This window comes from Sarcophilus harrisii, chromosome 1 (genome assembly GCF_902635505.1).
Source record: "Sarcophilus harrisii chromosome 1, mSarHar1.11, whole genome shotgun sequence".
Taxonomy (NCBI): domain Eukaryota; kingdom Metazoa; phylum Chordata; class Mammalia; order Dasyuromorphia; family Dasyuridae; genus Sarcophilus; species Sarcophilus harrisii.
Genome location: NC_045426.1, coordinates 556,433,382 through 556,710,408, shown reverse-complemented (window position 1 = coordinate 556,710,408; position 277,027 = coordinate 556,433,382). Strand labels below are relative to the sequence as shown.

General features: G+C 36.7%; 2 protein-coding genes across 9 annotated transcripts; one reads left to right on the top strand and one right to left on the bottom strand.

The window, feature by feature from the left end:
* Positions 1-119,414: 119,414 nt before the first annotated feature.
* RREB1 (ras responsive element binding protein 1) lies at positions 119,415-261,081 on the top strand. 8 transcript variants are annotated; one of them, XM_031946899.1, is made up of 14 exons: positions 119,917-120,654; positions 182,422-182,559; positions 183,229-183,338; positions 184,705-184,821; positions 185,644-185,846; positions 190,695-190,784; positions 191,829-191,992; positions 215,293-215,437; positions 215,935-216,071; positions 232,235-232,424; positions 233,658-236,520; positions 244,764-244,928; positions 251,159-251,980; positions 253,726-261,081. In XM_031946899.1, exons 5-14 carry the CDS (start codon positions 185,676-185,678, stop codon positions 254,202-254,204), a joined length of 5,226 nt encoding a protein of 1,741 aa, XP_031802759.1. In that variant the 5' UTR covers positions 119,917-120,654; positions 182,422-182,559; positions 183,229-183,338; positions 184,705-184,821; positions 185,644-185,675; the 3' UTR covers positions 254,205-261,081. The 8 variants fall into 8 exon arrangements, with proteins under 8 accessions (XP_031802758.1, XP_031802756.1, XP_031802759.1 ...); XM_031946898.1 differs by lacking the exons at positions 119,917-120,654; positions 183,229-183,338 and adding an exon at positions 119,415-119,538; XM_031946896.1 differs by lacking the exons at positions 119,917-120,654; positions 183,229-183,338 and adding an exon at positions 119,553-119,893.
* Positions 121,723-131,107, bottom strand: LOC116420646 (collagen alpha-1(III) chain-like). Its single transcript, XM_031946902.1, has 2 exons — positions 131,014-131,107; positions 121,723-122,489 (listed from the first exon to the last, which is right to left on the bottom strand). Exon 2 carries the CDS (start codon positions 122,164-122,166, stop codon positions 121,855-121,857), a length of 312 nt encoding a protein of 103 aa, XP_031802762.1. The 5' UTR covers positions 122,167-122,489; positions 131,014-131,107; the 3' UTR covers positions 121,723-121,854.
* Positions 261,082-277,027: the final 15,946 nt, after the last annotated feature.

Here is a 277,027-nt window from a genome sequence, read left to right as displayed (position 1 = left end):
ATAGGCTGCTTAATTTTTTTTAATTTTAATTTTAAAAACTGGAAGGGGATTTGCTATTACTAGATTTCAATTATATTTTAAAATAATTATTATCAAAACTGCCTAGGATTGGATTAAAAATGGAAAAATAGATGAGTGAAATTAGATAAACAAAATCAAAAGCAAGAAATCCAAGAATATAAATGTCTGGAAAAGGGAATCTTCATTTCAACTATTGGGAATCAAATTAGCAGAAATTGTTTCTATCAATATCTTACACTAAATATCACAAAAAAATTCTAAATGGATGAAATATTTGAATGTAAACAGCTTCTTTATTTAAAAAAATGAAGGAAAATGGAAGTTTATGCCTTTTACTATCATAGACTTCATAAGAATTCATAACTAGATAATTGGAAAGAAAAAATGATTAAAGATGAAATAGAAAAATGTAATTATATAAAATTAGAAGCCTTTCACTCAGAATTAATGCTCATAGAAGAAAAGATTCAAAATGGGAAAAAATCTTTGCAATAAATAGAAAGACTACAAGTAAACAATAGACAAAAATAAAAGCAAACAATAGTCAAAAGATATAAACAAAGACTTCAAAAAAGAAATCTTAACTATCAATTAGCAAATAAATTCTTTTCAAAATCCCTAATAATCACAGAAATTCAAATTAAAATAACTCTAATGTATTATCTCATACTTATCAAATTGGAAAAAATTGGAAAATTCAATGGCTTTGGATAGACGGACATAATTATTATCACTGTTAGAGCTGTGGATTGGCCCTAATATAGAAGGAATAATGGAATGATGAAAGAAAAGTTACTAAATAACTCATAATCTTTGACCAGAGATCCTACTGATAGGTAATCTAAGAAATCAGACATTAAAAAAAAAAAAAAAGACCTAGCTATAGAAAAACATTCATAAAATTATTTTTTAATGTCAGGCATCTAGTAACAGAATAGGGACACAAAGACTAAAAAATGGGTTTTAGAAAATATGGCTTATGAATATGATGAAATACTATTATGTTTTAATTTCAAAAAATAAGGGAATACTTTTTCTCTTTATATAGCTTTTATACATTACTTTAATGTATAAAGTAAAAGTCTTTATAAAGAAATGATGCAGACCCAACAGAAAAATGTTTAAAAGATATGAAGTTTTCTTTTTAAATTTATAGAGTGAAAAAAGCAGAGCCAAAAAAAAATATCCAAAATTAGTACAAAATCTAAACACATTACAAATATAAATAAATAAAACAATACAAATTTATAAAACTTGGGTCAAAGATGATGAAAAATGTTGACAATAAATCATTAAAGTTAAAGCATACTTCCTGCCTTTCCATTTATGATCAATAAATAACATAATGGAGAAAAAAAGCCCTATACTTGGGTCAGGAGAACTGTGTGTAAATCCCAGATCTTGTTATTTACTAGCTGTATGACCTTAGACAAGTCACATAGCTTCACTGGCATTCATTTCCTTATTTATGAAAAGAGAAAGTTGTACTTGATGACTTTTGAGGTCTCTTCCAACTCTAAATCTATGGTGCTATTTACTATAGAAATAACAAGTAACATGCAACTATTAGTAATAACCACCCTGTTTGACAGTTATATTTTAGTGGAATGTACTTTTCTTAAATGCTTGTTGAATAGTTTCTGCTGTGCCAATCAAAATGTTTTCACAAAATGTATTTTAAAAATATGTAGGGACAAGTAAAGTCTTTTAAGAGCTCTCATACCATGTAAACACCTGTCCGTTTTACTCAAGACACGACCTGGCAAGTAGGCAAGCATATTGCTATGAAAAAATGTTATTTTCAATTAATGAATCTCAAATAATGTTATTAATTTTTTTAAAATTAATTCAAAAAATCTCAGGATGATTGATTTACCAGAAACCATTTATATATTTCAGTATTTGTCTTTATTTCTGAGCCTGGGTTTCATAGGACTTTGTATTCAGTGTTGTTCTTCAGCCACTTTTCAATCATGTCTGACTCTTTGTGACTCCATTTGGCTTTTCTTGGCAAAGATATTGAAGTGACTTGCCATTTCTTCTCTATGAGAAGAGTTGATGTAAAATTGATGAGAAAGTTGAAGTTAACAGGGTTAAGTGATTTGCTCATGATCACAGAGAAAGTAGAAATAGTGAGTGTCTGAAAGTAGATTTGAATTCAGGAAGATGAATCTTCCTGACTTCAAAAGCAGCATTCTCTCCACTGTGCCACTACTGATACATTTATAATATTCTGTAATCTCTGATATTAAGGAAATATGCAAAAAGAGTAACCATAGTTGTCCTCTCTTTGATGATGGGAATAGTTAGGTTTGAAAACATACTTAAACTATGATAGACTTGGCTCTTCTTAGCAATTCAATGATCCAAGACAATTCCAATAAACTTTGGATAGAAAATGTCATCTGCTTCCAGAGAGAAAACTGGAGACTGAGTGCAGATTGCAGCATGTTATTTTCGCCTTTTTTTTCTTCTGGGGTTTTTTCCCATGGTTTTTCCTTTTTGTTCTGACTTTTCTCTCCCAACATGACTCATATAGAAATATGTTTAAAAAAAAAATGAATTTACATGTATAACCTAAAGATAAATAAGAAAAAAAATTTAAAGGACCTGAGAAAAAATAAAATGAAGACATATTTGATAGTAATATTCCTTCAACAATGATATCCTTATAAAAAAATCCATAGCACAATATTTCCAACTTTTCAAGGGTTTCGTCATGACTAGTGAAACACTGAGCTTAAGAGGCAAGAAAAAAATAAATCCAATCCTACTTCTGAAAATTACTACTGATATAACATAATTTAAGCCACTTAACCTGAGAATAAATTTTCTCATTTATGATATGGGGATAATAACTGTCATTATCTTATAGACTATTGCATGTCACAGACTCTATCACATACTCTATTTGATCTGGTGGCAATTTTGCATTCATAAAGATTAGGCCATCTCAGCACAATCTCTGACAGATGCTACCATCCTAGAAACCATCAAATATAGTCTTGGCAACTGAATATTTGTGTGTCGTGGTTTATCCTGGGAGAGCAGCCTTAGTATCAATTGCAATCAATAATTATTCCAAAATCGCAGCCAGCTGGTAAAATGCAAACGTTTATTTCTCCTTACAAATTAGCCCAGTTAGTTGAGGCCTATCTCTCTGCCTGGCCCAAGAGATCTTGAAGTTTTGTCCTTGGCTTCTGCTTCTGCTTTCTTCAGTCTCCAGCCAGCTCTGACTCGTGGCTTCTCAATCTCCAGTCTGTGGCGAGTAGTCTTTTCTTCCAGAGTGTTCTGTCTCAGAGCCCTATTGATGTTCTGGAGAAATTCCTCCTAGCTCTGAGAGCTTCCTTCATTTATGTGATCTCCCAAAGGTTAACTCCACCTTCTGGAGGGAGAGGGATTCTGGGTTATCTCCCAGAGTGCTCTCTGATCCTAAGGGAGGTGTGAATTCAGCTCTCATACTAGCCCTGAACTCTCGTGTGAACTCCATTGAGTACTTAGATAATTGAGCTCTCTAAAGGTGCTAACACAAGCATTGTTCAATCAGTTCCACTTAGTATCTTGTTTCAAGTTCTGGCCCAAAATAACTCTTAAGAATAAATTAACTCCAATGTCTTTAACATTTTGTAAAGAAATGTCTTAACACTTTAGTAAAGATTCCAACATTTGTGTATCCAAGCTAAGTTTGGAAAGGCTTCCTACCAGAGAGCTAGAGACAAATTGATAAATATTTAGCCACATTCAACTTACTTCTGAGAGTTATAGGTTGTTTGCATAGATGCAAAGAGTACTCATCTACAAATGATATTGCAGATTCTTAAAATCTTGAATTATTACGTTGCCTTAAAATTGCTCTCTAAAATCTGTGAATTAATCAACAAATAATAATGAAGCCCTGATATTCAATCAACAAATAATAATGAAGCCCTGATATTCTGTGTCAGATACTCTGCTTGATGCTATTGATATAAAGACAAAAATGATGCAGTACCTGCCCTTGAAGAGCTTACATTCTAACAAGTGGATACCCATAGACAAAAATACGTACATATACAAGTTTATGCAAAACAGATACAAGATAATTTTGAAGGAAAATTTTCTTATAAAAAATAAAAGGTGCTGCCTTGCAGAATCTTGAAGGAAGGCAAAAACATAGTGAGATATACAAGTAGGTGATGTAGTGGCATTTGTGAGGGAAAGGAAGTACGATATTGCACGATATTTTTTTCACGATAACTGGAAAAATAGAGTGGAGCTGCATTGTGAAGGGCTTCAAATGGCAAAGTTTTTATTTGACACTAGAATCAACAGAGAGTCACTGGAATTATGGTCAGTATTCTTTGACTGAGCCCAAGGAGACCAAAGACAGAAACAAAAAAAGTTAAATGGTTAGATGTGTGCTTTATGAAAAAGATTATGACAGTTATTGAAGAATGGATTGGATTGGGAAAAGACCTGAGACAATGAGATCAAATTTAATCCTGTAAAATTAAAAAAATAAAATAAAGGAAAGATTAGAGAAGAACAATGAAAATATGTATCCCAGAAACCAAGAAGGGAAAGAACGTCAAGAAAGTGGTGGTAGTCAACAATGTCCAATTTAGCAGAGAGGTCAAGGAGAATAAGAAATGTAAAAAAAGGAGGGTTACTGGATTTTGCAATAAGGAGGTGACACTGACTTTGGAAAGAATAAAAGTGGAACTATGTCCATTATTAGGGATTTAAATGTAAATGGGAATAGTCAGGATATGAAGAAAATGATTATAGGCTTTTCTTTCTTGACATTTGGAAATAAGGAAGAAGAGCAGTATAGGATAATAGTTGCAGGGGTCCTCAAATTACGGCCCATGGGCTAGATGCAGCAGCTGAGGACATTTATACCCCTCACCCAGGGCTGTGAAGTTTCTTTATTTAAAGGCTCACAAAACAAAGTTTTTGTTTTTACTATAGTCTGTCCCTCCAACAGTCTGAGGGACAGTGAACTGGCTCCCTATTTAAAAAGTTTGAGGACTCCTGATAGAGGAATGACAAGCTCAGGAGATTTTTTTTAATTAGGATAGACAAGAACTGAGAATGTTTGTAAGAAGAGGAGAAAGAACAATGAAATGTGAAATAAAAAGTAGATGACCAAGTGAATAAAGTTCCAAAGTAGATAAAAGAGGATGGAATCAAGATCACAGGTTGAAGGGCTAGCTTTGGCAAGAAAGAAAATCTTTTCTGAGACAGGAGAGATGAGGGATAATATGCACAAAAACAAAGAAATTTTGAGATATGGAGGAGGGGAATTTATGGAAAACATTACAGATGACTTCAATCCAAGTTATTTGAAGAGAATGGAAAAGGTATGTAATACTATTATAGTAAAAGTTGACCCAGCCCTGTGATTTCTAGGTAGGGCACTGCTAATGTGGATACTCCCTCAATCAATAGACTGGCAACTCCCTTGTCGTATGTATAATCTACAGTTGCCCATCTCAAGGAGAGATTTAATAACTTGTCCATGGTCAAAAAGCTATATGTGTCAGAGACAAGGTATGAAGGTCTTTTTGATTCTAAGAATAACATTTTACTCACTATGTCTTACTACCTGTCAGCAAAGAATATAGGGTTTCAAGAGCTGAATAAAAAGATCGCAAAGAAATCCAGTTGAAAATAGATTAAGAGTGAACCCTTGGTCTTGGTACTTTCTTCTTTAGAACTCAAGAGGAACAAAAAAGGTAAGTAATTAAGATTCCTCAGGACTGCCTGCAAATACCAGAAAGTAAGATATCTAGAAGTAACTGGAAGAATCACAATGGATTGTCCTAGCACTGAGTAGGGACAATCAGACTAAAACAATGTAGGTAAAGAAAGAATCAGATGATTCCTAGTCACATTGAAGGCAAAGAGTAGATTTAGAAGAGTAAAAAACCAGAAGAGGGGAAAGATATAAATGGTACCAATATAGGATTTTTTTTTTTTTGAGGCAATTGGAGTTAAGTGATTTGCCTAAGGTCACACAGGTAGGAAGTCTTAAGTGTCTGAGACCAAATTTGAACTCAGGTCTTCCTGACTTTCAGGGCTAGTGCTCTATCCACTGCCCCACCTAGCTACCTCCAATATAGGAATTTTAATATAAGTTATTGGAGCTGTAATAGAGATATGTTTGCATGTTGTCCACTGATTAGGTAAGACATCATAATCCAATGGAAGATACAACATTAAAGTAATGTATAAAAGCTATATACAGTATAAAAAGGAAACAATCAACAGAGGGAAGGAAAGGCACTAGAATTAATTGGAAAAGGTTTCCTGTAGAAGGTGGGATTTTAGCTGAGAACTAAAGGAAGCTAAAGAAGCCAGGAACCAAAAATAAGGAGGCAGAGCATACCAGGTATGGGGAAGAGTAAGTGTACATACCTGTAGTCCAGAGAAAATGTCTTGTTTAAAGAAGAGCAGATTTGAAGAATATTTGGGGATGAGGGGGAGAGGGAAGTTATAACAATAGTATAAGATGAAAGGAAATTAGAAAAACTTGGGGGGAGAGGAAGGAAAAAAAGATTATGAAGGACTTAGAGAGCCAAAGAGAATTTAGTATTTGATAGTGGAGGTAATAAGGAGATACTGAAGTTTATTGAGATGGGAAAGAGAGAGTGGGAATATGATCAAACCTCTGTTTTAGAAAAATTCTTTTGATAGCTGAATAGAGGATGAGACTTGAAGTAGGAGATACTTGAAGCAGGCAGACCTAGAAGAAGGATATTGCAGTAATCAAGATGTTACAAAAGTGAAATCAACAGGCCCTGGCAACATATTAAATATAGGCAGTGAGAGATAGTGAAGACTCAACAATGACATCCAGGAGACTAGGAGGATGGTCTCTCAAAAATAATAGGGTTGTTTGGAAGGAGGGAGGGTTTGGGAGGAAAGATGAGTTCAGTTTTGGACATATTGAGTTTAAGGTGTATCCTGGACAATTCTTGGCCCAGAGGCACTTAATAAATGTTTACTAATTTACTCAAAATCTCAATTTCCTCATAAAGTTCTTTCTTGCTCTAAATCTCTGATACATTTTCCCATATTCTCCATGTGTCATACTGGAGAAAAAGCAATGTGGTCAGAGAACATGATCTCAAATTCCACCTCTGATTAACTATGACTTAGGGCAAACCATTTAATTTCTCTAGGCTTCATTTTTTCATTTGTACCATAAAAAGGTTGGACTAAATTAGATGGCCTGTGATGTCCTTTTCAACTTTAGATCCATGTTAATATATATCTTCATCTTTCCTTATGGAACAATAATGTACCATTGCCTTCATATAATAGAATTTATTCAGCCATTTCCCAATTAATGGGCATCAACTTTGTTTCTAGTTTTCTGACACACACAAAAAAAAGTAGCAAGAATACACATAGGGCTTTGTTTTTGTCTTTGGTCTCCTTGGGCTCAGTCAAAGAGTAATGACCATTTTGTCCCTTTTCTCAAATAATTTCAGAACAGTTAACCAGTCTACACACAGACACCAACAAGTTATTAGCATGTTCATTTTCCCATAGTCTCAATTTATGTTTTTTACATCTTTCAGATAATCTTTTTAGAAGTCCACAGTGAATGGATAGCTTGTAATTTCTCTGACTGATTTCAGTTATTCCCCACACAATACAAAACTGTTTTCTGTGGCAAAATTGCTAGTGTTTGTGGCATTCTCGCTTTGAGTAGCTCCCACAGAAGGTGCTTCTACCATGGCTTTTCCCAAATGGTTGCTTGGCAATTTAATAGTGAAGCCCTGTAACTGCCTATTTTGTCCATTTGCCTAAAATTAGACACAACAAACCCAAGGTTAATTGCTGCCTGAGCTATCTTTCTTTACCCAGCAAAGGTTTCCATGGGAGCTCTACACATCTAAAAATGGGGAAAGCACTAAAACTTTAGATATCTTCTCCTTTTCCTAGTTTTTGCCATTTTCAATTAACAAGTAACATAAAAGATCCTTTCTCTCTTTTTCCATAGGGAGAATCTGAAAATTTTTAGTACACTTCACTAAATAGTTTTCACCACAGTTGATAAAAGACATAATACAAAAGTAACAATACCATACAACATGATACCCATATTTGAAGATGATCATAAACTTTTATTCCCAGAGATTTTTCCTGAAGTTTTTAATGTCCTAACGAATGACTGCTAAATAGGCTGAAGCAGCTCTAATTTGACTATTCCCAGTATGTAAAATATATATATTTTTTAAATTAGGCATCATGATGGAAAACTGGTCTTGAAGCCAGGGAAATCCACATTCCAGTCCTGCCTCTGATCTATAGTAGGCAAGTCACTTAACTTCTCAGTGCTCTAGGCAATTCTCTAAAACTATAAGATGAAAAGAAAGAGACAAGCTACATTGGAAGAGGAGATGTTGTTCATCTGGCAGTTTTTCTAAGGTGGAGGGGAATGAATATCATCTGCCAATTTTCTAAGGCAATGAGATCACAACTTTTATCCCTGTTCCTACCATTAAGAAAAAAGATGGAGTTGGGGCATCTAGGTGATAGACCATTGGCCCTGGAGTGAGGAGGACTTGAGTTCAAATTAGACTTCAGATACTTGACATGTGGTAGCTGTGTGACCTTAGGCAAGTCATTTAACCCTAATTGCATTTTTTTAAAGAAAAGAATGGAGAGAGATTAATATTACATTATAATAATATTTATTTATTAAATACCTATATGATGCCTGGTATTTGGCAATATATATTTTATACTACAGAACATACAAAAGTCCATGATCTCCAAAAAGTCGTAACATCCAAGACTAGACATACAAAAAATAAGAGCATAGAACAGTTCAATTCAATTCAATAACCATTTATTAAGCATCTACCCTGTGCCAGCTATTGTGTAAGCAAGGGGATACAAAAAGGGGCAAAAGATAATCCTAGTCCACAAGGATCTTGCCATCTAATGAATGGGTAAATAAAAATATACAAACCAAGGATATGCAAAATAAACAGGAAATAATTAACAGAGGAAAGGCATCAGAATTAGGATAGGTTGAAGAAGGCTTAGTGTAGGAGATGGAATTTTAGTTGGGACTTAACAGAAGACAGGGAAATCAGAAATCAGAGTGGAAGATTGAAAGAATTCCAGGCATTAGGGATCATCAGAGACAATACCCAGAGTCAAGAGATGGAATGTCTTGTTCCTAGTGTATCTAGAAGCCAATGTCACCGAATCAAAAAGTACATGTTGGGGAATAAGGTGTAAGAATACTGGAAAAATAGTCCAAGGTTATATGTACACATACACACACATACACACACACAAACACACATGTGGTATCACTGTAGTACTAAATATTTTTAGTCTATACTCATGAACCAGTGAGAAAAATGGAATAGGAGATGTATCCAAAGTCAAAGTCTTGTGTGATAGGTTCCATAGCTTAGTGTATAGACCACTAGACCTGAAGTCAAGAACACCTAATTTCAAATCTGGCCTCAGATATGTACTGGTCATATGAGCCTGAACAAGTCACTTAACCTCTGTCTCAGATTTCTCAACTGTAATGGGAATCTGGGAATAATAATAGCATGTACTTCACAGAGTTATAAGAATCAAATGAGATATTTATAAAGTACCTAGCATGATTCATGGCACATATTAGGTGCTTAATAAATGTTTCCTTCTTCCCAGCTCTAAATTTATAATCCCAAGATGCTGTTATCCTATAATCATAGAAAGATTGTATCTTTTCATTGGTGTTGGGAACTCCCAATATTGAAAATCCTTCTATCAGTGCAGATCAGCTGCAAAATCCTCTGTAACTTCTGTTCTTAGTGGGTTGCCTGGGGCTGTAGCACTCAGTAAAGTGACTCCATGGTCATGAAACTGATTTATTCACAGACTGAATTTAAACTCAGGTCTTCCTCATTACAAAGCTATAGAGAGGAGAGGAAGAAAATGAAGATAAATGGAGATAAGCCTTAAACGATAAACCAATGGAAATTTAGAGCTCAAAGGGGGTCTTAGGATATAGTCCAACTCTCTAATTTTACAGATGAGGAAATTGAGACTCAGCAAGATTACATGATTGGTCCCAAAGTTAATATAGCAAATGCTTTCAAGTCTATTTCTGGTCTAGCCATTCTGAAGAACAATTTGGAACTATGCACAGAGGGCTATCAAATTCTCCACACCCTTTGGTATGGAGCAATACTACTACTATTAGGTCTCTATCTTAAAGAGATTTTTTTAAAGGAGGAAGAGGAGGAAGAGATGGACCTACTTATACAAAAATATTTGCAGCAACTCTTTTTATGGTGGTAATGTATTAAAGTATTAAAATTGAGGAAATGCCCATCAATTGGGAAATAGCTAAAAAAATTGTGGTATATAATTACTGTACTATAAGAAATGATGTCAGCTGATTTCAGAAAAACCTAGAAAAACTTACATAAAATGATGCAAAAGTGAAGTGGCTAGAATCAGGAAAACATTGTACACAGTAACAGAAACATTGTGTGATGATCAACTATGATATCAATTAACCAGCAATGCAATGATCTAAGACAATTCCAAAATACTCATGATGAAAAATGCTATCCACTTCCAGAGAAAACACTAATGAGAGTCTGAATACAGATCAAAGCATATTATTTTTTCACTTTCTGTATTTTTTATTCATAGATTTTTTTCCCCTTTGGATCTTTGTCTTCTTTCACAACATCTCTATTAGGTTAATATATTTTACATGGTTGAACATATGGAATCTATAACCAAATTGCTCACGGTCTCAGGGAGGGAGATGAGAAAAAATATGGAATTTGAAATTTTCTTAAAATGAATGTTTAAAATTGCATTTACATGTGACAGGAAAAATATTGGGTTCGTTTTTTTTTTTTTAAGAATAATTTTTGCTTAAAGACTTTAGGATTTAGAGGTTATAAACATCATGTAAGAATCATTCACACTATTTTGAGTTATGAATGCTATTTATACACATGATTCCCTGGAAATAGAAATGGTTAGAAATCATTACACAAACTAGGTTGACAAATTGCAGAAAATAGCTTCCCTCGAAAGAAAAGGATTATTTCCACTGAATGAACAGAAAGTACTCACACATCTTAATCATATACATTTCTTTACCTGGAGTGGGATATATGATAATGGCTAAACTCTACACGACTGACCCCTCAAAAGTATTACATATTTTATCCTTTTAGTGGGTATTTAATGAAGAAATAGAAAATCATTTTTCCCAAAGGCAGCATGACACCAAATGTCTAACAAGTTAAAAGTATCTATCTTTAAATACCAAAGAGGAAATTTGGGGGCAAAAAGTGGCTGATTCTTTAATATTTAATGAATCTATCACACATCTGTGATGCAAATATTTAGTATCACTGAACAACAACAGAGAATACTTCAAAGGAATGCTGATCTTAAAGATAAAAGACTAGGATTCTAGTCTCACTTTTCTGAGCCTCATAGACTGTGTGACCCTAGACAAGTCATTTATACCCTAATTGACTGAATCAGCTCTCTAAAACTATTGATTGGACAGTAATACACACACACACACACACACACACACACACAGATAGATGGCATGGATGGTATGAGGGGCAAGTCCTGGAGTCAGGAAGACCTGAGTTCAAATCTAACCTTATAAACTTACTAATTGTGTGACCTTGGACAAGCCATTTAACCCTATTTGTCTCAGTTTTCCTACCTGTAAAATGAGCTGGAGAAGGAAACAGTAATTGTTAAAAAACAAAACAAAAAAATAACAAATGGGATCACAAAAAGTTGGATATGATTGAAATGATTGAATAAATGCCATATATAATATTCAAATAGCAGATACTAATTGGTGGAAAGAGTTCCTTCGGGTGATAAAACTCCCAGAGTCATCCCAGAAAATAGTGAACAGGAGATTCAGAAAACTGAAAATCAACCTGAGTCTTAGGGTTCATTTCCTGACCTTCACACATTGTGTAAAGATTGTGTGATCTTGGGACATCTACGTGTACATCTAAGCAGGTAACTTTTTAAAATATTAATTATTTCCCCCAGGTAACTCTTTAAATCTGTAACTTTAAAATGATTTACTAATGTGTATCAACAGAGGGACCTCCATATACTGATGAAATAATGAATTACAATCTCCATATGTATTAGTCACTTAAAAAAATTAATAAACTTCAAGTCTCAATTGAAGTACTATAAGAGTCTTACTTATAGATGATTTCCCAATCTGAATAGATGGAGAGAGTCTAATTAAATCTCAGGTACAAATCAAGATTATTGAGAGGAAAATGAGTTGTAAACTATAATTGGGAGCTATAATTGTAGATTCACAATCTAGGAGTTAAATGTTTCTAGAGAAATTTAACTTCTTTCTTAAAAAGAGAAATTATTACTATAGTATTTCTGAAAAGTGATCATTCATTGCTTGAATATTTGTAATGACAGGAAACCCATTACTTTATAAAACCCTCATTCCATTGTTAGATATCTCTTATAACAGATGATTTTCCTTTTTTGTTGAGTTGCATGTTTGAGTAACTTCTGCCCAGTGGTTTTGAATAAATTCATTTCTTGTCCTATATAACAAACTTTCATTATAGCTCTGCCCTCTCATCCTCTCCTTTCTCCAAATCAGTTTTTGCAAGTCTTGTCAATTTTACCTCAATGTCTCATATCTTCCCCCTTCACTCTGGTCATACCATAACCATCTTCACCTGAATCCATGCACATGTGATACTGTTCCTGACAAATAAAATTATAGACTTGGTTTTTCAACTTCTCATTTTCAAAAATCTTACCATAGAGCAGTGGTTTTCAACATCTGGCCCAGAGCATCCTGAGAATCTCTGAAATCCTTTCAGAGAGTCTACAAATTCACAATTAGTTTTTATTTTTAATGTGATCAATATCTATAACTATAAACCACATAAACAAAAACTCTTTGGACAGATCCTCAATCATTTTTAGTAGGATAAAGATATTGAGAACAAAAGTTTGAGGACCACTGCCATAGAGTAAGGAGTGGCTTACAACTTGAATCTGTTGTCAATTTTTACCTAGAAAATTGGCAAGCAGCCTACAAAGTCTACCTACTTTAATAGTTTAAAACTGCACTAAGTCTTTGGGGATATCCTGTATGTTATATTATATCTAGTCTCCATCGTTGTTCTGGCTATCAGCATATTGAATGACTAATCCTAACAACCTAATTTCATGAGTACCTTGCCCTTCCTGGTCCAATACTCCTACATTACTCCTACAGAGAAACATTAATCCTCTCTACGGAGTAAAACAATTTGAAGGAATATAAATAATTATAAATTTCTGAAACAATATAGAAAAATCATTCAAGCATCTGGATATTTAATGTGCATAATAATAAACATTTGCATATTTAGAACTATTCAAGAGCCTTGAAAATAGTGATTCTGCTTCTACAAAAGTCCTTAGTCAAAGAGCTCAATGACAGAAACAAGTTTTACCAATGGGAATGACATTTGAAAAAAGATATCAGCATCAGTTTGTCTGATACCCTAAAGACTATGGGACTTTTCCATGTGACTTGCAATTAAAACCTTCTATATATGTTGTCTTCCCCATTAGAATCTAGGGCACGTTGAGAGAAAGACTATCTTTCTTTACTATTTATATTCTCCTAGCCCTTAGCACAATGTTTTGCCCATAGAAAGTGATTAGTAATTTTTTCGTTTTGCTCCTTGAATTAATTTTTTTTATTTAAAATAGTAAAAATAATTTTAAAGTAATTTTTTAATTCATTCATTCAACTCAGTGATCAAAAATGTTGAACTCATAGAGACATAGTCACAGAGAGAGATACATCTGGGTATTTATAAGTTTCTTCATCTGTAAAATGGGGGCACTGGACTAGATAACCCCTAAGTTCTTTTACAATTTGAAAATTTTAGTAACATACTAATCAGTGGTCAAAAGCTAATCCCCATTCAGATCCTTACTGGAAGTTCATGGCTGTGCTAACTAAACTGTTTTGTTTCGTTTTTGTTTTTTAATATGAAGTTTATTCCTCTTCATAAATTATCTTAGCTGTGGTACACACTTTAGAGAGGAATGAAAGCCAATTGTTTCACCTTTGAGTTTTTACACTGGGTCACATTTACTCTAGTTAAACTAGCGATTAGTATTTGAACAAATATACCAGACACTTCCAGTTCAATGATCTGTAGAACACAAATTACCAAACAGAAGGTGGCATTCATACCCATGCAATAGTTAATCAACCACAGACAGAAAAGCTGCTGTTATAAAAGCAGTTAAGAGCTGTGATAATGTGGTCTTATTTCTTTTCCCAAATTGAAGCTAATATAGTAAAAACAAACAAACAAAGATGTTTGACTAAAACTGGATGAATTTATTTGTCTCAGTCAGTCTTAGTCAGTAAGAATTTATTATGTGCCAAGCATTGTGCTAAATGCCGGGGATACAGAGAAAGGCAAAAGATAGTTCCTGCTTTTAGGGACCAATTCCCAGGACAATTAATTAATTCTTTTTCACCCTCTGTTTTTTTGGACGAGAATCAATGACATCATACAGTGATGGTTTGATTTGAGTTAATTGGATTGAAGTGAGGCAGAGCTACACAAAGTCATCAGTCTCCCTCTCTTGTTGAGTCATCAAAGTCCAGCGACAAGACAAAAGTCAAGATAGTTGGCCATGACCCAGGATGTAGTGGATGACCTTGTGGTCTTAGATGTCTGATCAATGTTCCACTTCACCCATTTCAGCTGCCTTCCGGGATGCTAGAGCAAATTGTTCTCATTTGCTATTCTACCAAGAAAAGTCTTCACATATTTGGGGTAGACACTTCCCTAACTCACCAACAGGTTTGAGGCTGGTTGATTACCAGATTTAGCAGTTGTTTTTGACCTGGGTATGGCTGCTACTCATGCTATATTTTCTTGGAGCCACAGGTAAGAGAGAGGAAAGTACACCAAAAGTAGATGATCTAAAAAGCCCTCACACCAGTGGTGCTAGACCCCCCTGAACACTCCTTATGCCCCAATATTAATTAATAAATACTGATTGGCTGTCTATCTTGTGTAAACCATTGAAAGTCACAAGTAGTTCCTTAGACACGCACAACAAAATAGACTACATTGCTTTTATGTTGTCTCTCACCATGCCAAGGAATATTATATCACAGAATCCTAGAAGGTTAGTCCCAGAAAATATAACAGAGAGCATATGGGATCATAGATATAGAGAAGAAAAGGACTTTAAAAGTTATCTGTTCCAATTATTTTGTCAAAGGCAGCTGGTGGTGCAGTATACAAAGTACTGGACCTAGAGTTAGGAAGATCTGAGTTTACTTAACTTGTGTGCCTCAATTTTCTCAATTATAAAATGGGGATAATAATTGCATCTACCTGGAAGCATTCTTGTAAGGATCAAATAAGATATTTGTAAAAAATTGCTTAGCACTATGTACCTGATGTCATATTAATACAGTTCCTTGCAAGTCCTTCATTTTACAGCTGAAGAAACTGAGGCATGAGGCACGAGAAGACCTGTCCAAATTCATACAGGTAATATAACCTTCATATTTTAGAGATAGAGAAAAAAAGTCTCAGAAACATGAAGCACATTGCTCAAAGTTATTTGTAGCATATAATCAAGGAGAGAATCTTGTTGATAAGAGTTCTCCATCCCTACCCAAAAGCATCTGCTGATTAACCTTCTGGAGTTAAATTAAAGCCTTTATATAAGAATTTATTAAAAACAAAACAACAAAAGACTTCCTGATCTCAAGAAGTTTATACATTTTATGTGAAGAGTCATCTAAAATTCCAACTTCTAGAAAATTCATTCTCATATCCAATACTTCATTTACAATCCCACCTTAGTTCTGGGCCTTCCCTCCCCTTACCTAGGTTTTAATGATAATATCCTAACTGGTGTTTGTATCTCTACTCTATCCCATCTCCAATCTATCCTCCATACTCATGCACAAATAATCTTAATGTACTGATTTGATCACTCATCTACTTAAAAATTGTCAGTGGCTCCCCATTTTCACTGAATAAAATACAAATTTTAAGCTATAAGATTCAAAGAGAAAGTCCAAAATTGGTCCAGGAACATCTCCTATGTATCCAAAGAGCTTGCTCTAGAAATTTTCAGTTTGCCTTTCTCACACTGCTTCATGTCACTTCCGTCTTTAGCACCCATAGTTCCTTCTTCTCCTAGGGCCATAGGATTCCTTCTCTCCAATGTTCTCCAGTTGGGCTTTGCCAGTGCTGGGAGGAAACTGGAGTCTCTGCTAGTTCAGATGGCTTACTTTCTCAGTCTATCTCAGCTCTGGATTCTCTCAGTTGTCTCCAGGTCTGGGTCTTTTAAAGATCAGGCTTAAAGCAACAGGACTCTTAATGTGAAGACATCCTTTAAGGATACATTATCTGGCCAGAACAAAGGCTTCCTCTTTTAACTTTGTTAACTTTACCCCCTCCTCCTTGGTCACACCCTCCATATTACTATTATCTATAAGATGGGGAGTGGGGAATTGAAAGTGACTGTCTAATAGTTAGATTATTTTCCCACAGAATAGTTAGTTAGTACAGGACTGAGAAAATGTAGCACAGAAAAATCACATTGAAGACAGAAGATGACTTCAGAATTTGGGCCACTGCACAAGGAGGCAAATCAAATCAAGTCTTCTAACTAGATACTTTAGATAATCAGGTGACTACATGAGAGTATTAGGTATTGAGAGAATTAGTACCAGACACAATGAGAAGGACTGAAAAGGGAAGTGGAAAATGAAATTAATGAATTTTGTTTGTTGCAAAATTCTCCCCCCCCCCCCCCCCCCCCCCGGGAAATAGCCTCCCTATGGTATAAGGTATTTTGTATTTAAGAGTGACACTCCAGAAATCTTCTGAAATAACAAGGCTAGACTTAACCAGTAAACCATTTCTTAGTAGCCTCAAAATCACTTTTTAAATATAATTTAAATAGCAAACTTTTCAAGATATTGTGTCATGCCAGGGAATGTCTATGCTTGTCCCCAAATAATGATTAATTTACATTCAGAATCACACACCTAAACAAAAGCTTTAATTTTTCAAATAGAATAAGAGAAACAAAATCGTAGCGTCACAGATTTAAAACTGTAAGAGATCTTAGAGATCATTTGGTTCACCCTTTTCTTCTAAACAGATGAAGAAACTGAGGCTAAAAGAAGTTAAGATTCGTTCAGGGTTACCTAGGTAGAGAGGTAATACAGAGATTAGTCAAAGGAAATACCTTATACAAACATCACCTGCTCTTTCTATTGCATTTTATGATATACCATTTGCCAATAAGGAAGTTCCAAAGATTTTTTTGAGGCGAGATTTCCCATATCAAATGAGATCATTTTGATAAAGTACTTTGTAACTCTTAAAATGCTACATAAATGTGAGAAAATAGCTGTTTGGCGATTATATAGCAGCAGCAGGAATACAGTAATGCATGGGGTTTTCAGGGAGAAATAACATCTCTTGTTTGAGAAGTTGCTGAACCCATTTCAGAGCTGCTCATTTACCTTTGATGTCCTTATGCCACCTAACTCTCATTGCTGGCTCCAAGAAGCTGTAGTATTTGCAGCAACCAATGGGCTCAACCAGGTTGAGAATAATCAACAGCCTCAGAACCATAGTGAGTTAGAAAAATGTGTACTCCAAGAAGATTTCCCCCAGAGGAATGAGCAGCTGAGAACAATTTATTCCAATGTCTTTGAAGCTGGCTGAAATAGGTGCTGTGAAGCATTTAGAGTATGGTCAGACATTGAAGATGTCAAGCTTATCCACTGCAACCTAGACCATCCCCAGTCATCTTGTCTTTTGTCTTGCCACTGGACTTCAGTAACTTAGAAAGACAGAGGCAGACAGCTTTATACAACTCTGCTTCACTTAAATCCAATTCACTCAAAAGTAACATCATCCTGTTGTTTCATGGTCTTCTTTGAAAACAAAAGATGAAAAACAACATTAGCAGCATAATCAACACTTAAGTGCAATTCATACATCAGTCAAGACATCACTCTGTGATATTATTGATTCTCTTCAAAAACAAAAGAAGAGCAAGAGCAATACTTGTAAGGTGTGTGCTGCTTGTAAGAGAGCAGTGTCTTATCAAGAACTTTACAAACCCACTGATAAAGCCAGGAAAAGATCTTTATTCATGATCTTGCAAGACTGGATGTTCAAAAACTAGTATACTCTAAAATCACCTGAGCATGCCTTTTTATACCCCGTCCCTGAAATGCAAGTTCCTCCCCCATTCTCCATTGCCTGGGTACTATAGAGATTACAGTCTAACTGGAGCACCTAATTCTTCTATGGGAGTATGAATCCCCACTCCTGATTACATCTCCCTTTTAATTTATTTGCACACAATTCAGTCCCTCTTCTCATTCTCCATGTGCTGAGTACTATAGGGGTTACAGCTTATCTGGAGAGCTTAATTCTTTCACATGACTCTCCACCCTTACCTATTCCCTCAGCATTCATATTATTTGGGTGTGTGTACACCCCTTCTGCATCTAATAGCATGCTTCTTATTCTAATTTATGGCTTCTCTCTATAGCCTAACCACGTAACTCTGGAAAGTAAATCATCATCCAATTCTCATACTGCTCATTTATGATATGTTTATCCATATGGGATGTATGTATTTAAAAAAGAGTCTAGAACAATATTCTTTTTCTCTCAAAACTGAATTGAAGAATGTGCCTTCTTTTCAAAGTTCTCTCACCAATTCTACCTATCATATGGCCACACGGAGTTGTGTCATCATGCTCTTCACTAGTTTGGAGAGTCTTGTGCAAATTGCTCCAGTCTTGAAATCTGGGTTACATAAATGATGTAGACAGCAGTCATCCAATCTCCTCCAGCTGCAATTTCTCTCCTTTAGCAAGAAAATAAATGATAAAGGCAGCTAGTTGGTGCAGTAGATAGAGCCAGTCCTGAATTCAGGAGAACCTGAGTTCAAATCTGGTCTCAGACACTTAACATTTCCTAGCTGTGTGACCCTGGGCAAATCACTTAACCCCAATTGCCCCAGAGGGGAAAAAAGAAAAAAGAAAGAAAATAAATGATAGATTTGGGGTTTGGAGTTTTGCATGTCATACTTTGGCCTCTCACTTGGGCCATGTTTGGACTGAATCCATCTTTAAGATTATCTAGAAAAATAACAAAATAACAAAGCATATATTATTCAACATGGACTGCAAAATCTGAGTTGTTCACCAGATGACATTCTATTAGAAACTCCAACTCAGAGGCCTTGTCAGTTTCTTTGGGTCATGAATTAAATAGCATTCCTAAAAATTTATATCACTGTAGCTAAACAAGAATATTCAGTCTGAAAATGCCTCGACTGCCCCTCCCATCACACGTTCATGCTTTGACAGCAGCAGGAAATCATTCTATCAGATAAAATAGAATACTACTCAAAATATTAAAATATGAAATCTATTTTTGTAAATTGCTTATGAGCCTTTATCCCCTTTGGACTTCTCTCTCTCAGTTCTCAACAGAGCTCAAAGAATTTGCATTTAGTGATAATCTAGTTTATTATATATACTGTAGATAGCACAAAATGGACAGGAAATTATCAAGAAGTCCTACAAGGAGACATTCACTTTCAGCTATCTCCTAAACCTCCCTCTAGTTGCCCTCTCAAATCTTTGGGTGTGGTTAGAGGAATTTCTAACCACATGCACCTATGGTTCAGAGAAAAGGAATAAAGGGAAGAGATGTCCACACCTCATCTCAAGATTATGTTGCTTATCCTTCATTCTCAAAGAGGACCATGACATTAAGGAAATGATGCCATAACATGCAAGGGAGGATTGAAGTAAAAGAGGGCTGTGTTATGGACTAGGGAGAAGGAAGAGCAGGAAAGACATCAAAATCATTAGTTTCACTTTCTTGATCTACTGAGTGGCAAGCTATAGATCAGGATAATTGGAAATAGTCCTGGATGCAGTGGGAGACCTTGGCATTTTTGAACTAAAGTTTTTAACATGTCTCACATTGAGTAGAATAATGCCCAATCAGTGAATAAAGTTGGTTAAGAAATGAGGCAGAGAATGAGGCCTTGCACCTAGTTTTTTTTTTTTTTTTTTTTTTTTTTAAATCTGGGAGGGGAAGACTTAGAGTTCTGGCCAAAAAAGGAACAGTTGTTATTTAGATTATCTCTGAGCCAATATCAGGGCTCAAACAATGACCAAGTGAAGCTTGTCTTGGAGCCTATCAGTTGGCCAATCAGTGAGAGTCAGAATAATTTGGGTTTAAATCATGGTCCTTAAGGAAGAAATCAAGAGAGATAGAGATAGAGACATAGATAGAGAGATATGGAGAGGGCGGGGAGGGAGAGGGAGAGAGAGAAGGAGAGAGAGAGAGAGAAAGAGGTATGGGAAGGAAGAAGGTAGAAAGGAAGGAAGAAAGAAGGAAGGAATAAAAAAAAGGAAGGAAGGAAAAGAGAAAAGAAGGAAGGAAGGAATAAAAAAGGAAGAAAGGAAGGAAGGAAGGAAGGAAGGAAGGAAGGAAGGAAGGAAAAAACCTAGATAATAAACCCCAAAATGTCTTATGAGTTTTCCAGTAATCAAAATTTACACTTCTGTGAGCAGATCACCCACAGGTCAGGTATGATATCCTTTATGGCCAGAGGAAAGGGAAAGAAAGGAGAAGGAGAAGGAGAAGAGAACAGATGTGTTGTCAAACTGGTCAGCTGCAGGTGGGTCCCTACTCACAAAGGGAGGTGATGCCATGACATGTAAGTGAATTGGATTTAATTAAGGAAAGTCTGTGTTTGGACTAGAGACAAGGGAGAGGAGGAAAGATGAAGAAGAAAACAATTTTCTCCAGCTCAACAACACAAAGGAATGGAATTCACAGTAAGATTGAATTCCTTGAAGAAAGAGGCTGTCTTTTGTCTTTCTTTATACCTCCCCACCACCAGCATTTTGCAGGGTGAGTGGCACATGGTGGATACTCAATTAATGATTATTGAATGAATGATTGACAATAGCTGGCAATCTTAGCAATACAGGATTGTCTTTCATTGCTGTCTCTGGTTTTCCCATTCTCAGAGGGTGCCATGACTTTAGGGCAGAGTTTATTGTGTTCTCTGTACTTCCTCCTGTGATCTCAATCACTAGTTGCTCTCATTTCTGGCAACAGCAATCACTGCTGCCAAAGTAAGTGATTATTTTCCTTCTCATAGAAGGTTGGAAGGCTGATTCCAATGTCATCATAAAGAAAATAAAAAGTAAATCCTGGATATTGCAGCATAGAGATCACATGCCTCTGATTTCTACTGTGGGATCTCCTGTTCCAGGGTTTACTTAGGATATGACATTTTGACAATCCACTCTCTGGACTAGAAAGGGATGAAATAGTTTCATTTGCAATGGTGAGTTACAATTTCTGTTCTATCCATCTCCTTCTAGAGAAATTTTCTGGACCTTAGGTTTTCTACAGAGATAAAAAGAACATGCAAAAGCACTAGCAACATACTGTCTCCCAGATAAAAACTTTGTATTCCCTGGAAAAATAATTTGATGTACACATGAACATTTGCAATTAAGTAGCATAAACATCTTCACTTAATACACTTAAGGTTATTATTCCAGTATAACAGATAATCATCCTATAGTTTAACTTATGTCTCAGCCAGATGAATGTTGCATGCAATAAGTATAACATAATGCAAAGCATTACTTCACAAGTCAATTCAAGATTAGTTTTCTAAACTGGACATGCATATACATAATGATAGTGATAAATGAAAAGGGGATGGAAGAGAACCATCAAAACACACCTAATAGACAAATGTAGCTATAGTCTATGTATTTTATTACTTCATAAATAAATCAGGTATTTAGTAAGTGCCTATCATATGCCAAATTCTATACTAAATGTTGAAGGTACAAAAAGAGGCAAAAGATACTTTCAAAAAGTTCATAATCAATGGAAGAGGCAACAAGCAAACAAATATGTAGGAACAAGTTTGTTGTCCAGTCATTTTTGGTCATTTTTGGTCCAAGTCTGTTGGGACTTGGGGTTTTTTTTGGGGGGGATGGTTTTTGGGGGTTTTGTCAAAGACACTGGAGTGGTTTGCCATTTCCTTCTTCAGCTCATTTCATAGATAAGGAAACTATGGCAGACAGGATTAGGTGATTTGACTAGGATCACCCAACTAGTAAGTGTCTGGAGCCATATTTGAACACAGGAAGATGTCTTCCTGATTCCAGACTTGACACTCTATCCAATGCATCACCTGGCTGCTCCTGAAACAAGCCAAATACAGGATAAATAATTAAGAGAAAAAGGGTACTAGAATTTGGAAACGTTAGGAAAGGCTTCCCATAGAAGATGAGGTATTAGTTGGGACTTGCCAAGAGAAGCCAGGAGGCAGAGATAAAAAAAAGGAGAGCATTCCAGAAATGGGGAACAGCCAGGGAAAATGCTTGGAGCCAAGAGAATATCTTGTTCAAGGAACATCCAGGAGGCCAGTGACACTGGATCAAAGAATACATGGCTAGGAATCATGTCTAATAAGACTGGAAATGTGGGAGCTGGAGAGTAAAGTAATAAAGGGGTTTTGAATGCCAAACAGAAGATTTTGTATTTAATCCTGGAAAGAACAGGGAACCTCCAGAGTTTATTGAGGAGGAAGGTGACATAGGTAAACCTATGCTTAAGGAAAATCACTTTGGTAGCTAAGTGAAAGATGGACTGGAGAGGAAAGAGAATTAAGATAGCCCATTAGCAAGCTACTGCAGTAATCCAAGCATGAAAAGATAAAGGCCTATACCACAACTGTATCAGAGGAGAGAAAGGAGTATATTTCAGAGATTTACAAATGTGAAATCAACAGGCAACAGTGAGATATGGAGGATGGAAGATAGTGATGAGTCAAGGATGATCCTTAGATTGCCAGCCTGGGAAACTGGGGAAATGATATCCTCAATAGTAATAGGAAAGTTTGTAAGTAGAGACAGTTGAGAAGGAAAGAATGATCAATTTTAAGCAATGCTATCTTTAGAATGTCAAAGTTAATTGGAGATACAAGACTGGAAATCACAAAGAATTTAATGCAGGATAGGCAGATCTAAGAATCATCAGCAGAAAGAAGATAATTAGATCCATGAACTGAAGAGATCACCAAGTATAGTATAGACAGAGAAAAAGAAGAATTTAGGTCATAGTCCTAATAGGACATGTACAGTTAGAGGAATAAATAACATATCCAGCAAAAATGGGAGGAAAAAAAAAAAACAATTACAGTAGGATGAATAAAGTATACAAAGTATGGTATATTGTGTAACTGAATATTATCCCAATGGAAGAAATGATGGAAGGAATTGTTTAAAAAAAAAAAAAAAAAGTCCTGGGAAGCTTTGTATAAGAACTAGGAGAACAATTTATACAGGAGCAACATTACAAAACACACACACACACACACACACACACACACACACATACACTCACATACACACACAACTTGAAAAGACTTAAGGACTCTAATCAATGTAATTTACAATTAAGACTTCAGAAGATCCACTGGTGATTAAACATGCTAACCTTCTTCCTCACAGAAGGGTGATAGATACTAATACAAAAGAGATTAATTTTGGACCATGACAAATAGTTTTGTTGCACTTGATTATACTTATTACAAGGATTGTGTTTTTAATCATTGTTTTTATTTGGAGAAGATTAAATGAGGAGAAAGTGTTGCCAAAAAAAAAAAAAAAACAGAAAGAAGAGAAGGCCACTGAAGCTTTTTTTTTAATGTATAGAGGAGAAGAAAGTTCAGAAGAAAACACAGATAAGCCAGATAGTTTTGAAAGTAACATGTCAAATTTATTATATGCTTTAATAACTAAGCAGTGTGTAATAGGTTAATGATTTCAAATATGGTCCTATTTTTCTGTTTTACTTTGTATATAGAAATGTTCCTTTTTTGATATGTTAAATTCAAAATTTAAAAGAATAAAGAGAAAATGCTTGCGATATCAAAATAAGAAAACTTAAAATCTGTTAGAAAAAAAAGTTATACCTAAGAATTAAATGATCACAGTATAATTATAATGACCTATTTTGGCCCCAATAAGGAAAATGCATTCTCTTCTCTTCTTTGAAAAGGTTGGAGAGGACTATGAAAGAAGGGTAACTAAGTGGTTCAATGAATAGAACACATAGAATGGAATCAAGAATTGAGTTCAAATCCATCCTCAAATATCTATGACCATAACTTACCCCTGCTGGCTTCAGTTTCCTCATCTATAAAATGATCTGGAGGAGGAAATGGCAAACCACTTCAATCCAAGCAGACATGATTGAAAAACAATTCAATAACAAATGAATGAAGAATATTACATATACTATCAGACCTGGTTGCTAGGTTGGTTAGTTTTACTGAAATGTTTTACTCCAATTTTTTTTTTGGTTGTTCTTAACTACAAGAAAAAGCTTTCTGGATAAGAGAAGGGAAATATATGTTTGAGGATATATCCCTGGTTTTCTTCAAGACTGAATTCAAATTCCATCTCCTGCAGGAAGCCATCCTCCATCCTCCATATGTTAGTTGTCTTTCTGACTGAGATTACTTCTATGTGTACAACTTTTGTATGTACCTAGTTATTTTCACATTTGTCTACCCCATCAGAATGTGAGCTCCCTGAGGGAAAGAACTGTTTTTGTTTTTGTTTTTGGTTTTTTTTTGTATTCCAGGCACTTATTATAGAGGCTGGTATCTAACAAATACTAGTTGAATTAATGAAGTCTATATATAAAAAATAAATATGTGTATATGTATACATATATGTATAAACATACCTCCACAACACAGATACATATGAATTTTTTTTAAATATACATCACTGAAGCTATTCATGACCAGAAAGAAAGTACTGATTTAGTGAAAATATGAGATAACAGATGGACAGCCCAAAGTATATCAAAAGGACCAAGGAAAGGCCTCTAGCATATTTAGTAGATCCTCAAGGATTTAATGGAAACACATGGATAAGAATCACAGAGGATGAGAAGGCTCAGAAAGCCTATGATTTTCATTTTCTGTGAAAATCTGTTTCTAAAGCACTCATACTGATAACACTTTGGATTCACAAGTTAGAACCATCAAAAAATGGAAAGCAGCTACTTAACAAAAATTATAGTTATCATTTATTTAGTGTTTTAAGATTTTCCAAACACTTTACAAATTATACTTTATTTGATTCTCAGAACAACCCTAGGAGGTAAATACTATTATTATCCCTATTTTATAGATGAGAAAACTGAGGCTGACAGAAGTTAAGTGGCTTGTCTGGGATTACATGGCTAATAAGGCTAGATGTGAATTGAGGTCTTCCTGACTCCAGATGTAGTGCTCTACCCCCAAGTAGCATCAAACTGCTTTCAATTAGCAAATAAATCTGTATTTTCATATGCTGGGTTTGTTAAAAGTGAGGCAAACCTAAATTAAAAAGCGGCTTATGTCAAGCAAATTCTCAGAATCCTGAGCCCCATTCCCTCTCTGATTCCTATCTATTGCTCACATTGTTTTTTTCTTCACTATCATTCATTCCTAGCAGTTCCCACTGAGTATAAAATAGGGCAATAGGCATAGGGCAGGCAGAAGTTTTCAGCATTCACAAGTCTGGGATCACAGCCAAGTCCATCTTTCTCCCAATATCTGGGGTGGGGTGTAGCCATAGTTGTAATCCAGACAGATGAAAACAGGGGCCATCGAAAAAGTATGAAAGGAAAAAGTAACTTTTAAGAAAGCCATGGGGAATACAAGTTTCAGGCCTTCTGAGGGTGATATCTAGAGATCAGAGGGATTCTAATCTACTTGAGTCTTCCTGGTAAGCAAGCTAGTAAACCATAGGAAAGAGGAGGGAAGGAAGAAAGGTAACTTTGTCCTTCTGAAAGGGAAAACTGTGTCCTTCTGAACAAGAGAAACGTGGTTCAGTTTAAGTTTAGAACTATGAAAGGCAGGTACTCCTACTTTTCTCCAGAAACTTTGAAAAGAGAAAGATGGTGCTCTCATGAGAGACATCATAAATGGAGAAACAAAAAAATAAAGCTTAGAGGTATTAGATGCTGTACAAAAACATGTGGCAATACCATGGCTTCTGTTTGGCACAGAAACAAATGTGATTATTGATGGATTAAGGAAGGATCTTGTGAATGGCAAGAGCCAGGCTCCACCCTGAGAGAAACCTCCACATCTGTCCTTGCAGGAGGTCCTAATTTGCGTGGGCAGCTCCTCTGACTTAGTGTTGCTGATCTAATGCCAAAGGGCAGATCCCTGAGAAAAAAGACATCCATCCTAGCCACAGCCTGTAAGTGTAGGTCTTAAAAGTTGAGAAATCAACCAGAAGATGGGAGGAGGTGGGGGGGGGGGGGGTAGAGGGTTCATTTAGGCTCCACCGATTAGAAAGGCCTAAGAAACTTTTGCCTCAGTCCAATCTGATTAAAAAACACTAAATGATGCTCCTGTGCAGGGAGGGCATAGGAAGATGATCTGCCCAAACTGCATTACTATGAAAAGTAACAACAAAAAACAAGACTTTTAAGCTATCAACAATTTTTTTAAAAGTGTTTTAGCAATATTAAATTTTAATTTTTTTTTTAATTAGAGGAACAGAGTGGGGAACAGATAGAGTATTTAGTGTATAATACATGGTACAGAAGAAAGATCCTTAGATTTTTAAGTCAAACTTGAGTTTGACATTGAGTTCAAATTTTGACAGCCATTTATCACGTTGATTAAAAATCTCTCTGAGCCTCAGTTTTCTTACCTATAAAAATGAGGATGTTAGACAAAAAAGGCTTCCAGCCCTAAATCTCTTTTCCTTTAAAAAACATTCGATGTAAGTTTCCATCATGATCTGAAATGTTCTGTTTCTCAAGTCACTTCTACAAGCTTCACAGAACCCAGATCTTTGCAATTTTGGCTTATTTTGTTAATGGTGCAGCATGGCGTAAATTCAAGATGTTACATAAATAATCTTTTTCACTTGCTTTCTCCCTCAAAATCCAGTGCTGCTAAAAACTTTTTCTTGGTGTTTGTAATTTCAAAATCCACAAATTATACTTCACCATCCTATACTATACACCCAACTTGTGGAAAGAGGAAGTAGACTAACTGGTGGTTGTTGTTTAAGGAGATTGAGAAAATCATCAGTGAGAATAAGGAAAGGCTATATTCAGTTAACTCCAGTTTTTCCCTGTTGCCTATTTTTGCGGGTTTACTGTGCTCTATTAACCTGTAAGAGTAAGTAGAAAAGATGGTGCCTCATTAACTTTATCAATCTCTCAATCTAACAATACCATAATAAAAGAGTAAGTGGTAGTAATATCTAAGGGAAAAAATATGACCCCAAAAATTCTAAAAAGCAAAATCAAGAAAGCTGAAACATGGAGATATTAAAGGATACATATGTGCTCTTTTTTTGGTGAAACATTTTATTTTATTTTCAAATTACACGTAAAAGCAAATTTTAATTTTAATTTTTTTTAATTTTGAGTTTCAAATTCTTTCCTTCTTTTGTACCTTTCCCCCCCTTCCCTGAGACAGCAAGCAATTAGAGATAGATTAGACATGTGCAGTCATGCAAAACATATTTCTATATTAGCCGTGTTGCAAAAGAAAACACACACAAAAAAAGAAAGGTTTTTTTAAAAATGTGCTTCAATCTGTACTGAGATTTCATCAGTTCTTTCCCCAAAAATTGAATAGCGTTTTGCATTTCATGTTATAGTATTTTATTTTTTCCAATTATATATAAAGACATTTTAATATTCTTTTTTAAAATAAAATTTTGATTTCCAAATTTTCTTTCTTTCCCTCCCCTTTCTCCTTCTTAGACAGTAAACAATTTTCATAGGTTATAAATGTGTGATGGTGAAAAAATATTTCCACATTGTTTGAAAGAAAAAACATAACAAAAAGGAAAAAGAAACCAAAAAAGTGAAAATAATGCTACATATATATCCTCAAATAATGCTTAAAGGTTAAACTATGTTGATCATCCTTTAAAAACAAAATTATACTTACCATACTGAAACAGGTAAATTATTGCCATGTTTAAGGGAAGGGTTTTGTGCAAAAGTTGCTAATCCATCTCACTTTTATTAAATCCATAAAAGTTTATTTAAGAGGTAGATTTTTAACACTCAAGGAAGTTTGTCCTTACTAGTCAATCAGTTAATAAGTATCATCAAGCAACTACTCTGTATCAGGCTCTGTGCTTAGCAAAAGGAATTTTAAAAGGGGGAGGAGGCAAAAGAAAGCACCTACTCATCAGGAGCTCACAATCCAAAGAGGAAGACAATATGAAAACAACAATGTATAAATAAGTTCTATATGGGATAGGAAAAAAAAAAAAACAATCAACAGAATTGGAAGGCATTAGAATTAAGGGGGAATCAGAAAAGGCTTCCTGCATAGAAGGTGATATTTTAACCGAGACAGGAGGGAAGCCTGGGAAGTTGTTGAGTTTAAGATGTCTTCAGGACCTTCAGTTTGAAATATCCACAGGCAAGTTGGAGAAATTAGATGGAAGGTCAGCAGAGAGGTTAGGGCTGGATAAGTAGACTTGAGAATCATTAGCATATAGATGATCACTGAATCCACAGGAACTGAAGAAATCATCAAGCAAAATGGTAAAGAGGGAGAAGAGAAGAAGGCTTCTGACTACCTGTTAATGTCAAAAACTAATACATTGTTAGGTTTCATTAATGGTAGCTGGGACCAGAGAGGTAATAGGCATGTTCTATTCTGCTCTAGTCAAACAATATCTGGAGTATTATTTTCATTTCTAAAAACTATATATTAAGGATGACATTAATAAGCTCAAGACTATCCAAAGGAAGGCTACCAAAATGGTGAAGGGCTTCAAGTTCATGGCATATGTAGGAACTGAGCATATTTATCCTGGAGAAGGGAATATTGGGACCAAGGAGTAGAAGTGAAGGACTGGGAAACATAATTACTGCATTCAGTTGTCTGAAAGACTTTTACAAGTAACAAAGTTAAGATTAGTTCTGATTGAGAAATGCAAATTAAGACAACTCTAAGATACCACTACACACCTGTCAGATTGGCTAAGATGACAGGAAAAAATAATGATGATTGTTGGAGGGGATGCGGGAAAACTGGGACACTGATGCATTGTTGGTGGAGTTGTGAACGAATCCAACCATTCTGGAGAGTAGTTTGGAACTATGCTCAAAAAGTTATCAAACTGTGCATACCCTTTGATCCAGCAGTGTTACTACTGGGCTTATATCCCAAAGAGATTATAAAGAAGGGAAAGGGACCTGTATGTGCACGAATGTTTGTGGCAGCCCTTTTTGTAGTGGCTAGAAACTGGAAACTGAATGGATGTCCATCAGTTAGAGAATGGCTGAATAAATTGTGGTATATGAATATTATGGAATATTATTGTTCTGTAAGAAGTGACCAGTAGGATGATTTCAGAAAGGCCTGGAGAGACTTACATGAACTGATGCTGAGTGAAATGAGCAGGACCAGGAGATCATTATATACTTCAACAACAATACTATATGATGACCAGTTCTGATGGACCTGGCCATCCTCAGCAATGAGATCAACCAAATCATTTCCAATGGAGCAGTAATGAACTGAACCAGCTACGCCTAGAGAAAGAACTCTGGGAGATGACTAAAAACCATTACATTGAATTCCCAATCCCTATATTTATGCCCACCTGCATTTTTTATTTCCTTCACAAGCTAATTGTACAATATTTCAGAGTCTGATTCTTTTTATACAGCAAAATAATATTTTGGTCATGTATACTTATTGTGTATCTAATTTATATTTTAATGTATTTAACATCTACTGGTCATCCTGCCATCTAGGGGAGGGGGTGGGGGGTAAGAAGTGAAAAATTGGAACAAGAGGTTTGGCAATTGTTAACGCTGTAAAGTTACCCATGCATATAACCTGTAAATAAAAGGCTATTAAATTAAAAAAAAAAAAAAAAAAAAAAAGAAAGAAAGAAAAAGAAAAAGAAAAAAGATTAGTTCTGATTGACCCCAGAGGGCAAAGCTAGGAAAGTTGGGTGGAAAATGTGGAAAGGCAACCATAGGCCTGAAATAAAGAAAAATGTAGGAGCTATCCCAAAGTGAAATGTGTTATCTTGTGTGTTCTCATTATTGGTCTCCAAGCAAAGGTTCGATGGATGTGTTATAGAATGGGATACCTATTCAGGCGGAGATAGGACTAGATGGTCTCTGAGATCCTTCCTAACTCTGAAATAATGGCATTTTGTAAATATTCTAAAAGAGAGCAACTCTGTGAAGGGATATGAACTTCAGGGATTTTTTTAAAAATAGCTTTTTATTTACAAGATATATGCATAGGTAATTTTTCAGCATTGACAGTTGTAAAACCTTTTGTTCCAATTTTTCCCCTCCTTTCTCCCTCCCCCTCCCCCAGATGGCAGGTTGACCAATACATGTTAAATATGTTAAAGTATAAGTTAAAAATAACATATGTATATATGTTCATACAGTTATTTTGCTGTACAAAAAGAATCAGACTTTGAAATAGTCTACAATTCCTGTGAAGGAAATCAAAAATGCAGGCAGACAAAAATAGAGGGATTGGGAATTCTATGACGTGGTTCATACTCATTTCCCAGAGTTTTTTCTCTGGGTATTAGCTGCTCTATTAGAACTGATTTGGTTCATCTCATTGTTGAAGAGGGCCACGTCTATCAGAATTGATCATCATATAGTATTGTTGCTGAAGTATAAATGATCTCCTGGTCCTGCTCATTTCACTCAGCATCAGTTCATGTAAGTCTCTCCAGGCCTTTCTGAAATCATCCTGCTGGTCATTTCTTACAGAACAATAATATTCCATAATATTCATATACCACAACTTATTCAGCCATTCTCCAATTGATGGGTATCCACTCTGTTTCCAGTTTCTGGCCACTACAAAGAGGGCTGACACAAACATTCATGCACATACAGGTTCCTTTCCCTTCTTTAAGATCTCTTTGGGATATAAGCCCAGTAGTAACACTGCTGGATCAAAGGGTATGCACAGTTTGATAACTTTTTGAACATAGTTCCAAATTGCTCTCCAGAATGGTTGGATTCGTTCACAATTCCACCAACAATGTATCAGTGTCCCAGTTTTCCCACATCCCCTCCAACATTCCACATTATCTTTCAGGGATTTCTTTATATATATATCAAAGTCTTTCCTTAGCCTGTCTAATTGTTCCAGGAAAGTCTTTGTCTTAACAAATATTTGGGAAGGTTGGAATAATTCATAACAATGCAGCTCACAACAAATTAGTAAAAGCAAGTTAGCTTTTAGGGGAGATACAAAGCAAAGGGATGGTCTTGCAGGATAGACACAGGATTGCCCATTTGGGGGCTGGATGAAGGGAATGGGATATTCTCTCCCAAAACAGTAAAGTTTTTATAGAGTTTTTATCTGGGCCTAGCAAGACATTGGGATAAGGTAATAAGGAGTCTAGACTTGGAGACTCACTCATGTTAGTGGGGGGTAGAAAAACTTCTAGGAAACTGTTGCCTTATTGATATCCAAACTCCCCTCTAATAGGAAAGGGGCTTTGGGCTGTTATTTCAGGTCTTATTTTTACAAGACACCTTGAGAATGTTGGGTATTTTTTAAGCTTTTCCAGGACTTCTTCATTCAGTAAGAATGGAAGAGTACTATATAATTTATATCCTTCTACATTGATGTTAAGGAGTCCTAGAGGTATTTCTGCTTTAGGAATGATGACACCACCGTTCTTCCATATTCTCTTGCAGGAAGTGGGAAGTTTATACTCTCTTCATAGTCACAAAGCCTTTTGAAAAGAAAGAAATGCATCCCCAAAAGACTATCCCTTCCTCCTTCCCCATTACTGGATAAATAGATTAGAGATATATTTAAACAGTTCAGAATATACTCTTAGTAATTTGCACTGAAGTGCATCTATCATTGTGAATTGTTATTAATTACTAGATATCTGGCAAAATGAGAAAAGACTCTGGACAGCTGGCAGTGCTAGATATCCCCATTTCTTAGGTGCAGCTATAATCTCATCAGGATGGGTACTGACTCTACCTTCTTATTCAATATAATTCTTATTCATCTTTTTCCATAAATCCTCCATAGATGATTCATTCAACACACTAACTAAATTCATCCTTTTTTTCTCCTCCTCCTCCTCCTTTTCCTCCTCTTTATCTTTCTCTTTTTCCTTCTCCTCCTCTACTTCTTCCTCCTCTTCCTCCTACTTTTTTTTTCAATTTTGCGAATAACAAACAATGAAAGGTAATATGATACTGCAGATAGAATCTTCTCTTGGAAGTCCAGTAGGTTCTAGTTTTGCTTCTGACATTGTGGTAAGAACAACATTCTAGTCAGGCTAAGCTAGTCTTATTTTTTAAAAGATAACAAAGTCAACTATAACAATGGAAATGGAAAGAACAATGATACATCAAAGACCAAAAGTAAATGTAACAAAATTAGAAAGATATAAAAAGTCTTAAATGGAGATGAGAAAATCTCCCTTAGCCCACCTAACTCTTCATAAAGATAGGAGAACCACAGATGTTATACTTTGCCCATGTTTTTAGAATTTTAAAACATATTAATCTGCATTTTTCTTTTCTAAAAAATACTATTTGTTATATGAGATGGCTTTCTGGAGGGGAGAGGGGAATATATTCTTGTGATAACTATAATGACATAAGAAATGGAAGATATCAGTGAAAACTTACTTTAAAAAATGATGAAACCATCTTGGTAAACCAGAGCCAAATCATGTAAAAGAAAATGACTGCAGAAAAAATGAGAAAATACTATATGTGAAAAGTTCTTCATAAATGTTATTTTTTTAAATGTAATGTACAGGTGACAAAGGTCCAAGCCAATGACACAATTCTTGGAAACCTAAGTACAAAAGTCAACTGGGAAATAAGCATTCTCTTACCTTGCCACATACTTCTAATGAGCACCACAGCAAATTTGGAGATGGGGAAGTTGTGTCCAACTGAATTAGTGCTACAACCTTACCAAATATTAATTGTCAGTTAATCTATAAGTTTTTTGTTTCCTTCCAGTCCTGAACTTCAACTCCCCACCAGCCTGAATCATTACTGACCTATAATGGACACACACTGACCATATAATTCCAGTAAGTTATTCATCTCACAGCGTTCCAAGTAATTCTCTAAAACTATAAGATGCAGAGCATTTGTGTTCTGGTTTGGTAGAGTGATTTTCATCACCAGTTCTCTATACCAATAAAATCACCATTCTGGATCCAACCCACCACCACCACTCACAAAGTAGTATTGGGCTGTCCATTTGCTGACTCTTATTTTTACAATATTATCATCTTATCTTTCCTAGTTGTGTATGTGTGTGTGTGTGTGTGTGTGTGTGTATTCCTGATGATAAACCAATCAATAAATATTTAGGTTTCTCCTATATGCAAAGCACTATGCTTGGCACTGAAAATGGGAAGACAAAAAAAGGAGTATCATATTCCATAGGGAAAAAGAGCAGATAGATACATATACAAGTAGATGAATATACATACACACACATATCCATATATATGTATATAGTGTGTGTGTTATATAGATATTTAGATAAATAGATATGTATATGAGTGTACAGAAGACTGATGAGCAAGCACAGTTGCTCAACTCATTCAGTACCCTATCTGGAGGAGGCTGGGGTTCCTGCTTCTAGAAAAGTATGTAATAATATGCAATAGAAATGCCTAGCTCCCTGATTTGGAACACGTGCAGACATTCTGTAACTGGTTTTGGTCTGCTAACTAGGTGGTAAAGAAGAGCATTTTTGATTTGTTATGGAGTTAGAACTGGGGTACATTTTAAAAACCAACATCACTACTTTTCATTGAGGGTAAGTCTCTTGACAAAGACTCTTTCCAAACTTTCTGGCACTGGAGAAGGATACATCTGTTGAGGTACACTGGGTGGGAGAGAAGACATGTCTTCTTTCATCCAGAGCCAAAAGTACACGGCCCTATTGTTGTTTCTGTTTCTGATGTGTTCATTCTTTCCTGCTTCTTATGAAGTAAAAGAGAGATGACTATGACTTTTGAGCTTCAAAAGTCCAGGAATATAAGCCACCAGAAGATCTGAGAGTGGAGACTATGCTGAGTTTTGCAACCAGTCAGACCATATAAAGGTTCAAAATAATGATGTTCAAGACCCAGCCCAGTGGTAACTGGGACTAGACATCCAACAGTGACATTTGGACATAAACTTGTTGGGGCCAAGGTTATATAGAATGTGAATGAATTCTGAACACATTCTCCCCAAGGATGGAGATAGTAGAAGTATGGCACTCCTATCCCCAAATACTCAAACTCAGGTATTGGTAAGAGGAAGAGAAATTCTTGCTTTATCTGCAATGTAAATATCTTTTTCTAAAACCTAATCAGAGTTAATTGGATAAGTGAAAATGGGCCCTTAAAAATGAGAAGAATATGTCAAAATGGAGGCTCAAGTCAATAGTATCTGAAAAAAGCCCCTCCAACTTCTCAGAGATATCCACAGAACACTAGAAGGAAGATTTAGCTGCTCTTTATACATCATTAATAAGTAAATGCAAAAAATATATTCAATAAACATAAGGTGATTCATTAAGATTAAATGTTGACTCTGAAGAATAGTAAGGCAGCTAGTACATCTTTTATAACATTTTTTTCCTTCCTACATTAAACTGCTGACAAGACATTTCTACATACTTTATTTTTTCTACTACTCTTCTGTTTACTTACAATTTTCACTCTCCTGAAATTGATTAGGAAAAAAAGAGAATTTGAAACAGACTAGGTGTAAAACATACAAAAGCAAACAAACACAGCTACATAATGTTTGACAAACCCAAAGATCCCATTTACCTGGGAAAGGTAAAAACTGAATAGCAGTTTAACAAAAATTAGGTTTAGACCAACATCTCACACCACACATCAAGATAAGCTCCAAATGAATATATGACATATATTTTAAAATCATATCATAAATAGTGGCAAGGAATAAATTTCCTTTTGAATCTATAGCTATAGGAAGAGTTCATGGCTCAACAAGTGATAAGATCATACAAGATAAAATGTACAATTTTCATTGTACAAAATTAATTTTTTTTTTTTTTGCACAAATACAATGTAGTAAAAATTAGAAGGGAAACATTGATTAAAAAAAAAATCTTTGCTGCAAATATCTCTGATGCTGGTCTCATTTCCAAGATACATAAGGCCACATTTATAAGACTAAGAACCATTCCCCAAGAGATAAGTACAGTTTTCAAAGGAAGAAATCTGAGCTTTCAACAATCTATGAAAAAAATTTTCTAAATTATTAATAATTAGAGAAATTCAAATTAAAGTAACTTTAAGATTCTACCTCACACTCATCAGACTGGCAAAGACAACAAAAGAATAAGTTGGAAAGGCTGTGGGAAAACAGGTACTTTAATGCTGTTCTGGAAAGCAATTTGGAAGTAAGCCCAGAAAGTTACCAAATTGTGCATACCCTTTGACCAGCTTTACCACTACTAGGTCTATGCCCCAATGAAATCAAACAAAGAAGAAAAGGATCTATGCATACAAAAAATATTTATAGCAGTTCTTTCTGTGGTAACAAAAATGGAAACTAAGGGACTGTTCTCTTATTTGGACATGACTAAACAAATTAAGGTTATATTAATGTAATGGGATATTATTGTGTCTTAAGAAAAAATGAAATGGACAATTTCAGAGAGAGGGAACCAAGAAGACTTTTTTAAACTGATGAAGATGAGGTGAGAAGAATAGCAAAATATTTTAAATGATGATAACAGTATTAACAAGTAAAATAACACTGGAAGATTTTAGAATTTTGATCAACATAACAAAAATCATGACTCCAAAAGAGTGAAGATTTGCCCACTTATCTCTTTCTCTCTCTCTCTCTGTATATATCCCTATATAAGCACTATATGGATATATATTAAGGAACTAGGTTTTTAGATGTGCTTAATTGTTTTTAATTTGCTGGGGGATAGGGGAGGCAGCGAAAGAAAAATGATTAATTTTTTGAATGCTTGTTATTTATCCAAAAAAAGAGCATGAGAGAGAATAGAAACACAGAGAGATGTATACGAGCATGGACAAACTCAATGAACTACTAGGTCAATCACATAGCATGGTTTGGACAATATGTGTGTGTGTGTGTGTGTGTGTGTGTGTGTGTATCCACTTAGTTTTTCAAATGTTTGTAATTAAATTAATAATTTTCACATGACAATAGATTTTACTAAAGAGGCTTCATAGTATTCCAGGGTCCATTAGTACAATGACCACTCTGAGTTGTAGCCTTTGAAAAATATTATTGAAAAAGAATGCCTTTTAAGGGAGAGAAGAGTCTGTTTAGGACATCTTCCATGACATTGGGAAACACCTTAGATGAACATTGACTTATCTGATTAAAAAAAAAAAGTTATGTCTATGATAGATACTTGTCAAAGGAATTCTTTAACAATTCACAAAAAGAGATTTTTTTTTTTTAACTTGTCTTGTGCTAATTACATATAGTTGCACCAACTAATATGGTGGTAGACAAAGTAGAAAAAGTCAAAAACAATATCCTGCTCTGAGGGAGCTCACCGTCTGGATGAGAAGAGAAAAAAAGGTGGTTGTGAAACAATGAAGGAACAACCCAGAACAAAAACATAATTTTAAAGCTGTATATTAAAGACGATAGATTTATTATGATTCCAAAGAAAGGACAGAGAGATCAGCATTGGATAAACTTATCAAGGAATCCCAGCCTCAGCCTTTCATTTTTTCTTCTTTCCCTTCTTTCTTTTTTCTTTGGACCAAAAAAACAAACAAACAAACAAAAAAAAAAAAAAAAAAAAAAAAAACTTGATGTCATTATATTGACCACAAATCCCAGATTTTCCAGAGTAGACTCAATTTCAAGAAAGAAAGTATATGAAGTTTTACAAAGTGGCTATCTTTTGTCAGATGATGGGTCCTAATTTGAAGATTGGAAAATATGGTTATTGTAACTACAATGAGAATGTAGACAACTCAGTGCATTAAAAGAGTCCCTATCAAACAATGAAGAAGAGAAGAGAAGAAAATAAACAGTTCAACATAATAAAGCAGGAAAAAAAAATGACTCCACATTCTTTTCCCCTTCTGCAAAACTTCTTTTATAAAATAAAATTGGAAGATGGTCATTATTATCCCCCCTCTAATTAGCTGGTATATTAAGCAATTCTTTTTAAAAGACTTACTTTCCAGATTTGTTATGAGATCAAATGAGAGAATGTGTATAAATAATTTTGCAAACTTTTTATTGTTATTATTTAGTCATGTCTTACTCTCTGTGGCCCCATATATGCAATAATAATAATAATAGGGATATAAGATTGAACCTGTGATTTCATTAGTAAATAAACTCTTTCTACCAATTCAGATCAGCCCTTTCTCTCGTGTTAGTGTCAGAGTTTCTTAAAGCAGTGGTTCTTAAATTTTTCCAGTGGTAGAGCCTTTCAGTTCAAACAAAACTTTGATAATATTTTTGTAATAAAATCCTCTTGAATTATTCTTTTAAATGTCTATTAGCAAATAATAAATAGTTCATTAAAAATAATAATAATAAGCCATGGTTTCAGGTTTCCTTGAAGCACACTTTGAGAAACTCAGACTCAGAGAAGGAGTGAAGTGACATATCCAGAGTATATCAGAAGGAGTACCTGTCTCTGAGAGCAGGCTGCTAATGTTCCTATTAACTCTTTAAAATTTTAAAGCTCTTTACATATAAAAGTACAACTTATGATAACAAAAAAGAGAGAGAGAGAGAAAGCAAACTATGAAGTATAGATTTAATAGGATATATCTATGTCATTAGGAATGAATATGAAATCCTCAGAAAAAGATGGGAAAATGAAGTAGAGACAAAAGAATAAAATATATAGAGAAAGAATAAACATTTATATATTGCTGTTGTTGAGTCATTTTCAGCTGTGTCCAACTCTTCACGACCATGTTTGTGGTTTTCTGGCAGAGATACTGGAATGAAAATTCCATTTCTTTCTCCAGTTCATTTTACAGATGAGTGAGCTGAGGCAAACAGGGTTAAATGACTTGCCCAGATTCATCCAGCTAGTAAGTGTCTGAAGCCATTTTTGAACTGGGGAAGATGAGGCTTCTTTCCTCTAGGTCCAGCACTCTCTCTGTTTATCCACTATGCCAATCATTTACATAGTACCTACTATGTGACAGGCACTGTGCTAAACTTTTTACAGCTATTATTTGATTTTCACAACAACCCTGCAATATAGATGCTGTTATTATTCCTATTTTATATTTCAGGAAACTAAAGCAAACAGCAGTTAAGTAAATTATCTAGGGTCACAAAAGGATTAGTTTCTCAGTCACTGGATTTCCAACTCTGAGGCCCAGAGCTCTATCCACTGACCACCTAGTTGCCTTGGACTAGTCAGTCAACAAATATTTATTAATCAATTACTATGTGCTAGGAGCTGTGATTGTTGAAACAATCCTCTTTGTATGTCCAGAGCTAATTTCTAACTAGAAAGTAACAGAACACAGATCTTTTTCATTTTAAGAAAAAAACTTTTTAATTTAAGAAACTTTGTCAACTTTCAACCCTGACTCAATTTTAAATTATCTACATAAAAGGTATGCTGATACATGATTAGCAAATGACTAAACACATTTTTCTTTTTTTATTAAAGCTTTTTATTTTCAAAACATATGCATAGATAATTTTTCACCATTGAGCCTGCAAATCCTTGTGTTCCAAATTTCCCCTCCTTTCCTCCACCCCCTCCTCTAGATGAAAAGTAATCCAATATATGTTAAACATGGTAAAAAAAAATTATATGTATATGTGTGTGTGTGTTTGTGTGTGTTAAATCCAATATATATGCATACATATTTATACAATTATCTGGCTGCACAAGAAAGATCAGATTAAAAAGGAAAAAAATGAGAAAGAAAATAAAATGCAAGTAAGCAACAACAACCAAAAAATGCTGTGTTGTGGTCCACACACAGTTCCCACAGTCCTCTCTCTGGGTGTAAATGGCTCTCTTCATCACATGATCATTGAAACTGGCCTGAATCATCTCTTTGTTGAAAAGAGCCATGTCCATCAGAATTGATCATTATATAGTATTGTTGTTGAAGTATATAATGATCTCCTGGTTCTGCTCATTTCACTAAGCATCAGTTCATGTAAGTTTCTCCAGACCTTTCTGAAATCATCCTGCTGGTCATTTCTTATAGAATAATAATATTCCATAACATTCATATACCACAACTCATTTAGCCATTCTCCATTCTCCAAATGATGGGCATCCCCTTGGTTTCCAGTTTCTGGACACTACAAAAAAGGCTGCCACAAACATTTTTGGTCCCTTTCCCTTTTTTAAAATCTCTTTGGGATATAAGCCCAGTAGAAACACTGATGGATCACCTTTTGGTAACTCTTTGGATATAGCAGAACACACTTTTTCAAAAACTTTATTTCATTAAATATTTCCCATTTACACATAAAACATTTTTAACAATCATTCTTTAATATTTTAAGTCACAATACACTTTGAAGTTGAATCTGCATTATTAAGATTTCCTCCATCACTTTAAGTCTAGAATATGAATATGATAATATCCATACATTGAATAGTCATATATTCAAATATGAATAAAACATAGATCAAACCCCAATTTGTATTTTGCCAATTTTTGAGGTACAAATGCTCACACTGAAAATTTAAGAATCAGCTATTATGCACAAAAAGCTTTCCATGTCAGAAAATAAAAACACTAGCTAAGATTTGCAAAGTACTTTTAGAATATTATCTCATTTAACACTAACAACAACACAATGAAGCAGTTTATTCCATCTTTACTGATGGAGAAATTGAGGTTGAAAGAGGCTGTTCTGGGTCACACATGAGATAGTGTTTGAAGCAGGATTTGAACTCAGATATTTCTAACTCCAGGATCATTAGTCTCTCTACTATGTCACCTAGCTGGCTCTAAGAGAATACAGCCTGTGACTACAAGTACAGATAGACCAGATATGCCTGATAGATCAGATGATCTAATATTTTATGTAGTTTGAAAGACCGGAAAATGCATCCAAATGCAAAAAGTCATGATGATCCCCTTACAATTCTTCTGCCCATTAAACTTCAGCTCCCAGTGTCTCTTAACGTTTGTACCAATCATTCAACATTAATTAAGTACCTACTATCTCCCAAGCATTATACTAAGTGCTGGAGATACAATGAAAAGCAAAAGTTAGTCTCTGATTCACATGGAAGGGAAAAGGGAGATGGACAGGACAAAATGCAAACAACAACATACAAAAACACTACATACAAAATACATTTTAAATAATTAACTGAGAGGAATTATTAAAATTAAGGAGTATCGGAAAAGACTTTGTGTAGAATGTGGGATTTTAGTTTGGATTTAAAGGAAGCCAGAGAGGTCAGTGGTCAGAGTGGGGGAGGGATAGCATTCCAGGCATGGAGGAGAGTCAAAGAAAATGCTCAGAGAGGAGAGATAGGGTATCTTGTATGAGGAATAGCCTTGAGGCTAGTGACACTAGATTGAAGAGTACATGTAGAAGATTTAAAACATAAGAAGACTGGAATAGTGTTATTCCCCTGCCCCCAAGGCAGGAGACCAGGCTTTGAGGCTTGATCGAATGGCATTTCTCCTCTAAAAGTTTTGTACTTGATGGAATGTATTTCTTCTCTTCCAACAGAAAGCAGATCAGTGAGGAGTCCTAGCCTATGGAATGGTATCCACTCTTCCTTCCCCCAAAGACAGGAGACTGGTAGATGATGGAATGGCATTTCTCTTCTTCCTGAGGTAGGCTGAAGACCAGGCAGGAGACCTGAAATAATAGAAAGACTTCTTTTTTCCCATTGGGGAGGCTGGAGATTAGGTAAGAGATACTGGATAATGAAATAAAGCATTTCTCCCTCACTGCAAAAGCAAGAGAGTGGCTTGAGATGGAATGGTGTTCCTTGTTTTCCTGTGGAAGTTTGGAGAACAGACAATTAAGTCAGGATGCCTCTTTTTAAGGACACTTAGTTGCTTACATAAAAAGTCACTATCAAGCTACTTCTAAGATAAATTCTAAAAAAGTTCCTAGGAATTTATCATAAAAACTACAGTAAGTTTCCTATATTTGAACAGTATTTATCAGATGCCCATTTGTGAAAAGCACTGTGCCATGGGAAAACATAAAATAAACCTACTACCAGGGCCTTTTTTTTTTTTAAGTAGCTTATAACTTAGAGCAGAGAAACAGGACAAAACTCATGAAAAAGGGGCATTAAAATAGTTATTAAAATACACAAAGAAAATGGGATCTAATAGCATTATAACTGATATAGCTCACTTGTAAAAGTGTTTTCCTTTCTGCAACTCCATGAGTTAGGTAGTACAGGTATTATTATTCTCATTTTACATATGAGAAAACTGAGACTTGACTCACTCAAAGTCACACTGCTAGTAAATGCCACAGATGAACTCAAATCCAGATTTTACAACTATTCCAAGTTCACTGCATCATGTTGCTTAACGCTCCAGAAGAGAACAAAAGGAATAAAAATTACCATTAGATTTCTTGACCTAACTAAGAAGAGAGAAGGAGGAAAAATAGATAGGATAAGGGAATAAAGGAATGTATGTCTATCTTCAAGAGAGTATAAATGATGCTATACATGGCAAAATTATAGCCAGAGAGCCCAAATCACATAATGATTAAAAACAGCATGAGTATTCATTGAGTTGTCAATGCAATATAGCATTTTTCTCAAAATAATATTTTATAGTAATAGTTACTCTTTGATCCCAACTATTTCAAAGCACCACATAAACATTAATTAAATGTTACAACAGTGCAACAGGGAAAAAATTATGATACTCCATTTAGGAGACAGAGAAACTGAGGTATCAGAGTAAGGGAATTGTCTTAATGAGCTAGCAGGCTAAACAGGAAACAGGGGCTAAAACTAATTCATATATGAGTTCCTATTTATCCCATAAATATCTGGATATGTTTACTTCTTACAAAATTCTACTCTCCTAGCTTCACCTCATATGAAAGTGACTGTGTGGAGCCCATAGAGAGCCTGAATTCAAATCACAGTAGCCCCAGGATAATGAGAACCAAAACATGGTAACAACAGGACTTTTATTCAGAGTGATGGAGATCAAAGATTAAATAAGGAAAACTCATGAGCATAGCAGCAGGGAAGCTCCATTAACAACTCTACAAGATGTCCTTGTCTATTGTCACCAAATAAATCTAGAGGCTTCAGTGAACCTAAGCAGGACAATCCCTTTTATGTGGAGCCCATTTAGTCACATGGATACCTGGGCAGTTACATAGAAGGCAGTTGGCTACTTGGCTTATCCAGGTGTTGATAATTCCACTGCCCAGGGACAGATAGCAATCGCAATTATCACTAGAAACTAGGAGATATGCTGTATGACCACAGAAGAGCTTTTCCAAATTCTCTATATCTACACCAGGAAACATGTTGGTGGAGCACAAGCTTACAAACCTGAAAGGACCTATTAAGATTCATATACTAGCCAAGTAATGTAAGTCCGTTTTTAGAGGCCATCTCTAGGTAAGTAATTACCAAGTGATAATTTTTTAAAATCACCTCAACTCATAGAAACATCTACATAAAACCATAAATGAAATGATGTATCTATGACGAACTAAAGATAGTGCTTCTCCTCATCTCTCCAAAGTAGATCTTCACCTCTGCAAAGAGTGGGATATTTCTTTTAAAATGTGTTCTTTGGGACCAAACATATTCTTTGTAATTTTTTGTAAAATTACATTCAATTTTGATTATTCCCTAGTTGTTGTTTTTCATTTACTTTGTGGTAGTCACTGCATATATTGTTTTCTTGGTTCTTCTTGTTTAATTCTCACTAATTCATATGTCTTATCCTGCTTTGTAGTTATCACATTGCTTTTTATAACACATTAATATTCATGTACTACAGTTTATTTAGCAATTTCCCAATGATCATCTACTTTTTCCATTAAAAAGTGCTACTATAAATATTTTGGTGTACAGGGAAATCTTTTTTCTCAATAAATTCTTAGGATAAAGTTTAATATATATATTGGTACAGTAAAACATATATAACATTAGCCCCTCATATCTACTTCTCTTAGTTCTTGCTCCCAATTCATCCCAGCTTCACAAATTATTCCAAGTCTAAAAAGAGAATATCTCTTTTTTGCTCTCTTATCCCTCTTTATCTGTACATTAACTAAATCCCATTAAATACTTTGGGTTTTTATTGACCAATAAGTTTATCACACTTTAAAGGCGAAGAGGTAAAAGTGGGGAAAAAAAGAGGTAAAAGCAAAAATTTTAAAAACACTGAAGATTCCAGATCTCCAATTTTCTTTCATGTGACCCAGCAGTCACAGATAGAAGTTAGAAGTAAAAATGGGTACCCATAAGCACAGTTGAGTATCTCTTGGGTAAAGGAAGAAGAAAGAGAAGAAAGTGTCACTATCACATGACCTGGATCAGCAGTTCAGATTTCAGCCAATTCATAAATCATGGTCATATTAGCCCTAGATCAGGAATTATTGTTCCACTCATATAAATAAGCACAACTCCCACCACCTCCAATAGCTACTTTTCACCCACCATTCCCAATAACCCCTCTCTGGCATCTTCCTTGTTCTAACCACAAGTCTTTTCAACTTCAAGGTCAGAATTAAATGCTGAGAGTAAATCCACCCTAGGCAGCAGGACAGATACATAAATTTTTCAAGCTTCCAAAGTCAGTTCCCTGATATATATGACCAAAATGAGGGTTACATATACCTTTAAGAACTATTTCTAGGAATTAGGCAGTAATCTGTTACATCAGATTCTTTTTTTTTTTAATACCTTAAGCTTAAGAACTGAATTTATATTTTAAGTTTCTTATTTACCTCTTCCCTTTCCCTCTCATATTAAAAAACCTTATATGTAGTTAATGTCTTTAAGAATTTTAGTAAATTGGTTTCCAGCTATTCTCTTGGAAGCAGGAGACATAGAAAGAGTATATCTTCAACATGACTAATAAGTGAATATGTTTAAAATGATTGTATATCTATAACCTATATCAGATTGCTTGCTATCTTAGGGAGAAGGGGGGAAGGAAAGGAGGGAGGGAGAAAAGACAATTTGGAACTCAAAAGTCTTTCAAAAATGAATACTGAAAACTATCTATACATATAATTGGAAAAACAAAATGCAATTGAATTTTTTTTTAAAAAGAGTATATCTTTACAACATAACTAATCTTTCCATAGATTTAGATAAAAAAAAAAAAGATAACAAAAAGTTCTTAATTTAGCTCTAGAGCTGAATTCATCCCTAGAAAGAACAGAATATTAGCTGTGTTCTGCTGGAAATGGTGCTTCATATCACAGAATCACAGAATGTCAAAGCAGGAAGACAATCAAGGAACTACCTAAGCCCCAGCTTTTTAAACTGAATGAGATCCCATATGAGATCTTGAAATTGAATGTGGAGGTCACAAAATAATGATTTATTATCAGTAAATGTTTCATTTGTATACCTATTTTATAAACCTATATACCCAAAATCACATAAAAATTTCTCAGGTAAAAAAGAGTCATGAGTGGGAAAAATTTAAGCCTTGACCTGGACCAATCAACCCTCTTATTTGACAGATGCAAAAACCAAAATCTTGTCTGACAACCTTACTGTGAAAGGGGGATGTTCCTAGCTGCTTCCAAGTAATAATAAAGACTCTGAGGACTACCAGGAATACTTCAGGTCAGAAACATGAGAAGCTGTCTCTTACCTTGCTTAGAACAAGATTATTTCCTCATCTGGAAGAAACAGGAAAGGATGATGTGCTTCGGTTTATTTCACCAGAGCAAAGAGAGCTCTTCCTTCTACTGAGTACTAGGAAAGTATACTGTTAACAAATCAAGCCTCAGACTAGCCCCATCACAGAATCTCAATTTATAAAGTATTACGGAGGGCCTCTTTGTGGCTAGGAGAATTTGGTGTGTTGCTGTTTTTGTTATAAAGATTTATAGAGCCTGTTTATAATACTGTATTCTTAATTGTACGGCTAATATATTTAAAACACATGTGGTTACTGCAGCTCTGGTTCTATTTTAAATGGCTTAGTGAGTTTTCCCCATCTATTCACAGAAGTACCTACATCTGGAAACTATCATAATATCCAAAAGACAACACCAGTATGGCTAATTAAAAGGCATAGACACCAATTTGACCATAAGTAAGATCCCTATATTTCACCATGGTGGGCCAAATAAGTTACACTGGGGTTAATGACATCCTGTGTTCCTATCCTTCCTTCTAGGAAGGCAAGCTTAGGGATGGATTGACAGAATGAATATAAAAGCATTTATTAAGTACTTAGTAGGTGCCAAATACTATGCTAAGCTTGGGTGGGATTTCTTAATACACACAAAAGTTATTTTCAGAGTGAACAAATCTTTATATGCTCCAATGTGTGAAAGAAAGTGCTTTGCTTGCATCTGACTTAATTTTTAAAAATTAGAGAGTGCTCTTGAGCCTTCTCTCTCCTTTTTCACATCATGATTATACTTTTAGAATTTTTTCACCTTTTTAATAAAAAAAAATCCAACTTCCCTGTCACAGAACCCCAGAGAAGCATAGAACTATAGTCTTATTGTTTCCTCTTAGTCTGACTAGTTCACAAAATAACCATCTTTGGTAGATAAGTAGTATATGATATTAAGTGGTGACAGGGGTCATTTTATGCACTGATGACACTCATCTTATCTTTTAACTATCAGAACTGAAAGTTCCAGGCACAGATTCTTTGCCACCTACCTACTCACACTTACCTAATTTACCTCTTATTGCCCCAAGTCAAGTAGAATTTCACAATCTCTGGTCAGCACAGTAGCCTTCAGAAAAGTCTAAAACACCTGAGATCTCAAAGTATGGTGAGACCTTTTACAGCAAAACAAACTCAAAATCTGGATGGCCCTTGGCAGAAACCAATGTTGTTTAGATTTTTGTGTGTTTTTGTTGCTGTGAAAGTTTTTGTTGTAAATTGAATGTCTATTTTCTTAGTTCTTCCTGCTCTGGAGATATGATCCCTTTCACTTATACTTACGTTTGCAATTCAAAGGACATTTAAATAGGATATCTTTTTTTAAAGAATTTAAATTTTGGATCACTACAGATAGCAGCAAATAGCATCACTGCTGAACTTTGCCAAGAAATCTTCTGCAGCCTAGAGTATCAATTCTCCTTGCTGTAAAAAGCACATAAATACACTATAATCCAAACTACTTATAGTTACATGAAAAGAAAAAAGCTTCTAAATCACTAATAAAAATATATCACATCTACCAGATTGGTAAAGTTGACAAAAAAGAAAAATGGCAAATATTAGAGGAGCTGTGGGAAAAGAGACACATTGGTGTACTCTTGGTAGTGGTGTGAATTGTTTCAGCTATTCTAGAAGGCAATTTGAAATTATGTTACAAAATTTATTAAACTGTATATGCTCTTTGACCCAGAAATACCCTAAGCTTATATCCCAAAGAAATCAAAAAAAGAGAAAAAATCTTACATGTACAAAAATATTTATAACAGCTCTTTTTGTATTGGCAAAGACATGAAAAATAAAGGGGTGCCCATCAATTGGAAAATGGCTGAGCAAATTATGATGCTTGAACATAAATATTATTGCTATAAGAGATGGAGAAAAAGATGGTTTCAGAGAAATCAGGGAAGACGTGAATGAACTGATGCGAGTGAAATGAGTAGAATCAGGAGAAGTGAGGGACTAATATGAGATATAATGCTAAGGCTTCGTCAGATGTCTCATAGGTGTTTTGTAGATGTTTCATAAATGCTTGTTGAATGAAAAGAATAAATATATTATAGGATCACATTTTTAAACACTAATGCAAATTAAAACTAAAACAAAATATTTCCCATAACCACTTCTGCCCATCCTAACTAATCATGATCAGTCTCCCAAATGGACCATATGATGATAGCTTAACGTTGGTAAAGAAACCATTATCTATATTTTAAGCACTGATGTCACCGAGTCAGCCTTAGCCTAAAAACCAGGAGTGCTCTACTATTAGATTACCTTAACAGATACTTAATAAATGCTTGTTAATATCTGCCTACAAGTCATTTCTAGGATTTATAGTAACAATATGTTTGAAAAGACTAAGCCTCAGAAAATTAAAATGAACAAAGACCTTTTCATGGTCATTTGCCTGACAATGGAAGGGGAGAAAGAAAATTGAACTAGTCTATTTTCCTAGTCTACAATTCCTTTTGAAATGTGATAAATTTAAAAAAAAAAAAAAAGTGAATATTTTTTGAAAGGAGAGAATTTGGAACTGAGAGTTTATCAGAGAAAAAAAGTGAATATCATTTCTTACAGCTTAATGAAAATCTATTTTCTCTTTCTCTTACTTTGCCTTTCCATTGAAATGAAAAAAAGAAAAGCAAAAACAATCCTTGTAATAAATATGCATAATTAAGCAAAACAAATTCCTACAGTGTTCAAAAATGTATGATGTCTCATTCTGCATCTTAAGTACTTTATATCTCTATGAAGGGGTAGTGGTATGCACTATTGTTGGTTCCCTAGAGTGGTGGTCAATTATTACACTGGCCTTTCAAAGCTGTTTGTCTTTAAAATGTCATTCTATCATTTTTTTTCTGGTTCTTCTCACTTGTATCACTCATATAAGACTTTCCAAGTTTCTCTGAAACCATCTCTTCCCATTACATTCACAGACCATATTTGCTCAGCTATTCCCCAAATGATGGGCACCCGTTCATTTCTTGTTCTTGGCCACTATAAAAAGCTGCTATAAATAATTTTGTACATATGAGTCTGTTCTTTTTCCTTGGGGGTATGGGCCTAGTAATGGTATCTCTGAGTCAAAGATGTAGTTTTAAAAGTTACTCCTTTCTAAGAGTATAGTTTTAAGGCGATATAACGGCAAGCCAGGTAATCTGTGACCACACATCATCCCAGGGGACTGCTTTCTACCCCAACAACAATAGAAACCAACCCCACAAATAAGTCTGGGTAAACTTTAATGATTTTCCAAGGCAGATAAGATACACCCTCTCTCCTCCTTCCCTCCCCACCCATAAATCCTTACCCCTGGCAGATATGAGGAAACAACATTTGCTTGAGAGCCAAGGGCAGGCAGGGATTGTATCACAGCACAACCAGCAGCAGCAGCTGTGGTTTCTGAATTTGGGGAATCAGCAGCAGCCCCATAAGCATGGGTTTCTTTGGTATCAGGTAGCAAAGATCCAGGCACAGTCCCAGGAGCAAGCTTGTCAGGCATTAGTCTATAGGTAAACTTACTTCACTAAACACACTGAAAGGAGAAATAAAGGTGAAGGAGAGGAGGGCAGGTAGCAGAGGAGGGCACAAGTTCCTCCTAATCCTTTCCTGTCTCAGCAGCAGCAGTTTGTGGAAATATGAGGGCTTAGCTAAAAGCTACCAGCATGCCCCGAGAGCTGGCACCCTTCCAACAGCATAGACAGAAACCAAGATCTCCCAGAAAATGAAGAGAAGAACGCCTGTGCAGGCCTCAGACCTAAAATAACTGCCTGAGAACTCTATGCTGAGACCCCTCTGCCTTTAAAGCCCAACTTAGTCACACAGCAATCTCTACAAGACTGATACAGTGGAAATAACCCTGCTGACCCAGTGAAAACATTTCCATTGGAAGTTTTAGTTACCTGTGGAACTTGGATCTAGCCACATCTGCTCTGTAAACTTTATTTTCCTCATTTGGAAAATGCAGGATTACCGTAAATTGTGAGCTCTCCTAAGTATGAAAAGGGAGCATGGCAAAGGTGATGAGCTCCTGCTTTGAAAAGGATCTGCCTTAATGAGAGGATCCAATTTAGTTCCAATTGATCAATGATGCTACACCCAGTGAAAGAACACTGGGAAATGAGTGTGGACTGCTTCCATTTTTGTTTTTCTTCCCTTTCTAAATTTGATTTTTCTTGTGCAACATGAGAACTGCATAAATATGTACACATATATTGTATTTAAGATATACTTTAACATGCTTAATATGAAAAAAAAAAAAAAAAGGATCTGCCTTTTAGTGCTGGCTGCTAATTACTAATTGTGTAGCCTCTCTAGAACTCAGTTTCCTCATCTGTAAAATGAGGACATTGAAGTAAATGACCTACCAGTCCCCTTTCAGTTCTAAATTGATGATCTTTTATTGAGCAAATTCTAGTGGGGTTTTTTTCTTTCTATTCTCCAAAATTTCACACTGTTCCTCAGCAGGAAAAGGTGCTTAGAAAATGCTTGTTAAGTTGACTATATTAAGAAGAAAATATTTTTGAACCTCTAAAACCTATAGGAACGTGAGTTGTTCATCTAAGTAGGTAGAATGAGTATTTTTCCCTTGTTTTGTGTTAAACATTCAAAGTTTATAAAATAAAATTACTAAAAATGCTTTGGGTTGCTTTGTTTTGGAGGGTTTTTATGTCTGAAATGAAAAGTGTTTCAAATTCCAAATTAACAAAATTGTGATCCTTTTTATTGTAGAGATTTGGGTAGATGGTACACTCTCCTTGGTAAATTAGACTCTTGTCAGTAATACATTGATTTCTTATCACTACACATGTTCCAGGTAGTGGTCTCAGATCATCTCAAAATAGTACAGGCACACATTGCTGATAAGATCCGAGTGGTCAGAATGTAACGTCACACCATCTACCATATAACCTCCAGAATGATCACTGTTTGCTCTTTGCTCTAGAATCTATAACACATTTAATATTTTTTAAAAAGGAAAAGTACTTAGTGTTTACCCTGAAAGTTGGTAAAAATTTCCATTCCCATAAAGAAGCAAAATGGTAACCCTCAGGCATTCTTTTTCTTTTCTTTTAGCAAAACATCACCATGCAAACTTTCTGATAGTAATTTTAAAAGATGGGTTTTTTTTCCCCCTTGAAGAATATGCCAGTATTTTACTATGTATACAGCTTACAGGAGAAGTCTCTTTACAACTGAGGCTTAAAATGCACCTGTAGGCCCAAGGACACAAAATACAACTTTAGTTTGTATGCAACAGTGCACTTGTCTGCCAGGACTTGTAGGAATTGATGCAAAGCAAGGTGAGTGAAAACAGGAGAATAATTCATACTGTAGCAAAAAATATTATAAAGAAAACCTGCTTTGAAAAACTTAAAAACTCTAATCAACACAGTGATCAGCCACTACCAATAGTGGTGTGTACCAATAGTACCAATGATGAATCAAGCTACCCATTTCATGTGGTAGAGTAATATACCATTATATTCGTATAACATAATTTGTTCAGTCATTCCTCAACTGATTGACATTGACTTTATTTCTCATGTTTTACAATCATAAAAAGAGATGCTATAAATATTTTTGGACATATGGGTCCTTTTTTTTGAGATATAGACCTAGTAGGGGAAATAGATTCCTAGTGATGTCCTGGGCATGGTTCCAAGCTGCTTTCCAGAATGGTTGATCCAATTCATAGTTCCACTAATAATGCTGTTGTTTGAATATCTCCCTGAAAATCCTTCCAAGACTGACATCTTTCCTTTTTGGTAATTTTTATCAGGGGGTTTAAATAGAACCTAAGAGTTTTAATTTATTTTTCATTTCTCTGGTTATTATTGATTTGGAACATGTTTTCAGATAGTAACTGACAAACTGGATTTCTTTAAGAATTACCCATTCATATATTTTAACCATTTTTCTATTGAGGAATAACTTTTATTCTTAATTTAATTGAATCAGTTCTTTATATAGCTTGGATTCTCAGATTTAATAGAGAAAATCGCTGCAAAGACATTTCCTCATGGTTAGCATAAAAACTTCTCAGTTTAATTCTTAACAAAACTCTATTTTCTACAAGAGACTTTGTCCAAACTTTTCCAGTGCTTTCCCTCTTTTAATTATTTCCTATTTCTTCTGAATATAGTTTGCTTTCTATATATCCATTTACTATTGTGTCCCATATTCAATTATATGCTCCTAGAAGGCAGGGACTGTGTTTTGACTCATGTTTAGATAGTGCCTGGCCCATCATATATGTTTAACAAATGCTTATTTAGTTGAATATCTTTTAAACTTGACTATTTTGTCTTCTGTGATCTTGTCTATCAATTATTTGGTCATAAACTCTTCCCAAGTTCAGTCTTTGCTCCTCTAATTTTCTTATGATGGGACTTTTCACATCCAAGTCATGTATCCATTTAGAACTTATGTTACTCATCATCTAAATTTTCCTGATACTATATTACACTTTTCACTTGCTTCTTTTAGTGAGTGGTTTTTATTTCTTTAAGGAACTATATGTAACTGAATTCATGCAGGTATTGAGTGTGTTTTGGTAGATTGACTTCCAAATATTTTAATCATTTTATCATTATTTTGACTGATACTTCCTTTCTATTATTAGTTGTTATTATTAAGTAAATATAATATTTATTTTTGTGGGCTTATTTTGTTGACTGCAATTTTTCAGAAGCTATTAAGAGTTTCAATTATTTTCTTTTCTGATTCATTAGATTTCTGAGTCATCATGTTATCAGCAAATAGGGAAGAGAAAATGGACTACTCTTTGCTTCCCTTTATGTCTTTAATTTCTATCTCTGGTTTTATGGTTATACATCCAAAAAGCTTTTGTTATGATAATACACAGTGAAAATAATCTGAACCTGGAGTTAGGAGATTTAAGTTTTAAGTCTATTTTCTTTCTTTCTTTCTTTTTTGCCATTAATTGGCTATGATATAAAAGATATTTGATCATTCTAGATTACTCTTTTATCATCAGTAAAATGAAAGAGTTGAATTAGATTAAGTCTTGGTTTAATTTCACCTCTAAAATGGAAATGATTTGAAGTTATTTATTTTTGTATTTAGAAATTTGTTACCTTGGTGATGACACAGTCAACAAAGATAAAAGATATTAGTTCAAGCAGGATAACTTATCCACACACTGTCTCTAATCTTTGTTAATATTCACAGAATTTGAGAATTGGGAAAAACCTCAATTGCTATCGTCAAATCTGTGTGAAAAGAATCTCCATTGTAACATATCTGAAAAGTGATCATTCATTCTCTTTTTGAAGATCTCTATTAAGAAGAAACCCACCACCTCTTGAGGTATCTCATTCTCTTTCTACATTCAAATACATCGACTATCTCATTGATTTAGGAGTACACACACACACACACACACACACACACACACACACACACAATGAAGTAAAACACAACCCTGTATTCTTTGTGACTCTTGTCCATGATTTCTCATAAATTTGTTAACGGAGATACACCTAACATGCTAGGGGCCTTTCTCACTTTCTTCTGACATCCTGGGGATTCCATGGAGAATTCTGTTAATCACTCTTTCTATTCCCTTACTACATGACTAGACCATTTTCTCTTTCAATCACACATAACCTTAATGACATCTTTTATTCCTGTCTTTCTCTGAAATTCTTCATTGGTTAAATGGTATACCCTTTTCATGTCCACTATGAGCCTCTCCATTGCCTTGTATATTTATTTTTCATTCTTCAAAAAAAAATGTGTATACATATATATATATATATATAGTTACTTTTGTCAGCTTTAAAAAATGAGAGAATCAGAGAATTCTTCCATTTATGCCACCAACTTTTGAATTTTTTTTTATATTTTTCTTCTGTCCAATCAAAGGTCAAACAAAGGCATTATCTTCCACTTTCTCCCCTACTTGATCATGATTTATTATCCTTAAAAAATTATTTTTTGTAGCAGTCTTTTGGAGGTTTTATATATAGTATTTAAAATAATATAGTCTCTGGAAGGTCATTTTAGAACCACTGTAGCTTAATAAGTCATTATAGTAATTGTCTAGCTCTATATATTTATGTATAGAAGAATTGTGTGATTGCTTCTATATGATCAAGAGGTAATTCTCTAATTTGTATTAAATAACATACTAGAATCCACATTCCATAAATTAAATTTTTTTCTTCTTCAAACTCTGCAATGAGATTTTTAACACTCCTTTATTAAATATAGTATAACACCAATTCAGATCCTCATAACCTTTTTCTGTAATGTCTTCCTTACTGATCTACTTGTCTCCAGCCTCTTTATTCTTCATCTTTCATATTGCTTCTCTCCTAATTTTATGAATACATAGTAATAATAATACCTTACTTTTATATGTTTTTAGATCTGCAAATATCTTCTTCCTTTTACAAATATCATCTTCCTTTTAAAATATTTTTTATTAATATCATTTGGTTTTACTTTAACTCCATTTCCCAAAGTGTCTCTCCCCAGGTTATGACATTCTGTTGCATAGGCAGACTACAGAAGTAGTCCATTAATATGTCTAACTAGAGAGATAGTGGAATATAATGGAATAAACATTAGATTTGGAGTTGGAAGATCTGAATTTGAATCCTATCTCTGTTGCTTACTATCCGATGTTACACTGGGGAAGTCAGTTGACAATTCTAGACCTCCTTTTTCTCATCTATAAAATTAAAGGATTCAATTAAATTAAGAACTCATCCAGTTCTAAATCTACCATGATCTCGGATAAGCATTACAAATGTACAATGCCCTGGACCCAGAATAGGTCCAAGTATCTGAACTGGGAGAAGTGGGCTGCCTCACATTTGGGAAATTGTATACTTTCAGATTTCCTAAATTGCTCCTTGCTACTTCTATTGTTCAGTCATGTCCAACTCTACATGACCCCATTTGAGGTTTTCCTGGTAAAAATACTGAAATATTCCCATTTCCAGCCCATTTTACAGATGAGGAAACTGAGGCCAATAGGATTAAGTAATTTACACAGAATCACACAGCTAATAAGTACCATATTTGAATTTTATTCAAATCTTCCTGACTCCAAACCTGCTGCTCTCCACTTCACCACCTAGCTGTCCCTACTCTTTGCCACTAAGACCCAACTTTTTCATATTGACATTTTCCTAATAATACTATGCAACTTTAAATCAAAGAACACTCCAATCTCAGAAAATTCAAAAGGCAACTCTAAGACATTCAGAGGATGTAGGTAGGCTCTAATATGTTATCACTTGTACATGAGAAATAATAAAGAGACATGATCAAAGCCTGTATGATTAGAAAAGGAGATGGACAAGTCATATGGCTAAAGAGAAAGAAGGATGACAAGATTGCTCAAACATTGTATTGGTACCCACAAAATATAAAGACCAAGAGAAAGGACTCCAGTGCTTGGAAAGATCTTTTATGAAAAAACTTTTAAGAAGATAGACAAGTTACTTCAACAACAATACTATATGATGACCAGTTCTGATGGACCTGGCCATCCTCAGCAATGAGATCAACCAAATCATTTCCAATGGAGCAGTAATGAACTGAACCAGCTATGCTCAGAAAAAGAACTTTGGGAGATGACTAAAAACCATTACATTAATTCCCAATCCCTATATTTATGCCCACCTGCATTTTTGATTTCCTTCACAAGCTAATTGTACAATATTTCAGAGTCTGATTCTTTTTGTACAGCAAGATAACGTTTTGGTCATGTATACTTATTGTGTATCTAATTTATATTTTAATGTACTTAACATCTATTGGTCATCCTGCCATCTGGGGGAGTGTGTGGGGGGTAAGAGGTGAAAAATTGGAATAAGAGGTTTGGCAATTGTTAATGCTGTAAAGTTACCCATGCATATATCCTGTAAATAAAAGGCTATTAAATTAAAAAAAAAAAAAAAAAAAAAAAGGAAGATAGACAAGTATTGCATAGGATGGGAAGACATGATGAGTTGTGATCTATACTGAATTTACCCACATTGATGAAAAATTATGAAATATCACAGCATACGTATATATGTCTTATACTCCAACACATACTCTCCATTAAAATATAATGTCCTTGAGGAAAACGACTGTTATTTCATGTTCATATCCCTAAAGCTTAGCATTGTCCTACTGATGAGTAGTTCCTCAATGGGTCACTTTTCAAATTTAGTATCACTGCACCTTTTTTTAAAAATACTTTATTGCTTAAATTCTAGTTTACAAATTTGTGATTCCTAGTTAAACTCATTTGCTTTGTTAAATAATTTATTATTCAACTGAACAACTTTTAAATTCAATTCAGCAAATATTTAATAACTTTCTACTATAAACACAGTACTGTTCTATGTGTCAGGGATAACTAAGACAAAATTCAATTTATTGAGCACATACTATATGTCACATTGTTCAAAAATTAAATACTTCTGGCCTTCAAGGAGTTTACATTCAAATTGGAGAAACATATAAGTAAATACAAAGTATATATTGTGGATGTAATGTTGAGTTACTGGAATTGTTAGAAGGGCAATTTGAAACAAAGTGTACCATAGGGAATTAAATGAAATAAGATGGAAAAGATAGATGAAAACAAGATTGTGAAGAGCCTTAAATGACTGGGTCAAAGATTTTGTATTTTACCTTAAAGTTAAGCCACTGAAGATTTGGGGGAAGGAGAATAGAAATGGGAAGAAGAGAAAGGAAAAGATCAGTTAAGTGTTTTCATGATACCCATTTGACAGCCAGGTGGGGGATGGATTGGGGAGGAGAATAAATGGAAGCAGGGAGACCAATTAAAAAGAATGTTGAAATAGTTCATAAAGAAATTAGGAGAGCTTGAATTAGGATAGAGTGGGATGAGTGGAGACTGTGGAGGTAGTGTCAAGAAGATTGACCAGTTGAATAGAGTGGGGGGAAGGGGGATTGAGAGAGAGGAAGAATTGTGTGTGACTCCAAAAGTAGGAACTTAGGTAACTAGAAAGATGGGGGAGGCATCAACAGAAATGGGGAAGAGTAAAAGGGGATGGGATTTGAAGGAAATTTCTATTTTGGAGGTTTGACTTTCCCATACTGATGGGACCTCTAAATGTTAAAGCCTAACTGACAAGATTGGGACTGGATATGTAGATTTGGGAATCATCTGCCTAGACTGAACCCTTGGATAAGATTAGGTCTAGATGTAGATTTGGGAATCATCTGCATAGAGAGGATTTTTTAATTAGAAGGCTGTTTAGATCAGCAAGGGAATGTAAAAATAAAAGGGACCCAGGAGAAAGACTAGGAGAAGGATACTACATGTTGCTGGAAAGCCTTTTCTTCCTGTCCCTATCATAAGGCTGTGATTATGGAACTGGAAAGGAACTCAGAGGTCATTTAGCCCAACTCAAGGTCATACAAGTAGCAAGGAGTTTAATTTTTCTTTCACTTACATGAATGAGATGTATGAATGTAGGTATTCACTTTTATGGGTGATGCACACTGAAACAAACCCACATGACTCAATAAAATAAACTCCAAGTGCACACTAGAATGGAATTATCTAGTAACAATCTGTGACCTTATGTATCTAGTTAAAATAACTTGATGTTGAATCAAATTATTAAGAGAGTGACAAGCCACATTTAACCTATACCAGAATTCTTGCTGTCTTGGAAAGGAAAAGGAAGAATAATTTGGAATACAAGGTTTTGCAAAAGTGAATGTTGAAAACTATCTTTGCATATATTTGGAAAAATAAAATACTATTTTTTTTTTAAAGAGAGGGAGTGACAAGCTTAACCTCAACAAAAATAATGCTTTCACTAGAAGCAACTACATCACAGGGATAATCCTCACACCTTTCAGCAGGAAAATCAACACTTTAAAACATTTCACTCTGAAGATCCTTTCTGAAAGAAACTATCAAAAAAAATCTATGAAAGGTTTGGATTAAACTGCTGAGGTAGTGGGGTGGGGGTAGGGTTTGATTAATTTGCTTCGGGAAGAAAGGTGGAGTTGGTAGTTCTATCTCTTTATGTAAATGTAAGAAGGTAGGGCAAAAATGTATCCTTCGGGCCAGCCACTAAACCTCTCTCTAGATTGGAAGCATCCTGACTTAGTAACTCAACTGACCTATGTTCCAATGTTGCCTGTGCTACTAAGGGGCTGCTGCAAGAATGTCTCTGGGCTCCAGATTTCCTCATCTGTAAAATTAAGGAGTTGTACCAGGTGCTCCAAAAAGGCTTTTTCTTAACTCTAAAATTCTCAGTCATAAAGGTCAGAAATTAATCCCGGAAAAAGTTCTTTTTCTAGCCCATATGCAATCCTTGTGTGTAATTTCTGGGGAGTTCATTTCTTAAACTACACTCTTAATAAATATTAAATGCTAGGCGCTGGGGACACTAACATAAAGAACGAAACGATCCCCGCTCACAAGGAGTGTCTATTTCTGAAACGGCCAGATGCTTCTGAACAAAATCCTTAGGAGTGGCATCTTCCAGGAAGAGTGGCCAAAGGACTTTAAAGGGCTTTCCAGGTTGGGCTGCGCCTGCCCAGTGCCTCTTACAGAGTCAGGCACAGCTTGGCCTTTATCCCTCTAAAAGAAGGGGCTGTCGGGGGCACCTTTACACACACTTTTGCCCACACACTGGGCTGCTATCTCCAGCCTACACTCGGGGTAGCTCTTACACAACCAAGCCCTCTTCCCAGGGCCTGCCTGCCTGCCTCTCCGGTTAAAAAATGTTGTCCTCCCGCGGGAGCAGAGCTCGGGGGAGTATCCCATCCGAGGGGTGAAACCACAAGGTGAAGGAGGGGCGGGGGAACGGCGAGTGCAAGCCCATCATAACTCCAGGGAGGAAGGGAGGGGTGGGGAGGGAGGAGAAGGGGGGAAGCGGGCCGCCGAAGTTGCTGGGGTAGAAATACTTGTGAAAACTCGGCTGCTTTTTCCTGAGGGCGCTGCATCCGCCCCTGGTGATGCTGGCAGCCTGGGAACAGCAGCTCTCTTCGACTGTCTCCTTATTTATCCACAAGTGCAGTTTCCATGACTCCCCACCCCCCCCTTCTCTTGCTCACCCTAAACCCAAGCAGCCAGCTGCCCCCCACCCCTGCAACACGCCGCAGGCAACCCCGGGCCAGGAGACTAGGCGTGTGCACGAGACCACTAGCCCTAGGCATAATGGGGTGGGGGGGGAGGGGGGAGGGGGGGAGAGAAAGGTTGATAAAAGGGAGAGGTCGGAATGGGGGGGGGGGGTGTTTTCTAAACACCAACACGCGCGTGCGTCCGTGCTCGTGCAGCTGCTTCTGCCCTTTCCTCTCGCATCGCTCTCCCCCTCCCCCCTCTGGACTTTGAGCCCGGCTCCGGGTGGTACCCAGACTTGGGAGCGGGCTTCCCGGGGGTTTGCATGAGGGGTTAGGATAACTGGGGCGGGCGGGGCGCTGGCGATATTCAAAGGAATAAAAGTTGCTGAGTTGCTTCGCCAGTAAAGAAGTTACAACTGCAAAGGAGGTTTCCCTCCCCCTTCCTGGACTCTTAATCTCTGAACACACACACCCAGTATCACCGCCCCCCCCCTCTTGCTTACACTACCTGACCTCCCGCCTCGTCAACCGCCCCCACCCACCCCAGTGTGCTTTCTCTGTATCACCCCCCACCCCCGTCTCGCCCCTCCCCCCGACCCGGCTTCCCCTAGGAGCTACGGTCCCTTACAGCCCCGCACCCTGAGAGAGCAGTCAGGAGAAGGCGGTCAGAGACTCGGGTGACCAGCCGGGCCTCGGCACCGAGCGCCGCAGCATCCCCACCCAGGCGCCTGCCGGGCAAAACCGCACGGCCTGTGAGCCACGATGAGCAAAGGTTTCCACTGCTGCAGGGGGTGGGGGCGGCGGGGGAAGGCTGCTGCTGTTATCCTATCTTCCCCCTACTTCTTCTCCAGAGCTTTCCTCCTCCTCCTCCTCCTCCTCCTCCTCCTCCTCCTCCTCCTCCCCCACTCTCCGGGTATTCTGTGATCCACTCAACTTTTAACTCGCTACTTTGCTGAGGCGCTTTCAAACTTTGCAAAACCGAGCAGCCCGCCTCCTCCCTCCTTCCCGGTTACTAAGTAAAATGGGGTTTGCGAACTTGCCAGCATTTTCCATCCCCTCTGGGGATGGTACACGGAGAGAAGGGAGGTGGAGGGAACTGGAGTGGGGGGAGGAAGGTTGGGGGTTGATATTGCAAACAGGTGCTCGGCCGTCGGTCCATGTGACTGGGGAAAGGGGCAGCCACAAAAAGAAGCTATAGAGGCTGTCGTGGCTGGCTAGGGCAGATTTCTCGAGGCTGCTAGCACTTAAGAAACTTTGCTGCAGTTTTCTGTTGCTTATTGGCTGCCGGCTATCCGGGAGGGTGGATTTGCATGTTGCTAAACCGAAGCGGCTGATGCCCTTGCTGGCCACACTGTTCTTTCACCGAAGTGGGAGGAGGAGGAGGGAGCAGGAGGGAAGAGGAAGAGGAGGAGGGAGGGGATGCGAAAGTGGGTCAGGAATGTAACTAGACTCTGCCCCCCCACCCCACCCCACCCCCCTTTGCTGCAGACGGAGGCGGCGCTGCCTTAGCTATGGAAAGCAAGCAATTTGCTGTTGATGTTCCCCAGCATTATCGGTTGACGGTTACCAGGGGATCCTGAAGGATGTGTTTCCCTGTGACCCTTTGAGAAGAAAACTTAGTTGCCTCAGTAACCAAGTTTGGCTTGGATGCAATGATGCAGTAAATATTATAGGTGAACCTTGGTAATGGAGGAGGCCACAGTTGCATTAGGCTGTAGATTAACTTTCAGCATTCCTGAATTCACACATAAATAGAAATGGGGAACTGAAGGGTGAATAGTTGGAGGGGTGGTGTTTTTGTTTGGGTTTTTTGGTGTTCCAGAAAGCATACATTATATGTTTTGCATTTGAGTTTAAACTAAATGAATTCAGGCCTAAGCTAATATAAACTTAAGTATAAGTTGGGAGGTTTTTTTTTTTTTTAATAAGATGCTGATTTTGTTGCTAAGGAAATTTCAGTGGGAGTAGGGAGGAAGCAACAAAGATACCTTACTTCTATCACCAGGAGGAGGAGGAGAAAGGCCTAGTGAAGATTTCATCCTTTGAAAAGGTCTGAGAATGTGAAAAACAAACAAAAAACCATGAAAGTCACATTTTTAAAACTATCTGCTAATTTAATGTCACAATCACAATGACAAGTAGTATTGCTTCCCCTGATAGAATGGTCATGTGCAAATTTCTACTAAAGCAATAAGCTATAATCATCCCTGAAAAGGACCAGGCCTTGAGTTTGATGACTGCTAGTGAGTAAATGCCATGTAAGTTAAAACTGTAGGAGCCATGGGAAAAACTAAAAAGTAGATAGATTCTGTGTCCCCAAACTAACTTTTGCACTCTTCATTTCTTTTGTTCAATCAACCTTAGTCACAGGATGCAAGACAGTGCTTCCCAACTGAGACTGGATGGGCAGTGAAGCAGCAAACTGAAGAAATGTGTAACTGCTACAGTTTTATTCAAAAATCAAATCAGAGAGGGGCAAGGAGGAAGGAGAGAGGGAAAAGAAAAATGCTTCCCCAAATCTTAGATCAGCAATTTCTGAGTTGTTTATTTTCCACAATGTAAATAAGAATTTTATAAGCAAATTTTGATCTTAGGGAATATTTTCCCTACTTAAATAACAATATAAAATTCTTTATGTATAACATAAATATGAAATATAGCAGTTTTCCAATTCTAAAATAGGCATATTTTCCCCCTATTTTGCTACAAAATTTCCCCGGCACACCTTTATCTCAGGGGCATTTTGTATACCCATTGATGAGTTGAATTAATTTATTTCAAACTCATTTGTGTACTGTGACCAAATTAATTGAGAAACACTGATTCAGATTATAAAGTGAAATATTACAGCTACCTGAGAAAGTTTGAGATATTTTTGTTTCCCATAGAATATATGTAAATATTTGTTTCCAAAGACTGTATGCATCCTACAGACAGATATAAGTATAGAGGTATGCCAAATATTAAAAAGAAAAAAGATGATATTCTTGGAAGTTGACTGTATAAACAAAATCATATTTTAAATAAAAAAGAAGAGTTTACCATTGAAGTTATTCTGTGGTGAATCTTTTACTGAAGGGGATAATCATTTGTATTTTTTGAAAAACATTAGATATCTGACCTCACCTGACTTTGTTGCATGGTTTTTTAAAAATCCAGACAGGGGTACCTTAACTTCCTTAACTCAGTATTCTATATTGGATTTTTCTATTGGTTTCAACAAACTTTAGGGATTGGAGACACTAAGGTTGTTTGTTTGTTTGTTTGTTTTAAACAATTGGGGGAAAAATTCTTACCCTTTAAGGGTCTTACATTGCCCTAAATTTTCTTCCAGCTAGAATCCGTTCCTATTTGATAAATCTAGAATTTCATCAGTTTTGCTTAAGGTAGAGAGCACATAGCTGAAAACTGATATAAGTAAATTTCACTAATTAAATAGTGATGTTTATCACCTTCTCTTTAATAGAAATGTGGCACAGCCATGTTATATATAAGATCTTGTCTGAACAATTTAAAAGCTTAATTTTATGTTTTTGTGATCTTAGATTTTTCCAGACTACTAAGAAATTTGACTAATTTCTTAAGATTCTTCACCATTAATATCTGGGCTCTGACGAAATTGTACTAGTAAAATAAAATTGAAACAAGACCATAAGAAGTATAAAATGAAGGACTGACTTCTTTTAACCTTCAAAGTTTCCAATCTTGAGTTTTTAAATACCTACTTAAACATCTCACCTTAGATGATATAGTAAGCAAAAATTCAAATTCTCATTAAAATGTAGTTGAGAAGTGATAGTCTAACTTCTCTGTGAAGATCTCCAATAAGGGGGAAATTACAATTCCTAAGGAAGCCCATTCCGCTTTTAGACAGCTCTAAATGTTGGTTTTTCCTGATAGCAAGCCTAAATGAATATTCTTTGCAACTGCTTCAAATTGCTCATGTTTCTCCAGCCCCTGGGTCAAACAGACCAAATCTAATCTCTCTCCCAGTATGAAAGTCCCCCAATAACTTGGTATCTCTTAAATTTTCTGTTCTCCAAATTAAAAACTACCAAAAGTCCTTTAATATTCTGGTTGCCTTTTTCCAAATGTTCTTCAGCTTATCTATGTCTAAGCAGACTACAAAGCAGATTATTAAGAAATGATCATTTATACTATAAAAGATTCGTCACAGAATTCCTATATTCAACAACTTAGGGTCTGGGACAAACAGAACATTAGTTTATTTAAATTTGGAAAGACCAACTTGTTCTTTGGCTGTAGGAAGGGATTGAATTTTTCCTCCAGAACAGATAAAACCAAAACAAATTTTAAAAATAAGGTATAGAAGTTACAATCTGTTCAAGTAAAAGAAATTGTTAAGCATATAAATGCACCATTATTTCCTAATCACCCAGGTTCCAAATTTCAGAATTATATTTGACTCTTCTCTCTTCATCATCCTACATATATATCTTAACATCCTTAAGCCAGTCAATCAACAAGCATTTATAAGGCTCCTGTTATTTATGCCAAGCATTGTGCTAAATGATAGGGATACAAAGATAGCATTGACACAGTCTCAGTCTTAAGATGTTTACAATCTAACAGATGAAACAACATGTACACATATAGGAATTTATAAGATACATATATAAGTTAATATGAGATAACTTTAATGAGGAATAAACTAGCAGTTTAGGGGACCAAGAATTTTGCCTCCAGCAAAAGATGGTGCTTAAGACTGTATCTTGAAGGAAAGTAAAGATTCCAAGGGTAGAAGTTAAGGAGGGAAAGCATTCCAAGCACAGGGGACAGCTAGCCCAAGGGAGATGGGATTTTCCTGGATAAGCAAGCAAGCAAATTTGGTGGCTAAACCATGGGGAAGGTAATAAGGGAATAATATATTTTTGAAAAAAAACTAGTCAAAAAAAAGAAAAAAATTGTAATCATAAACGACTATAAAATGTGAAGATCTCAATGCCAAATGCAGTTTATTCTAGAGATAATAGAAAGCCAAGTATGGCTTACTGTATTTTTTTTTACAGTATTATAAAGTACAAGTTTGAGGACCTGAACAGGATGAAAGGAAAAGTATATTGGTTTTTCTTCTGTAATTCTTCCCTAGTACATTCCCATTTATTCCAGTCATTTGCCAAGTATTTTATACCATTTTCACCTGACACCTAAACTATTAAAATAGGTTTCTAAATGGTCTCCGAGTGCTTGGTTTCCAGAAGCAATTACTTACTCACTGGATAAAGAACTGGGGCTGAGTTCATATTCTGGCTAAGTCATTTAACCTCAGTTTGCCTGTTTCGTTGGCTATTAAATGGAAAAATAATAACACCTACTTCCCAGTATTATTGTAATACTCAAATGGGATAAGATTTGTCAAGTGTTTAGCATATGGAGAAAGTACTCAGTAAATACTTGTTTCCTTTTTTTAATTTATCAGATTAATCTACCTAAAATTTTGCTTTTTTCATATATAATCCTCTCTTCTTCAAAACTCTCAGTGATTCCTAAGTGGACTGTGTCTTGATATCGTTCCTGGAATGTAAGAACCTTTTTAGACCTATCTCTCACCATGTTCCTATTGTAAACTTCCACTTTAATCTATTTTGGACAGTTTCATTTTAAACATAACTGAGTTTGAAGTGATGCTAGGATATATAAATAAAACTACCCAGTAATGGTTGGGATACAAGAGCAGAACAATTCATAATTATTCCAGCTGTCATACTAATATGTGTCATACTTAATATGTGTGACCATGAGCAAAGAATTTAAAACTCTGGGGCTTCAGTTTCCTTATCTGTAAGATAAGGGTAATCATATTCGCACAATCTAATTGACAGGGCTGTTCCAAAATTAGAAGTCATGATTTGAAGAAGGTGATAGTAGAAGTGGGGAGGCAAGCTGATATAGAGGGAATAAAAGCAAATTTAGATTTAAGCATCAAGAATTTGAATTCAATTCTTAGCTTTGAACAATACCTTAATTTAAGGTGCCAAAAGCACCTACAGATAGAAATGACAGAGCTTAGCATCTAGTTAACAGAAATAATAGTTCAAATAAGAAACTACAGGGATGGTAGGGATGAGCTCTTCTCAGCCCCACCCTGCCTTCCCAGCCCAACCTTCAACTGAAGGCTCATTTAGTTCCACTAGCCCTGGGCATGCTTTGTGGTACTTGACCTAGGCCTTCAGAAATTCAGTTGCTCTGACTGTAATAATTAGTAGGTATGTAACAGTGATCAAATCACATAAACACTAAATCTCCATTTTCTTATCTGCAAGATGGGAAAAATAGTATTTCTACTATTTACCTCACATAACTGTGGTGAGTCAAATATTTTGTTAACTTTAATGTTGGTGAAATAGTACTATCACGAATGTTCCATGGCTTAAAAAAGTGTAACTATTAAGACATCATTTCAAAATATACTTTTCTATAATTCTTCCACTTCTACATGGAATAGACAAAAACCCCAAGCTTTTGCCAATTATTCCTGGTTCCTAGTAAGAAAAGAGGGTTAGCCTTTGACCCAGAAGTCCTGCATTCAGCTCTAACTCAGTTGCTCACTAGCAAGTCATTAAACTTCAGTTTCCTCAACTGTAAAATGATTTAATAGCAACTTCCTGGGTTGCTGTGAGCATCAGGTAAGTTCCTATACATGAAAGTGATTTATAACCATAAGATGCTATCTAAATGTCAGCTTTATTATTGACAAGATAGCTCAATAGAGATAGAACTAGTAGAAATCTATCTGGTATGTCCTCCTCATTCATCTGTTTTAGAAATACGAAAAAGGTGTGGGCTGAGAATTCTTATGGGTAGGGAGGCAGATAATCCTAGTCCTGGTTTCTTCATGGTTTTGTTCCTTATATTTATTTTGTTGTGCAAACATGGATGAACACTACCTGAAGTTCCTCTGTGTCCTGCCAGCCAATGCCTTCCAGATGTAACAGTATTTACCTGCAGTGGATATAACAAGAGCCTTCTGCCCTGCTGGGTAGGAGTTGGGAGCTTTATGTACCATAGTTAACCTCTCAAACAATATTGTACATTAAATATGCTAGAGATGATGCAATAACTCTGGCTCGATTAAATCACCTCCTATACTTTTGGATGCTCAGCCTCCTAGAGTAGTATTTGGTATTGTTTACAGGAGGTAGCATATTTAGTTCATCTACTTTTAGTTAGATAGTTTGAGGCAACTGACAATATTCCTCAAGGACACAATGGACCATGAAATGAAGATATGGGCCAAAACTTTAGGACTTATAACTTCAAGTCCTGTTTTGGAGGCAAGTAGATAATCCAAGATTTAAAATAAAGTTTCTAAAAGGCAATGACAATTAAACTTTTCCAAACAAGCCCGATTCAATTCAACAAACATTTATTAAACACCAGCAGTCTATCAGGCAATGGGCACTTCTATTTTAGCATAAGTGCTAAGTGCTAAGTGCTAGGCTGAGCACAAGAATTGCAAAGAAGAAAAGAAAAAAAAATTCTTATCCTTAAAAAACTTACATTTTACTGGAAGAGAAACCTCTTCATTGATAAATAAATAAATACAAAATACATACCAAGTAAATGCCAAATCATTTGAAGAGGAGTGCTATCAACTGGGAAGGATTAGGAATAGCCTAGTGTGGGAGATGATATTTAGACTGAGCCTGGCATGGAGGTAAGCAGGGCCAGAGATGATGGAGAGCATTTCTGAGTCAGAAAACAATGTCATGTCTTGACAAATAAGCCATTTTGTTTAGAATCACAAAATGTTCTGGGGGGAATAATATGAAATAAGTGTGAAAACAGATTTGAGTCAAGATGTAAATGGCTTTAAATTCCTAGAGGAGAGGTTCTTAACATATCTCTTTTTTTGAAGTATTGAGCATTATAATAAGGCACTGAAGAAATAATAAGACAGAATCCCTGCCTTCATGGAGATTACAGCCTAAAAGTGATGACAAGTAAATAAGTCTTAGAAGGAATAATGTGAAAATATATAAGATGTACAAAGTATGGAAGCTCAAAGATCTGGAAATTATTCCAGTTTGGAAGGCTTGGAGAAGGTTGCTTGTAGATTACTTTTGAATTAGACCTTGAAGGATGTATAGGAATGAGATATAAGAAAGTGGCTAGAAAGAACATTACAGGCAGAGAAAAACATGAGCAAAGCTAGAAGTGGGAAGGGACATCCAATGTTTGGGGAACAGCAATTAGTCCAGTTGAGAAGCATTGATGGTTCAAAGGGAGATAATAGGCAGTATCCAAATATCAACCATTTCCAAACAACCTTCCTTGATCCACCAGCCCAAACAAATTTTTATTTTTGCTCTTGGAATTCATACAACACTTTATTTTGTAAGTCTCTAATATCCTCACATATTGTTTTCTATTAGATTTGTCTGTATGTGCATTATGGCCCCTGTTATGATGATATCTATGATGATGAGGATTATATCTTCTCTAAACCTTGTATCCCCCCAAAGCCTAGCACAGTTAATGTTTTTTTAACTTAAATCAGTATGTAAACGGGCTGAAACCAAATTATGGAGATGTTTGAACACCAGGCATAAGAAGTCTTAATATTTATTCAGTAAATAATAATTAATAACATCTTTGAAGGTGTTTGAAGAAGGTATAAAATGATCAGAACTGAATTTTAGCAAAATTAATCAGACCTAGTATGGATTGGGAGAGGGATTGGGAGGTGAGGAGGGAAAAAGGGAGAGGCAGGATTGGATTCCAGTTACAGCAAAATAGAGAAGAGATAAGGAGTACCTGAACTATGGAAATATGTAAGTCAATTGGCAGAAACAATAGAAGAAAAGGTCATAAAGATCAGAGATTTAGAGCTGGATGGGTATCTTAGATATATCATCATTCCAACCCCTTCATTTTACAGATTAGAAAACTGAGGACCAGTGGAATTAAGTGTGTATGGAAAGTAAGGAATTGGAAGTAGGATTTAAACCTAGAACTTCACATTTTTAATCCAGAGACTTTCCTACTCCACCAAAAAAAAAAAATAAAAAGTATCCTCTAAATTCACAAGAATTTCTAAATCTATTGCAACATAAAAGAGTTCATAAAATTAAACTTTTTTTAAAATATTAAATCTTCAAACAGATTTAAGAAAAATAAAACTGCATGCTAAAACTCTGAAGCAAACTACGATTTTATTTCTTTTTAAACAGAGAATAACTCATTTTCAAACTCACTTGCAATTTGGACTCAGTCACTCGTAATACCCACAAAACAGGTTTAAAGGTAGACAGTCTAACAGGATGTAAGAATACTGTTCCAGAAAAACTGTTCACTCAGGTGTTACAGGAGAGATCTCTTCACTAGTTTCTAATAACTTGGGATGATTAAACAGCCACAAGTTTTAAAATTGTCATCTACTTTGACAAACTTCTAGGATAATTCTGAATTTATCCTATTCAAAACTGCTTCATACTCCTGCTTATCAGTCTTGAAAAGATGTGTTAAAACCAGTTTGACAACTTTTTTTTTTCATAATACTGTGTGCTAGAGGGCCTTGAGAAAACAGTTTTGAAACAATATCAGCGTTAGAACTGAAACTGAACACTGTTTTAAACAAGAAGAATGTTCATCACACATGTTTCTCCAAGTTTAGGAATATTCAGCGGACAAACTCAAGAATTTCATTATGGGAGTTCATACTCTTCACTCTCCAGCAAGAAAACTGACCTTAGGCACAGGTATTTTATCTTTGCAAGTAAGAACATGAGGAGAATTCAATCCTGGTACAGTAATTCTGTATTTGTATTACCTTCTGTCCTCCCCCCCCCTCCCCAAATCTCTTTCCAATGTAGCTTTGGTGAATGAATTTATTAGATTCTCTTTTGAAAAAGGCCTTATGCAAATTGTAGTTATCTATACAACTCTACTAATTTGCATACTCTGGAATAGAATGTGATTGCAGTATTCCTAATGAGACATTAGAAACAGGACAAATTTTAAAAGATATTTTTTTCTTAGTGAGAAACAAAAGCCTTGTCTCCAGAAATAGTTTCTTGATAGATGTTCAGAATAGGCCCAGCTTTATTCTTTAAAGAAAAAAAAGTGCTCCAAACAGGATTATTCTTGGAAAGAACAACTGTTAATTTTATAGATTCATAAAAATATAAGATTGAGAAGAAACTTGGAAATCAGTCTATATACTTTTCATCTTACCAGGAAGAAACTGAAGTACAATGAGATTAGATGATTTGAACAAGATCACTTAATTAATTAGCATTATCATCAGTACTACACAGCCAGAACTTGAAGAAATAGATTGGGTGTGTAGAGAGAGGGAAGGGAATTTGGGAAATTTTTTTTAAAAAGGCCATCCCAAGTCTAGCATGCCTTAATGTCCTTATAGTTTCCCTTCAAATCAATGTTTTGTTCCAGAAAAAAAAATTATATATAAATTTATATGTGTATGTATGTGGACATACATACACACACACAAACTTTTAGGATAATGATGATCTGAGAAAAGGTCCTCTTTTATCTCAGATTTGTTCTGTAAATTTATTGTACTAAAGCTATATCCCCTTTGTTTTGTCAGGACTGTCTTTAATTCAAATCCTTCTGCCTTTTCAAATGTCTGCCCATCCCTCAAGTTCACTTATGTTGTGCTCTGATTACTTTGGTCCTCAGCCAGCATCATAATATTTGACACATTTCTGATCAGGCAGTATATTTAATTCTTGATGTTTAGCAGTTAATCTTTTTATTATTTCCTGTCACTCTTCCTTATGATGGATGCTTGGGGAGGTGGGGAACATGGAGGAAAAGGTGATTAAAAATAAGATTTTGAAAACAAGTTTTTAAAAAGAATATTTAAAGATGAATTTTTTAAAATCCCAGGGCTTTGGCAATGCAAAAATAACCTAAAGTTGAGAAAATACTTATGGTTCCAGTGAAGTAGAGCTGAGTATCTATGATGTTAACATAACATCTAGAGAGGACCTGAGAATATGGCCCTTGGATGCATGAAAATATCTATATAAACTTAATTTAGATGTATGAAATAATTGAGAGGCAGCCTGGTGTAGAGAGAGACCTCAATCCAAATCCTACTTCCCTTCAACTATGATCTGAGTTTTCAAAAACTTGTAAAAATTTGTTTTTATGAAATTATAGAAAGGTTGAAAGTGGGAGACATATGGAATAGTTATGGAAAATAGAGAATATTTCCTTTATAAAGAGGAAAGCTTCATAATAGAGAATAAAAATTATTATTTTAGAATTCTTATGTTGTCTATATTAGAACTCATTCTGTTCTTACATCTACTTATGCAGCCCAAACCTCCCTACTGACCTCCAGTCTCATTTCTACAACAGTGTATTTAGATACCTTGAACTGGATATCCTATAAGCACCTTAAATTCAACATCTCCAAAATTACAGTCATTATCTTCCCCCCCAAGACTTCCCTGGTTCCAGTCCTCTAGGCTCAAAACCTAGGTATTATTTTCAATTCTCCCTCTTTCACTCTCCCATCCTCCCTCCCATAGCCCATCCTTTGCCAAAGCCTTTCAGTTTTGCCTTTGAAACATTCCTTGAACACTCCCGCTTCTCTGATAATGATACCACCCTGGTTCGTGCCCTCATCTCACACCTGGATCATTGTAATAGCTTGCTTGCCAGTTGGTTGGCTTGCCAGAAGTCCCTCTCCACTCAAGGTCATCCTTTTAACTACCAAAATGATCTTTCCAAAATGCAGTTCTGACCAAGTAATCCCCCTCCTCACTCCATTGCCTACATACTCAAGTTTACCAGTTTCTTATCTTTTCTAATATTAAATATAAAATGACCTATTTGACATTCAAAACCCTTCTTCTCTTCCCCCATCTGCTCTCCATACTTGTTATACCTTACATCCTTTGTCTTCCCAGGTCCTTTTTGATTCAGTAGCACAGATGTCCATCCTTTTCCTCAAACAAGATACTCTCATCTCCTGACTTGGGTCATTTTGTCAGGCTGTCCCTCATATCTGAAATGCTCTCTCCCTTCCTGTCTCCTGGCTTCCTTCAGCTCCCAGCTAAAATTCAATATTCTACAGAAAACTTTTCCAAATCCTCTTTAATTTTAGTGTCTTCCTTTTGTTGATTATTTCCTATTGATTCTGAATATAGTTTGCTTATACATAGTTTGTTGAATGTTTCTTCCCCATTAGATTGTAAGCTCCTTGTGGGCAAGGTCTATCTTTTGCATATTTTTGTATCCCCATTACTTAGAATAGTATCTGGCACATAGGAAATGCCTTTAAAAAATGCTTATTGACTGATCAGTTGATTTCCCCACCTTCATAATTCTCCACTCATAATTCACTAGTACTTCTTCCTCTTTCCCAACAGTCAACTCACAACTTATTGCATCAACCACCAGGTGCCAGTGACCTAGGAAGCCAGATGGACAGCTAGGGAGAGTCTACTCATTAGAATATTCTAATCTATTTCACTTTCTAGGGTAGAGATTCTTAATTTCTTTTGTATTGTACTCCTTTGACAATCTGGTGAAGTTTACAGACCCCTTCTCAGAATATGTTAAAAGACAGAAAAATCCAAAGGAATCCAAAAGAAATGAAAGATTAATAAAAAATAAAGATGTATCTTTTTTTTTCCCCACTGAAGTTTGCTGAGCCTTTGAAACCTATCCAGGATCCTTGAGTTAAAACACCCTGTTCAAGAGTCTGATACTTGCAGCTAATTAGTGATTTGGATTTTTTAAAAAAGTTTTTCTAGAAGCAATGTGTCCTGGAAAGAACTCCAAATTAGAATTTGGAGGTCCTGGGTTTGAATCATGACTCTAATTTGGACAAATCTCTTGATCTATCTAGATCTCAATTATTCTTATCTGCAAAATATGAAAGTTATATTAGATGACCATTAAAGTTCCTTCTACCTTGAAAATAGTCTCATTTGTCTAAAAAAGTGTGAAGTGGCCCTGCTTGTGCTTTTCTTTGCTTCTGCATTATTTTTTGTGTTCCAGCCCTGGAAGGTATACCAGTTCCAAAATGCATTTAGGATGTGTGTATATTTTGAAGAGATACTCTAAGAAGATGAATAGAGCTCATCAGTATACTTTGCAAAGTAAGTGCTATATTTTGTTTGGTCCTGGCTTGTTTTATCACTGTAGAGAAATCCCAGGGAGAAAACTCCCTGCACCTGAGTACATTAGGCAATTCAGTGTGTAACTTTGTCTTAGAGTTGCCTGGGGCATTGAGAGATTAAGTGACTTGTCCAGGTTACACAGGGACAATGTGTCAGGGTCTGGACTTCAGATCTTCCTGTCTCCAAAATCAGTCCTCTCACTCTCTCTCATATAGATACATTCTTTTCATTGAGACATTTCTCAGTGAGATCCTTTAGCACTGAAATGATAGAACTTCCCAATGGAGTTCCATGATAAATCCTCTTTAAACCAAATCCAACTATGAAAATTTGATGGCTTTTGAGGAATTCCCCCTAGCTTTAACATTCTACAAGTTCATGAATAATGTTACATGAAGTTTTAAATTTATTTTAATAAAAGAGGGAAAAGGTATCAACATTTTTCATTTGAAGATCTTAAAATACATTCAACTTAAGGAAAAGTTTATCCCTACAGGAAACTGTTTTTGTGTTGTTTATAAAGTAGCTGCTATCTCCAAAGAGATAAACTTACAGAAGAAGCAATTTGTATTGCTTTTAAATGATAAATTAGCTTTTGGGGTATGCAGTCATTCTGGTAAATGGCCCCATAAGCAGAATTGAATTTTGGGGAAAGTAGTTTGTTTTTCATATTTTCCTGATTTTAGAGCTTCTGCTAAATGTTCCCAAAGTGAACTTTGAAAAAAAGAATTCTTAGTATTATAAAAACATAACACTTACCTTATAGGTCCTATAATTGCCAGTTCTCTCAAACCTATGATATCATCATCCCAACATATCCTGGTGCGTTATTTGGATAATATCCACACTGGCAGAAGTTTTCCAAATAAAACATTTGTTTCAGTAAACAAGTGTTTTATCCAGAAGCCCAAGTAAAGAATTTTAAAACCAGGGTTTATTTTGTCAGCCAACATTTGGTTCAGTCTTTGCAGTTATACAAGTAACTAAGATCTAACACACTTCCTGGTACAAAGCAAATGAAAAAGGATTTTCTAAAACCAATGGCTGAGGGGAAAAAAATCCTTAGTCAGATCCCATTATTTTGGGCTTTGGAAAAATAGCCCACACTTTTTTCAGGATCCAGTTTGCCAGTTCAGATTTCTGTAGAAAGTCTCAGATTTTGATGGAAACTTAAAAAAATTAAAGCAGAATATTAAATACGGGAATAAATTGTTAATAAAGTAACATTGAGGGTTCATGTTGTTTTAAATTTACAAATAAATGAAAACCTTTTAAATATATGAATATACAACATCATCTGGCTGGCCTTCGTGTATTTTTTTTTATCATTTGCATCTACTCCTTCCCACTGAGCAGTGCAATTTGATACCAAAGCATCATTAGAAAATTTCATCCTCTACCTTTCAAAAAGGTAGAAGCCAAAACTCCACATTGATTAGCTGTTTCTGTTTTACCTTATCTGTGATTCCTCTGTCATCACTGACACTGTTTTTGGTTTTGGTTTTTTTTGGAGCCAAAGGTGAGAGTTAAGTGTCAGGTAGACACCAAAAGTAAATGAGCAGCCCTGCAAAAGGTTCAGCAAGTGATCATATCAAAGGTGCTAGTTTTCCTGGAATACTCCATCTATCCCTAGGTATAGCACTCACAACAGCCACATCCCGTTAACCATCATAACAGATGGGATAGAGCAAATTGAGGGTAATTTATGGGTTTTAAAAACTCATTGGTGATTTGGAAAGAGTGGCCACCACCAGCATGTGATGACTTCTGCTGGTGGAATGGGCAACTGAAGTAGAAGCTATTGAGTACTCAGAGTTGGTCAGACATCAAAGATGCCCAAGTAATCCTTTACATGCCAGGCCACTATAACTTTTGTGTTGTTACTAGATTTAAGTAACTTTGGAAGACAAAATGAGAGTGATGTCTTTGTGCAACTCTATCTCATTTAAATTATCCCATGATATCACTAGTCCTTTTGGACTAATAAAGAACAAATGACAGTAAATGTTGTCTTCATTATATTGGCTATCAAAATATAACTTGGGACTTTATAAAATTTAAATTTGTGAACTTGCATCTTGGCTTATTTTTTTTTTCTCATAAAACAAAAACACAAGTGAGTTTCCTATGTAGAAAGTCTATGTCATTTTCTTAGTTTTAGCTAATTGTTCTATATTGACTTGTTAGAATCAAATCTAGAAGGAAACTCTTATAGATTATCTAGTTCAAGACCTTTTAACCTTTTTTTTAATTTTATGGACCATTTTTGTGTCCCAACGAAACCTTTGGACCCTGTCTCAGAATGTGTTTAAATGCATAAAATAAAATACATAGAACTAAAAAGAAAACAAATGACATTGAAATAAAGATGTACATTTTTTTCTTCATCCAAGTTCACAGATCTCCTGAAAACTTTCTGGGAACCCCAGGTTAAAAATCCCTGATCTAGTTCAAATCCATCATTTTCCAGCCAAGGAAACTGAAGTCCAGTGGGAAGTAATTTGTCCTAGGTAATGAAGATACTAAGTGGAAATAGTAGAATTTGAACTCAAATCCACTAACTCCAAATTCAGCATTCTTTCTATTACTTTGCATTACTTCCCCCTTTCTAGCCATTCTTACTATTATACTCTGCTGTCTTCTTTGTGTTTTATATTGTCATACATGCAGAACACATGACCCTAGCTAGGTATACCATCCACCATATAACATAGGAACAGTTATGATGGATGGTATACCACTGACCCTGGCCAATAGTATAACCTCCATCATAACTGTTCCTATGTTTCAGTTGTGGTGATTATTTTATGCATTTATGTGATTTAAAACTAAACACTTATTTCCATCAACTTCTGTTGTTAAATCTCTTTAAAACAAAACAAAAGAAAAACAAACATTTTCAATGTTTCTCTCATTATTCACTTAGATCATTTTATCCTAAGGTTGTAATCAAATGAGATCATGTTTTCATTTAGTTTTAGCTTTCTAACGATGATTACAACAGGTTAATATTCATTATTTATTTATGCTCCATGGTGTTACGTAAACACTTTTCTTATTACTTCCCAATTTCCACTTTGGGATCCACTATCTTTGTCACTATATCAATATGTGTTTATAAAGATCACAATGTGTCATGAACTTCTTTACCCTCAAAGAACTTAAATGCATAGAGAATACAACATGAACCTAATAGGGTACATTTAAGATAGATATGGTACAGATGCAGAGACAACCTTAGATCAAGTCTAGCAACAGAGAGATGGGGAAAGAGACATAGAAGGGATAAAGCTAAACTTTAAAGCCAAGGATGTGCTATCTAAGGTGAATTGCATTCAACCCAAGTAGACTTTCTGTGATGTAAAGATGAAATATAGCTTTGGTTACATAGTTTTAAATAGTCCAAGGGTGACTCCAAGAAGTTATAAATACAGATGTTATATTACATTTTCCCTCTTAGCTTGGTCATTTAAAATTAATTTCTGTGTAAGTAGGCTTTATTTTCAGTACTTTAACTTTCAAACTGCTAAATGATATACTTTATTACTTGTGTCAGCAGGACAAGAGCTCTGAAACATTTACTAAATTTACTTTGAATTGTAAGAGGGAGAAACTCAAATCGAAACCATTCAAAACCAATGCGTTATTTATGGTTTTCACCCCAAACCATAAATCCTTCTCTTGAAGGAAAAGGGGAATCACCCAAAATTGAGTCCAGTTTTATAATGATATTCTAGGGCCTACAGTGTAGGCAAATGTGGGTCTAGATTTCCTGCTGATAACCAAATAAGGCCTAAAGGTAAATTAATATGTAGTAAAATGAATTCATTTCTGTGTATTGTTAGGCCACAATGCCATACACAGTGATATTGGAGATAAATTGGGGAATATGTATCAAGCTTTGTGGTGAAGGATAATCCATCTACTGGTTACATATTAAAAAACTAATTCACACCTAATGTACAGATTGTAAAAGAAATAAAGGCAAAATTATCGTCCCTCTTCAAGCTTCGTGATTCTTTTTTTTCTTTTTTTTTTTTTTATTATAGCTTTTTATTTACAAGATATATGCATGGGCAATTTTTCAGCATTGACAGTGCAAAACCTTTTGTTCCAATTTTTCCCCTCCTTCCCCCTACCCCCTCCCCCAGATGGCAGGTTGACCAATACATGTTAAATACATTAAAGTAGAAGTTAAATACAATATATGTATACATGTCCAGACAGTTAATTTGCTGTATAAAAAGAGTTGGATTTTGAAATAGTGTACAATTAGCCTGTGAAGGAAATAAAAAATGCAGGCGGACAAAAATAGAGGGATTGGGAATTCTATGTAGTGGTTCATGGTCATCTCCTAGAGTTGTTTCCCTGGGTGTAGCTGGTTCAGTTCATTACTGCTCTATTGGAACTGATTTGGTTCATCTTCATTGTTGAAGAGAGTCACATCCATTAGAATTGATCATCATATAGTATTGTTGTTGAAGTATATAATGATCTGCTGGTCCTGCTCATTTTACTCAGCATCAGTTCATGTAAATCTCTCCAGGCCTTTCTGAAATCATCCTGCTGATCGTTTCTTACAGAACAATAATATTCCATGATATTCATATACAACAATTTATTCAGTCATTCTCCAATTGATGGGCATCCACTCAGTATCCAGTTTCTGGCCACTACAAAGAGACCTGCCACAAATATTCTTGCACATACAGGTCCCTTTCCCTTCCTTAAAATCTCTTTGGGATATAATCCCAGTAGAAACACTGCTGGGTCAAAGGGGATGCACAGTTTGATAGCTTTTTTAGCATAGTTCCAAATTGCTCTCCAGAATAAGCCTCGTGATTCTTAGAGAAGAGAGCAAATAATATGTTTGTATGTATGTACCATACATGTCTTCCTCTCTTTCTTTGCCTGAATTTATATCCATCCTTTAAACCCCAATTTGTTAAGCCTTTCCTGATTTCTCACTCTATAAAAACTTTCCCCTCCTATCCTCATCTCATATAAATCTGGTTTATACCTCTCTAATGCACTTAAAATGTAATACTGTGAATTGTAAGTTATCTATAATTGCAACTTATCCTAGTACTAGATGTTCCATGGACATGGACTATGTCTTATCTAAACTATGTATCTCTCTAGGTATCTATCAGTACTTTGTACATAGTAGGTACTTAGTAAATATTTATTAAATAAAAGGAACAAAAGTTTTCCCTAAAACATGGCAAAAGAGCTTTGAAAACAATGTATAGTATTTATTTAAAAAGAGAGAATCTAAAACAAATTCATGGTTATAAATCGAGTCCTCTATGCTATGCTGTATACATGGAAATGTTTTGAGGATTTTTGTATTTAAGTTCAAGTAATTGAATAAATGAAAGAAAGAGAGGAAAAGGATACATAATTAGCTCCCATAAGAAATATATGAGTAATAATGTTCAAGTTAATAAGGAGATGAAAATGCTTTGGCATTTTTAAAGATGTTTTTCTTCTCTGCTATGTCAACTAATGTTAAGTAAGTCATGTATAAGAAATAGATAAAAATAGTATATCAATTAAAATATTCTTTCTTCTGTTCCTCCAAAGGTAAAAATTTTCAGAAAGCATTAGCTTACATTATTATTATTATTATTAACAGAAGAAACTGGCCTCCACCAGAGAAGGTATCCTCTTCTCTCTCTCCCCACTTTAATAAAGACAACTTATAAAATATACAAATTTCTGATATATGATGTTCTAGAATGTACTTATTTTTCATTCATTAACATATTGATTCATTCATTATCAAGTTATTCAATAAGCTTCTGTGTGTCCACTGTATTTGACACTTTGGAGATATCAAAAAAAAAAAAAATGGAAAACAAGCTCTCTGCTCTTGAAAACTTTATAATATAGCTGGGGGAAAATCACAGATGTGTAAAACATTGGAAAAAAAATTATTTGGAGGTTGATATACACATATGAAAAGACTTTGAAAACCCTTTTGTCTCCTCTTTTTCTCCCCCCCCCTTTTTTTTTCCTGAGGCAATTGGGGTTAAGTGACTTGCCCAAGGTCACACAGCTAGGAACTGTGAAGTGTCTGAGGCCAGATTTGAACTCAGGGTCTCCTGACTTCAGAGCTGGTGCTCTAACCACTGCACCACCTAGCTGCCTCCTTTTCTCCCCATTTTTTGAAATTTTATTTTTAATCTATGAATCAAAAAAAATTTCTTTTAGCATACTATAATAATTTCTTAAAAGACTGCAAATTTTAGTGTAAATTTTAACCCATTTCTTTTAAATGTATAACAAAGTTATTATATAAATTTCTTTTTTCTTTTTTTTAACCTTCCCCTTTCCTGCCCCCCAGAGATAGCCACCATTAAACATAAATAGGTGTGTGTGTGTGTGTGTGTGTGTATGTGTGTGTGTGTGTGTGAAATTATCCTATATCTGTTTTATTTATCATTTCTTTCTTTGGATACAGATATCATTTCCTCATTTAAAAGGTTTTGGCCTATATAACTACAAAAATCAAGAAGCTATTCTTGTTCCCTATTACTCTTTTTTCCCTCTGGGAAAGTACTGCCACCCTTTTAGTACATTCTTGGAAAGCACAATCATCAAGATCACTGTTTGGTGTTTGGAGAAAACTTTTTATGACAAGCAAAATGAAAGTGAGCATGCTCTGTGGTTTCCTAGCCACTTTATTTTTTAAAATCTATTCTAGTGCCAAAAACCAGGTTTAAACACTCAGCTTGCTTCCTATTTATCTTCCTATTTGAGCCTCTCTAGGAAACTGAACCCAAGGTCAGTCTTGACAAAGCTAAAGAATTCTACTGCCACTAGATCAATATATGTTGCTATTTAATGCTACAAACATTCACATATCTAACTTAATATCCTTTAAAAAAAACTTGCCCTTTTAACCCAGAGATCTCATTGATAGGTACATATCCCAAGGAACTGAACTCAGAAATACATGCTAGAATTAAGACAAATGATGATGAATATTAATGGGATGAACTTACTCATAAAATGGAAGAAGACATCAGAATGTCTTAGACAGCATACTCCAACAATGTTCTGTTTATATGAAATATATGTAAAACATAAAAGATCCACACAAAGTTAAAATAGGAATTTGCAAAATCTTTTGTTTTGTATGAGCTAAAAACAAGTAGGGGTAGCTATCTTGATTTCACCTAAAACAGCTATAAAAGCTATAAAACAACACAAAAATATATATAATCAGGGATACCAATTAAATTTTAAATTTAACATATTGATATCAATTCTATGCATTTGTGTATATATAAGTACACTAAATTATTTAAGGAAAATGTAATCAATTTTCAAGGAGAAATAAAAATTAAAATTATATTAGTGGGAGAGCCTAATCTATCTCATTAAAACCTAAACAAATTGAATAAAAATATAAACAAGAAAGAAGTTAAAGACCTGAATAGAATTTGAGAAAAGATAAATGTAATGATCTTCTAGTTGTCATTGAATAGTTTAAAAAAGGGAGGGAGGGGCAACTAGATGATACAGTGGATAGAGCACCGGCTCTGAAGTCAGGAGATCATGAAGTCAAATCCTGCCTCAGCCATTTAAAAGTCCTAGCTGTGTGACCCTGGGCAAGTCACTTAATCCCAATTCCCTCAGGTAAAAAAAAGGGTGGGGAGGGTACATTTTACATATTTCCCAGCTGGGCAAATTAGCTTTATTAAAAACTGATCATGTATTATAGCATAAAAACCTGACAAAAATGCAGAAAAGCAAAAATACTAACTATATCATTTACTGACTATGATGCAATTAAAATTTTATTAAATACAGGGCCTTTGAAGAAAAGGATTAAAAATAGAAATTAAAAGATAGCATGCTCCAGTGTATATTTAATCAATGTCAATTCTTTCTCTGAGGTGGATAATATGCATCATCATAAGTCCTTTGAGATTGTATTAGATCATATTGCTGAGAACCATTCTTCTGGTTTTCTTCTCTTCACTTTGCATTAATTCATTTCATTAATTCAATTAATTCCAGGTTTTTCTGAAATCATCTTGCTGGTCATTTCTTATTATCACAATGAAATTATTTAGCACAATATGATGGGTATTTCTTTGATTTCCAATTCTTAAGCACCACCAAAAAAAGGTGCTATGAACATTTTTGTACAAATAGGTCCTTTTCCCTTTTTTTGGATGTTTTTGGGATATAGACCTAACAGTAGTTCAATATTTTAAAATCAACCAAACATCAATATTAAAATTCCACAAATCAAATAACAGATTTGACAAAAATTGAAATTAAAAAATCCCATTTAATTGATAGAGAAACTAATGAAGTATGTAAATAGAGTTGTATTTTTAAAAAGAGATAGACAAAAATCAAATTGTTGGTGTAAAAAAGGGAGAAAACACAATTGAATATGAAAAATAGGAAATATCAAGAAAATTTTTGTCCATTTATATGGCAAACAACACTTTTTTTGTGAAATGGATGACTATTTACAAAAAATATATAAAATACTCAGATTAACAAAAGAAAATATAAACTAAATAATCCAGTATCTCAAAAAAAAAAAAAAATTGAATGAGCAATAAAAAAACTACCAAACAGGAATAAAAAACCAAAACCAAAACCTCCAGAACCAGAGGTATTTACAAATTTTATCAAACATAGAAAATAAATTTTTTCTAATACTTTATAATTTCTTTTTCAAACTCATGATACAAATATGACCTTGATACCTAAACTAAGGAGAGACACAGCAGAGAAAGAAAACTTTAGAACACCATCTTTAATCAACATAAAAACATTAAATAATGTCAGAAAAGAGGCTACCCACCATATTTTAAAACTATAATAAAGTTGGTTTCATATCAGAAATGCAAAACTGGTTCAATATAAAGAAATCATAAATATAATGGAATATAATAATAATTGCATATGATTACATATTACATCTATAAAATGAAAAATTTAATAAGAATTCTTATAGATAAGAAACATATAGTCTTGCTGAATTGCTACTTTTAATTTGTATAGAATATACTACATACAATATTCCCAGATGCTTTAGAATTTTTTATCTACAGTTTTCACAATTATATATAGAATAAAAATGACATTTTATAATTACATTATCTAATGTAAATTTTAATTTGAAGTTCTGGGGGTAAAATGTTAACATTGCAGTAGTTGGAAGAGCTTAATGCTTAAATCTGAAATAATGTTATGAGTAGTATGTTAAATCATATTGGGGATTCAACTCTTCAACTTTTTTTTTTATTGCTGTTGAAAGAGGTTCATAGAACATAATACATCTTAGACCAACATTTCATATCATATGACAGAATGAATTCAAAATGGATATATGGTTTGAATAACAGATCATGCCATTTTTAAAAATTAGAAAAGAAAATCATGTACCTTTAACAGATATGGATAGATAAGTGTTTTTGACCAAACAATGTAATAGAGGCAATCACAAATGATAACCTAAATAATTTTAATTGTATGGAATTGAAAAGCTTTTGGCACAAATAAAATTAATATAGCTAGAATGAGAAAAGATGTAGCTAATTGGAAGAAACGTCTTTTTTTTTTTTTTTTTATCAAATTGCTCTGAAAGGGCTAGAAGTAAAGATATACTGGAAACTAATAGAATTATAACAACAACAACAATAATAACAATTTGTTAAGCACATTAAGCTTTGCAAAGCCCTTTAGTTATGTTCTCTTTTGTTCTATAATATATAATACCTAATATTGGTGTAGAGAGCCAGAACTCTGGAGAAGTATACTTGAAAGAAGTATACTTGAAACAAAGTGTTAACTCAGAGGAATTGATGAGACAATGGTTATCTAGTTTATTTTGTTTATATACTTAGTACTTAGCATGGTGATGTAATGGTTCTCTAGTTCACACATATTTAGTATACTATAAAGATGTAATTATACTAGGGTATATAAGAACTGGGGACAGGAAGTCAGAAGTCAGACGACTGGCACAGGAGATTGGGTCAGACTATGACAGACACAGATAGTGAAGAGGGACAACCATTCTTGTAGCCTCAAACAGCTAGATAGCCATACATTCCAACTGAAACAAACACCATTTTGCTCCTCATTTTGCTGGATAAACTCCAAATATGTTGCCATGCACTCTCTCCAGGGAAAAGCCTTTGTGGTTTGAGACCCAGTGAAATTTGGCAAATGGATGTGACCCATTATAAATCTTTTGGTTGTCTGTCTTTTATCCACATTGTAGTAGACACCTTTTCAGGATTTACTTTTGAAATACCAGCAGCAAAAGAGACAGCCCGAGTGGTCACTGAATTCCTTATACAAGCTTTTGCAATTATGGGTGTGCCACAAGCAATAAAAACAGATAATGGACCTGCACATACTTCTAAACATTTTGCACACTTTTGTGCACAGTACTCTGCACACACCACTGGCATGTCTACTTACTCCCTTAAAAGAACATCCAGATTTACCTCCAGTACAATATAAACCTGTACTTTGTAATAGGCCAACTTGTAAAGTGGATCTCAATCCACTTTGTCAACTGTAATTTCTGTTTTCAAAGAAATCATTTCCCTCCAGCATATGCAGATGTATCTGAAGTGAATCAAACTGCAGAATCGATGCCCCAATTTTCCACAATTGAGCACATAGTACAGCAAGGGCCTCAGACACTCTTGATTTTTATCTATGTGGTTGATACTAGACCTTCAAGGTCTAAAAGAGTTTCTATAGACATCCTTGAGCCTTCTTCCTCTAGATGCTTTGTTGGGTCTAATCACTTTTGGTAGAATGGTGCAGATTCATGAGTTGAGCTGTGAAGGAATCTCAAAAAGCTACATCTTTCTAGGAACCGATGATTTGACTGCAAAGCAAATACAGGGTATGTTAGGCCTTACCAAACCAGCTATGTCTGCTCAGAAAACAGGACCTGTTCAGCCACAAGGACAACCTTTTATTTCAAGCAGGTTTCTGTAGCCTGTTCATAAGATTGACATGAACCTAACAGATCTTCTTGGGGAATTACAAAGGGACCCATGGCCAGTAACTCAATCTATGCAATCTATGGGTGTTGCTTTGTCATTGCTGTTGGCCTATTGGAGGGAACTTTTCCAAATACTGGAGTAAGAATTATGTTGTTTACTGGAGAACCATCCACTCAAGGACCAGGAATAGTAGCTGGAGATGAATTGAAGATTCCCATGCATTCCTGGCATGACAAAGAGAAAGAAAAGACAATGGCCTCTTAGTCAGAGAGGTCAGAGAACAGCAACTGCCTCTAAGTCTCCTTGTATCATTCTCTCACATGAAGAGATCCATTCTGCAGGTCTGGGTTGCATCTCCAGCAGCCACTGTCAGGTGGCTCCTGTATATTCCAACAGCTCCTGTGTATCCCACATAGTGGTATTTCTGGGTGAAATGGTACACAGAGCTTTACAGCTCTTTGGGCATAGTTCTAGACTACTCTCCAAAATGATTGGATCAGTTCATAACTCCACCAAGAATGCATTAACGTACCAATTTTTTCACATTCCTTCCAACATCTGTCATTTTTCTTTTCTGTCATGCTAGCTAATATAATAGATGTGAAGTGATACCTCAAATTTGTTTTAATATGCATTTCTTTAATCAATAGTGTTTTAGAACATTTTTTTTTCATCTAATGACTGTAGAGAGCTGCAACTCTGAAGAAGTATACTTGACACAAGGTGTTAACTCAGTGGAATTGATAAGATAATGGTTCTCTATTTGACATATGTATTTACTATGGAGACATAATGGTTCTCTAAGTTCACATACATACATAATCAGTATGCTATAATGATATAATTACAATAAGGTATATAAGAGCTAAGAAGGACAGAAGATAGACATTCTATCTTTGACCAACCTCATGGTGGCTCTCATGCCTCCTGCACTAAGATCAAGACTGGACCAGAATAAAGAATTTAGACTCTATTCTTGACCATTCTCATGGTGTCTATCTTGCTGATACCATAGCCTGTCCAAAGGACTTCCAGAAAGCTAGCCAAACATTACAAATGATAGCATTGGTTTCTTCTGAAAACTGCCTGTTTTTACCCTTTGAATATTTATCATTGGGAAATGACTTGTATTCTTTTTTTATATATAGATTTTACTTACAAAATATATACGTGGGTAATTTTTCAGCATTGACAATTGCAAAACCTTTTGTTCCAATTTTCCCCCTCCTTCTTCCCACCCCCTCCCCTAGATGGCAGGTAGACCAATATATGTTAATGGCTTGTACTCTTATAAATTTGTCTCAAATCAGACTTTTATGAGAGAAACTCAATGTAAATTTTCCCCAAATTCCCTGCTTTTCTTCTAATCTTGGTGGTATTGGTTTTGTACATGCAATTAAATGTAATCAAAATTATCCATTTTACATATAATTACTTCTGTCTCTTCTTTGATCATAAATTCTTCCCTTATTCATAGATATTACAGGTAAAGTATCCAATACTCCCCTAATTTTCATTATTTATAAATCATGTATCCATTTTCATCTTATCTTGGTATATGGTGTGACATGCTGATCTATACCTAGTTTCTGCCAAAATACTTTCTAATTTTCCTAGCAATTTTTGTTAAATATCAAGTTTTTGTCCCCAAAATTACTAATTGTGTATCCAATCTATGTCCTAATAAAGAAGTAGTCAAAGAATATGAACAAAAGTTCTTAGAAGAAAATTGTAAACTTTTAATAATCATACAAAAATGCTATAAATCACTAATGAGAGAAATGCAAACCCAAACAACTTTGAAGTTTCATGTCATTCCCAGTAAACTGGAAATGATGACAAAAGACAGAATTGGTAATGGAATGGTGAAGAGACAGGCATACTAATATTGTTTGTGGAATTGTGAATTGATATAATCATACAATATAATAATTTAGAATTATGTGGATAAAGTGACTAAAATATCTGGGGTTTGACCCAGAAATTCCACTGCTGGGCATGACCAAAAAAAAAAAAAAAAAAAAAAAAAGATTTCATATATGGTCAAGTATTTGTAAGTTCTTTATGGTAGAAAGAAATGGAGAGTAAATATCAATTTATTAGAGAATTATGAGGAAAATTATGGTGTATGACTATAAGGAAATATTACTTTTCTATAAGCATGGTACAGACAGAGAAGTATGTAAAGATTTATTTGAACTGATACAAAGTAAAGTAGAGTCAGGAAAACTATACACAATGAGCACATTATAAATGGAAAGAACAACCACAAACAAAAAATGATTGCTGTGAAATAATAAAAAATTAGTTTGGGCTCAAAGAAGAGATATAAGGAGATATTTTCCCTTATATCTTTGTAGAGAATAGAATCTATGGTTGACATTATTCTGTATACAATATTTTTATGCATTAATTTGTTTTATCTAATTGTTTTATTCTATTTCTTTTTTTAAAAATCATTGTAGTGAGTTATAATTCTCTAAGAATGGGATGGGGAGGGATACAAGAGGAAATCTAGGTGATATTAAAACAAAAGATATCATTAAAAAAAATTTAAATGTACACAAAAGTGTGATGACCTAGCTAGCACCCCAGACACCCCAGAATCAGCCGGAGTCAGGATAAGCAAAAGTCCTTAGTTTTTATTCTTGGTCTTTAGGGGTAGAAGTGAAGGGGATAGAAGCAGGATCTCCATAACCTCCTTCTTCCTCGTAACTGCCAAAGTGACTCTGGCTAGTCTTACTTCACCCCCTAGTCCTTCCTACAATTCTCTGTATACACTGATCATCAAGCCAACACAGGATAGTGGTAAGGGCCATTTTCCAAGCACATGCCCATAAAGTATTGTCCAGTCAGTAGTTAGCCTCAAGTCCTTGGCTGTCCTGACCTCAGTGCATCAACTCAAGAGTTTCAGCCCTCCACACAAAAGAAGGCCAGGAAGAATTAGAGATAAGCAGGTGAGCTTTGAAATTTTACTTCACATATTAATATAAAGTAAGTTATATATGGCAGAGCCACAGTTTCAAATACTCTTTTTCTGTTCTACCCATTCTACTTGGTGTTTAAATTTAGAGGGTTTTTTCTTTTTTTTTTTTTTTTTAAATGGAAACAAAAATACCAAAGACCTGGGTTTTATGTCCCAATGTCTTCAATCACTAGCAACATGGCTGTGGACAAATCATTTAATTCTCTTTGTCTTGGTCTTCTTTGCAAAATGGAAATAGTAAGATTTGTATTATTAACTAGTTCATAGAGTTGTTGAACAGAAAAAATAAGATAATGTATTTTAGATAATAGCTTCCATTCAAGAAACTGGAAACTGAGTGTATGCCCATCAGTTGGAGAATGGCTGAATAAGTTATGGTATGTGAATGTTATGGAATATTATTGTTCTATAAAAAGCTATCAACAGGATGATTTCAGAGAGGCCTGGAGAGACTTAATGAACTGATGCTAAGTGAAATGAGCAGAACCAGTCCCAACAAGACTATAATTTTGATGAATATAACTCTTTTCAACAATAAGATGATTCAGGCCAGTTCCAGTGATCTTGTGATGATGACAGCCATCTACACCCAGAGAGAGGACTGTGAGAACTGAGGATGGATCACAACATAGCATTTTCACTCTTTTTGTTGTGGTTTGCTTGAATTTTATTTTCTTTCTCATTTTTTTTTCCTTTTTGATCTGATTCTTCTTGTGCAGCAAGATAATTGTATAAATATGTATGCCTATATTGGATTTAACATGTATTTTTACCATGCTTAACATATATTGGATTACTTACCATCTAGGTGAGGGGGTGAGGGGAAGGGGGATGGAAAATGGAACTCAAAGTCTTTCAAACCTTGTTGAAAAATTATTCTAGCATATGTTTTGAAAATAAGAAACTTAAATAAAAAATATTTTTAAAAGAAAAAAATAGCTTCCACTTCGCCTAAGCTAGTATAATTTAAAATGACAATTCTATCTAAATTAATCTATTTGTTCAGTGTCATACGATTTAAACTACCAAGAAATTACTTTATAGAAGTAGAAAAATAATAACAAAATTCATCTGGAAGAACAAAAAATCAAGAATTTCAAGGGAATTAATGAAAAAAAAAATGCATTCAAATGAAGGTAGCCTAGCTGTACTAGACCTAAAACTATATTATAAAGCACTGGTCATCAAAACCATTTGATACTGGCTAAGAAATAGAATAGTTGATCAATGGAATGTGTTAGATTCATAAGACACAATAGTCAATGATGATCATAATCTAATGTTTGATAAGCCCAAAGACCCCAGCTTCTGGAATAAGAACTATTTGACCAAAGTTGCTGGAAAACTGGAAAACAGTATGACAGAAACTAAGTGCTGACCAACATTTAATACCCTATACCAAGATAAAATTGAAATGAGGTCATGATTTAGACATAAAGGATGATACTATAAGCAAATTAGGAGAACAAGGGATAGTGTACCTCTCAGATCATGGAGAAAGAAGGAATTTATGGCCAAACAAAAACTAGAGAATGTTATAAAATGTAAAATGGATAATTTTTATTATATTAAATTTTAAAAAGTTTTGTACAAACAAAATCAATGCAACCAAGATTAGAAGAGAAGCAGAAAACTGGGGGGGGGGGGGGGGGGAAATTTACTTCCAAGGGTTCTGATAAAAGGCCTCATTTCTAAAATATATAGAAAATTAACTCAAATTTATAAAGATATAAAATATTCTACAATTGATAAAATTGTCAAAGGATATGAACAATTTTCAGATGAAGAAATTAAAACCATTTCTAGTCATATATAAAAATGTTCTAAGTTACTGTTGATGAGAGAAGTGCAAATTAAGACAGCTTTGAGGTACTAATACACACCCTCCAAGATGCCAAGAAAAAATAATGATAAATGTTGAAGGGAGGGAATGGAGGAAAACTGGGACACTAATACATTGTTAGCAGAGATATGAACTGATCCAACCATTCTGGAGAGCAATTGGAACCTATTCCCAAAGGGCTATCAAACTATGCATACCCTTTGATCCAGCAGTGGATTTATAATTTATATTTATAATTAGAAAAAATGCTAAATTTCATTTAAAGGCTAGTGAAAACAGAGAGAGAGAGGAGAGAAAGAGATTCCCTGTAAAGTTTACTGAAATCTACATATCAGTCAGTGGTCCCCAGATTAAGAAACTCTGATATCTAGGAATGAACTCCTTACCTGAAGTTAAAAAACCAATGATTTTTTTATTCTAGAATAAATAGGAAACCTATCTCTAGTCCCTGCAAGGCAAACACTCAATTCCCAGTCTTTTTAAAGATAAATCACATCTTGGTGCCATTCATATTAACTATGTATCTAAAATCAGGAGTAATTTTTGGTGGGTTAAATAATATTCACTCACACATCACAAAACATCAATTTTATTTCATTTGCTATCTACAGCTTAAAGTTTATATAGCTCTGATACTTATCAATAAGGAAATGTAAACAAGAGTATTTTGCAGATATCTCTTGAATGAGAGTACACATGAAAAGACAAATCATAAGAAAACACAGGTTACTGTTGAAACTCAAAAGTCAGACATTGCTTTGCAAGCTAAAATCAACCTTAAAAACTGGAAATTAGTGTAGCCATTTTATGATCATCAAAGAACATTTACGTGATACCTTTTATTACATGATATGCAAAGTGGGCCTAATTCTTCTGTTCTCTATTACTTATAATCTCACCTAAAACACCGATTAGGAACAAACATATAAATACACTTTCACTATAGATTATGGTAGAGAAGAGATAACTATGTACAGACAAAAATAAACTGAGACTTAAAATTAAATATTTACAGAATGAACAGAGTCTGATCTATGTAATACATTTTTGAGAATCTGGAATTTATAGCTCTGGAGAAGTGTTGGTAGCTAGAGAATTGCACATGTGTAAGAATCTCTGGCTGCCTAACATTGTTTAAGTTATTTTAGTCATCTCAATATTAGTTTACTCACTTGTAAAATAGGGACAATAATTCTTATAGAAGCAATATTGAGTAGTGGCTGGAGAATAAGCTTTAGAGTTAAAAATCAAGTCTTGATTAAATGCCTACTAAGTACAAAGAATTAAATAATCCTACTCATAGGGACCTGATAGGAGAGACAAGTGCATATAAAAAGATATGCAGCATAAATACTAATGTTAAGAAATATACAAGATAGGTTGGAAGGAGAGGCAGACACTAGCAATTTAGCCAGGTCAGAAAAGGCTTCATGCTGAAGATGATGCCTGAGGAGGAAAGGAGGGAATACATTTCAGGAATAGGAGATGACCAGTGTGAAGGCTTATCTGCCTCTGAAAAATACTGTACTGAATGATCTGACCAAATCACATAACTTCCCAATATCTCAGGCAATTCTCTAGGAGGCTAAGTTAAAGAGGTGCTAATATACATTACTTAGAGTGAACTTATCCCCTAGAATTCTCTACAATGATGAAATCTCAGGTCCTATCCAATAATTTTTAAACTACCCAGTTCACAGGCTTACCATGAGGCAAGCCCTTTATAAACTTGAAATCTCTATGACAATGTAAGGAACTATTATTTCCATAGCATGGATATTTCTCAAAAGAGTAGTTGTTAAATTTTAAAGAACTGTTTGTGTAATTTGAGGGCCATTTTGTGCCTCTTTTCTCATTTTCCTCACTGAGAAAACCTGTGATAACACAGATAGTCCCCTAAGAAATATGTTATAAAGAATCCAGGGAGGTCCCTTCTGCCCCACCCCTCCTAAATTGGCTTTCTACAGGATGGGCTCAGATTTCCCATAGATATGTCACTTGAATTAGAACTTAGGATACCTGTGTTAAAAATCTTCACTATATCTTACATAATTTGATACTGAATGAAATGAGGAGAACTTGGTATACAGTAACAGCAACATTGTGTAATGATCAACTATGAAAGACTTAGTTCAGTAATACAATGACCCAAGAAAAAGACTCATGAAGGAAAATCCATATCCAGAGAATTATGGAGTCTAATTGCAGCAGGTTATTTTCACTTTTTTTGTATTTTCTTTCTTGTGGTTTTTCCTATGTGTTCTGATTCTTCTGTCACAATATGACTAATGTGGAAATATGATTAATATGATTGTGCATATATAACCTATATCAGATTGCTTCCTATCTTGAGAAAGGAGAAGGAGAGAAAATTTTGGAACTCAAAATCTTATAAAAGTGAATGGTGAAAACTATTTTTGCTTATAATTGGGGGAAAATGATATTGAGTGGGGGGGAATCTTCACAATACCCCAATGGTCTTGGACAAGTCACATTTTTACTCCTGTTTGTGATTTCTTCGTCAGTCAAATGAGAGAGTCGAACTTGCTTTTACTGCTAACATTTTTAAAGCTTAAGAAGTGAATTGCTTGGTGGAATCAGGGTGAAGAGGAAGACACATTGAGGATATTTTTACCCTCATCCCTTTCTGTAATTGGTAACATTTATGCCTGACCTGAAGTAGGAGAGAAGAATTAAAATAATTAAATGAGAACTATGTGAAGATCAATTTCCTCTCTGCCTTAAGAACTAAATAAAAGGTTAACTACTGATCCTTTAACTCTAATCTTTAGGCCTCCACTGATGATAAGCTGTTAAGAACTTTCTCTTTTTTAGGTATATCTAAAAGATTTTAGAGACCTTAGCAGAAGGCCAGGTAGGCTAAATGTTTACTGGGGCTGTGAATATATCTATATAGTAGGAATGGTAGGACCTCAATACTATTAAACATCTTTCTGAGATAATAACATGATTTTCCCTTTGCTAAATGGCATTCATCACTCCCCCTTTAAAAAATACTTACCAAATGCTTTTTGATGAGGAGAAATGAGTCATCACTCACATTTATTTAGAGATCTCAGCAAAATATTTTCCTCACAACAACCTCAAGATACAGTAATTATCAATAGATCCATTTTACAGATAAAGAAACTGCAGCTAAGAGATATTTATTGTTTTGTCTATTTTCACAGAGTTGAGACCAGAATCCAGTTTTTTTTTACTCCAAACTCAGCATTCTTTCCATCACACAAGAATATGAAAATAGTTTATATTTGAATGGTGACTTATGCTTTTACAAAGCACCCAACTGCTTCTTGAGTCAGTAGTATAACCATTATCATACCCATTTGACATACAGGAAAACCTGAGACTTAAGGACATAAAGTGAAATAATTAAGACCATACATCTAGTCAGTGAAAGGTCAGAATTAGAACCTTGCTCTTCTTACTCTAAACATCATGTTGTTTTTATTACATATAACACACTGCTTCTCTGAATCATATGTTACAATACTCCTCCTATAATGTAGGTACGTAGACGGAGCTTTAGCAGATAATGATAGTGATACAACTGCCATACCAGAAAAGGGATCTGCCACCACAAAAGCAGTTGGTTGAATCTAAGTGATTTTATCTACAAAGTGGTTGGCAAAACTCCAAGCACATAAAGGTGTGAGGTTGGGAAACGTGAAAAGCCCTGGTTACCCAAGCTGCCTGTTATCCAAGAGTCCACAAGGTGAATGGTGAGCCTTGGTTGATGAATTGATGGACACCAATTTTTAAAAAGACAAAATTGTCTTGGTCTGCCTTCGGGTTAATGCAAGATCTCCATCATTCTTACATTGTAAGGGCAAAAGTTTGTTCTGTCATTTCTCTCCCAGAGACATTCCTTCAAGGCTGCTAAATAACTTTAATTTGAAGTCTGCCTTTTAGAATAGATGCTTTCAGAGGCTACTGAGTCTTATGCAGAGATACCTAAATGAACTATGTCAAATTTGATTAAAGATATATAGTTGGAACTTTTATATGCAAGACAGCATGGTGAACTGGGCTTAGAGACAGGCAGATCAGAGTCCAATACAATCCCTGAAATCTCCAGCTCTGTAGTTATGTGATCCTGAACAAGTTACAATTTCTCTTTTTCCCTTTTTTTTTTACATTAATACATATTTATGGAATAAACAAATTTTCTATAACATAGGACAATAAAAAAGATGACTATACACGAAACTGCAAATCTCCTAAGCACAGTTTGCTATTTAATATACAATATATTTGAATACATACAATAAAATTGTTGTGTAAATTTCCTTCTTTTTCTATCCCTTTCCCTACTTGCCCTAGAGATGGCTACGATTAGACAAAAATAGGTATATATATATATATATATATGTGTGTGTGTGTTTGTGTGTAAAATTATTCCATACATTTACGTAGCTATATGTATATAAAATTATTCTATATCTCTATTTACTAGTTTTTTCTCTGAATACGGAAAACATCTTCATCTGGTTAACATTATAATAATAAAAATCTATAATTTATAATAGGCATTATAATTAGGTATTTATAATAGCTAAAATAATATTCATTCACTGTCACAATTTCTGTGTCTCTAGCAAACTCTCCTGGAAATAAGTTGTAGAATGTTGGATCTGTCTTAGTGTAGAGAACTATCCACAATGAGAAAGTCTTTTGATGAACTGTATTGTATGAAAACAAGAATGACAGTCTCCTCTTTCAAGAAGTTTACATTCTATCTTAGAGACTTTCTGAAATTAGTTTTGAATTGTTTGTCACACCGGTATCCTTACTTCCCTTTTACAGACATGCCTGGTTAGAAGTATCTCAATGTGCTTGCTGACTTAGGAGTAAAATCAACACATCCAAAACCAACCTTCTGAAGATTTCTAAAACCCAACCCCAGAAAGTGCAGAGACTAAAGAATCGGAGATAGATTTCCCTAACTTCTCCTTTTAAGATAACATGTCCTCATACAGATATCCTGATCTTAGAAAAAGGATCGGTAATTGAGAAGGTGACTTTATGTTATCTCAAGATTTGAAGCATTTATTCTAAGTGAAGCAGGCCAATAAAGAGTCAGCCTTTTACAGTAGAAAATCAGGAAAGAGTAATCATTCTGGATGGGTTGAGGTTCCCAAAGTTCATTTTACTCTGGGTCCAAGTCACAATTGTAGTTCAGTATTTCCCTGGTGAAAAACAATCCCATTAAACTGTCAACTGAATCCTCTCTCCCCTACAAGGTAGCTGCAGCTCCATCTTCCAGCATTCTCCTAAACTACCTACTGGCTTCTCTTTACAGCATGTATTTAAATATCCACATCGAAGCATCCGGCTGCAAATCTCTTGCCCAATTCACCACCCTAGATTTGACCTTTGTCCTGTGTGTGTGTGCTTGGTGCTTACATCCCTAACAAGGCAGACGGGAAAACAAAATACCTCCACGCTGATGAATAGCCATCTCTGCACTCCAGAGCTGTTGCCCGTTTGCGATCGACCACAGCTAAAAAGAGAACCTTTAATCCTGGAAAAGTTGGGGGGTTTTGTTTGGTTTTTGTTTTGCCCAAAAGTTTAGTGTCTTTTTTTTTTTTAAAGTTGTCTTGCCTTTGGGGGAGGGGATTGAAATGGTAAATATGCAGTGAGTGAAGAGTTGATGAGGGGAACGAAATGGGTCCTTTTTTTTTTCCAACATAAGAACCCTTGCAACTTCCCTCTTCCTTTGTCTCATCAAAAATTTCCTAAGCCCTCTTTCCTTCCGTTATCATTAAGGTACATACAGAGCGATGGAGCTGAGGGAACTGAGTAAGGCTGACTGATGCATTCAGTGCTGGCTGAACTAGGTTTCCGCCCATGTGACACAGCCCATTAGATTTATTTGCACATGTTAACCACCATAGTCCCTTCTAAGGGAGTTAAAAATCAGTACATGAATTCACTTTAAAAATAAGTTAGGTAGAGTTAGAGGGATTTCCCATGTTTGGTGTGAGTTCTGGATTTTAATAAGTGGTCACGCCACTTTCTCCCATTGCTCTGTTTTCCCAATCTATGATTTATAGCATTTACAATACAGTTAAAACTTCCTTGTTGCTCTAAATCTTGCCCTCGACCCTAAGCACACCACTCCTACCACCTACTTATAAAGCTAAGGAGGAACACGAACTACGGTAGAGTTGGAAAGGGAGGGAAGAAATAGGGAGGAAAGTAAAGAGAAGGGGATAGACTTTTGCTTGGGGTTTTTTGTTGGTTAAGGAGACCAGGGTCTTTTAAAGGTCCAGTTTCTCCATCCCTAAATTCACTAATAACTGGGACTAGGGGAATTTGAAAGGATGGGGAAGGGGGAGGGGAACAGGGGAGAGAATCACAATAATAATGCACTTCTTTAAAATGTAGGAGGCTGGTGTAGACATCATGTCTTTAGAATAACATCATGTGTAATTCTTCTCTTCACATTGAATGAGATTACAGCAAAGTGATTTCCTTTTAGAGAGGTACTGTCTGATCTAAACTAGTACACATAGAGGTGACATAACCAGTTAGAAATTAGTGTCCACACATCAGAACACCTTCAGAGTTTGAAACTTGTCAGCAACGAATCTTTCGTTTTCACTGTCTTCCTGAAAGAATAAGAACCTTTATCTTTAGCTATCTGATCTCAGGTACCACATCTAACAGAGCTCACATGAGGAAAAAAAAAATTTTCCTCTTAACATCTGTTTGGGGTTGTGGTTTTTTTCCCTAATTAATCACAAAAGCTTTGTATATAAATGAAGCACACAACATTATTATTTTTTTTAATTTATAGAAAGTGAAAACAGTTGGTCTTCTTTTCACATTACAAGACTCGAAAGTCATTTAAATAACTGGTCCTTCAGGAGGAAAAATATAGGCTTAAAAGGTATCTGGCCTCGGTAAATTTTGTTTGTTCTCTGCAAGGCCAGATTATGTAAAGATGCTACATTAGCTCTCTTTTATCAACCACTCTCCAGCTAAACTCTTTAGCTAGTACAAATAATCAGCTTCTTCCCGGAGAAGAGGGTAGTAACATTCTGAGTCTGAGCTATTCTCTTGTAAATCTCTCTGGGTAGCTGAATAATCAACTCTGTCTAGCTAGCTGTCGGCTACTCCTCTCCCCTAGACTGAGAACAAGGGTAGCAAATTGCTCTTTTTCTGCTAGTCTTTCTCCAGATAAAATCCAGTAGGTGGGTAAAGAGCCCGAAAAGTACCGACTGCTCTAGAGGGCCACTGGGCTAGACTCTTCCAAAAAGAATTGTGCTTGTACCTTTGTGTTGGAAACAATGATGGTGGAGTTGAATAGGGCCTTGAGGCATTGACTTAGAGATGTAGTTGACTACTTAGACTAGTTGCAAATTAGCAATTGGCTTTCAGAATGTTGGTTAAATTAAGCCCTTAAAATAGTCACTGAAAGTTGAGTTCTAGCTGTTGAAATCCACACATTTAGTTGAATTAGAGCTGAAGGTGGCAACAATAGTTGGTTCTCATTTTTAACTTAAATTCAGAGCAGAATAAGGGCGACATGGGATAACTACCTACAAGTTCTACCCAACAGATAAAAAGAACTTTCCATTCAATTTTAAAAAAAGAAACCACATCGATTAAGTAGCTATTATTATTCTCTAAAAAGGCTTTGAACTTACCTAGAACCTACAAAGAGGAAAGTAATCACTCCCTGCCCTCAAGGAGCACTACTCAGTAATTAATTTATCTGGAGTGCCTTAGGCTGAGTTTCCAGAACAGGATTTCCAAAAGACCAATTAAAAATGATAAATTAAATTAATAAATTAAATAAAAATTTAATCTGGGGAGGTTGCTATTAATTTCCCCCAAAGCCTACAACATTTTAAGATACTAAGAGCAATAATTTCCTACTTGCTGTCATGTTGGGGCTTTTTCTTATCATCTTCTTAGATTTGAATCACATAAAACAAATAAGCATCTATATAACCACAGAGAATGGAATATAGGTGTGGGTCTAGATACATCCCACTTTTGTACCAATCATTGAAGCTTACATTTGAAAACAAAACCATACTGGCTGCTTATGGGTAGGCCTTTCAGCATTAATGAAGCAATGGGATCCTTTTAAAGATGCCGAAGAATGAATTATATAACAAAGGATCATAACACTTCCCACAGGCACACCAGTGTGTTTGTGAGCGGACAAGAGAAGAACCAATTCGCTTACTAATTTACTTCCTGAATTCTAAGCAATGCAATTCAATTCAACAAAGGGTTTTTAATCTGAGGGTCCACAGTTTTCAAAGTATTTCAAAGAATAGTTTTCTAAATATCCATGAATTTGTTTGGAAAGAATTTCTTTAATTTCACTAATTTCTAACTGGAATTTAGCGTTTGTTTAATTATTTTAAAACACTTTGAGAAAAAGTGTGAATAGATTTCACCACATTTCCAAAGGGATCCAGGAGATTGAGAACCTTTGAGATACACTCTGTGCTAGGTATGTAAAGACAGCTTTAAAAAAAAATTAGTCTCTGCCCTTAAGAAACATATCCTACTGAACTTTAATGAATTTGTTCTTATCTTCTAAAGTTATGGTGTGACAAATCTGTTATTTCTCTAGAACTCTGAGGTAACATGGTGGAATCGAGATGTCCTTAATTCTGAGGAACATGGTTGGTACAGCAATATTTCTCAGCCTATGTATCCTAGAAACACACTCTCGCTTTATGTGTGTGTGTGTGTGTGTGTGTGTGTGTACATATATACACACATATAAGCTATATATGTATATAGGGGTGGGTGTGTATTTACTATACTACTGCCATTATTTTATTCAGGTCAGCATTCTAATTGGTAAATGATTTGGTTTTATTTTGATTTTGTTTGTTTGCCCTCCATAAATCCCTTCTATGCTATCCCATCATGGCATAAACATGAAAGTCCTTAAAAAACAACACTAGCACAATATAAATTCTAGAGATGCTCATGTGCTACAAAGGTGTCCCAGTAACAGAAGGTCAGAAGTCTGAGGGCCAATCTAAAGTTATCATGGAAGTTGAAAAGTCCAATGAAGAATTAGCAAATCAATTTCCAAACTAAGTCAACATATATATTTTTTCATAGTCTTATAGACTTGGACCATGGAGGAACTTCCAATTCCAATCCCTTTATTTTACTGGGGAGGAAATGGAAGTCTGAGAGGTTAAATGACTTAAAATCTTAGAGGCTGGTTCCCCACCTTCAAATCCCAAGCTTTTTTTCACTGTACTCTATAGTCTTTCATCTTTGGTGACTTGAATGTGAAGTTAGGCAGAACGAAAGATGGCAGTATGCTGGAAAATATGGTTTAAGAAAAAAAAAAGATGAGAAAGGGTATATACACAGAAGACTTATGTTTAGTTTATCATGGGAATTTACTTCAGGAAAAAATATGGAGGAGCTGAATGTGGCAAGTGCCAAATAATATCATACAAAATCTAATAACTAATGTGGGATTCACTTTCTAATTGTTATTTGGTTATTTTCAATCCAGTCTAACTTTTCATGACTCTTTTTGGGGTTTCTGGAAAATGGTACTGGAGTAGTCTGCCATTTCCTTCTCCAGCACATTTTATAGATGAAGAAACTGAGGCAAAAAGCATTCAGTGACTTGCCCAGGATCACAGCATTAGTGTCTGAGGCCAGATTTGAACAACTCAGGAAGTGGAATCTATCTGACACTCAGCCAGGCCATTCTATCCACTGTGTCACCTAGCTGCCCTATTTTCTTATTATCTGTCTGTATATAGCCAGATCATTGACTTTGTATTAAAAATATCAAAATTAACATTAGAAAGAAAAAGAAAAGTAAGAAAATGTGTTGATAATTAAAAGATCCCCAATTTAACCTTCTTGAGTCATGTAACTGAATGTGATGGTTACAAAATTATGATTTATTATTAGTAAATGTTTGATTTGTATACTTATTTTATATGCCTATATATTTGGGATTGATAAAAATTTCTCATGTGAAAAGGGGTTGGGAATGGGAAAAGTCTAAGAAGCCCTGGACTATATGATACCCAAAAGCAACACTGTGTTAAAATTTAAATCAAATTTTTACCAGATTTATTATTATTGTTCCAAAAACTTTTATGTCTAAAATTGGAAGGACAACAAAAATGCACATGTATATATGTATATATATACATATATAAAAGATATGTCAAGATTTTAGTCACAAACTATTTTTTCCATCAATAAAAAGAGCCATCAGATTTAGACTTACAGTCCCCAAATTGTCATATGAAGAAAGAGAAAAGTCATAAATAAGACAAATATGGAAAGAACAGCTGGATCAAATCAAGTATATACTAAGGGCATGAATACTAGAGACAAAAAAGTTTTGAGGGAGTTGGCAGAGTGGTTCTCATGATATCTGAGAGAAAAAATACCAAAAACTTGGGGTAAAAAAATCACAGACACTAGTACCACTGAGAAAAAGTGAAAAAAAAAAAAAAGAAATATCAGTAATTAATATATATGTCTACTTTCCTTAATAAAATTTTTGTGAGAATTATTCATATAGATTGATCTTTGATGAAGTCATGAGAAAGTTTTTTTCTATAGATGTCAACTTTGTTGTCACACAATTTACTGAAAGATATAAAGACTATAAGATGACACCATGTTTATTGTATAGTGATCATAAAAACATTTCATCCAAGTGAGCAAATGCTGTATTAAAGGATCTCCTCCAAAAAGGGATCTCTAATGTTAAAATCATAAAAGGTACTTTGAAAGGTGCAACAATAGAGATGGCTTTTGTTTGATGATCCTTTGAAATCATGAGACACAAAATAGGATTTCAAGTCTATAAGCATTTAGGTGCCTACTCTATGCCAGACATTATTCTAGGCATTGGTGGTACAAAGATAAAAAATAAAATAGTCCCTATTTTCAAGGGGAATGAGTATGGGGGAAGATACCCAGGGAAGTAGATCTTAATATACACAAAGAAACTACAATTAGGTAGTTCAGTGAATAGAGTCCTGGGCCTGAAGTCAGGGAGCTTCATCTTTTTTGTTCAAATCTGGCCTCAGATACTTACTAGTTGTGTGACCCTGGGCAAGTCACATAACCCTGTCTGACTCAGTTTCCTCATTTGTAAAATGAGGTGGAGAAGGGAATGGCAAACTACTCTAATGTCTTTGTCAAGAAAATCCCCAGTGGGGTCACAAAGGATCAGACACAACAGAAAATGACTGATCATCAAAAACTACAAAAAAATTTCAGGTGTGGAGTACAAGAAAGGAATAATAATTAGGGGGAGTGAGGAATCAAAAGACCTTATATAAGAGGAAACACATAAATTAAGTATCAGATGGAGCTAAGGATTCCCAAGAAGTGTAAGTACAAAGAGAGAGAACATTACAGGAAAGAGGAAACAAAAGGCATAAGGGAAGAAATGGAATGTCAGGTACAAGCAACAAACAAGTAGCTAAGTTTGGTTGAAATGCTTGAAGGGGTATAATAGAAACTCTGGAAGAATATGTTGGCGTCAGACTGTGAAGAACTTTAAATGCCAAATAGAATAGTTTTGGTTTTTTTTTTTTATTCTAGGAGCCACTAAAATTTCTTGAACTGGAAATAATGTGGTCAAGCCTATGTTTTAGATTTATCAATTTAACAGATTGGAGGATGGATTAGAAAGGGGAAAGACTAGATGCAGAGAACAAATAATAGGCTAATGCAATAGTTCTGACTAAAGATATTCACATAAGTGAGAGAAGGTTCCAATGGAGTGCTTAAATATGATTTGTAATAGATAACTTTGAAATATTGAGATTCAGCTATATCAGATTGCTTGCTGTCTTGGGCAGGGAGAGAAAAAAATTTGGAACACAAAGTCTTACAAAAATGAATGTTGAAAACTATATGTATTTGAAAAAAATAAAATACTACTGAGAAAAAAAAATATTGAGATTCAGGCCCACATGCCTTTTCCTTATGAAATTCATTTTTCAACATAGGGGCCAAAAAATATGGAATTATAAAATGGAAAAGGATATAATAAGTGGTATACTTGAAATTCCTGAATTGTAGTGTTAGTGCCCAGCACTGAACCAGTACTATAAATGTATAGTACTGTTGTACTCATTTACTATGACTAGAGAGGCCCAAGTCTCATGTATTCAGACCATGATTTCTCCTAAACAACTGGTTCCTATAATTAGACATTTGCTATGTATGTGACTATGATTGAGTCTCAGCATCCTCACTTGTAAAACAGGAATAACATTTTGCCCTGCCTACTTCATGGAATTATGTAAGGAAAATTCTTTGTAAACTTTAAAATACGATAGAAATGTGAATAGTTATCTTTATTGGCTTTTAATAATATTAGTGCAGTAGGAAAAACTTAGACTGTGGAGCAAGATCTTTCAGAGTAGCCTGTTCAATTGATTTTTCTTAGAATTTGTGTATATCCCAATATCATTTGGGGAAAATGTATATTGACTATCCTTTTATCATTCATTCTTATGTTAAGAGGACCAATGTTTTCATGCATAGGGTGATGTCTTGACTTGCTTATGAATTGGATTTAAGAGAGGCAGAATTGCAGAAAGACATCATTTTCACTCTCTCATCCAGAGTCATCGAAGTCCAGTTGCAAAACAAAAGTCAGGACAACTAGCAATGGTTCTGGATTCAGTGGATGACTTGATATCTTCATGTCTGACCAAGGACTAAGAGCTCCTTAGTGTCTTCTTTAGATGCTTTTATGGCATTTAGAACAAATTGTTCTCATCCAATTATTCTACTAGGGAAATCTTCACATGCTTGGGTAGACATTGCCCTAACTCAGTGAAGGGTTTGAAGTCTGTTGGTTATTCTCAACCTGGTTTGGTTTACCTGCCAAGATAGCTTTACGTGGATGGAGCTGCTTTCCTTGCTGTAGCTTCTTAAAAGTATAGATGAAATTTGAATGAGAGATGGACTCCAAAGGTGGATGAGTACTCTTGAAAAGCAAGCTCTTGTACCAGAGGTGCTCTTCCTACTTGAATACCCCACATACTCCATAGCAATGATATGATAATTGGCATAAAATACATGTAAGATACATTTATATTTATATATTCACTTCATAGGTTCTTCCTTTGCCATTTAAACTATAGGGATATTTTGGCCATAACTTTAAAGGAAAATTCATGCAAAGTTGATTTGTCTTATGAAGCTTAGGAAATTCCTAAGTGTGACTTCCTAGTGTGAAAATTTCTTCCATTTTTCAGGGAGATAGTTAAAATTTATTGTGTCCTGCCTAGCCTTAAATTCATTATGTTCTTTCCTAAATAGGGCATTCAAATTAAGGAGGGATTTGAACCAAATTTTGTTTGAGGATGACATAAATCTATATAACTCCACTGAAAAACATATTTAACACCTCCTTCATCAGATCAACTCTTTCTCTAATGAAATCAAAATATCATTTGGACTTGTGAAATATGAAGATCTTAATGTATCCCTGGGGGGAAAAGACTAAAATTTTTTAGCTTGAATCCAGTTCAAAATGAATCAATGGATGAAGGTTATTCTTAGAAATATGTTGGTCACTTTCAGGTAAAACACATTAAGCATAAAGCAACAAGGAGAAATTGGGAACTAAATATATTAAGAGACTTATTGGCATCCTGAAATCAAAGTTAAATGGGAAGAATGGGTTTTAAGCAATTAATATTTATGCAATACCTATTTTAAAGCGTGTTTTTGGAGCTGTAAAATAGATCATAACAGATTTGGGAAGCATACTAACAAAAAACCACTATAATAGTAGCAAACTTAATATCTTAATAATACCCTTTTCATTACAAAGTATCTATAGAAAGAGTAATACTTTCTGACTAAAAGTGAGGAAGGAGTTGCTTAGAACACAGGAAAAATAGTTTAAAAAACTAGAGAACTGTTTTTCTTGAAGTCATGCAAAACATATTTATAAATTAGCATTTTTTTGCTTAGTACATGTTTTTAATTTCTTATTTTTATTTTTTTAATTAAAGCTTTTTATTTTTCAAATATATACATGGATAATTTTTGACATTCACCCCTATAAACCCCTGTGTTCTAATTTTTTTCTCTCTCTTCCCCAATCTCCTTGACCTCTCCAGTTGGCAAGTGATCTAATATATGTTGAACATGTGGAATTCCTCTATTTCCACAAATATGCTGCACAAGAAAAATCAGATTCCAAAGAAAAAAAATGAGAATGAAGGCAAAATGCAAGCAAACAATAACAAAAAAATGAAAATACTATTTTGTGGTCCATGTTCAGGTCCCACTATCCTCTCTATGGGTGTAGATGGCTTTCTTCATCACAAGACCATTGGAACTGGTTTGAATCACCTCATTGTTGATGAGAGCCATGTCTATCAGGAACTGATCATTGTATAATTTACTGTTGCTATATATAATGATCTCCTGGTTCTTCTCATTTCACTTAACATCAATTCATGTAAATCTCTCCTGCTGATCATTTCTTATAGAAAATAATATTCTATAACATTTGTATATCATAAATTGTTCAACCATTCTCCAACTTATGGACATCACTCAGTTTTCAGTTTTTTTGCCACTACAAAAAGGGCTGCCACAAACATTTTTGCACATGTGGGTCCCTTTCCTCCTTTATGATCTCTTTAGGAGACAAGCTGAGTAGAAACACTGCTGGATCAAAGAGTATGCATAGATTGATAGCCCTTTGGGCATAGTTCCAAATTGCTCTCCAGAATGGTTGAATCAGTTCACAACTCCACCAACAATGTATTAGTGTCTCAGTTTTCCCACATCCCTTCCAAGATTTGTCATTATCTTTTCCTGTCATTTTAGCCAATCTGAGAGGTGTGGAGTGGTACCTCAGAGTTGTCTTATTTTGTGTTTCTCTGAGCAATAATGATTTAGAGCACCTTTTCACTATATTAGCTATTTTACAAAAGAAAACATACAAACCAAAGAAAACTAGGTTTTTAAAAAGTATATTTCAACCTGCTTTCAGAGTTCATCAATTCTCTTTCTTAAGTTGGATGGTATTTTTTTTCATGCATCCTTTGGAATTGTCTTGGATCATTGTGTTGATCAGAGAAGTTTCACAATTGTTCATCCTTACAATATTGCTGTTACTGTGTACAATGTTTAAAGAACTGTTTTTGAAACAAGCATATATCACTTAACAAAACAATAATAAAATTGATATGAATTGAACTTGTTGAGCATACTGAAAGTAATTCATCTCTGAATGGATACAATGAAATGATTAAAATTCAAAAATGGAGTCAAGAGGTTCTCTCCAGGTGCAACTCCTGTAGAAACTCAGTCAACAAAATAAAGAAGGGTTAAACAAATGTCTATATGCTGGAGATTTGTGAGTGGAAACGGAGGGATATACTATGGCAATTTAGGTCTAGGTCATCTCCGCCAAAAAGTATAGAAAAGTTGTACTTAAGGATCCTACAGCTAATGATCAATGTGTAATGATATGTTTAAGAAATTGTGCCTTATCCTGGTCACACAGCTTTTTAGTGTTCAAAGACTGGAAACTATTAGATCTGGATTTTGCCACTGAACTGTGAATAGGGTAAGTCATTCTTTCATACTGAGCTGCAGTTTCTTCATCTGTAAAATGAGGATAATAGTTATTCCACCTTGTTCCCAGAATTGTTGTGCTGATTAATTAAAATTGTTTTTACAAAAGTGCTTTGTAGATGACAAAACATAATGGAAATGTTATTAATGATAGTAACCTAAGATTCTGTATCATTTCATTTTAGAAATTGTTCTTGTTAATTTTTCCCCATTTACAGAGCCAGGTTTTAATTCATTCCTTTTGAGGAAAAAACAAAGATCTAGCCAATGAAACCAAGAAGAATGCCCATCCCTTGGATAGCGTAGGATGCAATTTAGTTTTAAATTATGTCCTAGAAGTTAACTCAAATTAAGTCAACAAGCATTTATTAGTCACTTACTATGTTATGGCTACTGTACTAAGCCCTAGGAAATACAAATAGAAAAACAGTCCCTGCATTTAAGAAGCTTATGTTTTAATAGGGGAAAACTGTACATAAAAGGAAATTGAAAAGGAAGAAAGTAAGGTAAAGAAGACAGGATAGAGAAGGAAGTTTTGAATCTGAAAGAGAGCTGAGAGAGGAGTATAGATGTATTTTCCAATAGTAATTTGAATTTTAGAATAAATTAATCAATATTTTTATTTTATTTTATTTTATTTTTTTATTTAATAGCCTTTTATTTACAGGATATATGCATGGGTAACTTTACAGCATTAACAATTGCCAAACCTCTTGTTCCAATTTTTCACCTCTTACCCCCCCACCCTCTCCCTCAGATGACAGGATGACCAGTAGATGTTAAATACATTAAAATATAAATTAGATACACAATAAGTATACATGACCAAAACGTTATTTTGCTGTAGAAAAAGAATCAGACTCTGAAATATTGTACAATTAGCTTGTGAAGAAAATCAAAAACGCATGTGTGCATAAATATAGGGATTGGGAATTCAATGTAATGGTTTTTAGTCATCTCCCAAAGTTCTTTTTCTGGGCATAGCTGGTTCAGTTCATTACTGCTCCATTGGAAATGATTTGGTTGATCTCGTTGCTGAGGATGGCTTGGTCCATCAGAACTGGTCATCATATAGTATTGTTGTTGAAGTATATAATGATCTTCTGGTCCTGCTCATTTCACTCAGCATCAGTTCGTGTAAGTCTCTCCAGGCCTTTCTGAAATCATCCTGTTGGTCATTTCTTACAGAGCAGTAATATTCCATAATATTCATATACCACAATTTATTCAGCCATTCTCCAACTGATGGACATCCACTCAGTTTCCGTTTTAGCCACTACAAAAGGGCTGCCACAAACATTCGTGCACATACAGGTCCCTTTCCTTCTTTATAATCTCTTTGGGATATAAGCCCAGTAGTAACACTGCTGGATCAAAGGGTATGCACATTTTGATAACTTTTTGAGCATAGTTCCAAACTACTCTCCAAAATGGTTGGATTCGTTCACAACTCCACCAACGATGCATCAATGTCCCAGTTTTCCCGCATCCCCTCCAACAATCATCATTATTTTTTCCTGTCATCTTAGCCAATCTGACGGTATGTAGTGGTATCTTAGAGTTGTCTTAATTTGCATTTCTCTGATTAATAATGACTTGGAGCATCTTTTCATATGACTAGAAATAGTTTCAATTTCTTCATCTGAGAATTGTCTGTTCATATCCTTTGACCATTTTTAATCAATATTTTTAAAGCACCTACTGTATGCCAGGCCTGGAATCAGGAAGACCCATCTTTTTAGGTTGAAATCTGGTCTCAAACATTTACTAACTGTGTAACCATGAGCAAGTCACTTCACCTTAATTGCCTCAGTTTCCTTATTTGTAAAAATGAGCTGGAGAAGGAAATGGCAAACCACTGCAGTATCTCTGCCAAGAAAATCCCAGAAGCAATCTCAAACACCCAGACAAGATACAACCACAAAATGTGCCAGGCACTATGCTAAGCATTTTCGGTCACAATGATCCTGTGAAGTAGTAGTGTAAGCAATATTATTTTAGTTTTACTAGAAGGAAATTGAGAGGTGAATTGACTAGGATTATACAGCAACCAAGTGTCAAAGTTGGTAAATGAATCTGGGTTTCCCATTTCTAAGTCTAACATGCTTACCTTTATACCCAATTGCTTTTAAATCCTTAGATTGTATTTTTTTTTTTCAAATCAAACTCAATACAGAAGGTGAACCACGGGAAGCATATAGAAAGATAAGCTTCTATTCTTATTCCTGTGGAGTTTTTTAAAGCATAAGATTTCAGTCTTCTATAACCATGGTATTCATGTTTATCTTATGTGGCTTGAGTCTATTAGATCATACATAAAAAATGATCTTGTCTTGAAACATCATAATTAGGATAAGAACTGCTAAAAATGAGAAAATTTCTAATTTTAAATAAACACTTGAAAGGGAAATGTGGGGAAAATGGGAGCATCAGTATTAGTTTTTCTAAAAACAATATGGTACTGTAGCATGTCCAAGGTGGGATCTTTAGAAATTTTGAGTAATCAGTATTACAATGGTCATGGAGAGGAAATGCCTATGTACTTACTTAGTGTGAAGTAAGCAGAAATAAGAAGAGTGGCTTCAATAATTACAATGATGTGCATGAAAACAACATGAATTGACAGCCAAACTTGCATTATATTGACTATTCTTAGTCTTAGAAAACAGATAATGGGAAACATTTATTTTGCTGTTCTGATGTGTCTGACTCCCTGTGACCTCATTTTCTTGGCAAAGATAGTAGAATGGTTTGCCATTCCATAATTCATTTTACAGATAAAGAAACGGAGGTAAAGAGGGTGAAGTGACATGCCCAGGGTCACAAATCTAGTAAGTACTTGAGCCTGGATTTGAATTCAGGTCTTCATGATTCCAGGACCATCATTCTATTTAACTTCCCCATATATTTATCTTCTAATCGTTAAGAAGTTTTTCTTTATATCAAATCTTAATTTGGTTATGAATAATTTCCATGCATTGTTCTTAATAATACTACCTAGGTCCAAATAAAAGCAGAAAAAGTCTAAAAAAATTCTATTTCAAAACTCTTCTGTTTGAAAATAGTTATCATGTCCTCCTCCTCCCAACCTCTAAATCCGCTCTAGACCAGATATTATAGTTACTATAACTTTTCTTTGAATGTCAAATTTTCAACTCTGATTTAGACACTATTTTTGGGATATCCTTATTTGAATCTGTCCCATCATCCCACTTTCTCTAACTAAACTGCTAGTGAAATCTAGGCATTCAATGTTTACTCTACTGATTGTCAGTGATACATTTTTCATTCAAGAACAAAAAAACACTGGTATGCTTAGAATTTATAAAGATTGGGATTTATTTATTTTCTTTTTAAATGTTTTGATGCTCACTTTTTCTTTCCATCAATGTTACTTCTCAATGAATATTCCATCCAAATTCTCTTTGTAAGAAATGAATACAATCAAGCAAAAATAAATCAATATATTGTTTGTGTTTGAAAATATATACCTCATTCTGTATAATAAGTCCAACAGTGCTATGTGAGAGGTAAAAGTCACACCTTACCCTCAGTACTCTGAAGTCACTTTAGGTCATTGCACTGATGAAAGTTCTGAAGTTATTAGTAATGTTTTCCTTTATATTAGTGTGATCATCACTTAAATTGCTTTCCTTATCCTGCTTACTTTGTTTTGCATCAGTTCATACAAATTTTCCCAAGTTTCTTTAAATTCTTCATTTTGGTCATTTTTTATTGTATAATGATATTCCATTACATTCACATATCATAGTTTATTCAGTCATTCTCCATCAACGGATACCCGCTTTACTTCCAATTGTTTTCTGTATAGTAGAACAAAAATATTGTAGTGCAAAAAGTGGTACTGCAAATATTTTTGTATTTATGAGAGCAAGGTCTTTTTCATGGACACTCATGACTCATAGCAGCTCTGTGAGTCATAGAAGCTTTTTCCTTGACCAAAGCATCAGACTACCCCATCTTCGGGTTAAAAGTAAAGTTTGTATCCCCTAGCTATTATTTGACCCAGAAACACAGAGCCTACACAGTTCCATGAACAAGATAATAGTGAGTCAAGAATATCTGGGAAAGGATAGATCCTTCTTTACCCTACTCTTAGCTGAAAGTACCATGCTAGGAAGAATATTTGTCCTTGGATCAATTTATCTCCATTGTATATTCAAAAGTAGGCACATAATTTCATACATTATTTCTATTATCTAGCTATATAATTTGGCTTATGGATAAGGAGACATTTTTTCACCCTGTGCCTCAATCAACCTAGTTAATACAGAAATTTCTAAAAAGGCTAGATTTTTAAGTAATGAAATTCACTTTTTCTTTTGTGATTGTCTCAATTTCTTTGATCTTAATCTGCTCTAGGAAAATCTCTTAGGCCAATTTACTTTTATTTTTATGCACAATTATAACTAATTTGGCTACTTCTTTTCTAAATCCTCAAGAGATTATAAACGAAGAAATTGGAAGTGGGAGGGGCTTATTGCTTACAGGGAGACTCATAGACAGTGATGTGAAGTGAGCTGATAATGATGGAAGTGACATAGAATCTATTAAAAGAATTCAAAAACTCAAAAAGCACAATAGCCTGTTCACATACCTCAGTATTCTGGAAAGACATCATTATATTCCAGCAAAGTACAATAATTTATATTTACAATGTGACCCTGAGAAACCAAGAAGAAATTAAATCATGTTCAATGTATTCTGCTGAAGAAGTAAAGGGAGTGTGGAACTTTTTTTCTTTTTAAAGAGTTGTATCTAAGATGGCAATTTTTCTTTTTTTTTAAATGGGAGTTTGGTGCTTGTAGGATTGCAGGAGAACGTTTCCCTCAAGGAACCTAGATAGAAAAGACTCTATAATGGGACATATATGGTTGTAAAAGGAACTAGGCTACTAACAAACTGTCACATGGGAAGAATGAATGCGAACACAAGTGGAATTAAAATTATTAAATAGAAAAATTATAAATTTAAAAATATTAAAAAATTAAAATTTCAAGAGAAATTTACCAATTTGATAGATTGAATATGGAGAATTTCTGGTAAAAACAAAAACAAAAACAAAAACTCAGAGATGAAATAATAGATCTTCATTAATAATGGTATCTCTCAAGGTAGTACCATTAAAAAAAATAGCAGTGTTATAAATGTACATCATTTTTGGATGTACTTGGTTACCTAGGAAGGATATAATCTAATTGGCTAAATTACCAGGGTAAGATTGTGAATATTTGACAAATCTATCTTTCTCTTGGTTCACAACATGCTTTCCTCATTTCTCTTATTCACATTTATTTTCCTTCTGGGCATACTCATCTTCCTTCCACTTCCATCATAGTCTCCTTTTTATCAAATTTAGCCTAGAGCCTAGGCTCTACTAATCCCTCCCTTTTTGCCTGGTAAAATCCTTGTTCTGTTATGAACAAATTCCTCTTTAACTTGACTTTTGCCATAAGACCTAAATATTTTAGCCAAAAGATATGGTTTACATCTAATGACACCATTTTCCTTCCAAGTCTTTCCAATGGAATTGGGTTTCTCTCCCTTCCCCTTTGGAAGACCAGAAAGGGAAAAAAAAAATAAAAATAAAAATAAATTTCTGCTTAATTTCATTTCTAGAACTCATCTTTCTGACCAAACCCTTCCCTCTTCTGAATTTCCCTATTATGATCAAAAGTTGGTATCAACATGCTCCCAGGCACCCGGGTTTCCAACTTTGTAGTCATTTTTATTCTCCTTTACCCTACATATCTTATCTGTTGCCCTATTTTTTTCAATGATACTTTCACAAGATTTCTTCTATAAATGCCCTTCTCTTTAGTCACACCATTTCAACCTGTTTTAGGACTTCATCAGCTGAGATTATTGCAATAGCTTCCTTTCTGATCTCTCTACCATAAATTTCTTCAACTCTATTAGATCCTCCATACAAATGCCAAAGTGATTTTCTTAGAACGTAGGTCTTTTCCATTTCATAATCCTTTACTCAGTAATCCCTAATGGATCTCTATTACCTCCATGCTTAAAAATAAAGTTTTTTCTATGGGCCTTTCTCATCTTCCCAGGCTTCATACGGTTTACTCCTTTGTATGTATTTTACAATCCTTCCCACTGCATCCAGGGCCACCTCTAGTCTATATCTAGTCTGGTCTATCTAGATCTATATATCTTACTACTGGACCCAGATGGTCCAGAGGAGAAAGTGAAGCAGATAAGCTTGCATACCCTTGCCCCACTTAAATCCAATTCATTTGCATGAAATGGCATCACCTCCCTATGTTATAGTTCTCTTTGAGAATGAAGGTCAAAACAACAACTCCACAACCCAAATACTAGCTATTCCCATGCTTGGTCTCTTAGTTCTGCTTCTTCAGATCCCTGACTTCTTTTAAAATACAGCTAAACTGGAATCTTCTGTAGGAAGACCCTGCCCCATCACTGCTAAAGCTTTCCCTTTTAAGGTTACCACCTCTTACAATCTTTGTTCTAAGTATCTCATATATACATATATTTATGCATATGTTATTTCTCCCTCTTAGAATGTAGTTCTCTGGGGACCCTACTCTTTTTGTCTTTCTTTGTATCTCCAATTAATTATTCCAGTTCAGTAAATCTACAACTGGCACTTAATAAATGCTTGTTGATTGAGCAACACACCAGTCAATTAGTCAACAAGTAGTTATCAAGCACCTACTAGGTGTTTTCTAACTTAAGTACAAGTATTGTACTAGCCCTGAGGCTCTTAAGTACTAAAAATAAAACAATTCCTGGTTCTTGAAAGGAGTCTAAATTCTATTTGGAGAGATGATAAGTACATTTACAGCCAGTTCTGCTATATAAGGCTTGTTTTGGGAGAGAGGGGAAAAAAAAAATGAATTTCTTGAATTTATTCCAATTCAGTTGATAAATTAGTGGATTTCATTACTGAGAAACAGTAAGAATGAAGGAAACTGCTCCAGTTCACAAAGACACACACACCGCTTCCTTCTTCTACAAGCAAACTTCAAGTCTTTTTCATGGGAAAGTGGCATATTTATTGTATATCTTCTGGCACTATAGGTAAGAGGAGGGATTTCTGCTTTCCTCTACCTCCATGACAGACACAGTGATTGTCCTAAATCCCAAAGAGGCTACCCTCTTGCCAATAGCCAGTTGGTTAAATAATCAGTCCAGAACCAGCAATAGCTCAAGGACTGACTGAAGCAGCTGCTATTTAGTGTAGTTTTAGGAATTTCTTAACTATTTAACATGTATAAAAGCTTTCTATATTTTTTATTAGGTTCTTTTTCTTTATAAGTCACTGCTTAAGTTTTTGAGTATTATAATCCAACTTCATTTGTCATAATCCTTCCATTTCATAATCCTTTACTATTGTATAGTGAGGTGATTTTTAAGAATGTTTATGTTGAATTATAGTAGAACTGATTTAAGGAAAGAACAAGCAAGCATTTATTAAAAGCCTACCACGTGCCAGGCACTGTGCTAAGACTTTACAAAAATTATCTCATTTGATCCTCACAACAATGCTGGGGGTTAGGTGCTAAGCAGAAGCAGATTTGACCAGGATCACTCAGCTTATAAATGTCTGAAGCCTGATTTGAATTCAGGTCTTCCTGACTCCAGGCTCAGTACTCTGTCCAAAGTGCCAGATATACACAGCATAAATAAAAAGTAAAAAAATACAAAGTAGTTGACTATAAGGAAGTTTAGGAAGGAAGACATTAGCCATTGGGAGAACCAGAAAAGTCTTCAGGCAGGTGTTGATTGTACTGATAATGTTGTTATGGTAGTCCTTCATTTTCTTTTTTTTTTTTTTTTTTTTTTTTAATTTAATAGCCTTTTATTTACAGGATATATACATGGGTAACTTTACAGCATTAACAATTGCCAAACCTCTTGTTCCAATTTTCACCTCTTACCCCCCAACCCCTCCCTAGATGGCAGGATGACCAGTAGATGTTAAATATATTAAAATATAAATTAGATACACAATAAGTATACCTGACCAAAACGTTATTTTGCTGTAGAAAAAGAATCAGACTCTGAAATATTGTACAATTAGCTTGTGAAGGAAATCAAAAATGCAGGTGTGCATAAATATAGGGATTAGAATTCAATGTAATGGTTTTAGTCATCTCCCAAAGTTCTTTTTCTGGGCATAGCTGGTTCAGTTCATTACTGCTCCATTAGAAATGATTTGGTTGATCTCATTGCTGAGGATGGCCTGATCGATCAGAACTGGTCATCATATAGTATTGTTGTTGAAGTATATAATGATCTCCTGGTCCTGCTCATTTCACTCAGCATCAGTTCATGTAAGTCTCTCCAGGCCTTTCTGAAATTATCCTGTTGGTCATTTCTTACAGAGCAGTAATATTCCATAATATTCATATACCACAATTTATTCAGCCATTCTCCAACTGATGGACATCCATTCAGTTTCAGTTTTAGCCACTACAAAAGGGCTGCCACAAACATTCGTGCACATACAGGTCCCTTTCCCTTCTTTATAATCTCTTTGGGATATAATCCCAGTAGTAACACTGCTGGATCAAAGGGTATGCACAGTTTGATAACTTTTTGAGCATAGTTCCAAACTACTCTACAAAATGGTTGGATTCGTTCACAACTCCACCAACAATGAATCAATGTCCCAGTTTTCCACATCCCCTCAACAATCATCATTATTTTTCTTGTCATCTTAGCCAATCTGACAGGTGTGTAGTGGTATCTTAGAGTTGTCTTAATTTGCATTTCTCTGATTAATAATGACTTGGAGCATCTTTTCATATGACTAGAAATAGTTTCAATTTCTTCATCTGAGAATTGTCTGTTCATATCCTTTGACCATTTTTCAATTGGAGAATGGCTGATTTTTTATAAATTAGAGTTAATTCTCTATATATTTTGGAAATGAGGCCTTTATCAGAACCTTTGACTGTAAAAATATTTTCCCAGTTTATTGCTTCCCTTCTAATCTTGTCTGCATTAGTTTTGTTTGTACAAAAACTTTTCAGTTTGGTATAATCGAAATTTTCTATTTTGTGATCAGTAATGATCTCTAGTTCTGCTTTGGTCATAAAGACCTTCCCCTTCCACAGGTCTGAGAGGTAAACTATCCTATGTTCCTCTAATTTATTAATAATTTCATTCTTTATGCCTAGGTCATGAACCCATTTTGACCTTATCTTGGTGTACGGCGTTAAGTATGGATCAATGCCTAGTTTCTGCCATATTAGTTTCCAATTTTCCCAGCAATTTTTATCAAACAGTAAGTTCTTATCCCAAAAGCTGGGATCTTTGGGTTTGTCAAAGGTAGTCCTTCATTTTCATAATAGTATTTTATTTTTTCCCAGATACATGTAAAGATAGTTTTCAACATTCATCTTTGCAAAATCTTGTGCTCCAACTTTTTCTCCCTCTCCCCCCTCCATTCCTCTCCCCAAGACAGCAAGCAATCTGATATAGGTTAAACACGTGCAATTCTTCTAAGCATATTTCTACATTTGTCATGCTGTCTAAGGGGGGAAAAATTAGATCAAAAGGGAAAAAAAAAACACAAGAAAAGTTTAAGCAAACAAACAATAAAATGAAAAAAATGCTTTGATCGCATTCAGTCTCCATAGTTCTTTCTCTGGATGCAGATGACATTTTCCATCACAAGTCTATTGGAATTGACTTGAATCACCTCATTGTTAAAAAGAGCCATGTTCGCCACAGTTGATTATTACATAATCTTGTTTTTACTGTCTATAATGTCCTCTTGGTTCTGCTCATTTCACTCAGCATCAGTTCACATAAGTCTTTTCAGGCTTTTCTGAAATCAGCCTGCTCATCATTTCCTATGAACAATAATATTCCATTCCATTCATTTAACTATTCCCCAACTGATGGACATCTGCTCAATTTCCAATTCCTTGGGTAGTCTTTCATTTTCAGAGGACTAATGCTATCAGTATTATTTCTCTTTCTTCCTCTACTTATCCTCAAATAATTCTTTACCTTGTTCCCCAATCCTCTGGGGAATTTCCTCTAGTATGGGTGTTTTATTTTTCTTGTTTACCCATTGTTTTTGAAGAAGGTGGGCTGATGTCCATGAATTAAATTGAAGTGAGGTAAAACTGCAACAGAATCTTCAGCTTAACTCTCTGTTCCTGAGTCATCCAAGTCCAGTAGCAAATGGCTAGAGATGCAGTGGATGACCTTGGTTTCTTACACATCTGATCAAGTTCTAAGTACTCTACAATGCCTTCATGGCCATTGGAACAAATTATTCTCATCCACCCATTATGGCAAGGGGAAGTCTTCACATACTTGGGGTAGATCTCCCCCCACCTCATATATTCTAATATAGCATATGCTAATATTACCTTCTCTCTGTCTTTGTCCAGTGGTACTGTTATCTCTAAAATCACATACAACCTCCTCTGTTTTGGACTTCACAGCTTGACCAACCAAATAGTTTTGTTTTCCCTCAAACATATTCCATCTTCCATAGCCTTGTCTTTTAAGATAAGCTATCCTTTGTGTCTGGAATACACTTCTCTTCAAATTAACTTCAATTATTGACTCATTATTTGATTTATTAATGAGCTTGATTTCCACAACTTCCTTGGACTTCCATCTTTACTCACCACCTTCACTTCAGTTATTTTTAGGCACAGCCATACCTTAGAATCACTGATATTGAAATCTTAGATTCCATATAAATCTCAGAAATCATCTAATCTTCACTTGAAAACCTTCAATAATGGTGAAATCAAATCATTCAAGAAGCATTTATTGTGTACTATGTGCAAGACACTGAGCTGAGTACTGGGGATACAAAAAAAAAAAAAAAAAAAGGCAAAAAACACAGTTCCTGTCCCCTCAGGATTAACAATCTAATAGGGAAGGAGACAACAGGTAAGCAACTATATATAAAACAAGGTACATACAGGATAAATTGGAGGTTATCTCAAAGGAATAGTGACATTAAAGAGGAATTAGATTCACAGAGTTTTACCACATGCTACATATATGATCTTGGGTAAATTATGTCAATTTTCTCAATCCCAATTTTGTTATCTATAAATGAAGAAAGCACTTATTAACCTTTAAGCACACTATGATAATAATAGTTAACATTTACTAAATTAGTATAAGTGCTAAAACACTTTGTATAAACAATTGTACAAACAGTAGTTATGAGGATCCTCATTTGATCCTCATAACAACCTGGGAGGTAGGCACTATTATTATATGCATTTAACAGTTGAGGAAACTGAGGCAGAGTTAAGTGAGTAGAAAGTATCTGAGGCCTGATTTAAATTCACATCTTTTCCATTCCAGGTCCAGTGTTCTATCTACTTCACTCATCTGCCCCATATGATTATGAGTTAGCATCTCTCTTCCATATGACAATTCTTTGAATATTTGAGAATAGTTATATTGCCCTTAAATCTTCTTTTCCTGGGCCAAATAGTTTCAGTTGCTTCAACTGAAGAGTATGATTATCATCCTAATACTATGGCCAATTAAATGTTACTCTTCTCTCTTAAATTGTAAATGTCAAGAGAGCAAGAATTTCTATCATCTTATGGTGCTCTGAATATAGCAGTTAATTTTAAAATTCTTGTTGAAATTGCTGAGTGAATGATTTTGTCACATTAGAATCCTAGCTGTTCTCTTGCTTGCTAAATACTAAAAAGATTAGTGATTTCATCAGGGCAGATTTTCTTTCCACTAAGAGTAGAAACCCATCAGAGATCTGGTGAATGTTTTTTGAATGTTGCTCTGATGACAATTTTGTAATCCTCTTGTACCCATTCTTGCATTGAACTTCTCCAAACTGAGCTTTGAGGCTGAGGCTGGTAGATTGCTTGAATTCTAGAGTTCTGAATTGTAACGGGGTTAAAGCACATTAAATCTGGCACTAATTTAAGACACTCCTCCAAATACCTTCATCCCTCATCAGTGGAAGGCTACCAGGATACCCAAGTACAGGTGAATTATTCCAGGTTGGAAGCATCAGTGGTGAGATAAATATTGGGATTAGCTGTGAATCACTGCTATAACTTCTGGTTTGGGGATAGGGATTCCTAATCTAAAAAAAACAAAACAAAAATCCAAAACCCAAGACAATTTTGCCCAAGTTCCTTCACCTCCTCAGCTTTCCGTTTTAAAATGTTTCTGTCTTTATCTTCTTCCTTTCCTCTTGTCTAAGACTGTTGTTTTTTGTGACCCTGTGGACCAGCTATCTAGGGTGTTTTCTTGGCAAAGATACTTGAAGTAGTTTGGTACTTCCCTCTCCAGTTTTATGCAGGCAGGGGTTAAGTGATTGACTGCTTAGGGTCACTGAGCTAGTTTATGGGATTAAATTTGAATGCTGATGAATTGATGCTGAGTGAAATAAGCAGAAGCAGGAAAACATAGTACCCAGCAATAGAATTCTGTGATGATCATATATAATAGACAATTCTTCTTAGCAATTCGGTGATCCAAGTCAATTCCAATAAACTTTGGATAAAAAATGCTATCTAGAGAGAGAAATATAGAGAATGCAGATTGAAGCATACTGTTTCCCCCCTTTTTTTCTTCTTTTTTCTTTCTCATGGTTTTCCCCTTTTGTTCTGATTTTTCTCTCCCAACATGATTCATGTGAAAATATGTAAAAAAATGAATGTACATGTATAATCTCTAAAAATTAACTAATTAAGAAAATTTAAATTTCTGGTCTTTCTAAATCCAGGTTCAGTGTTCTATCGCTCCCCTAGTTGCCCATCTAAGAGTAAAGTGTCCTTTTTGTTGGGGTTAAGAAAGGCGTTCCAGACTTTTGTTCCTTGTTCACTTGCCTTTCTTCCTCTGTTCTAAACATGCTTCTGTCATTCTCCTTTGACTTTGCTGTTCCATCAAGCTATCATTCTATGTGTCCTTCCCTTCACTCCTAGACCTCTTGAAAGAATAGTCTCTCTTCCCTTAACCACTTTTAACTATCTACTTCTGAAAGCTCTTATAATGTGGCTTCTGAACCCTCTTTCTCCTTTTAGCATTCAAATAAATTTATGCTCTTGAATGTCATCTCAATCTCACAGTTATCAAACCAATTGCTTTTTTTTCTCATCCTTTTTGTTGTATCATGATACTTATGAAACTACCTATTACTTCATCCTTCAAAATTCTCTTCCTCCTTTGTTTTAATTCAGTTCAATCTGACAAAACATTTAGTGAGTGCCTAATAAAGGCCCTGAAGCTCACCTAGGGATACAAAGGTTCCTTCATTTGTATACATATGGTCCTTTCCTTTCAGCTCCATCCCTACTGCTGTCAATCTAGTTTGCTAATACTCCCCTAACCTGGTTCCTTTTCTAAAAAATCATACTCCAATGAAACATAATTCAATAAACATATAATCACCTACTATATACAAGGTATTATGTCACAAGCCAGGGATTCATAGAAAAAACACTTTGCCCAGAAGGGATTTATATTCCACTAAAACATTCGTTTCTTTTCATGCATCCCCACCTCAACCATTCAAGTTCAGACCTTAATAACTTCACACTTGGATTTTTCCAGTCTAACTGTAATCAAGTCTATTTGCCTCTAATTCACCCCATAAGACCACTGTCAAATTATTTGTCCTAAAGCACAGCTCTAATCATGTCACTCCCCTGCTTAAAAAAAAAAAAGTGTTGCATTACAGGACCACAGAAAGTGACTCAGGGTTGAATATAAAATCAGTCATCCCATCCTCTTCCTACCTTGTCATTCTTCTTACATATCACTTCCATTTCCTAGCTCCCTCAGCTTCCTTCAAAATTAAGCTCAAATCCCAGTACTAAAGGCTTTTTCCATCCTCCCTTTCTTCCCCCACCCCAGCTTCTTTCTTCTAAGATTATCATTCATTCATTTACACTCTATAGATCTTGTATGTACATAGTTATTTGCATATTGTTTCCTCTCTTAGAGTGGAAGTTCCTTGAGAATAGGGACCATGTTTTTACTTTTCTTTGAATCCCCATCTATAAGCACAGTGCCTGATACACAGTAAACAATAAATGCTTATTGACTCTCTGATAACTAATTTTTATATTCAACTAAATTGTCTAGTTAGTAAAAATCATGTCTGTTATATTAGGAGCCTAATAAATAATGACTTTTTTTTTTTAAAAAAAAGTGTATTTCGAGGTTCTAAAGTGACCTCTAACATGACTATTGCAGGAATTCTTTTTGCTTAACTATGCATATTTGTTACCTGATTTTGTTTTTCTTTTTCCAATTGGGGGAGACTTTGAGAAAGAGAAAACATTTTTGTTAACTGGGAAAAAAAAAACCTTTTTAAACCATCAAAAAATTAAGTCACCTCAATGATTACTTAAAGTCCTTGTTTTTCATAAATTGTTTACAGAGGTTTAGGGGAGATTGTTCCCCTAAGAAGAAGAAGAAACTAGTAATTCTACAAGGAAGAACCATTTTCAAGAGGAAATAAGACATGACTAGGCCATACTCCCTGTCATTGTAGCTAACTAGGATACAACAACATGGTTAAAACTTGGAGCAATTATAGAAGCACATTTGGAAGTTACCTAGCTTCTTCCTGAAGTTGAAATAGGAGCCCTCTGAGAGCAACAGATATTACATGAGGTTTTCCTGATGGGGTAGAGAGTAAAAGGATGACATAGCATCATTCAGTTCCATCTAAGTTGGTGACATAAGGACCAACCTGAATTAGTCATCATCTGAACTTTATTATTACCTTAGCAGAGGGTTGAGATGGGTCAGAAAGCATCACAATTCCATTTAGTGAACATTTATGAAGCTTGGTGCTAGATAGAGACTGGTAATTGAACAATCAAAGTGAGGGGAAAAGTCTCTATCATGGAAAGAACAGTAGCTTTAAAGACAGAGGATATTTCTGACACTTAATACATGTGTGTTTTGATCTTGTTCTGTAGGTCTTGCTGCATCTTGTGTAAAATGAGAAATTGTATCAGATAGATTTTGAGGTCTATTACAGTTCTAGATCAATGGGGAAACCAAGAAAGGCTTCCTCCAGCTAGTGGTACCTAACCTGAACCTTTGGAGGAAGCTAGGGAATCAGGTGAGAAGCAGAGGTGAGTTAATGAGTGAATTCCAGTCACTGAGGCATGAGAGAGAATGCCTGGTTCAGGAGAAAAGCTAGTAGTCCAGTTTGGCTGAAAAGATGGAGTATATGAAGAAGAGTCAGAGGAAAAAATTGGAAATGTTCTTGAGAGCCAGATTATGAAAGGCACTGCAGCCCAGGAAAATAGATCTCCTTCCCATCTTCTATTAGTGGGAGGAAGATAAAGTTTGATCCAGCGAAGGAGAGTAAGGAATGGTGAAACAAGAAGCAGTATAAGGGCAAGCAGCATGACTCAGAGAGAGAATATGGTGGGAGGGGATGGTTAACAGTGTCAACTATTGCACAGTTGCACATAGTTTGAGTTATTAGCTATTAAGAAGAATAAGGAGAACCAAGTAAAGACCATCAGAGAGATGGTTGTTAATGATGGAGAAAGCAGTTTCAGTCAAGTGTTAAAGAGTATAAAGTCAGACTGCAACAGCTTGGGAAGAGTAATTAAAGGAGAAAATGGAGGGGATGAATATAGATTTTTTTTTTTCCCTCTAGGGATTTTGTTGTTAAAAAACCTGCTTAAAGGGATTTTAACTTTGGTTTGTAGTCCCCAACCATCAGCTCCAATCTGAATATTATTTTCCTGTGCTGTGAGCTGACAGGAAGTGTCAAGTTAAAAAGAGTCAGACAGTACCCCCACAAAGCAAATTCATCTGGGAACTTCCTCCCACTTTGAGGTGTGGTGGGAGGGCCTACTGGAGGTGAATTAACTTGAAGTAGGGGTGGAGTGATGTTAATATTCCTTTATCTACCGTTCCATCACCTAACTCTTCCTGGATTAAGATGGTTGAGCAGGATGTCTGAAGAAGGAACTGCTGGGAGGTTGGGTTTGATGGCTGGGAATTTATGAAAACATTTAGATAGTTGCCCTAGACGAGACAGCAAATGAGATAACACATAAAAGCACATTGCAAACCTTCAGGTGCTCTGTAAATGTTAGCTATTATTAAGGAGGAAGCAATGGCAGCAGGTGGCATGGGATGATTCAATAAACAGCTAACTTTGGATGCTTCCAAAGTGGGGTTTCTTCCAGAAAGGCACCAGAGGTTAAGAAGCATCCCTAAGTAAGCCCTCTTCCCCTTTCACCCAGTTAAAAATAAACCAAAGGTTGAAATAGCGTGAAAGATGGAAAAAAACACAGTAGAAGCTTCACGATTCCTAGGGCTTGGAAGGCAAAAGCCACTCGCGTGCTTGCAGTGGCCGCAGAGAAGGTCGTAGAGTTTGCAAGGAGGGAAGCTGATTTGGATCAGCTTCAGCTGCTGCTGCTGCTGCTGCTGCTACTCCCTTCCCCAACAGCAGGGCAGCCCCTCCCCCCTCCAGGCAGCACCAAACTCCCCAACTTACTCCTTGCACCTTCCAAGAGTGCAAAGACAAAGCTGGGGAGTGTGCGTTGGAGGGGGAGGACTGGGGGGGGGGGACGAGAAGTGTGTATGGGAATAGCAAGGGAACATTTCCTCCAAAAGATGACGGTTGTTTCTGTAAAGGACTAGTTGGGGAGAGGTAGGAAGCTGCGGCAACATCGCAACAGGAGAGTAGCCCAGCTGAGGGAGGGATACACGGGGTGGAGGAGAGTGGACAACCTTTAGTAGTAGAGGAGCAGCGGCGGCAGCAGCAGCAGCAGCAGCAGCAGCTCAGTAACACGTCCCCAGGAGACTAGCAGGAGCAACACGTGATGTGTCTACTTATCAGGGTGAGAGAGGGAGAGTCACTGAGTGAGAGAGGGAGAGTGCGGGCAAGGAAGAAGGGAGAGGAAAGGGTGGAGGGATCGACCCCTAAAAACGACTTCGGGACGAGGTGGGGGGGTCTCCGATGCTTTGCCCATCTTCCTCCTTCTGGGAGAAGAGGAAGAAGGGAAGTTATTGTGGAGTTGATGAACTTTGCACATCCAGAAACGCCATTTTGATTCCTTTTCCGGAACAACTTTGCATCTCTCCTTCCCCCCCCCCCCCCCTCTCTCTTTCATACTCTCTCTCTCGCTAAAGTCCATCAGTCACCATTAAATCATGTCTCGGCGCAAGCAGCTCTGCCCAGTAGAGTCTCTAACCGTGAGTATAAGAATGTGGTTCTGTCTAGCTTTAACTCAGTTGCAAAGATGTGTCTGCTGCCTGAGGGAGAGCGCTCCTTTGGAGAATTTGAGGGATAAAGTGGCATGTAGTTTTTAAAAGTTGATGAGTATCTTTCAATACTCTGCCTTCACCTTTAACCAAAAGCAGTGAGCGCTATGCGTCCTTCCCCCTAAAGTTTGGTTGGCAGCGGTGATGATGAGTTTGTGCAGCCTTTTTCCCTTCTGCTCCTCCTCCTCCTCCTCCTCCTCCTCCTCCCCCCTCCCCTTCCTTTGCTCCTTTTCCCTTCCCTGTTGCTGACTCTCCACCAACCAGCTCCCTGAGAGTAGCAGCAGCAGCAGCAGCAGCAGCAGCAGCAGCAGCACCACCAGCACCAGCACCAGCGTTTTGCTCGCAGGACCTGATGCTCATCCATATTAAACCGCCCGAGCTCAGGAATCCGGCCGGTTCATCTCTTCCTTCTCCTGCTGCAAAGTTTATTTTTAACCAGCAACCACCAGAACTTGGATGGTGCGCGGAGTGCCAGCGAGAAACATCTCTTTGAAACGCAACTCTCCATCTTCCGCCCACCCTCCTCCAACTTTTTTTTTCTTTCCTGAGAGAGGAGGGGAAACTTTTTCCCCTTCCCTCCCCCCTTCACATTTTCGAAAGCCATTCTTGAGAGTTTCTTTATTTTTATTTTATTTTTATTTTTTTTTTTTTTTTAATGTTCGGAAAGTTGAGATGAAGACGCCTGCTTTAAGGTACTGAGAGGGCTTTGAGTTCGGTCTGACTGGTTCCCTTTTCGGTGTTTCTCGGGTCGGTGGAAGCATCCGTCTCTCTCTGCCTTTCACATTCGTACTTTGATCTCTGTCTGACTATGGGTGTCTCTGTCTCTCCCTCCCCCGCCTCTCCGAAGTGGTGTGTGTGTGTGTGTGTGAGTGTGTGCGTGTGCCCGTACGCCAACTTCCCCCCTCCCCCAGTCCCCAGCGACCTTTTCCTTGTTTTAAAAGTTTAACAGTCCCAAGCCGTGGAACTTAGAACTCGGAGTTAGTTGTTTTCCTCGGGGCGGGGGGGCGGGGGGGGGGCGCCGCTTTATTCGGGGACGTCCTTTAAAGCACACTCGTTTTCCATTTGCGCCGCGCTTCCCGGGGAGCCCATCTCTCGAGTGTGAGCCGTGAGTGTGTAACACACATTACGGGGAGGAAGAGCCCTACCACGCACACGCACACACGCACCATCACGAGTACAGGAAGACGCCGGAGGAGCATCTGAAACCGGGAGACTTGTTGAGATAGATGATCCTGGCTCCTGGGGGGAGGGGGTGGGGAGTTGGAGGAGGAGGACGAGGAGCGAGGAGGGAGGAGGGGAGGACTCGTAGAACTTTTGCCCTGCGCCCGCTGGACCAGCCGGGAAGCGTGGGCTCCCTCATCTCACCTTCCTCCTCGCATCCATTACTTTACGTTGCCCAGTCAGTCGGGAGTTCGCGTTCAGGGGGAGGGCGATGGATGGCGGGGGCGGAATTGGGGGGGGGGGGAGAAAGAGGTGAACCGGGGGAGGGTTGTTGCTAATTAAACGTGGCAAGATGCCTTTTGATCTCCGCATCCACCCCGCCACCACCGCGAAAGTTTTCCTGGCGTCTTCCTCTCTTCTTCCTCCCCCCCTCGTCCGCCTCGCCCTCTCCCCCACCCCCACCCCTTGGTCTCTTAGGAAACTGCGACCTTAATGGTTGCTAAGAAGCAGGGGAGGTCCTTCCCGTCCCCAGGCCACCCCCCCGCCCCCACCCCTCCCTCCTCCCTCCCTCCCTGCGGATCAGCACTTTTTTCCCCCTCTGGATGGGGTCGCGAGGAGGATGTAGTTCCTCCGTCCGTCGGCCCGGGAACCCTGCCCCTGCCCTGCCCCGCCCGGCTGCGCGGTGAGTACCAGCGGCCCGAGCCCGCGGCCAACTCCTCTCGGGGCGTGTGTTACTTTTTTTGGGCCCGGAGAGCTGGGGGGTGGGGTGGGAACGCGGCCCCGCTCCGATCTTTGAGGGATGCAGCGCCGGGCTCCCGGGGCCAGCCCGTGTCGTTGTCAGGCAGCGCCGCGGAGGCGGCCGGAAAACTTTTCCCGGTGCCCCCGGGGAAGTTTGTTTGGTGCGCGTCTGTAGGGGGCGGCGGGGGGGGGGGCGCGCGCGGAGGCCCCCACTTTGTTTGCTCTGCGCGGACCGAGCCGGAGGACCGGAATCGCGCGAGCCCTTGGGTGGCTGGCGCAGCCCGGGGCTGGGTTCTGCGATGCATCCTTGATGGGTTATAAAAAGAGGAGGAGAGAGTTTCTCCTTGCTCAGCAGATTTGTCCTCCCTTCGCTCCTACTGGTTAGGAGATAGAACGTGAGCCCAGATCCGGACGAGCAGTTCGCATTCCATTACGAAATTCTACACGGCTTCAGAGGCAGCGGCAGCAGCAGCAGCACACAACTCATGCACTTTAGAGAGTTTGGGGAAGGGGGGGGGGGGGGATGAAGAAGAGGAAGAGCACTTATCTCTCTCAAAGGAGGCCAAACGTTTCCCATCCGTGGAAAAAGGATCCTGGAGTTTGCGGTGCTCAGCCCTCCCAGAAAAAGCTAATGAGAAAAAAAAAAAGTTTGTTCCTTGGATGAGTGAGTGATGCTGGAAATAGCCAGGAGAATCTTGGGAATTATTTCAGCAATTTTTTTTAGATGTACAAACAATATTTTTCAGGTTTGCCCTTTAGGTGAATGCAGTTTTAATCTTGGAATTGTCTCAGCCAATGTTTTAATGAGGAACGGGGCTGCCTTCGTCAAATATTTTTCTTTTCAGGGACCTGCCTTTAAAGGGATCCTCTAGATGTGATTAGGAAAATAAGTCAAAGACATAATTTGATAAGGTTCTGAAGTTACAAGTCTTGGCTAAAAGCTATGATTTAAAAATACTTAGTTCCTGCTATTCCTTGGAGACTCCCACTGAGGTTTTGGTTGAATGATTTTAAAGGATGCTTAAAGTAATTCACGCTTAAGTGAGCCATGATAATTTAGATTTTAGTTTTTCAACTTTTTAGGGCTGCGCAAAGTCCTAAGATGCAGGTTTTTTTGTTTTTTTTTTTAACAAACTAATTTATTTTATAGCAATGGATCTAAATCAATTCTCTAATTAAGTGGATATTCACAATTTTGTTGAAGGTTTATTGCTCTCACAAGTAGTTGTCTTACCTAATATATTTTAGATCCCATTTTGAAGTTTCACTTAAAAAAAAGGGAGGTGGGCATTTTGATGTTAGAATGTCATCACCTAATCCATTAAAAAAGTAGTTAATACTTTTTTATTATTCTTTAGCCTAAGGATGCTTTACCATCTTTATTTTATTCAGTTCCATACCTCATCTTGAGTTGTTTAGAAAACTTAAATCTGCTACATCTTCTCCAAATCATTGAAAAAAAAATATGCTCCTTAGTTGTTTAGGATAAGGGAAATTTTTTTTTCTTTATAAGAGGTGAGTTAATGGGAGATGCTTCTGATATTAAAATAAATGACATTTTACCACAATGTTTTAGTTTATTTTATTTTTTTTAAACATAATTTTTTCCTCATCAGAATTTTAGAATCTAAGTAGTTTTTAAGTTTTGTGTTCTGGAGTGTGTGTGTGTGTGTGTGTGTGAGCTGGTCCAGCATCCATTCCTAACAGTTTGTGCCATCAAGCAAGTGACCTTTTCTTCAACTTGTCTTTATTTTGGATTTTAAGGTCACACCTTAATTTTAGATGTCTGTAACAAGTCCAGTTAAAAAGTTCTAAAACAAAAATCTCCTCTCATACACCTTTCTTCTCCACTATGTGAACTGTCATTTTAGAAATTCTTTTTTTTTTTTTTGGTTAGCATATCTGATAAGATTTTCATCTAATGTGATATCTTAGTTAACACAACTTTTTCATCTTCTTAGTTTTTTTGAGCGACTAATGGATGACTCTGGTGATAGAGATTTTAAGAATGAGAATTTGTGTAAAGCTTTAAAAGAAAGAAATGTGCAAATGGGGGCTGTTATTTTCTTTATCATACAGAGTAGTTAAAACGTGGTCACTGGAGACTCTCAGAGGTGAACCCTTTGATGGTTCTATTCATTATCCTTTTTTAAAGTAGGTGGTGCTTAGAAGGTCATAGGATAAGTGTTGCTAAGCAGCTAAACAGAAGGATGCTAAAATTAACCCAGCATTTTTGTCAGAGCATTCCCTCTTTTAATAATATTTATTACATTTAATTTCTGCATTCTCCTTAATTTTTGAAATAAGGGGGGAAAGGCTATTCATCTTTTTATAGTCATTATATTAAAATAGCCTTTTCTCTTTTTTAAGTGCCTAATTGATGTTTATTGCTCTCTGACCATGGGAGAGGTGTCAGATGGCAGTCTCTTCAGACAGACTTCTTGAATAGAGATATTACCAAAGTGTGGGATTCATGGATGTAATAGCATCCCTTTCCATGTAGTAGATTATTTTATTTAGGAGTTTCATATAAGTCATAAAGTGATGTTTTATTAAACAAAAGATAAGGTTTGCATTCAAAAGGAAAAATGCAATATGAAATCTTGATGGAAACTGTCTCTGCCGATAATCTGACAATAGTTTTTCTCCCCTTTAACTGTGATAATTATTCATTCCCTAAGATTAGGTCTAAAGAATGGTTTTCCCTCTCCTTCCACCCTTCGTCTCCCTCCCAATTTCTCACTTTATTCAGAAACAAAGGTTCAGAGATAACTTCACCTCTAGTGGTTTTTTTTTTTTTTTTTTTTAAGAGTAATTATAATAGCCTACATTTACCTTTCAAATAAGATCTTGGATCTTAAGGGAGAAATTTGGAAAGGATTATTACTGAGGTTAAATAGCACTTGAAATGTGGAACCTAATAGAAGCCAGAATTTGAGAGCCAGCATCTTTTTTTGCTTGAAAGGTAAGCCTACATCATTGGATGTTTTTTAAAATGTGAACTAATCCAAATCAAACCAGCTTCTCTGGTGAAGCTCATTTACCATTTAAAATTTTAAATTGTAGGGAAGAGTTATGTGGATTTTAGGACTGAATCCTAAAGAGGAAATCAGATTTGTTTTCATACCTATTGACATTTCTCCTTGTGGAGGAATCTTCTACAAATCAAAGGGAACAATTTTTGAAGGATAGAGAGATATCATTTAGCTTTCAGAAGTTAAAACACATATATGTTTCCCTCTCCTCCTCCATGTTGAGAGGAAAATTTTCTGACTAGATTGTCATAACTGCTGAAGGGGAAATGGATAAAGTTCTGTTACCTAGGTTAGGGATACCAGTTTCAAAGTAGTATCCACCCTGCCCTCAAGGAGCTTCTAGTCTGGGAATTTCTGATGGGAATTGTTTTTCTTTTATATTTGCTATCCTGTGGATGCAAGTTAAAACAATTGTTCTGTCTCATTTTAGGTTACCTTTTGACATGTAAATATTTCTTTTCTAGTCACTTGCCCTTGGAAGTTTACCCTTACCAACCATTCAGTGTTTATGAGTTGTTTCTTGTGTTGGTCCAGCAGAATGAGATGAAAAGAGAAAATAAATCTGTTCTCTTTGACAACCTAGGAAACATTTTGGTGAATCTTGTTTTTGATGCTCCTTCACTATGCTGGGTTATCAATCAAGGTGGTTCCTAGTGAATAGGTGCTTCAGACAAAAGAAGTAGGAATTGGGTGGAGACTGTTTGTTCTGTGTGATTCAAACAGGTAATGCTAGGAGAATTTGAAGGCCTGGAGACTTCAGGTAGCTAAATATTTCTGGAAGGATTCATTCACCTACCTACTTAGAGAGTAGGGTGGGTGGTACTGATAGGAGTGGAGAAAGCAGATTGAAACACCCCCCACAGGCATTGTCTGAGTGTGCTGGGGAGAGAAAAAGTCACTGGAGAGCTAACCAGATAAAGCCTTTATTCACTGCTTTGTATTTATGTTTTCATCTTAGTTTATTTAGTATTCTCTGACTTTTTTTTTTACAATGGAATAGAATAACTTTAAATGGTGTAAATTCCTTTTTAATTTGATCACTCCGTAGTTATGTACTGGGAAGATTTGATAAAGTAATGCATTTTAATAGCTTCCTTTCATTTTAGCGAGCTCTGAAACACATATTATAATGTATTCTCACTACAACTGTGGTAGGACCCACCTGTATTTTTCAGATATGTCCAAGGACAATCAGAAGCAGAGTTCTGGAGCCCTGGCACAGTTTCTGACTTTACTGCAGACTATTCACACAAATCAGCTTTGATGTCAGTACACAAAACCTAGAAATTAAAACTTGTCTAATGATTTAAGTTCTTTTGAAAGTCATTCTGTAGTTGAATTTGATGTAGGCCAGTTTTTTTTTTTTAAGCTTTTTTTGTCTTCATCACCTTTTTACTAATTGAATATGAAGCACAGCAGGATTTACTTTTCTGTTTCATAAAGATGTAAGTATATATATCAAAGTATTTTAAAGTGGTATCATTCCTTGATGTCTAAATATGTGTATGTTTATATTTGTATATATATTCCCATTCTGGAGGCTTTTCAGCTATTCATTTGTCTATTTCCTTGAGTAAAAGCTGCCCCTAGTGTTTTCTGGTCCAAATTGGGGGAACTCCAGTATTCCTCATTAATTGAATGCTGGAGTACAAACATAATTTTGGCAGGCGGTTGCTAATGAGAGACTCACTTAGGTATTTTATTTTGAGAAAATGGGAAGTCAAAGAGTGTCTGACAACATTCCAAAAGGTAAATCCACAAGTGAGTTTTTTCTTAAATTTATAAACATTGATTATTGTGTTTAGCTTCTCACTTCATTGCTTTGAATGTATTTAGATATATTTAGAATATATTTCTCAGCCTGAAAGTTTTAAGAGTATAGCAAGGATGAACAATTTTTTTTCTTAAACTTTTGAGTGACAGTATTGTTCCCAGGAGCCATAGTAAGAGACCAAGATAAAAGGGGAATAAAAGAGGAGGAAGATGAGAAGGAAGTAGATGTGACTAAGTAAGTAACATTTATGGGTAAAGGCCCTTTGAGCCTAAGCCTGAGAAAAGTGGACAGCTAGGTGGCGCAGTGGATAGAGCAGTGGGCCTGGAATCTTAGAAGACTTGAGTTCAAATGTAGCTTTAGACACTAGCCCAGCTGGCTGAACTGTTTGCCCACTTTTCCTCATCTGCAAAATGGGGATAATAATTTCCAGAGCTGTCATGAAGATAAAATGTGATAGATATGTAAAGCACTTTGCACAGGGTCTGATAAGAATATTATTATTATTATTATTATTGAATTATTATCTCCATTTTACAGTTGAAAAAACTCAAGTTCATCCAAATTCCCTTGGGTCAGGAGGCATCATTTGAACCCCAGATTTTCTCTTTTCCAAATCCATCCTATCACTCTGTTGATATGGTTACCTGGTGAAAAAGAGTAGCTGATGTCCATTTATAATTGGTGACATCACTTTGCCACAGACCTGTTATGTAGAAATGTGATTTTTCATACTTGTTGCTCCGGCTCTTACTTAAGAGTTACTTAAAAGAAAATTCATAAAAGCATTTGTTTCAAGCAAGAGAAGTTAGAAGTAGCAGTTTTTTCATATTCATTCAAACTAGTGATAGACAAATTTAAAGCTGTCCCTTTAAACAACGTGGGAACTTCATGATAACTGCTACTTGATCTGTAAAATCTAGAATAATATAACATTCTAAGATAGGAATTAGTAGAGAGCTTGGAAGAGCTATAGGTTATTTGTGAAAGATATAAATGTGACTTAGAAATCATTGGCTGATTGGATTTAAACTTCAGGGGGCTATATATCTGTCTAGATGTTGATAAAGGAGTTTTAAATTGTAGGATTAGGGACTGAACCTGTGATTTCGTTTATAGGAAATTATAGAAAGGTTAAAATAAGAGTTTTACTAGATTTTTTTTTTTTTTAATTAAAAAGGAAAATTTTACACTGTGTCTAATTACCTTGAGAGTTGTCACACTTTGGTCTTTCCTAATTAGAGCCATGTTTCATTGCTTTCTGTTTGAAGTTTACATAATTTGAGAGAGATGGGCAGGCAGATCAAAGAAATTGCATTTCTTAGCTTCCAGTGTGTGTGTGTGCCCATTTGCTATTCTTACAGTTTAATTTCATTAATGGTATGACTTAATAGGAGTCTTGATTATACACAATTTGACTTATTTATGCTTAGTTCACTGTCTGGATTAAAAAAAAAAATCAACAACACTACTGGCATGCCTTATTTTTACTTATTGTATAATAAAAGTGGAGTAGGTAATTTTTATAAATTGAGTTATTTTAAGAATCCAGGTGGAATTTCTTAGAGGATTTTATGCTGAATGTCTTGAATACAGGTAATTGTTTCAAATTAAATTTTTTTGTTTCAGGTTTTTATGTCAATTTCTTAAGTTTAGATCAGAAAAAAAAGGAAAGGTGGTTTAAAGTGGCAGTGGATAATTAAATGTATATAATAGTTATGTGTGATGTGTAGTTTGAATTATAAGGGATTGTAGAAATAAATTTGAGGATATGTTGCTAAAATTGACTGGTTTTTATTAATTTAATTTTTTTATAGAAAAATTGCTCAAATTAAAACTATGTCAGTTTTGTACTGATATGGAAAAGGAATTTTTTAAACCAATCATTCTTCTGGCACAGGGGGATGGGGCACTGGGGTGCGGTGAAATAAGGTGGAATTTGGCTGCATATATAATACTCGTGGTTTATGAATATTATTAAATTTAATAAAGAAGTAGTGGAAATGTTCTTTACAGATAAGAAAGCTGAGACAGTAAGTGGTAAAACAACTTTTCTGGGGTCATAACTATTAAGTTTTTCAAAGGAAGTAGTAACTTGTCAGTCAGAATCAACTTACTAATTGATTATGTGCCAGACACTGAGAATATAAAGAAAGACAATAATAAGACCTTTTTTCAGAAGCTCATATTGTCCTTACTACATTAGCAGTGTTTTTGCCATTACCTATTACTTGCTAAGGGAACACCTTAGACAGTTTTCCTGGTCTTCAAACATGTGCTTTTAATTTAGTTTGTATTCATCAAAAAAGATGATTTTGAGAATCATTTGATATTCAAGAAGGTTTTTGGGGGGATTTTATAATTCCACTCTCCTTAATGATGAAAAATTATCCAACTCAAAATATTGACATTAAATTGTAGATTCAATAACCATAATTATGTTTGAATATGGACAACCTTCCTTTTCCTTCCCCTCCTATTTCATTATTATCACTCACTGATTGCCTGTACTCAGTATAGAGTAGAGGATGCAGTCTCTCTTCTAGGATCTTACATATTTCATGTTAGAACTGTTTTTATCATTTTGATTGATTTATACTTACAGCTTTGAATGTCCTATGATCATTTTTGATCATAAACCTAAGGTTGAATATAACAGCATGAACATAATTCATATTTATGGGAGAAGAAATGAAGCATTTGTTACTTATAGGTAGAAAATAAGTTGCATAATCATATAGGATTTCTTTATTTTTGAATAATTTTCAGGTGAAGCATAATACCAGTTTTGGCAAGTAAGGGGCTTAATCGATGTTCAGAAAGCTTAGCTGCTAGCTTGCAAAGTGATTATGTTTCAAAGCAGTTATGAAGCAGATACTTAAGATAATCTGTATAATCAATATGCAAGTGTTTTGTTCAAACACTGAAAATTTTTATATTTACTCTGTAATTACCTCAGTTTAAAATTACTCTAACCTTGAACAATTTAGTTATGAAGAATTCGGACATTTCAAACAAATCATAGCATATCAGCTAGAAAGGATTATGGATTTTCTTTAGTACAGTATCATTTAATGAGGAGGAAACTGAGGCTCAAAGAGGTTAAAGTCATAAAAAACTTTTGGCTGGCAGAAATGAAATGGAAGTTGGCTAGATCAGTTTACTCCCAAATTCTAGGCCTTTTTACATTGCAGTAGATTCTTAACACTTAACATTTCTTTATTCTTTCTATAGTTTTGATTTATTTTATTTAAAGAGATACCTTCTTCCCATTCCATCATTGTGTGAGATAGGACTTGACCCATAGTCAGCTCATGTGCTCCCTTGGTGTCCTGGATTGTGATGTCTGGAGGAAGGAAGGCTCTTAGGATTCCCATGGGATGGGCAAGCAGAAGTATAATTATGATACCGACATTGATGAGGTTAGAGATCTTTTTGAAATATGTATGTTTAGATACCCTAAACCAATGAGTATCTGCATTATAGTGTTAAACATAATTCTCATATTTGCAGTGCTTTATGGTTTAAATATTATCCCCAATATATAGATAAAAAAAAGTAAATAATTCCAAAATCACATAGCATGCAATCAAGAATTGGGAAAGGAGCCCAAGCCCTCTGACCAAGCAAAGTGCTATTTTCATTACACCCAGAGATGAATCCACCTTCTTCCTATAAAATTTGATGTAAGCTTCTTGAGGATACAGACTTTGGAATTTTTTTCTCCTTTGTTACTCTAGCACAGCAGGGGCTTAATAAAATGCTTGTTGGTCTGTGTGATAGGTAATAGCTTAGTTTCAGGGATGATAATTTCTGTGCAAATCCAAATAAAATAGTGTGATGACACCTTAAAAAATACAATACTGGTGCAGAGATACCCCTTTAGAAATTGTCTGGTGAAGGTAACATGGGGATGTGGGTAGAGAGAACTTGGGGTCTGGAAGATGTAAATTTGAATTCAATTTCAGATCCTAAACTGTGTGACTTGACCCTAAATTAAGTTTCTTCATCTATAAAATAAAGGGGTTGAGCCTGAAGATTTCTAAAACCCCTTCTAGTTTTAAGACTATGATCCTATGATCTGTGCTGTCCTAGCCTTTACTCAAGTGAATTATGTTTTAATATATTTGATTTTCTTGTAGAAAGCATGAAGTTTTCTCAATTCTCTATGGGTTTGCAGTCAACGGGTGATACGAAAGTGAAATAGTTCTGTCATCTACAGTGAAGTTGAGTAATTGCTTCCTATTAAATTTAAGGAAACCATTAGGTGGCCTGGGGAAGAAGTTTTAGTGATGTCTCCTCATCAGGTTTAGGTAATACTTGCTTCTTTGACTTTTATGACTCACCTTAATCTCAGGTGAGCTTGAAGCATACCCAGATGAGTGGCCTGTACTATATGGCATCAGCTGGCTCAGGAAAATCTCATCTTTCATTTGGACCCCAGCTAGTGTTTGGGTTTTGTCCAACTTGGGGAGAAAATAATTAACTAAATTTACATATTAAAAACCATTTTTTATATAGATAGAAAACTTGGAACATGAATTTATACAAGGAAGTATAAGATAGAACTTACAGCATCAAATTGTCTGAGTATATATTTGAGGAGCCAAATCAAAAAACTTGGGCAAAACTATTCACTCAGTTCAACTCTGTTCTCTTCCCCACTGTGTAGCTTATGGGGTACCAATATGAAAAGAGAATTCTGTGAACAGTTTTTTAGGGAATGAAATCCCCCACTCATTAAATATTGAAGTGCTACTGGTGTTCCAGATCTCTTAGAATGTTCTTATTTAATGTTCCAACTAACAAATACTCTAGTTCTCACTTGACACAATCATTCTGGAATTCTTTTTAAAGGGGAATGGGGGGTTCTGGTTGGAGACCCTATGAAATCATTAATATGCCAGAAAAACTATGTAATATGAATTATGACCCATGACATGGGCCCCGAAACTGGTGTTACAGCTAATGTTTTGTGTATTTTGTAATGACTCCACACAAAACAGTACTCTGTACTCTGTACTTGAGACGAGCTCATTCAGCTTATTAGTGATGAATAATGATGCCAAAAATTTTGTAGGTTAATTTTAAAATTTTCTCAAAGTATATTCTTTCTATTGATGTTTTTTACTTTTTTATTATATTAAAGTGAATGTGAGCCAGTGTGACACAGAACTGGTATCTCTCCAGGCTTCAGCCTGTGCCATTGACTCGTACTGGCTGTGTGACATTGGACAAGTCACTTAACATTTCATTGCCCTATGCAGCTCTCTTAAGACTATAAGTACTCGTCTCTATTGGCAGAGGAAGTTAAGAAAAGTATGAACCTGGTCAGATTTCAAGGTATTGATTACTCTGGGTTTTGTGTGTGTGTGTGTTTTATTTTTAATTTTTTTGTTTGTTTTTTGGTATAATGGTATTCTTTTAATTACTGGTGGGAGAAATACTGAATTTGGAGTCATGGGGCCATAGGTTCATGGAATGGGAAGGATCCTCAGAGGACATCTAGTCTAACTCTCATTTTCCAGTTAAGGAATCTGAGGCTCAAGGAGGTTCAGTTACTTGTTAGACAGGTAGTAACTCCAGTCTGTCATTTAGCAACTGCCATCTAGGGCAAGTCACATTGACTGGGACAGAGTTGAATTAAAAGATCGCTCTCAAGTCCTTTTCAGGTCCAGTGACTTGGCTAACTTTTCTACAGAGGCCTGTGGTATACATTGTTGGAGCTTAAAAATCTAGGATAGAAGTTAGGAAGTAAACTAATAAAATGGTGATAATCGTTATTATAAAACCTTGAGCTGGATTCCAAAAGAGTACAGTGATAATGATAGTAAATGGATGAAAGATCAAAGGTTGCTTGCTTAAGGTAAGTTGTCTTTTTCCTCCAAAGTCCTTCCCAAATTGTTAAGAAGTGTGGTATTGTGACACATGCTGTTGAAACTGCTTTACCCTTAGAAAATGGATGCTCTGCTGGAGATTAAGTGTACTAACATGTTTGATCTTGTAATAATAAGCACTGAGAACAGGAATGGGTCACTCCCCCTCCCACATCTCTCCCCCATTGCACCCCCCCCCCCAAGATCTCCATGTAGATGTGAATGAAGATATTTGACAGGTCTATTCCTCAGTTACTTTCTGTTCTGAAAAATAGGTAAATTTTGTACTTTTTTTTTTTTTTTTTTTTTCCAAACAGAAAGTGGGATGTTCTGCACTAGAGATTGGTCAAATTATTAGTAATTAGAAAGTAATTCCAAAGGGGAATTTTTAGTACTGTTAATCTTTATAGTAAATATTAGAAGTGATGACGCCTTATTCTTCATTCAGGAAGTCCATTTGGGGTTACTGGAATCCCCAGTGTCTGGACTTCAAGATTACAGACATCTTTGTTCCCCATTTCCCTCTTCCTTTTTTATTTAATGGACAACAATTTGATTTCTGTATGTTCTGTATTCTTGGAAGAAAATATTACATGAAAAATCACATAGTTTTGTTAAGTTTTCTCCTTTTGTTAAATGATAAATTTACACATACTCCTCTTTCCTTTTTTGGTTAAAATTTTATGCCAATACCTGATATGGATAATAGGGGAGATTTAGGCAATTTGGAAAGACAAGAAAATAAAGGGTTAGTTCCTAAGCCTGGTTAAGGTTCATGAACCTAAAACTAGTTCTAATAACAAATCCCAAATATAGAAGAAATTTAAGCATCACAAGTTATCTATAATTTGAGGGTTTTATAGCAATCCCTATGCACATGTATGGTTTAAGATTTTTTTTTAATTGATATATTTGTTTTTAGAAAATCAGCTAATTTGTCAAAATCTTTTATTCTTTTTTTTCCTGAGAGCTGCCCCTTAAAAAAGAAATTTTTATAAGTGAGAAACATTTTTCATTTTGAAAAAAGTCTTAACATTATATGCAGTATTTCACATCCATAGTTCCCTTAGAAGAATAGGGAGGTACTTCATCTCAGTTTGGTCTTTATAACTTTAAAAGTTTTGGTTGTTTTATTGTTTTTTCCATTTATATTGTATAATTATTGCATATTGTTTTACTTTGTAACAGTTCACAGAAGTCTTTCTGTGCTTCTCTGTATTCATCACACTTGTTATTTCTTATAACAGGAATATTCCAATATTTTTGTACCATAGTTTTTCATCTATTCTCCAATTTCGTGGCCATCTATATAGTTTCTGGTTGTTTTGTTGTTGTTATTGTTTTTGGTGCATATAGGACCTTCATTTTTTTTGTTATTGACTTCTTTGGGGGTAAAGGAGAAGATATTATACTTAGTACTAGAATCTCTGGATCAGCAGGTATGAATGTTTTAGTTACTTTCTTTGCATAATTGCAAATAGATTTCTGGAATGGTTGGGACATTGCTGTTTGGTAAATTATTAAAATAATTGTCATACCCTTCTGCCAAGGCAGAGCTCCTGGAAGTCAAGAACTAAGTCCTTTTTTGTCACTTTTAAAATAGTTTCTATCATTTTTACCATGGGAAAAACTCACAAATTGATTCATTCAACAAATGGTTATGATAACACTTTTGTCCTAAAGGAACTTTAGTTGGAAAGTCACCAGTCAGATGTGAAAATAACAGGTAATAATGAATACAATTTGATGTCAAAATAAATGGTAGAGAAAATGGAGAAAAGTTGAAATCGTATTTCGCCCTAAATTTTCTTGCCTCCACTTAGTATTGTGAGAGCAGCACCACCATCCTGCTCACAAATTTGAGTCATCCTGGAATCTTCACCATCTCTTCCCCTTTTTCCTGCCATGTTCAGTTTGTTACTAAGGCCTTCACAATGCCATCTCTCAAATTTGCCCCCTTTTCTCCTCTGACACTGCTGGCAGACTCTCATTACCTCAAGCCTAGATTGTTGCAAGAGCCTACTGGTGGGTCTGCCTGTTTTTTAAGTCCTTTCCACTCCACTCCAATCAATTCTCCATTCAGCCATCAAGATGATTTTCCTAAAGTGCAGATCCCTAAAGATACCCCTTTACTTAGTAAATCCCAATGGCTTTCTGTAGCTTTCAATATCAAATGCAAAATTCTGTTGTTCAGAGTACTGTGCTCCCACTTTTTACCATTTCTGGTCTTCTTAAACCTTTACTTCCTCACCATCTATTCTTCAGATTAGGAGCACTGTTTCCTAACTGTTACGTGAATGAGATACACCATCTCACATTCCATCTCTCAACTTTGAACGGTTTTATTCTGGCTGTTTCCCATACCAGGAATGCTCTCATCCTTATTGACCTCTTTCAAATATCAAATGAAAAACCCCATTTTACAGGAAGTTCTTTCCAAATCTTAAATTTGAATTATCTTCCCTCTTTTCACTATTTCCTATTTATTTTTTATACATTTGGTTGCTTATCACTTCCTCCATCAGATTTGTGAGCTACTTTCTTTTTTATCCCCAGTGCTTTGTTCAATATCTGGCAAAAAGTAAGTAATTAGTAGACCAATATAGGGAAGATTAAGATTGGAGAAATGTATGACCAACTAAAGCAAAAATTTAGGAATAAGGATGATGTAGTAACAGGATAAAAGGGGGTGTTACACATTAGTAATGCAAGGTAAGATTTATGATTGGGCTGAATTATGGAGGGCCTTAATTTTTCTTGGTGATGCAATGTGCAAGTACCCATAAAACCTGGGCAGCAAATTTTCATTAGAAAGCCCAAGGAAGTGATGAAATAAACGGGCATGAAGTCCTATCCCACTGGTCCCCCTGACATAGAATGGGAGGCTCATTAATCAAAAAGGAAGAAATAGGCTAAAGGATGAATATTAGTGAATTTTCTTTGGTTTTGAGTTGTAAGTTTTATGTTGTTGAAAAAATTACTAAAGCTTCCACAGTTCCATTACAAAGAAATTAGTAGTCCCTAAAAATCTGAGGAAATGAAAACTTTTGGAGTTAGAAGAATTTATAGTTTTGCTGTGTGCCCAATGTTGTTAAGGTTTTGAAACACTAATTTTACTTTATGCTTAAAAATTAAACAAAAATATTTCTCTAGTAATTGATTGTTGACTTGTTATCTATAATAGTAGTAAGAATGCTTTGAAAATGAGTGGCAATGAAAAAGAGAATTTAATTGGTAATGTACATTTGCATAATACTTTGCAGGTAGTAGGTGTGCAATCAATATTTATTGAAGGAAATATAACTTTTAGGAATAGTGAATGTTAAAAGTCATTTAATCTTTTCTTCCCTCCCTACTTCCCATTTCAAAGATGAGTGACTTAATTTATGGAAGAAATTGCTCAAGGTCATACAACTGAGTCTCCCTTCTGTTTCTTAGTATTAAGAACACTTAATTCTTTCCTTGTCCTTACTATCAAAATTATAATTGATCTTTTTAAATTAAAAAGTATCTTTAATTTGGTTTGTGGAAGGGATCTTTGTAGAGAGCAGCAGGGAAGAGAAGACATCCTATTTTCCTAGAAAGCTATAGGAAGGAGATTCTCAGTGATTCATTTAACAAAAAAAATCTATGTTTTTGTCTCAGTAGGGAGAAATTGGGAGAAAAATGAAATGAAAACAACCCCTTGTAACAGTGGAGCAAAATAAGTCCCCTTATCCCCACATTGGCCATGTCTCAATTTGTAACCTGAGTTCAAATTCTTTTGGTGGAGAGATGATGCTTCATCAGAGTTTATCTTTTCATTGCTCTTACTATTGCATACATTTTTCTACAGATTCTACTCCCTTTCCCATCCTTTAGTTCCTGCAAGTCTTCCCAGTTTCTTTTTGAAAACAGAAAGAAAATTGGATTGAATGGGCAACAGGAGGTCTTATTCTAGCTTTATATCTGAGCAAGTCCTCATCTGTCTAATAATAACTAGTTGGCTCATGATGAGCTTTAGATGAGGCAATATGTGTCTAAGTTCAGTCAGTTTAACTTCTTTAGTAGATCAGATAAAGTGTTTTGCACAGAAGTATATATACTTACAAGCTTAGGGTCGTGTTTAATTGATTTTTTTTTTTAACTAATTTTTCCTTTTTTCCCTGAAGATATTTTAATCTTAGGAAGTGATTGTGTTGGTAAGTTTTCTGAAGATAGGATAAGAGCAATTAGAAGATGGAAACACATCCAGCAAACAGTTTTGAATTGGATACTGTTCACACTTCTCTTGGTTGCTCTTACCTAGACTTGGGAGGCTTAAGACTACTACCTCTGAGAGTTGTAGCCTGCCAGGTCCTAATGTTGAGATGACTCACTTTTCCCTCAGGTAACTTTACATAGAATTCAATACTCTGTAGATTTGTACTTGTTGGTAATCCCCCAGACTCATTTTAGCCTCTACTGTTGCCAAGCTTTCTAAAAAAATTTAAATTTGATTTTCTTTTTCTTTTTTTTTTTTCCCATTCCAGCTTTTGTTGAATGAATGGCACAAAAGAGTGGCTTTCAAGAATGGGCATCAGAAACACAGGCCCTTGGATGACTAGATATTAGCTTATAAATAATTGTGATTCCTTGTTTATTACCACATAGCCCAACTCTCAACCTGTGCTTGTTTTTTATAACTTGCCTTGGCTGGGTAACTAGGATCTGTTCAGCTCCATTTTGGGCCCATTTTGTTTGCTTTCTCCCTCTCACTTTCCTCCTTCTTCACTTCTAAGGTTCTAAGTTTGAGATAAAATCATAGGGAAGCTCTATGTTGCTTACCAAAAAACTGCATTAATTCTTTGAATTTTTCTTTTGCCTTTTTGCTTATTCCAGACCCCATATGACCAGCCATTTCAACATTATCTTCTCTTAGCATTTTACAATCTGCCCCTCCCTTGACTCATTCTGCCTTGCAAATCCAATCTTAGGGAATTCCTCCTCCTACTGTTTGCCTCTAGAACTTCCTAGCAAGGTGAGAGTCTTTGAAAATGTGCTGATTGGGTCTACTCTAAATTCTTGCTGTCTAATTTCAGTTGTAGTTAGTAACACTTTAATTGATCTTTTTCTGATTTCCTTTGGCCCTTTGATTTTCCTCAGTAAGTTAGTAACCTCCTTTCCTGAGAAGGTCTAATCATATGTGTTCTCCTTCATTTTCCTGCCTGTCTCAAAATTTGTCTTTAGTATTTTTACCCTTTTCGTTGCTTCTTATTTTTGAGAAAGAACCGTCCTTCCTCCTAATCAAGGCTTACCTTTGGACCTTGATATATATATATATATATATATTTTTTTTTTTTTTGACATGAATATTTATTTATTTATTTATTTATTTTTATTTTTATTTAATAGCCTTTTATTTACAGGATATATACATGGGTAACTTTACAGCATTAACAATTGCCAAACCTCTTGTTCCAATTTTTCACCTCTTACCCCCCCCCCCCCTCCCCTAAATGGCAGGATGACCAGTAGATGTTAAATATATTAAAATATAAATTAGATACACAATAAGTATACATGACCAAAACGTTATTTTGCTGTACAAAAAGAATCAGACTCTGAAATATTGTACAATTAGCTTGTGAAGGAAATCAAAAATGCAGGTGGGCATAAATATAGGGATTGAATTCAATGTAATGGTTTTTAGTCATCTCCCAGAGTTCTTTTTCTGGGTATAGCTAGTTCAGTTCATTACTGCTCCATTAGAAATGATTTGGTTGATCTTGTTGCTGAGGATGGCCTGATCCATCAGAACTGGTCATCACTTGATATTTTTTTTACCTTTATTTTATATTTTTATTTTTCCCAGTTTAGTTTTTTACATTTGTTTTTTAAACTGAGTTCTAGATTCTCTCTCTTTTTTTTTTTATTTATTTAATAGCCTTTTATTTACAGGTTATATGTATGGGTAACTTTACAGCATTGACAATTGCCAAACCTCTTGTTCCAATTTTTCCCTTCCTTCTCCCCACCTCCTCCCCCCAGATGGCAGGATGACCAGTAGATATTAAATATATTAAAATATAAATTAGATACACAATAAGTATTCATGACCAAACCCTTATTTTGCTGTACAAAAAGAATCAGACTCTGAAATATTGTACAATTAACTTGTTTTTTTTTTTTTTTTTTTTGGAAAAAGACCAAAAACATTATTCTAATGTTTAATTGTTTCTGTGGATGCACACACATATACACATATGCAAAAACACACAAATTGAATTTAGTGAAAAATAACAAAACCCACCTAATTACATTCCATCCAATAATAATATTGGTTTTGTGTTTGGGTCTCATTTTCCCCTCTTTCTGTCTCCTTGCTACCAATTAACTAGGATTTATTTTTTTATTTCACTTCATTTTCTTGGTGTTTTGGTCTTTGCCCTAAATAAGCAAATTCCTTCCCCTGGATTGTCTTTTAACAGAGATTTAAAAATTTGTACAATTAACTTGTGAAAGAAATCAAAAATGCAGGTGGGCAAAAATAAAGGGATTGGGAATTCAATGTAATGGTTTTTAGTCATCTCCCAGAGTTTTTTTTCTTAGCATAGCTGGTTCAGTTCATTACTGCTCCATTGGAAATGATTTGGTTGATCTCATTGCTGAGGATGGCCAGGTCCATCAGAACTGGTCACCATCTAGTATTATTGTTGAAGTATATAATGATCTCTTGGCTCTGCTCCTTTCACTCAGCTGAGTTCTAGATTCTCTCCCTTGTATGACATTAATGCAAAACATTTCCATAAGTCATTGGACTTTGATTCTTGATCTGATTTACAATGAATCCTTCTCCCCTTCTCTTTGCAGTCTCTCTCCACCTGCTTTTTCTTCTATCTAGAATCAGGACCACAGAGCTTCTATATTCTTTGTCTCTACTTTTTTTTTATCCACTCTACTTCTTAACAGTTTATCTTTCATTCCCCTCTTCTACTGAAACTTTTTAACTAGTCATTAGTGACTCTTCTAAATCATTAAATCAGTTATTTTCCATTCTTCATCCTCGTAAATGCCCATCTTAATGCAGAACTTGACAGTTGCTCATCTCTTAGAATTGGCAAGAACTCAGTGCCTTCAATTTACAAACAGGTAAAGTGGCTGAAAATCCATTAATTGTTCTAATACTATTTATTCTCTTGACTTCTGTGGCAATGTGACCATACCTCTCTGCCCTTTTATGAGTTCTCTTTTTCACTTCTTTTAAAAAAAAAAAATCTGCTCTGGATCCTTTTCCCTGAACTGATCTCATATATTCACAGGGTTTCCACTGTATTTTCAGAGGTCTTTAAATTTGTATGCAGTGCTTTACCCTCCCTTCCTGAACTCTTGAAATGCATGTCCAACCTATCTGTTTGACGTCTTCCTCAGGCTGTCCTATGGTAGCTCATCTTGTCCAAAACCCAGTTCATCAGCCCCCCTTAACTCTTAACTCCTTTCCAACTCCTAACAGTCACCCAGTTACCTGTGCTTGGAACCTTTGAGTTGACCTGTCTCTTTTCCTTTCCCCTTCTTCCTTGATTCTGCCTCTGGAATTTTACTCACATTTTATCCATTCCTTTATCCTTGATGCTCATGTGGCCTAGTGTATCTTCCTAAGGTATAACTTTGAATCATGTTATTTCTTGAATAGAAAACTTTTCTGAAAGATTTTGCCACTGCTTATTGAATCTCTAAACCTTCCATGTAGACTCTCAGGCTCTCTCTATAGCCTGGACATAACTTTCTTACTAGTTACTCTTCAACGTGTGTTTTATGCCCCAGCCAGCTGACCTACTTAATATTTCTTAGATACCTAGTGCTTTCCTACCATACAGTGTATTCTACCTAGAAATAGTGGTCTCTTTCTGGTCTCTCTCTGCTTATAATCTTCACCCATGAACATTTCCTTACCCCCTCATTCATCATCTGTTGTTCTGTCTTGGATGTTAACTCCTTTATGAAGTCTTGGCTCAATTATTTAGCCATGCTACTTTGAATTTCTCCGTTTTCTCATCTGGAAAATGAGACTAGATGGATGATCTGGAAGATTCATTCCAACTCTAAACAACTATGTTACCCTTTTCTTTTCTTTTCTTCTCTTTTCTTTTCTTTTCTTTTCTTTTCTTTTCTTTTCTTTTCTTTTCTTTTCTTTTCTTTTCTTTTCTTTTCTTTTCTTTTCTTTTCTTTCTTTCTTTCTTTTTGGTGAATATGATCTCTTCCTGCTTCAGACTGCTATTTGCACTTTTGGCAGTGTAGATTACATATAACATGTATGTCTCTTCTCAACTGATGAGAATAAAATTCTCCAAGTTTTCCTTCTTTTTTTTAAAGAAAGAAAAAATCCGCCTTTTTATGTTACTTATTAACTTCATTTTTAAAAATGCTTTTTGTTTGCTCCAGAATAATTCACTTTTGCTTGTCCCTTCATTTGTTGATGTGCCATGCCAAAGCTACAATAAAATGATAAATCTTAATCTAATGTACCCCTTTTCTGTTTTCTTAACTCCAGCTAGTGAAATGAGCATAAATTGACCTTGGACAAATGGACAGCTTTGGTTTTGACCAAGGTTTGTTGAACCAAATATACATTTCCTGTATTTTAGTACTGTAGAATTTAATTTTTACGATATTTCATACTTTTTTTGTGCAGCTGATTTACCACCTTAAATTTGTTTTGTCTAGGTTTAAGTAAATTTATATCTATTCCTTAAGCATCGAAAGAGAAGTTCATTTAACAGATTCATTCATTCCCTGACAGCTTTGTCTTGGAGAGATGAGATTGAAAATTTTTTAAAAATGTATTTAACATTTTTGTTAATGATTAGGATATAGGATTTAAATAGTGTGCTTTTCAAACATACAAATAATAAAGCCGGAAAATTAACACTAGTTTGTAGGATTAAATAAGAGAAAGTCAGATTACAACTTTATTTTTAAAATATAATTTTTATTGATTTTTAAAAATAAAATTACCTACACTTTTTTTCCCCACTTAGCTTCTCAGAGTGCCATAGATGAAACTTAATAGCAACAAAAATAAATCCCAGTTCTTTTGTTCAGTTGTGCTGATCCTATTTGGACTTTTCTTGACAAAGATAACTAGAAGAGTTTGCCATTTTCTTCTCCATCTCATTTTACAGATGAGGAAACTTGAGGCAAACAGGATTAAGTGACTTGCTCAGGGTCATTGTGCTAGTGTTTGATTTGAATTTAGGAAGTCTTCCTGAATCTGCCCTGCATTCTAGCCATTGTGCCTCTTAGATAGAAATTTGTTTTCCTTTGTGTAGAACATTAGTAAACATTATTATAATGCTCTAATCAGAATTTCTTTAGCAGCACAAATATTTTTTGATAGTTAATGACTCTCAAAATAAGAAAACAATTATAAATAAACACTGTTATAGGGAGATAACTTCTATTTTTCTTATAGCATCATTCTTTTGGACTCTGGTTTCTTTATTTTGACTCCCATATCCACCTGTGGCTTCATAATTTCAGTTAGTATATTTTTGTGATAGAGAGAAGAAGGCAAACATATAACAAATGTCAGATCCAGGACAGCAATTTGAGCAGGTGAACACTGCTATTCCTAACAGGATTTAAAATTTTTTATTTTATGTAAAATAGTCTATAGAATGATACAAGTTTTTTCTTTTCTTTTTAAAGTTAATTTGCCTTGAACTTTTAGAAGGAGTATTGAATGTGGGTAAAGAGATGGGAAGAAATCATAACCTGAACCCTGAGAACCAGAGTTATTTTAAAATTCTTACATAAACATTAGTTGTGTGATCAGGATCAATTCACTCCACCCTTCTTACTCTGCAGTTTCATCTTTAAAGATAAGACAGTCATACTATAAAATCAATTAATCCTTAAGTTATTTATTAAATTGCCTTCTTATGCAGTGCTAGACTATAAATATATGTACATATTTATATATCATATATAAAACTGTGGTAGCAACCTCTTTTATTTCTAAAATTCAGTAGTAATACTAGTCCCAATACTAAGTCTGATATTGACTGGAGACTGTGAACACATTTTCAAATCCCATGTCTTTTATCTGTAAAATAGGTTTCTCATCTTATGCTTAAAGATGCAGTGATGCTTATATAAAGCCTTGTAATCAATAAAGCATCTATGATTGCAGTTACTGTATGACATTAAATTGAGATGGAATAGGAGAAAACATTGTAATATTATAAATTATAAATTTTTTTTAAAGGCACAGTTCTTTTAAACTGTGAGTTATAACTGACTTGAATGAACTTGTCCCTGAAATTAGTAGTTAGTATTGATTCAGATAAAATATTGAAATAAAGTTGCATTGTAGTTAGTATTAAATGCTCACTGTACACAGAGTACTGTAGTAGGATTGTAGATGGTCATCATTTATATGGCACCTACTATGTGCCAATCTTTTTGCTAAATGCTTTTTCATTTTATTCCATGTTATAGTTGAACAGAGGCAAACAGATTAAATGACTTAACCAGGATCAGACAGCTAGTGTGTTGTTTAAAGGCAAAAGTGAACTTGGGCCTTCATTCCAGGTCCTAAGAATAAGAGTATATGCAGAATGAAGAGAGCCCAGTTTGGTTGGATCATAGGGATTTTAGAGGGAGGTATTATGGATACAAATCTTCATCTAAGCTTTTCAGGTTTTTCGGAAAACATTCTTTTTATATGCCATATCTAATTTAGCCATCTAGCATCTCAGTTTCCACATCTATGATGCTACAAAAAAGTTGCTAAAAATATTTTTGTACCGTTGTGATACCATATTCTTAATGATAGTAATAGGGAGATGCTCTCAAGCTGAACAGGATTTAGTAACTCTTATTAGTTTTGAACATGGAACATGGAAGTTAGTGAATTTAATAAGTACATGCCTTGTGGGAAAGATAACATACAACAGTTAGCTACAAATTACGTAAATACAGGATAAATTAGGGGTATTTGAACTAAGATTTAGGAGGAATGGGAGAGATTTCTTTTGAGGGTGGGTCTTTAGTTGAGACTTGGAGATAGCCAGGAGCTAGAGTTGAGATGGTTCCAGCTATGGAATTCTAAATTATAGTGTTAATACAATGAAAATGCTAAGAATTGGAAGATGAATTGCACTGGTCAAAGGGAGGAGAAGTTGGGGAGAGGAGGATAGTTCAGGTTTTAGGTATACTAATGTGAGTAAAGATGATCTGTAGTCACTTGGGAATTAAGGATCTAAAGCTCCGGGGGGAAAAATTAAGGCTTCTGAAAGTACAAATAGGGGAGCCATCTGAATACCATTGAAACATTGAGAATATTTAATATTCATTTTTGTCATCTATGTCTTATTTACTAGTATAGATTATAAACTATGTGAGGGCAGGGACTATGACATTATCTAAGTCTTGTTCTCTCTCAAAAAACCCTCCTACATTGTTCACTGATTGTACTCTAAAGGTGATGAATGGATAACTGTGAAGTGGCTGGCTTACTAAATGACCTTTATAGCTCTGGTATTATGTAAAATGATCTTTTGAAGGGAGTGTGTAGGTATGTTTTTAAATTATTTTCTATTGTAGGAATTTGACAGATATTAACCTTTATTACAAAGAGAACAGAAGCAGCAGATTATATGTTACACTTTAAATCTATTATTTAGAGAGTTTTTGAAGATATATATTTTAAAAATATAGGCATAGTGGATAGAGAGTAGTTCAGAAAGCAGGCCCATAGTGACTCTGTGATCAGGGCAAATACGTTTACTTAAATTTTCAGTTCTCTAGGCAACTTTTTAAGGCTATTAGATTGCAAAAAAGTGCATTGCTAGAGAGGCTGTCAATACAGCTGGGGTCTAGACCCAATCCTTCAATTTTAAAAAGATTGTTTTATTTCATACTAAACTAGACTTTACAAAAACATGAAGTATTTGTACTTTTAATCTTTAATGTGTTAAAATAGGTTGGGTAAATACTGGTAATCTTCAAATCTTCAATTTTGTGTTACTGAACTGGATACAAAAAGCATTAGAACTTGGGGAAGAGAGGATTCATATCCCAAAAGGGAAAAGAAAATGAATATTTTTTCTGTTAACTAGTATTGCTATATGTGATGGTGGTATTTCATAAAGCTTTCCAAAAGCTTCATACTTATTTCAAAGATTTCAAAGTTATTTTGTAACTAATTCTAGTTCAGAGAAAGGAAAAAAGATAAACCAACACTGCATCAAAGCCCTTCTTTGGGTGGGGAGGAGATTTGTTTACTTTTTGTAAAGAATATTTTTGTAAAATATTCCTTAGAAGAGATCCTACATTTTTTGAAAGGGACTGAGTTAAGACTGAGTTCTGATACTTAAATTTCCTTTCTTTGCCTGGTTCTTCAAACAGTTGCTTGCTTCTAGCATTCCTAAGACTTTGGGGAAATTGTAATCTATTTTCACTTTAACAATCTGGTTATTGGAGTGAATAACTGAGCTCTCCTATAAAAGATGTTATTGGGGAAGAAAGAATGGACATTAAAAGTGAAGTTTTCTTTAAAAGGTTAAAGCCTTATGTTATAAAATTATTTATAAAGCATAAATGTCACAGGGTTATGAGTTGAAATATAGCTAAAAAAATTTCAGCAAATCAAATATCCAAACCATTTCTAATTTTCAAAAAAAAAAAATTCTTAGTTTAGATGTTGAAAAATGTTTCTATCTTAACTAAGATGCAACGACTTTATTAAACCTTTTTTTTTCTCCCTACAATTGCTTTAAAATGTAATGTATATAGCTTCAGATTCTCTTTGGGTGAAGGAACAATTAAAGATCTGAATAACTTTATATTAATAGTGAGAAAAAATAAATTAGGATCGGCAGCCCCTGGGGTCTCCTACTTCTGTGGCTTTCTTTTCTAGTGGTTGTAATCATACAGAAGATGAGAGGAAGCTGCTGATTCAAGTACAGGCAATCACTCTGGATCCCTGTTTGCCCCACTCTTAGCTGAAGGTAGCCATGGTTGATGGTAGGGAGGTTCACTTTAACCATAGTGTCTACTACCCACGAACAATGTGAGGGGAGTTCCTTTCAAAAGATGGGCAAAGACTGTTAGCAGGAACTTTTGGGAGGGTGCAGGATCGGGGTACATCCTTTAGGGAGCAACAGTTTTCTGGGCAGGCAGGTGATTGCCAGGCCATGGAAGAAGAGGCATGGAGGATGCAGGAGAGGGTTTGGTTCTTACTCTCCTGACTAAGCACTTAGATCAGCTGATAGCACTGAGATGGAGTTTGGAAACCTGAAAGGTGGGAGTGGTTGTGAAAGGGAGTTTGGAAAGAGGGAAGGAGGAAGAAGAGCGAGCTAGTGTAAGAGAAGATTGATGGGCAGTAATCTTGGGCCTAACTTCCTTTAGTATTTAGTTGTAGTTCAGAGAACACTTAGTTTCTTAAAAATCTGGATTGCTTTGGCAGGGTTTGAATGTGATGATCTTAATTGAATAAATTATTTTAATAATAAAATACATATAATTGAATGAATGTGATGATTCTAGTGTGTGTGTGTGTGTGTGTGTGTGAGAGAGAGAGAGAGAGAGATTTTAGTGTTTTAGGCAGAATAAGCCTAGAAGCCAACCCATTTTTATTAAGTAGGAGGCTAGGTTTGTAGTAGCTTCCTGTCAGAATTTTTGTTGTATTTTTTAAAAATTGTAGTTCAAAATCCTACATTTTTGTTTTTAGTAGCAGTGTTCTCTAACAGGGAGATGAAATCTTTAACTTGTCCTTAGTTTTGTGCCACCTCCATCTCGTCCCCTGCACATTTTAGTCCTTTCACAGTCCTCTTTTGCTTTCCATCTCTCTTTCAGGCCGAAGCTCACCTCATTTTCCCACACAAATTGTTTCAAAGTTTTCTTCCCTCCTGAGGCTCTCCACTTCAGTCATTCCTATCCCCTATCCCCTTTGCCTAGATTCTCTGTGCAGATTGTTGGTAAATCTCTATTTTGGGAGCCCTTTTTGCTCTGTTCCTGAACTTTAGACTTTGAATCTTTTAACTGTTCACTTCACCGGCCCTTCTCCTGCACTGTCATTAGGTACTTCAAATTTAAAATGGCCCAAAGCAACCTTATCTTAGAATGAAAACTCCTTTAGAGTACAACTTGTTTCTTCTTTTTTTTTTTTTTTTTGGTAGTAACATCGTTGTGCAACATAGTAGGCTCTAAAGAAATACTTTTGGTAGAATCCTCCACAAATTTGATTCTTCCCCTTGACTTCCTTTCGGTCCATAGTATCTATCTCCTTTCATCCAATATCACATGTTTATATAACCTTAAGTGTGTTTTCTTCTGATTTCTTTCCTCTTTCTAAATCTCCCACAGCCTGGCTCTCCATCTTTATGCTGTCCCTCTGAGAGGATTCTAATTTTTCCTGTCTGGTTCTGAGACCACTCCCCCCTCCCCAGTTTATCCTGTATTTATCTTGTTTGGACAAAATTGTTTTGCTTATTGTCTCCCCTTAGACTGAGCTCTCTGAGAACCCGAATTTTCTTTTTACCTTTTTATCCTCAGTGCTTAGCATAGTGCCTGGCACATGGAAGAGGTTAATGAGTGTCTCTTGACTGACAGCACTGTGCTAGAGGGATGGGACTACTTAACTATTCTGCACTCACTCTTCATGTGCTTCATATATTAGTTTTCTTGTGTCATTTGCCTGCTGGAGTGTAAGTTTCCTGAAGGCAGGGATTCTTTAATCTGTCTTTAAACTTCTTTAAACTATCTCTTCCTCAGCCTGGAATTCTGCATAGAGTAGGGAGTTAATACTTAAGAAACCATGTTGAATGAGGTTGAGTTTTTTTAAGAAAAGCAAACAATAAGTTAGGTGAGCATTTTTCTTTTCCCGATTGCTACTCAATTACTATTATTGCCTTTAATAAAATATTATTTCAGTGATAACAGACTGTTGGACTTTAATTTGGCATTAATTTATCATTCTTTATGCTATTTTGTAAAGGGAATTTAAAGACTTGGATTTTTAAAGACAGGCACTTCCCAAGGAAGCTTTCAATTGGTCCCTATTGATTAAAAATTTGTCCCTTGGTCTGGAGATGCAATAAAAATGCCAATTATTGTAGTACTTAAAATTGACACTATTGCTCTCCAAAGGATCCAGTTGGAGCCAGCTTTTTTTTTTTTCTTAAAAGAGTATGAAGGACAACTAAGACACACCCAGTAAGTAAAATGAGGAAACTAGTACTTAAACTCCACACAAATGTACTCTGATTTGATGCCTATCGAATGCATTTGCTTTGGGGGGGAGGATTTTAAAATCTTTCTTTTTAGCTAAGTGGATTACCTTTTCCAAAATCAATATTCTCCTTCCATCCAGAATTTAAAAATTGTCCCATTTTTTTCTTCCCTTCTCTAAAAATGATTAGCCTTTGTTAGTATCAGAAGAGAAAGTCTGTAGTTATTGTTTCCAAGGTCAAGAAAAGTTGTTTCTTTTATGTTCATCTACCTACATTTCTCCACTAAAAACAAGTTTAGAAAATTAGGCTTGTTCTCAATTTTCACACCCTCTGGTTTCTAGAGTCAAATTTCTTTATTGGCATAAAAAGTTCTTAAGTAGCCTGTGGTGCCAAGCAGAATAAATACATTTTAAGATAGCATATAATACCATACCAAAAAATTAGGAGATTATTTTCTATGTGTAGAAAAGATGAAATGCACTTTTTAAATTAAAAAAAAAATTTCCACTTAAGGGTTTAGCAACATTCTCCTGCTGGTGGAGAAGGTAAAACTGACGGGTTGATATAGTGCACCTTATGCAAAAGGTGTGTAAAACAATTCCAAAAATAATGGATGGTTTGAAAAGATTATTTCTCACTAAGTATAGTCTTATTTGACCTTAAGCCTTATGAGCTTTGTCTCTGGTTTCTAGCCAGGAGCTTTCACTATGAAAGCACATCATTTTTAGTGCTGAACTATTTTTTGACACACTGAATGAATGCAATATGTTAACACTCCTGTAAGTCCCAGAATTGCTTGGCTGCCCCTTGCCCTGCCTGCCTGGTACTGGCTGAAAAGGTACCATTGTTTGTTCTGCAAACACTGGGTGATGTTTGTTTCCAAGGTGACTGTGGTTCTATTGCTGCCGTTTAAGCTAGGGGGGATGGGGAGAGAGAAAGTTGGCTTTAAACACCTGAGAGCATCCTGTTCTGACTAAAGAGTATGTGTGTTTGGGGAAGTTGGAGGGTTTAAAAAAAAAAAACCTTTGTGGTATAATTTGGAGAAAGATGAGTACTTTGAAAATAGGAAGAGAAGGCATTTTATCAGTAAGTTTGAACTGTGGATTTTGAATGTGTAAATTTAATGTGCTCCAGATGAAATGTCTTTAAGAATAAATTAAGATGAAAGAACTTTTAGAAATTGATATGCAGGGTTTTCTGTCCAAAAAAAAAAAACCCCAAAAAGGTCAGATTCAGGTGATAAAATATTTTAGGGAAGCAGTAGCTAGCTTTGAAGTATTAAATTCTAATTTTTATTAGAGGTAAAGGTTATTTTATATTTGGGTGGCCTATAAGCACATATTTAAATGAAAGAAAAGGTCTAGAGGTATTAGTAAATTAGATAATATGAATATTTAGCAGTGTCATTTTTTAATGATTTCAGGGACATAGGAGAGCTTAAGTTAGCATCAAATTTATACAGCTTACCACTACAACTGGTGGTGTAGTTGGCCCAATTAGGATATAAGCAGAATTCAAGGGCTCAAATTGTTGATCAGTTTTTTAAGTCAAAGTAAATAAGTGATTCCAGAAATCATTCACAGAAAATAAGAGTGTTCTGTTTATTTTTGCATTAGTGACACACTTCTTCCTCATCAGTTTCCTTCATTTGGTCAGTGAAGAAATTTCATTACAAAATAAAATTTCTTCTCTTCTCTCCCCCCCTCTTTTTATTGGACATGGATGCTGTTAACAGAACTTTGCCTTTTCATTCCTATCAGGTTTAGTACAGTTCATGCGCAGGTTTCAGTAAACATTAACTACTTTTATCAGGGTTTGCAGTATGTTGAATGGTTAGCAAAGAGAATGTACTGAGAGACACAGACGAAAATGAAGTCCAAGGTCAAAGAGATGATAGAATTTTTAAAAAATTAACATAGGGAGGCCACAAGTTACATATGTTAGGATTTTTTTTTGGTGAGACTATACAGGTGTGATTGATAATTGTTGGCTCCTCCCAAAATTTGAGAGTAAATCAATTCCAGTGCTACATCTTACAAAATATAAATAGTGAAATGATGTTATTTGAAAACACATTGTCTTTTCTTTTTATCACATTTTTATTTGGGGCTGGATGAAAGGTTTGCATTTTCAGCAGAGAGATAATGTGAAGTCAAGCAATATGGTTTATGGAAAGAATGCTGAATTTGAAGTTTTTGAGGATCCTAGTTTGAAACTGGTACTACTTGTGTCCTCCTGGGCAAACCAATTAATGGCTTTCTCTGTATCTAATTTTCCTCATATGTAGAATGAGGCGATTGGATTAAATGAGTCTTAGTCTCTTTTAGTTATAAAACATAAGTTCCTAATGACAACTTTAAAATTTTTAAGGGATATGGGGTCGAAGATTTCCTTTCCCCACTTATGAAACATTTGGACTAGTATGTGATAGCTGATTTTTATCAATTTTTTGAGTTAGTGTGTTAAACCTTCTGTGAGTGCTGGTTTGAGATACAACCAAATTTTGTGTTGCATCTAACTTAAAATTATTTCAGGGAAAATAGGCTTTATATTCTAATATCTTAAAAGGAAGAACAGAAATTACTGTCATTCTTTGTTTCAATCCCAAATAAGTTCTTCATTTTTATAGTCTCTGTGGTTACATTTTTAAAATGTTCTTCCATATTTGATCTTGCCTTTAAAATGAAACAGATTGGTTAACTAAAAATTATCACCTTGTGTAGTTTTTTCATTAGAGCCCAGGCCAGGCTCTAGAATGAGGAGAAATGAAATCAACATTTGGCACTTGCCATAAGTTGGATCTCTCCAGACCTAGTGCCACTTTTGAGTCTGCCTTAAGTACTATTAGCAAACAACTGAGAAGTTTAAATTTGTTGAGGGAGGAGAGAAAATATTTGTTCTTTTAAAAAGTCCTGCTATTTAATTAGATTGGTTATTTAAGCCATTAAATTTTATTCTAGTTAGCCATATAGTCTATTTAGTCATCTTCAGACATGCCTTCCCCTTCCTCCCCCCCAGTATGTTAAAAATTGTCATTTGTGTATCTGTGAATTTGTTGATATTTCGATAGAAAACATTTAGGCAATCACTGAAGGGTTAGCTCCCCTCAGCAAGTGTTTCTGAGTATTTTGGGAGAGAGTGGGAAAAGGGAGATGGACAGAGGAGGAAGGTAAAGGTTGATTCTTGTCAACTGGGTATACTTGAGATACATACATACTTGAGAGACATACATCCTGAGAGGAGGGCACATCATAGGTGCAGCTTGCTTTCATGCAACTAACTGCAAACCCATCTGCTGTAATATGAAACCAGTAGGTTTGAGGTTTAGGTTTTTCATTTGCTTTTCCTATTCCCTTTCCTTTGTGGAGTGGGGTGAAGGAAGAGTCTCAGAGATAAACTGCAGATGTCAGCCGAAGTTCTCCCTAGCTAAAGTTTCCCCCAGCCCAGAGCTTTAGGAGGGCCTCCGAGCTTCCCTTTCCCAGTGGTGCTCTCCCTTCATCCTCCTGCCTCTGCCCCCTCCTTCCCCATGATGGATAACACCTTCTGCTGTAACTGAGAGCTGCTGTCAGTCAGCGGAGTGAGAGTTAGGTTGAACAGCTGGGTGGAACTGGCTGATTGGTCCTCTTGCACCACATGGGAGGGGGAGAGCAGGCTACTGCGACGACAGTTGGCTAATGTTCTTTCCTTGTACTTTGGCCTGCATCTTCATGCCTGGAGCTCCGTAGAGGGAAGGAGGGAGGAGCTGGGCAGGAAGAGAGATTAGCTAGAAAGGCAGTATCCCAGCCGTTTAATGGAACTGAGCTCTTCCAGTTGTTACCTACCCGTACTAAAAACTGAACAAAACTGCCACTTGTGACCAAAGTTAAGACTTTAAAAGAGGCAAGCATCTTTTTTTTTTTTTTAAAGTGCTTTCAGATTCCTCCCATCCTTATTTGGGTAGGTCAGTCGGGCTTTGGAAGAGGGTGGGGTGCAATAGGAGCATTAAAACTTGTTGGGTTTGAATATTTTCATTTTGCTGTTCTTTGATGTTTTATTCACTTATCTTTGGGTCAGTTTTATAAACTCTCGGGAGCCTTGTCCAAGGAAGCTTGCCCACTTCACTTGTACTTATGTATTTTCAAAATAATCAGAAATTCTTCCCCCCCCCAAAAAAAAAAAAATGTTGCAAGCTACATTTTGACAAGATCAGGTTTTAATTAAATCGAAGTGATTCATGAAGCAGTAAAACAACCTAAAATTCCTAAGATAGACCAGTTGTAAGCATACCACAGGGGGAAAAAAAATAGGAGACTTGGAGAAAGTGAAAGGGGAGGAGCACCTTCTTGCTTGGTATCTTGCTGGGAAGCCCCTACCTGGTTAAAAGTGTGCTGCCCATGTGCTGCTGCTCTTCTGTAGGTACTTGGGGTGACAACGGATGATTCCTTTTACCAAAAGGCTTTTTTCCCCCTTCATAAAGTCAAGTGATAAATGATTTGCCTTGTGGGAGTGGGAGGGGAGAGGGCTGGCAAAGAGACAGAAAAGATTGAGCAGGTCCTATATAAATGCTTTGTGGCAGACTCATTGTTTTCTACTCCTTGGTTTAACTCGGGGCCACAACTGATGTCTGAGCTTTACATTTTGGTGTGTCTCTAGGAAAATGGAGTTCTCCTAGAATAGGCCACGTGTTCTTAAGCTATTTTAGCATAGTCAGCCTTGTGCTGAAGAATGAATCTGATGATAAGCCTTTCAGCAGGGATGCAGTTTCTTGATGTTCTGTACTTTTTGAACTTACCAAGTACCACAGGTTGTAGCTCAGTAAACAGTAATGGTACTCAGAATGTCTGCCTTATTGTAGTGTCTATTCTGTGTACTTTCTGTACTTAGATACAGCCTATGGCTCATGTTTTTGCTCCTGGGTATCTTAGCAGTTCCCTTAGAGTGGAGCATCAAGAACCTGTGAAGAGAGAACATAGAGCTTTCATCTTCTCATTTACAGAAGCAGCATTTGTTTTGTCTGTTGGTCAGTAGGGCTGTAGGTCAGTTAAAAGGCTTTAGGAAAATCTCCCAAAGTGGGGCCTGTGTGGTCCAGTGGAAGGAGAAGAACTATTTTGGGTTCAATTCCTGACTTTGGGCAAGAGTTGGGTAATTTCTGCGCCTTAGTTTCCTGATCTATAAAATGAGGTGATTGTTCTCTATGGTTTTTGAGACCCTTATTTCAGCTTTAAATCTATGATTCTATGAGCCATGGAGAATTATTTTAATAGAAAGTGATTTTTAACTTCTTCCACCTTATTTCTTATACATTCCAGAGATATTTAATATCTTTTATTTGGCCTACTTTGAATTGAATACTTGAAAAACGAAAGTTCTTTTCATAGGAATCAGAGTCCCTAGAGGTGGCAGACTCTTCAATACCATGACCTCCAACCCACTAATTTTGAGGAGGAAATTCGTGCCTCTTTTAGGGAATCCAGTCTAAGAAAACTTTAAATGATTTGCCCAGGTTCTGAGGTGATAATGTATCAAATCTAGGCCTACTCCTCCATTGCCAGTTCTCTTTCAATAAGTATTCGAAGTTTTAAAGATGCTAGTTGATTCTTTTAATCCACTTAGGATTTTTAAGGCAAGGTTAAATAGCAGGTCTACCAGAAGGTCACAAAATGACATCCAACCTAAGAATTACCTGCTAACACAGATCTGAAATTACTGTGAGCTAAGGTAGTGTGGTACCTGTGGTAGGACCTTTCCAGTTCCTTTTACAGTGGCGGGAGAGTAAATGCCACTAATTAATAATTTATGAAGTAGGAGCTCTTATGGGATTGTCTGGGATGATACATGGCTGGTACCAGATGTTCCTTTTGTTAGTGGGTTACTAACTGAAGTGATGCCACAGGCAGACTCTGGAGTAGTATCACCTATTGGATCTAAGGCTATAGATAGATCTCCCTGTGCTAAGGATTTGTTAAAAAATAAAATGGGAATTTTTCTCTTTTTTTCTTCAGTCCCACTCACATGGGTTCTGTTTATTACTCAGTTATCATTAGGTCCAGCTCATGTAAGAGGAGTATGGTTAGTATGCAATGCCAATTTTGTATTTCGTTTTATTAACATCTTTTTACTCACCATTTTTCCCCCCAAGTGACAACTCCTGCCTGAAAAGTCAGCCCTCTCTCTCTCTCCTCTACTGCCAAACAACAAAAAAGTCAGCCGCTCATCATTTCATTTGCAGACATTTACAACCTCTGAACAGAAGCTTTTGCAATTTATGAATGCACCATTTGTTGCTTGAGGCACAACTGTTGGATATAACTGGCTGCAGCAACCCACTCTGCTGGTTGGGCCCCACGTGCATCATGTCAGACTTCTGCATAGGCCGGATTTTTGTTCTAAATGGCACCATTTTATCCCTACTAGAGTCTCTCTTTTTACCAAGTTTACTTATTTTTCCCCAGATATATATTTCAAAAAAGAAAGCAAGAAAGAAAAAGAAAATTTTAATTTGCTTTCATCTCTTACTGGAGATGTTATAAACAAACATGAGTTTTTTTGTTTGTTTTGTTTTTCTCTCTTCTCACTCCTTCACCCACCCAAGGGAAATGACTGCTTTAGTTGCTTAACTCTACCTACATTCCTGGTGATTATATTGAAGTTTCTGGTGCGTCTTGATTTTGAAAACTTAGAATGTGAAGAAATTAAGTCTTTTTTTAAATACATGCGTTTTATCTAGATAAGAACCATAACTCTTTTACTCCATCTCCCAACCAGCCATGAACATATTGTCCAACATCATTTATAATTTCTGGGGGGCTGGGGAGGGGGAGCCAAAAGTTAAATCACGCAGTGTTGCTCTATGGATTATAGAACACCATCCTTAAAAATAATATAATTTTTCTTTTCTGTTTGAAATGAGATTATAGTTAAAAAGTGATAGAATTTTAATTTCTTGCTCTTTTCCCTTCCCCTGATCATGTATTCAGTTGCTTTCTCAAAAATTTCCTTTAGTATTCTTTATTTACAGAATAGAACACATTGACACCTTTTAAAATTTTTATTTCCATTTCTGTTGTACCTTTATTTCGCCAATTGGGGCACAGTATCAAAACAACCAAGTATGCGCCAGTAATGCTTCTGTTGCTTGGCAGGTAAATTTCTGGTCTTCAGGCTGTCTATCCATTAACCTTGTAAATGCCCAGTGTAAAGCTAAAATGCACCATAGCTCTTTGGGCACATGGGGATGCTAATGTTTTGGCATGCTGGAAATTAGAAGGAACTCAAGTTTTTTATTTGAACAAATGTTTATTCCCTTTTTTGATCTGGAGTGGGGTGAGCTGACTAGAAGATGCTGAGAACTGGAGACTGGTAATGTGACACTGAGAGATGGCAATCCCAAGCAGCTGATATAGTGACTGAAGAATCAATACCATATAATAAAGATCCTGTGTGTCTGATTCCAATCTCTGATAGTCTTAGCTATTATCTCTGTGGTTTCTTTCTTCAAGTCTGTCTGCAATTAGGGTGTGACTTGGGGGAAAGGGGGAGAAGCAAGAGAAAGGAAGGGGTTGTTTGCATCCATTTGCCAGAAAGGAGTTAAACAGAACATGCCACAGAACAGGTTAGGCAAGACTGTTAAAACCTATGATGAAGCCATTCGTTTGCCAGGCTTTAAGGCATCTTCATGAAACTGCACTCTTCTTCCCCTGCTCCCCCTCTTTTGGCTTTAAAATATCCTTTACATTTCACCCTATTCCACTTTCTCATTTTCTCTTTGCCTTCCCCTACAATTTTTTTTCCTCTTAAGAAATTGAACTGTGGAGTAACTGTATTACTCTAACATGCACCAGTTAAGAAACCGATGGTCTGTATTCTGCATTCATGTGAAATAGGCAATATTCAGCTATAATCTTCTTAGCTGTGCATTCATGCCCTCTATGGGACTTCATGTGAATGGCCACTAGGGGAAAAAGTGGGGAGAGAAGTTTGGGCTTGGAAGCAAGTCTGCTTGTTTATGAACTGGAAGGTCGCATGAGCCGCTCACAATATAGAAGTGTCCAATAGTTTTCTTGAGGTATCCATAGCCACTTGGGTATTGACAAATAGAAACCATTCATGAGGCCCATTCAGAAGCGAGTCCTCCTCTAAGACTGAATAGATCATTTCTTAAGAAACTTGTTTGTGTCTAATCATTCAGTAAACATGCCATATATAGTAATGTTTGTGTTCCCCATATAACATGCATTTCAGGCGATCTATTGTAATGTACAGATTCCTTGGCCCGGAAGAGCCCATTGATTTAGGCTGTCTGTGTATAGCATGAATAGTCTGCAAGGTTTCAGAGATTTTCGTCTTCAGGGAAACGTTTTCTTTTTCTTCTTTTTTTTCTTTCCATTCCAGCTTCATACTGTGTGAGGCATTGTGTTTTTGATCCCACCGTTTTAAGTCTGGTGGCGTGAATACTGACGAATTTTCTTGTTTTCATGAGATGAAATTCATGGATTCTCGGTGCATCTCTTCTGAATAAAGATTTTACCCTTTTTAGTGACTTTAACATCATTTTTTACTTGAACGGTCTCTAGAATTTGGCCTTTTTAAAAAGCCTCTTTTAGTTGGATGAGAGTGAACTCTTGGCTACAAAGTCTTGAGACTGGGGTGAGGGTGGGGGGAGCAGAGAATTCCTCCCAGCGCTCACATTTACCTTTGGATTGTGAGGGCAAAGTGAAATGGCTCTTGAGAACTGATGTCGATGATTTTTTTCCACCTGTTGGCAAGTCTGGGTTGGCAGAGGGAATAGAGAGGAAAGATAGGAATAAGAAGAAAGGCACAAAGCAAGTTTTCTCTGTCCCAGAGATACTTAAGGGAGTGTCTTTGGGCAGTGGTGTGCTGTAAGGCTCTTGATAAAGAACCTTTGTGGTTTTCTTTCTCTTTAAATGGATATTAACTGCATTTTCAGCTCAAGACCATTTAAAGATGTGTAATTTGGTACCGGAGATGTTTGGGTATTATGTAAAGGGACAGGTCCAACATTTCCCAACTTGTCTTCTCTCATTGGCCTAATCAGAATGAATTATATCTGACTGTATGACAGTTAATTGGACCATTCATTCCTTTTCCTAAGCTGATAAGCCCATCTCTGTCTGACCTGATCAGGCCTCTTTGTTTGAGGAGTTACTAATGCTGGAGGAGAACACTATTGAAATACAATGATTTTCTGTGCATCTTTTTTTTTTTTTTTTAAACAACTTTATGTAATTGGCTCTTTTGCTCATTGCTGCTGTTAAAGATTAACAGCCACTTATCAGAACTGTAGTGAAATAGGGAAAATCATTCGATAATTCATAAGACTTGGGTGTAGATTATTTTTGGTAGTTTCAAGGTCTTTCAGGATGAGTAAGAAGATATCATTGAATGTATAGTAATATATTCTTGATGTAAATCAAGGATCTTTTGAGATATAATTTCATTTAGGATAATAACATTATAATAATGGTTCCCAGTCATATAGCACTTAGATTTGCAAAGTCCTTTTTCTACTACAGAACTCTGAGATGAATAGTATACATAGTTATATCCCCATTTTATAGTTGAAGAAATTGAAGCTTAGAGAGGTGTCAAGGTCACGCAGCTTTTAAGTATCAACTAGGATTGGAAACAGTAATTTATTAGCTGGTACCCTGCTGGCCCAAAATAATTACATTAATATCTCACTTATCCTGATTTATCAGACAATCTCTGCCATCTGGAACACAGCTGAAATCCAGAGGAAGTAAATGTCTCTCAGCAGCCACAGTAGCTAGAAGAGCCCATATAGTAAGCTTCTGAATTTTATCCCCAAAGAATCTCCTGGGTTCCACTTAGAGCCCACATATTTGTACTTTATATGCTTTTTCAATGGCCATGGTCCATAGGTTTCCCTGGCCATAGCAGATGAAAAGCAAGAAGGTTGGGAAAGGCAAAATAATATTGTTGCCAGAGTCAATTAAACTACATTGATATTAAATAAGAATGATGACTGTAGAGAGAACAGAAATATAATATCCCTACATACCTCAGTAAGGGTCAGTACCTCAGACATTTGAATTCATATCTACTTCATATATTATATAAGCACTATGCTAAAGCTTGATTTTGAAAGCCTGCTTCATTCTCCTATGATACTTGAATAATAGTTGATGCTCATAAGGATGACTGTCATCAAGGATCCCATCTTAACTCTTTAAAAAAAGAGTAAAATATGTTTTAAAAAAATGTCCACCCAAGTCATTAAAATGAAGTTCAGCTATTTAGTTTATATTTATGCAGAATACCCCATTGCCCAGTGCCCAATAAACCCAAGTATTGCTGTATTGCAGTGTTTTTCAAGCCATTTATAGGATCAGAAGCTTTACAGTTTGAAGGAACCTTATTTCACTAATCAGAAACTAAAGCTTCGAGAATCCTCCCTGGGCCAAAGAAGGATAGGAGGAAGGCCAGGCCAGGGATGTTAGTATAATAATGGAGCCTGAATAAAGTGTATAGTTTACACTTCCTTGAGGAATATACTAGACCAGAAATTCTAGGAAGTAGTTTATTTCCCCCTTATTTTTATGTAAGCCAAAGGGAGTTATTCATTAACAAGTTTGAAGGTTGTTTGTCTGTAGTCTTCAACCATTTATTAGTATTTAGAACAAATTAAACAAAAGAGAATGACTATTTAATGGACTGGATTTTTTAAACTTGAGGACTTAAAAATATGAGATATTTAATACTATGGAGGGAACATAATTAGGTACTTTGCAAATTGTGTAGAGAATATGTGTGACCTGGTCCTTGCCTGTAGAGAATTTCAACAGTAAATATTAAACCAACAGATGCCAGAAAAGGGAGGGGACTTTTTCACTTTCTTTCCCTTACTCCAATGTTCATGATGCATACTAAAGAGAACTAAGCATGCTGGGAACTACTGGTAGCAGGGGAGAAACCAGTCCATATTGTCAGGCATGGCCTCTGGTAGAAATTAGCTTCTCTCTTCAAATATTAGGACTTAGCCTAGGTAAACCATTTAAAGGCATGCTATGGCCCTAGTGTTTGTTGGGGGGGAACTCACTGAAATCTTGCATAAAGTTTTAGGGAATATTGGAAACCATCTACTTCCTTATATATTAGTGTATTAAACTCTTCTACATCTCTGCTTCTCCCTACCCTGCCTAGTAGTCATTCAGTATTTTCTTGAAAATCTTTAGTGAACAAAGTATATTTAGAACTCCTGAGGCAACTCGTGTTACTTTTTGATATTTCTAATTATCAGAAAGTTTTTGCAATTCAAGCATAATGTGCCTCTACAAATTCCTGTTGCTTCTAATTTTGTCCTCTGAGATTAAATACAATAGAATTTCTAATTCCTCTAACCTGTGATAGCCCATCTGATGCTTGCAGATAGCTATTATATTATCCCTCCCTTCCCCAACTTTCTCTTTTGTACACTAAATAGTGATCATTGCTGGTATTTATATAACCCTTACTATGTATCAGACACTGTACTAAACACTTCACTAATATTAACTTATTTGATCTTCACAACCTTTCCTGGGAGCAGGTGCTAACATTCCCATTTTACAAATGAGAACACTGAGACAAACGAAAGTTAAGCAATCTCTTGATACCTTACTATTTTGGTTTTCATCCTATGGATATTCTTGTTGATGTTCTTTCAAAAATATGCTACCTAGAAAAAATATAGCACTTCAGATATAACTGTGGTCTCAACAGGGGACACTGGATGTTTTCCTCGTGGTTGGTAAAACCAAGTTATTCCTAGGAGTAGCACCCATTTTATAGAAACTGATGCAGTAACTTAATGCCAAATCTATCTTTGAGAGGTCCCTATCTTTGGACATTATTATAGAAATCTACTTCTGAAAACACAGAGAGGGCACTATTAAAATGACAGGTAAAACATTCCTAAATCCTAAAAAACTTGGCTTTTAATACAAGTGCCAAATGGGCCATTACTTGGTCCAAGTTGTAAAAATGGAACCCACTGATAATTATGCATAGTTTATATAGTAGAAAGAGCAGTGAAGCAGGCAAATCCCAAAACAGTTGAAGATTAGGTAATAGAATGCAAGTAGTGTTGCCATTTTATGGTTATTTTCATTATCATTTATATTTTATATTATCTGTTAGAATTAGTAAATATTAGGACCAGAACTGGAATATGGGTTTCTAGGCTCTTTCTGTGCTGACTCATATCCACAGTCATTCTATCTGCTTTTTAAAATGTTGCCTATTTAAGAATTTTAATTTTCCCAAGGGTATAATTCTAATCTCCGAATAAATTGTATATGTACATATGCTATATTATAACCTTCGTACAAATAAGTTAACTTAAAATTTTAAATTTCCCCCAAATCAAGTAGGATTTCTTTCTGAAGTCAAGTGACCCTCTTTGGAAATAGACCCCTTGGAAATTTTGAAATTCATGGAATGCTTTCAGAGATTGGGAGTTTGTACATTGAAATCTGAGTTGTTTTCTACCTGGTTGGTAATTTATTAAAATAAAATTGGATGATGGAATTTGTGAAGCAGTGGTTTATTTGTCTGTGAGGCCAGTGAAAAGCATCCTGAAAAGTTTTGTGTCAGTGAGAGGGAGAGGGAAATTCTTTATGAGATGCGAGAGCATAGAATAGGAGAGTAATTTGTAAATACTTTCATTCGGTTTTGTGCTACAGTTACATTTAATAACCTGTAGAAGTGACCTGGAGTTTATTTTTATTGCAGCTCAGTTTGAGTTGCTGTTACAACATCTGCTGTATAGGTAGATAGCCACAAGGACAACTGTCAGAGATTGGCACAAGTTGGGGGGGGGCTGGAGAGGGAAGGACTCCTACATGGGTTTGAACAGCTGCTGGCAGCCCTGAGTTCAGCCTCCCTGCATCAAGGGTGCAATGAGCTTTATCTGCTTTATTGAAAGCCAGTGTGGGTTGGGGGGGGAGGAGGGGAGAGGAGGTAGGAGGCTAACTTTAGTTAAAGTAACTTAAATTGATTGATTTAGGCCTCCCATTTAAACAAGAATAGTATAAATTAGCTTCATTTTTATGATTATATTTTTGTTTTTCTCCTTGGCATTATTGCTGTTGGCCTTTAAGAATTTTTTTTTTTTTTAATTGGTACTAGAGAAGGAGGGAAAGGAGTAAGATGAAGGGGAAAAGGGAAAGAAGATGGTAGCATTTGAGGTTGATGAGAATTGGAAATGTTATTTGATTGTTAAGTTTCAGCCAGGATTTCAAGGAACACATTGACAATGACTGCTTTTATTGGAGGATTACAGCAGTCATATGATCCCTGTACTAGCCCCTTGGGAATGGTAGGGGACTTGCCTGCCTGTGTCCTGAGAGGGAGCTGAAATGGAGAAGACTCAAAGAAGGATGTGTTGCTTTTAGAGTCCCTTTGATAAAGAATTGGGGCTGAGCATGCGTAATATATTTGTTTTACAGAACAGGGAAGAACAGGACACACACAAATCACCTAAGATTTGTTTGGGTTGCATGTTGGTGGAGGTTAAGGGAGCTTGCAAATATCCGTGATGCCCAAAAGACTGAACCACAATGATACAGAGGAGACTGTTCTATATTACAACAAACCATATGGAGACTTGAGGTTTCTCTCTGCAAACTTGTGGGAAGGAGGAAAGGGAGAAGAGAGCTTATAGATAGTTAAAGGCTTGGCTGTAGATAGAGAACTGAGCCGTTGTTTTGTAACTCTCTTTTTAGCTCTTGAAAATAAATGACTGCCAGGTGGACAGTCTGTAGCAATGTGCAGAAGGAGACCTAAACCATAAAAGGCTTTGGCCATAACTGAGGGAGCAAAGCAGGTATTAGTTATATAAAGCACAGTAGCACTTGGGAGTCTTTGGGGATCTTAGGTCTGAGTCTCTTTTTTCATATTATTGTTTCCCAAACTGGAACAGTGGTAGTAAGCTAATCAAATTTGTACATACAAAATACAGCATTTTCAGAGCTAAGTAAATACAAGTTAATTTGGAAAGTAAGGAGCCCTAAATAGGAGAGATCAGGAAAAAAAGCTTTTCCTGTAGCAGATTTCTAAAGATTCCTCAGAGGAAGTGAATTTTATGAGAAACTGCAAATAGGCCCATCCAGATAGAGTATTGAAGGATAATACTTATGCCTTGAATGTAGATCTTCATTTGACAGGGATAGGGAATGGGCCTTGTGGGTTCATTCATTGAGAGAGTTTTTCTTTTATTTTTCAAGGGGCTTAATATTTTTAACTTATTCTGTCTCATGAACAACAATAAAGAAAAATAATAATGATTTTAAGTCTTCACTTCTGACTGTTGGAAGAGAATGTAGAAAGAAAGGTGGAAGATGCTTTGGGGTTTTTTTGGTGGGAGAAAAATGGAGAGAATTGATATTCCACTATTTTTTTTAAGCTATGTTATTTCATTGTTTGCCTTTCTTTGCCACATAGTAGAAGCACCAAAGATGATGGAATGTGACACACCTGGCAGTTCAGAGAATTATAAACTTGAACTTGTAATAAAGCAGGGTTCTGTCAGCTCATCTCTCATCTCTCCCATAGAACTCAGTCAAGAGAGAAGGGGTGCTTGAGCCCTTTAAGCCTTCTTCCCCAGGAGGCACTTTAAAACCTGTACACATATAAACAGGGAGATGGAGATTTTGAATGTGCATGGAACAAGACAGGAAGAGCTCCAATCCTTTTCCCCAACTCCATTCCCTGGAAAACCAGTAGATTCCCAAATATATTCATCCACAGATCCTTCCTTCCTTCTTTTCTTGTTGTTATATTTCTAATCAAAATGTGGAGTTGACTTTAGGCTTTTATTTAATGTGTATGGCTATTTTTTAAGAGGAAAAAAGAAGTTCATATCCATGTCCCCTTCTCTTCTCCAGTGGAGGGAGAGTGGAGTTTGTCAGGCTTTCTGCTTTCACACTCTGGCTGGTAATATCCTTGACAGCAAGTTACTTGGATGGTAAAGCATAGCATATATATTTGTATTTATGTGTTTCATCTTAGTGTGAATAACTGGTGAAGAATCATCACTTCATAGTGAAGAATTTTTGTTTTCAGTAAAACTTAGATGCTAAATGGCAAGACAACTGTTCTAGAGAAGACTGAAAGTGAGGGATAATTCTTTCTAGTTGTTGCATCTTTTGAGCATGGTTCCCACATCTGTTACAGTATGTGGTGGAAGAGAGCTTGGAGTGAGAGTTCAGCGTTGAGACTTACTGCTGTGATCTTGGGTCTCAGTTTCTTCTGTGAAATAAAAGGATTTCAAGAGATTTCTCAGTGCCCTGGCTGGCACTGCCCTTCCACGATTGAGTTATTTTGACCAGTAGTTTAGTAGAGATGAGGTTTGCACCTCAGCCACCCATTTTCTCACTCAGGCTCCAAGATGATTCACAGAAGGGGCTTTGGGGTAAGGAAGAATTAGTCAGGAGTCAAGAATACAAAATTAACTGCCCCACAGGGGAATTTTACTGTATAACCAATTAAATTGATTGTCCAGCTTAAGAAAAAGGGCTTAAAGAGAACTGGTGTTCTCACATGCAATACTGAAGACACAAACTTTTATCTTAGCATAGCATTGTAATTCATCAGGTTTATGAATAGTTGTCAGTCCTTTAAAAAATATTAGACTGTTTTCGGGAGCTGTGTCCATTTCAGTTTACATTTACAGATGGAGCATACACTTACCAGCTTTATTTGTTGGTTTATGGATATGTAGTGGGCTAATGACAGAATATTCGCCTTGGATGCATGCATGGTCATGAAGCAGTTGCTGTTAAAAAACATTGTTGATGAATGGTAAAGGATGTGGGATGAATAAAAAGATAATGGAAGGTGGTTTTCAGAAGCAAGGAGTTCATTTCAACTAAAAAAAACTTTCCCATTTAAATGGGAATATACAATTTATGCTTATGAAAAATAATAAATAATACGTCACGATTACTGTCTTGATTCTTTACCTTTTTAAAATTACAAAATTCAGACAAAGAAGCTAATTGCAGATGGACACAAGGAATACTTTTCTGGTCTTTTTAACTTCTTAAAATAGATAAATAGACAAACAGAAGTACTTTTCAAAATCATTTTAATTCCTTGAATCCTTTGAAAAACTTTGCGTTTTTAATTTTTTTCTTTTCTTATCTTTTAGGTAGGTTTTATTTGTTGTTGTTTAGTTCCACTTTGTTGGCTCCATGCATCTGCTCCTTTGTCTCCTGTGCACAGCAGGCTAGAGAACTGAGACAGCTTTTTGGCAGTTATGCCCTGGATAGTACCAGCTCTTACTTTAGGTTTAGGAGGTAGAGGATAAAGATAGCATCAGCTCTTTTAGTTTTCTTGTTGGCTGGGAACAGCTGTTAAGCTTTGTATAGCTCTGAACTTAACATTTCATTCCAGAAAAGTATGAATTGATGAAATTTTTATTTTCATTTCCTGCAAACCAGAGCCAGCTAAAGTGTATACGCAGAACTATTTATTTTTGTAGCTACCATTCTCATTTCAGAAAGTAATACTTGCAGTAGTTTGTAGTCAGACTTAAAGAAAATGAAGGGGGGGGCAGTTATCTCCTGTTTGCATTAGTTAGTTATCTAAATCTATTTTCCTACTTCCCATCCTATTTACTTTATATGATTTAATTTGCTTAGGTACACTAGTAGATACGTGAAATACATTTTGAGGCAAGTCTTAAAAAGAAAATAAAGATGTGACCTTAAAAGAGCAACTTAATACATTAATTGAATCAAATTGCTTCCTCATGCATATTTGCTTTGATCTGCTAAATCTGTAAGAAAGTGCTATAATTGTTTGTAAATTCAGTGGGACTTAGTTCCCTGAATTGGAAAGGTGACTGATATTAGATATGTCTGTCTGGAATCTCTGAGAGGAAAAGTCATAAATGTATTGCTAACCTTTAAATGACGTTGTTTTCCCCACTGTCTCTTCACCTAATTGAAATTAGGTATATTATTAACTCTCCTGTTACTTATATTGCCTACCCAGTCAACAAACATTTATTAAACTGGGTACTGGGAACATAGCATATTGTTTGGCATTATCATAGGTTGACTGAATGATATAATCCTTATTCTTCTATTGGGAAGATACTATGTAGGGCTAATATATAGCCAAAGTAAATACAAGGTTGTGAAGTAAGAAGAATCGGCATTAGGCTTTGTATGGATTTTTCCTGCATCTCAAGATGTGAGGAATTCTGTAGGAATAGGAAGGCAGGATGTGTGTAGCTAACTGAGAAAGTGGGACTAAGTAGGATGTAGGAAGCAGAGTAATGTATGTATGAGAATGGCGTAGATGACATCACTCTGTGAGGAAAAGCAGAGAGGCTTGGCAAATAAAGAGATGATCCTAATGGCCCCCAAGAATTGTGATGGGGGCCCGAAATAAGGTTGTGGGGTTGTGAAGAAACTCATCTGTAGATGTTAAAAAACAAAACAAAACGGGATTTATCATCTGATGGATACTTAACGTGAGGCACACACCAGTGGAGGATTATGTTGAAATTACTAACCTGTGAGGTTAAAAGGGTAGTAACTTCAAGACAAGGAAGTTTGCATTTGGGGGGGGCAAAGAGTTTTATTTGGAACATTAAATTCAAAATGTAGGGGAGAGTATAGTTGTTGGTGTTTCTAGAGTGGGAGCTCGGGAGAGAGACTAGGATTGGATATATGTAAGAATTTGCTTTAAAATGGTCATTACCACAACATAGCATTTGCACTCTTTCTGTTGTTCTTTGCTTGCATTTTTGTTTTGCTTCCCAGATTATTTTTACCTTCTTTCTAAATCCAATTTTTCTTGTGCAAACAAGATAACTGTATAAATATGTGCACATCATTGTATTTAACATATACTTTACCATGTTTAACATGTATGGGATTGCCTACCATCTAGGGAAGGGGATGGAGGGAAGGAAGAGAAACGTTGGAACAGAAGTGTTTGCAGGGTCAATGTTGAAAAATTATTCATGCATATGTATAGTCAATAAAAAGCTATAACAACAATAAAAATGTTTCATTAAATTCTCACAAGGTGAGTGAGCCAGGGGATATACTTACTCTTTAGGAGATATACCCATTCTAACTAAAACACATTCCAAAAGATTATCTTTAGTTACATTATAAACATTATTCTTTTTCAAAACTATTTTTTTTTTCATTTCTTTTCTTGTTAAAATAGGATAATCGTATATGTGGCCTGTAACACTTCATAGTGCTGCCCAAACCCGGTTAAAATGTAACAAACAAAAATAAAAATGCCACAAAACATAGATGATGATAAGCTCTGGTTTCTAATAGAGTTTAGGGATCCTAATGAACTGTACAGATATGAACTGTTTCTAATTGATACCACTGTGCCAAAGAACCTTTTATTCTTTTCTTGACTCCTGATATATACTCTCCCAATTCATTTTAGACTAGAGATTCTTAATGTTGAATGTTACGAATTTAAGTGTTTAAAGATTTATATATCTTAACAACTTTTTAGTTTCCTTTGTAATCCCATGTATTTTATTTTATGTATTTAAGTTATTATTCTTAGTCTGTAGGTCCTTGCTAGAAATTTGCATAAACCCTTCTTCAGGCCTTCAGTTCTACCTATTTGAACCCTTGTCTTTTAAAACTCTACTCTGGGTCACTTCCTGGGAAATCTTTCCTGATCTTTACTTTTTTTCTTCCCCTTCAATTTTCTCTGTAACTATGCTTATATACTATAAAATGTGACTGGCCAAGTTGAATATGAGCTCTTTGAGAGCCTTACTGTCTACATTGGCCCTCACCAATAGTAGACACAATCTATGTTGAATTTAATTGAATCAATTGAAACCTCTTCCCTTCTCTTAAACTATGTATCTCTTTCACTTTAACATATCTCTCTATTTGTAGCCCCAGAGGAACAAGTTACTTTCCTCCCCAAAGAACACTTTCACCTTTACCATAAACCCATCTAGTTCTAGCATCCACATCCTTCTGCTTGTGGCTCCTCCCTCACATGGCCTCCTCACTACCCCCACCATGAACTCCTTTCTTTATGCTGTCAAAAAATGCTCATCCTTCCCATCTTCAAACTTGTCTTGATCTTGCAAAATGAAGATGCCATCAATTTTTTTCTCCTTTTGTTGTCACAATCCTGGAGTACTCTACTTGGCTGCCCAAACTTGCAAACCAACTTTTTCCTCTTATTTCTCTCCTCACCATTTTGTGTTATCTTCTCTTTTGAAGGTTGATATTTTTTTTTCCTTTATTGTCTTTATCCTTTGACATGTTTTACTTTTTTGACATTTCCTGCCTTTAGCTTTCATGATATTTTTTTTTTTATCCCTTAATTTGGGTGCCTCCCAGGGGTTTTGCTCTTCTGCCCTGTGGCCTTAAAACCTAACTGTGGGATTAGTTCATGACTATGAACTCCCCTTCTATGTAGATCAAAAATCCATACCATGATCTATTACTGTTATTCTAGTTTCTAATTTTTAGCTGTGTACAAAATATCTTCTGAATGTCACCTCAAATTCAGTAGCATCAAAAATGTACAATCCATTACAATACAGATGTATGTTAAATTAGAAACTTTGAAGTCATCCCATGTGTTTTATGCATTTAAAAATATTCTTAGGAGTTTATAGGTCCTTTTAAATTTCATATTGTTTTTCATAATATTTGAGTGTTTGCTTTATACTAGTTACCATCAAGTCTTTGGTTGAGGAAATTTTATGTCGACTATTAAAACCAGTCTAGAATCTTTTAAAACCATGTAATCTGGCCCCATCTATCAGCCATAGCATCCTTTCCCCTTTCTTAAATACCTAATCATACCCCTTTAATGGCCTTCACCTATAGCAGATGAATTAAAGAACATTGAGATCTTTCAGTTTCCTTCCTTGACCTCTCAAAACTGCATTATTAAGGACTTTCATGGACTTTCATCCTTAACTTCTGTCTTACAAAAGAGGCTCTGTTTTTTGTTTGTTCCCAGTCCCATAGTCCTACAAACTGTCCTGTCTTTGGTTCTCTTAGAATTGGGTGGCAAAAAGGAAAAAGAAGACTCCTTGATCAGAGTATCTCAGGGAAATGCCAGTTTCCCCTAACATGAAACCAATTTTTCTGGGATAGCTTTTACCCTACTATTCCTAGATCTCTAGCAATCCATTTGTATCACATGTAGTATTTAAAGAGGGCAGGTTTTGGGGTTATTTGGGGTTTAAATCCAAGTTTTAGCATCTTCTCCGTAATTTATAATTTTAGAGAGTTGCCTGAGAGATTATGGAAGCCCTGAGAAAGTTAAATGATATACCTTGGTTTATAGAGCCAGAGTCAGAAGTGAGATTTGGACTTAGCCTTTCCTGCTTCTAAGGCCTTCTAGCCATGCTGCTGTCATCTTTATTAAGATAAGTCAAGTGGGTCCTGGTGTTTGGCAGGTAGGGTGGATATGACAGTAGTGACAATGGTAAGATGGCTTAAGCACAACTTCATGAAAGATACTTGCTCATTATTTTCCTTTGTACTTTGAAACTTTTGCATAGGACTGAATAACTATATGAAAAATTACAGTGAAGGAAGTTAATTACTCCAGAAATACGTTGTCCCTATGCCTTCAGGCAGGACCACACCCAAATCCTTGTTTTTTGCCTCAGGCCTTTAAAACTTTAAATAATAATGAAAAACTTGGGGTTCAGAAACCTGAAGTTCAGTCATACTGGAATAAATAACAACCTAGGTCAGGGTCACCTAAATTACCACTTATTTATCCTGTTGAATGCTGGCTAAGTCTTTTATAATAAACTTTGTATCAAGATGTTTGTCTTTAAAATCTTAAAAGTTGTGGTCTTTTGTGGGTATGTGACTTTGTAAGTTGTCTATAAAAGTTCCCCCCCATCACATTTTCTGACATATTTTCTAAGCAGAATTTAATTATGAAAACAACTGTTTTTACATATTCAGAATCTATAGCAAGCAACTCATTTATCCATCCCCTTCATACTATTCCATCTATTAGTCTCTCTTGCAACTTAAATATTTCTTCCATCCTACCAGAAATTCCTTTTTTCTTTGCACTTCAGTGCAAGTGCCTGCCTCTCATCCTCAACTTTCCTTATACTTACAACTAACAACCCTAAATTGCCTTGTCACCTGGATTATTCCACTGAGTCATCTGACACTTAAGACATTTGCTGGCTCTATATCCCTAGCTAGGCAAATGATTTAACTCCTTCTAAGCCTTAGTTTTCTTATCTGTATAAAATGAATAATAATAATAATGCTCTATTCTTGTAAAGAAAATATTTTATTATCTTTAAAGTACTATATAACAGTGAAGAGTAATGATTTGCTGTTATGTCTTATGCTGGATGCCTCCATTTTCACATCTTTCATTCATTTCTTGCAGCTTGACATCTACTCACACATTTTCATATATAATTTCTTATAATTTATTTATATATGTTATCTCTATTAGATATTAGGCTAAGGAGTGTCTTTTATCTCTAGCATTTAGCATGGTGCTTGGCACATAATAGGTACTTAATAGATGCTTATTGAATAGTTGATCTTTGCTTGAAGATGACCAGTAAAAAGAGGCCCAATATCTAGTGATGCATCCCATTTCATTTTGGATAGCTCTATTAGAAAAAAAAAATCTTCATAACTTCTACCTCATTACTCCTGATGCCTCCCTCTCGACTGAAAAGGGAAAAGTTGAGCTTTTCTATTTTGTCTGGCTGCTCTCTGTTTTGCTTTTGAACTGTCAGTTGATAATTGAGGTGATTTTAGTTATTTTGTAGATAATTTTTTAGATTTTTAGGAAACAGTTTTATATCTTTCTTTTATATTGCCAGAATTTTAATCATGGGATAGATAGGGTGTTGAAACCAGTGTTGCAGCTCTAAGCCAGGGTTGATGGGGATGAGGAAAAGGGGGGAGGGGAAGAGGAAGAAAAACTCCTTTTTCTTCTAAATTAAAACGGACCTCTGAGATGCCTCAGGAAAGTTTCTTTAGGTATATTCACGAAAACATCCTTGTGTGACTGCCTTGGATACAGCTGTTTCGAAAGTCCTCTGTTTTCTTTGTCTGTACAACCTGTAAGAACCTTAAGAACAACCTGTTCTAACTTGAGGATGCTAAAGGCTGCTGTTTAGCTGGTAGGGTTAGACCGGTTAGCTAGCTCCTGTTTTTTTTTTTTTTTTTTTCTGGCCTCCTGGGCAAGGGAGTGACTTGTAAGCACAACAAGTCTCTTCTTTTCAAACAAGTTTATTATTTATTTTTTTTTTTAGCATCCTTTTGTCTTGAAATTGGAGTTCCAAATTTTCTTTTTCATTCCTCCCCTAGCAAGAAGGCAAGGAAAATAATATCACTGTTATACATGTGAAGTCGTGCAAAAAATATTTCCATAAAAGCTATATTACACTCACAAAAACAAAAACAAGAAAGTGCAAAACTTCATTTTTCACTCAGAATTCATCAGTATTCTTTCTGGAGGTAGGTGGCATATTTTTTCCCCCAGTTATGAGTCCTTTGGAATTCCTTGGATCATTGTATTAGAATAGCCAAGTTTTTTCACAGTTGAGTATGATATTAATATTGCTTTGTACAATGAGCTCCTGGTGTTTCTCATTTCACTTTACATTAGTTCATATAGGTATTCCCATGTTTTTGTCCCCTTTGTCTTTAGAGCATAGCAATACTACAATACATTGCCACAATTTATGCTAAGTTCAGTCATTCTCCAAATGATGGACATCATCTCAGTTTCTAATTTTTGACCACCACAGAAAGAATTTTATAAATGTTTTTGTCCAAATAGATAATTTTCTCCTTTTTTTGATCCCTTGGGGGCACAATTCTTTTGTTGGCTTTGCTGCTCCAAAATTTGATTTGGGGCATTATGTTGCTTGGAGGTAAATGTTGGGAAAGTTCAATCAAATTGTTACCTTTTAATAATCTGCCATTTTAACAGGTCTTCTCTTGAGGGGTGAGAAAAGAGCTTTCCCTTCCCAGGAGGCCTTGTCAGATGTTCTTTTAGTTTTTTTCCTTGACTAGCTTCTGAAATTTCCTTAGTACTGAAACTAAGGTGGAACATGGTAAAGGGTGTAAAGCTGTTGGCCCACAAACTTGTTTTCATAGCTAATGTTGCACCACTTTTTTAATCGGCCTTCATCTCTGTGCCTGCTCTTTTCCTTCTTCCCTTTTAGCTGTCTTTCCTTTGCCATAGACAAACTGGGAGGAAACTATAGAGGTCATTCAGTCCAACCTCCTAATTTTACAGTGAGCCTGAGTTCATTGAGAAGAGAAATATCTCTTTCCTCCTTCATTTAATGTTCCTTGTTCCAAGGAAATGAATTGTAGTATTGTTTTAAAATCAGTGTGCTTTAAAAAAAATCTTATTCCCCGGATTTCTGCCCATGTCTAATGCTTTAGGAAATATTAAGATTTTTAGTTAAACCTACTCTTAAGGAAGAAATAGGAATAAAATCTATTCAGATTTATATAGTACTTTTAAGTTGTGCAAAGAGCTTTCTTCACAACACTCCTGTGCAAGTAGCATTATCACTATTGTACAGATAAGGGAACTGAACTGCTCTGAGGTGGATTTCAGCTGAGGTCACCTGACTCCCAGATCCAGCATTCTATCTCCTACACCATGTGACCCCTTGAAAGAAAGTCAGTCAGATACCTTGTGTGCTGTTGTGTGGTGGATTTAATGTCTGTTCTATTTATTGTAGATCCAACTGATGCTGCACATCCTTCTCTTTGGGCTTTTTTAATACATCCATAAGGCAGCTATTACTGTTTACTGCCTCCGCTTTTGGCCATGTTGAGGGAGGTGGATAGTTTTCAGACCCACCTTAAAGAGATGTTTGTGCAGGTTAAGTAAAACATCACTACCTAAAATCACACAGAACTATTCCTTTTCTGGATTCCGTTGGTTTTCCAACATTAGCTTAAGAATAATCATTATAAACTTTATCTGATAATTTGTATGATAGTATTTGTCTGGAAAACAAAAAGTAGGTGAACCTGAAAAATGTCACCTTTCTTAAAGCATCAAAAGCCCTTCCGGTGTTGAAGCAGGGCATAGTACCTCGGACTTTGGAGATCTTTAAAGTACACATTGAAATGAATGCTGGGTAGGTATTGCTTGGGCTTTGGTCCAAGGCTCTCAGGCAAGTAATATTTAAACAAGTTGAATAGCCCCTGTAGGCAAGCAGCAGGAAATCTAGCCCTCAGTCAGCTTCAGGGTGTTGCATGGTCAGCTAAAGATAAAAGGGTAGACTGTTGGCCGCTGGGGTCCCCATGTATCTCTGAGTGGCAAACTGTTAAAAAAAGATAAAAGGAATGTAGATGGTCTCACAGAACAACAATGTGTCCTTTTTTGTAATGTAGCTTCAAGATAGGAGAGAGTTAGATACCATAATTCTATGAGTCTTAAGTACATGGAAAGAAGTTAAAATTCATTAATTCTGAGGGAGGATGAAATTGTTTTTGTTTTAAGTACAGCTAGCCTATGATAGTGAGTTTGTACATTGATAATTGATGGCACAATTTTATTTCTGTTGGCTGTTGCTTGATCGTGGCCATCAGCTGGGACTTATAAATCTTTTCTCATTCTGCAGAGGTTTTCACGGTTATAGATAATATTTGACCTAGAAAAGATGGGACTGGACCAGAATAAAATTTAATTAAAATAAATGAAATAACCAAATAAGTAAAAATACAATATAGATGATCTTAATTTGTGGTTTTTATGTTAGTATGTGGCCAGTGGAGATAATTGTCTATAAGAATTTAACATTTCTGAACAATCTGAGGCAGTCATTGCCGCTACATAAATGGTTTATTGGTTTTTTGGCTTGGACTTTGTTGTGCTCTGAGGATAGATGCTACTTTCTTGATGTCTCAAGGCCATGATGAGTCATGGGTTTATTTCTGGTGGCAGATTTGAGTTGTCCTTTAGGTATAAGATAGTTTAAGGGAAAGGCACAGGGGAAGATTAATATTTGTTTATTTTCTTTATGATTCGAAAATAGGTGGAAGAGCAGGTATCTGCAAAGTCTTTTTGAGAAGGGAAACCCATATTTAAAATTTTTTCCATTTTCACTTATGACAACTAGGTTCCATCCTGGGTCTGGAATCGGGAAGGCCTGAGTTCAAATCCAGTCTCAGACACTTAGTAGATTTGTAAATATCTCTTGGCTTCAATTTTCTCATCTATAAAGTGGGGACAACACCTATCACATAGGATGGTTGTGATAATCAAATGAGATAATTGTAACGTGCTTAATATGGAGCCTAGCACATAGTAAACAGCAGTATGGCTTATTTGTTAGTGATTCTTATTATTATCATCACTTCTGTGCTTGAGCCAAGGATCATGAATGCTGAACAGAATAACTGAACAAATGCATGGGGGTTTTTTATCATTTATTCTGAAGGAGAAAAATACAGGCTTTTTGTATTAGAGAGAAAATGAAGCAATTAGACCACTACAGTGAGTGAAGTATTAAGGCATAAAGCATAGCCAAAAGAGTGTGTGCCTCTGGTTTTCTTTAGGAGTGTGATAATCCTCACAGTGACTCTATCCTTTAGAGCTGTATCTCTGGTATTAAATCTTATTATATGAGAGGGGTAAAATTGGCAGTGGAATGGAACCTTTTTTTTTTTTTCTCTCTCAGTTGGCAGAATTAAAGTAGTGGGCCTTGGACAACTTGTTACCCATTCTGATGGACTCTCCTCCAGCTTTTTGTCTTGCCCATTTTACTTTCAGAAAATTGTCATATTTTTGCTCCTATTTTGTATCAGCTTAATTTAATACTTGTTTTCACCAACTCTTGCTTCAGCAATTTCTGTCCTTCTCTTCCCTCTCAAAGATGTGCCCTAGGTGGGACTAAAGCAGAATGCATTTCAGTATGTAATAGTCAATTCATTTGTATAGTATAGTATGCTATATATATATTAGCATAACTGAGTTCTCTAGAGACTTTGGTGACTCAGTGGATAGAGTGCCTAGGCCTAGAGTTGGGAAGAAGGGAGTTAAAGTCTCCCATCTCAAGACAGGAGCTGTTACCTTAGGCCTCTCTCTTAAACCTCTGTTGATATGAGTCAATAATAGCGCCTCCCTCCAAGGATGATTTTGAGGACCAAATGAAATCATATTTGTTAACTTTTCTGTCATATAATAGGTTTGTGTTTCTTTTCCTTTTTCTTGTTGTTGAGCCATTTCAGTTGCATCTGACTCTTCATTATCCCATTTGGGGTTTTCTTGGCAAAAAATACTGGAGTGGTTTGCCTTTTCCTCCCCCCCCCCCCCTTTTTTTTTAAAGCTCATTTTACGATGAGGAAAATGGACAAATAAGGTGAATAAGGTGCTTCAGTTATCCAGCTAGTAAGTATGTGAAGCTGGATTTGAATTCAGATCTTTGACTCTATGCATTGTGCCACCCAGCTGCTCTAAATGTATTTTTTCCATATTGTTTTAAATCCTAGTGAACCTGTGATTACAGTTAGCACTTGACCATTTGAGAAGGGAAGGTGTCATTGACTAACATCCTGCCACCTCATTGTATTCTGTATGTGCACACCCTGATGCTAAGAATCTTAAAGCACAGTTTTAATTCTTTATGCTTTGGTGTGTTCTTTGAGGATACTTGGCCAAAACCCTACATTCCTTGAGAAACCACCTGCCTCTGTTTGGGAATGCTTTGCGGCACCCTCATTTTGAGCCTCATTTTAGCAAATATAGGCAAGAAATTTGCGGTTCCCAGTTATAACCTAAGTATCAATACAGTTGAGGGAGCAGTTCCTACAGCTCTATGTGGAGGAGCTGCTGAGAATCACTTAACTATCTGCTTTTTATAATAACCAGCAGGACATTCTCTGGAAAACCTTGCTTCTAAAACGTAAAGTTATGCAGGACTTAAATAAATCTGGTTCTATAGTTGGAATGGAAAGGAGGGTACTTATGAGAGTTGGAGCTCATAGCTGACCTTTATATAGTTTTAGGGCTTTCCAACGAATTTGTATTCAATATTTTACTCTCTCTTCATAGCAGCCTGTTTTATAGATGTAACAATGTGGGAAAGAGCTCTGGTCCTGGAATCAAAAGGCCTAACAGATTCTGCCTCTGATCACTTTGCTTTTTGAGTCTCTGTTTCCTATTAACAAAATGAGCTTCTAAAGTACCTTAATGGATTGCATCTATGATTCTTTGAGGTTTAGAAAAATCAAGACACAACTAGATCTAGAGGAAATATTTCTTCTGATTCTGTATTCAGCAAAGTGACACAAAAGAAAAATTGTCCTCTTCAGTAAGTGATGTGCAATAATCTACCTTTCTGTGATTAAGCAAATTTTAATTTCCTATGATAACAAACCACATTGTAAGGATGCCAACAGCTATTGTGTTTATTAATCTTACCTTGGGCCCAGAGTTCTTAGTCCTGAATTCAAGTTTTTATTCAGGTATGTGATCTTGGGTAAGCCACTTAAATGATTTAGTCCCTGTTTCCTCATCTACAAAAATATTATGTGCCCTACCTATCTTGCCAGGTTGCAGTGAAGAAAATGCAAATTTTTGGTGAGATTGCCATTTTCATGAAATGGTCTTTTGATGAGAATAGTTGTGTAATTAAAAGATTAATTTTTGGTTTATGTGATGGAGATGTAGGAAGAGGTCTGAAGACTACATGGCTGTTGAAGCAAGACTTATTCCTCTGACTTGAAATATAATGCCTAAATATACTAGCTCATTTCTGTTGTCCTTCAAATTGTAACTGTGGGGTCCAGAGCTTCTTGGTCACTTTAGTAAACATTCAGGCAGGAGGAGCCTGAAGCAGCAGGGAGGAGGGGGTTTTACAATTTGAATCTACCCTAATGCATTCCTGTTGACTTCATTTCCTCTACAAATAGAGAGATTGGAGGTCCTAGCCTGAGAAAGTTTCATCTTTAAATGTAAGAGCATCATTTCCTAGCATCCTCCACAGGTTATGCACGCCCTTCTCCCCCAAAAGTGACAACTTTTACCACATTTCTCTCTTCCTACACCAGCCTCCTTTGATTGAAATGACAGGGAAAAATTCAGGTAATTCCAGATGATGATGATGATGATGATGATGACAGCAGGGTGCAATGGCCAGGTAAATGGGAAGTCTTTAAGAAAAGACCAGTTACTGAGGGGAAAAGGTTCTCCTTGATAGTTGAAAAGCAGTAGGAACTATCTATCTCTTCCTGTGGTGCGTTTTAAACAAATGGCTGCCATGTGGCAGCTGTCTCCTGCCTTCCTGAGTCTGGCAGTAGTTAAATCCTGTCTATAAGATGTGCTTCCTGAAGAAGAACATTGAGAATGGAAGCAAACATTTTCTTTTCCTTAAATTAAAACTTTAAAAAAAAAAAAAAAGTGCCCTTTCTCAGTTCCTTTCTTCCAAGAAAGAGGGATATGAAGGAAGAATGAATGGGAGGACTGAACTTGTTTTGTTAAAGAGAAATATAAGGCCCTTTCCAGTTAGCCGAATAATATGACAATAAAAATAAACATATCAAAGGAATTTTTCTTAACTTTAAAGAAAAAAAATTTTTTTAGGAAGCTGCCCATTATATAGGAGAAAATATGCAGTAAAATCCCTTTGCACCAGGACATTTTATTTGTTTTAAGTCCCCAAGTTTGTAGAGTTCTAAAATACCATTAATATATGGTTCTATCTTGTATTCTGGGGATGCTTTACATTTGGAAGTACATCTAAATGTAAAAAGTAATTGTTAAGAGCCACATTTATTTATTTCTCACTTTTTGTGTATGTGTTTTCCCCATAAAGTTGACATGTGTTTTATATAGATCATAGTCTATTCTTGGACAGTTTTTAAGTTGAAGAAGAATTATGTTAGTGAAAAGATGATCTTACGGGAATACTTTTTTTTTTTTTTCTTTTGCTTGTTTATTGCTCACCAAGAAACCTTATATCAACATAATGTGCAGAGAGTTCAGCACCTTTCTGGGAAAGGGTAAAAGTTCTATGTGTCCAGCCTACTAAAATCGAAGTCTTGCAGAAGTTTGGAGAATTGTTCTATAGCACCCTCTTAAGGAGTTGTTCTGTGACTCACAGAAAAGTATGCTAATACTCTTTTGCTTAGAGTTGCTCATAGACTTGGGAGGACAGTTAGGTAGTGAAGGTCATGACTAGGGCAGCCCCTGGAGATCCATACAAAAAACCAGCCGGAGTGGTTTTGTTTCCTGTGCACATAACTTTATACACAGGCCCTACTCTGTCTAAATTTCATATCTGAGTTGTCTGTATTCCTGAGGAAGTAGGAAATGAGCCTTAGATAGGTTTAATATTTTCTTTGCTTTTTAAGAACCAAAGAGCACACTAAGAATTGATAACTTGTTCATAGGACTTAGGTCTGACAAGACCTTACTGATTATCTATCCAGCCTTTTATAATAGAAAAAAACTGTCAAGTCTTATGCCCTGAGGAAAAATTTTCAGCAATGCCCCTGATTTTAAAACATTTTAAATGTCTTTTTTTTTTTTTACTCATTTATGGTATGAATCATTACATACCTTTTAGAATTTTGCCAATTGCGTTGAATTACATTTTTCCTTAAAAAAAAAAAAACCCACAAATGTTTACAATTCTTTGAATATTCATATTAAAATACTTAATCCAAAGAAGTAATGAAGTGACATTTATACCAATCTATATGGGAATAGAAAAGGTCGAAGCGTGAAAGAAAGTTCGTTTGGTTTTTTTTTTTCCCCTCAAAGAGAGGAAAATGTCTTTTTAAAAGGCCTTCCCTGACTTTCCCAACTTTTTTATTCCTCATTGTTCTTTCTGGATTCCATTTCCCAATTCCATTTTTGTTGCTACTGTTCCACCCTCCATATTGCTTCATTTTTTTCAAATCTGATGAAGTGCCATAGCCAACTATATATACAAATCTCTTTATTTCAAGCAGACAGCAATCATGACCTCATGGAGGGAGTGGGGTTGGGAGGGTGAGAATTAAAGTTATGTAACTCGCACTTAACTTTAAGTGTATTGGGCTAATTACTGTACCTATTACATTGATTTTTCTAGCTTTTAGCTTCCATGCTTCATTGGGTTTTTGATGTTGCCCTCTGCCCTTCTTGTTTTTTCCTTACTGAATCATGTCCATGTGGATTCTCTGCTTAAATCCTTTTATAGTCCAGTTTTTTTCTCATAAAGCTACCCTAAATGCACTTCAGAGTTCTCAGCTAGCTAGGAACCAGCAGGAAGGACAGACTTTGGGATGCCTTTTGACTTTTTCCTTAGTAGCTTTTTAGAAAAAAGGTAATTGAAATTTGATGCTTATCTTCTTGATTACTTTTCCATCAAAACTTTAGTGTTCCAAAACTCTTTCCTGATGTGATCTATGTAATTTTCTTCTAGTCAAGCCTAAAGATTGTGTTGTTCACTTGTTTGGAATTGTACTCTAAATCATCACTGATTTTCTTATTACTGTGAAATTATGATCAATTCTTCAAGGCCCCATTTGGAGTTTTTGACAAGAATGGCTTGATATTTCCTTCTCCAGTTCATTTTATAGATAAGTAAACTGAGGCAAATGGGGTTAAGTTATCTCCTAGGGTCTCTAAGCTATTCAATACATGAGGCCAGAGTCTTCCTGACTCCAAACCCAGCAGTCTATTCACTGTGCTATCTAGCAACCCAAGGATTATGGAAGATAGTAATGAAAGGGGAAGGCCGAAATATGAGCCCCTAAGCTTTGGTCGCTGAGTACCCTGAAAGGGCAGACATGTATCTGTGGATCCCAAATCAGAAAGAGGAGCTGGGCTGTTTTTGAGTTCTTGCATTGAGAACACAGGAGAAAGCTAGAAGAGAACCAGTTGGTGATATAGACCAGTGGTGGCCAGTGTGCTTCTCTCCTTGCTTTCAAAATGGACATTCTTCCCTTTTGTGAATAAGATGCATCTTCCATCCTTTTCCAAGTAGTCTCTTCTCTCCTACTGGGCTCAGAGCCAGAACTGACTAAAGAGCCAACTCATCGTGCCTGGGATTGTGAAGTACTAGCTCATCTGGTGAAAGGCCCTACATGTCATTTGGAAGATCTGCTTTACTATTCGGTCTATGCCAGCCTAAAAAGAGGAGGTGGGGGAGGGGGAGAGAGTTGGGTGGGTGTGGCTTTCATGGATTGCTTCTCAGTCCAAGGAATAGACTGGTCTTGAAGCCAAGAAACACATCAACTTCCTGGAACTTAAGCCATCATCACAGCTGTCTTAGCCTTCAGAGCACACGCAAGGCAGTACTTATTAGGACAGACAGTGTTGCTGTTGTGCCCTCTGTTAACAAGCCCAGGGAGAGCATAGGCTTTGCCACATTGGATTAGATAAAGGACCCTCATCTTTCTGACTTTCTGCTCACAAACTAGGAGCCATTTCCACTAAGCTCTGTGCAAAGGCAACACTATGACTATTTCCTTGCTTGCCTTGGAAACTCCCTATATCCTCAGTCTTCTCTTAGCAGAAAGTATGTTTTTACCCATTTTCTTTAGCTTACAATACTCAAGCATTGAGATCATTTTAAAATCTGAATTCCTCTTCTCTGAATTAGTCTGTTAGTTCCATGAAATGGTATGTTCCAAATCCTTAAATCTACTAGAAAGTCTTTCAAAAGTCAGGGCTTCTGGCAGTATTCAAAGTATGGGACTACACAAAACTACCCTAAACTTTGGGCCTCTTGAAAGCATTTAGACTTTATAACTTAGTCCTTGGGGATTCCTCAGAAGTGGGTTTGTTCCCAGCTCCTTTTGTTTGGGGCATCTCATTTTTGCATAGCTTTTTTATCTGTTATCTTTCAGGGTTATCTGGTCTGTCTGGATGGACCACTCTCCTTAATCTTCTCTTTCTGGCCTTCCATATGATTGTTCTCTTATCTTTTCTAGGTGGGGACATCCTTGGTTGGAGGGGGAGGGACCATCCCTGTTGTCTTTATCTTAGCTTTAACTTATATCAAGGACTCAGCTCTTCTAGTTATCCCTTTTGGACTTACTATATATAAGAGAAGAGGGAGTTTATTTATTTCTTTATCCCTTCCCAAATTTATCCTTCATTTAAGAAAAGGGGGAGATAGTCTGCAATTTCTTCATGGGGCTCTCTATTTTGTAACATTTTACTTTGAATTCTTTAAATTAATAGGCTCAAAGGAAACAATTGTTTATCCAACTCACTTTTTAGGCAATACTGAGACAAACTAAGGCCAGATCATTTTATATAAAGAATAAAATGGCAATCTCATTTTGGGACAGAAATCTTTGGCCTTGAAAGAATGCTTTCTTTAAATTAAGTAGATTTTAATTTGGGACCAGTTTTTTCACTCTTAATTTTACTCATGTGCAAAGTTTTGGAGGATTTAAATAGATCATCATTTTATGTCAGATTAAGACTAACCAGAAGAGGAGGATGGTCTTTTCTATCATTTTGCTGATTTGTTCTTCACAATAATGCTAACATTAACTCCAACCCCTAACCCTACAATTTCAGACAAGAAACTTCCCTTTCCCATTCCGGTTTAAAAAAAAAAAGTATTTTGGATCTGTGGCTTGAACATAACCTGCATTAGAAGTTACAACCATTCTATACCTCTCATCTCATGCAGTTCTTTTAGTCTTTAAATTCTTTGGCAGGCAGAGGAATTAAGGTTTTGAGATTGCAAAGGAGGAAAAGTTGAACAATTCCATGATGTTCTACCTTCTTATAATGGCTATTAGTGGGGTTTTAAGAATGAAAATATAATAGGTTCTTCTGAAGTCTTAATCTCCTTTTCCCTTCCCCAAATCTGTCTTTCAGTCATTAAAAAGTGATGTAGAAACATAGACTGACTTTTTTGAGTCTTCTACTTTTATATGACCTTAAGGCATTGTTCCTTGGTTTGGATGGGTGGGGTTGATGATCTGAAAGGGACATTTTGTTATCTAGTTTTGAGATTAAGGTGGAGTCTTTGTAAATTTTTTTAATGGCATCTTGAATGATAGCTTGTGGCCTGGAAGGGAGCTTGTGAAATTGAGGTCCTCTCTCCACCTTTCTAAGTCCACTGGGCCTTTTGACTACTCTTTATTCTTCTCTAATTATATGAAAATGCCGTGGGCAACTTTCAAAAGAAAAGTTAGAGATAACGGGAGAAGTCTGAATATAGAAACATTTGTAAAAGATTAGGAGCCTGGAGAGATTTTGAAGTACACTAAATTATGGTTCAAGATTCTTTGACAAGATCTAAATCCTATTATTCCTCTGTTGTACTTTCCCTATCTGGACTTGATTTTATTTTTAGTAGACATACGATAAATGTGAATGTATAAAATTCCGGGTGGTGTGTAAGCCTTAGCTCAAACTTTTTAAATAGGGGGCCAGTTCACTATCCCTCAGACTGTTGAAGGGCCAGACTATAGTAAAAAAAACTTTGTGGGCCTTTAAATAAAGAAACTTCATAGCCCTGGGTAAGGAGGATAATTGTCCTCAGCTGCCACATCTGGCCCGTGGGCCGTAGTTTGAGGACCCCTGGGCTAAGGGGCTGAGTAAGTTTCTCTGAAGCTTCTTAAAGAAGACAACAAACATTTTGGACGATTGTTATTTAGTGAATCAATCATAGGAGAATCCCATTGGTTTCTGAGGAAGATCCATTCTGATCCCTTTCCTTTCACTGAGACTGGAGATGAATTGACATACTTGCTTTTTCTTGATCGCAAGCCTAGTCTTATTCTACAAATTCAAATGAATTGTCATCAGGGAAAAAGAGAATGAAGAGAAATTCATCTTTGGAAGTTAAAGACTGATCTTTAAAGTCTAGCTTGCAAGTCTTCTAATTTTTAAAAACATTAAGGCAACCATTTATTCCAAATAGTGTTTTTGATAGTATAGAGATTTTTTAAAAAATGCCTTCTTTTAATGGTATTTAAATTATTTAATAGCAAGTGGTTTCTGCATATTATGCTTTCTTACTCTTTAGCATTGTTTTCTTAGACTAGGAAGTACTGATTTCATCTTAATCTTTTGTATGTTTTGCTTTCATTAATCCCTCCCTTTCACTCCATTTTCTTTTTTAAGGAAAAAAAAATATTTCTTTAAATAGCTCTTATGTGATTTCCTCCTTGTTTTGTTTCTTAAAGTTTTTAGGCCGACTTTGTCTTTTCTTTATTTGATTCCATTCATAGCTACTCCACTCTCTTATCTCCTTTTGCTGTACTTTCTGCTATGTGAATTTTTTATTTACACCCAAGATGCCATTTACTCATATTTTAGTTGTTCGGTCGTGTTCAACTCTTTGTGACTCCATTTGGGATTTTCTTGATACTGAAGGAGTTTGCCAGTTCATTTCATAGATGAGGAAACTGAGGCAAACAAAAGTTTTAAGTTACTCCCCTAGGGTGTCCTCACTCTAGAGCCTGGCATTCTAATTCATTTTGCCCCATTCATGTCTGTCTTTGAAGTGTAATGATTTTTTTTTGTTGCTGGTGTTAGAAGATTGAATTCAAGTCAGCATATGTAGCCCAACAGGCTAGAACTTTAGGCTTAGTTGGAGACTCATATTTCAAGGATGGAGTCCCAGGAAAGGACAGAAGATTCTCTGTTTCTGACTTTGGGCAGCAAAAACCTTGTTGAAAAAGGGCAGTGATCTGTCTGAGTAATAATATTTTTTATTCTTTTCTTGTAGGTTGCCCTTTATCTGTGTTTCAAACTTTGTGGCACTGCGGTGTGACACTGTCCATCAGCTCCTAGTCCACCACTGGGTCTGGCTAGTGTTAGCTCTTCAGTGAGGTCGCTGGTTCAATTGAAAGCAAGAAGATAAAAGGTTGGTTAAACACATTTTGGCTTTGTTTTGATAATTTTGAATGTTAAGAATCTTTCTAGTCCCTGTCTAGTCCTTCATACGTATATACCAGGGGTCCACAAACTACAGCCCACAGCCAGATACAGCAGCTGAGGATGTTTATCCCCCTCACCCAGGGCTATGAAGTTTCTTTATTTAAATGCCCAGAAAACAAAGTTTTTGTTTTTGCTATAGTCCGGCCCTCCAACAGTCTGAGGGACAGTGAACTGGCCCCCTATTTAAAAGTTTCCCCGTGAGTGTTTTGCTTCTCCTTCTTAAGGTTTGGCTGCAAGTTTATAACTATTCACTTCTGCAGGTTGGGAGGTTCTGAGACAATTAACCTTCTTTCCCATACCTTCGAAGATGGGGAACCCAGACACTGCACCCAAAATTCAGACCATTATAACTTGTGTAAGGAACATGGGATCAAAGACTCTTGTGATTTCCAGCTGAAAAGGGACCTGCTGTGTCCTATGCTTTTTGGCAGTCTTAAGCAAAGACTGCCATCTCGATTTTTATTTTTATTTGCAGAGCATAACATAAAATATATGGGATTGTAAAGGGAACAAATTCTGTCAAAATATTTTCTAAACTATGCATGGCCTTCAGGTTAAGAATCCCAGCTCTAATAATATTCCCCTCCTTATACAGAAGCTCAAGGATCAAAGGGACTTGTCCAAAGCATCACAGCTATTCATTGGCATGAAATTCAATGTTCTTCCTATCTACAACATCATCATAATGTGTTAATTTCGACAAAGGTGGTTATTTATTTTCAAATCTGGTTGGGAAATTTGATCTGAATACGTCATACAATTAGAGATTTTTACTTCATGGGTTTTTTTTGCAAGATGTGACTGGGAGATGGAGTTAATTATAGAATATTATTAGGAATGTAATACTTTACATATTCAGTTAAAAAAAAAAGCCTAAAAAGGGAGGATATCTCCAGTATTGGTTTCCATAGATTGATGGGATATTTTTTGTTTGTTTTTATTTTTGTTTTTTACTCCATTAATAGAGAAGAAAAGAGTTAGTCAACATGATGAAACTTTACTCTGGTCCAATTAGTGCATGGTTGGTGCTTAAACGTTAAGGTTTTTTTTCCTTTTTACCTTAGAACAATGAACTGCTTTATAATGCACATCAGGTTCTTTTTTTTTGCTTGTTCTCTGTATTGTGTACTTCTTCCTATCTGTCCCAGAGGGAGAGCTCATGTACAAGACAGTAGAACAAACTGGAATAAAAACTTGTCATAGCTCCAGAAGCTTAGTGCATGCTTTGTGCTTTGCAACAGCTTCTCCGTGATGAGTCAAAGCACGACAGAGAAGCCGACCTCTTTTCCTCTTTCTGAACATAGCTGAGCTTCTCATTTTGTTTTATTACTCATAATTGCTTTCAAGTCCAAGAGATATGAGGATACTCTAACTAGAAATTACCTTTTCTTCAAATGTTAAAGTAAATGTAGATGGTTTTGTCTTTAGAACACCAAAGAATCACACTTTGTACATTATCCCAAAAGAGGAAATCGACTTAACAAATGTCTTCCTGTTCAGACAAAATGGGAAATAACAAATTTTTGCAGGTTAAATCTTTGCAACTTTTTGTAGCATTTTTGTTAGCAAGTTAGTTAACTGTGTTAGCTATCTGAAGATATTTTGTGTGAGATATTTAGATTTTTTAAGTTTAGCTTTCATTTTTGTTAATTGTAAAACTGTTCTTATTTAGAAATAACTGTTTAATTTTTTTATTTTTTTTATTAAGAGGCAGTTGGAGTTAAGTGACTTGCCCAGGGGCACACAACAAATAAGTCAGTGAGGCCAGATTTGAATTCAGGTCTTCCTGATGCCTGGGCTGGTGCTCTATCCACTGCCCCATCTACCTGTCCCCCAGTTTTTTACTTTTAAAGTGACCTTTTGTGCTTTATCACCTTACTACTTTGGGCAGAATTGAAATTTTTGTTATTATCCCTTATAATTTTACATGTCCTCTGTAATATGTTTGCACATTTTAGTAAATCCTCTATCAGAATTTTTTTGTAACTCATTCCAATTTCTGTATGGAAATAGGTAAACGGACTTAGCTCTTCGCTGTTGATTATTCCATCCTTTGCTTCTTTTCCAGTAGTAGTGGTACCAAGAGTGAGGAAGAAACTGAGATAAACCGACATTAGCCTGCCATTTCTAGTAGAAGGTGGTTGTCCAAAGCGAAAATCTTATTGCATATCAGTTGTAGAAGATGAAGGTAATTGTTTTGATATTAAAAGTATTTAAAGTAGATTACCTGACTCATCTGCTGTGTCCTTCTTTCATGGAATGACTGTTTCAAATAGAAGGCTCTGTATTAGTTTCAAGAATCTATATGGATGTCAGAATCTCAATTTTTACCTTTATTTAGCTTTGATGACATAAGCTGTTTGATTCATCATTGTAAATGAGTGGTTTTTCATGTTTTACACATAAGGCATCACTTTTTTAAAAGTATAATTCAGTGCTATTGATTAGTAGAACATTCATTAAAAATCTATTGATACAATTTTATTAGCTTTTTGTTACCAATGTTTTCTTTATTAAGTTGCTACAGATATTTGTAAGGAGAGAAAGGTTTTGACCTCAAAAAATGTTTGATATTCTTTCATAACTCATTAAAGGTGACTTTAAATTGTGGGTGTTTTTATTTTTTTAAATATACTTGGGTGATATGTCACAGATGAGTGGGATTCTCATTGTTTTCTGACTCCTAACACGATTGCATCATAACCATGGAATTAATAATGATAGGTCTGGCATAGGTGTCTCAGGTCTATCTTTGGGTCCAACAACATAGTGATTTTTCAGTGCTGCCACTATATTCCTCAGCTCTTTGGTGAGGGGGATAAAACAAACCCACCCACTGTTTTTAGCAGTCTCCAAAAATCACTTTGAATTTCCACTAGGATAATCAATTTTTTGCCTTCCCCTACAAATCTCTCCTGAAATTCTTCACTTCAGAAAGAAGAAATGTTCGCTTCTTGGATTTTCTCTTTGCCTGACATTTTATGTTTTACATTTACTCTTTTAATTCCAGCAAAAAGAAACTTCAGCCTAAACTGTAGCCCTATGACGTCCAAGTCGCCCACCAACTTAGAAGGTTCTGATTTATCTTCCATCCACACCATGATGTCAGCGGTGATGAGTGTAGGGAAGATTGCAGAGAATGGCGGCAACTCACAAGCCATCAAATCCCCAACAAAGTCATCGGGACCCAATCGGATTGGCAGGAGAAACCAGGTAAATGGTGATGAATCGGCCTCCAAAGTCTTGTAAGTCCGGCCTGTGAGTCAGAAGAATTGTTATTGATTCAGATCTTTGGGGAAATATTAGTTAATTAATAACTGTCTCTTAATAACTGTGAATAAACACTATGAATGACAGTCTTGTCAGTTTTATCTTGGAGAGATACTTCCATTACAGGTGTTGCGTACCACTGCAGTCTGCCTTTTATCTAAGTTTCATTACAGTTAGAGGTCATCTTCTTTATCTTTTTTAAAGAGTGCCTGTTTTATTCCTTACATTTGGTTATTGGACTTTTCAGAGCTTCACCTTTTTGTTCCATAGAGTCTAGAGAAGAATCATGGTTTATGGGGCATTAGATCGGGGGAAGCTGGAGAGAATAAATGGACAGGAATCCTCAATTCATTTTCAGATGGAGCACTTTGGACAATATTTAGATATTTATCCTTAATCATCCTCTCAGATCTTTTATGCCAGTGGCTTCCACCATTGTAAGTAAGGTTGTAGGATTCGAGAGTGAATGATCCTTATTCTTTCTCTGATCTTTTTTATCACCAACACTCTTTTAAGACAAACAAAAAAAATTATCTCTTATGTTTATTCAGGCAGATAGAAAGCCCATTTTTAAAAAATAGTTATGTACTGATGGAGGGAGAGACTCCAGAAATCTGTGCAATCTGTGATATGCTCATTAAAAACAGATATTAACCTTTTAATAAACTGATCTTAAAACTACTATTTACATAAACCCTTCCCTAAGTTCTGGAGTTGGAAGTCCAGCAGTAAGTCTTGTTTAAGGTGACATAAGTAAGGAAGAAGAGAGCCAAGATTTGATCTTGTGTTGTCTGACTAAATTTAGTGGTCCTTCCACTAGTGTTTGTATGCCTTCTCAAAGCGGAGGAGTATTTGTTCTCTTAGTACTTAATTGGTTGTTTACATTTGTTCTTCATTCATACTCCATATTTCTCTGTAAAGGTCTTTGCTTTAGACATTCTTTGCAGGGTGTTCCTTTGGGGATTTAGGATAAGGGGACCTCCGTCATCCATGTGACCTCTCTCTTGGGATGTCACAACATCGTATCAGGAAAAAAAAGCATTGTATCATCTCTTGTTGTTTCAGGGACCAGGAGAATGTGGAACACACCATTTATTTTTTGGGGTGTCTTGTCTGCTTGTTCAGCCTTTTTTCAGTCCTGTCCCATTCTTCATGATCCAATTAAGGGTTTCTTGGCAAAGACACTGCGGTGTTTTGCCATTTTACTTTCTGGTTCATTTTATAGAGGAGGAAAAGAAGGCGCAAACTAAGGAACATGCACAGAGTCACACATTTAATAAGTGTTTTGTCTATGTTTCCCTGTATTCAACTTTTTAGAAGCTGAGCCAGCATCCAACACATTGGATCTTTGGATTAGAAAAAAAAAAGTTAATTTGGTGAGAGAATGGAGAACCTTTCCCTTCCCCTCCCATGGAGAAGAGAGAAAAAGGAAAGCTGTTTCTTAGCCCCTGACCTACTCTGTTACCTCTTTGAGTTCCCCCTCTTACCATTCCCTCCCCTTCATTCCTATCCAAACCCTTCTCAATTTTGTTAGGACCCCACTTTTGGTAGAGAGGCAGAGGAAAGGGAAGGAGAGCAAAAGAAAGCTCTTTTTAGTCACCACTTTCTTAATAATAATAATAATAGCCAGACTTTCCAGCTGCAGATGAGAGTTCTAGCTTTCTTCTGAGCCCTGTGGAATCCACTCAAGTGGTTCATAAGCACCATGAGAGTGGCCATACATCAACTACAATGTGATATTTTGGTTCCAGACTCCTCCCTTATTGATAAATGCAGGGAAGAGCCAGTAGAACAAGTTCTCATTTGAGTTCTCTTTCTGCTACTGGATCCCAGACATTTTTTTATGTGATGTTTTTGTATTTTTTTTTTTTTAAACCAGGAAGCTATGTTAGGATTGAAGGGAGGGCCTTCTCTTCTCTACCCTCCCCCAAGATAAAAAATGGAGTCCCAGAGAGATGAAAAGGAGCCCTAGGAATAAATCTCCTAAGTGCTCACAGACTTCCAGAACAGATTAGTCTCTAGCTGAATGCCTAACAAGGGTGTCAGATTGCTTCATTATGGAATAGTGAGTTATCAAATTAGCTGCTAATTTTATCTTTCAGCTCAGGAAGTGTTCCTTTCACCAACCATACTCTAGTAGCTCGATTTTAAATTCATCAGTGTCTTTTCAGCACTAGTGATGTTCACCATTTGTGGCTATATGGGATAGAACAGAGAGTCCAGTGGGTCAGTAAAATTCATTCTTTCCAAGGCCATATTTGGTTTGGTTGGCCTCCATTTATGGTATGTAATGCACTATGCTAGAGACCAAAAAAGTTTGGATTTTGGTTAATAAACCCCAGGGTCAACTCCATGATGTTGAATCTCTGTTTCAAGGTAAACTGGTAATTGCTCTGTGGTATGAATTTGTCTATTGAGAGGGCAGTCCATCTAGCATCCTGATTGTTTTGTCCAAGTCTTTCCCCCCATTCTTAAAACATAAATGACTCTGCCTGACCTGCACCTAATTTTCTAGGTTCATGGAACATTGTACACTGATCTAACCAAACTGGCCTTCTTATTCAGGACATTTAGCTCATGGACATTCTGCTGCCTGTCTTTATTCTGGCCATTCATAGAGATTTCTGAAAGTTCCTTCTTGCCTTTAAAATACATCCTCATCTGCATTGAGCCTATTTTCTTCATTCCTTTCATTAGTCTCCCTGCTTTTCCCTCAAGTAACCTTGTATTTAATTACTTAGTATGTGTATTTGTATATATTTATATTTATATACATTTATTCATTTTATATTTGGGCAGTATGGTTTTTATATAGATATAGATAGCTTTTTACAAAACATATGCAAAGGTAATTTTTCATTATTGACCCTTGCAAAAACTTTTGTTCCAACTTTTCCTCTTCTTCCCTCCACCTCCTCCTCTAGATGGCAAGCAGTCCCATACATGTTAAACATGTTAAAGTATATGTTAAAGACAATATATGTCTATATATTTATACAGTCATCTTGTTGCACAAGAAAAATCGGATTTAGAAAGAAGGTAAAAATAACCTGGGAAGAAAAACAAAATTTTGCAAACAACAACAGAAACAGTACAAATGCTATGTTGTGGTCCACACTCATTTCCCAGTGTTCTTTTGCTGAGTGTAGCTGGTTCTGTTCATCACTGATAATTAGAACTGATTTGGATCCTCTCATTGCTGAAGATGCCCACGTTCATCAGAATTGATCATCATATAGTATTGTTGTTCAAGTATATAATGATCTCTTGGCCCTGCTCATTTCACTCAACATCAGTTCATGTAAGTCTCTCCAGGTCATTCTGAAATCATCCTGCTGGTCATTTCTTACAGAACAATAATATTTCGCAACATTCATATACCACAATTTACTCAGCCACTCTCCAATTGATGGGCATCCATTTAATTTCCAGTTGCTGGCCACTACAAAGAGGGCTGCCACAAACATTTTTGCACAAGTGGGTCCCTTTCCCTTCTTTAAGATCTCTTTGAGATATAAACCCAGTAGTAATACTGCTGGATTAAAGGGTATGCATAGTTTGACTTTTTGAGTATAGTTTCAAATTTGAGCAGTGTTTTAAATTAAGTTTTAATTTTTATCTTTTAACATCACATACATTAATAATATTCTTTGCATCTTACCTCATCCTGTATGTATTTTTTTTTTTTAATGTAATTCATGTCTCTATTGTTTATTTAACTAAATGATCTAGAGTGGTTCGAAATCTGGGTCTGGAGCTAGGAAGACCTGAGTTGAAATCCTCCCTCAGACACTAGCTATGTGATATTGCACAGGTCTCTTAAACTCTGATCTAGTTTGCTTAATTCTAAAATGCAGTGAATAATAGCATCTGCCTCCTAGAGTTGTGAGGACCAAATGAGAATATCTGAAAAGCCCTTTAGCATAGTCTCATGAACAAAGTAGCCAATTTGTAGCCAATATATTTTTATAAATTATTATTATTATGTCAATACTTGGGAGTTTCAGTTTTCTCTTTGTATACAGGGTTTGGCACTTAGTAGCTGCTTAATAAATACATACTTATTGATTTTAAATGAAGCATTTTCATTATTTTAGGCACTATAGTTGAAAGTGGGGGCACAAAGGCTACAAATAGTTCCTTGCCCACAATGAGCTTATGGTCTATTAAGGGAGACAAACCTCAGAATATACAAAATGAATACAGGGTAGAGGAGGGCAGAAAAAAGCGGCCACAGGCACTGAAACAATCACCAAGGCCACATGGAGGAAGCAGCATTCTGAGGCACATCTCCAGACAGACTATGGACTCACTGTCAGCCCTCTGAACTCACTTGGTCACTGAGGAGAATCATTCTGAAGCCTTTCCAGTGTTTTCTGAAGGGGCAATATTTTGAGCTTCTGCTTTATGTTTATCCTGGTACTGAATGCTGTTTTAGTTTTAGGAGAGGCTTTTGCCTTTAGCAATGGAGAATTAATTGACTTGTGTTGTTTACTAGCTTGGTCTGTGACTTAGGGCTCGTCTTTATCAATCACATTCCCCCAGCATTATTTAAATAGATTAAAAAAGTAGCCTTGGGTTATGGATTTCAAAAAGAAAATCATGTAGTTCATAACAGGAATTTAACATTTCATGTACAATTCCTTTTCAATTTGACTTTGTGTTTAAAGTGCTTATTTTAATTGGTGTTAATATCAGTTTCAATTTAAATAAAATCAGTGGCTGTCAGATTTATTAGGATTAGTTGTGTTGAATAAATAAATATAAGTTATTATCTTCCTGTTTTTATAGGAAACTAAAGAGGAAAAGTCTTCCTATACTTGTCCCCTGTGTGAAAAGATTTGCACTACTCAACATCAGCTAACTATGCACATTCGTCAGGTATGCTGGGATTTTGGGTCTCTTTTTGCAATTTTTTTTATTGTATTTTATTTAATTTATTAGTTTGTTTTTAGGAATGTGTTAGCGTATGCTCAGGTTAATATTTGTTAATTCATTTTATTTTTCTTTGAGAAAATCCCAACTTGTCTGTAATAACTTCTTGATTTTTAGTTTCCTAAAAGTGGTAGAAATGAATATATGCAGAAAGACATCCCTGTTGGCAGAAATCCCTAATATGGATTTTTGTATTTTTTTTTAAACTTTGAGACACTGCACACTATCCATGATTATTTTTGCTGCTTTTTAGAGAAATCTATCTTATGTTACCCAATTTACTTTTTTTAGTATAGGATGATTGATACTATAAAAGAGAGTTGTGGGTTTTTTTTGTTTTTGTTTTTGTTTTTGTTTTGTTTTGTTTTGTTTTGTTTTGTTTTTTGGAAAGTGGAGAATTGTGGGCCTTCTAAGTAGTCAAAGCTTTTGACCTCCAATTTGGATGTAAATGTTTCCTCTTTAAAGAAAAGTTTGAGGAACATATCCTAGCCCATGCAGAGTTTCACTTTCTCTCCATTAGCTACATATAGACAGCATCTAATTGAGGTTAAATTGGAAACTGACAGGGAGTAATCACCATGTTTGTAGAGGCCCAAATTCTAGTATTTCATTAGTTTGCTGCGATTCCATTTGCCTACGAGTATCCAAATATGATCTGTTGACCCAAACACATACAAGGTACACGAAGAGAGAGGCTTATTTCTTTTGGTATTATAATGGTAGTGTTTTTTAACATGGAAAGTTAGAAGGTGGTGGAGGGTGGAGAGAAACATTAGAGGGGGAAAAACTGGGAAAAGCCTATCCCTTTATTTATTTTGAAGCTAAAAGTAAAAATCCACCAAATACAAGAAAGGTGGAATATAAAAGGGTATTGGGAGCCAAATGGACTGTAATATTTCAGGGAGTTGCTTTATTAAACTTTGTTTTTATAATTGTTCCAGTGGATGACAGTGATATAGAATGACTTTAATAAGACCCTCTTTTCTTTAGCATAACACAGACACTGGAGGGACAGACCATTCCTGCAGCATCTGTGGAAAGTCTCTGAGCTCAGCAAGCTCCTTGGATCGCCACATGCTGGTGCATTCTGGTGAAAGGCCTTATAAATGTTCAGTTTGTGGACAGTCTTTTACAACCAATGGAAATATGCACAGGTAAGTTATGAGCTAGACTGGGTGGCTACTGGTTTCTGGAAAAGAGGGAAGAATGGATTTTCTCCTAGCTCTTCTATGAAGCATGTGGTATGTTCTCTCCCTGGAGAAAGAAGTCTTTAGCTCTATAAGTTACTTTCACTACATTCTTGATATTCCTTTGTTAATAACTTTAAATAGAGATGTGAACGAACACACACACACACACAAAGGATTTCATCTGGGCTCAGTCCTTAGCTTTTCAGATCTCAAAAGAGGCATTCCAATTGTGCCATTTGAATTTTCTTTGTGAGGTTGCCAGTTGTGGACTGCTTAGAGTATAACTCTTAAGTATGAATACTTTATTTATTTTTGAATCCTTCCTTTGGCCTTTTAAGTATTTGTATATACCTATTCCTTGCCTGGACCTCTTCAATAAATGGTTAACTGACAGTGTTAATATTAGAGCAGCAGAACAGGATAAAATAAAAAAAAGGAAAAATATCTTGGCTCCATATCAGAAAAGTACTTCCTGATAGTGTGGTCTATCAGATTGCTGCCTGGGAAGTGGGAGTGAACAATGTGAGAGAATATTAGGATGATGTGGGACAAATCACTTGTTGTAAATCCAATTTAAAGCATAAGCTAAGTATGGACATTCCATTTTTTGTTGTTTGTTCAGTTTTAATGAGCCTGATCTCGGCCCTAAAAGGTGATTTTTTTTTTTTTTTTTCTCCCATTCTAAAGACCATTGAAATTTATTTTTGGTATATAAAAGTAATCTATTACACAGCCTCATTCTTTATACTATTTCCTATTCTCTTTTTCCCTCTATCACCTCCAGCATTATCATCACTTTAGGCCATTTCATCCACTTTTGTTCTTTAACCTAGCCCTAAAGCCCGTTCTCATCTCAAGCTATGCTTCTTTAATCTCTACCCAAGTCCTTATCTTTTAATCTGGCATCCTCTCTCTTCTGTTTGCCCAGCTCCTCTTTCTTCTGTGGGAACTCCTACAGGAGAACTCTGAAGAGAGGAGAGAATCTACTGGCAGAGGACTTAGTCTTTTTCATCTTTCTGAGTTATTGTGAATGTATCTCTGTTAAACCGATTTACTCCATTTTGAATTGCTATAAATCCCAATGACTTAGGTCAGACTCCAACTTCTATTTGGCTAGAGTATTTCCATCATCAAAGTTTCAAGTTTGAAACTAGCAGAGCACATGTACAAAGGACATAGTTCTTTTTTTTTTTGTCTGTTGATAAATAAATACATAATTTGAGGAAGGAGTAATGAAGAATTTGATGTAAAGAGGGGAAGATATTCCAGGCAATGGGGAAAGACAGCAATAGTTCAAAAAAGATAGTTTAGGTATACAAAGTACTGTGTGTATATGTTATTTTTATCTCATTTGATTTTCACAATAGCCTTGTGAAGTGGGTTTACCGATAAGGAATCTGAAGCAAACAGTATTTTAATAACTTGCCAAAAGTTATACTCCTAGCCACTGAACCAGGCAGAAGGTGATTGAAACGTTATTTAGTCAATATATCTCAATTTTTAAAAATGATCTGAAACAAATTTAATTTTGTTTTTGGAAATCCCAAATAAATAGATTAAATGGGACTTATCCCCTGGCCTATAATCGTTTTTTTGAGGGGGGTAGAAACTACTGTCAGAATACATAGATGGTTTTGTGCTTTCATTGATATGTGAGTCTTCCTTGCAGTGACACAGATCAAAATTCATCAAAGCTTTCTTCTTCTGTGTGTATTCTTTTCACTTTAGTCCACAAGGGTATCTTCTATTCATTCACTTGATGTTACATGGACATTAGGGAAAACATTGGACATTCCCTTGGTTATCCATCATCTTGGTTATATAATGTTATATAATCAGCTCACTTTATTTTTTGGCCATTTGCCTTCCTGATTTATTAACTAATTAAACACACACACAGAGCTAGTATGTATATAGGTATGCATGTAACATATATAGTCAATACCATATGTATACCAACAACTTTTTCTTGCTTTCCTTTGCTCCTTAGGTGACTTTCAAATTCAGTAATTTTACTTTCTTGTTCTGAGAAACATAGCAGTATTGTATCCTTTACAAGAATGAAAGATGGATTTAAATAAGTGGACTTTGTTTAATAGATGGATTTTGGTTTTAGAGAGGAAGCTTTCAGCCACCAAAAGCAAAAAAGGTTCACAAAGACAATCTGATCCACCGTATTCCTCTTTAGACACTAGCTTGTTAGCCATGTATGGTCCATTTATGTAATGATAGACCAGTTCTGTATATTACCCCTTACCCTCACCTGAGTGCACTGGACATTCTTTTTTCACTGAACAGTAGCATTCTTTTTGTTTGGCTGATTTGGCTAATGTGTGTGGTTCTAATTCTCATTTAGGAGGCTCTACAGCATTCTGCAGTTTGATGAAATCACAATATTGTGCATACATAGCATTTAGAGGAGCTCACCTGCTCTAGGGAATCCCTTATTTATTTCGACCATGCTTGTCATCCTCCATCATAGTGGCAAATACATTTGGTAATTTATGTCTCCCTGGTTGATTCTTGTCTTGATATTAATAATTAATAAAATTATCTTAAGGAGTCCTATATGATTCAGACATGCATGGGAAGTATTTTGTTGGAGGCAAGCCACCATGACAATCCAAGTATGATTTTTGCCTGTACCAAATCAAAGGGTTTTGGCACAGTGAGACATAAGAGGCATAATGTTATGATCTTTCATTTTGTATACCTCTGGTCAGTTGTGTGACAGCAAAGTATCATCTATACAATCTCATTTTCCTGTTTACTCTTTCCCTTTTCCTACTTTCATCTAGGATGTCCTCAATGCTTGTTCAAGTATATCTTCCCAAATTTTATAGTAGGCATCTTGATTTGGTGATTGGTAGTCTCTCACTGTCTTCCAAGATGACTAAATATCTCATGAAATATATTTCTTATTGCTCTTGAACAATAAAACCAACTTCATTCACCATCTACTTTATATGCCTCTTCAAAAAGAAATTCAGCCATCTTTTCATTTATCTGCAACTTTCTGTCGTCTAGTTTCATTCATACCACTATATTTGACTAGCAGTTTATACGTTCACTTTCTTTGATCTTTGGACAAAAATTTCACATTGAATGTATTAACTACTAGTCTAGTGAGGCACTGTGCTAAGATTTGTTAACAACTCTCTAAGGAATTATAGGGATTACAGGTATAATTCTAAGAAAATAAAAACTTTGTGATTATTAGTTCTTTTTGTACCCTTTTCCACCATTGCCACAGTCAACACAAACATAACTGCGATCCTGAGGTTTATTGTAAGATTTTCTTTGTGTTATGATTTGCTATGCCCCAAGAATTTATCATTGAGGGGCCACCCTATTCTTCATCCTTGGAAAACAAGAAACCATAATCTAAGCCATATTATTATGATGATCATGATCATGATCATTAATTCAGATCTTGTGCTCCAGTAGCATAGCCTTTGAGACATAATAACATAATGACCTGGCAGAGTAGTGTTTTGTGGGGATGATGTCTTTTCATATCTTTTATACAGCCATCAGGCTTTTAAAACTCTTTTCTTTACAGGAGACCTTTTAGTAGGTAAAGCAATTCTGTTAATGTGTCTGATTTATTCTGATGGCAAAGATTGTGAAATTTGTGGATGCTTTTAAACAACTTTCCATATTTTACTAAGAAGGTCCTCAGCGTTCATAATGTACTGGGAGAATTTCATTTCAGATACCCTTAAAAGCCTTCAAAACATTTTAACAAGTTGGGTGTTAGTGTAGAATTTCAGTTCTAGATATGGTTTCTTTCCCCTTATTTCTTCTCTTGTTAACTACTAGTCCTTAGCATCCACTGTGGAAGAAGGTGGCTATTGACATTTGATTTTCATTTTACATTTTTTGGAGCCCTTTTCATACACTTTATTTCCTGGTATTTTCTGTTTACTTTATCTGCTAAGTGGAAGTAGTCAAGTGTGAGATCTCCTTTCAAGAGGACCTTTTTTTAATCATTTTACCTTCTTGGATTGATCTCATCAAAAAAAGGCACTTTCTCAAATGATGGTGTTTGTTATTGCTAGCTTAGCTTAATTAACATTCTTACCTGTTTGACTCTTGCCCATAATTTTCCATAAGGGGTTTGTACAGTGTGTTGAAGACCCTCTTATAGATCTCTTCAGATTACTTGGCCACTAGTGGCAAGATTGATCAACAGTTACTCTTAACTTTCTCTATTCCAGTTTTACCTCTTTGTGATAATGTCCTTTGCATCTTTTGTTATATGCATTTGCTATATGCTCATGTACCAGTTCTGTTTACATCATAACCTGAAAAGAGCATTCCCTTGTACTACAAATTTCTCTTCAAATATAACTATGTGTAGAAGAAGGAAAACCAAAAAAACACCTGATAGGCCAAGATTAGGCTTTAAGGTAAGTAGAGTTGAGTCGTATAACATCAGCATTACTAAGGACTTCACTAATTTTTTTTTAAACATGCACCTTTATATTTTGACTTTAGGCTTCCTGCAGCATCATGACACTCAAGGAACACAAGGTTGAAATCCAGGAAACTTGGGTTCTAGGTTCTTTCCAGTTCTGTAAATTTATATCTTTTTTATTCTGTTTTGCAAGTACCACCATGGAGCTGAGCTGAGTTCACTCGATCTAGTCAGCCCCAATTCACATAATGTTCTGTATCTTTTTCCTTCATCAATATCTTGGTCACTTAGTATCCATTCTTCCTTTCTATCTTCTACTTTAAAACTCTACAAATTTCATGTCAGTTAACTGCCTTATCTATTAATTTACAGCCCCCATGGTTCCCTTCCCTCATTCCTTTCTCTCCTTCCCCAACCCCTTTGAATGAAAGCTACTTTGAGAATAAGAAGTATCTCTTTGTCTTTGTCACTTAGCATAGTGCCCACTTAGCACATAACAAGCAGATACTTAATAAAGATTTTATATTCATTTATATCCTATTCAGTTTTCACTGATCCACTTGTCAGTGCTCTATCCTGGAAAGATCAGTTGATGAAGTTCCTAAGAGGCCTCAATATATCATAAATGTTTTATGAAAACAGACTATTGTTAGTTGCTTTTTTTGTTGTTAAGGCAATTGGGGTTAAGTGACTTTGCCCAGGGTCACACAGCCAGGCAGTGTTGAGTGTTTGAGACCAGATTTGAATTCAGGTCCTTCTGACTTCAGGGCTGCTGCTCCATCCAACTAGCTGCCCTGCCAGTTGCTTTTTAATATTTTAGTAACTACCAGTCCTATAGAGTAAAACATTTGTGTTCCATTCATTTCTCATTGTTCTGTATAAATTCTTTTTTAAGGAAAAACTGACTACTTGAAATTTCATAGTCAGATATTATCTGACATAGATTGACAACTGGGTTAATGTTAGAGGTCAGTCAGCCCCTTCTTCATTTTATAGGGCAATTACCTATGATTGAATATATGCCACCTGTTGGATCTCAAAATTTAGGAAAAATGAATATTAAAAATTGTTTTACATGTAATGAAGAAAAAAATGGGGGGTTGGATTTTGGGGACAGAGGTGAGGCAATTGGGGTTAAGTTGACATACCCAGGGTCACGCAGCTTAAAAATGTGTCTGAGGTCCAATTCAAACTCAGTTCTTCCGGACTTTAGAGCCAGTGTTCTATTCACTGCACCATCTAGCTGTTCTATAAAATATGGTTTAAACAGAAAGGGAAAAAAAGCTACAGTCTTTTTAAAACTGTATCGTGTTACTCCCTACATGGTTGATCTTTAATAGATGTTAGTTTAGCCTAGTAACAAATGAGGAAAGACTCATCATATAATCGGTGAGATATGGCAAAATGAAATAAAATCAAGTGCCAGGTTACCAAATATGGCATGCAGGGTTTTTGGGGTTTTTTGGGGGGGGGGGATTGGAGGGAAGTTGGTTTGTTTTTAGTGAAATGAAATCCATTTTCATGATGATTAGCATCATGTATGGTTAGCATTTCTGAAACACCCAATTTATCATATCTTATTCTGGTCTAATAAAAAAAATGTATTGATAATATCTGTAAAAATGATGTTTTTTGTTGGTGTGCATCATGGCATTTGTAAATTAAAATATATTTCACAACAACAAAAAAAGCCAGCTATACATTTCAATTGTCTGTTGAGTGTGGATAAGCTTTTTTAATATTGTGGTGGAAAACTAGGAATATTTTAGAAAAAATGGTCACTTTAGGTGTGCCTCTGTAGGAGAGAAAAGAAAATTTAGCAAAAATTTGAAGAGAAATAATAGATTTATTATTGAGTTCTGGTGCAGTTTTAATAGTGGCCACTTCCCTGTCTGCGGATTCTGAGGCTGCGTAAATCCTACAACCAAAGTCTTACTAATCTCATCATTTGGTTCCAGGTCAGGAGAGTGAGTTTGTAATCATGTACAAATTCATATATCATGAATATAGTAGTACCAATTTCTGGACTCCAGGAGTTCTTTCTCAGTTCTCCCACATAAATTTTTAAAATAAATATTTAATGATGCTGGTCTTCCAAAACAAACTTGAGAAACTGAGCCAGAACCCTTTGGTAAAAGTCACTTGAAGAGAAAAGTGCAGCAAATGCTAGTTTGAAAATATTTTAAATTCACAGAATTGAGACTGAGAGATAGTAACACGAGACAGACAACTAAGCATAAATCTGTCTTTTAGAATGATGTCTTCTTTCAGATATTTTTACATGGTAAAGAGATGAGTAGTAGTTTATGTTCAATTTGCCCCCTTTAAAAAATAAGACCCAAGGGGCTAGAGGTGGGAATCTAGAGAAATGGTCAAGATGTTGGCAGTAAAGGTCATCCACAGCCAACTTCTCAGTTTTATTTTCTGTGGAAAAAAAGTCTTGTTCTCTTTCTCACTGTTTCATCAAAAGGACATAAAGAGGAAGGAAAAACCTCTTGGAATGGCTAATTATTTAATAGCTGCTATTGAGACCTCAAAGGATGCCTAGATGATCAGAGTGGATATGAACAGTGACTAAAGTGTTCAGAGAAAATATTTGCTGTGGAGAAATTTGATAACTATGACTTGGAGAATTTGCTTTGAGCATATCCACCTCCCACCAAATTGGCCAAATCTCCTAATGAGCTGCCTTCATCATGTTGAATGCCATCCTCAGGATGTAGAAGCAACCAGAGAGAATCCTTGCAAAGGAAAATGGGTCATCGTTCTTTGACCTCAATCCTCACAGTGAGTAATAAGGGCCTTGTGAACTCATATTATAGTAATACCAAGTTTCTGAATACAAGTGAGGACAGCCTGTAACTTGTTCTGGTACTCAGTGTTTCTGACGGGTGGAGATGACCACTGAACAGCCCCAGTCAGTTGCATCTTGAAACAAGAGTCTCTTAATCATTAGGTGCCTGATTCACTTACCATGAGTTTCTGAGGGAATGAATCAGATCTGGCCTCAAAGGGAAAAATATCCTGCTTGTTAAAAAAAAAAAAAAAAGAAAAAAAAGAAAAGAAAGGTAGTGGGTCATTTGACAGGGCTTCCTCATTTATGTAGTTGATTTTTATCAAAATGTGGAGGGAATCTATGGCAAGTTAACCTTAAAAGCATTTTAATTTCTGGATACAGTAAAACTCAAATTAAGTGGTTTTTATTTCCTCATGTCTCTTTAAGAAGAGACAAATGATCCAATAAAGTATATCTTGGGTCTCACTAAATAATGCTGGACACACACACACACACACTTTAATTTACAGAACTATGTCATGTCTATTGAGCAATTCTGGTTGATCAGAGTTTTGTGTATATACAGAAATAATTTAATAGTAATTTCATTGCATGACACTGTGCTTGATAAGATAATGGACATTCAGTTAGTGTTTATTGATTTGATTCCATTTAGGCTAAAGATGAGTTAGGTATAGGAACCTTAGGATTGGACAGAATTGTTGCTGGGAGCTGTTCCAAAGCTGGAATAGGGGAGACAGTATTATTTGATGAGACAGATCTATTGCTAGGGACTACTAAGAGGAAAGCTTCACTGTAGCTACCCCTTGTAAACATGCTAGGGAGGACTGTTCCTTGATGTTTCAACAGTAAAATGGTAAGGAACTGTAGTACTAACAGGAGGCAAGAGAGAGAAAAACTACAGACAAAATGGAGTTGCTACTCACTATATGTATTGACACAGAATTTGTGATGAGAATGGGAATTCCACATATTTTTCCAGTTAGCAATTAATCATAGTAGTAAATCGAGTTGTAGCATGCCTGATTACTCTTAATTCTTCCCGGAGAATAGGAAGATATAAATCTTTTTTTCCATAGAAAATGTTTGTTACTAATTTTCTTACTTATTGTGCTTTTCAAAATGCTCAAATTGCCTCTAATCTATGGTGTAGCAGACTGTGAGGCTTGAAGAGAGATTGTACACCAAGTGCATTGACAATGTATATTACAATCTAAAGGAGTGATTGGCTGAGAGCTGGAAAGGATCATAGAGGCCATCTGGTCAGCTCCATTTGTTTTATAGATGAAAAATTAAGTCTCATGGAGGTAATAAGTGGCACAGATGAGTTTGAATTAGGCTCCCAGACTCCCAAATCCAGAACTTAATTCCATTGTACCTTGGTACTTGACATGTTTCAGTTCTCCTTTTTTTTTTTTTTTTTTTTTTTTTTTTTTTTTTTTTTCAAATAAGGTTTTGTAGAAGTTTTCAGAGTCAAACACTTAAACCACAACAGATATTCTCAGTGGTTTCAGCTTGATACAGGACCAAGGAATGCAAAGTTTAAACTGCACTACCACAAAGTAAGCCTTTGCAAAGCATAGAAGTTTCTTACCAGTTCTCATCAGTGTGCTTGCATGGAGCAAACCCAATGCCTTAAATCTGTATTCCCTTTTCTTGCCTTTAGGGGTCCTCATTTTTATGAGCATGACCTTCACCTGACTTAATGTTACCTTGCCAAAAGGTCAGACTGTTTCCATGGTCAAATGTTATTCCAGCATCCTTTTTTTCCAGCGTGACACTTTAGAATAATCCTTGCTTTTCATATCACAAAACTATATGATATAATGTTACCTTTATTCATTGAGGACTGGAGGATGGATTAGATAGAATTTTTCCCCTAATGAAATGCTTTACTGTCAGTAACACCTAAACTCGAAAGTTAAGAATTATTTTGTAGTTGCCACATTTGGTAGTTGTTGGCACATTTGTGTTTGAATGATCTACTTTTTACGTTCGTATCTGTAGTCATTTGGAATGGCCCATTAATTTTTTCCCCTGGATATTTTGAATATGTCTATAGATAACGTTGACATTTTTGTACTAGCTTTGCATATAATTAGATTTCAAAAAGAAAAAAATGTCAAATGCCTGATTCTTGGCATTATTTCACAGTGCATGTGATTTTAAAGTTAGATTTTTTTGTTTGTTTCTACCATGGAATCACAGATTTTCGTCTTGGTTTATAACTAAACACTGTTCTTCATCCCTTAACATAATAAACCTAGAATATACCAAGAGTTTTTGTAGTTTATTGCTTATTACTCTTTTGTCCTCTTTCCCCCCTGCTGCTCGATATACACATACATCTCTATCCCCCTAATCTCTCTCACTCTCTTAACTCACTCCCTGGGGAGAGAAGTATCAAAATTATCTTTTTGAATACAGACATTAGAGATACCTTTTTAAATGTAATTAGCGTTAGATAGAGCAGTAAAACTTGTGACATGGCATCAATACTTGGAGCACCTATGCTTGCTGGTACTTGAACAACTGGGCAACTGTGCAGGATAGAAATCAGGTCAGTGAAAGGTGTGTGTTTGGGGGGTAAGGATGATGAATGATAATTGTTGCCAAGTATCCACTGTGTAACACATCCACTTATTTTCTCCCATCATTCCAGTTGCTTGCTGTCCTGGGAATTTTGAAGTTCCTGATGGTATATTTGGTTTAGCTTTACAATAATTATTTACTATAGGAGGAGAGCCTTTTTTGTCTTAGGTCAGAAACTTTTCAGTACACTAGCTTCAATTTTACTTTAGCACATACTTGTCCTGCTTTAGGAGTTGGATTCCCTACCCCCTCTTATCCCTCCTACCACCACTACCTTTGTTTAAATATCCAACCTGTCCAACCTGTTTGGGCTGAACAAGCTAGAGCTAGCAAACATCATAATGTACCCACTCATTGTCAGGTTTTTTTTTTTTTTTTCTGGTTTGTTAAGAAAGGTCATTAGAAGCAAAAAGTTCTTCTTCACCTAACATTTTCCTTCTCTGTATTCTGCCTCCTTACTCTTTCTTCCCCAATTAAGGGGGAATTAGATACAGTCTTAGCATTTTATTTGATCTGATCGGATCTATATTTTACCTTGCACAAGTGTATCTAATGGATATTTTTCTCCTCATTTCTTTGAGCAGAGATTGGCCTTCTGTGTGGAAAAATTCACATTTCCGTAAACTGGCAGTGTTGTTATATAATGGGCTTGTGCCAGAATCTGACTATTGTATAGTAGTAGGTCTTTGTACTTGAATAACAATTCATTCAAGTATATCCTTAGTCTTATTTTGATTTTACAGGTGGCAAAACTGAGGTGCTGTGAGGTGTTAACAGTGATTAACCTGAGGTTTTAAGTTGAATCATTGGGGGTCTAAATCCATGATCTGGGGATTCCTGACTACCTGCTTTGCCTTTCTAGTTATAGTGAGGCTTTTTAAAAGCCCTGAATTTCTACATCTGTTTTCTTTTCACCAGCTCAGAATTACGTGTGGCTCATTTCCCCAGGAATGAGGTGATAATCATTTTAGGTACTAGGCCTTCTGTGAAGAAAAAAAGCACCAAAATTCCATGTCACAAAGAAGAAAACAGATAGCAAAACGGTCCCTGCACTTGTGAAACTTAATTTCTAATGAGGGCAATATAAAAACTTTCATAACTGGAAGGGCCATTTGCAATCATTTCATCTAATCGCCATGTTTTATAGATGTCTCAATTCATAGTGTTAAAGTGATTTGCTGAAGGTCACAAACTAATTACTCCAGAGCTAGGACTAGGCTTTTCCCCAACCCTAGTCATCTTTCTGCTGTTCCCTATGAACTTCTCACTTGCATAAGCTCTTTTGCATTTCGAGGGCTGAAGCTGATCTGCCCTCCCTGACTTATGAGCTTTTCTTTGAGGTTTTGCATTTCTTTTTTGCCCTGTGATTAATATGATGCAATACCCCACTATCCACGGCCTTAGATACTTTCATTGATGGTTTGTACTTTGTGCTTTTTTCCCTGTGGCATATGTCAGATCATTCTGTGTAGCTCAGCACAAGTATTAGTGGAAAAAAGATTGGTGGGCACCTAGCAGTTTCTTTCTTAGGCTAGGTGTCCCCCTTGCTTCTCTCCCCCTCCTTTCTGACGCTATTCTTCCTTTTGTTTCCTACCCATTTTCTTGTTTTGAATGTAGCTACATGGATTTGGATTCTCAGCTTTTTTTTTTTTTTTTTTTTAAATTTACACATTCTAAATCCTTTTAGGGCCTTTTATTTTTGAAGGTAGAGTTGTTCTCTGACTTAATCTTTGGAGTTTTGGATAAGCACATAAGTGAAGAAAGCATAGGCATGATAGTTCACTTGAATGTGGTAATGGGTTGATCATGGCTAAAAGTACCCATGTCAGTGTTGGCTCTCGTATCACAAAAAAAAGAGAAAAGCTAGATGTGAACTCAATCCACCAGACCTCTATTACCTCGATTTCCTACTTGTTACCTTTAATGTTGCCCCAGGGAATTGAATTCTCAACTGGGAGGAGGGGGCGGTCTTTTCCATCTCCATCTCAGTTCTGTGATTTTTTGGGGAGGAACACTATGTGTCCAGTGAAGATCAAGATGGCCTATGTAGATATGGAAAACTGTAACAAAGGTGGAAGAGGGGAACCCCAGGCATCATCTAGGCCCACTTTTATCATTTTTGTGATTGAGAAAATGAAGATGATTTATTTGCCTGAGCACATTTGTGTTTGTCCACAAATTAAATGAAAAGAATTCCCTAAACCTTAGAGTAGTGGGCTTTTTGAACTTATTCTACTGGGGCCTTTACCCGAGTAATTTTTCTGTGACTTCAGGGTATAGAAGTGAACAAATCAAACATATACTAGTAATAAATCATCATTTTGCGACCTCCCTATTCAGTTATGAGACTCCATGTGAGGTTGTGACCCACAATGTAGAAGCTGAGCTGTACATTATATTCTTTCCTGGCGAGTCTCCCCAGCCTGAGGCTTGTTAGTCCAACCCTACCTACTTAACATATGAGGAGAATGAGACAGAGAAGTTAATTGACTTGTCTAAATATTAACTGATTGAACTACAATTGGACCCATGTCTTCTGATAAAACATCCATTATTACATCCTGAGAGTATGATATATTAAATAAATTCTGAATAAGACGACTAGAATCTAGGAACTGACTGAGGAATAATTGAATGTACTAAAAAATGTTTCATCTGAAGAAGTAAAAACCTGAGTAAGAAACATAATACTTCTAAGGTGTTCAGTTGTCATAAGAAGTAAGAGTGGACTTCTCTGTTGCTCTGGAGCAGGGCTTCTTAGGGCTAGTAACTATTTTTTTTTTTAACACATTTTTATAATTATATTTAAGTATAGTTAATTTTCTTTATAATATTCTGGTTTTTATTTTACACCAATTTCTACTTATTGTATATACTTTACAGTCTTGAATATGAGCTTAATTTTAATATGAACATGACATTTAGGATTTTTCATAAGAAGTATTGAAATGTTGATTTCAGATAGGCTGAAATGCTCAGGAGTGGCAGATGTGTAGAAATATGGATAAGATGTTTTTTCAGAAAACAAAATGTGGACTAAAAAAGGAGAGGAATAGGGAAATACAGTCAGCAAAGTATAAACTTTACCTTATTCTAAAAAGAGGGGCCAATACGTTTCCCCAGACTGTGAGTGATTCATGATATCACAAAGGTCAGCTCCTGCTTTAAAAGGATAGTTTTTAAAAATCAGAGGGAAGGCCTGTTTATATTATTTTGTTATTATGCCAACTATATTTTTCAATTTGTCTGTCCTTCTCCGTCCCTTATAACAAAGAATTTTAAAAACAAAAATTCTACAAAACTAAATAGCATATCAGCTAAGTCTAATATTGTGTAGTGTTCTACAACCATAGTCCAGGCTTTTTTAAATAGGAAAAAAAGTAGAAACAGCAAAGTTCTCTTGTGCCTTGCTCAATTGTTTTACCATATTTCAAGAAATGTTGGGATCTACTTTTGGCATAGTTTGGCATATTACTTTCAAATAGCCCCACAAGGCTATTGTAGAGAGGGTTGTTACATTGTGTAGAAGGTTGACCTGAAGACCAGTCTTGAATATGAGCTTAATTTTAATATGAATATGACATTTAGGATTTTTCATAAGAAGTATTGAAATGTTGATTTCAAGTAGGCTGAAATGCTCAGGAGTGGCGGATGTGTAGAAATATAGATAAGATGTTTTTTCAGAAAACAAAAGGTGGACCAAAAAAGGAGAGGAATAGGGAAATGCAAGTCAGAGTCAGCAAAGTATAAATTTGAAAGGGGATACAAAGTACAAATAAACCCACCAGAAATAAACCTCCTTGGCATATCAAGAAAGAAGGAGGCTGTCAGTTTGTTACAGTGTCTATAGGCACAACTCAAGGCCTAATAAGACCAAGAAAGTTTGGGGACTGGGAATAAAGAGGAAAACAAGGTTGCTAGGGTGGAAGCCAGGTGAGACCACTCTGAGGGAACTGATGAGGGGGCTGTGCATACTAATAATAGTTTCAGAAGCCAAGAGTTTCTGTCTGAAGCCCTTAAAGGAGAAAGATTTTATTCCTCAAGAGGCTAAAAGCAAAGCCTAGAAGGGATGTGACATCATCCCCAGCTCTTCAGAGTTGCCATCATCAGTTATTTATCGTTTACCAAGCTTTCTGTAGAACTGTTATGAAACAGCTTGGTTTGTGTGAAGATTCCCTGATACTCTGTTAAGACCTCCTTGTCCACTTGAACTGGACATATGTGCTGGACAGTAATGAACAAAAGAAGAGACCCACTCTCTTTGTTTTTTCTTTTGGCACTAAAGATCTCAGGTAGTAGGGAAAGGTAAGTTCTGAAAGATTGTGTTGAGAATGAATTTTGAGCTACAAGGGAGTTGATCATTTAATCCAACACTTCATTTTGCAGATAAGTACATTTGTAGATTTGTCCTCCTTTGTTCTCCACTTTTTTGTATTTCCGGAGTGAAGCCAGAAATGCATAAACATCTAGTAGCTTGATTATGAATTTTGCCCAGATCTCAATTTTTTTTTTTTTAATTTGGATTAAGATTGAGATCAGTTTAATTCACAGGCATCATCCAAGATAATTTTTCCACAATTCTCACAGCCATTTGACTAGCAGAGATGTTCCCACAAAGAGCCCAGTACACATAGCAATCAGATACAGCCAAAGGGTAGGGAAATCTCTCCTTGGGATTTACAGTATCTTGCTTGGTTAATTTTCTGGATTTTTAGTCATCAGAATGGCTTACGTCATAGCCAAAGCTCTGCGTCCTGCCTGCTGGATCAGCATGACTGGACTAGCACAACACTGGAATTACTAGAAGGTGCCTTTGAGCCAGTTTGAGATCATAGGTGGAGCAGCACTGAGAAGTTCTTCTTTGACTCTCTGCCATCCTTTTCTCTCCACCCCTCTCCTCACTCACTATTCAACCTATTTCCCCCACCTCCCAACAGCACCTCCAACTCATTTGTTGTCAGTTTTAATCCAGTATTTCACATAACTACCATCTCTCCACTGGTGCTCATCTGTATTCTTAAAAAAAAAAAAAAAAAAAAAAAAAAAAAAAAACTTTTCTACCCAAAATGTGTGTTCACTTTTTTTCCTTTGGACAAGAAAGGTAGCTTGTTTGGCTAAAATATTTTCTCTCAACACTCATCTTCACTCAGCCTCACCCAGTGTTATCACAAGACTTTGTTAGAGGAGAGGGGATGGAGTGGAAAGCTGGAATTACTGTCAAGTCTAAAGAGAAATGTAGTTTTAACTTGTTAAAACTTGTTTGGACCTGCTGAATTCAGCTCAGTGGATCAGTTATACAGTTTTTTTTCTCTGGTGTCATGTGGTATACATCTGGACTGATGATAAATGGAGCCTTTTTAAAACTTCCTTATGGTGTCACTCAAGTTAAGAATAAAATCATTGGGCCTCTGGTAATATCCATAAGGAAAGTATGATCTTAAAGGAAATTACAACTGGAATTATCAGGCTATTTTCTGAGATTCAGCCTGTAATTGTAATTAAAGATAACTTAACTATTTTAAGAATTTATTTAAACTAGTTTCCAGTGGGTAATCCATATTCTTAGTGACATATTGAGTTCCCCCAAAGTATCCAAGGGACTTTTAGTCCCATCTTCTTCAACATCTATCTCTCCAATTTTATTGTTGTTGTTTTTATTGAAAAGGAAACTTTCTTCTCTCCTCCTCTCTTCCTCTTCCCTCCCCGCCTCCTGCCATTTTCTTTTTATTGATTACCTGGCCTGAGGAATGCATTGGGCAAGGGGCAGCTAGGTGGTGCAGTTAATAGAGCAGTGACCCTGGAATCGGGAGAACTTAAATCCACATCTGGCCTCAGATATTTATTAACTTTGTGATCCTGATCTCTTTCCCTCCCTCCCCGCCTTTTTTTTTGGACAGAGGGATTTTAATACTGAATAATGTGCTTTGAAAAAATAAAGATGTTCCAGTCTGATGACTGAGGGAAAAATTAATCCAGTATATATATTATATAGTATTTGATGATAACATTTTGATTGAATGCATCAGAATGAGGCATAGCTTTTGACTAAATTAGATTCTACTTATGGCTTAAAAATTGATTAATCAGTCAGTAAACAAACATTTAGTAAATACTACTATGTTCATGGCACTGTGTAGGAGAAACTTGAGACGGGTACCCCTACCTTTAAGGAATTTGGATCAGTCAGATAAGGAACAATGACACTAATAACAACTAACTTAGCATTATTGGGTTAAAAAAACAGATTTAAATCCTTGGGTAATAGTGATACCAATTCTTTTGATGCATTTGTTTATGATCTACTATGGTCTACTACCACAATGTAGTAGAACTTATTTTCTGTTTTGCATACTTCTTCCTTTCTTCTCACCTCCCCCCCACCCCTTTTTATTTTTTGGCTGTCGAGCAGTTGGGGTAAACACCTGCCCAGAATCACACAGCTGGAAAGTGTTGTGTCTTAAGGTCATATTTGAACTCGGGTCCTCCTGACTCTGGGAGTAGAGGGGCTTTACTGCACCATCTTAGCTGCCCCTCCTTTCTATTTTTGAGGATCTGGTTATTATGGTGTCTTGGGAATTAATTTACAGATTTGGTGTTTTGGCGAGTTCTGATGAATGTGGCAGAAGGATGTTCCCAAAAAGCAATTGTGAGAGTGGCAATTCCTACATGGTATTTTGAGATCTGGAATATAAGGTTTGTGGGAAAGAATGCTGGATTTTCAGTGAGAGTCTTAGTTCAGATCAGTTTTGTGAGTTAAGTCATTTTAAGTTTTCTGGGCCTCCCCTGTAAAATGAAATTAGACTAGATAAAATTTAGGAATCCATTTAGTGTCCCGTCTATGATGTGATGATGGCAAATGTAAAGTCTCCTGGATAAATGGTTAGAGAAAGACAATAGAATTTCCTTGCTCTTGCCCAAAGTTGAGGGATAGAAATACTTTTAAAATGCTGTATTCCTTATTGGAAAATGGGTGGAGGAAACAAACCTGTCTTGACTCTGGAAAGAACAATAGATTTTGAGGGCAAACTGTACATTGTCTCAGATTGTACTTCTGATAATAACCTGTTGGGTAGTTGAATGTCTCTGATGGGGTATAGAGGCTATGATTAGGTCCATTTCAATACATTGCTATGATCCTTTTAAATTTCAAGATAACTTGAGAGGTTTCAGCAATCCAAAAAATATTTCTTTGGGCAGAACACCCACAGGTAAGGGTATGATACCCTATGAAGAAAGTGAGCTAGTTCAGTTGAGTTTCCAGTGGGGCAGCTCTGCTCACAGGGGTGGTATTTGTACTTCATTCTAGTCGAGGACCATCTCGCTGGTAGAGAATTTACTTAGGTGAACCTATATAGCTCTAAGATGTGAGTTAGAGAGAAAGGGTGTTATGAAGAGCTAAAGAGAAAATTAAAGCCCATAAGAAAATGTAGAACTTGAATACAGACTTCCAATATGCACTAAAGCAGAGAAGCATGGCCCAAGAGCAAGAGTCGTCCTGGGCGCCAGACTGAGGAGGCTTTGACTTCGTCTGAGAGAGAAGCTAAAAGGAGAATTGTGGCTAAGAGGAGCTATATTTAGGCTTGGGAGATGGAGATGCTGTAGCCTACTATTTCTTACCATAATGTCAGGGGTCAAGGACCAGAATCTTTACTTTATTTTCATAAACCCCTTGGGCAGGCTAATGCCTATGGACCCCTTTTCAAAAGTAATATGTTCAAACAGAAAAATATATAAGATTGCAAAGGAAACTAATTATAATGAAAAATTATTATCTTTATATGAATCTCTGCAGCTATTTGTCTATTTAGTTCATAAATCCCAAGTTGAGAACCTCAGGCTTTAGGCTTCTGGATAAAAAAGTAATTGTTGATGGACTGCTCCTGGAAGTAAGGATTTTTATGCTGAGCATCTCAGCCCAGAAGAGAACTGTATAATATAAAATTACTGAAATTTTTTGACACTGTAGTGTAAGGTATATTGTCCCAAATACAAATCCAAGAAATATTTGAAGAACTAGTGAAGTGTCAAAAAAAAAAAAAAAAAAAAGAGAGAGAGATAGTATGTTGTCTTTTTAAAAAATGTTTTAATCCCTGACACTTCAATCTTCCCTTTTTGTCAAATATGACTTCATGAGTTGCCAAGAAAAAAAAAATTTTTTTTTATTTCATGCCCATATGCCTCATAAGAGTGCCACTGAATTAACTATAAGTAGAATAGATTCAGGAAAGCTAAAGCCCAGAATTACCAAAAAGGATTTCAAAGATGACTTTTTAAAAGTTTAATTCTGAGCAAGAGTATCATAGATTTCTAAGAGCTTATTTTTATTCAGTCCCTTTTCCAGATGAAGAAACTGAGGCAGGGTAGTGAAGATTTGCCTCAGGCCTTATAGAAAATTTAAGGGGCTATAGTGCAAATTTCACACATGTAGTTCCTCTTCCTCCAAATTCAAGGGAATTTAATATTATGTTTATAAAAGGCTTAGTAAAATCAAAACTTGAATTAGTTTTGAGATTTTTTACTTTAAGGAAAATGAATTTCAATTACAAAGATTAATGCAAGCCCTTTTAAGAGGAAACTAGAATCTCAGATAGTTATTATTATCATCATGTTATAGAAGTTATATAGATGTTATATAGATGTCATAGAACTGTCTTAAGTGAATTCTTTTTTTCCCCCTAGGCCAATAAATGATATTCAGGGGAAGTGGGGGGGTCAAAAATACTTGCTGATGGTTTTATAGATCTCCTGTCAGTAATATTTTGAGGACTCATGAAGGTTGCTGAATGTGCATTATGACTTGAGAAAAGACCTTTAATTTGGGGGCAAAGGAGTCAGTGCTGGAGAGCATTCACAGAATCTATCCTACAAAACTGCATACTTGATTGCAGTCTTTTTATTATCGTATATCATATACTTGAATTTTAGTATGTGTTTGACAGTGACTTGTGAGCGTGAAGGAGTCATTACTAGTTAACATGAATCCACTAAAAATATGCAGAACAATTTTTACCTCTTTTGGATAAGTTATTTTCAAGAGAAAGCTACAACCCCAGTAGTCTGTTGATTTCAGCAGTGTTAACAAAAATTGTCATTAGTGTGGACAGCCTTGGGCTGCCAAAAACTTAAGATTTCGAGACCAGCTTTGTATTTCCTATTTTACAAATGATGATAATCATGATTAGGTGGATTCACAGCTGCTTGGGCAGATTTGAAAGTGAATTACTGGATTGATGACACATGATTCAACACTTGAAATTTGAAGAACACATTTTTAGGGCATGAAGCTTAATAGAATTGATGGCATGTTTTTTCTAATTTTCTTTTTCTTCCTTCTGGCTATGCTGAGAAGCTCCTTTTACTTAGCACCTTAGTAATATCTTTATCTCACTTATTGTAGACATTTTGTGAGGAAATGAATAGCAGTTGTTGACAAGTCAAGTGTTAGAAGCTAGCTAGGCAATAAGGGAGACCAGCTTCCTAAGACAGATTGGAGCAGATCTGATTTCAGAATTAACTGCAACTCACAGATCCTAGCAGTTAAAATTGGCCTAAGTGTTGAGTCAATTGGACTTAAAAAAAAATAGTTGTTGCTGTTGGACTGGAAACATTGGAAAAACAGATTGCATGTTTTAGCAAACAATTGGAGACTTAACCACAATAGGACATAGCTGGGAATTGAAAGAGTTTATCAAGAATTTTTTTGGCCAGTACCGAGCTTGCTAACTATAAATGCCCAGACTGTTTTTTGTTTTCCACCTTCCTATCCCTCGTATTTTCCCCCTACATATGTACACATATCTCCCCCTTCAGTAAAATGCATCAATATGTTAGACCAAATGAATGTTTCACTTTTTTGGAGCTAAGAAAGGGATGCTAAAGTAGAAATGGAAAAGATAATATGAAATCTGAAAAAGAAATTGACCAAATCTTATGATTTGAAATACAAAGCTTTTATGTATTAAAATAGGGGCTTGGCAGCTTGGAACAGAGCTGAGGATCCTCCCCTACTTAGGAGTAGAGCACTTAATCAGTGTGAACTTCCATTTCTTTTGTGAAATCAGGCTCATCTAGTTTAGTGACTAGATGGAGGGGCTATCTTGCTTCCTGGAAATGGCACAGAGTGGTTATAAAGAAAGAGTTGGGTTGCCTGCTAGTTAACACAATTCTACCGAGTCTGTTCATCTCGTTTGGGTTCTCTCTCTTTTCCCTTCAGTACAAGACCCTGGTTTTATCCCAGAATTCAGCTAACTCCATACTTAGCCAAGTTTCCGCTTTTCCTATTCAATATTGGAGACAACTATTATAGTGCAGAGGCAGGATTTAGACTAGCAGTTTAAGCTAGTTTCAGTTTCTAAATAATCTTGTACAGCTGAACTGTGCTCCAAGATCAGGATATTAGAAGTCAGACTTCTTGTAGTGACCTCAGCAATTTGAAATTTTTGCTCGATCTGCTTCATTATTTGTGACTAAATTGAGAAGATCGAATGCCATTGAATTCTTGTTAATGGCATGCTCTCTGCATCTCCCATTGCTAAAGTTCTGGGGGCACAATCTCACAGAATTCATTCTATGGCAGGGGTCTATTTTGTATTAAAGGATCCTTACCCTGCTTAATCCCTGGTACCTTCTGTTGTATGAACAAAACATTCAGGCTTGGGGGTGGGGTGGGGAGTGGGAGGCATAGTTCATTCAGAAGGATCATTAACAAGGGAAAGACTGTGGAAGCGGTAGCACGTATCTTTGGCCAGATACTTTCATGACTTAAGTCTTCCTATTTATAAATATCACAGGCATATCAAAGGGGCAAGTGTATCCATTCCTCTGCTGGCATTTCCCATTCACACTTCCACAGAGGGCCTCCCTTGGACCCACTGCAGGGGGAAGAAGTCAGAGGGCTTAGATTCTGCTTCCTTGTCTATATAATTCTGTATCGTTAGATTCATCTAGCCCATAACTATAGATTCCATGTAGATCACCTACAAGTTGGATAGTAACCAAAGGGGTTTGACCATAGAAGGACTTGAGCTGTTCCTGGTTTGATCCAGCTCCATGAGGGAGGGTTAGAAAGGTGCCATTTCAACCAGATCCTGGCAGAAAACTATTTGGAATATTTAGCTAGCTGTGGAAAGCATAAAGAGTGAGGAAAACCTGAGTCTGAATCCTGTTTTTTGGGTCTAAGTCTCTTAGATAATTTCCTAGAACTCATACCATCACTGACCTCACAAGGCTTTTGAGGAGTTAAAAATGTCATAGGTGGCTGGTGTATGTAAAGTGCTTAAGAAAAGCATATTAGATAAATGTCAGTTCCTGTTATTATTACAAACGGTTCTGTGGTGTTGCTGTTGATGTCAGAGACATTGGCACAATAGAAAGCAGGGGCATTAATAATAACAAGCACTTCATTAGTCTTTTTGTCAATAGCTGGTTTTTCAAGCTTTCTGAAAGGAAGGTAGGAGAAGAAAGGTAAACCCAAGTAAGGCAGTAAGTATACTACTTCTTTAAATTGTTTAAGAACAAGAAATCTAGATTTGTAGGACTTATGAACTAGAAAGAATCTTAAACAACAGCTATTTCTTATTTTATAAAAGAAATAAAACTCTACCAGTTTTGAATCATTTGTTCAAGGTCATCTGCTACATATACACCCTTTTTTGTGTGTGTATGCTTGTGTTGGTCTGTCTCTGACTATCTTTCTCTCATAACCTGCTTCTCAGAGACATGGTTTTCCACCCTTTCTTCAACAAAGGAAGTTTCTAATAAAAGATGGTAACTATAGTCCTGTTTTTGTCACTATTTAATGCTGGTTGAAGAGGGTTTTTCAGGAAGTATAACCACTTTTTGTGCTACAGTGTGGGAAGATGAAGATTTCTTTTCCTTTCTCTTTACCTTGAGAGCTTTTGTGATTCTTGGGTTGTTTCTTTTGGCACATGATGAAGTGAAGTCCATTACACAAGTCTTACAAAGGATAAAATCACCCCACAGACTCCAGTGATATAACCTGAAAACTGCTTGTTTGGAGTTCTTTTAAAGTAAATAATTATATATTTCTAATAACTTAGATGGTCAAGGTATCTGTAGATTTTGATTTAGAGAGTACGAGTCAAAGCTGTGGGTCATCGCCTATTAAAATTAGAGATTTGATTATTTTTATAGTTATTTTTTGGACTGCACATATCAGATCTGCATGATTCTGTGAGCAAAGGGAGCAGTATGGAAATATTATAAATTCTAGAGGGGCCAGAAAGATACTGTTTCCCAGCATTTGGGCTTATTGTGGAATGAGGTGGGCTCATTGGGTGCTGGTATGAAAAAACTTGGAAGAATCTGAAATGTTTCTTACTGACTTTACCTGAACATAAATCATACATTTCTCAATTCTGGTTTACAACCTGGGGCTGTTGAGCCCATGGTCCTCTGTTTGATAACTCTCTGGGATATTTCCCTTTACTGTGCTCCGTGTATGCGTAGATCTGAATGCTGGCCCACCTGTCCGCCTGCCTGCCTGCCTGCTCGTGGTCAAGAGAGGTCAAATGATAGATTTTGAACAGATCAAAGCAAAACCGTCACATGATTTCAAACATACAAACATCAAAGAACATGTCCCTACTGATGGTCACATTATCTTCAAATGACCAGGACAGTAGGTATATTACTTAACCAATATCCTATCTCAACCTCAACGTTAGTTTTTGACATGAAACATTTTTATATCTTTGTTTTGTGTTTTGTTTTTTGTTTTTTTTTTTTTACAGAAACTGATGTTTAATTTAATTGTTTAAATTATCTTTCAGTTTTGGAAATTGCCCAGTATTATGAGTTTTATGAAAAATACATTTTTAAAAATGTCCTTTTTCTGTTTTGCTACATGCTATTAGGTTTCTTGAAATACTTTAAATGTTTCCTTTCCTAGAATCCCCAAGAGTTATCAAAGTAGCAAATAGTGGAATCTGGATTCAAATGTGAGCCCAAGGCTAATTCTCTTTCCATCTTTCAATCTTAGCTCATATTCTCCTTTTCTTCAGGACAGGTATTTAAAGCAGTAATTAGAACATGTTTATTTTGAATATCAATAACGTCTGTTGTGTCTCCAGCTTAAAAAAGAAAGAAACTAACTTATTTATATTATTTATTGATGGCATTAAAAAATAATACCGTATATATAGCAAGAAATTCCATAGTGTTTTTTGTTGTTGTTTGGGGTTTTTTTGTTTTTGTTTTTTTAAAGCTTCGCTGTGAGTAGAAAAGGAAGGAAGAACTCGAAGCTTGGAAAGTTCATAAATTTGAAATAAGTGAAACACGTGTGTAAATTGTGTTGAAAATTCTTCAATTGGTTACATTTGGACTTTGGCTCTAAAACATTTTAATACTCCTTTGTAAGAATTTAAAATTAGAAAATGATATTTGAAGTAAATTTTTGTGGTTTAAAACAATTTTTCCTGGGTTTTTCTCTTTAAGACATATGAAGATTCATGAGAAGGATCCCAACAGTACCACAACCACAACACCCCCCTCTCCACAGAAACGCAGGCGGATGACCTCCAAAAGGAAACTAAGTCAGGAGGCTGACTCAGAGAAAGAAGAGCTGACACCTGCTAAAAAGGTATTTTGTGTTTCACAGTACAATTAACATGTCCAAATTTTAACTTGTTCTTGCTTTCTAACTTTGCATGTCTACATATATGACCTTTAACAGGGAACTCTGCCTTGTGTTTTGTCTCTGAGACAATCCATCCAGTATTCATTTTGGGTTTTAACATGCTATAATACTACATGGCTCTATAAAACTGGCTCCAGAAAGGCTGTTTTTATGTATGCTGATTTTAAACAACTGATCTTTTTTGTATTAATTGTATAGTTGGCATCATTTACCGAGAAATAATATGAGTGAGCATTCCTTTACCAACTACCCATCTTACTCTCTGGACTTAAGTCTAAAACCAATTCTTTATCAGCTAATGTCTCTTGGGCTTTTCTGCGAGCAAATTTTTTTTTTCCCCCTTTTTCAACATTTGCAAGTAGATTTTCTTGAAGATTTCATGAGAGGTCAGGCTTAGTGGTTTACTTTTATTTTTTTTTTTATTTTTTTTTTTTTTTAAGGTGGTAGAGGGTTCTCAATCAGGTGATGGAGACAAGAAAACAGATGAAGTTTTTCACTGCCCAGTGTGTTTCAAGGAATTTGTTTGCAAGTATGGTTTGGAGACTCACATGGAGACTCATCCAGATAACTCCCTGAGGTAGGGAAAGGATCTAATATGGTAATCTTTTCTTAATACACAGACCTTAGCTTCTTTACATCTAATTTGTACAAAGTAGCATGTATATACTGTTTTGCCCAAAATTTGCTTGAACTTCTTTTTTTTTTAATAGTTGTGTGGTTTTGGAGGGAACTTTTTTTTTTTTTTTTTTTTTAAAGCAAAGGCTAGAATGGAAGCTGGAAGGGAGAGGGTTTATAGCCAGAAAAGGAAGGGGAATAATTAAGTACTCATTTGATTTTTTTTTTTTTTTTCCCACCAGTCCTCAATAATTTTGATTGGGTTTAAATTAAAGGACTTTTTTTTGGCTTCCCTCCTATAACTAACTACTTTGTCCATCACTATCGTTGGGAGGTAGCACCCACATTTTTTCTAGTGATACTATTGTAAGAAAGCAAAGTTCTTCTTAATTAAATATGTAAGAACAACAACAAAAAGAAGGAATTGGTTTTATCATTAAAGCATTGACAGTATTAAATTCTTCCTGCAGGGTTTTTTGTTTGTTTCTTTTAGAAAATATGAGAACATATATCCATACTTCTGGATAGTTTTTCAAGTTCACAGAAATGTTAATTTAACATTTTTCTTAAGCACTTGTCATGCACAAAACATTATATTAGGTCCCAGGATAACACAGACATGAAATAAAACTCAATTCTTGATCTTTTGTGTTTAATAGTCAAGTAGAGGAAATCAATGAAATACAAATATTTGCAATACAAAATAAGTACAGCAGAACTAGCAAAAAAAGTGCTTTGAGCTCTGTGTGTAGGAAAAGCTCAACTAGGGAGAAGAGTCAAGGAAAGCCTTGCTGAGAAGGAGGCATTTGAAATTGGCTTTTTAAGAGTGAATAGCATGTGAAAGATAACTTTGAGCATTGGAAATAATGTTGGACTTAAGCAAAAGAAGGCAGGCAATACAGGAAAGCTCAAAAGTCTGGGGGGTTGTGAGCTATATTAAAGCAATATAAGGTGCATAGTGAGGATTATTATTAGATTGGGAAGTTGGGGTGGGTAGGTAGTTTGTTGCCAGCTTGTGGAAGGTTTTGAATACTGATAAAAGAAATGGAACATAAACGGATTCTTAGCAAAGAAATGGCCAGATGAGATCTGTGCATAAGGTATTCAAGCATGTCATTGGTCAGAAGGCTGGCTTAGCTTGAAAAAGGAATAGAAGGTGGAGATTGGAAGCCAGCTTAAATAGCTGTTATAATAGTCTAAGTGAGTAAATGGCTATCCAAGGCATAGAGAATATGGATTAAAGATCAGGGATATTTGAGAAGTAGAAATGACAGGATTTGGCAGACTATGGAATGTGGGAAGTAAGGGAGGATGAAGAATTAAAGATGTCTTCAGGGAGTTTTTAAATCTGGAAGGCTGGGCAAGTATTGATACTACTGACAGAAATAGAGAAATTCATAAGGGGGGAACAAGTTTTGGACACCTTGATTATGAGTGTTAAGTGGAATAGTCAAGTATGTATGTCTTCGGGCAATTGGAAATGTGACTCTAGAACTTAGTAGGGGCAAATTGCTATTTACTGGTTTCTTTTTCCTTGATGATAGTTCTTTTATCCAATAAGAAGTAAATATATGTGATTTTGAATGTGCCTTTCTCATCACCATGTTACCCATTGCCATGAATAAAATGTTTCTACCACAAGTGGTAACATTAATTAAAATAAATTCTTTAAACAATCATCAGGCAAATGGCTGTGTGCTCTGAGGTATGTATAGTATTTGGAAACAGAAGCAGGCAACTTGAAAATCAGAAACCAAGTTAAATAGAAAAGATGATAAATGTTTTACAAGTAGTTGCAAATTTTTCTTTTCTTGGGAGGTGTCTTTGTCCATGTGAAAAAATTGGGTGTTCAGGGTTTGTTGACCTATTTCTCCAATTACCATTCTCACAGAATTTCAATTCTGGGGATATGCGTTTAGTCATAGCTCCAAAAATGCAAAGCTTTTACAAAAAGTTTTTAATGTCTGTTTGCTGAGACAAACTCACCTGTTTGGAAGCTTAGAATCATGTCAAACATATTTTCTTCAGTCACAATATCATATGCTGGTTTTTTTGTTTTATTTTGTTTTTTATAAGGAAAATTAATTAGTGCATAGGAATAATGCATAATCTTGACTAGGCCACTTAGGCATTGGTTTCCATAAGGGGATGTGGGGTGGTGGTGGCAGGATTAGGGGATAACAAATTTTTCCAACTATGTTTCCAACTTATTCTCCCAAACTGTAACAGTTTTAAATTTATACTACTTTGCATTTGGAACCTTCTGAGGAGTCAGAACCTGATAAGGTTTCTTAAGTAAGAAAGTGATTTGTAAATGTTGCAATAATTCTACAGCTAGAGGACTTGAGGCACAAGGAGATCCAGTGACCTAGTTGTCACATCACAGTTAGACAAAAATAGAACATAACTAATTCTACTGCTATCCATTCATTCTGAAATGGCTTTCTGAACCAGAATTCCAAAAGTAGTTATATTGCTATGCTTTTCTATGTTCTATGTTGTTCTATGCTGTTATTTGCTCTGTTCTTTGGCATACTTTTGTTTTCAATAGTTTTATCAGAAGGGCACAAGCTAAAGAGCTTGCTCTGACTTGAAAAAGACTACCAATATCCCTTTGGACCTGTGTGTAACCTCATGGATCAGGGAATTATTGGATATTACAGAAATCATGTGTCATTCTTTATTAATATAAATAAAATATCTTTTTGTGAATGCAAAATTATCTTGGTTGACTCCACTTTGATTTTCTTAGTTCTTGTTTTCTGGTTAAAAAACTAAAGCTCAATGGAAACTGGAGCTTAGCTCTTCTCTTTTCTTTTCTTTTCTTTTCTTTCTTATCCCTCTGATTTCTTGTCAGGGAAAATTTCTGTTTCTCTGTCTGTCTGTCTGTCTCTGTCTCTCTTTCTCCCTCTCCCTCTCCCAAGGCAATTGGGGTTATTATTTGCCCAGGGTCACACAGCTAGGAAGCAAAGCGTTAAGTGTCTGAGGGCAGATTTGAACTCGGGCCCTCCTGACTTCAGGGCTAGTGTTCTATCCACTCCCATATCTCTTTTAATAATTAAAGTGTGTGTGTGTGTGTGTGTGTGTGTGTGTATAAAATGTAAATTCATTGCAGGTAGGAACTGCTTCCTTTTTTTAATCTTAATCTCAGTCTCTCACATAGGTATTGAGATATATAATACTGGTTGATTGGCTAATCAATTCTACAGAAGAATATGGAGTAAGGGCAGAAGGGAGTGCTCAGGTCACCATAACCTGCTGCCATTAGATAATACATGTTTGTATTGACTAGCCATTCAGGATATGCTCATTAAATAGAACCACAGGACTTGTCAAAAGGAAAAATCCACTTTATGGTTCACATCCAGAGCTGCCATAACTAAATGTAGTAGAAAACATTGCTCTTGGATTTGAGAGACCCTGGATACAATAGAATGATAGTAAAAGGGCCTTTAGAGGACATCTAATCCAGTCTTTCATTTTTTCTTTTTAGTTGAAGAAACTAAGGCTTCAGTAATTTAAATGACTTGCCCATTATCACATGGTTGACTGTGAGAGCTGACATCCAACTCTTAGTCTTTTGACTCTGTACCTCTCCCACCACACCTTCATTTCATAAGGTTGTTGTAAGTTACAAATCACATCCTATGGTGGAGCAGGGGACAGAGCATGGAGCAGAAAGGAAAAAGACGTGTAAAGGACCACTGCCCTAGAAAGAAAGGGGTGAGAGGCAGAATCTCCAGGCCCCCGTGGCTACCCTTCTGATTACAGGTGCCCTTGGCTGTACTGTAATGATATTTACTGTTTTTGAAGAGTTGATTAAAGAAGTATTTTGGCTTCTTCTTGGATATGGCCCCTCCAGGCAGTCATTCATCCTGCTGAAGTCCCTGGAAGCCACACCCTGACTTCTGACTTCCCAGGTAGAGCAGGTTACCCATGATGAGAGTGGGAGGAGCTGTTGCTAGGTAGATGGAGTAGGCTTTATAAAAGCACAGACCAAGGGGAGTCCTTAATTATGGAGCACTGTCCATTATTTTCCCTATTCTCATTACTGACTGCTTTTGGCCTGATATATTCTTTAAGAGGGCAGCTTTAGTATAAAGTATGTGGCTTAGTTGCCACTAAGCAAATGAACCATGACCATTATTGGGAGGTAGAAAAGGAGAAATGGGTAGGAAATAAAATAGAGGCCTTGAGGATAAGTGACTGAGTTTGAATGGTCTGAATGGCATTGGGAGTCTATCTCCATAGATGATTCAAGTCTCTACAGAATATAAGAAAAATAAGGAGTGACTCAAACATAAGCGAAGCGCAGAGCCTGGTTTTTCCAAGGTCCTTGCATTGTACATTAGCAGTGTTATGTTATTATTTTACTATGTAAGAAAAACATAATACATAACCAATTATATACGTTGAAAAACACTTTAGTGGACTTAATAATTAGGGATGACTGGCAACTGATTGCCAATCTCTCTATTAACTCAGAGAAGAAAATGGGAGATAAATAGGTGGGCCAGACAAGAGCACTGACATTGAGAATGAGAGACTTCTAGCTGGGAGTAATCAGTGAGCAAGGGCTTGCAAAAGAAGCTGGTACATTGCTTTTGCTGTCAAGCACAGCTAGAAGAATAAACTGCGTTATAGCACAAGTGTTCAGAGCTAAAGCAGGGTTTGGGGAAATTAACTTGGAGAGGACCATTGTGTTTGCTGACGTAGGTGTCTGTGCTGTGAACAAGAGGTTGTGATGCTTTAAATCAGCATTAAAGCTTTTTGGGGGGAGGGGAGGCTAAGAAGTTGAAAGTGGGATTACTAATAATTTGGATATGATTTAGGACAGTTTTCCAGAAGGTCTCAGTGGTGGGATTATTACTAATTTATTAGCATTTAAAAGCAGTAAATGTTCCATGACTTATTTTAAAGTGAAGAAATAGTAATTAATTTGTGGTTTGTTCAGGATTTCTCTTGAAAGATACTATATGACTGTTGGTGAACTTTATGACCTAAGTATGGCTTTTTGTTGTTGTTGTTATTTTCTTTGTATTATCTTGCACTGTGACATTTAATGGAAAAAAAGTTACTTGCCAGATTCATGTTCTATTTGTTGAAAAGCTTTATTTTACTTTTATTTCTTTTGGATAAATCATTCATCTTGTCTGTCTTTGAGAGGATAGAATTTTCTAGACAATCTTCAGTCCATCTAAGGCACTGCATCTTAAAATTTTGATAATTGCATTTCCACAAAATTGGTTTTTATTGTAATCTAAAAACATTATTTCTGATCTGTGATGCAAAAAAAAAAAAAAAAGTTAGAGCCACTGGTTTAAACAATAAAAGAAGAGGGGGAAGCAGGTTTATTCATCCCACCATTTCTTTCATTAGTTCTTCTGAGAAAAGGTGGATTAGGCTATGGGCTCAAGGCTGAAAATTTCTCTGAGAAGGTAGAGTTATGAAATTGAGGAACCTTATATTCATTTGAGATTTTCTCAAATTGCAATTAAAATGAATAGTGAGGGAGTCCCACAGTATGGTTTCAGAAACCACACTTATAATCAGAGATCTCATCCATCTCTCCTTCTTAATGAACATTTAAATTTATAGAATGATTCAGGTGTAAAGAGAATTTAATGCGGTATTGGGAAGTCACCCAGCCTCAGGACCAAATATAATGAAGTGTTCTTTAGTCCTTACCTTCAGGGAGCAGGGCAAAGTTAGGTTTGGAGTGGGTAGTAGAAGGAGGGAAGTGGCCAAATGCAGCTGGAACCTGGAAGACGTTTATTTTTGTTTCATAGTGCCAGAAATCCTGGGTTCTCTGTACTAGGAAGGGACCCTTTCTGCAGGTTTTGTGCTCTGCGTGGGGCAAAAGCTCTAACTTCTCCAGTTTCCGTGCTCATGCTTACATAAGCTCTTTGTGAAACTGGTCAGGCTCTTGATGCTCCTTTGAGTTGAGGTTGAAAAATCCAGGCGGGTGTTAAAACTGTGTATGTGTATGCAGCCTGGGGTGGATTCCTAGGATCCCCTGGAGGCAGGCAGCTAGGGAGTTCTGTTCCATCCCTCTACCAGCAACTGAGAGAGAGAGAGATTAGTGCAGCTGTTTGATGTCTATCCTCAGAGCCAGAGCAGGGGATGGGAGAGAGTGGGAGCCAGTGGGGGAGGGTCAGATTCTGAAAGGGGAAGAATGTCTGAAACTGGGTGGGGCTAGTGAGGAGGAGAGTCATTAGCACTCCTTGTCTCTTCCTGTAGACTGGGAAAGGAAAAATAAAGCATGAAATAAATAGCCTCTTAAAATGTTCATTTCTCTCTCTCTCTCTCCCTTTTTTTTTAATTTTTTTTTATTTTGCAACCAACCTATAATTTCCCTTAATTTCTTAAAGAAATGATTGGAGAATGCTACTTTTTAAACTTAGTTACTATGGGGACCAAGCATAACTGATATAACTGATGGTAATGAAATGTCTTGACTTATCTGCTTTTCCTCTTCCTGCATTCAAAGATGAGTCACTGGCCAGTAACTTGGCTTTAGGAGATCTGACATTCATGATGTTAAGGAGTTAAGGCTTCTCCAATTCACCTGAATTTGGGCCTGAACCTTGTGGCCATTCATGTTAAATGACACTACTTGTTTATATTTCTGTATGTGACATTTTCATTTGTTGCACTGATTCTAGAAAAATGAAGCTATTAGAACTTGAAAGGATCTCCCTTTTTCATTCCTTGATTTGAACACTTAAAAATCTTTTATTTAATATTTTGCTTTTATTCAGAAACAGGTTTGCAAAGCCTTGAGAAAATGGATATATCTGTAGTCAGAGTGCTGTTTGTTTTCAGAACATATGAGGTTAAAACTAGTTGCTATTTTAAATGTCAGTGGGTTTTTTGTTTTTATTAGATACAACTAGTTAGCTTCTGAAGCATTTACTGTGTACCATGTTGATCTTGATCAGTGTTTTGGGGTGTTTTTTTTTTTAAATAAGTAGTAATAACTTACATTTTTTATATAGTGTCATATGATTTATGATCTGCTTTCTTCTCAACCTTGTGAAGGGTAGTAAGGAACATATGCTATATTATTCCCATTTTACTGATGAGCCAATTGAGGCCCAGAAAATTTTGAGTATTTTTTCAGTCTCACAACTAGTAAATGTCAGATTGGATATGAACTTATCATTCCAAGACTTTTTATATACTATAATGTGTTTCTTCCCTACCTTCAGCATACCAAAGAATAATTTAGCTTTTTCTTGAAGACTTAAGACTAGGTAGGCTTCAATTTATTGTACTTTGCTTCTGTGCTCAATGGTTTAGCCATAGCTCTGTGGTATGCTATTTGCCCCTTCCTGTGATTGTACTTTTTGGATTTATCTGATTTTTATAGGTTTTGCTTTTTTTTTTTTTTCCTCATTGGTTGTTTATCATCCTCTTAGCCAACTATCAGAGAGTCAGATTTGTGAAGTTCTTTTTCATATGTGATCTTCACACTAACCCCGTGAGGTGTAAATATCACAGTTATGATGATATCTATAATTTACGTTGAAGAACTGAGGCTCAAGAAAGGCTCACCACTAGCTTTCCTGAGGTCAGCAGTGCAATTCCAACACAGATTTCTCCTTCTTCCAGCTCCACCCTTTCTCTTCTCTGACTCATGACATAAACATTATTGTATACAGCAGGATGCCTACTGCTACTTTTCATATACTGTACTATGAAACCAGCTGATAACATTTCTTATTTTTTATAAAACAAGCAAAATATAATTTCTGAGTATCTAAGCTTTTGTGATAGTTTTTATGGAGCCCTATGGGAGCCTTACTTATTTAAATCTGTGTTAGATGAGTGAGTTAAAGATTTAAATTACTTAAGCTGCCACAAACAAATAGTTTTGCATACTCTTATTTTTCATTTCTGCAATTTACATTGCTTTCCCATTTACCTTGGTGTACAGTTAAGAGGTTGAAGCTAGAAAACAGGCCCCGTTTATTATAATTTTTATTTCAGGTCTCTTGCTTTATGCACAGGCATTGAAAATTGCATATAAAGGGTGGCTATGCCGAGCATTAATTAGGATGGAGATAGGGATTGGATATGTGGTTTTCACTGGCTTAGTGAACCCCCTGATGAGAATATTTCCACCAGTGATAGGGTGGCACCTTCTCTGCAATTTGTTTTTTCCTGAAGAGGTTTCTTGAAGCCCTGAGAGAGAATGAATGGCTCCTCCAGGGTCACATAGGTCATGTCAGAGATGAGGCTTGAGCCTAGGCTGTCTTCTTTCTATGATTGAGTCTCTATCCATTATGCCACATGATCTGAAATATAGAAAAATGTATAAACATTGTATGATCATATTATATATAAACATGTGGGTGATTTTTTTGATAAATATATGGTTAATATCAACCCATATTTTATAATATGGTACTTATAAATACCCTCCAAAAGAAAAAAAATTTTCTTGTCTAGTAGGACGGGGACAAGAGGGCCAAAAAATTTGATGTGGATTTTCCAGATCATGGAGGCACCATGCCTCAAACCCTCTTGATTAGGTAGAAATAACTTTAATAATTAATGATTTGATAGCAAATAGAAATGAAATGGTTCTCCTAGGGTACCCCTAAGAATTTATTCTTGATCCTTTGGATCCAGGAAAAAAAAACAAAACTTTTTATCAATACATAGCTAATAAAGAATTGGTCTCTGGATCAGGGAAACAATAGGAAGATCCTTAACCTCTCTGTACTCTAACCAACCCTGAAACTATAACTTTTAGGCAGAGAAGATGTCCTCCTGAAACAAGAGAAAATTTGCTTGTCAAAGAGTTCCCTTTATCAATGAAATCACAGAACTAGTGCCTATATTGATCTATAATCCTGTCACTGATGTAGAGAAAGCATATACATCACATAAATGTTTTCTGTTTTTATAAATATATATAGTGGAGTAGAAGGGGAAGGTGATTGTAAGCACTTGCAATGAGTGTGACAGGTTTTCAAACACTTAATATAATATAGAAATTATTGAGGATTTGTGATTTATAAAAAGCAGCATGTTGGCTTTTAGCAGTTCTGTTGATTGCCCCAATGTTGGTGTACTATGAGATTGAATTCTTTCTGAATCTAGTTTGTGACATCTTCTTATCCAACTCACCTCTGTGTACAGATGAAGAATCCTAGAGGGATGATATATGTACCCCAAAGTCACCCAGAGACACGTTCTGCTGCCTCTTCATCTGCCCTTCCTTCTCATTGTCCTTCCGCATCCTTCTAACTGCAGCAGCACCCTAGCACTCTTTGTTTCTGCACGGGCCTGTTCAGTGCATGCAGGAAGTCCAGATATTTCACCTCTTTCTTTGTGGGTAAATAGGGATTTTTCAGTCAAGACACCAGAGAAATTGGAAGATTACAAAATCTCTCACCTCTCTGGTCTTCCATGGCAGCAGCACAGTACAGCCACATACCATTTTCTCTAAGAAGCAGATCAAGAATAGGAAAATAAGAAGGCTACAACTAAACATCTGTGACTGCCTTTTTTGGTAACATAGAATGTTAGCAGATACTCGTTAGGGACACTTATTCTTTGTGTGTGTTTTAGGAGATTTTGAAATTGTTTCAATAATGACTTGTTCTCAGTGAGAAGTTTTTCTGCCAGTTCCATTTGAGTTGGTCTCTTTCCATATTTCCTCTACTTTCTATTGACCAGTGCCATGGATATAAGCAAATGATTAAGCCTATGTGTCGCCCCACTAGAAAGACATACCCTTCACTTTAGCTTGATTAACAGGATATTCTTAAACTCTAAACCATAAACCAAGAATCATACTGAGGATCTAAGAAGCCATTGTTCCAAAATACCGTGCCACTGTAGAGCTTATGTTTCATTTGGTGGGTAGAAAAAAGTAAAAGGTGTCTGATGAATGTAGTTTGCAACTGCCGTTTGTTTTTGGAGACAAGGGTCAGACAGGCTGAATTTGAACTCATATCTCCCTGATTCCAGGATGCTATCATTGCACTGTCTAGGTGCCCCCACGAAGTTTTACATCTAAACTGTGCCATCATCATGTGCATGTGAAAATGTCTAAGCAGATATAATAGGACTGCTTTGTGTTTGGTGTGGTACAGTGAGGGGGAGGAGAAGGAAATAAGCATGTATTAATTGCCTCTTGGGTGCTTTACAAATGTTATCTCATTTGATTCTTACAAGAACCCTTTGAGAGGCAGACAAACAGCTAGTGTCTGAGACCCACTCTCCACTGTGTCTTCATAGCTGCCTTAAGACTGTGGTTTTGGAGTCGGGCTTTCATCTTGCCTTAAAACCTCTCTGAGTCTGATTCTTGTACAACGAAGGTGTGGGGATGGAAGATCTCATAGGTCCCTTCCAACTCTAGATAACTGTGGTTCTTGATTTCACATCTCTTATATAGAAATAGGGAGCCCAGCCAATTGTCCCAAAGTCCACACAGAATTCCCCTTTCTCCTCTATTACAAAGGCTCCCCTTTCATTTGGGACTGCAAATCCCCTTGATTCTAGTTGTTTCCCAAGGAAAGTTTGGTGATGTGATTGATAGGTTGGGGTGAACTGGGGGAGGAGGAGTCAGGGTGAGGTAACTCCATCTTTCCCATCTCCCCAAGCACACATCCCGGCTGATGGTAGGAATTGCCCCAAATAATCCAAATCTTGATTTCCCTATGAAATGGAGACAAATCTTTAGTCTCTTAATGTCAGAACTGAAAGGGACTTGTGGGAACAGTTTGTCTAATTTCCTCCTTTTATCTGTGAAGAAACTAAGGCTCCTGAAATTTAAGTTCCTTGCTAAGAGGTTATAAAATGCATATTCCTAAAAAGTACTAGTCTTTCCCTATGGTGTGTAAGTTAGAGAAAGTGTAAGAATGAGTCTTTTAAACTTAGGAGGCTTAAGTTTTAAGGTTTAAGCCTCCTAAGGCAATTTTTTTTTTCTTTTTTTGGACATGGGCAGAAAGACGAGAGATTGTTACTCTGCAATGGACCAGGGAAGAAGGCCTCTAGGGTCTGCCTGCCCCCACTCAAATCTATCCTCTCTATTCAGCTACCAAAGTAATTTTCCTAAGTTTAAATTCAACTATATCACCTACTCAGTGAACTCCAGTGGAGCTCTATGGCCTCTAGGATCAAATGCAAAGTTTTCTGTTTGGTATTACCACTGACTTCCTAGCTTTTCAACAAACAAGGCATTCTATTTCTCGACTCTGCATTTTCTCTGGTTGTCCCCTATGGCTGGAATATCTTCTCTTCTCATCTCTGTTTACTGCCTTCCCTGGCTTCCTCTTGATCCCAACTAAAATCCAACTTTTACAAGAAGTTTTCTCCTAAATACTCTTAATTCTAGGGCTTTCCCCTTATTAATTATTTTTCCTACTTATCCTACACATAAATTGTTTGCATGTTGTCTTCTCCATTGGATTGTGAGCTTCTTGAATGCAGTGATTGGGGAGCAGTTAGGTGGCGCAGTGGATAGACCATCAGCCCTGAAGTCAGGAGGACCTGAGTTCAAATTTGGTCTCAGACACTTACCATTTCCTAGCGTTGTGACCCAGGGCAAGTCCATTTAACCCCAATTGCCTCAGCAAAAAAAAAGTAATGTGATTGGTCATAGGAATACAAGAAGTTGCTATAGCTATCACTTTTATTTAAGTCAGTTTTTTGGACTGGGTCCTCCAAACTAAGTTTCTTTTGTTTTTCCTTGAAAGTTCAATTTTTACTATGTAATAAAAAATTTATGGGGAGGGGAATTTAGCACATTTATTAAAGCTTGAAAAGCGCTCTCGCTCATTCTCTCTCTCTTACTGATGTTTACTTAGAAAAATTATTTTGCATCAATTTTGAAACGATCATCTCCTAGGAGTGGTAGAAACAAGAAGGCAAACTCCCCAGGTACCAAATTTATCTTTATTCTTGTGGCACATTATCAAAATCAATTGCAAGTTAAATGGCTCTGCAGCCCTTTTTTTGGATGCTTTCTTTAAAAATCTTTTTTTCTCATTACTGTTACTTCCATTAGCCAATGTATAGGTAATATAAACATTTTACAACAGTTATGTTCAACTTGAATTCTTGCTGCATTTTAGATGTCTTAGTTCCTAAAGATAGAGTAGGATGGAGCTGTTCTGACCCAGTGATTCAGTACAGTTAACAGTTATAACAAATCATAATGAAGATTGACAAGTCCAAGTGAGGTTTGCAAATCCTCTGAGAACTGCAAGTCTGTGGTGCATACTGTATCCTTCAGCATCAGAATCAGCTTTACAATGACCTCTTTTGCCCTTGGAGAGCTTCTTGGACTCCAGTTTCTAGCTAGTTCTGCCTGAAGGCCTTAGGAATGGCCTGCTGGAGTGCTAAGTATCTTTCTAACTGATAAAGACTTTATGAGTGTTTCTGGGTGGTAGTTTTATACATTGCTTTTACTTCAATTCTGTCAAACTGATATTTATTTCCTTTCCTTCTAAAATGTATTTCTTTTAGTTTTTATTCAGGATTTTTGGAATCACCTTCTTTACTAGAGTTTCCTAGTTAGATGAGAGTACTCTTAATTGCTACTACTGGTATTCATAGCCTTGAGAAGGGGAATCAGATGTGCCTTTAAAACATGCATACCAAAGATCTGGAGTTTCTTGGACTTGCTTCCCAGATGAAAAGCCATCCTCTTTAAGAAACCCAAGTGAGGGGCCGCTGAAATGCACCATACATAGAACACAGACTTTGGAGGCAGGAGTACCTGAGTTCAAATCCTCCTTAAAAGAACTTGCTAGTTGGGTGACCTTGGCAAACCTAGGTTCACCTCATTGCCTTTTTTTTTTTTAAGTTTGAAGTTCAAAAGAAGTACTTGAAGGTGATTGTACAGAACCTTAGTTTTTCTGAGTTAGACAGTAGAAAGAATACCTGCTCTTGGAAGTAGACTTGTTTTTAAAAGACCATATTGATGACAAGGGACGATAGGCTGATCCTTTTTCCTTTTTCTTCTTTGTCTCAGTTTTTATTAATCATTAAAATGAGGGATTTAAATTGGGTATTCTTAGTTTTTTAAGTCTATTCCAGCTTTAAATTCTACTTCAAGTTTCAGTCAGCTTTCCAAGGCCATGTGCTAATAAGTTACAAAGCTGAAATTAATATTTAAATCTATGGACTGCACATGTAAGGCTCTTTCAGTGCTGCATCCCATGGAAGCCGTAGTTTGTGAAGAAATGCTCGCTTAACTGCAGATTTTGGTATAGTGCCTATCCTCCTCACACAGACCTTTCTGTCTTTTTATGATTCCAACAGACACCCTATTTCTAAATCAATTTGAAATAATTTAATCTATTGCTTCAGATAACAAATGACAATGGTCACAAGCCCTTAACAAATGTAGTAAAAGAAATCGCATGAATGCTAATTGTTTTGTAGTGGGAATTAGACCCTTCTGACTGGGTCCCTTTTTTAAAATTGATAATAGTTGTCATTTATAAAGCTGCATATGGTTTGTGTAAAAATGGGTTTGTTTGCTTCCTCTCATTTGAGCCTCACAAAACTGTAAAATCCCTGCCACAACTTTATTAATCTTATTTTACTGAGGATGATATTTAAGAATCATTGTATGTGATCAAATTGATCACACAAATAGAAGGTGTCAGAGATGGTGTTAAAATCCAAGTCTTTTCCTATCTCTCTCAGCTTTATATCTCTATCATTCTGCCTTCCCAAAATACAACAAATAGTCTTGGAATATAGTTATACCTGTAAAGTTTGAAAGGGTCTCAGCAATCATTTTATCTTCTCATTTACAGATATGGAAAGTAGCTGTCCCAAAGTCACGTAGATGGCTGAGTGTTAAAAATGAAATTTGAATCTGGAACTTCTAAAGCCATAGCCAATGCTTCTTCTCTCTCCACCCCCCACCTCACCCCCATTGTAGCACATGGGAAAGTTATATGGCAGACTATTATATGAAGCAGAACATCAAGCAAAAGTGGATGTAAATACAAAAGTTAGATGTTAACTTTCATCAGAGGGGCTTTATCAGAGGAGAACAGTTCATGGCAGAGATTGAACGAGAAGGGAATGCATGTTTAATGGTAACTTAGTGGCTACCTTTTATTATTTGAAGCATGAATTTCATGGAAAGAGAAGGCTTTTTGAGAGAGAGGCATTTGAAATAATTTTGGTAAGCCTTGGGAAACCATTAAATGAAGGTTTTTGAGTAAGTAAGCTCTACTAACATATTAAGTGCCTACTAAATGCAAGACTCTAGTCTGAGGCATAGGGCAAGTGATGTCTAATTTGTTTTGTCCATTCCTTTATGTATTCATCCAGGTAGGAAAGAAAGAGAAAAAATAAGTTTAATGAAGATTTTTTTAAAACTCAGTTTTATTTATTTTTATTTTTAACTTCTCTCCCTCTTACTTACCTCCTCTTTTTCCTCCCTTGAAAATACAGGAAAAACAAAACCCATTACAAACATATAGTCAAATAAAACACATTTTCTGCATTAGCCGTGAACAAAAAAAGTAGGCCTCAGTCTTTATTCTTCAATCCAAGTGTAGGTAGCATTTTTCATCATGTGCCTTCTAGAATTATAGTTGTTTGTTGGGTTGATTAGCATTTCTAAGAATTTCAGAAGTTTATCTTTTCAGTATTGTTACACTGTATAAATTGTTTTCCTGGTTCTATTCATTTCACTCTGTATCTGTTCATTCGAGTCTCCCTTAGTGTCTCTGAAATCACCCATCCCCCCTTCTTCATATCTTGAAGTATAATAGTATTTCATTATATTTATATACCCTAACTTGTTCAGCCACTCCCCAGTTGATGAACATCTCCTCGTTTCCCAATTTCTTGACCGTCCCAATACTCTCTTATAAATATTTTTGTATATGTGGTTTCTTCTCTTTCCTTGATCCCTTTGGATGATATGACCTAATAGTGATAAGGATGGATCAAAGTGTATACACATTTAATAGATTTAGTGACATGGTTATAAATTGCTTTCCAGAATGATAGACCAGTTCACAATCCCACTCACTTGTCACCCATAGTGCTTTCAGCACTTGTCATTTTCCTTTCTTGTCAGTCTTGCCAATCATGTGGAGATTATTTTGAGGAATAAAATATCTATAATTTGCTTATAAGACTACAGTAATTTTTAAAAATTTAAGCTATTTTGATTTATTTGTATTTAACTTTTTCAATAAGATTGTAATGATGGGAACAGTCTAAGCAAATTCACTCTCCTCAACCCAAATTGTTCTTATTATTCTAAGTTGAATTAAAGACTCATATTGTATTTTATCCTCATTATTTTTTTGAGTACAGAGTACTTTTGATAATCATTTCGGTATGAATGGTGTACATGAGCAACTATGATGTATATAATCAAATCTCTTCGGCATAGGACTATACATGGCAAATGTAACTTGAAAGTTTCTGGGAAGAAAATATATTTCTTATTGGCAAAATACAAAAACAATAGATTTAATTTGTATATGTTTTAATCTTTTAATTGTTCTTTGTACCTGGAAGTAGCTTTGAGGGAAATTGTACGAGTGGGCAGGGGTATAAAAAAGATTTTTCCCAATTTAATTAACTTAATTCCACAGGTTTTTATTGATTGCCTATTGTCTGATACAGTATGCTAGACAGTATGGATGATAATAAAGTTGAGTGAGACATGATTCATTAAACTTAAGGAATTTGCAGTTTATTGGGAGAGTAATTTAGAGATGAATACAAATGGCTATAGTGCACAATAAAATATGACGTGCATTATGGGAAATTAGAGAAAGGAAAAAGCATTTTTTATTGCAGGGACAGAGCAAAGAAGTCTTCTTAGAGGAAGTGGCATTTAAACTGGTGGTTTAAATATGGTACTTTTTTTGCAGTTTAAAGGTACACAAATTGTTGATATAAAGCAATAATGAATTAGATGATAGGTGGTAGGACTGTATATTCCACATTGTATGTCTTTCTGTATATTCCACATTGTATGTCTTTCTGTGAAATTCTAAAAAACAGAAGTACTGACAAGGCAGTACATAAAGTAAATTTCTCAGGTCTATATCAAACTTATGTATAACTTAAAAACCAATGACTTAAAAGCCTATAATGTATTTCCTCTTTTGCCTCCAGGTGTGACATTTGTTGTATTGACTTCCGCACACTTCGGGGATTACTGCGTCATAATGCAGTTATCCACAAGCAGTTTCCAAGAGACCCAACAGGAAAGCCTTTTATTCAGAACAATCCTTCAATTCCTGTTGGCTTCCATGATTTAGGATTCACTGACTTCTCTTGTAGGAAATTTCCTCGCATTTCTCAGGTATTCCACTTTAATTAATTTAAGAAATAGGAATTCACTTATTGAGTTTCCATCTTTGCATTTTGTTAATTTGGAATCTTTCTTCTTCTAAGAACACAGACTTAGTGCAGTTCTTCCCTTTCTTTAGAGACTGGAGGTAGGGGTAGTATATATATATATCTTTTATATAGACCCTGAAACTTTTTACACATCTGTGGAGATCAAAAAACTAATGATATAAACTGAGGATACGTTCTAGTATGTGTGTTTTCCCCCTAACTCCCACTATCTCTTATTGTTCATAATTTTAAAACAGTACATTGGGATTAGAGCTAAAAATCCACTTTTCCTTCTCTTCTCACTTTTTTCTCTATTGCAGTGGCCCTCAACCTGGAGTCTATGAACTTGGTTGCAGTTGTTATTTTTTCTTGATAACTATTTTGAAGTTATTAGTTACTTTTGTAATCTTGAATGTTTTATTTTATACATTTAAGAACGTTTTTTCTCTGAGAAGGGATCCAGAGGTATTATCAGATTTCCAAAGTAGTTGGAGGAGGTATTCAGCTTTTGTGCCTAGGCTTTGCCAAATACTATCTAAAATTATAAATGGGCTTAGGACTTTACCAAATGTCTAACTTAAAGAACTAACTAAAATAATAACAAATTTATTTGGAGAAACACTAAAAATGGGTCATTCAAAAAACTCTTTAGAGGCCTTAGAGCTTGCCCATTCCAACCTGTTCATTTTCTAGATGAACAAATGAAAGCATAAAGAATTAAGTCATTTTCTTAATTTTCTTTGCTAGTGAATTCATCATATATCCTGGGCAGGAACCCTGTCTCAGCCTAGTACTTAGTGTATCAAGAAATTCAGTGTAGTGGGTAAGAATATAAAAGTTCTCTTCCTTATTTAATTGAATCATGAATTAATTGAGCTAAAAGGGGGTCTTTTAAAGATCATTGAGTCCAGTCCCTTCATTTAATAGAGGAGGAAGTTGGCCATGGTTACACAAGTAGTATATTACGTACCAACCGGGATCTTGGCCCAAGTTCTCTGACTACATGAGCAGTATCACAATGGCTAAGGATTAAGAAAGAAGCATACTAAAGTCTAAAAATGAGCATTGTTTTAAAAATATATCTGGATTGGAGCTAAAACTCAGTCTTCCCCTTTCCCTTTCTTTCCTACTTGAGTTTTGATTCTCATTAGTTTTGTTCTCCCAACTATGATTTGTTTTTCCATGCTTCTTGCAGGTCTGGTGTGAAACAAATTTACGAAGATGCATCAGTGAATTTCATCGTTTTATTTGTGAGACCTGCAATAAGGCCTTCCCCATGCTTTCTGCACTCAAACTACACACGCAAACCCATATAGTGGGGGATCAGGGGAGCGAAAAGCACAGATTACAGCCTAAGTCCTTGACTGACGGGAGCCCCGACCAGAAAGCCTTCATGGCAGCCCTGGGCCTCCAGTCCACCAAAGACGTTCAGCCCGCCCCCCAGGAGGAGCCCATGCTGGACGACAACCAAGCGATACAGCTCGAAACCCTGAAGAGCGGCCTACCTCAGGAGCCCGGTAGCACCGGCTTGCTCACTTTGTCTCCTCTTAGTGCAGCTTCCCTGGGGGGTTCTCTCACGGTCCTCCCTCCTACCAAGGAAAACATGAAGCACCTGTCCCTGCAGCCCTTTCAGAAGGGCTTCATCATCCAGCCCGACAGCAGTATCGTCGTCAAGCCCATCTCCAGCGAGTCTGCCATCGAGCTGGCAGACATCCAGCAGATCCTGAAGATGGCATCTTCGGTCCCTCCCCAGATCAGTCTTCCACCACTCTCCAAGGCCCCTGCCGCTCCCATGCAGTCCATTTTCAAGCACATGCCCCCACTGAAGCCAAAGCCCCTGGTCACCCCTCGCACGGTGGTGGCCACCTCCACCCCCCCGCCCCTGATCAGCGCCCAGCAGGCCTCCCCGGGCTGCATCAGCCCCAGCCTTCCTCCTCCGCCATTGAGGCTGATCAAGAACTCGGTGGAAGCAGCCTCTAACTCACACCTGCTGCAGTCTAAGTCGGGGGCCAAGCTGAGCCCGTCCTCGCAGCGCTTCCTGCAGCCCCGCGGGGAGGCCTCGGCTCAGCCGGAGATGAAGACTCAGCTAGAGCAGGACAGCATCATCGAGGCCCTGCTGCCCTTGAACATGGAAGCCAAGATCAAGCAAGAGGTGACTGAGGGCGAGCTCAAGGCCATCATCGCTGGAGCGGCCGGCAAGAAGACCCAGGCCATGCGCAAGGTCCTCTACCCCTGCCGCTTCTGCGACCAGGTGTTTGCCTTCTCAGGCGTCTTGCGCGCTCACGTCCGCTCTCACCTGGGCATCTCTCCCTATCAGTGTAACATCTGCGACTACATTGCCGCCGACAAAGCCGCCCTCATCCGGCATCTGCGCACGCACAGCGGCGAGCGGCCCTACATCTGCAAAATCTGTCACTACCCCTTCACCGTGAAGGCCAATTGTGAACGGCACCTGAGGAAAAAGCACCTCAAAGCCACACGCAAGGACATCGAGAAGAACATCGAGTATGTGTCCAGCAGCGCCGCGGAGATGGTCGATGCCTTCTGCTCCCCAGAGACGGTGTGCCGCCTCTGCGGCGAGGACCTGAAGCACTACCGGGCCCTGCGCATCCACATGCGAACGCACGGCGGGGGGGCCGCCGGCTGCCCCAAGGGCCGAAAGCCCTTTGAGTGCAAGGAGTGCGGCACCGCCTTCTCCACCAAGCGGAATTGTGTTCACCACATTCTCAAGCAGCACCACCACGTGCAGGAGCGTGAGATCGAGAACTACGTCCTTGCGGTGGACTGTGGTGGGGGTCCTCGGGAAGCCCAGGCCCCAGATGCCTCAGGGCTACTTGAGGAGACTGGCTGTGGGCCCTATGGGGATCGAAAGCCCCTCACTGCCTTCCTGGAACCCCAGAATGGATTCCTTCGAGGGCCCACTCAGCAGTCCCTGCCTCCTCACATCTCCATCAAGCTGGAACCTCCAAGCAACTTCTCAATGGACTTCAATGAGCCCCTTGACTTCTCACAGAAAGGAAAAGGCCTGGCCTTGGTCCAGGTGAAGCAAGAGAATTCTTTGCTTGGTTCCTCTCCTTATGACTGTTCCATGGAACCCATTGACCTCTCGATCCCCAAGAGCCTTCGGCGGGATAAGGATACCACGGTGCCAGGCGAAGCCAAAAAGCAGGAGCCGGGACCCAGCTGTAGTGACCAGCTCTATGCCTGCCCACCGCCTTGCCCCACCCTGCCCGTGACTTTTGGAGCCAACGGGAGTTTGGAGAAGCCAGCCGTGACCACAACAGCCGCTGTCACTGCCGCCACCAATCTTCCGCATCCCGCCCAGCCCCTTCAGGCCCCCCTCCACCTCGCAGTCCCTATCATCTCCCCCGCCCTCCTGAGCAACTCGGCTCTGCTGCGCCCTCTGCGGCCCAAGCCACCCCCACTTTTGCCAAAGCCCCCTGCGACAAAAGAGCTGCCCCCTCTGGCTTCCATTGCCCAGATAATCTCTTCCGTGTCCTCAGCCCCCGCCTTACTGAAAACAGAGGTGTCAGATCCCCCACTGAAGACTGCCAACAATCCTCTGGTCCCCGAGAAGCTAGGAGGTGCGAAGCAGAAGGCCATGGCCCTCGGCAGCACAGGCAGCCCCAGAGAGCCCGGGGACCTGGTGCTGCAGGCTGGCAGCCCTGGGGCTGCCTCTTCCATGGAGCACGGATCTACCGGTTTGTCGAAGAAGAGGGGTCGAAAGAAAGGGGCCAAGAACCGACCCAAGACCAGCAGTGGCAGTGTGGACTTGGAGTCCAGTGGAGAGTTTGCCAGCATTGAGAAGATGCTGGCTACCACGGACGCCAACAAGTTTAGTCCGTTCCTGCAGTCGGCCGAAGGTGATGTCCAAGAGGAAGCCCTGCCTGCTGACCAGAACGGGCCTAGTGACGACGAGCTGGACGGTCCGGAAGAAAAGCTGCTGAGGGCAAAGCGGAATTCATACTCTACCTGCCTGCAAAAGATCAGCTGTCCTTACTGTCCCCGAGTGTTTCCATGGGCCAGTTCCCTCCAACGACACATGCTTACACACACCGGTAAGAGCGTCCTATCTGTCCATCTGTTTCCCCCAGCCCAACTCTGGGCCACCAGAGGATAGTTTCTTAAAATTGTGTGAGGAGCCAAGACAAACATTCTCCATAAATAACTCTCCTTCCCTCTAAGGGAAGCTTTCGGCAATATTGGAGCAACCCTTATAACATTCTCCCCCTTTTCCAAATCCTTGATTCTTAAAAGCTGTGCACTTGTCTGAAAATTCATCCTGTTTTCCACAGGAGTATTTTCAGGCCATGACTCCGTTTCTTCCCTTAGGTCCAACACCTTGAAGTTCTGTTGTTTTTATCGAAGTATTGGAAGGTGAAAGTAATTGCACACTAATCTTTAATATTGCCTTTCTGATTTGCCTGGTTTCCTTGCTTGAGAATTTATTGATGCAGAGTGCTTGAGACACAAGGAGAATGAGATTGGAAGGAGACTTTGTAGGAAGAAATTGAGGCATACTGAACTCTGTGCATTGATATGAGACATTTTATCCTGGTGTCCTTTACCAGGAAGTCTTATGGCTTCGAGCATCAAGTTTAGCCATCACACTATTCTTTAGTTGTCTTATAAATGTTTTGGTAGATCTTTGTTTTTTCAGAAGAAAAGAATTACTAACAGAAAGATTTTTGATCTTTAACTTAGGCAGCATGATATTAACTGAAGACCATTGTATTTTACCAATTTTGTTACCTCTTCTTGATGACTTTACTCAGATTGTTGCCATCATTGTTTTGTGTTCTTTTCTGTCTGCCTGCAAATCTTCACATATTTCTTTTGCATTATTTTTTTTTAATCCATCATTTTCATTATGACTCATAAGTACAGGGTTACATTGATGTGCCCAACTTGTTATTAAAGAGAAATTCCTGGTGGGCCATGATTGGTCTTCCAGATAACAAGAGTCAAGCTTCTTGATCTACAAAAAGTATCCTGAATGTCACTTGAAAGAAAGAAACTAAAATAGTGGACTGGTACTTAAAACAATTTCATGTAGCATGAAGTAGAAAAAAAATCTATTCCCTAATATTATTTTAAAGAGTTTTTAGAATTATATTTCTGGTCATTCTTGTTATTGTTACTTTAGTTCTTCTTAGAAGATTTTTAAAATAGAAAAGTAAACTTTTAAGTACTTTTTAGGTCATTTAGATTCTATGTGATTCTGAATTGTTGCTCTGCCTTGAGGTGAAGGGAGGGTAGAAGGTATCCCTGCCTTTGGGACAATTCAGTCTTAGGAATCCTGTGATAGAATGAGTGATTACAGAATGTATGGGGAAATAACTATAGTTTGGGATTAGAGGTGAATCCCCACCCTTGTTGCTATTGAGACAAGACTTACTCAGAAGGTATTTTTTTCCAAACTAAGCTTTGTAGGGGAGAAGGGAGGTCAGTGGATAGAGGATGACAATAAAAGATAGCATATGAAAATGATAGGGAGCTCTCTAAGAATGGCAAAAGTCCCTGGCTGATACCAGGGAAGAGGGAGAGGTGACTTCAGATCTGCTCCAAGGATAAACCATGAGGAGCTGGGTGGAAAGGGCAGTAACTGGAGAGTGATAATCTTAGACCTAAGGTGGTTATCACTGCGGAAGAGCATTAGGCTGCTGTAGGAGGCAAAGATCCCAGGAGACCACGGTGTTAGTCTCAGCTTCACCAAACATGGGGGCTGCCCTGTTTGGTAATTTCTGCAAAGCCAGTCGACCTTCTTGAGCCTCATTTTTTCTTAAGGCTAAAGAGGAGCCCCTATACTTTCCTTGGATCATGAGGAAAAATGGAGCTTGGCTGGAATGTTCAAGATGGACAAAACAGAGGCTAAGAGACTGCAGCACTGTGCACAGTGGTCTTATTGCCACCTGAATGGAAATATTTCCATCTAATTATATTCTGTTCTTGGAATTTATACCATTTGCTCATTGGCATTTTTCTTTCTTTGCTGGATTGAAGTGCCTCAGATCTAAGCATCAAGCCTTAAGACATTAGAATACTGTTGATAGAGCGCTCTCTGGTGGAAATGCATTAGTTCTTGAAAGTATCCACGTTCATTATGAAGATTGCTGCTGAAATTTTAACTTTCCATTCAAAGGAGTTTGACAAAGAAAAACAATAGTTTCATCGAGGAAAGCAATTTAGAAATAAGGAAAGAAGTATTAAATGCCATATGATCCATATGGCAATCTTACTTAACAGAAGTTTTGAATGACAATCTCATCACCTGTTCATTTTATTGAGAAAGCAGGTCTTTTAGAAAAGCAAGTTTCCACATTTCATGTCGCTTCACTAATATAAATATTTAGCTCTGTTGCTAGGTGGGCATTTGTTCTTCTTCATATTTCTGTCCCTCTCAGAGTCAAAGTCAAATACTACATCTGATGGGCAGCTTCTGTATCATCCTTGTACAAGTTAATTTACCTTTGGCCATTCTTCTGTAGGTAAACTGATGTTATTCTGAGTTACTACAGCAGCTAGTATCTCCTTTCAGGAGTTTTGCTTATGTCTTTGCAGGTGCAAGTTACCTGTCCTTACTTGCCCGTGAATCAAGGTTAGTTTCGATTGTTTAGTTCTGGATGCCAAAATGTCACCTTGGCTTAAAATGAGTTAGTGATTACACAAAAAGGACATAGGATCATCAACTTAGAGTTGGATGGGAACGTAGAAGCCGTCAAATTCCAGTCTTCTCATTTTAGAGATGAGAAAACCGAGACATAGATTCATGGAAACATAATTTTGTGATTTTCTTTTCTTGGTATTTATGTAGTCTATTGTCTGTCTTCTTTCAAATCATTCCTTAACACAGCTACTAAAGTATAACGTGCTATGACCACCCTCATTAGAAGGTCCCACAGGTTCCCTATGTTTAAAAGGAAAAAACACAAATTCCTTTCTCTGGTACTCAGGTCTTCTATGGAAACCCCTTCCATCTTTATTTCATACTACTCTTCCTTTCCACTATTTTCCAGCTCTCAGTTGTATATGCTTTTTTACAGATCTCTGATTGACTTTCTCCTTATCTCTATCCATGGAAGTCTGTTCTTCCTCACACTTAGCCTTAGGAGCTTCTTTTCTACTGTCTGTCCTAATGTCGCTTCCATCTCTTGCTGGAAAATATTCTTCCCTCTTCAGTATTTCATATCTTTTTTTTATTCTCATTTGTATTGTACTTATACACATCTCATCCCTTCACAACTTATTCTTAAGAATAAGCTGGATTTCGTGATTTCAGTGTTGATTCCCTTGTGACTTGTACATTGTGGGTCTGAGATGTCAGACTCCTTGCTGGAATCAGATTGTTTATGGCCTGCAGGGATCCATTTCTATTTGAGTGGTTTTTTGTTTGCTTGTTGTTTGTTGTTGTTTTATCACTGAAATAGAAAACTTAATAAAGGTTTGTTTGAGGTGGAATGTTTTGATTAGTCCATGACATCCTAACAGTTTTTCTTGTAATGCAAACGGAACATTCATGGCTGTTTATGCTCAAGGCTTCATTGATGATATAATTGATTTTGTCAGGGGAGTAATCACAGTGGTGACAACCAAATTTCCTTGTCCCCCAAAGGAGCTGCTCTCATCAAGATGTATCATACTCTTTGTATCATACTCTATATGAACATCAACAGATTACATGCTCATCAAAATGTTGTCCAGAATTGTAACCTTCCTGAAGTACTCATGTATTTATTCAGTTTTGTTACAGTAGTCACCTTTTTGAGGATGGTTTTTTTATTTGGATATAATTCTAGAATATAAGCTTGATTTTAGTACCAAGCCAAAGGATCAGCAGTATGCTCATAGAATATAAATCTGGAAGGAATTTCCAATCCAATGCCCTCATTTTCTAGATTAGGAAACTGAGATTAGGAAGTTATTTGCCTGAGATCACACAGATAGTAAGTATGTAGAAAAACTAGAATCTAAGATTCTTTAGAAACTGCATCTCAGTCTTTACAATAATATTTTAACATTATTTGTTTCCATAACTTGCAAAGTACTTGACATTTTTCTCTCAATTTTAATCTCTTAGCTTTATAGGACAATGTATTTAGAATGTCATATCTTCATGATGGGGGAATATCTATTCCTTCCACATTTAAAGATGAACCTCTCTGATATATATGTCTCAATGCCTATGCTAGCTTTGAAGTAAGGGGTGTGTGTTTTTTTTATATGTGTATGTGTATACACACATATGTACATGCCCATTTTTACTCTAACCTGTATTACGATCAAGTTAGAAAATTCCCTGTGAGAAAGCTCCCTTTGCATAGAGATCAATTATTCTGTAACTTAGATAGTATTAAGAGAGTTGACTAGAACATTAAAAACATTAAAAGGCTTGCTTAGGGTCATGTCATCAGCATTTTCAGAACCAAGACCATTTCTGCCTGCCCTTAGCAGGGGCATGATAATAGTCTTATTATTTTCTAAAATGTATAAAAACTATGTTTTAAAAATGAGTTAATTTAAATCTGCTTAACTTTTTTAAAAAAGTTTTTTTTAAAGCCAAGTTTTAGTTATGAAATTATCTTTATTTTTAAAAATACACAGGAAGAAATACTTGATTATCTGCTTATCTTGAGAAACTTATTAGTTCTTTATCAGGGTTGGGGTTTGTGGAAAAAACACCTGTGGACAAATAGGATTTTTCATATTTAGCATTCTTTTCAGAAATGTTGGAGTTTGTGGGGAAAGTTAGCGTTTTTGACATAGATTTTTTTCACATTTGTTCAAGTGCATTTAGTGCTTCCTGGGCACAGAGGACAATGCTGGACTCTGGGATTGAGTCCTCTGCCCTAAAGGGTTCAAACACAAGCATAATTATAATTTGTAATGATATATAGGAAGTGATCTGAAAGGCCTGAGGGAGAGGGCTCTATGGTAGACATCTCATTGAACTTGGAAGGATAGGAATTGAACAAGTGAAGAAGGCATTCTTAGGAATTCTGGGAGCAATGACCCAAAGGTGGGGAAACATAGAGTTGTGTCTTGATGGTAACTTATCTTCCTAGCAGGCATCAAAGTATTTCTTAGCCAAGTTTCTTTTTCTGAGACAATCAAAATCAAACATTCATTTATTTTAATCTTATATTGGGGAGAAACCCATATTACAGATACAAAGATAACACAGCTTTTTTGGGAACTGAATTAAAAAAAAAAACCACCTCATTTGGACCTCCAATTTATATTTATTCCAATAACTGAAATTTGAAGGGAAGTTTACTAAAATACTCTTCTGTTCATTTTCTTCCTCTTCAAACAAATTTGAAGTGTTCAAATAGTAATAAAAGATTTTTAAAAATTAAGATTAAAAATTTAAAATTAATGTATAAAATAATTTATATATAATGCTTCTAAGTTTACAAAGCATTTTAATGAATATTATTTTACTTGAGCTCATACTAGCTTTTTGAGATGGTTTTTGTAGATATCAATTCCATTTTACAGATGAGGAGATATATGTGAAATGAAATGACAGGTCAAACTGGGAAGCCCTTTTAACTGCTGGGCCACACTACCTCTGAAAATAATACTTATGCAGTTAAATTGTTTGTTATAAATTTATTATTGCTTTTGAACTTGGATTTTTTTTTTATATCTTAGATTTTTAACTTGCTTTAAAATATAGAAGTATCATTTGAGGACTTGGAAAAGTCTCTTTTAATGGTATGTTGTCAAGTCATTGACAACTTCTTCCTATAATGGCAGGGGAATGAAAGGGAGGGGAAGAAAAGAACTTGAAAAGAGGAAAATATAGAAAATATAATCTGAAAGATGGTAGGTATTTTTATGAAAGCAATTGTTCTTATTAATCTTTCTGTTTAGCCTTGTTATGTCATTTTCTATTTTACATCATTTCTTGTCTTCTTTTTAAAAAAAATTAAAATGAGTTCTTGGTTACTGATAATTCTTTCCCCCATGACAATCACCAAGAACTGAAAACCTAAAAATTTATTTGAAGATGGACAGCAGATTATTACAGTGTTTACACAAACATTCCATAAAAAACCTACTAAACTTTTTTAAAAATTGCAATATTCTGGCTTCATTGAAGAACTAGTAGAGTGATTATGATTTTTAAAAAATCAATTTATTTAAAACTTGAATACAATACATATATCGGATTTAACCTGTATGGGACTACCTGCCATCTAAGGGAGGGGGGGAGGAAGAAGGAAGGGGAAAGTTGGAACGGAAGGTTTTGCAAGGGTCAATGTTGAAAAATTATCCATGCATATATCTTGTAAATAAAAAGCTATAATAATAATAATAATATAAAAATTTAAAATTTAATAAAAAATGAAAATTTAAAAAATAAAAATAAATAAAATGCCACAAGCACAGCAGAACATTAAGAGAGGATTCAAAATAGGCAACTGTAGATTTCCATTTCAAGAAATCCAATAATCATAAATATTGCCCATTGTGTTCAGTTATCCATTTTTTCTTTGTTTCCATGTAGGTTTTCTTTTGTTTCCTGCTATGCACGTCTTACTTTTCATGATTTGAATAAAAAATCAGGTAGTGCTAGCTTTCTCTCCCCTCACCATTAACTAGGCTATTGGGAGGGAGGGAGGGAGGGAGGGAGGGAAGTTTCAGCTGTAGCTGCCCCTTACCTGGGTGACTGACCTCTTGCTTGGGGCTCCATGATCTGTGATCCGTGCAAACTGGGCATTTCCAGAAGATGCTGCAGATCCCGAGTTTCTGCTTGCTAAGGAAAGAGTTACTTGTTTTTAATCCAAAACTCTGGGTAAAGATAAAGTCCCCTGGGTTTTTTGTGTCATGCAATAAGACCTTTGTGCCTCAGGCTTGAGTTGTATATTGGCCTCAACAGCACTAAGGCTACACGAGCAAAGGCCTTGGGGCTGCAGCTGTTTGTTAAAAGATAGTCATATGAAACCTCTCTCTCTTGGCAGATTGGGGGGCTGTGACCTTAGAAGCTGGTAGAAATGCCTAATCGCTGCCACATAACCAAAAGCCTACCTTGGCTCTCCCACTCTAGTTCTTTTCTTTATTTCCTTCTCTCCTCTCTCCCTTCTCTCCCCCCCCCCCCATTAGTACATGGACAGTTATGTCATAGGGAATGTAACTTGGATTTTGATAAGATTGTATTTTCAGTATTTAAAAAATTGAAATAAGAGAAGATAGGATGACCTGAACATTTTAAGCCAAAAGACATAAATGACTGGTGTGAATGACCTCTATCTTTCATCATCCTGTTTGGGGATTTAGAACAGGAAATGGAGTAAGAAAGGGAGGAGGACTAGAATTGTAGTAGGATTTACTAGGAAATTTCCCCATTAAGCAAGGGGCATCCCTCCTAGGAGCCATTCTTTTGGAAACAAGTACCTTCATAGAATAAATGTTATTCTCTCATAATCCAGATCCAGCAGATATTAATACTTAACATTTTGAAAAGTGAAAATAGGGATATCAGTCCCCTAATTCACTTAGAAGGACAGTATTTCTTTGCTCCCTATCTTTACCTCTTCTTGAAATCCCTTTTTAATGGGCCTGCGGGTCAAGGGCTTGGAACAAGGTGGCTGACTACTTCCTGGTTGCACTTCTCAGTTAGCTGTCAAAGGCATCTCTGGGGCCAAAGAATCCTATAAAGGGGCCATTCATATCTTATCCTAAGTGTTCATTCCCCTTTTCTCCTATGTCTTCATTCTCTAATTGTAGAAAAACATCTTATGGTCCATTTTTCTTGTGGAAAGAGAATCATTTTCTTTCTGATTTTAAAATTCCTTATATAATTGCACTTATTCTTTGTCTTTTGAAATAATATGCTGTTGTTTTACTAGCTAAATGATAACTTCCCATAGTTAAATGCTAATTTCCAAGTATTTTGTCTGTGAGTTGGCATAGTATTGGTATGGAGTTAGGGGGTCGGTGAACTTTTGGAGTCCAGCAGGACTGGCTTCAGTTCCTTCTTCCTCTCTTCCACACATCGACCATGTGACCCCAAAATCAGGCATTTGTCATCTGTGAATTAGTTTCTACACTGGGGAATCCCCGCCTGCAAGGACAAAATTAAAAATTTTTAATTGTGCAATATTTCATTCAACATTATGAAGAATAAATAGCGTGTTTTACTCTGGTTTTGAGACAATGGATGTTTTGTTGTTTTGTTTTTATGAGCAAAGTGAGGGGGGAGGAGGGGGACAATGACCAATATTGCCCAGCAAAATAAAGTAGCTCTTACCTTTCATTAGGAAGTCAGATAAATCTATCTTTTTTCCTGCTTCAGGTCAGAAGCCCTACCCTTGTCAAAAATGCGACGCCTTCTTTTCTACCAAATCTAACTGTGAACGGCACCAATTGCGCAAGCACGGAGTTGCCAACTGCTCCCTGAGAAGAAACGGGCTTATCCCCCAGTCAAAAGAAAGTGATGTTGGATCCCATGATAGCACAGGTAGTTCTTTCAGGTTATTCAGAATAAAGAAAGAAAGAAAGAAAAAAAAAGATCACTCGTGTTCTTTTTGTTAAGGTTTTTAGAGGTGGCCACCAACCAGTCTGGGCTCCTCTGGGGCTGGTGGTCAGGGGCCCTGAAAGATGCCAGGTCAGAAAGGCCGGACCCTCCCCAACAGGCCTGATGGGCGGCCTGCACTTTTGGAAACACTTCTTCCAGTTGCTTGTGGTTGTTCCCAAAGCTCTTGCCAGATCGATGGAGCTAATCAACAAAGCTGTGAAGGCTCCGGGGCTTTTCCCTCTGACCCACAGAGCTGCTGTACTCTGGCCTAAAGGCTTGTCTGCAGGGCCTCCCTCTCCCTGCTTACAGGGCACATAAGGGGAATTTGCACTGGAAGGGTCTTGCCTGTAGTCAGAACCCACAGCTGCCAGGAAAGGGGAGAGTGCGTTTTTCCCCCTGCACTCATTACAGAAGTATAGTTTCTTTAGAGCACTTTGCATGTCCTTTCCTCCGCTCTACCTGAACAGGTATCTGATGCTGACTGTGCTTTGTTCCTTCAGTCCCTCCCTGAGCAACCCCTGGCTGTGGCTGCAATCTCTGCCCCTTTAGCTTGCTCTGCCCATAGTCTTATGTGTTTGCTCTCATTCTTGGTTCATCACACAGAGACTGTCCTCCTCTCTTCTCAACTCCCTCCAAAAGCTGGTACAAATTTGCTAAGTGGTGTGGCTGTTATTTTGTTACAATAGTATTGCAAGAACTGGATGCAACTCTTTAGAATAATTTAGCAATGAAATCCTTAAAGTTTGGCCTTGGAGGTTGGGGGAGGAGATGATCTGGGAGCTCTCACCTTCCCCTGAAGTTTCCACAGGATGTACAGCAAGCTGGTTCTTTTTAGAAACTGTTGTTAGTCTTACCAGTTGGTAAGAGAAGGAAAGAATTAGCCATTTCTGAGTCAACCACATCTTCTATTTTCTTGGGAGATGCTACTGAGTTGATTGGGTCAGAAGTAAGACTTTTTCTTTGCATATAATGCAAGAATGAATAATTAAGGAAAAGGCAAGTATAATGCTGGACTCCCTGTATGCATAGTTCCTATAGTGCCCTAGCAAATTTACTGTATAAGTAAAAGTAATTTTTAGATTTAGACCTTCTAATTAATTTAAATGTTATATGGGCATAATGCTATGCCTTTTCTTATTTTTACTTTCATACATATTATGTTGTAAATATTTTGATTTTCATTTTGATCTTTTATTCCCCTTTTACTCTTGCTTAATGGCACTTTATATTGGAAAGATAGCTATCTTTCTATCATTTTTACTATGTATATTAAAAGCAGATTCAGGGGTTTTGCTCATTCTTTGATTCCTTGTGAGGTGCTCCCCCCCCAAAAAAAAAAAAAAAAAGTAATCTCATGACCTATTCTACTCCTCAACCTCCAGGAAACCATGAAGCTACTGCAAGTGATCATTATTAATAGTTGACTTTTGTCCACAATGCTAATTCCACATTTCATGGCTTACGAATCCTCTGAAGTCTCTCAGCAAACTAGTTCCAAATAATGGCATGGTAAAGACAGCCCTTGGTTTTAAAAATGTATTTCTTATTTTAAAAATTTGATGTACAGTGAGAACACTTTTAAATTTGTAATTTAGGAGCAACTTGTAGGCTGCCTAATATGATTCTTTAAAAAGATGATCTAAAGTTTAATTAGCCATGGGTTTTTAAGCTAGATATAATACAACTTTTAAATTTCTAAATTTTTCCACCCAAAGCATGTTTATCTTTTCATCTGACAGCACCCTTTTCAAACCATGAAATTGAGATAGTCATGGGGAAGTCAATAAAGAGAAAGTATGTATCTGCTTTAATAATGGTAATAAATTATATAGTAAGAAAGGTAACTGAGATTTAAGGTTAGGAGAAGGAAAGGCTGGTCAGGGAAATAGAATATTCAGGATATTAAAAGCAAGGTGATGCAATGGAAGAGGCAAATTCTTTTTCTGGATTCCTATCAAGTTAAACTCAGAACTTTGAGAAGATTATTTTAAGAAGGAGTTGTGGACTTTAAGGAAGAAATGACTTAAGGATTTCTAAGGCAATAACCTTGTTATCAAATTGATGATTTTTTAAATTCCAAAATGTACATTTTATAATTGTTTTAATCTTGCTGTAATATAAGACAAATATGAGATGTTCTGCCTCCCATCTCCCCTTTTATAAAAGTAGACATAAAAGCAATAATAATAAAACTTTCGAAAAAGTAGCTTTAAATGATTGACGTAAATCAATTAAACTGAAAATTGGATTTGAGTTCACTCAGAATAGTTAGTGCTCTTCCTCTTACATGGTGACAGTATCAGTCTGTGTCTGTGTTAGAGAATATGATGACATTCAGATAAGATCCTTCTAATCAATATTTTTAAATTCCTAGATCTGTGAACAAGAAGCTTGTTTTCCCTCACTTATAGAATGATTGCCCTTACTGTTTCCCTGAAGTAAGCTTAGCATTCTCACATTGGGGGGGGAAGGGGGAGGAGGAAAGGATTTTTTTTTTTTTAACTTGAATGAATTTGGTGAAATACAGACACACAAGAACTTTATTACTATCAGTTTCATTGACTGAGAACATTATATACAGGTTGTAGATTATCCTGGTGTTAAGTGAATAACATTACAGTAAGCAGCAGAAATTTAGAAAGAAGTTTAAATAACTCCAAAAGCCTCGTGTGTTTCACATTATAAAAAAACTACAGCTTTATCTTCAGATGAGTTGCTAGCTGATTTTTAAAATGAATTTTAAATGGATTTAATATTATTAAGAGATGACTGGTAATTTACATCTAATGTTTTAAAGCAATTTTTCAACCCAATATAATATGCATATAATATACCATAGTCTTGTACTAAGGGTTGGGCTAAAAAGATTAAGACCCTGCCCTCAAGAAACTTATAGTTTAAGAAGAAAGATAACAACTAGGTGAAATTATGGAATATATTGACTGGGGCAGTGGATAGAGCACCAGCCCTGAAGTCAGGAGGACCCGAGTTCAAATCTGGCCTCAGACACTTAACACTTCCTAGCTATGTGACCCTAGGGAAGTCACTTTACCCCAATTCCATCAGCAAAAATAAATAAATAAGATAAAACATATTGATTTAACTGACTTTGTGATCTTAAGTGAGGCATTGTGGCAGAATTTGATGTCTAAAATATAGGAGAAGGCTAGATACTTGGGGATAGGAGGGGTTAGATGTGATCAGAAAAATAATTTTAGTTGCTTAGACTCACCAAATGACCATAAGAGCATTAGTGCTATAAAATATTTCTACCTAATACTAACATATTTAGAGGAAATTTCAATTATCCATGAAGAAAAAATTGGCACAAATGAGAAAATTACCCAGAGTAATTGATTGATTCTAAATCAAAAAGATTTCCCCTTCCTCCCTCAAAAAAAAAATTGGGGAGGGAGCTAGGAGAGGAAGTGATGATGTTATTTAAATAATTTGCATCTTTAAAAAAGCATCAGTGACAATGAAGAACCTAGGGAATGAGAGACTAGACACATTTTAAGCGATAGAAGAAAAATAAACTGAACTTAAAAATTACATGTACAAAGTCACAATCTTGTAACTTATAGAAAAGGTAAACATTTTTTTGTTGAGCAGAGAGAAAAATTAAGTGGGGAGGGGAGAAGAGAATCTTGAATTTAAAAATTTAAAATACTCGCTTTCTTGGTATGTTTTAAATATAGGAAAACATCTTTGATCAATTAATATGACTCACATTGATTATTGTGCACAAATTCAAATACTGACTTCAGGTCCAGGGTATTCATATATTAAAATGATAATTCTTTGGTTTGTTTGTTTGTTTTTTACTGAAGCAATTGGGGTTAAGTGACTTGCTCAGGGTCACACAGCTAGGAAGTGTTAAGTGTTCAAAATCTGAGGCTAGATTTGAACTCAGGTCTTCCTGACTTCAAGGCTGGTGCTCTTTCCACTGCGCCACCTGATAATTCTTCTTTTTAAAAAAATCATTCTCAAAATATACATGTACCAATACATTCCCAATAGAAGGCATTCAGAATCCGCCCCCTTTCCCCCAGTGGAGATTCCCATAAAGCCTAGACAAAGAAGAGGAGGATAAAATATAAAGCCAGTCATATTTAATGTAGATAAAATTTTCAGAAAGCTGTATCTTGGTTTCCTAAGGAGGATCTTGGAAGTCCATCTGATTTCAAGCTTACCTGAATTCTAATGCTAAGCACATTTAGTGCCTTGGACATAAAAAGTCCTTAATACCTATTTGTAGAATGAATAATTTTCCTTACATGAAAATCACTGGAATACAAGGAAGGAATGGTTTACAAATTTTTCATTCTCATATCCACAGACTGGGTGACAAGCAATACAAGACAGGAAATTTGAAAAGAATACTAGCAGTGAGTTTTAATTGTAATTTTTACAGGATCCTTTCATAATCTACCCATGTAAAAAGTCTCAATTATAAAACATAATTGGCCAATCCTGTGATAATTCCTTGGGATTTGTCTTACTCAGCTGCAAAGAGCTTTGAAGAAGAAAACAATTTAGAATCAAAATATGTAATTATAGTTTCTAGCATTTTGATTGTTTTCACATTATAATAATATTTAAAACTGTTTAAACCCTATTCTTGACAAAGGAAAAACTTAAGATTTTTAGAATTTTAATAGGCCTATACGCTTATTTTTATTTGACTGGAGAGAATTTGTCTAAACCTTTATCTCAGCAATTTGTAAGATCTGACAGTGCTTTAAGTGAACCATTAGCAATTTAGATAAATAGCAAATCTTTCTATATTAAGTACAGTGTTTTCCATGGTTTTGCTTTTGATTATAGATGTTGGAATGAATATATTTGATAATAAAAGCACATATTAACTGTGGTAGGTGATGGTGTTTCTTTCCTGTTACTTATTACCTCTTGGAAGCAATAACAGTAGCGGTGGTAGTAGTTAGCATTTGTGTGGCACTTGTTAGATGCCAGGCATTGTGCTAAACACTTTACATATATTGCCATATTTGTCCCCTAGAAGGTAAACAGGTTAAAGGGTTTGCCTAGAGGCACATAGATAGTAAGTGTTGGAAGTTCTTTCTGACTCCTGACCCACTGCCTCACCTAGCTTCCCCAAAGTAAAATGTTACTGAAGCCATTTACACATATGGTGCCATCTGTTACTGTGCAATTCCTGTTGTGTATCTGATTAGAAATAGATCCAAAAACACACAGGCATGATGGGCAACCACGACCACCAATTCTCTGCCCTCACAAATTTTTCAGAATCCTTAATCTTCCATGTGCTTCACCAGACTGATCTTCCAGCAATCTGTGCTTACTCTTACTCAAAAAACTTACTCAAGCCAAGTTTTTTCCCCCTTTCCTATGACAAAATGGTCATCGCAGCCTATTTTTACAATACTTCTTAGTAGTTTTGATTTTCATTTTTGTGTGACATATATCACACATCACTTAAAAATATGAAATACTCTTCAAAGGAGCTGTGTCGCCTTTTGCTCAGGAAATATTTTCCCAGGGCATTTTTGTCGTGCAGGGTGCCATGTAGACTATTAACTTACTACTTTCAGACCATGTGCTTGGGGTTCATTTCTGTACTATCTTATGCAAGTGTGTATTTGAGCCTTTGGGAGGATGGGAGAAGAGGATGTGTGTGTGTGTTTGTGCATGCATGCTGGAGTCATCCGGATGCTTAGTTAAGCAACTTTAAACTTCACCATTACTAAGTAACCCCGAGCTGCGACTGTCCTGAATGCACAAAGCTCTCCTTTCTTACAGATCCACTCTCTTTGTCCTCATTGAGTTGCTCACACCTTCCTTGTCTTTCCCCCTCCAAGAGCCGGGCTTCCTGTGCCAGGCAGTCCTGGGAGTTGTGCAGGCCGGGAGTTGAAGCCCAGAGGCGACAGGGCCATTTGGGTAGAGGTTCTGACTAACCCGGCTTCCTTGTCAGACTAACCCTGAGCGTGAAGCTTCCCTGGCCTGGAAGAACCTCCCGCGTCGGCCCGCCACGGATCACCAGAGGCGGCTGGGGCCCAGGCAGGAGCATAGCTGTCCTGAGGCTGGGGGTTGGTCGGTAGATGTGAGGGGGTGGTCCCCAGGACCCTGGCAGAGGCGCCTGGGCGCTCACACGGTGTCACTGAAACTCTTCCCTTCTGTATTTTCCCATACAGATAGCCAGTCGGACCCAGAGATCCCGGCTGTGGGCAATGAAGTGCTCGACCTCACCTCAAGGGAAAAAGAGCAGCAGCAGCAGCAGGCATCTGAGGGCACCCCCGATCCCAGCCAGGACACCCAAGAACGTCCCGCCGAAGAGGTGAAGGAGAAAATGCCCTCACCCACGGGGAAGGAAGAGGGGGGAGGAGAGGATCCAGAGGAGGAGGACGAGGAGGAGGAGGAGGAAGAGGGCACCGAAGAAAGGCAGGAGGATGCAGAAGGCTTGGAGGAAGACTCGGTCAGCAACAAGAGTCTGGACCTCAACCTGGCCAGCAAGCTGATGGACTTCAAGCTGGCTGAGAGCAGCCCTGCGCCGCCAGGGCCCGTGAGCTGCTCGGAGCTGGAGAGGAAGCACACCTGCCACGTCTGTGGGAAGAGCTTCAAGTTTGCCGGAACGCTGACGCGCCACAAGAAAGCCCACACACACGAGGAGCCGAGGGACGAAAAGTCTGGCGAGGAGGAGGGCAAGAGCGGGGAGGCCGAGGAGCACGTCTGCACTGCAGAGCCGGCCCTGGCCCAGGAGGAGAGCCCCGGGGACCCGAAGGCCGCAGACTCCCCAGCGGGGGGGCGGGAGAACGAAGAGAGCGAGAGCGTCTCCGAGGGAGAGGGGGCATCGTCGGAGAGGAAGTCCGAGAAGAGCGACGACGACAAGAAGCCAAAGACCAACGGGACGAAGGGTGTCCTCCCCAAGGCCGACAAGAGGAAGAAGGTCTGCACGGTGTGTAATAAGAGGTTCTGGTCCCTGCAGGACCTGACGAGACACATGCGCTCCCATACAGGTGAGACTGAGGGCAGCCACCAGGGGCCCTTCCCACTGCCCACCTTGGCCAGGGCACTCAGGACCGGTTCCCTCTTTGGGAAGGACCTAGAAGTTGTGCCCTGAGCGCTCCAGCTCAGGCTGCTGAAACGGGGCTCCTGCGGCCCCCGATTCGGAATCAGTGCAGACCCCCCAGCAGGAGGCCGTCTGGGCCCCACAGGGGTGTGCTGCTTAGTAGCCCTCGTGTGCTGCACACGGCACTTCGAGTTCTAATTGCTGCTTCAGCTTCTTGAGAGGGAAATGAGTTTGTGATCATGCAGGGACTCTGATCAGAATCCATATTCTCTATAGCAAAAAGATTTTCAGGTTAGGAGTTTTTACATGTTGAAATCCCACTTCTCCTGACCACTGTGTTGTCTGGCCTTGGCTTAATCGTGTCATCTCTCTGACCCCAGTGTAACATGGGGATAATGCCTTTATGTAATAGGGATTGTTTAGAGGATCAAATGAAATTGTGTATGTGAAAGTGATTTGTCAGTGACAAAGCACAGTATTTAAATGCCAGCTTATCATGACTATTTTTCAGGAGCATTGTTAGCTAATTTGGTGTTCTTCCCACTCCCAAAGCCAGAGTGGCGTCCGGTGCAGAATTGGACGTGTGTGTGTGGAGAGTGAATGCCTTCCCCTTCTGCATATTCCCAAGCAATCGTCTTAATAGGACAGTATCATTCATCCCTTGTAAAGAGCTGGGGAGGTTTCCTGGGAAGTTTCTGCCCTGTTCATGTGGGCATCTAGGCCCTTTGCCTTATTGATTTGTGGAAGTGGTGGATGTGGTCTGATGTACTGTTGTGTTTGTACCCAACAAGGTTTTCAGGAAGTCTGCAGCAGAATGTACAATCTCTCTCTTATTGGGGTGCTTGTACAAGTTTGTGCCCTCACTTCTCTTGGCTCTCTTCTCTAGAGATTCTCCCAAAATCCTCAAATAAATCATAGTCAGATCCTCTAAGTTAATTCTTTGGACAAGTAGAATTAGTCCTTGATGCTTATGTTAAGCAACAAAGATGTGAGATTCAGTGTCCTGGAATTAGGCAAGATCATTTTTGCTGCATGTTGCTATTTTTCTCCCTTTCTTCCGCACACATTCACATTAAGTTCACGCATGGTGAACTAAAAACCCCAGTGTTACTACTTGTACATGAGGGGTTTTTAAGGACTGTGGAATGTGAACCTCTTCAGAGGAGATATTCTTAGGTTTCTGAGCAGGTGGTGTCCTCAGCTGCTCAGTAGGGGCTAAAGAATGCAGCTGTTCCATTACGAACCCATAGAATGTTTCCCAGGAAGTAGCTTCTTTATTAAATGTTAACTTTAATTTCTGTGCATTCTTCTTGAGCCTTTAACAATCGTCCCTGCCCTGGGGAGAAGATGGGTATGGAGACATTCCGTATTTATTATCAATGGGACATTAATCAAGAAGCTTAAGTGAAGATTGTGGGTTTGGCCTGCATCAATAAGAAGTGGGATTGGGAAGTTCAAAGTGATGGACCTCTCCCCATTCCTTCCTGTTAACTACATCTCCCCACCTAAGGCAAGGCAAGGGGGAATCTCTCCCAAGTTTAAATCAGTTTTTATTCTCATAATAATAATATCTTTTTCTAATCAGTTTGGATATCCAGTCTTTTACACTGATTATGTAAAACAGTGAGATTGTTATTTTTAGAGTGAGTCTGATGTGTGCGAACATTAATTTCTTTTCTCCTGTTACTGCAGGGGAAAGACCATATAAATGTCAGACCTGTGAGCGGACCTTCACCTTAAAGCACAGCCTGGTTCGTCATCAGCGTATCCATCAGAAAGTAAAAAACACAAGGCACCATGGGAAAGAAAGTGACAAGGAAGATCGAGGGGAGGACGACAGTGAAAACGAGTCCATCCACAGTGGCAACAATCCACTCTCGGAAAATGAGGGAGACTCCACTCCAAATCTCAACAGTCATTCAGCTATTACTCGAAGCCGGAGAGAGAGCCTGGCCAGTGCAGCCAAGGATTCGGGGCGGCAGGAGGAGAAAGGTGCCCCAAAGCCCGCCACGGGGGCCGGCCCAAAGGAGCCCGAGTCTCAGGGTAGCGCAGATCCCGAGGGCCCGGAGGGCTTCATTCAGGATCTGTTGGACATTCACAGCAAGAGGCCTCCTGCGAACCACCTCCTTGCCTCTTCAGATAGCACGCCCCAGCTGGTGGGAATGGAATGACTTGGGGCACGGGACCCTGTCACCCATCTGTCCCCAGCACACTGATTAAAGCCAGCAGAGCAAAAGTACCCCAGATCTGTAGCACACTGGATTTCCTCAGTGACTCCAGTTGTCGGGGAGTGAGAGAGAAAAAGGGAGAGAGGGAAAGGAAGAAAAGAAGTATGGCCGCCTGACTCCAGTGCCATAACTCTTTCAGTATAATGATGCAAGAGACTACAGGATATACTGATTCTGAGTGCCTTACTACTTTATTAAATCTTTTGGTGTCATTGACCTTTTTTTTTTTCCCCAAAAAATGATTTTTTAAAAAAAAATATTTTAATGAATTATTTGGAGAGGACCTTTTTCATTTAAGCATTAATGTTACCTTTTTGTATTGGTGTGCGTGAGCCTGTTCGAGTGGAACTTTGGTAGTTGCCGTGTTTTGTTTTGTGAGCCGGAAATGGGGTAAAAGGAACCAATGCCCTTGGATACCACAGCTAATAACTGGAAGAAAATGATGTGAATTTCATGTACCAGAGGAAAATTTGGATGAGAATAGTAATTTCTCAGAGACATTTTTGTACTTACTACATGATGGAGCTCTAATCTGGTTCCAGGTATTAAGACAAGTGGTTGATGAAGGTATTCAAAATTGGTTCAAGCCAAAACCAGGAAAGATGCTAGCTTCAACCTCATACTTGTTTTCCACTCTTTTCGGCATTAGAAATGGTGTTATTGTTCAATGTTTTAAGACATTTTTTTCTGGACTGAGCATACAGAGAAAGAGTTACCTTAGCAACTTAACCTATGGAAATTATGCACAGCTGTCATATGTTTGATTTTTTTTTTTTTTGCTTCAATATATGTATTATTATTATTATTGTTATTATTATTATTATTATTATTTTAAAATTCATCAGTTGCTAGTCTCTGCAGTCAGCAGAAACCAATGGGCAATATTTGTCCGCGGAGATCTATGATGCAGCTTTGGATCCCTGTGTAAATGTTTGATTACAGCTTTCACTAGTTCATAGCCCTCACGTTGCAGTTCTTCTACTGAACCTAAATGAATCCTTCCTTCCTTAGTGACTGGAGAAATAAAGTGGAGGCCAACCAGTAATGTACAGAGGAACATCTCAGCAGTGAATGAGAGAGTGAGAGCGAGAGCGAGAGCGAGCGCATGCTCTTTGGAATATGTGCATGTGTGTGAATAAATGCACTCCTCTGGGGAGGTGGTAGAGCTAATGGGATGAGAGGGACCTCCACGTGCATCAGGAAAGCACTGCAAAGATTTTTTTTTTTCTTCATGGAAAGAAAGGCAGTAATGAAATCTGTTACTCACAAGTAAAGGTATTCAGTCTTCCAGCTCAATGAAATGCAAGCCTTAACCCACTTTTGCTACTGTTATGTTTGCAAAGCAAGGAAATACTACTACTGGTAATAAAATTCCAAGTGCAGTTTGGGCTGGTGCTTGAAGATGAACATGTCATTTCTGATTCCCTCTCAAGAATCTGAACCCCTAGATGCAGAGAAGAAAAATTTTCTTTAAGAGGCATCCCATCTAGGCAGTGGAATTCACTGCAAGTCACCAACAGTGAGGGGTAGAAAAAAAAATGTATCCTACTGTAGCTGAGCTCGTGCTCGGCATCCTTTTTTGTCCTTCAGCCGTGACCTCTAGGACATAGAGCCAATAGTATTGCCAGGGATGCCCTGTGCCGTTCCTCCACTTGAACCCCCCTTTTCCCCCTCTCCTACTGCAACTACAGCTGCAGCTCCTTCCCACCTCTTCTTCATTTCCTTTCTAAGATTTCTTCCTCTTTTTGGCCTTAAACCACCTTCCCTCTTTCTCTATGTTTGTATATATAAAGACACATACGTATGCATCTTTTTTTTTTTTTTCTAATTTTAATTTTTAAATTTTTCTCCTCTTAATTCTTCATCAATTCCTGGAGGTAGAAATTCAACTGCCTAGATTTCAAAAAGGAAAACAAATGTTTTTGACATAATGAAAAGTGATATGAAAAGAAAAAAGGTTGATGTGATTTTTTTTTTTTTAAATGTATTTGGAATGTCTGAAACAAGTTTAAAAACAAGGTTTTTACTCCAGAGAAAAATCAGAACCAGTGATTCCCTTTCTGACTTAAATAGGCTGTGACCTACAGAATGCAAACCCAATTCACACATGCTCCCTTCATTTTACTTTAATTGTTGTTGATGTTAACTGTTTGAGGTTTCTCGTGGGCCTTTTTTTTTCCTTCAGCTTGTTTCTTTTGCGACTCTCCACACTAAACTGCGCAATATTGTGGGGGGAAAGCCATCACTAATCTCTGAGCTGCAGTGAGATGTAGCAGATATCAGCTCCCAGCAGTGCCGCCGGGACGACAGCTAGCAATAATCACTATTGAGCTAAAGCTTTACTTAGTCTTTATATCCGAATAGATGATAAAGTCTTGCCACATTTTTTTTTTTTTTTTTTTGGACATTTTTATTAGTTGAATTTGAAGATTTGTTGCTGTTTGTTGGTCTCCCTCCCTTTCCCCCTTCCGACCCCCAATATTAAACTGTGAAGTTTATAATGTGTTTAAACTATGGGTGAATCTTAGACTTAGTTTGCATGTTCAGCTAATTTGTCTCTATACATATTTTGTTTGATTCTTTTTTTTTTTTTTTTCCTCTCTCAGGGCTTTTACAAAAAAAAAATGGATCTTCTGAAATTTTTTTGTGTCTGAGGTGCAAGTTTTTTTTGTTTTGTTTTGTTTTGTTTTTTGATTAATGGACTTAATGCTGAGATAATTCAATCACTACATTAAACACTTGACTGTGAAGCAAAGCAAAGAAAATTCTGTGGGGCTATTTTTTTTTAATAGCTTTGGGGAGCTACATGACAGTCGAATGCCAGTTTCAGAAAGATTCATCATACTCTTTGACCCTTGTTTGTCTGTACCTCTTTCCCTCCCTTTCTTCAAGAAGGAAGTTAATCTTAGTGACTTCAGCCCATGCATTAAACAGGAAACAATAATAAATGTGTAGAATTCATATTTTTCTAAAGGGAACTTAAAACTGCTGCTACAAGTTGTGTACAAAACTGGTCTATGCCACATGAACAGAGAATCACAAGTTTTGTTTTGGTACTTTTTATTCCTCTTTTTACTTAGTTGTACAGTACTTCCAAATTCAGAATGAAAGTAAAGCTGTTCTGTATTGAACCATCTAAGCAATAAAATGTTATATTTAAAAATCACAGGTTAACAGATTCATGAGACTCTTCTTGAAAGTTTGCCATAATTAGGCCATCTTCTCTTTTATTAAAGTTCTAAGCCTTAATCTTCAGCAGAGAACTGAAAATGGGCATTGTGGAGAGACTGAGATGTCTATTACCCATGATTTCTCACCTGTAAGGTCCTGTTCTTAACTTGGAACACAGAAGTTGCTCCATCCAAGTTAGTAGTGTCTTAAGTAAGAATGTTTGGCTTTTGCACATTGGAGATGTGCTCCTAGAAGAGGATTGAGCCCTTAAAACTTCTCTTTGGTATTGTATGTTGTTGTAATAGTTGGAACAGAGAAATGAAACCCTTAACCCTGGTGACATGGGGAATGAAATTGGCCACAATCTTTACCCCAAAAAAACTTAGAGGTATCAAGAAAATAACGTTGCAATAAGAAATAATTCTGTGTCCCAGAATGGAAGCTTTATTCAATAATAGAAGCTTTTTATGTAGTCACACAGGCCCCCTTATTCATTCCCATCAATTGTTTGTCCCAACATCAAAGTTTGGTTGTTTATCTTTTCAGAAAGGTCAAAGTCTCCCAGCTGAACTAAATTATTAAGGTTTTATTTTACTCAACAGAAAATAAAAATCCTTAAACCTAAATCCATAGACTTAATTCAATGGTGGTGACTTCTCCTCTCCCTTCTTTCTCACAGACACAACCTGTACAATCGATTCAGATTTCTAATAGTACTTTCAGGATGAGATGCTACCATCTCAATAATAACCTAGATTCACTATAGTTCACTTGCCTGGGTCTGCCTATCAACCTCTTGTAAGATGTAGCAAGGAAAAGTATGGTCCAAATGATATTGTGCTTATCTCTTTGCTAATCAAACTTGCAGGACAACGTCCATGATCTCTAGTCTTGTTCTATAAGTGATCATCTGAACTTCTTATCATTCTCTATTTTCCAATCCTTTGTTGGTCCTTGAATTAACCTCATCCACCTGGTGCTACTCATTCTGCTAGGTGGAACTGGTCTGAATGAGATCATAAAATGGCAAATTGCACTACAAATAAATACAATGTCTGATCTCATCTTGCCAAGATGGTTTTACTTCTCCCTAAGGAATTCTCTTTGTTTCACTCTACAGAGGCTACTCTTTACCTCTCATACCTCATACTTTATTGAGAAAGGAAACGTTAACTATAAAGTTAATTTTTCTCCTTCCACTATTTCCTCCTCTACATTAGCGGACAACAACAATGAAATTAGTCCTTTTTGGCAAGACCAGCCCCTCTACAGGTATCCTTCATCCCAGTCTTTCCAGTACACTTCCCTACAGTCATTTACCCTCTTCCATCCTTCAGTGTCTTGTTCTTGATTGCTTCAGGCTACAAACATTGTCAAAATCCTCCCCATCCATTTTCTGTGGGGTCTTGTTTTGTTCATCTCAAAATCCCATCACATCTCCCACCCTTCATTTCTCTTAGTTCTTGAAGTTGATTCTTTGATCCCATCCCCTCATCCAGCAGACTGTATGCTCAATCATCTCCTTAATGAAACTTGAATGCTTCCTATTGACTATTTTCCTCCCACAGACTGTATCCTCAATCATCTCCTTAATGAAACTTGAATGCTTCCTATCAACTATTTTCCTACCACAATCTTCAAACACACCCAAGTCTCCATCCCTATCAGCCCTTAAAACTACTATTCAATATTTGTCCTTTATCAAAATCCTAAAACAAGCCATACTTAACGGCTCCCACTTTGCTCCTTTGCTATTTACTTTCAACCTCATCAATCAACTGAAACTGCTCTCCAAAGTTACCAGTGGTTTTTTAATTGCCAAATCTGATGTGCTTTCTCACCAACTTCTAATTAATCTGAGTTTTCATGATTATCCTAGTTTCCCTGTCCTAGGACATTTCTTCCTTGTTAGCTTATCTATGTTAGACTCTCCAAGTGGACGTACCTCAGGATTTTGCTTTAGGCCCTTTTCCCTGTGCTATTTCATTCTCGATAACCCCATCAATTCTCAAAGTTTGTCATCTCTACATTTAATTTGACTAACCAGATTTATGTGTCCAGTCCTAGCCTCCCCCTTGAGTTCTGTTTTGGAAACATTTAGCATTATATGTTTCTAGCCCAACCAATCTGAAGTGCCTAACAAGCATGCTAAATATTTCCAAAACAGAACTCGGTTTTCTTTTGCCCCTAAATCCTTCCTTTGAAGACTCCTTTTTGTCAAAGGCACTGCTCTCCTTCTGGTCTCTCAGCATTTCCCTAGATTCCTCAATCTCATGTTGTAATCTTGCTGTTTCTAATTTAACCCTTCCCATCCACACGCAGTTACAGCCTTTCCCTCATTTGTAAAGCCCTACACATCCTGATCCTAAACCTAATTTTCTAGATTCATTAGACTTGACTTCCCTTGCTCAGTGATCACTCAAATTGGTCTTCTCCCAGTTCCTCCATTTCTTTTGTGGGTGAGATGCAACCCTTCCCTAACTCTGAATCCCTGCCTGCCTCTTAGATGGCCTTATGTTCTGAAACACCAATCAAGTATTGTTGACTAAACGAATACTGAGTCCCCAGCTGCTAGCGCCTTCTTTCCCAAATTCTGGGTTTAACAATTTTGTATCTTTTGTATTAACTAAGCTGTATCTTTTTATGTCAGTGCCTTTGTCCCCCATTAGAATATGTCTAATATAAAGATCCCTTTATTCCTTGTGCTTGAATCCTCAGCTTTTGACACATTGGTTGGCTTGCTTGGCTTAGACAACACTCATCACCACCCTACTTTTCTTCTAGTCCTTGTCCAGTATTTCTCCTTCCTTTCAGAGGCAGATGCAGGTTATCCATGTTTCTTTCCTCTACTGCAGTCCTGTATTCTTGCTTTTGGTCCCATTAGGGTATCACAACTATTCCTTAAGAGTTACTAAAGATCTTTTATTTAAGACATCTTTGCACAGCTCTGATGCATCCAGACCTAAGTGCTGGAGGCTGACCGCCGTCTCTTGACCTCAGAACATCATTCTCTCCGGTTCCCTTCTTGCCTAATTACTCCTCCCTCTCCTCTCCTAGGTCATCAGCCATATCCCATGCACTGTACTTCACCAGCTGCATCCCCAGTTGTGTTTTCCTCTTCATCTCTGAATCCTCCCCTTTTCTCCTCTCAATCACTGCCCTGGTTTTGGCACCAATTACCTGGCCCCTCTGATCCATCCTCACAGCCGATAAAGGTATTCCTAAAGTCGCCGTGTCTTTTCTTAAACTCCAGTGCCTTTAAATCAAATATAAACCCTTTGTGTGATTTTTCAAATTCCTAGACCACTTTGTAACCTTTTGTTTCTCTCCTTGCACTCCCAAATTAATCCAGAGGACTATCTCTTACACTTCTTTGTGCCTTTACACTTTCTATCCCCATACCCAATATGCATTCTCCCTTCCCTTGGTCTCAGAATATTGTTTAAAAACTGCTTAAGTACCACCTTCAATGTGAGGTCTTTCCCACCCTCAAAGACTACCTAGTATTTATATTTTATGTGTGATTCATATGTACGTGCTGTCTCCCCAGACACAAAGTAATCTTGAAGCCCAGGACACTCACTCATGCCTTTGTATCTCCGGTGCCTGACACATAATAGCCCTTAATAAATGCTTGTTGGTTGATTGAAAGTGTGCTCCACTTCGTTCTTGCTCCAGGAATTTTGTTGGGTCCCAGAGATTTGCTTCTGGAACTCCATGGTGGTTCTCCCACTGCTGGCTTGGATTCTTTGAACTACAGGTCTGACTTTGGAATTGCTCATAAATTACATCCCTCATAGTGCTCGAGGTGTCTGCTTTCTTCCCTGGAGTTCCTGATGTGTAGCTGAGTCACAGGCAAGGTGGCTCCTGAGGAATGAGAGGGACTCAGCCAGGGAGATGAAGATGGAAGGGGTCCATCAGTCTCTAACATCACTGAGCACCCACCATGTGCCAGACACCATGCAAAGTGCTGGGAGTACAAAAAGGGGCAAAAGACGGGCTCAAAATAAAGGGGGGGGGGTGTCTCCCGGGGATGGACAACAACCGATAATGTTCAGGATAAATAGGAAATAGTAACCGGGAGGGGGAAGGGCTTCCACCAGGGAGGTTATTGGGCAGAGATGAGCAAGAACAACACTGCAGCTAGGAGATTGAGTGTCTGTAGGAGATGTCATCGGATCCAAGAGTTTATGGTGCCAGGAAGGTTCAAGAACAAAAAATAAGAGGGGGTTGACTTAAGGAGGCATTTTCTAGTTGATCCTGGGGGCAATGGGAGCCAGTGGAGTTTAGGAGGTGTGTGGGGGGATAGGGTATAATGTGACCCAGTTTGGGCTTCTGGAAAATAACTGATGGCTGGAGGATGGGTTGGAGTGGGGACCCAGACCCACATGCAGTTTACTGCACTAGTCCAGACACAAGCTGATGAGGGATTGCATCAGGGGTGACTGTGGGGAGAGAATAGAGCATGTTTAAGAGATGTTGCAAAAGTAAAGTGGCAGGTCCTGGCAAAAGATGGAATATGTGGAGGGGAGTAGGGTGAGACATGAGGAGTGCCCTCTGGACTAACGGGGGCTACGATGTCCCAGGTTGTGCATAAAATCTCGCTCGGAGTCATCAAAGTTAAGTGCTGGGACAAAAGTCAAGACAAATGGCAATGGCCTGAGATGCACCGGATGACCTCCCCTCCACACAGTACCTCCATTGCCTATTCTGCCAGGGGAAGACTTCTCCCACTGGGGGTACACGTCCCTGAAACTGACTGGTTTGATTTCTCATCTGCTCATTCGGCTTCCTGGGTGTGTCTGCTGTGCACGTTAGTTTCTTGGAGCCACAGGTGAGAGCTGCTAAAGGTGGAGCGCAGTCCTGGAAAGGGCTTGGCAAAGCCACACACCTGAGCTGTTAGATCCCCCAGGCAAACCCCACACAAGGGGCCCATCACCAGAAGGATGAAGCTGCAGTGGGGAGCAGAATATTCCAACTCCCCGACTTGCACCAGTGAGCTGAAGGGAATGAGTGCCAAAGCCAGAGCTGGAAAGGGGCCAGAAGGCTGCTTCCTTATGATTAAAGGGTGGAAGGAATAGAGAGGAAAAGGTTTAGGATGAAGGGAAGTTTGTTGCTTGTAGAACAGGCACTCCAGAAGGCACGGCAAATGGAGGGAAGCTCATGTTTGGTTGGAACGCTTTACTGGGAAGGGAGAGGGAGATGAGAAGAGGGAATGCTGTGGTGGGGTTTGAGGAATGGAGTAAGGTATGACCAGGTGTAAGAATGTTCATTCTTCTCAGAAGGTATAACTCTAATTCCCAAAAGAGGCTGGAAACCAGTTGCTGTATGAGATGGAAAGCAAGTCAAATGGGAGACCCCGTTTCACTACTTTTTCCTCTGAATGCTGGAAATTAAGCAGTAAAGGATACAACAAGAGATGGAAGATGAACCTGCACAACAACAAAAAAGGCCCGTGGCCTGCTGAGGTGGAAGACTGGAAGAAAAAGGTAAGCTTGCTCCTCTGCACCACCTGCCCTGGGAACGCCCTTGCCACCTTCCCTCCAGGAGACAGAGGATACTCGGTCAGAGAAATGTCCGGCTCTTCTTACCTTCTTACCTACAATGCTCTAGGAAGTCAGACTCCCAGGGCAGGAGGCAGTTACCTTGGGACAGCAGATGTTGCCTGGCCAGGTCCCTTACCACCTTCCCCCTCAGGGACAAGAGAACAAATGAGTTCAGATTGAGACTGAGGAAAACAAAAAAAACAAAAACAGTTTGATTTGAGCAGAACCTAGAATTCTGGAAAAAGGGAGTGGCGTAAAATAAGGCTGAAAAGACTGCTTATTTGCAAATTCAGGAAAGCTTCAAAAGGCAGCTCAAGGAGTAAGGTACCATACATCTGGTTTGGGTAAACGAAACTCTTATCTCCCTCAGTTTTCTCATCTGTACAATGTAAATAACACCTAACTCCCAGGATTGTTGTGAGGATAAAATTAGATTATATTTCGGTGCTTTGCAGTTCTTAAAATAATTCAGATGCTGGCTATTATTATTGTTATCATCATTGTATGGATGAGGGAATTGTGGTCCCAAGTGGTTGCTATATAAATGGTGATATTGTATTTTTATTATTATCACATAGGGCATTAGGGGTTTACAAGCTGTGCAGATGGGAGAATTATGTTGGTGCCTTTATGAAGGAGATATTTAAAACTGGAGCCCAAGAAGCTGTTGGGATAATCCCAGGAAGAGAGCTGGAAGGGATGAACTACGGTGGTGGTGGTTGGAGTGGAGAGGAGGTGGATGGGATAGAGATTGAAGTTATCCCAACAGGTTTGCAATGGTGCTTCACATCCATGTATCTCACTTGAACTGTACAACAGTCTTAGAAGGTAAGTGCTAGTATTGGACCCATTTTTTTGGTTAAAACTGTGAGCAGAGAAATGGTTTGCTCAGTTACATCAGTTCTCTCCTCCAAGTCTAACCTTCTATGCCCTTCGCTATCAAGAAGACTCCCAAGAAGGAGCTCTAACCCAGCCTTTCCTTCTCTTACCATCCTCTCCATAAAAACAACTTTCTTGCATCCTATTTAAGGGCAGCAGTTGGGGTAGCGGACAGAGTGCTACTCATCTTCCTGAGTTCAAATCCAGCCTCAGACATTTATTAGATATGTGATCTTGATAAGTCACTTTACCAAATTTGCCTCAGTTTCCTTATCTGTAAAATGAGCTGGAGAAGGAAATGTCAAACCATTCCAGTATCACTGTCAAGAAAACCCCAAATTGGGGGCAGCTAAATGATACAGGGACCAGAGCCCCGACTCTGCAGTCAGGAGATCTGGGTTCAAATCCGGCCTCAGACACCTAACACTTCCTAGCTGGGTGACCCTGGGCAAGTTACTTAACCCCAAATGCCTCAGGGAGAAAAAAACTCAAACCCCAAATGGGATCATGAAGAAAGGGACATGACTGAAATATGAATGACAGTAACAACATATTGGGTTGACCTAAGTCTGCTGAGCTGATACCCCTGACTAATGTCAGTGTAACCTGACTAATAATCAACTCCAGCCTCAGACATTTAGTAGGTTTATGACCAGGTAGAATAAGCAGAAGGATCACTGGGGATTTTCCCAAAAGAAATGCGCAGAACTCAGAAAAAGCCCAATAGCCTGAGCCCAGAGAAAGCCTGCAAGCACAGCCAACGGGAGGAAGCTGGAGAATCTGCCGCCTTTGGTCCTAGGAGGCACCGGGCTATGGACAGAGCGCCGACCCTGAACCTGGACAATAAAACAACATTTACACAGTGCTTTCTGGGTGCAGGGACTTGTGCTAAGTGTTTTTATCCCATATTTCACTTGTTTCTCACAAAAACCCTGCACTATTATTATTGTCCCCATTTTACAGTTGAGGAAACTGAGGCAAACAGGAGTTTAAGGGATTTATCAAGGATCACACAGCTCCTGAGTGTCTGAGGCTGGATCAGATTGAAGACCCAGAACTCTATCCACTGCGCCAGCTGGCTGCCTCACTTAATTTCCCTAAACCTCAGTTTGTCCATCTGCAAGTGAAGGAATGAGACCTGACAGCTTCTGGGACCTCTTCCCGTTCTAGAGGGATTGTCAGACACGCCTTTCACCGGTCTAGAAGAGTAGGCTGGGGACTAAAGAGAATGTGGTTATTTGCTATCTCTTCCCCAGTGGGGAGAACCCGAGCTCAAAACCAGCCTCAGACACTTAGTAGTGTGTGACCCTGGACCTCCCCCCCCCACGCTCACCCCCCACCCAAAATATACTCTGGCTGTGCTAGACACTGGGATAAGCTCTGGGGATGCAGAGTCCCTGCCCCCCTAAAGTTTTCATTCTGTCAATCAGGAGGAACAGCACGGATACGTACAAGAATGTACAACACACAGGATGTCCCAGATGGCTGTGATAAGCATTGTGGGAGAAAAACAAGCAAGTGAGACAGTCCCTCCTACCTTTAAGGACCTTATAACAACACAGCCAGGAGAGCTGTGAGGAAGTGGGGGGAAGAGAGGGAGCAGTTATACTGATAGGGGAACAATTCTATCCAAGAGAAGAGACTCAAGGCAAGAATAAGGAGGAGGAGCAAAAAAAAAAAAAAAAAAAAATATATATATATATATATATATATATATATATTAGATTTAACATGGATTACCTGCCATCTAGGGGAGGGGGTGGGGGAAAGGAGGGGAAAATTTGGAACACAAGTTTTGCAAGGATCAATGTTGAAAAATTATCCATGCGTATGTTTTGTCAATAAAAAGCTTTAATTTTAAAAAGTAAAAAAATGTGTAGTATTTTATTTTTACAAATACATGCATTCATCTTTGCAAAATCTTGTACCCTAAATTTTTCTCCTTGCCTCCTTCCTCAAGACAGCAAGCAATTTGACATAGGTTAAACATGTGCAATTCTTATAAGCATATTTCCATATTCATCATGTTGCATAAGAAAAATCAAATCACAAATGAAAAAAATTTGAGAAAGGAAAAAAATAAACAAGCAAATAACAACAAAAAAGGTGAAAATACTATGCTTTGACCCACATTCAGTCTCCATAATTCTCTCTCTGGATGCAGATAGCATTTTCCATAACAAGTTTATTGGAATGAAGCAAAAAGCTTTCATTCTGTCAGGAGGAACAACGTGGATACATGTAAGAATATACAATGTATAATATACACGATGTTCCAATTGGCTTAGTGTAGTTTTAAACTTAAAAACAAATTAAATATACATTTAAACTTAAAATGTACCCAAGTTTTAAAATGATATATAAATTTAATTAATTTTATTATTAAAAGTTTGTAATTAATATAAAAATAAGTAAAAAATAATTCAAGGAAGGAGAAGACAGTAGCATAAATTAGAAAGACCTCATGTGTTTTGAAGGAAACATTATTCTATGAGTGAAGATGGAAGTCCATCCTACGCATGAAGACAGCCTGGAAAAGACATTTTGAGAAATGCTGAAAAGTTGGGTTTCCACAGAGTGTTGCAAGCTTTGAAATAGTGTAGGATAGTGGGTACCACTGACCAAGAGGTTTTCAGAATGTAACCAAGAAGTTAGGGAAGGTTAAGATTCCACAAAATAATATTTAATTGTTCAATAGAAATCTTGAGCAAACAAGAACTTGGGGAGCTGGGAAGGCACAGGTGGATTCAGAAAACAGCTGATCCACCCCAAACTAGTTGACTTGACCAAATCACTATTGTACCTGTTTAATAGGCTAATTGAATATATTTAGGGGGAATCATGCAGTGGGCTTATCAGAAAAACTATAACCTGTAAGGGAATGGACCAATCTAATCTCTGAAGGGAGGGACTGTGCCAAACTAACAAGTATAAACCTTCTCCCACTTTTGTGCTGAAGGCTCCCTCTTTCCCAAGAGGAGTGTAGTCCACTTCTGACCAGAAATGTTAAGATGATTCCTTAAGATTCTTCTTTAATAATTTTTCCTCTATATCTGATTTTCAGTGTCAAAAGTGTATTTCTAACAATGTGGCTGAGAGTGAAAGCCTTAGGTGAGGAACATCACGACTGGTTTGACTGGACAATAAAGTGTGGGAAATACAGAGTATCTGAAAAAGTAGGTTGGAACTAAGTTTTGAAGGGCTCTGCTGTCAAATAGGAATTTGTATTTGATTGTAGAAATAACAAGAAGTCATGGGAGTTAACTGAGTAGAGTGTGACAAGGTCAGATCTGTGTCCTTGTGTGGAAAATGGATTGGAGAAGCTAAGACTGAAGAGAGGGAGACTGATTAGAAAGATATTGTCAGAGTACATACAAGTGACAGGTGATGAAGACCTGAACTAGGGTAGTTGTAGTACGAGTAGAAATGTAGGAAGTAGATTCTATCAAGGTAGAATCATTTGTTATTATTCAGTTGTGTTCTACTCCCTGTCAACCCATTTAGGATTTTCTAGGCAAAGAAGCTTGCTTGTTCTTTGGCTCTGGTAAATCACTTAGCTTCACAACTTACTTAACTTTAAAATGATGCTGTTGGGATAAATGAATGCTTCTGAACTCAAATTCTAAAGTACTTGTATAGGTAACAAACAAGACTCCTAGAATACCTACCCAAAGGGATGTTCTGTGCCTTGCATGGTTAAAGAAAAACAAACAAAAAATGATCCTTCATCATCATGTCTACTTGTTTTCTCTACTCAGCTAGAAATTTTAATGCAAAAGCATTTAATGAACAAAATAAAGCTAGAAATTTGCTGAGAACATTCTCACCCACCCCCAGTAAAGCTAGCCACATCTTCTCTAACAAATAGACATAAGTGGGATGAGTGGAAGTGAGTAAGAATCACCCCTGTGGGTTATATACGTAAGGAACATATGTATGGAGGACCAGCTCATGCCTCCTGGAATTGTCTGTTTTCAACCAGCTGCTCTCTCCTTATCCCATGCCATGGCTTCAGGGCCATCCTCTGCCAGCTTAGTCCAGTTGGCCGAGGTCGAGTGACTAGAATCTCATGCTCATAAGAGCAAACAGAGCCATCACTGGCAAGCTACAGAAATCAAGGTGAGCGGATGTCCCCAAGCTAAAACTATCTTTCCTTTTTGTATTCCTACAGTGGCTAGAGGAACTTCCTCTGTTAAAGATAACTATCTCACTTGAGGGTGAAAGTTGGCTCATTGTTGGATCCTAGCTAAAAAGTAATTCCATTTTTGCTGACTTACTGACCTGTGGGTGGGAATTTTTTGCCATGAGGAAGTTGCCTGTACCCAGCAACTGCTTTGAGTCAATTAGGTAACGTCTTTGAAGCTCTCCTAATCATAATCCATTTAGCAAACTTCATGCATGCAAATATGCTGGGCTCTCCTGATCATAATCAGTTTAGTAAACTTTCTTAATTAGCAGCGCTCTTGTGGTCAATAAGTAATTTTTTGGGAGGTTGGGGTGTTATGGGCCAGAACTTGAAACAAGGGCTAAGTCACTGGAGGCATTCCAGGAGATTCACAAGTTAGAAAGACAAGCTCACTAGAGCAGGAGCCCACTCTCGGAGGCAAGGCAGATTCATTCCATTCTTCCTCTTTTATGCTGACTGGAGGCTGAAGCTGGGAGAGGCAAAGGACTAGCAACAGGAGCTCTTGGAACCAAGGAGAGAGATAGGCCTCTAAGAAAGCTATCCAGGCCCAAGGAAGGAGATTCAGAAGCTGGAGATAATAAAGGATTTGGACTTTAACAACTGGCTGCATTTGGGGTGATTACTAATCTGAACTAAAAGGAAGGCTGATCCCAGAAGCTCCTCAAGAAACCTGCTCTCAGAGAACATTATACTTAAGAGAAGAACATTACATTGGGGTATGAAGTCTACCCCTTGCTGATTGATTTTTTCTAAGGTCCTCTTCCCTCTCAGTCCCTGTGAATGAATATACTCAGCCACAGCTATCAGATACGGGGCAGAGAGTCAGAGTTCTGAGCCCTCTGTTGGTGAATGCACCCATTCTGTTGCCTGAACCACCTCCTGGACTTGCCTGTGGGACTGCAGGAGCTGCTTGTCTGGGAGTAATAAACTGCTCAACTTGAACGTCTGTATTTCCTATTGCTATCTCACCCACATTTCCCTCACATTAGGTTAGGTATTTCCTGACTTAGCATGCCAGGAAATTTGAATCTGAACAAAAGATTAGCTAAAGAACCAAAGCCACTGTTCTCAACCCACCTAGACCTCACTCCTACCTTCTGTTATACATATCTGAGGGCAGCAAAGCTGGGTTACTATATTTTGTTTCCATACATATGTATGCCTGTAGAACACAATGAGCCATCCTTTTACCTTTCACCTTTTGTTCCCAGGTTTGTGCTGCTAATTCAAGCTGCCTATATTAATGGCTCTCCAAAGCTAGAGGGTCCTCAGTAATAATGTTTCTCTTTTTTTCTCAAGCTTAGCTTAAGACCTCTTTTTTATTTGCTTAATAAATATTTATTAAATGCTTTTGTTTAATAAATACTTAAATGCCAGATCCTGTAGAGAATATAAGGAAAACATTCCTTACCCTTATAGAGCTTCATAAGCTTCAGTTTAAAACAATAGTTCTCAAACTTTTTGGTTTCAGATCCCTTTTACATGCTTTAAAAATGATTGAGGACCCCAAAGAGCTTTTTTTTTTTTATGCTTATATCTTTCAGTATTTATTGTATTCGAAATTAAAATGGGATAATTTAAAATATATATATATATATATATGTTTTTAGTTCATGTTGTTCAGAGTTTCTTTTCATTTATTGCTTTTTCTGACAAGCAAAGTACATTTTATTTCTAGGTTTTCCTTTACAACTTCCCTGTTCTGTTCAGCAGCATGCTTAGAAATATAATTTAAAATATTAACTTAAAATAATAAAATCATTACATATTAACAAATGCAATTTTTATTTAAAAAAAAAACTTTTTCCAAAAAAAAACTTGGCACAAAGAATGGCATTGTTTCATATATTTTTACAAATCTCTATAACATCCAGAAGATAGCTAAATTATTTGTGATGGAGAGAACTATTTGCATGCAGAAAGAGGATTGTAGGAACTGAATGTGAATCAAAGCTTAATATTTTCACCTTTTTTGTCGTTTGCTTGCTTATTTTTCTTTCTCATTTTTTCCTTTTTGATCTTTTTTTTTGTGTAGCATGATAATTTTGGAAATATGAATAGAAGAGCTGCACATGTTTAATATATATTGAATTACTTGCCATCAAGGAGATGGGGTGGAGGGAAGGAGAAAAATTTGGAACACAAGATTTTGCAAGGGTGAAGGCTGAAAAGTACCTTTGCATGTGTTTTGAAAAAAAAAAAGCTATTATTAAGAAAAAGAAAAGATTCAATCTGTTGTGATGTGTTGTTTTGGTTATAGGAAGAAAATCTTGCCTCACAGACAGGTATTTGGAAAAGAAAAGAGTAACATTTTAGTATTATTACAAAAATAGTTTTTACTTTATGGATCTCCCCACCAAACTCTTGGGGACCTCCAAGAATATACCTTGAAAATTGCTAATCAAAGAGGTATGAAAAGAACGGTACACTAATTATAATACAGACATATCATATAACATATTCCATAAAATATAACACATAATACAAATTATACTAAAGACAATTCAAATTTATGTCCTGGTTTATTTAAAAATGTTAAAAATGACAAATTACAAATGTACTAAATATAGTACAAAATGTACTGTATACATTTTCATTTGATCCTCACACTACTATGAGATAAATAATAGTATAATTATTTTGTCATTTTACAGGGAAAGAAGTTAAGACCCAAAGAAATCATGATTTTCGGGGCAGCTAGGTAGTGCAGTGGATAGAGCACTAACCCTGAAGTCATGAGGACCTGAGTTCAAATCTGGTCTCAGACACTTAACACTTCCCAGCTGTGTGACCCTGGGGAAGTCACTTAACCCCAGTTGCCTCAGCAAAAAAGGAAAGAAAAAAAAAAATAATGATTTTCTTAAGGTTAGTCAGCAAATAAATAGTAGAGCTAAGTATCAAAACCAAGCTTTTGGATTCTAAGCCAGTTCCCTTTCTAATCTACCTGGCAGCATCAGGATAGATCAAAAGCATTATAAAAGTTCAAAAGAGAAAAAGAAAAGATTACTTTTAGCTACTGGATCTTTAAGAAAAGTAGGAACTGGTCAGGTAGTCCCTCTTACATAAATAACATATTTTTATGAAAAAATAACTTTTTCCAAAATAAAATTTAGTGAGAAGAAGGGCATTGTTTCACATATTGTTGCAAAGCTCTTTAACATTTAGAAGATGAAATGAGGGGAAGAAGGAAAGAAACTAGAGTGGAGAGATGGCATTCCCGATGGAAGCAAAGTGGAGGAGAGAGAGAAGTATGATTTGTATTTAGAGAAATTTTTCACTGGGACGTAAGGAGGGTATACAAAGGAGTTATATCAACTAAGAGACTTTAAAGTAAGTTGAGATCAATTGAACTTAATTCTTTAGGTAATGGAGAGCCACTGAGGAATTTTGAGCAGACTATTAAGATGTGAAAGAATAACCTGGAATTCATATATGGGATTGATTAGAACAGGAGTTCTTGACCCCTGTGTGTGTGTGTGATGGACTCCTTTTTCAGTTTGATATATACTCCTCAGGGGGAAAAAAAAAATGTATTAGGTTGTTGTTGTTTTTTGTTTTTAATTCATAGTTGAAATAAATTGCTAAATTCCATTAGAGGTAAATGAAAATAAATCTGTAATTTTTCCTCCATTCAAATTCACAAACCCATCTGGACTCCAGGTTAAGAACCTATGGATAGAGGAAAGAAATCCTCGAAACTAGTAATGAAGATATTGCAATGTTCTAAGGGAGAAATGAGGCTCTGAACCAGGGTGATGTAGTGAAATAGAAAGCAGCATGGCTTTGTAATGATATGGCTTGAGCTGAACTCCTGGCTCATACCCTTATACCTATATGCCTACGGACACATCATTTAATCTTATTTATAAAATGAAGGCATTGGACTAAATGGCCTCTATTTCTTCAAGCTCTAAACCTATGATCCTATAATTTGATGACAAATGTGAGAGATTCCAGTGATACAGGAACAGGATTTGTTGGCTAACTTGTTGTGGAAGGTATCCTGCCTCAGTTTCCCTCTTGAAGTAGTCGACTCCAACCAAAAGTTGGGGCTCGGTCATGTGAAGAATTTATAATGGCCATTCTCTTTAGCAAAAGGTAGATTTATTTAGGGGAATAGATGACAAACAAAATAAAGGAACACAATAGACAGGAATGGAAATATGAAATAGCATGGGAGAGCATATGAAAGACAAATCTCAATGGAAATCACAATTAACCCAGTAGAAAGGGAGCATCCCATGAGGTTAGCAGGAGACTGAGCATCCTAAAAGAGGAGAAGTGGGGTGGGGAAGCATGATGGAGTTAGGAGGGATACCACACGGCATGGGGGAAGGAGAAGGAGAAAGATACGGGCTGGACAGATTGACCCAAAGTCAGCGGCTGTGGGATGGCCCAGAAGTAGACTTTATAGAGAACATTTAACCTCAGGGACATGAATGGGATTTTTGACAGGACATGGCCAGGTAAGGCTGCTGGAGAACTCTCCAGAGGGACCAGGGAGCTAAACCATGTCTACCAGAGCCTTCTGCCTGCTTGCCTCACAGATCAGTTCTTTAGTTTCTCTTGGTCCAAAACACCATTCAGGACTTCATTGCTCTGGCCACTGTGTCTGTGTGGGCCTGCCATATCGTAGGGTCAGAGGAGCTGACTGCCCTGTTTCATCTACCCTTTCATCTTGGGGAGCTTGAAGCAGGCAGATGGGAAGCATCAACGGCACCGTGGGCTGCCCCTCTACTGCATGATGGTACTCAGCCACAGGTGGTTCACAAGAAGGCCTCCAACAGAGATGGAGGTGGAGCCCAATGCAGCATCCCAGGACCGAAGACAGGCTCTTCCCAGGATTAGCCTTGCTCCTTTCTTGTGGCTAGTCTTGGGGTCTCTCCAGGTTCCACACCTAGTTTGTCCCAAGTTCAAGTTGCGGCTACACAGATAATGTAACCAAGAGCATTGTACAAGAAATAAGATCAAAGGATCATAGACCTATATCTCAAAGGCACCTGAAGGATCATTCAGTTCAATCTTTTCATCTTCCAGATGAAGGAACAGCAGCTCACATGTTAAATGCTTTGGCCAAGGTCGCACAGGTAGTGTTGAAGGTAGGATTTGAGCTCAGATTCTCTGACACTAGAGCTAGTGCTCTTTAATATATTTTTAAAATCCTGAATTTAACACCAAAAAAAAAAAAAAAAAAAAAAAAAGAACATTCCCATATACAAAGCAGAAACAAAAAAGTTTGTACATAAAGCTAGGAGTCTCTTTTTATGTGCAATTTACTTTTTTTTAACATATAATAAATTTAAAATGTAACTTTCAAAGCTCTTACTTCCCTATGTTTCTTTTTGATTTATCTTCTGTGCATTTTTTAAAAAGAAAAATGCTTTAATTGCTTCCTTCCTTTCTTACTTCTTTTTCTATCTCCTTCCTTCTTCTTTCTTTTCCTTTCCTTCCTTCCCCTCCTTTTCCCCTTCCTTCTTCCCTTTTTTCCTTTCCTTCCTTCTTCCCTTCTTTCTTTTTCTTTCCTCCTATCCTTCCTCCCTCCCACTCTTCCTTCCTCCCTCCCTGCCTCCTTCCCTTCCTCCTTCTCTCTCTCCTTCCCTCCTTCCTTACCTTCCTCCCTTCCTTCCTATATACCTATAACTTCTAGGCCACTGTAGCCAATGTTTGTCCTAAACAAAAAAAGACACTCCTCTCCCATTTGACCTTGGCAAAGATGGAAACTAGATGCATCCCGTGACTTTGCTGACCACTGGATTGGATTCTAGCAACTGCCCAGGGTTTATGGGAAGGTATAATTGACTTCCTAGAAATCTTCCTCCATTCAAAGGTTAAAATTTACACTTCCTAACTTGCTTTACCTTGAACAAAGAGTCTTCCCATCTTTTATACTATGAAGCATTAGAGACAGATCCACTTTATTTGTTTTCCTTGTCCTGTTTGTGTTGATAAATACCATGTATTAAGTCCCTTATTTATTTCACTTTTGTTCCTTAAGTTGCTGTCCAATGGAGGAAGGGAACTTGTGATCTCCCTTCCCAAAAGGAAGTGCAAAGAAGCCTTCCCAGTCACTCAAAATTAGTGGCCTCATTGGAATTAAGACTAATGACCACAAATGTTACAAAATGATGGGTGCAGGATGTGAATGGGCTCGGCTTTAAAGGATAAACATTAGCTGATGGGATATTATAGCAAAGAGCCGTGGGCAAGTTGAAATCATTGAAGTTCTTTCATTTGTATTTAGTCTGAGAGCTGGATCCTCGTCAACAGCTGAGCTTTTGTGCTCCTGCCTAGGGCTACCTGTAAAAGAACAGCTTGTCTCCTAATCACCCCTTAGACAACCTCCGCCCCGGTTCCGAGAGGGACTCAAGGTGACCACAGGGAACAGGTGATGAAGCATGTCTCCTACCTCTTGGCAAAAAACTGGAGCTAAGTACGGGATGAAATGTGTTTTCAGATATAAGCACGGTGTTTGGTTTGCATAACTACTTATTTGTTAAGATAAATACCACCTACCCATTAAAAAATAGCACTTACCTCGAAGAGTTTTTGTGAGGATCAAAAGGGACATTTGTAAAAAGTGCCTGTAGCAAGTGTTGTATAGGTGTTCTATACATTTTTTAGGGAAAAATATATAGAAAGGGCAGCCAGATGACACAGTATATAGGGCTGAACCCTTGGTCAAGACAGATTAAAATCCCTTTGATGCTTACTTAGCTCTGTAAGTCTGGGCAACTGACTTTCCTTTTCTTAGTGACAGTTTCTTCATTTGTAAAGTTGGAGATAAAAGCACTTACCTCATAGGGTTGTAATGAAGATCAAATAAGATAATATATTAAAAAGCATTTTGCAATCTTAAAGCACTATATAAAAAGTAGGTATTATTATTATTACTAATTATGGAATATTCTATTGTAATGCCAGAGAAACTGAGGCAAGACAGAGACTGGTTTTTAATCTTTTAATTGTGGAGAGTTTAGGTTAGCTGACCGAATGGAACTCATGTTCAAAAATCATTCAGTCCAGAGTGACTGGGGAAGAGCGTTTATATAGCAAAGCAAGCAGGTGATACAGAAGCTAAAAGGATGCATGCAGCTAGGTCATCAGGCACCTGTTAAGACAAAAAATTATATTTCTCACAGCCTAATAACCCGGATGGACACAATGATGGGAATGGGTCTGGGATGTATACAATAGTGGGAATAACAAGATGCATACCATGATGGGAATGGGCTAGGAGGACCTTCCAGGATCAGTATTTTCAGGGAACACTAACTGACCTTACCTGTAGAAGCACCTCACAAGTAAGCAGAAATAGGCAAGGTCCCTCTAGGAGTGTTCTCTGGAATTTGTTTGTCACGGACCAATAGATTATCTGTCTGACAGTCAGCAATGAACTAAGGAGTGGCTCCAGAATTTGGTTCTTACTGAGCAGATTACCAGTCAGCAATGAATCATGGAGTGGTCTGTTCACTATTGTCTCAGGAGTTTGATCTGTGGGACTATCCTGAGGCCAGGAGCTATCTGACTTAAGAAGAGTTTATTCAGAATCAGACAGATTGGGCGTGGGAGTTTCCTGGGGCAGACTCCAAAGCCAGAAGATTTAGGATCACTGACTTATTGTTAGAACAGAAGCCCCCCTAAAATCAGGGAACCACAAAATCATATTACATCTCTGGAGTTATACATCCATGATTTGAAATGATTTAAATGGCAGCCTAATTTCTTAGAAATGTGGGAAAATTCAATTCTATTAAAAATAAAAAATTTTTTAAAGGCATTTATTTGAGCAACAACAACAACAACAACAACAACAATACTGCATCATTTTTGTCCAGTTGGGCATTTTGATGATATTATTTGTTTGCTTTTTGAGATTGGGAGTCTCACTCAAGCTGGATGTATAACAGGTACTGTTGGGCCTAATCTAACCATGTTTTGTTGATCAACATGGAAGTTTTGACTTGCTATGTTTCTGACTTGGACCAATTTACCCCTCCTTAGGCAATCACCCCTGTCCAAGGGGCTTACTTGCATTGGTGCCATGCTAAAGCCCACTATAAATCAGAATTCCCAAGACCAAGCAATCTACTAAACTCAGCTTCTTATAATAACAGGCATAACAATGAACACTGTTAAGTTTACCGGCCGTGGCATTTTTATTATTATTATTATTAAAGGAAAAAGCTTAATTGAATCAAAGGAGGAACTAAGAATGTGTTACTCATGTTTTGGATTTTTTTTTTTTTGAGGAAGTGTAATTATTTTTGAAAGAGGAATGGGGGATAGTTAGATTGATGGGGACCAAAAGAATTTTAGGAGTATGAAATAGTTTAGGTATTTTTAACCTGATATATTTCTTGAAGTCCATGATCTTGGCTTGGGAAAAAAATTACATAATTTTTCACTAACCTCTACCTGAAATTTGGCATTCTTTCAGCCATGGATTTAAAAGCTTATACTTTATTTTGAGAAGAGGTCCATGGGCTTTATCAGACTATCACATGTGTTTGTTGATACCAAAAAGCTGTAAGAAATTCTTGTAGAAGAAAATGTGATCAGCGGGATGAGGGAGGACCCCAAAGGACCCAGAGTTGTGTTAACTTGAGGATAGTAGCCACAGTGGATTTTGTTGTCCTGAGTGGTAAGTTGTGTGTAGGGATTTCTATTTTCTATTGCCATAAAGTGAAGGAAGATGGGATGATGTGACTATAGTTGGCTCTCCCTGAGGTAGAGATACCATGAAACTTCTTTCTCTGTAACCCACCCAGTAGTACGGGCCATCTCAGGACCATCTTTCTGAGTTATGAGATGCTGACTTCATCCTGAGTCTTTGGGTAGGAGACAGGGTAAGCAGTTTTGTAAACAGCTCTCTTAAGTAGAGGCTCTCTCGCTCCCACCTCCACAGGAATCCTAGGGGCAGGTGACATCAGTCAAATGGAGTCTAGAGAATGCTAGTTCCCCTTCTGCATTTTTTCATTACTGTG

Coding starts and splice junctions, on each gene's coding strand:
- LOC116420646 (XM_031946902.1), bottom strand. CDS start 122,166: ATGCATCGCAGAACCCAGCCCCGGGCTGCGCCAGCCACCCAAGGGCTC.
- RREB1 (XM_031946898.1), top strand. CDS start 185,676: ATGACGTCCAAGTCGCCCACCAACTTAGAAGGTTCTGATTTATCTTCC. Junction 190,785..191,828: donor TAACTATGCACATTCGTCAG/GTATGCTGGGAT, acceptor TCTTTTCTTTAG/CATAACACAGACACTGGAGG. Junction 215,438..215,934: donor AGCTGACACCTGCTAAAAAG/GTATTTTGTGTT, acceptor TTTTTTTTTAAG/GTGGTAGAGGGTTCTCAATC.